The 288,358-nt window shown below is 43.3% G+C and overlaps 1 protein-coding gene across 1 annotated transcript; it reads right to left on the reverse strand.

The window, feature by feature from the left end:
* Positions 1–45,951: 45,951 nt before the first annotated feature.
* On the reverse strand, positions 45,952–231,212 carry WNT11 (Wnt family member 11). The gene is made up of 6 exons (XM_069203881.1): positions 229,537–231,212; positions 198,299–198,499; positions 126,301–126,536; positions 117,380–117,657; positions 112,551–112,843; positions 45,952–47,462 (listed from the first exon to the last, which is right to left on the reverse strand). Exons 2-6 carry the CDS (start codon positions 198,379–198,381, stop codon positions 47,288–47,290), a joined length of 1,065 nt encoding a protein of 354 aa, XP_069059982.1. The 5' UTR covers positions 198,382–198,499; positions 229,537–231,212; the 3' UTR covers positions 45,952–47,287.
* Between the last annotated feature and the right edge of the window lie 57,146 nt (positions 231,213–288,358).

Below are 288,358 nucleotides of genomic sequence, written 5' to 3' on the forward strand. Positions count from 1 at the left end.
ATATATATATATTATATATATCTTCATGGTGTTTAGGTGTGGAGTTGAGAGTAGTAAATCTATACTTACCTATTTGCACCTACCTTCTTGATATTCTTGTCCTCAATATTTTTACAATCTTTTTGTGCTCTATATTCAGACATATATAGTCAGACAAGTAGTTCAGAGTGGTAATCACTTAATATCTTGTTAATTTAGATTTTATACAATGCCAATTCCTCTTTCTCATTTTAAACACTTGCTGTCAGGCTACCCTGCACTTCTAGTTTGATCAGGCAGGCTAACAATCGTCCAGGCCTGTCATCTTCAGTGTTCCCAGCTATGCTTCTTTTGTAATCTAAACCTCTCAGTTATTCCATCAGTTGTAACATACTTTCCTTCTTTTCCAAAGTCTTGGTATGTGCCCCATCTGTTAGAGAGACTATCTCTTAAGCACCTTGAACCAACCCTCTCAAAATACTGAATCATAATACCTTAATTAGGAACCAGGGAAAGATGAGGAAAAGCATTAATTTCTCAGGTGACTGAAGTACCAATCTGTCGAGTTAAGACCAGATGAGTACTTAGTGCTGATCATAAGAATAAAATTCAACTGTTCTCTCATAGATCTCTCACAAGTTCTGTGAGGGCTTCTGACCAGGCTTTAAGTCCTCTTTAAGTTGCACACTGCCAAATTGTAGTCCATCATTCGAAAAATGCAGCAACAGGACCCCCGTTTTACCAAGTTATTGCAGTTGCCTTTTAAATGTTGCCTAGAGTTGAAGGACCAGCAGTTGCTGGTAAAAGAGCTGCAGATATGTGCCAGAAACTGACTTGCGTTGGACTTGATGATGATGTCCGCTGCCATCCCAAATATAGTCTTGTTGATCCAGGTTTCTAGAACTGCTTTGCGCAGGTTCCTTGGTTGAGAAAGATGTAATCCGAATAGGAGAGGCTCCTGTGGTGGTGGCCTGTGTTCGGGTGCTGAAGACATGGAATGAAGGAAACCAGAGAAAATGTCTTGGATGGAAAAAGGAAGGCGACCAGTCACACTGCTTCAAGTCCTCAGAGGAAGAGACTATGAGGGTCATTCCGACCCCGGCGGGCGGCGGGCGCCGCCCGCCGGAAGACCGCCCCGCGGTCAAATGACCGCGGCAGTCATTCTGACTTTCCCGCTGGGTGGGCGGGCGACCGCCAAAAGGCCGCCCGCCCGCCCAGCGGGAAAGCCCCAGCAACGATGAAGCCGGCTCCGAATGGAGCTGGCGGAGTTGCTGGTGTGCGAGGGGTGCAGTGGGACCCGTGAAAATCTGAATGGGGCCCTGTTAGGGGGCCCCACGACACCCGTTCCCGCCAGCCTCTTCCTGGCGGTGTCCCCATGGCGGCGTGGAGGATTCTCTGGGGCAGGGGAAAACCGGCGGGAAACCGACGGTTCCCCTTTTCTGACCGCAAATTGCTCCTGAAGCACCGCCAGCCTGTTGGCGGTGCTTCCTCCGTCCCCGGCCCTGGCGGTCCATGACTGCCAGGGTCGGAATGACCCCCTATGATAGAATGGCTGAATGCAACACTTTTCTTTTTAACCTATCACTATCAAGACATGAATCACAAATAACCTCAAGTAGGATTCATGTGGTATGCATATATTCATGCTTCCCTCCTTGCACGGGCCTTCAGAGGAAGGAATACCGATCCCAGTGACCCCCCAAAATAGTGTGTGACTACACCCATCTGCAAGGGCATCTCTGCCCCTATAGTGCAGACACTGCGTTGCTGGGTTGGAGACAGCAGGCAGAGACTTTCGCTCTGCCTCAGAGCACCCTGGCTGGGCGCTCCATTCAATCCTAAGGCTGCTTTCATGCTGCCAGCTCGTAGCAGCTGGAAGCCTGTGCCTGCAGAAGAGGAACGTAGCAAAAGCCGCACGGCGCGTTAGGGCCCATATTTATACTTTTTTAGCGCCAAATTTGTGTAATTTTTTACGCAAAAGCAGCGCAAACGTGCAAAATACAATTGTATTTTGTATGTTTGCGCTGTTTTTGCATCAAAAAGCGGCGCAAATGCAGCACTAAAAAAGTATAAATATGGGCCTAGGTGTTTTATTGTTTATTAATATTTATTTTATTGTTGTTGTTCCCCACCCCCGCACCTGCCATGCGTTGCCCCGCCACTTTTCCCTCCCGCGAGCCACCACTCAGGCTAACTTAAGCTTGGGAACAAAGACAATGGCTGAAGAGAATTAACAGATTGGCTCATTGTATGTATGATGTTCTCCAGGCTGACCCAACACATGAATGTCACTGTGTCTGACTAAAGACTGAAGAGAGCAGAACCATTTTCTGTAGGCTACATTCTGTAGTATTATGTATTAGTTCTGAAAAAAACATTAGGCTGGCAATACAGATAAAGCTGACCTAAAATGGAAGAGAAAGCAAGATGCTGGAATGATCCAGTCGAAAACTGTTGTCTGCGTGAACAGCACAGACAACATAAACCTCTACCATTGGCTCTAAACAGTGACTCTTTAAGACTGGTGCTGTATAGATTAATCTGCACACAGGACTTCAGGTCTCTTTGTAGATGTCAAAGTTCATCTGTCAACATGCATACGTCATTATTTTTCATTCAAATTTGATTTTAAAACCAAAGCAAGGTATACATCGCTTTGACCTCCTTGTTTTTGCAGAGGTCTGGAATACACGTGTTAAAATTAAATTAGTATTGGCCGACAGCCGGCTTTCTGTTACTAAAAGACAGTGGGTGTTTTCTTATATTATTAAATCACGAATTTAAAGTTTGTGGTCAAGAGCCCGCATTATACTAGAAATAACACATTATACATGTTTGTTTGTGCTATTTTAGAGATAACTAAAGACACTGGGTGGTCTCTTTCTAAAAAAAATGAGTAGATCACCACCAACAAGTTTATGACCTCATAGGGGTTTACTTCAGTAACTGACAAGGCGTTTCCTGGTTATTCCTGAAGCTTGATTCTGAAAGTTTTTTTTCTGTGAGTAGGTGTGGAGTACTTCCAACTTACTACTCAATTTCTAGGAGTAGGGAATATCTATCCATAGAAAAAGGTTTGAGACTCAGCAAGGCCCATGAATAATTGCTCCAGTTGTAGCTTGCTAGGAGTAAGGCTGGAAAGGTTTAGTGCACTGGTTCCCAACCTGTGGTCTGGGGATCCCCTGGGGATTCTGTAAGCCTCCTCAGGGGGTCAGCGACTGCTTAGAAAATTTAATAATATTAACAGATGAGGTCCCAGATTTCAGCAATGACTCCCTGGGTGGTCCCCAGATTCCAACAATTATTCACTGGGGGTCCCTGGGTTCCAGTAATGATAAAGTGGGGTTCCACAGAAGTCAAAAGGTTGGGAACCGCTGGTTTAGCGAATTCACATGCTAGAAAATACTCACACATATTCTGCATTCTCACTTGCATTAGATTTCCCAAGGAGAACCACTTTCTAATGGACCCCAACTATTTTAGGGAGCAATTCTTTGACTTACCACCCTGGAAATGGAAATATTCCAACTATTTACTATAGTAAATCTATGACCATAATGAAAGTGGGACTAGGTCGAAAAATTATTTTGTAAATACCAACAAATGTGTAAGCTTGTGTTTACAAAGATCCAATGTACTTCATCCCTAGAATGCATCTGTGTCAGTAATTCCATTTACGAGTGCAAAACACACATTTCTGAATTAGAAAAGTGGTTTGACATTTGTAAATACAGCTATGTGCTCGTTTGAGTCTGATTTACTAATGCAAATGTCTTTAAGAATGATGTCTGGTATGAGTGTTATATTAAATGAAAGAACAATAAAAATAGAAACTATAGCATTAATTATCTGCTAAAGCAGTTACTACATTTAAAAGTGTTGTAATGTGGGGTTCTCAACCAAAAGTGAGAACTAAAGACTAATGCCCTCGAAACAGAAATAATGTATACAGGTGTATGTCGGAAAAAGCTTAGGAACATGAATAACTAGCATTTGTATAAGACTTGATTCACAAGCATAACTTGCCCATACACACTTTTTAGCCATCTTTGTTTATTCCTGGGGTGTTAGGGGACTGCCAAACAAATCCTATGTAAATATGTTAACATCCCCTTTTAGGGCCAAGGAAAAAAACAGCATTGGCAAAGCCAGTAGGGTATATGCTGGCTGCAAGCCTTTTGGCTTTGCTAGCGCTTGTTTTGTTTTGGCCTGGGTTTTGTACCACTTTTTTGTTGGGGATCTGGGCGACCCCTTCCCATGTTTAGGTGGAGAGCAGCTCTAGTAAGGAGCACCCTGCAACACAGCGACACTCTAGATTTGCTCACCTCAAATGTCTGTTTATCTAGCAAAGTTTTTAAACATAGGATCAGCACAGTGCTATCCACGCCGAGCTAGATAGTGACAAAGTCGTTTGCCATTTGTACAGCAAAGACTTTGCTTTGAGGTGAGCAAATCTAGAGTGTCACTGGTGTTGCAGGGTGCTCCTTACTAGAGCTGCTCTCCACCTAAACTTGGGAACTACCCAGATTTCTCTATTCTTTTGTGCATAATTTATGCGTCACTCTAACCCTGAAAGGGATTTGTTTTGATATATATATATATATATATATATATATAAAAAATTTGACTAAATGCAAAATTGTCACATTGTGCAGGGGTGGCTCCTCTGCTAAGGCAGAGAGGAGCAGAGGAGCGTCGACCCCCTGCTTTCAGCAGAAGGAGAGGGAAAAAGAAAAATGATAATAATGAAGTGTTATTATAATTTTATTTTTCAGGGGGCCAGGTTAGGGTGGGGCGGGACTGGGCTGGAGGGGGATGGGGGGAGAAGTGGTTGGTGCACCATAAGTGCGCTTGTGTGTTTGGCCCGCCGTGTTATACTGGCCAAACAGACATGCTCACTTTACATTTCTCCACCCGGCTGTATTGAACAGCCAGGAGGAGAAAGTGCATAGGGTGCCACTCCCTCTGTGAGCACCGAAGCAGGGCGATCACACCAATCACAGCACTGCTGTAATGCTGGTGACCGCAGCGTCGTGATTAGAGGGGAGTCTGGAAGCCTGTATGCTGCCGGGAAGAGGACAGAGGAGACAAACCTGTCTCCGTAGGAAAGAGGTAAGTGTTTTAAAAAAAAAAAAAAATGTATTCCCCCCACTGCCCGGCATTCCCATTCAGTGGCAGCCGCCACTGACATTGTCATAGAAGTTTCTGGCACTAAAAGTAACTAATTCTTTGCTTGTGCATGCTCTCCATGATAAAGAACAGAAAGCTGTCACTCACAGTGAAATTCGCCAATGGCTGAAAAGAGCTGACCTACTGTCTTATGCTGCATGCTGCAGTGGGCGGGAGAAATATGTGAATGATACAATGACATACCAATGTATGAATAGGGCAGGCTAAACGCCCTAAATGTAGCATGTTATATACATACTTTTAGTAAAATCAAAAGGTATTGTCTAAAGCCAGACCTAAAGAGAAAGACTTAAAGTGAAAAAGTAAATGTTTGAGAAAAAGAAAGTTTTAAACGCTTAGGGCCAGATTTAATTTTTGAAGGAGAGCCTGCTGTTCAGCCATGGGGATGGAGTAAATTAATCCGTCCCCATGGTAGAGGGGCCACCAGTCAAATTTCTGAAGCACTACCAAACAAGTGGTAATTTATAATGCATTGGCAGGAATCACCATAACAGCAGTTCCTCTCACTGCATATCCCTGTTTTGTGCAGGGCTGTGTCAGCATGAAGCAACCCAGCACCAAACAGTTGTTTTTATTTAAAAAAGAAAATCCTGAAAAAAAAAGTAATGCTCCCCCGCCATGGGAGTCATCTTCCATGGCAGTGGGGGAGCATTACTCGCATTTTTACTGGCCTTCACCACCAGGGTTTCACTGGTGGTGACAGTCATTAAAAAAAGAATGACTACATGTCGGTCCACCCTGATTGGGTGGATGTAACCGTTTCTCTGACTGGCCTCATTCTATGAGACCATTGGAGAGGTTTTGCTATGGTGGAATAATCATCATCTTAGCCAAGCCAGAGGTCCTCCCGCAATTAAATTGGGCGGGTGGACCATTACGTTGGCAGTGTGTAGACTCCATCACCATTGTAATGGATTATACATGCCACCAATATATAAACCAGGCTCTTAGTCTTACAAATAAAAAATGAGCTTTATAAAACATTTTAGCAAAAAGCTAGGTGCAAAGGATTAATTGGGCTATCACAAAGCAAAGGTGTTGCATCTAGTTTTTGGGTATAGGGGTAGGGTAAAGCAAGGTCTCTAAGCTATGGATAGCTAGATTGTAGGCTATAGATGAGGCTAGGGATAAGGGAAGGCAAAGTCCCTGAGGCAGGGACAGAATGAGGGATAGGTTGTAGGCCACAGGTAAGGCTACTAGGAGAGATTTGCAGTAATGATTAGGGTTGGGTTAGATTTGGGAATACTGGGAGAATCAAGGTAAGCATTTAGATATGGCTCACTTTTACTGTCAGGGTTAAAATAAGAGCTTCATAGTGTGTAAATTAAGTGATTAGTGTAGGGGTAAGCATTAGGATATGCAGCATGGGTAAAGCGATGAGGTTACAGTTAAGTTAGGAAAGTAAGATTAATGTTAGGAACGCAGGCTAGTGTTATTGGGTAAGAGCTAGACTTGGAGTGTCTGTGTCAGGGTTAGGTTTAAGGGTCTCAGTTAGGGTTTAGATTTAAGAGCTAGGTGTTAGGGTTTGGACAACTTCACAGCAATTACTTTTAAGGAGGAAAATAAACCTGGGGTTGTTTTAAGTGGTACAAATATTCCCACTTTATGTTTTCAAACAATTGAAATTTGCATTTACAGTATACACTCACTTAAACTTTTCAAACATTTTTATCTTACAATCACAATTATCAGCCACTCAAGTGTCAGTTTGTGAATTTCACTGACAAACACAAGAACATTCCTCCCACTTTTCAGCACATTTAAATGACACCAAAAAGATGAAGGTGTAACTGCGGCTGAAAGCAATGGAAAGAGTATCAATTCTCTCAGATTCAGGGAAAAAGTAAAGCATTTGGAAAGTTAAAATTACTTTTTTCACGTCTCTGAAACACTAAACATAGATATGTTGTATTCACTGTATATAATACTAACACATAGGATTAAAAAAAAAAATCCTGAAACGGGATTTTCTTTTTGAAAATAAAAAAAGTAATGCTCCCCCGCCATGGAATTCATCTTCCATGGCAGTGGGGGAGCATTACTCGCATTTTTACTGACCCTCACCACCAGGGTTTGACTGGTGGTGACAGTCAGTAAAAAAAGAATGACCACATGTGACTACATGTGTAAGTGTTTTCTTTTGTGAAAATCATAGACTTGTACTTGTTAGAGGAAATAATTAGGCCCTTAAGACCACTTGCACGGTATTGACTGGGTATAAATTCCGCACCCGCTTTTACTGGTACTGTGATGTAGCACTCTGCGAGTACTGTGCAAATATGAGTTAAACCCTAGGCAATGGGGAATCATTTCTAGACCTGGTTTTACTAGGTAAGAAACAGCATGGCGTTTCCTGTTCGCTGGAGTTTAATGCTCACATTGACCACTTACTAGGAGCAAGTGGCCAGTGTGAGCGGGGGCAGGTGATGAACGGGGAAGGTGCGGGAGGGGAAAAGGCACCCTGGCAGGGGGAGCTGCATACATGTAGCAACCCCTTGCTGAAAACAAGCATTTTCAATGCAACGCTCGCATTTTCTCGAGTTGGAGCTATTTGCGTTGTAAACTCCTAACCTAACTTTTCATGCCACACAAATTAAATGAAAAAAACGCAGCGCGGTCGCGCTATGTAAAATGCAGTGCGATCGCGTTGAAATTTAAAACAAAAAAATGCCAGCAATTAACAGATAAAGTAGTCCAAAAACCAGGCTCAAAACATCGAGCCTCGTATGTTACTAGTAGTTTACCGGTGATGTGTAGGCGGGCTAAACACCAGAAAAGGCATGACGTATGCATGCCTTTCACAAATGAAAGCAAGCAGATTTTAAAGAGCAAGACCAGGAACCAATGAAAGAGACTTGACGTGACCTGGGCGTAGTTTGAAGCCCAAAGGGAGATTACTTTATGGATAGAGCGCAAACTTAACAGGAATGGAAACAGAGGCTTGACTGCTATTGCAGCTAAATCCTCAAGTGATTTTATCAGCTGTGTTTTTTGGACAGTAACATTGTCCCATTTGTGGTCAGACAGAACGGAATTCCACACTGTAGTCCTGCACTGCCTGCCTTGTACTAAGTGTCCTAGAAGAGAGTGTTTTGTGAATAACCCAAATTTATGTGCTATATACTCAAGTGTGTAACTTACTCTTGACATAGGTTCCGACTGGGCTAGTGTGTGCCAGGAGATTGTGAAATGTAAATGTTTAAAAAACAGGTCCTGTACCTACTTAATTGCTTACATAAATAAGAAAAAAGGTGAGAAATGAATATTGAGCAGTTGGGATCACAAAAGACTGAGGGGGTCATTCCGACCCTGGCGGTCCATGACCGCCAGGGCCGGGGACCGCGGAAGCACCGCCAACAGGCTGGCAGTGCTTCCAGGGCCATTCTGACCGCGGCGGTAAAGCCGCGGTCAGAAAAGGGCAACCGGCGGTTTCCTGCCGGTTTACCCCTGGCCCAGGGAATCCTCCATGGCGGCGCTGCAAGGATTCCGACCCCCTTCCCGCCATCCTGTTCCTGCCGGTTTTCACCGCCAGGAACAGGATGGCGGGAACGGGTGTCATGGGGCCCCTGGGGGCCCCTGCACTGCCCATGCCACAGGGCCCCCTAACAGGGCCCCACAAAGATTTTCACTGTCTGCTATGCAGACAGTGAAAATCAAGACGGGTGCCACTGCACCCGTCGCACCCCTACAACTCCGCCGGCTCCATTCGGAGCCGGCTTCATTGTTGCAGGGGGTTTCCCACTGGGCCGGCGAGCGCCGGCCCAGCGGGAAAGCCAGAATGGCCGCCGCAGTCTCTTGACCGCGGTGCGGTCATTCGGCGGTAACCGCATGGCGGGCGGCGACTGCCGCCTGCCGCGGTTGGAATGACCGCCTGAGTGCTGTGCCTCGAGCAAGCAGCACTTTCAGCTTTCGATGCAGAAAAAAGCAGTCAGCGTGCACAGACATACATTTGTTGTCGTGACTTGTGCACAATGTGCACAAATGTGGCAGGTGTAAACATAAACATGTGCAAGTCTTCTTGCACCAGTCCAGCCTTCTCATCAAACCTTTCACATTAGCATTCACCAGTTATTCAAAAAATATATAGGCCCAGATTTATCAAGGTTTTGCGTTGCCCTTGTGCCGCACATGGTGAAGCAGGGTGATGCAAAACCTGGAATGAAATTTACCATGCCATGCAGAGTCACCCTGCATGACCTATGTGGTTAGGTAAATTTGGAGTAATGCAAGGCAGGGCAAGTCGCTGCCTTGCATTACACTGTGCCCAGAAGGCATTACATGGGTGGAGTGTGAGTGTTCCCACACATCCACCCGTGCAGTCTGACACATTCTCAGATTTACCAACACTGGTAGGCCTGAGAATGCATCAGAATTGTATACCTTTCAGATAGAGGTACAACAAGTAGAAATATCTTTATTTCTTCTAGTAGTTTCCTCTTTCTAAGCGTGCTGCATTTTGCAGTGCCCTTAAAAAGAAGAACATTCCACAGGGGATTGTTAATGTGCATGTAGGTACTCCGTCCTGAACAAAAAAAGTCCTTTGTGTAAGGCAGGCACCCTTGCACCATGTCGCAAGAGTACCTGCGTTGGCACTAGACTGCACCGATTGCTCCAACACAAGGAGAGGAGAGGAAAGTGCGAAATCTTGGTAAATATGGTGCATTGCTGCCTTCTCCCTGTCATGCAACACAGAGAGACAAGTTGCCTTTTTGGGTTACGTAGTGTGACATAATAATAAATGTGGTCTGTATAGTATTGCATTTTCAACCATCTAAGAAGCACTGCCACTAACCCCATGGAGAAAAAGTTCCTTGAAATCACCAAAATAAGACATGCTTTCAAACCATAGGTGATATATTGGAAATCATCTGCTAATCCATGACAACCTTCATTGACACACCTGCCACCGGAATGGATTAAATATGCTGCCCACTGTGAAGTAGTAAATCACTGTAGAAGACACTGGATATAAGTAAGAAGGTACGTCCTTTATTTTTTGCCTCATTCAACTGGTTCACTCTAATGACTCGAGCTTCTCACTTAAACTCCCCAGTTCTCTGACCAAAGGATTCTACATTATTGTTCTAATTCCACATTCCACAATTTAACAAGAGTTTGGTTAAGAACTTAGCCATCTCACACTTCTTCCTCCTATAACATGATTATTCCCTTCTTTGTATATATATTTTATGAACACAAACTATAAAAATACAACTTATCTTACATTGTCCTCAACTCTACATAGTCCCAGTTACAAGTTACTTGTTAAATGGTAAGAACATGTTACTGCAACAAATGAATGTACACCCTCAACTTCTAATGTAGTCTTTTAAATAAGTAGGAAGTTTGTGTATTCTAAACCTCTTTTTACTTAGCTCTCCTTGTTCACATCTATGAAATCCTTGGAATGTCCATCTGTGTTATGCCCAGCGGGATAATTCATGGTCACATCATGATGGGAGCACACCGCTTGACTAAGGTTCCAAATCCTGCAATCATCTGTCTTGACAGCATTTTTTAACAGTTTCACAATTTGTCTCACCCCTGTGAATTTGGACCATTATTGGCACCCTACCGGAGCTCTTATTTTTCCCCAATCACCAACACGAAACACAACCTACTTAACACATTAGCCATGAATAACCACACCTGGTTTAGTAGAATTTTATGAGTTTTATTCCCTATTAGTTACAATCTAAGAGCAGGTGCGTTAACCTCAAAACCAAGAAACATAATAGCATAGTCACAATATGGCAACTTTGATAAGATTTCATTAAAGCAAGAATCACAAACATTAGAACATAACACGGCGTGAACATAGATCAAGATTGGCAGAGTGTCAATATCGCGTCAGTTCAACAAAGCATAGTCTCGGTCATTTGTCTATTTGCGTCAATTTAGGTGAACACCTGTCCTAACCACTGATTAGCATTAGGATGTTGGGCTTCATGCAAAACAATTTAGAACACCAATTTGGAAAACATTTAGCTAAGGTCTCTGTCAAAAGTAAGCAGTTGGTACCTAGAAAGGAAAAGCAAACAGACAAATTACAAATGCATTGTCATAATTACCCTCCAAAGATTAGGTCAGCACACAGGTTCAGTCTTTGTCTTCGGGACATCAGTCAAATCGCCATCAGTCAGAACTCAGCTCTGGGACAAAAGGGCACTTCCCTCATAAGGAGGTAAAGTGTAAATGGGCAGTCTAAGGGTGAGGATGGTTTTAATAAAATCTCAAGTCACCAAACAGAGTGACAGAGTTTCTGGATAAAATCAATAGCATTCCCTACCTAATTCTCTCTGACTCCCCGTGCCATGGGTTTTTATCCCTTTTTCGTAGTACATTCCCCCCAAATTCTATTGGACATTTGCTTTACCCCACTATCTTTAACCTATTGTATAACACATTAGGTAATCCTAATCTTTACCCCATATTGTTTTACAAGTTTTTGATTGGTCTTTGTAATTGACGTCTTCAGAAGTGACACGTCCGGTGTGACTTCATCCCTTGGTAGTTCTTTGCACATCTTTTGGTCAGCAGTTCCATTGTCTTCACCAGTTTGAATGACCTTGTACATTACATTAATCTACACTGTTTCAATTTATTTTAACATTTATTCCATGGGCATTGAAAATATGCTTGAGAACGGATCTAACATGGTTACATTCATCTTCCAAATCGAAGAAAAGAATAAGCAGGGTCATGGCCCCTTGTGAGTCAGCACACTGGAAAATAGAAAAATGCATCTAATATGAGAGCCAAGCAGCTAAGCTTCGGCTCATGCTAACTTAAAGCCTATGAGGTTTTCAATACAGATTTAATAACGCAAATGTTAGTATAAGCTTAATTGAACGTAACATAAACATTTTGGTCATCATTATTAGCTCGTGTATACATTGGTGGCCACTCATCGTGGTCACAATCCAAGCACACATCTAAGCAAAATTGCTATTACTATAGTTTCTATGCGGCATCATCACATCTTAAATCATGAACATTTCATGTTAATATAGATTATATAAGCTACGCTCTCTCAAGGTTATTCTTTTCTGCAACTCCTTTTTCCAATCTAAGTTGTTTACCCTCAAAAATAGTATACTTTCCTACAGAGTCATGTTGAGTCTGTCAACATCTCCATTTATTTCAGGGTGATACAAAGAGGATTTTATATGAGTGATACCACATTCACTTAGATACTGTTCCATCTCCTGTGAGCACAATTGCGGACTATTACCTGACAGTATATACCGAGGATAGCTTTCTCTTTTGAGCACTTCTTCTAAAAATAGTATTACATTAAAAGAAGAAATATCTCACACACAACTTACTTCTACCCACCGTGAGTACAAATCTAATAACACAAACAAATAAGGGGTATGATGTTCACCATATAAAGGACATACAATGTCTACTGCTAATTCCTCCCATAGGATCTTCTGTAATTCCCTACAAACCATAGACACACTTCTGGTCTTGTGCACCTTATCACTCATGTTACATTTAATGCAATCTCTTACTGCACTTTCAACCATTAGCTCAAAACCAGGCCACCAAAAATCCAGATGTATCCGCTCTTTTGTTTTTGCAATCTCCATGTGACCTTAATGTGCCAAACATATTATTTTTTTCTCAAAGACTAGGGTTGGATTAATCTCTTGCCTCTCATTCAAACACTGTCACTTAATGCTAATTCTTCAAGTTCAAGTTTCAAGTTTACATTTATTGACACAGTTAGTTAAAACAATCGCAATTCAAACATACATATTTGTATAAATACTTAGCATACTCACTGTATTAAATAGAGACTCATAAAAACATAAAATGCTTGTTTAAACTAAAGCTTATCTTAATGATAAATTTGTGCATGACTAAAATGTTCTCCACTGATTCCAACCTTACTCTTAGTCTTAGTCTTAAATTTAGTACTTTCTTACTCCCGTGCAAAACTTGGATTGTAGATGAGTGGGGCTCAGGGAATACTAAAAATGATTAACACTAAGTTATACCTGAGGCTGTTTTCTGGCTGCGGCTAACCTATTGGGAGCTTTACTAACATAAAATGATAACCCATGCGCACTCGTCTTAGACTTTATTCTCTAGTTCTTTCTGGGCCTGTACCATAATTTGGTCTCTGACAAGAAAACGGCATTGAGAGTCTGCTGAGCCAACTGATGACGACCGGGCTGCATGAGCTTATGTTCAATGTCCTAAAAATATTTTTCAGATACAATATCCTGTAATCTAGCAATGCCAGGCACACACAGAAAATGTGTTCTAATGACTCCTGTCTGTACCCACACAGTCGACAGGAATGTGTCGGATCTTGTTGCCTCCATTAAGGGACCATATCTTTCGTTTCCATCAACCCAAATCGGAAGAGCATGAACTGGTTTTTCAGCAACTGGTTGAAGGATGCTGCTAAATATTCCTGTGCCCGTAAGGTTTTGTATGATGTTATTCCAATCCAGGCGTGCTGTCTTCTTGCCAATTTTTGTTAGTCAGAATTTAAAGATTTTATCTTAGTGACAGCATTTGCCTTCCGGTAAAACTCCTTTTTGCCCAGGTTCTGCTCCCAGGCTTCTGGCAGACCTAGCACTTTAATACAGTTGTTTAAATGCTGACCCCAGGTACCTTTATCGTTGTGACGCTATTGCTCCTCGATTTCCATCCAACATAAGTTATTTAAGGTACCAATCTCTGCTGCGCGCATCCTCCAGCATAATTTGGTGAAAGCACATTTACTCTGAAATTCATAGTTTTTCAGGACCCAATTCTAGTCGGACCTGGGCTGGAGATGCTGGTTATGGTATCCGAAAAATCATTTTGTAGGCCTTTGTCTGGACTTGATTGAAAAAAACTGCCTCCTTCCCCAGCATGATTTCGGCGCCATAAGTGACAGTCGGCATTAGACGTGCTGCCATGACTGAAAGCAGGTGAGAATATGACGGGCAGCTCAGTTTTTGTTTTAGTATTTTGAAGCCATAGGTCAATGAAAGGGCTTTAGCTTGAGCAACAGCAAGCTGTGGCTTGAAGGTCAAGAGGCGGTCCATGGTGAATCCCAAGTATTTGTATGTGGGGGCAACCTCCACCCGGGTTCCGTTTATGAACCATGAAGCAGATTTGTACTTCATGTCTACTAGGCAGATAACCTTAGTTTTACTCAAATTCAATTCCCAACCTTGCATTGTTATGTATGTATGAAATGCGTTGGTGCTATGCTGTAGGCCGACTGGTGTTTGGCTGAGTAAGACTATGTTGTCTGCGTACTGTAGCCATGCTATTCCTTTCTTTGCCAATACTGGCAGATGGCTGTTTACCGGTGCTAGAGCCCTGGATAATAAGCAAGATATAAGTTGAACAGCGTAGGAGCTAATACACACCTTTGTTTTAGTCCTTTTGCCATTAATATTCTGTTGGTGAGGTAGCCACCTTCTCCGATTTTTACTTGCGCCCAAGTGCCTATGTACAAGTCCATCATTGCATTGAAAAGGCTGCAGGGTAAGCCCCAACCTTTCAGTTTCTCCCATAGGCGGGTTCTTGGTACGCAATCAAAGGCTGCCTTTAGATCAATAAAACACGCAAATAGCCTTTACTTCTTAAGCCTGGCTTTGTTTCCCAACAGAGCCAGGGTTGTCAGGTTAGTGGAGGCTCCCATACCAGCTCTGAAACCTGTCTGGCATTGTGGAATTAGATGTCTTTCATGAATCCATTCTGCTAGTTGTTGCAGTAAACATGCTGCGTAGAGTTTTGCTTCCACATCTATCAATGCTATTAGCCTGTAGTTTGAAGGGCTAGCGGGGTTGCCTGCTTTATATATTGTAGGGATGATACTGCCTTTCCATGCGTCTGGTGGACCCGTGGTGCCCTGGAGGTCATTGAAAAGCAGCATCATGTAGCGTGCCCAGAATGAAGGGTCTCCTCTAAACAGGGCATTTGGAATTCCATTCTGGCCACCTGCCCCTTCCAGTTTTAATCTCTTTATAAGGCTTATCAGCTTTTTGATGTCAATGCTCTTTAGTGTGTACTTTTGTTCGTTTTCATTTAGAAGTAAATCTGTTTGTGCTGTCTCTCTGAAACCAAAGTTAATCTTACTTTGGTCATTGGCTGCCTGAGTGACCTCCTCGTTCATATGGTGCACTGGGAGTGAGAACATTGTTTGGATGTGGGCTTCCCATGTGGCAACGTCAATTCCGGCATTCGTATGTCGATTTTTCCATGATTTAGTCCATTTATCAGTTCACAGAACTTTTTATTATTTTTCTGTTTGTTGGACATGAGCAGCTTGGTCCACAAATCCTCATGATACCTCCGTTTTGCCATCCAGCAATTTTTCTTGTATTTGGCTCTTAGCTCAGAAAGTCTTGTGTTGTCAGGTTTCCTTCCCCAGCATGTGTCCTTTAGGACTTTTTTTAATTCTCTAGAGACTTGATGTTTCAGATTACGCAGTGTTTTGTTAAACCATGGCTTTTCTGCTCTTCCGCTCTGAACTTTGTTTTTTGTCTCTATGACTGAAATTGGGAGACGTTTTTTGATGGAAAATGTATTCATCAAGGAATCAGACAAGTGCGTCCCAGGGGTCACTCGTTCTCCTGGAGGATGATCTTCTTGTTTCTGCATTCTTAGTGTTTCTTTAAGCTCATTAATTGTGCCAGCACTGCAATACACTTCTTCTGTTACTATTCCCGAGGCCCAGCCCCCTACATTTCAATTTTTTTGTGTCATAAGTCACTGGGGCTGAAATTATGATATTGGCAGAGGGTAGCTGGGTCCATTCATTCCAGATCTTAATGAGTTGTGGGAAGTGATCGCTCTCAGTGCGTTCTTGGATCCTATATGCTAGAACCAATGGCAGTGCGGGTTCATTGATAAATGTAAAGTCAATTTTAGATTTTTTTGTGCCACTTGAGAAGGTTACTTGTGCAGATGAAGCATCCTCGGGAAGAGGCATCAGGCGACGCAAACCCAGGGTTTCAAGGTTTGTGTTCGCGTATGTTCCATTAAGAGGTTTTGTGCTGCACTTTCCCAAATCAAGGTTGAAATCGCCGTAGAGAATGAGGATTGCGTCCTTATTTTGCTTCTGCAGCATTTTTACAATGCTGGTCAACGTTTCCATATTTTCTCTGTTTTGCGTTTTATTAGGATGAATATATACATTGATCAGTAGTAGGGTTCTGTGATTGCATAATGGAGCCCGGTGTTCCAACTTAATTGGTAGCAGCCAGTCAATTCCCAGGTCGATCTATTTGAACACCCAGTTGATTTTCATGGAGCAGTACGTTGTAAGGCCCCCCTTGGGGTGTCCGTGACTTTGAGGTTGTTTTGCAGAGACGTCTATCCCTGAATATCCAGAAATATGTATTGGCTCCATGCACCATGTTTCCTGCAACATGATGATTTCAAACTGCTGTAAGAAACTCAGTGCCAGCTTATCGCTAACCAGGTTTTTTAGACCATGAGTGTTCCAGGAGCATATATGGATATCTTCTGGGTTTCTGCCAGGACCAATTATGACTGTTGTCGTTTAAAATTTGCCTTCCAGCCTGTTTGACTGTTGAGGGCATGCCGATGAAGATCTGTTGGTGCGTGCCATGATGAAGCATGCTTTGATGCTTTACTATTGTTAAATGTTCCAGATTACTTGGGAAGGTTTCTACTCCCACAGCCCCTTTTAAAATTGATCTGCCCTTCTTTTGTTGCGGTATCAAAAGATTAGGGTATCTGGGCGATTCTAATTTTTGCAGGACGATGCCCCATGTGCTAAACGTGTCATGATATTCTAGAATTTGGTCAATTATGGCAGACGTGGCCCAGGATGTCAGCGTTGCCTCTTTATCTTTGTTATTTGGATGTGGAATGAACTCAACTGTCATCAGCTCTATTGTTGAGATGTGAGCCAGGGGCTGAATCGCATTTATTAACCTCAGTATGGTATCTCTATTTAGTATGTCAAAAGCCCCCTTTGAATCATAACAAGGGATTAAGAGTAATTTATTGTCCTCTGACGCCATCTTATCCTGCGATATCTGATGTCCTGGAATTCTTTTTAGTGCCGCGCTGTTTATGCAGTCATCTGACCAAGGATAGTAACCGTGATCTAAAGGCTGCTTGTTTTTGCCTACAGGTTGATTTGTTGCAGTCGTGTTGTACACAGGGCTTGCACATTGAGGGTTATGTTCCCTGAGTCTGGCAGTTTCCGGCCTGTCACTAACCTGCTGAGTTCTGGGCACTGCCTGATAATTGATCTTTTTCCCTGTGATTCTCTTAAGGCCGTCTCACCATGCAAGAGGCTGCCTCCCCGCTTGTTGCTGGAGAGAGGGGTTGTAGAAGACTGTTGCTGTGATGTGTATTGATTGCTTAAAGCACTTGGTTCACACGTGGGATTTTCCTCGCTGGCTGGCTGTTCTTCCCTCGTCTGGCTAGATTTAACCCGGCTTGCTGTCTTTTTACTGTTGTCTGTTCTTCCTGGTTCCTTACACTGCAAGCCATTAAATTTAGCAAATGATTTCCATATACTGTGTTGCTGAACCCCCTTGGATTTTTTCTGTGCTTCCCTTTGTTGTTTCTTTTCCCATTTCGTGAGGGAGGATTCCTCCGCTGTTGAATTATTGGGGGCTGATTCCTTCAATCCGCCTGTGGAGGAGCCTGTTTCTTGTGTGCTAAGGCATCATCTGCTCTCTATGTTAATCTGAGGCATTCCCGGTCCAGATGAGTAATTTTCCATTAAATTATTGCTTTCCTGATGAGATTCCACCACGTTTTGTGTACTTTCCTTGTTCGCTGGGTTTTTGGGGATCTTCTCACCACTATGACTAAAGTGCTCTTGAGTTCTAAGGGTCTGGACTTTTACCTCTTTCGAGATGTTGTTTAGGATTTCCAAAGTTCTTTGTGAATTATCGCCTATGGTGGCGCACTGACATGTCACCTGCTGGGTGTATGAGTGGGTTTGAGCCCTTTTTATCAGATCGTTCAAAGATTGTAGCTTGTTGTCGATGCTAACAATGTGGATGGCCAAGATGTTAGGTAAGTCTACCTGGGTGTCTTGCTTATCTGCTTGAAATTGGATGGCTGCTGACATCTTGTCCATTGTTGCTAGCAAGGCCTTCCACGAGTCTCCAGATGTTAATGGTTCTACATTTGAATTGGCCCCCGTTGTGTGATCCAACAGGTCATCAGGTGCCTCTTGTTGCTCTTGTTGCTCCGTTGCCGCCGCGGCTGAAGTTACATGCGTGCCAGATGTAGTTGTGGTTGTTATTTCACAAAATGAACGATCTTTTCTTGGTGAGCTTGTACTGCAGATGTATCTCAATTTTGCTTTGTTATTTGTAATTTGATTGCCTTGAAATATTTCTGAGCAAGTATCTGAAAGATCTATCAGTGGAAATTCCTCTGTTATGATACAGTCAGTAATACAGTCAGTATAGTTCTCTTCTTGCAAGGGTTGTTTGGAAAGTGAGGTGCAGCACGGACTCTCACCCCAGTTGTTCCAGTTACTGAGATTTCAAGTGGAAAAAGTATCCTTTTGGTAACATCTGTGAATTTCTGCATTGATCGTTATGCCCGTTTTTTGGGCGGAGAGATAAGTGTGTTCGTATTTCTCAGGTCAACACAAGTCCTTTCAACATCCTGCGCAGTCTTCACTTCAGCCGCACCTATTGTCTCAGGGTCATTGGCAGGATCATTGGCAAGCGCTATACCATTTGAAGCACTGATGGAGTTTGACTCCTTCTTAGTGAGCAAGACGTTTGTGATTTTATAGCCTGTCTTTCTGCCCTGGCTCAGAGATTTATAGGGCGAGTTGGTTGTTTGCGCCGGATTTGGGGGTATTTGCCTTTCTGTGGATTCACTTTTTGGCTCATGCCAACCTTCCCATGGGGAGCCTTGCCTTTGCCTCTTTGCTGCTCTTTTCCTTCCACGTGTGAGTGTCATCCTTGCTGCCACCCTTGGGTTGATAGGCTATATCTGAAAATTTCGGCTGATGTTCAATTCAATTCTTATGTGTGTACGAGTTACATCGGTCTATCTGCTGGCTGCTTCTGCACCAGAAGGGCAGCTACAGCCAAGTGCTCTGAGTGATTGGCGTTCCTTGGCTTGCCACTAGTTTGCCAGATTTGCCAGTTTGCCACACAGTTTTGCCACACAGTCTCTAAATCTTCCTATGTTTGTTCTGTATTCAATGTTGTGTATCCTTTGCCCCCGGGTCTCCGCACTGTGCTGTCTAAGAGTGCCTGGAGGCCTGGGAGCTGGATATGCCTTTGCACTCCTCTGTGCATCCCCACTTATGGTGTGTGGCTGGACGTCTGGGGCACTCCCTGGGCTCTATCCCACTCTTCTCTGTCCCCAGTGCCCTTTCCGGCACCTGTATGGAGTTGCAGCAGAGGGGGGCAGGGAAGCTCTGCTGGGCCCAAGAGCCGAGAGTTCCCAGCAGGAGGGAGGAGCCCCCTCGCTCCTTGTCGCAGCACTTACCGGCGCCGCCCCAGCTCCTTCACCAGCTCCCCTTCTGCCCTTCTGCCACTAGCTCCTACCGTTGCTGTGGCCGCTGGTGGGTTGCCGGATGTCCTGTCGCGGCTGTCGGGGGATCGCGGGTGCTGCCGCCTGCCGCTACCACCGGGCATCCTGTCGGCTGTCGGGGCTGTCGGGAATCGCAATCTCGCGTTCTCGCGCTCTCGCACTCTCGCACTCTCGCTGTGAGCCACCCGGCAGAGGCAAGTGTTGCGTCTTCATCCGCTTGTCCTCAGCAAACTCCACACCGAAGAGGCCAATGAAAACCGAGCTGGAAAGTGAACTCTGCTAGCTTCGAAGTGTGGATTTAGTCTGTCTGTATCCAAGGACTAATTCTTCAAGAATTTTACTCAACTTGTCCTTCTGCCTTGATAGTATCAACTCCATTATGTTAAGTAATTCAGAATCTCTTGCTATCTCACTTTTTCATTAATCTTCTTGTATGGCACAAAGAGTTACTTCACACACCTTAACAACTTGCTCGTTCGAGTCATCTTATCATCTTGTGAATTTTGAGTGTCTACTACTTTCACCAGGCATGATAAGCAGTCTGCCGTAAAATTTCTTGGCCATGAAATATATTCCACTGTGAAGTCAAAATCTTGAAGAGCAACTATAAGTCTTTTAATTCTTGAAGATAGGGCATCTAACTCTTTCTTTTCAAATATTTCCTTCAAAGGTTTATGATGTGACCTGATTTTAAAAGTAGTTCTCCAGATTAAATTCCTAAATTTGTTCAATGCCCAAAATATGGCAAGTGCTTCTTTCTCAATAACTGAGTAATTCAACCTTTCAAACATCTCGTCACACAAGCAATAAGGCATTTCTTAACATTCTGCATCTGAATAAGCACTGCTCCTAGTCCTTTTCTACTAGCGTCAGTGATTATGCAGGTATCTTCACCTGGAATGAATGCTTGTATATTGGTTGCACTGGCAAGATCTTTCTTCACTTGTTTAAATTCTTTATTACAAGCTCCATTCCAAACAAACTCTACCTTTTTGTTCAACAACTCCCTTAAATTACTGGTTTTATCTGCAAATGAGTTCACAAATTTGATATAAAATTCAGCCATTCCAAGAAAAGAAATAAATTCCTCCTTGAAATCTGGCTCGTTCAAATTCATTATGGTACCAACTAGTTCTTCCTTAGGTTCAATGCTGCGCCCGAGATGTGATGATCCAAATAGATAACTTCTGTTACAGAAAATGCACACTTATCTCTCTATAGCGTCAATCCTGCCTTCAACAACCGTTCCAACATGCTTTTTACTCTGACATCATGTTTTTCTTTAGTTTTCCCAAAAATAAGTACATCATCATGGTAACAGCGAACTCCCTGTATTCCTTACATAATATCGACCATTACCCTTTGGAAAGCTGAGTCCGCTGACACTAAATGAAGTGGCATGCATGAAAACTTATAAGCCCCCATGGGAGTGATGAAAGCTGTTAGTTCTTGAGATGATTTGTCTAGTGCTACCTGATGATAAGCGGAAGCTAGATCTAAAGTTGTGAAATAGCTAGCTTCTCCCATAGTCAAGACCATCTAATCAATGTTAGGAAGTAGAAATCTATCCACTACAGTTTCTCTGTTGAGTGCCCTCAAATCAACACCCAAACAAATCTCATTGTTGGAATTCTTTGCCACTACAATAGAAGCTAACCATTCTGTGGCTTCTGCAGGCTCTCTAACCTCCATTCCAATGAACCTCATGATCTCTCTCCGAATTCCTTCTTGTACACTGATAGGTATTCTTCTTATTTTAGCTACTACAGGTTTGGTACCCTCCCTTCAACTTAATGTGGTGCTTGTAACCTTGTTGACAACCTAATTCATCCTTAAACACGTCTTTAAACATTGATAAATACTTGTTCACATCTTCTATTACTTCTTGTACCTGATCAGGTGGATTAGCTTTAGGATTAAGTGTAACTCCCAACCGGCCCTGATGTGGCCAACTTAATAAATTGTCACCTTTGGGTGATACATATGTCTTGGCATCTGCAAATCTTCCATTGTATTCCAGACACACTAGAAAATATCCAAACATCTTAATAGGTGATCCACCATACCCTGTGGGTTTTACATCTGGCTTATACAATTTCACCTTTCCTGCGAAATTGTTATCATATACTTCTCTAGAGATTAATGTTAATTGCGAACAGGAATCAAACTTCATTTTTATTCTATGATTCTCGACCTTAATCCATTCTGAAGGATGTTTATTCTCACATTCACTCACTTGAAACACAATTCTTTACTTCCTGTTTTTGTTCTTTCTTGTTTCTTTCTGTACAACATATCAAGAAATGACCTGTTTTACCACACCGATTGCTCAGAACATGAATCACAGGGCAAAAACTCACATTAGCCTTGTATCCAGCCCTCCCACATCTGAAACAGTAACCTTGAAATTCTGGACTTGCTTTTTGTTAATCTGTTTTGTTCTGAAGTGTTGGATTGTTGCTTGGCCTGACATACTGTGCTCATCTGTGTTCATTTTTTGTTTGTTCTTCTTGCTTACCCACACATTTCTCACACACATTTCATCATATGTTCAACGTGCTTGGCTGTGGTAATAACTTCCTCTAGTGGTGGTTCATTCTTAAGCCACAACTCTTCTCTAATCTTATCATTAAAGCATTTTAGTACAAGTTGGTCCCTTATCCTTTCTTCTTGCTACCAATTTCCTAAGCACTGTAACACAATCCTCTACAGATTCATCCTTTCCTTGTTCTCAAATGCCAAAGTAATAGTGTTCCGTTATTGTGCTAACTCTAGGTAAACGGTAGTGATCTATCATCAAGATGTTGATCTGATATTCGGCCAAATTTAGTTGTTCTGCTTTACTCAAGTCTGGTAAATTCTCTAACATTTCTTGTCCTTCCCCACCTAACTAATGAAGCAAAAGCACATTCTTTCGCTCTGCACTAAGGTTTGTCCCACAAACCCTTGTGTAATTCACAAATATTTTTTTCCACTTTTGCCATTTGACAGGTGGCTCTCCTGGGCTTATAAGAACAAATGGGGGAGCAGTGACATTTTGAATTCTGGCTTTATGTGTGACCTGTAAACTACTGAATGTATGGTGTTTTAGTAGTGTAGTACCACACACACACTTTACACTCCACACTCAATACTATAACTGTATATTTAGGGCGCAAACTGAATTTAACTAATATGTAGAATATAAACCACTTGGGTACAACAGACATTAATATTAATGCAATCACATTAGTTATAATATTCTAGAGCTTGCATTAATAATGTTAAATTTGGTGTGCTTGTCACCGTATTTTTGTATATCCTCCTGTTGACCTTGCAAGGAAGAAGGTGTACTTGTCACCGTTTGAGTCCGACTGGGAATAAAGCATTGTTTATTGAATGTGTGCCTGCCACAGAAGGTGTGCTTGTCACCATAAATCATACAAGCACTGTAACCGACTAGAATGCCATTCGAAGGTGTGATTGTCACCATGAAATGTCCAAGCACTGTAACTGACCACACTGTCAGTCGACCATTCAATGCCTTCTGAATTTCAACGGTAATCCTCACGAGCACACATTGAGAAAAAAACTACACGGCCACGATACTGAGATTGATGACATATCAATTGAGCCAGCTACTTCTCATCCACCAATGACACTAGTTCTTACAATGCTCACTCCAATGTGGCCTCATTGTGAACAGACGTGCCCATATAGGTGTTGATGACTCATAAGTATGATGGCGCTTCTGGCACGTCTTGCACTAGTGATGCGAGTGTAGACTCGTGCTCATGTTGCACACCTCATCTAGGAAGCTCGCAATGATTAAAGGCTCGAACCCAACGGCAAAATCCATACAAATGTTATTGAAATGGCAGGGCATACCACAAATATTTGCCAAATCCTCATTCATCCACATACATGCTGGCCACTCCCATATTAAATCGCAGCGCCGCACCAAAAAGAGCAAAAATAGCAAACCTTGTTGTGAGTGGGTAAGACATCCCCAGTCGTGGCAAATCAAAGGAAACTTCTGAACCAATGTCACTCATCGCCAAATGTGTAGTAAATCAATGTAGAAGACACTGGAGATAAGTAACAAGGTAAATCCTTTATTTAAGCCTCTTCCAACTGGTTCACTGTAGCAACTCCAGCCTCTCTTTCAAATTCCCCAATTCTCTGACCAAATGATTCTACATTCTCATTATACTTCCATATTCCACACTTGAACAAGAGTTCTCTTAAGAACTTAGCCATTTCACACCCACCTTTCGCCCTCTTCTTCATTAGACTTTTCCACATGAAACAGCCAAGGTCAATGAAATAAACATTTCATTCCTTCAAGGAAATCACCATCAGGGAAGGCTTGAACATTCTCTTAAGTAACTTTAGCACAGCCATTGGCACCAGCACCCAGTTTTACCCTTTAAATTCCATGCTTCAAACAAACATAGACGTTCCTGAACCATTAAATGCATGATACACGTAGCCCACACCCTTGGGACCCTGGTACTCCCTAGAACTCCTGAACAGGAAGTTTGCCATCCAGTCAAAAGAAGCAGCAACATTATGTAGAGCAGCAGGAACAATTTGAGGCCCTTATGATACGAATAATGTGCATAAAACCCTTCCCTGAGGCTGATTCGTCCTTTTGGACCAACCTCATTAACAATGTCTCCAAAAGAAGGACAACTCTCTTCAAGAACCTCATACTGAAGCAAAAACCCCTGGAACACCATAAAGCACAGCTGCAAACCTGCACTGCACTCCTACTGTTTATACTACAAAGAACAGTGCCCTGACATCAACATCTTCCTCAGGGACGGTATTAATAAGATCATAAAGTAAATAGATGGAACAGAGAAACCAGCAAACACCATTCACAGACCCACAGTGCATCCAGAGGAAGAAACAAGGCCCTGTCCATTGAAAAGTGCTCAAGACTCCTCAGATCTATCAACGGTGAATCCCATGAAAACAACACTACCCCAATGTCTCTGTGACAGGCAAAGTACTATGACCTACCTCTGTGTAACATCATCAATGCATTCTTACTTAAGGCAGCATCATTGACACCCTTAAAAACAGATAAATCTTTTAATGACTCAAGAAGTCTTGCCAGCTACCATCCCATCATTCATCTTGTGTTCCAGGGCTAAATCATCGAGACGGCCAACACCAACTGACTAAACGTGGAGATAAAGATCGATGCACAGACACAGGATTACCAATTAGGGTTTAGGCCATAGCACACCAGAGATAGAACCCATTCAAATGGTTGATAAAATCATACAGATCACCCAACAGCAAATCTTCTCTACAATGGTTCAACAGTATTGGTTTGCCTCCTATCTAAACAACTCAACAAGCATCAGGAATGCCAACCTGATAATTGTCCAACAAGCTAAATTTAATTCTCCACTTATGAAAGGAACTGAAGACTCATCACTTTAAGAAACATCTAATAAAAACAAAAACAGATTCAGAGCATCCAATCTCAATCGTTACGAGAAGAGCCACCATTCTTCCAATAGGAATGTTTCTCCAAGCTCCATTTATGGCATTTGTTCTCCTACCTAGTAAAACAGTAAATTGCTTTATAGCTAAGTTTCCTCTCTACAGATTCACATCAATACATACATAATGGACTTATGGATGAACACCATCCCAAATTTGATTTTCTGGCCTATGCTGTACTGTTTTCCATAGCACTTGACATATGCTAGCTGTTGTAGCAGTAAGTCTTCTGCGTGTCTCTGGAGAGCGTGTTTCCCCTGCCTTACGGTGATCTACAGACAAGTCACTTAAATGTTACTGTATGGTTTCTGGATCCCTACCTCAGTGAACATGACAAACGTGTATGTCCACTGAGGATCTCCCTGTTTACATGGACTGAGACCCTATAGCTTAGCTCTGAAGTTTGGGGGGGACACCCCTATTACACAGAGATCACCTACTGCCCTCTCTACCAAGGTAGACTGACAGTGAAGGCAGCAATAAATCGATAGTCAAGGATACCTGTATCCTTGTACCCTCTTGGTGGGGGCAGCGGGCTACTAGCCGCCCTCCTGATCAAGTCTCTGCAGTTTTCTTTGCCTGGGTTCCTGTTGCCTTTGTCTACCTGGGATGTGTGTTGAGAGCCAGTAGGTTCCCTAGGGGAGAATGGTGAGGTGAGCAATTTTTTTAATGTGATCAGAGCTGTTCTGCTTGACATTCCAGCTCCCCTGTGACCTTCCGCATTCCTTGGAAAAGCTTGGCGGGCTGGGGTAGACACTTGCTATTATTTGTGTTTAGCTGCCCTAACTCTGCTAGGAGGGATGATGATCAGTGCCTCCTGGTCTGGAGTTGATTACAATTTAGCTTTGGAGAATAGCCCGGGCTGATACCAGGAGCCGGTCCTGAAGGATAATAACTCAACCTTGTCCATGCTGTGAGCATGAGACACAGACAGGCCTCATGATTGGAGGGGCATCCTGGATTCAAAAGTAGCAGACCCTATGATTGGTTCAGCCTATCAATCAGAGGTGATAAAAGAACGGCCTGAGTTGTCAGTGGTTGTTCAAGACTGATCTTCGTTTCTAACAAGCATCTACAGAAGTCAGCTGTGGGCCCGTGGTGTAAAGGCAAGGAAGCTTACTCATTGTGTCTGAGCTTGGGAGGTTTCTCAGTGATGGATGGATTTTGCTGTGAAGGGATTTGCCAGCCTTGAAAGAGCAAAAGGCAATCAGCAGCCTTAATGCAGAAGCAGAGGACCAGCTGTTTGTAAGGCAGCATCGGCTTGGAAGACTAGTAGCTTGCAAACAAGCTGCTCAAGATAAGAAAGCTTGCAGCACATCAACAGAGGGAGATGGGGAAACTTGATTCCTCCAAGCCTTTGAAGGTGAGGTCACTTCTGCCCAGACCCCTCCCCTGTGCTGTTGGAGCCTGGGATAGTTACAATCTGTAGCTGGGGAAGAGTGTCCTGTGGTACCGGACTCTACCTTTCTCCTTGTGATACATTGGGGTACCAGGGTGTACTGGCACTCTGGCCAACTAATACTCTCCTATAGCTAGCCAGTGGTGACTGGTCTAGTGGGACTAAAATAAACTGTGCCAAGACATCAAGCACCTGTTATCAGATCTCTGACGCTACCAGAGCGGTGTCCTTGCTGAAGACGGGAGGGCACTTTTGTTCTTTGCATGGTGGGTCCTGGGGCTGATCTAGAACGTTTGACTTCACATCATATGCTGAAACTACACCATTGCCATACAAGGATTGGTATCATGGCTCTAGCGAATGAGTGCAACCCTGTGCAACATGGTCTGTAATATGCAATGCTAATTGTATGTCTACATGCTAAATGTGTTTGTATAGTGCTTAGTGTCCAGGCACTATAATACTGTTTGGGGTCAGAACTTTGGCCCAGTGGGTTGTAGAGATGTTTGGTTTTCACTGTATTTTAGTTTTATTTGCAATATATTTCTCTTATGTGTATTAAAGTACTTTTCTTTTTAAAAAGTAAAGCACTGACTGGACATTGATCTTATTAGCTGGTAGTACACTGTACCATGTATCCTGAAAGTCTAACCCCACCTCACCTCCTTGAGTAGTCCTTGAACTGCTCTGCCTTGCTAACCCGACAGTCAAGTGCTGTAGAGGAGTACTTGATTATCCAGTTTTGGGTCCACTAGTACTGAGGCCCCAGGACACCAGTGGGTGACACTCCAGTTGATGCGATTGGAGCAGGGTAGCCCTGGAGTGCCCTGGTGCCCAGGAAACCGGTTCTAACACTAGACAACTGTGGGCAGTCCGCATCTTTGTTTGATCTTCCAGCAAAGCACAAGTATCTTTTAAGCAAGGGCTATTCCCAAATTGTAAGCCCACCCATTGGTAAGTGTGGCTGTTGCTACCACTCAAAGCTAGCTGTTGGTGTGAGCTGGTTCTGTAGTATTGAAACACAGGCCTTATTACCTCTATCACTAGCAGAATGTATATCAACAAACCCATGGAAAATCTAAAACGTCCACAATAGTTGGGGTCTTTCAGTTCCATCTCAGTTTATGTTGAATGTTGTGACATGTATGTGGTGTATGTGGTGACCATTTGGAATGTTTGAAAGCTCATATGATGTGTGAATGATGTCCTCAGAATCAATATGGTGATTTCAACATGTTTGCTATTCTAACATGCATGTAGCTACCCATTTTCAGAAACTGGGGTCAGCTTAGAGGCGTGACAAAGACATCCTGTTCCTGCTCCTTCAATGCTGGGTCAACACCTAGGACACAAGAGACGCCATGCTGCTGAACCTTACTTGGAAAATAAATCAATGAACCAAACAATGGTAAAAACACTAGGCCTAGTTTACTGACATCTGTTTGGGAGACAATTTGAGGAGGAGTTCCTGCTCAGGAGGCTCGCCAATCTGCAGCCAAACCGGTTATGCTTAACATGAATGACAAGTGTGTTACTTTGAAAGATGAGGACATGCAGCAACCATCCATGGCAGCCCCTTGACTTACCAAACATTGAGGTATTTCATACCACTGCCTGAAAGGAACACCCATGTTCACCTTTTGGGCGTGTTGCATTGGCTAAAGCTGGTTCACTAATTCTGGAATACCAAGATTTAGGGTTCTGGTGAAATGAAACCCTAAATCAGTTGATCCATAGGATCCCCATCACAGGAGAATTTTCAATATGGACAGCTTTTAACAAAAGAGCTCTGTAGTTTGAATATACAAAGGGGAACTCTGTGGGTGACCATCAATCTCCCAGCACCAGTTATTCAATGAACAATTAGGTTTTTGACAGTTTGGACTATGATTGAATCCTTGAGTTGTGTCTTTATTCTGACAATCTGATCCACAGCGGAGAAGACATGCGTGAACCAGAAAAACTGTTGACTTTACTTTTTGCAAACCACTAGCACCGCTGAGTGTGTGGTTGGATATCATGGTCACTTTTGATTGGTGAGCTATTGATTTGGGTTATGATTGTTATAGTTGAGACCCATACCAAAATATCTAACCCAGGTGAATTCTGAGATGCACAATTAACTGATATACAGGCCTGTGCATATCACAGCACCAGAAGTGCTTTCATCAGCTAATTGTCTGACACTTTTGTCATAGTCTGCAAAGCTACTCAGGGACAGAAATGGTCAACAGTAAATGATCAGTGTTAAATGTAACTCACCTTTAGCATTATCTCTAATTCACCCAGGTAGGATTTCTGTGGTCTAATTAATTAAAAATACCCTGCTCTGTCAACTTACAAATGACCTATGGCCTAATTTAGAATTGGCAGGCAGGGCTCCATACCCCTGTGCCCGTGGAAGCCCCATCTCTGCAGTCCCATCCTGCCCACCAAATGTAAAGTTTGAGTTTGGTGTTGCAGCGCCTTTTCACCATACATGCTTCAACTGCCACTGTAGGAACCCTTTCAGTGAGCATATATGATGATGGCTGGCCTACAATGGCAGATTTGTTGTTTTCCAACAACAAACCTACAAAGTGGAGATCTGATTTTGAAAAAAAAGATTCAGGCCCATATTTATACTTTTTTAGCACTGCATTTGATTCATTTTTTGATGCAAAAGTGGCGCAAACTTACAAAATATAAATGTATTGTAAGGAAATGCCTCCTTGGCATGGTTACCCCCTGACTTTTTGCCTTTGCTGATGCTAAGTTAAGATTTGAAAGTGTGCTGGGACCCTGCTAACCAGGCCCCAGCACCAGTGTTCTTTCCCTAAACTGTACCTTTGTCTCCACAATTGCATCAACCCTGGCACTCAGGTAAGTCCCTTGTAACTGGTACCTCTGGTACCAAGGGCCCTGATGCCAGGGAAGGTCTCCAAGGGCTGCAGCATGTCTTATGCCACCCTGGGGACCCCTCACTCAGCACATGCACACTGCCTCACAGCTTGTGTGTGCTGGTGGGGAGAAAATGACTAAGTCGACATGGCACTCCCCTCAGAGTGCCATGCAAACCTCACACTGCCTGTGGCATAGGTAAGTCATCCCTCTAGCAGGCCTTACAGCCCTAAGGCAGGGTGCACTATACCACAGGTGAGGGCATATGTGCATGAGCACTATGCTCCTACAGTGTCTAAGCAAAACCTTAGACATTGTAAGTGCAGGGTAGCCATAAGAGTATATGGTCTGGGAGTTTGTCAAACACGAACTCCACAGTTCCATAATAGCTACACTGAAAACTGGGAAGTTTGGTATCACACTTCTCAGCACAATAAATGCACACTGATGCCGGTGTGCAATTTATTGTAACATAAACCCAGAGGGCACCTTAGAGGTGCCCCGTGAATACCAACCCGACTTCCAGTGTAGGCTGACTAGTTTCTGCCAGCCTGCCACACACCAGACATGTTGCTGGCCACATGGGGAGAGTGCCTTTGTCACTCTGTGGCCAGGAACAACGCCTGTACTGGGTGGAGGTGCTTCTCACCTCCTCCTGCAAGAACTGTAACACCTGGCGGTGAGCCTCAAAGGCTCACCCCTTTTGTTACAGCGCCCCAGGGCATCCCAGCTAGTGGAGATGCCCGCCCCTCCAGCCACTGATCCCACTTTTGGCGGCAAAGCTGGAGGAGATAATGAGAAAAACAAGGAGGAGTCACCCCCCAGTCAGGAAAGCCTCTAAGGTGCCCTGAGCTGAGGTGACCCCTGCCTTGAGAAATCCTCCATCTTGAGTTTGGAGGATTCCCCCAAGAGGATTAGGGATGTGCCCCCCTCCCCACAGACGGTGTAGCACCCTCCAGGACAGTAGCCATTGGCTACCGCCCTCCCAGACCTAAACACACCCCTAAATCTAGTATTTAGGGGCACCCCAGAACCTAGGAAACTAGATTCCTGCAACCTTAACAAAGAAGAAGGACTGCTGACCTGAAGCCCTGCAGAGAAGACGGAGACGACAACTGCCTTGGTCCCAGCCCTTCCAGCCTGTCTCCCAACTTCGAAGAAAACTGCAACAGCGACGCATCCAACAGGGACCAGCGACCTCTGAAGCCTCAGAGGACTGCCCTGCACCAAGGACCAAGAAACTCCCGCGAACAGCCGCTCTGCTCAAAACCAGCTACTTCTTGCCAACAAAGAAGCAACTTCCAAAGACTTCACGTTTCCCGCCGGAAGCGTGAGACTTCACACTCTGCACCCGATGGCCCGGGCTCGACCTGCAGAAAATAAACACCTCAGGGAGGACTCCCCGGTGACTGCGAGCCAGTGACTAACCAGAGACGACTCCCCTGAGCCCCCACAGCAACGCCTGCAGAAGGAATCCAGAGGCTCCCCCTGACCGCGACTGCCTGTAACAAGGGACCCGACGCCTGGAACCAACAATGCACTCGCAGCCCCCAGGACCTGAAGGAACCGAACTCCAGTGCAAGAGTGACCCCCAGGCGACCCTCTGCCTAGCCCAGATGGTGGCTGCCCCAAGGAGCCCCCCCCTGTGCCTGTCTGCATCGTTGAAGTGACCCCCGGGTCCCTCCATTACTTCCTATACAAAACCTGACGCCTGTTTGCACATTGCACCTGGCCGCCCCTGTGCCGCTGAGGGTGTACTTTCTGTGCCTTCTTGTGTCCCCCCCGGTGCCCTACAAAACCCCCTGGCCTGCCCCATGAGGACGCAGGTACTTACCTGCTGGCAGACTGGAACCGGGGCACACCTGCTCTACATAGACACATGTGTTTTGGGCACCTCTTTGACCTCTGCACCTGACCGGCCCTGAGCTAATGGTGTGGTAACTTTGGGATTGCCTTGAACCCCCAACGGTGGGCTGCCTATGCCCCAACTTTGAGAGTTGTAAGCAGTGCTTAATTTGTAAAGAAAAAGTTGCCGGTGCCCAAAGTCCTCCTCTTCAACACGCGGCTGCTGCAATTAAATGTGTGAACACAGAATCCTGAGGCGCCGTAATCCTAAAGCCATCTCGGGCCTCTTCAATCCATGTAAAGCCTCTCCCTGCCCCTTCATCTCACTCTTTCAGCTTTCTACTTTAGCCCTTTGTGACGCTTTTTCGTTTTTTCCCTTCCTCCGTCTTTCCCATATGCGTCTTTTGCTCGCAGGAAATGCTTGAGGCAGAAGACTAAGCCCCGGCCCTCAAAAATAAGTGCCGGTGCTCAGCACCGGAAACAACAAGCACAAATTAAGCACTGCTTGTAAGTGTTTTACTTACCTTCAAAACTAACCTTTACTTACCTCCCCCAGGAACTGTTGATTTTTCTGCAGTGTCCACTTTTGAAATAGATTATTGCCATTTTTTACAAAGACTGTACATGATATTGTGTTCATTCAAAGTTCCTAAAGTATCTAAGTGAAGTACCTTACATTTAAAGAGTTTGATGTAAGTCTTGAACCTGTGGTTCTTAAAATGAACTAAGAAAATATATTTTTCAATATAAAAACCTTTTGGCCTGGAGTAAGTCTTTGAGTGTGTGTTCCTCATTTATTGCCTGTGTGTGTGTACAACAAATGCTTAACACTACCCTCTAATAAGCCTACTGCTCGACCACACTACCACAAAATAGAGCATTAGAATTATCTATTTTTGACACTATCTTACCTCTAAGGGGAACCCTTGGACTCTGTGCACACTATTTCTTACTTTGAAATAGTATATACAGAGCCAACTTCCTACATGTATTTTGTAAGTGTTCTCTGCTTGTGCGTCAACAAATTACGCAATTGCGGCACTAAAAAAGTATAAATATGGGCCTCAGTGTCCCTGATTGTGTTATTGTTTTCTTGCCCATGACTACCATGCAATGCATGGTGTACTTGAGTTTGAAAACATAGCACTGGAAGCTTGACAATTAGGTTGACCATGCACGTGACTATTTTGAAGTGGTTGACATTATGTAAATGGTTTTCTGCAGGGCACGCAATATGGCTCTCAATCACTAAATGAAGAAGGGGACCACAATGAGGGCTAAAGGAATACTTACCAATATTATTGGATGCTCCAATATCAACTTACGCTAAATGACCTTCACACCACCTATTTATGGTGATTTGCATATTAAGTAGCTTGTAAAAACATTAACCACAGTATATTAAGTATCCTGTATCACGGTTGTTATTTCAGAGAACTGCTATTATTTAAAATGTTTTAAGTGCCTTCATACTGCCCAGCATATATATTTAAAAGTGCTTTTAAATCCCTCAATTTATTCAAGCAAGGAATGTGGGAACTACTTAATCTATCATGCTTCTGTGGACTTTGGGGTGACGTCTATACCAACCTAAGGTACTGCACTCCTTCTCCTGACTTCAGATAGGCTTTTAGTAATTACAAGATGTACTGCCCCTTCATATGACAGCATAATTACCTCAATTAATGACCTCAGATGCTACATTTCAATAGCTGGATGTAACAGTACCTCCTGAAACAACATGATTTGGCCTGCCCAGCAGTAGTCACAGTGCCCTTGTGCAGCTACTAATGTGTGCACAAAAGACAAGTGTTCACTGAGAAAGGTCACAATAGGAGGACAAAGCCAAATGGCAGAAAACAAAAGCCTATGTTAAAGACAAGTTGTTGATGACTGAACACTGGCGAGCAGGAGACTAATGCTGGTACTAGGCATACATCACAATCAAACAAGGTGGAATCAGGGAAGAACTGGAACACCTAGTAAGAATTACTATCTAGGGAAAATTGAAGAAAAAAAATCAAAGGACAAAAATAGAAGTGACAAAGAGATGAAGAATGTTACACACAATACTCTGAAATTTTGCTAGGCACTGCCAGTGACTCTATGAAGCCTTATGTAGTGGAGAAACAGGAAATAGAAATGGAATGAACCAAAAATGACTTAGAGGAAGTGCAAGTTAATCTTGTGTTGGGAAGCCTATTGTAACCAGTGCTGTGGAAGCATCTATCTTAGATAGGTATGTTAGATCCAAAGGAAAATCAGGACTAGAGTCAACAGGTTGATATTTCTTATCGAGGGAGATAGGAGAAACCTGCTCAGCATGGCTGCAGGCTTAGATAAGCTGGGGAAGGCTTCCTGCCACCTCGGTTTCATGTAAGAACTCTCATAATGCTGGTTATTCTTCACAAGCATCAAAATCATCCTGTTCCACAGCTAGTGCACCTTCCACAAGAGACAATGTAGCACCAGAATGGAACAGCGCATTGTGAGGACCTGTCGGCCAGACACTGCACCCTTTCTCATGACTTCCAAGTTGACCTTCATTAATGATCTGGGACACTGCACCATTTCTGCTTACTGTAAAGGGACCTCTAGTAAAGAGCCAAGGTTTTCCACCACTTCTGCTAACTTTAAAGAGATCTCTAGTAATAAGGCGTGGCACTACACACTAATGCTGATTTTAGAAGGACTGCTGGTGAATACCTAAGGTACTGTTCCATTTCTGCTCCCTGCAGAAACACCTCTATTGGTGATCTAAGGTACTGAATCATTTATGGAGACTTAAAAGGCATCTCTAGCAATGGCCTGACATCATGCACTTTTCTTCAGATGAGCTCCTAGTTATGTGGTACCTGTGGTACTGCACCCTTGTGCAGCTTGTGGTATGAGGAAGAAGGAGCAAACAGATAAAGAAATCACTATTGAGGATGAATTGGGGTGGTTGTGGTGTCATCAAAATAAACACTATGTTATTCACATATGAAAATGACTTAATGTGATAATAATAATAAATGTGGCATTTTGCTGATATGGTTTCATTTGACGTACCACGGTATTACTGAATAGTAAAATATAAACATGTATAGACAACTAGTGATGCTACAAATGTGCGTATGCAGACAAGTCTTCGAAGTAATGGTGTGTATCTGGCCTGACACCGAAGATTTCTGAGTGAATAACTGAGCAAAAATTAAAGATAAATGAGTCATGGAGCAATTCTCAACATGTACTAAGGATTACTTAAAGGGTCAAACCTAAATATGCGCTACTGATTACTGGGTAATACAACAAATCTAACTATGCATATTGGGTTAATGAGTCATGGTGGAAATCTGAGCATGCATTTAGGATTACTGAGTGATGGGGCAAACCTGCATAATGATAGTAATGGTAATTATTGACACATAGTGGGAATTCTTAGCATGATGATGTCCATTGCTATAAAATACTTCTACTGGCATAGTCATGGAACTTTATACCATACTGTTGGGACAAAGGAGCCGGCCCTTTATGTAATGCTGCACTTGCATAATTTGGATACTTATTTATATACATTCTGGGCATCCTTACCATAGTGGAGTTCATCCCTGATGCAATGCTTGCACTAGCATAATATTGATAATTCTTAGTATTTTTACAATACTATCACTACTAATGCCCAAAGGATTCTCTAAAAATAATTTTGATACCCTTACCAGGTACTTTCGGTCAATAGGATGTTTACCTATTGGCATACTGGTAGCTGATAGCTTCATCATCGGGTCTTCCTTCCACCCGGAGGAGGTGTCTCAAAGATTGAGATGTTGTGGGATCCACTACAACCAAGTGGTGATATAAAATTACCCATGTCCAAAAAAGATTATTTTTATTAAGGGCAGGGGTAAGATTAAAAAAGAGGGAGAAAATGAAGTGTCCCTCACGTCCATACAAACATCTGGTCAACATGTTTCAGCCTACTTGCACCCATTTGGGTCGATGGCTTTTGTCTAAAGTGGGTGGTCTTGGAAACGCTGGACAACAACACCAGTGCTGAAAGGAATCTGTTACAGAAGGAACAACGATGGATTTATAATCTGGGCACATTCAAGAACGGACTCAATGATAACATTCCTTGGGAACAAAGTCATCCGATGGAGCTAGAAAGAAGTTATTGTTCGCCCTTTTTCAATTACTTACCTTTGCCCATTTAAGGAAGATTAAATCACCTTCTCTACATGTCATCATTATATGAGCCATAAAGTCCCTATATAAAAGGAAGCTGGATATTCCTACCTTCATCGAAAGATGAAAATATTGACTATAAATTAATGTAGAAAAAATATTACTGCAGGGACAATTGAGACAGATACATTTAATTTAGAGAATTGCAACAGGTTCTATTTACAACAGGCTATGTCATCGAGCTCATGGACTTGAACCCATGAGAGTGAGATCAAAAGGTACGTCGAGTCAGAATCTTAAATATTTAAACATGCATATTGACACATATTTAAAACTATAGGCTCTCATGTGTGTGCAACTTAACAGTATTGCCATGCGTGTACCTCTGATATTAGAAATAAGAGACATACTCATGATGAGTTGCTATAAAACACAGGAAAATGCCAGATATCACTAAGGCATAATTAGCAACCCAGCAGTCTCTGTTGTCTCCCTTTCTTTCCTAATAAGGTGTATACGTATATGGACTTCAGTATCTTTGAAAATAAGGACGGAAGGGACCGAATGAGTACAAAGAGTAAACACTAATAGTAAGTAATAGACAATCTCTATGGGAGGCATGACATTTCGTGTTTGCTGTAAACAGTTACAAGAATGTTTTGCATTTAAAAGCCCCTCTATCACGCTCTCTGACCCCGTTTGAGTGTTTTTGTCCTCCTTACTGATGGGTATGTGTATTTTTATATGGACATCAGAATTTCTGATAGTCTTGTGAAGAATTTGCAGACATCACATACAACCTAATATTCTGAATCTAAGCAACACTTGTAACAAAGTTGACTTTTAAGGAAAAGTGATGTGTTAGGCATCATAGAAAAAAGGCTATGGGAACTCAGTTAAGACTTGGTCTTCAGTTTTCCACCTAGAGGTCTGTTGTTACTGCCTGTCGATAGTGACATGCATATCATTAAGGGTTATCACCTGTTGAATTCCCTTTATAAGCACGATAAAAATAGCTATTACTGTTTCAAACTTTTGTATTCAAGATAGGATGGACCAAACAAGTGTGAAGAGCGAGCACTAATAGTAAGTCAACGATGATCTCTATGGGAGGGCACAACACTATGGGCCTCATTACGAACCTGGCAGTCTCATGACCGCCAGGTTTCTGGATGGTGGTCGGACCGCCGCCAATGCGGTGGTCCGAGCGCCATATTACGATTGTGGCAGTAGCGCCACGGTCAGACCGCCAGCAGCACCAGAATTCATTGTCCCAACAGCTTGGCGGTGCTGGCGGTCCTAATCCGCCAGGGCAGTGTGGCAAGCAATGCTGCCCTGAGGATTAGGCTTTGTTTCCCGCCTGCGATTTCATGGCGGTGCTACCGCCATGAAAAGGCTGGTGGAGAACAGGTGCAGGGGGATTCCAGGGGGGCCCATGCACTTTGCATGGGCAGTGCAGGGGCCGCCCTGGCCAGCACCCTCGCAATGTTCACTGTCTGGTTTGCACCCTCCGCCCGCTGACCCAGCAGGAAACTTGTAATGGGCCTGGCAGGGAGGCAGCCACAATGGCTGCAACCTCCCCATCGGGAATCGTAATGACCCTCCATGTGTTTCCTGTAATCTGCTACACAAATGCTCGGTATCTTAAAGTCCTTTTGTCGCACCCATCTTTTAGTTGCTTGAGACACATATCTGGTTTCTTCCTTGTAGGAGTGCACCCATAGCATTTTTTTCCCGTACGTAGTCACTTGAAAAAATTACACAAGTGTTTTTTTTAAGCCCCTCTACACTTACTCCACTAGTTTAACTGCCTGTGACTTTTGTTTCCGTTGCTTTTTTCTAGGAATGCAACCAGGGCGTCTCCTCCCATATCCTATGGGGTCCTGGTTTGAACACAATAAGGTATTTGATTATTGCATTTCTTCAAATGCTAACAATTGCAGAGTTAGATGATGGTAAGCCCATGATGTTAGTTTGTACACTTGACCGAAATTATATGATAGAAACTCTATACCTGTAGCCATATATAATTTTTGTATGCGGGTTAAGATCCATATAATGATTTCTCATGTTTAGAAGCATCAATCTTAGTAGCGAGCCTTGGAATGTCTAGTGAACTTGGAGGTATGGTTATCAAATACATGAACACCTGTAAGCCAAGGTCTTCATAGAGGAAGGCCTAATGTCATAGGTTTATATCTAGTATCACTGAGTAGCAGATTATGACCTAGTTAACATCACAGAGGAAGGCTTAACATCATAGGTTTATATCCAGCATCACTGAGTAGTAGATTATGACCTATGTACCATCTTCTGATTAATGGAATGCAGTCTTCTAGTGCTCTTAGATGAACAGATGGAGATATACTTTTTCTTTATTTAGGTTCTCCATGAGAAAATGTTTCAAATATACACAAAGGGTGAGGATCCGATTTTTTATGAATTATTAATTGATCAGGTGTGCCATCTTTAAAACGAGTTCATGTAATGGTGATAAATGAGAACAGTATGAATGATTATAAGTATGCTTTGCCGTTCTCTTCTTTTCACAGACAGAATGAATCCACCTGTTTTGTCCTGAGCCCGGGGAAAGTGTCCCATCTGGCCTACAACAGGGACCCAAATAAGTCTCACTGTCCTGATGAAATCCATCTACCCAAATGGGCGAAAGTAGGCTGAAACATGTTGACCAGATGGTTATGTTGATGTGAAGAACACCTAATTTTACCCTATACACTTCCCCCTCTTTTTTATTCTTATCCCTGCCCTTGTTTTAATAAAAGTGTTTTCCATTTTTTAAAGGCAGTAATTTTAGATCTCCACTTAGTTGTATTGGATCCCGCAACATCTCATTCTTTGAGACATTCCCTCCTGGTGGAGGGAAGACCTGATGATGAAGCTATCAGCTACCAGTATGCCAATAGGTAAACATCCTATTGACCGAAAGTAGCTGTGAGAGTCTCAGAAATGTTTTTAGAGACTCCTTGGATGTGATACTGGGATTCCCACTCTTTTTTTTATATTAGTAGCATAGCATGTCTGCATTCATCCATGCATTAACTCATTAATACATTAACATCCTCACAAAATGCCTCAGTCACCCATCATATCACTCACTTATTTAACCATTTATTCATGATATAACTCCCTCACTCTATAGTTATCTATGCACTCAGCCACTTACTCATTCACCCACCTGTGCATACACTAAATCACCCAGCCATTGACACATTACCACATACAGCTCTTAATCCATATGCGCAGCCACACATACAAACTTGCCAGTGAAAGAATAATTATATGCACCTATAAAATAGCCAGGCCTATTGGCTTGGTTGATTCTTATTTACATAACAGCTTTAATCGGACACTAATTTTATATGATTTTACTAATTTGTCAAGGTATGGTTAATGTACCAGAATATCATGTACAAAAGGTTATCTGTCAACAATAGTGTGTCCTAAATATTGATTAGAACAATATGCCCCAGAGTTCATAATTTATAATGTACGCCCAATGGGATAATACGTTTTAAATAATATCTAGGACGCAATACTTATATCAGATGATACTATCAATCTTCATATAGTGTATGATTTCCAAGACTGCTAGCCCCTCACGAAGTAAGTCATGCCTGCTGAACATTCCCTACCCTTAAATAGTCAAATGCACAAATTGTATACTTGATATCAAACTGGAGAACAAAACAATTGGAGGCCCTTAGGCTCCTTTGGTAAATGTTCACATGCACTAACCAATAAACACTGTCTGCTCCATGGCCTAAAGGACAGGGGGCACAATAGTAAAATAGAGTGAAGTTGTAAATGATTAAGGTTTCAGACAATAAGGCCAATATTTATACTTTTTTAGCGCTGCATTTGCGTCATTTGTTTACGCAAAAGCGGGGCAAACTTACAAAACACAATTGTATTTTGTAGGTTTGCACCGCTTTTGCGTCAAGAATCGGCGTAAATGCGGCGCTAAATAATATAAATATGGGCCTAAATATCTTGGCATTGCAAACATGTCAGTAAACTTGCATCCTGCATTTAATTTCTCTTGAATGCAACAGGATGCTGCTCAAGTGTGCAAGAGTTGCGCTTAATGCGGCAGCCTCTCAGCGGTGCTGCTGAAAGAGGTCCGTATGCCATTGGTGCTGCTTAGATATGCATTAGCTGTTTTCATGTTTTTGGTACTTCTTAAATATGCCTGGATTGCTCAAAATGCCATTGATGTTTTTCTAACATAGCAGGTCTCTCTATATGCCAGTGTTTGTTGTTACATGCTCATAGCCACTGTGCCAGCCAGGATTTGTGAAAATTACAGACTGCTTTCAGTCAGCATAATCTACAACCTTCTTCATTAAAATATCCCTTGGGATACAGATATTTTAAATATACAATATAATGTTAAATTCCATACTGTCCTAGTTAAGCACACATTTCCGTCCCAGTTTATATTTCTGTGTGGGTTTCCGCAGTACCAAAGTGTAAGAGTATACATTCCACCACATTAGTTCAATCAATCAATCAGTTATTTCTAGAGTGCACTACTTACCCATAGGGTCTCAGGCGCTGTTGTGTATGTCCTCAGGGTTCAGTCGAAGAGTCAGGTCTTGAGGTCCTCCTAGAATTGAGGTAGCAATGGTGACTGTCTGAGGTGGAAAAGTAAGGTGCTCCAATCTTTAGCTGCCAGGTAGGTGAAAGATCTTCCTCCAGCCGAGAACTTCTTTATGTGGGGTACGTTGGCGAGCGACTAATGGGTGGAGCGGAGCGGTCTGGAAGCGGAGTACTAGGTGAGGTGGTGGTTGAGGTAGTCGGGTCTGATGTTGTGGAGGGCTCTGTAGGCACGTACGAGGAGTTTGAAGTTGATCCTCTTCTTGACTGTGAGCTAGTGGAGGTCTCTCAGGTGTCTTGTGATGTGTTCTCAGCAGGTGATGTCCAGGACGATTCTGGCAGTGGCTTTCTGGATTTATTGCATCTTGTTCAGCTTCTTATTGGATGTTCCGGCATATAGGGCATTGTCGTAGCCAAGTCTGCTCGTGATCAGGGTGTGTGTCACGGTCTTTCGGCAGTCGGTTGGAATCCACCTGAAGATCTTCCATGGGAGTCGGAGGGTGTGGAAGCAGGTAGATGCGACGGAGTTGACCTGTCTGGTCATGGTGAGTCGAGGACAACACTGAGGTTCGTACGTGGTCAGTGGGGGTGGGTGGGCTGCTGAGTGTGGATGGCCACCGTGAGTTATCCCAGGCTGAGCAGGAAGGTCCCAGGTTGAGGATCTTGTATTGTATTGTATTGTTAGTTATTTGTAAAGCGCATTCCGTCCGTAGCATCGAAGCGCTAACGTAACATCAAAAGGGGAACCTGAAAAGAATGGTAAAAAGAAAAAGAAATGCCAAAAACTAGGATATCAGCAAAGTAAAGAAACAGCAAAATGGGAGAGGGGGCTGCAAGAGTGAAAGGTGCCTAATCTAGCCTGAAAATAACCAAGTTTTAAGCCGCTTTCGGAAATAGAAGCACGTCTCCTCCTTCTTGATGGGAAGAGGGAGAGAGTTCCAGAGTCTTGCCGCTGTAACTGAGAAGGCTTCATCCCCCCGTCTGGCCGTACGGCAATGAGCAATACATGTCATTTCCAGTGCTGACGATCTAAGCTGACATCCTGGCTGGTAGGGCCGTAAAGTTGAGCTTAAATATTTATAGCCTTCCTGATGAAAAGCCTCATAAGTAAGACAGAGTACTTTAAATGTAACCCGTTTTTCCACTGGTAACCAGTGCAACTGTCTTAAACTACTGCTAGCTGACGAGAATTAAACAAGCCGCCGCATTCTGAATCAATTGTAATCGCTTAAGAGAGACCTTCTTGATGTTAAGCCTCAGTGCATTACAATAGTCAAGTCTAGAAATCACTAATGCTAAGGTCAACCGAATTTTAAGTTCTCTTTGAAGAAAGGGAAAAAATGTCTTTAACATTTTCAGGCACCAATAGCAACTTTTAACTGTGCTTTTAATTTGATGCTCGAAGGACAGAGTCCTATCAAAGAAGACACAGAGGTTTCTTACCAAGGAGCTAGGAGCAGGGCATTCATTGCATTCATCTTGATCTTGTCGGAGTTCAGTTTGAGGCAGCTCACCTTCATCCAGGTGGCAACTGCGTCCATCCCGTCTTTGAAATTGTTCTTGGCTGTTGAGGGGTTTTCGGTCAGAGAGATGATCAGCTGGGTGTCGTCAGTGTAGAAGACGATGTTCATACCATAGTTCCTGACGATCGTGGCGAGCGTGGTCATGTAGTTGTTGAACAGCATTGGGCTCAATGAGGATTGCTGGGGTACTCCACAGCTGATTTCTGTAGGTTCTGACAAGTGTGACGGGAGCCTGACTTTCTGTGTTCTGCTTGTCAGGAAGGAGTGTATCCATCCGAGGGGCTTGCCGCATATGCCTGCCATGTGGAGTCTGGTGCATAGGGTGTGGTGCGACACTGTATCGAAGGTGGCTGAAAGATCTAGTAGGATGAGGGCTGCTGTTTGGCCATGGTCGAGGAGGGAGCAGATGTTATCTGTGGCAGCGAGCAGGGCGGTCTCAGTGCTGTTGTTAGTTCTGAATTCTGATTGGGAAATGTCAAGGGTGTTGTTGTCCTCGATGTGTTGGTGGAGCTGAATGTTGATTGCTTTCCCGGTGACTTTGGCTGGGAAGGGCAGCAGTGAGATGGGGCAGTAGTTCTTGAAATATGTTGGGTTGGCTGTGGGTTTCTTTAACAGTGGGCGGATCTCGGCATGCTTCCAGCACTTAGGGAAGGTTGCTGACTCCAGGGAGCAGTTGATGGTCTTGAGGAACTCGGGTGCGATTGACGCACTAGCCTTGTTGAAGATGTGGTGGGGGCAAGGGTTGGTAGGGGCTCTGGAGTGGATGCTGCTAATGATGGAGCGAGTCTCGTCGTCGTGAGGGGGGTCCAGGCACGCAGGAGCCGAGGGGGTTCGGTGGATCCTTGTTTGCAACATTGTTGGTGAGTTCGGAGCGTGTTGGGGTCCGAAGCTGTCATATATGTCCTTGATTTTCTGATGGAAGAAGGTGGCAAGCCTGAGATGAAGGGATGCTAGTGGTCTCAGCTTGTGGTTTGATGAATTCTTTGATGAAGTTGAAGAGTTCTTTTATGTTGTGTGTGGTGGTGTTGATGCGGTCCTGCAGGGCTGTTTTCCTGGCAGATCTAATGAGGCCATGGTGGGATCTTGTAGTGGATTTGAAGGCTGAAATGTATTCTGGGGGGGTTTGCTGTTCCTCAATTTGTTCTCCAGCCTCCTGCAGGTGCGCGTAGATTCCTGGAGTGCGGGGGTACACCAACTGGCTTTCTTGGTGGTGTTTCCTTGTGGTCGTTCGGAGAGGAGCTAGGGTGTTGGCGCAGTCAGTGATCCATTTGTGGAGGTTGCATGATGAGGTGATGGCATCTGTTGTGTCGGGGGGCAGTGAGTTGCTGAGGGTGCTGATGAGTTGTTCCTCTGTGGTCTGGTTCCATCTCCTGTGGGGGGATGAGTAGTGTGAGTGTATGCTGTAGGTGTGGAGATGGAGAAGTGGATGCAGTGATGGTCGGTCCAGTGTAGGGGGGTTGAGTTGTCGATGGTGACAATTTTGCTGGTGGAGAAGATGGGGTTAAGAGTGTGTCCTGCAGTGTTCATTGGTGAGGTGACTAGTTGCTTGAGCCCAATTCTGAAGTGTCCAAGTTCTCAATTAGCGATTAGGTGTTGTGGTCGCTGAGGTCGTTGAAGTGGAAGTGGAAGAAGTTGTTAGATGCTTATTTTTGCTTAGTGTTTTCTTGAAGGTTAGTTTGAAAGGGGCCTAGTGCAAGTGCATTCAGACTAAAGCATGCCAATTGATCCTTGACTTTTAAGATGCACTACAGTGTGTTTCTTAAAAATGGATTAAAGCATAATTCCTAAAACAGGAGTTAGACTAATCTACCTGTAGATGCCAAGTTTTGACATTTGCCACCATATGTTTTGTTTGGCACTGCACTGGCCTAAGCCTAAACATCAGGTGTCAAACTAATTTGAACTATTGTGGTTAGCCAGCGTGGCACGTTGCAGCTGTAGACTTTTTGTTTTCCTAGGTTATTTCATAAGTAAATAGTATCAATCGGTGGCCCCGTTTTCCCTTGTGTAATCACTGTGTAATTTACTTTAATATTAGACATCAACCTTGCTAGTGTCAACATTAATTAGCTGTAAATACTCCTGAAAGAATGCTTAAATACATTTTATATTTTTCTATTCACCTCTTATGGTTCCTTCATCTTTGTTACACTTAGATTCTTGAATCACTCATAGTCACTCCGTCCCTAAGTTCTCCCTCAACAACTCGGATGTTTAGTAACTTAGGGCCAGATGTAGCAAAGGTTTTTCCCCATTCTGTGTCTATGGGAAAAAGTGTTCATACATATGGCCCTTAATGCTATAAGCCAACATGTATGTGCTGATTTCAAGTGGCCACACCTTTATCTGTTTTATCTTATCCAACTTGGTATACTGTGGAGGACTATTCCTGCAAAAAGTAACATTACTACATCCAAACTTTTCATTTGAAATGCCTCTTTTCTCATAGCTCTAGGAATGATTTATTCATTACATTTTTTAAATTTTCATTTAAAATTTATGGATACTAAACCCTCTCACTAATACAGTCAGTGTCTACATCCCCATGAAGATAATTTATGCTATCTGCATCTGCATCCCCATACAGATGTGGACAGTATTAGTCATCTTCAGCTTCTGGCAGTGTATCTAAGCAAGCGATTGGAGGCACAGATAATCTTGTTGAACTTGGATCATTTTCAACTGGTTTTAGGCTTATTGTGACAACAATGTCTACAGTCTTATGCTGACTTTTAAGATTCAAATATGGATTGGGAATGTCAGTGACAAACTCTAGCTTGTGAACAACTGTTAACACGCATGTGAGAATGATGTTTCTCATTTTCCGATGAATCATGTGGATGCGTGCCAATGGGGCTGAAACATCTACTATAACTCCACCACACTGAATCCAAACATTATTGATGTTGAACTCATTTGGCACTGACTGCAGTTCACTCACCAAATAAGAGATTCAGCTGTGGTTTTTTTCCACACAGTTTTATATACAGGAAGTTCATATATTTCAACAAGCATCTCAAACATTAACCTGCACCCAACTGTCGAGTATGGAAATTGGGTAATTGGTGTACTTTCCTGCACTGCCAAAAGCACATAGATCTCTGTTTTCAGTTGTAGCTTACAAGTGCTGAAACTTGTGGGAAGTGCATTTACAAAACTTGTAAACACCCTATGACACACCCGAGCAGGTGCTCGCGTTAATTGCAGTGAGAAAGTGAATTTACCTACACATTGCCTTAATACTTTTGTGCATACTATGAAAATATTAGTGCTCTTGCATACCTTTACATGTGCTTACAATTCATTAATCAGTTGCAATGTCATTCTGTACCTGTTCCCACTTCCATTTGCTTGTACTGAAAGAAATGTTATAAATGTGATTTTAAAAAAAATGGATTTTAACATTTCAAGCTCCCACTGATCAGGGGTGAATCTCTGGTCCGTTAAACTGCAATTGCCTTGCTTTGTTTTTGAATGCTTGCTGGCTATTTTGCACTAAACATATTGTGAACCTCTATGATGTATCCAGAGTGTTTTGTTTATTTTACAATAGCCACTTTCCCAACAAATCTTCAGGCACACTCTAGGTAATGTATGCAAGCTTAGCTAAGGCTAAAAATTACAGGCATGCAAGTTGCATGTAATTTACTCACATTTCACAAACTTGTATCTGTGAATGAAGAACACCTTTCATATGTGCAATATACTCTTTTCAATGTAAATCTAACACCTGTACAAATATTCCATAAAGTGAGCTCTACATGTAAAATGTGGCAATGTGCTTGTTTGTATTTGTTCACCGAATGAAGAGGAAGCATATTTGTGATAATCCCTACTGTCACTGTTAACAGGAGAGTTTAAAAATTATGCTGTATCTAGATTTTTTTAACTGAATAAAATAATTTTCTTTCCAATAGAATCGAGCGCCATAAGGCATTTAGGCATGAAATTTGTGTCATGTCTAAGTGCTGTAAAGGGTGCTATTTGAATGTTTTTTCTGCAAGTCTACATTTTGATAAGTTCTTCCTTGCACAATGACACTGTGCAAGAGAAGATAATGCTTGCAAAGTTTACCTTCTGAGAAGAGTGTTTTAGAGGTAGCCAATAAAATATGCAACATAAGCTGTTTCAAATAACTGTTTTTAAAGAAGGTAGCTCAAAGTGGCAAACTTTGCAAAATATGCAATGTTGAAAAGTAATTCAGAGTCCTTCACAAAGACAAAAAAGGTAGAAAATGACACACCTTTGCATTCCCTTTTCACAATTGTGTAAAATTGTAAAACAGAGTATGCTACCATGGCAGAGTGCAATATTCAATTCACGTGCAAGTAACTCTGGGGCATAAAGTAAAGTCATATATTGGATTGTTTAATATTGGCAGTAACAACACATTAGTGCAAAAATAAATCCATAAATACAAAACTAAAATATTGTTACACCTAATAGTTTTCTTATCAAAATACGATGGTCAACCAAGGTGAGCCTAGGCAATTGTTGTGTCCTGTGCGTTTTAGTAGATTCATTGCTGACCATCAGCTCTTGTGAAGTGCCCTGTTAAAAAATAAAGACTTTCGTTCCCGTTCTCACAAATTTAGCAATTTGTATACTCTCCCCCTTGCAACTAAACATCCCTGCCCCAATGTAGTGAGAATATATTTCCTCTTTTTTAGCTGGCACAATGGCTGATACATTTCTATAAACATTTAAAAGCTCCATGTTTTATAAACCTATAAGTAATTCCATCACTTTTATTTTGTACATTTAATATATATATTTGTGTATAGAATGCAGTTAAAGGAAGCAAATGTTAGGTTTATAAATATCTCTGTATGGTTAGCATACAAAAGAAACTATGTACATCCACAAAAAGTGGTTCAGCACCGCTGTCATGCCTAGGGCCAAAGTAGACATGTGACACACACCCGCTGCGACCTAGCGGATGTCCCACACTATGTAGAACAATATGAGCTGAGCAAATGCAGTCTTAGTCATTACTGAAGAGTCCACCTTTTAGCATTTTAGAAGATTTCATTACTGCTCCCATTTTCCAAAATCAACATACATATATATATATAATATATATATATACACACACACACATATATATGTGTTTATATGCATAGCTACATACATACATATGTGTGTGTGGGTGTGTGTGTATATGTATAGCTACATACATACATATGTGTGTGTGGGTGTGTGTGTGTGGGTGTGTGTGTGCATATTTCTGGATCACTTGGATGGATTGTTGAGGGAAAAGCAGGGAGTTTGTGCCACAATGATCTGAAGTGAATTCCCAGGGCAGCTTTGGAAAAGTAAAGCGATGTCCGTTCGAGTCTGTACAGACAGCATCCAGAGTAGCTACTGAAGCATATGCTGACCATCTAACTTGGCAGCCATTACAAAGGAGTCTGGAGGAAGGCACAATCCCGCGTCCCAGACATAGACCAGCTCCATTGTCTTCCCGAGGCGAGCTTTAGAGTGAGAGAAAAAACCCCTTAGATACATGGGCGCCAATTCTTTCGTACTCTATATATGTCTTCTCTTTAGAACACATCTTTTGAAGTGCCTGTCTTTGCAAGATGAACGACCCGCAGTCCAGGAGAGAGCTCTGCTTTTATGGGTAGCCTTTTTGGGTTCTGTTGATGTCTGAGCTCCTGAACAAAGCGGTGCCCGGGTGATTTCATTTGCAAACATATCTCTCCACAGTCCGCTCACATTTTTTACAGGTCACGTAGCAGCACCAGTGGTATTTGCAGTGGCATCGTTCCACCACCTTGTCCATGTATGGGTTGTACCCTCTGCCGCAGCACATCAGGTCACAGCTGTCGCTGCCATTGGAAGTTTTATTGCACTGCCTAGAAACAAAGAAAAAGAGAATTAACCATTATGCCCCTTCATGCCATTGTTAGGACACTGAGTATTTTGGCTTACACTCCCTCTCACTTGGCACTAGCTTGCACAAAATCCATCATAGGGAAACTACTGTTGCAGGTTTCTCATTCATGCAGCCTCGCCTTTGAAACACAGAACAAAGAAGCAAAGAGTACATCTAATCTTCCCACAGTGGTAACTTTGGTTAGTTGTAACTTGCAAATTAGACTATTCTTGAATTTCAGCCAGACTTTTATTTTCAGGGTACAATTTATGTGTAGTTGGCTTTTTTTTATCAAGTGACATGTGGTAGGCACTCATGTTTTCATCCTTAGACAGATGACAGACGGAGATATTGAAAGGTTAACATTGAGATTCACACACAGTTCTCAAGCTGTATATAGGCCTTGGGCCACAGAAACCCATTTTCCCACGTGGTCCAAATTGCTCCTGGCCATGTTAATGGCACAGGTAAACGTTTAGCCAGACAAGCCAAAACGTGTTCCCCTATAATTTTGCTTTTGTATGTGTGGCAGCAACATGTTATTGTGCAGTCTTTTGTCTGCCAGATGCATTGAGACTCTGAGTGAGAGGTCTCAGTGGCTACCAATGCAAAATGTAACACATGCACTTCATCTCCATTTTGTGTTGTGTTTTTATGTCAACCATTTACACAACTTAATCTGAATCTAAACATCATCTTTCTTTCATACTCTTCACTTATAGTAATTCTGCTCGAAATGTAGATAGTGAGTTCTCAAACACTATAGGCCTCATTATGACCACGGCCAAAGCAGTGGTCCGATCGCGACATTATGACCGTGGCAAAAGCGCCACAGTTGGACCGCTGGCACTGTTACATTTCGGTCGCCAAATGGCCTGGCGGTGCCGGCAGTCCCAATCCGCTAGGGCAGCGCTGCCCTGGGGATTACAACCCCTCTCTCCACTGGCATTACCATGGCGGTTTCACTGCCATATAAATGCTGGCGGAGACGGGGTATCGGGGGCCCCAGGGAAAAACAGGCAGTGAAAAGCACAATGGGTGCTGTGACACCCAATGCACCGCCACTTTGCCACCGGCTCAGTTATGAGCCAATGTCAATGTTAAGGCCCTGTTCCCCCATGGGCCGGCGGGGGGAAACGATGTTTCTGCCTGCCGGCCCAGCGGGGAACTCTAAATGCTTGAACTTTAAATGCTAGAAGTGCACAAGTGAAAGGTGGATCAGCCACCAAGATTATCTAATCCAAAGAAGCAAAGATTAGTGCAACTGAGACAGCTTAATGTCCTCCTACTGCATTAGCTGTATCTGAACCTCTCTTTTCAGCCATGCTTCTATGGTGAAGAAGACCTCCCTTTCCCCAATGGTAACTGAGTACCTCTTTGAAGCTACGTCTGAGTATGCCTTAGATCCTGTTTCAGTGACACCCATGTTCATTGCTGCTTGCATTTCATCTCATGTGATTCCACCTCTGATTACTCTAGTATGCATGGTCCTTTTTTATTTGAAGCATTTAGACCGAGTAAAGTGAGGTATGACAGCAACCTTAACATGCCACAGTTACCAAAAATGGCCATTTGAATTGCATTAAGAGTACCCCAGAAGTAGTGTGACCAGGAGGAGAAGATTTTCCAGCAGCTGTCAGTAAATCTAGCAGGTCTTGGTTTTCATAGAGGGTCAAGTGAACAAAGATATAGGGAGGATTCGTGGCTTCAAATGTGGAATTAGTTGGCAGCCCTTGGCAAAAATCCATTTAATTAACCCTGATGATACTGGGTGGAAAAGTTGCATTTCATTTCTCTTAGTGCCTGAGTTAGTGAGCGCTGTAAATAAAGTCATTTTGAGCCCCTCAGTCACAGAATAAAATTGTAGCCCTCCTTCTCATGTTTCTGGAATGCCTCACTTTTTGTTTTTCAAAATCTGGTCACTCTATCCGGAAGGCAAATTTATAATTTCCCAGGGGCTCTGAAAATCGTTGCACGTTCCATACTTCAGTCCATTTCTGTAGATACCCCTCCAATTTTTCCCAGGAACCAGAGTGTCTCATATTGTTTCCTCTGTTTTACTCTGCTCCCTTCAAGCTCTGCTTAGCGCTGTAGTGTTCTGCCCCCTCGTCATGCCCCCCGTCTCTCTCATACTTTGGCATTCATTCATTCTTATTTTCAGTGGCCACCTCGATTATTGGTCCTCAGTTTGTCTCTATCTCCTTCATCCTGTGAATATCTTTCGCCCCGGCTCTATTGTAGTTAGGGTCCATCTTCTTCAACTCTCTATGTAACTTCACTCAGACACCCTCACCTGCATCCTATTCTCCTCCCTCCTCCCTCCTCTACTTACCATCCCCATGATCCTCCACGTTTCCATCCTCTGCTAGTCCTGCTACTCCTCACGTCTCTACTGAGCAGCCCTGTGCCCTTCTCCAAACTGTGCCCTGCACCTTCCCCAACAACTCTGTTGCCTTCATGCTCTGACCTTCTCTTTTTCTACCACTTGTCCATGGAATAACACGCTTGTGCTGCCCAGATCCCACATGATAGATATATAGACACAGCTACTATAAAATAATATCTTGTACTTATATTGCATTTGCTGTTGAACTTTGCAGATTCATAGCACTGAGAGCTAGCTCCATTCTCCCCCCCAAATGTTTGTGCCATTATGTTTGACTCTTATCGGGAAGTAGAGATCTAGGTACCAACACTCTCCTCCAAGCCCCAGCAGAGCTGTAGGTGCATGAGTGAGACTGTTACCTACTGTCCAGGCTCCAGCATCTCTTCTGCACCCTGGGCAGCCATCACCAAGCTTCTCTTGATTGCTTATCTAGGTTGGCAGCAATTAATGTCCAAAAGTGGCGACTTTGCAAAGCCAGACAAACCTCGAATGCACCGTACCCAAGGTCACATTTACAAACTATAGGATTGTCACATCTTGTCAATTTCAGGCTCGGGCCAGGGATAGGGAACACAAACCAAAAAGCCCACTGCAACCAAAGTTTGATCTTTGTACATAAATGTTTTGTTATGAGTTTAAATTCATATTTTATGTTTGTAAAACCTGAATCTACAATCAGAATGCGGCTTCCTCATACGAAGTATTACATCAGAATATGGGAAAATTACATAGGAGCGAATGAACATCTTCAAGTGTGAGTTTGTGGCTGTTATACAAATTTGCCCAAACACTCCACTTTTATGTAAAGAGCTGAAATCCTGTCAAGGGCAGGAATAAATCAAAATCCAGGTTGGAGATTAGGAAACCACCTCAATTGTCGAGGGAGGGAGGATAGGGATTCCAAACACAGCCCTATCAACTTTCAAAGAAATCTCACCGTGTGAGAGGGTGTGGGGGCTCATAGGGGCCGGGTGTGTGGAAGAACCATTAGCCCATTGCTTTTACGCATGGCATGGCTGTGTGCCGAGTAGACACCTCACCACCCCTTCCCCAAAACAAAAGCTTCCTAGGCTGCTGCTGATGCCCTGGGGAGTCTGCAGAAAACTCTTGAACATCAGCAACCTCCAAACATGAGTTGAAAACTCACATCCACAGTACAAACAGCTCATGTTATCGGCCACCATGTGATATTATCTCCTATTATTATTATTATTATTATTATTATTATTATTATTAACATTCTTCTGTAAAGCACAACGTTCCCCTCACAGTTATCTTGGTGCTGAAACACTGCAGTAAACACAAGGAACTAAGCAAAAACCTGGCTTGCCAATTATGCCCTCGACTCTTCTACAATTTACTGAAGGGCCGCGTTTTTTACTTTCTCCTAAAACTGTACAAATTTCCATCCTTTCTAAGGAAGAGCTGGAGTTTATTCCACAATTGAGCAGCCTTCACCTGAAAAGATCTGCCACCGTACCTAACCTTCTTAAATCTGGGTTCACATATCAGGTTAGCCGATGCAGACCGTAGCTGCCTCTGCGGTCTATTACAACTAAACTTATTTTTCATAAGCGATGGACCAGTCAACAGCTTTAAAAACAATGCACATTGCTTAAAATACATTTTTTTCTTTTACTGGTAACCAGTGTAGCTTTCTTAGGGCACCTGAGGCTGAATCAGACCTAGATTTGTTAAGCACAGGCTTAGCTGCCACTTTTTAGACCCTTTCCAATCTTACAGATTTACAAGAAAGTGGAGCATCGGAATTGATGCGCAACTTTTCTTGCGCCTCCCGTACCGGCACCCAATGACACCACGGGAGCGCCATCATGGGTGCGCCGTATTTACAATACGGTGCACCATGGCACACTTTTGGACAATAGCATCAGCAATTTTGCCACTATTGTGGCATTTGCTGAACTAGCGTCAAACATGTTGATGCTAGTGCAGCAAAGGTCAGGGAGGCCCATCGAAGTTCAATGGGTGCGTCCATTTAATGCCTATTTTGAGAAGTTAAAAATGACACCAAAAATGCTGCAGTGAAATGTTGTAGATTTCACAGCCCCATTTTTGTGGGCCTCCTATCGCCGGAACGCTCCCCTTGCATACCTTATGCCTGGTGAAGGCATAATGTGGCACTGGGGGGGCAAAGTAGCACAATGTATGCATTGCGCCACTTTGTAAATCGGGCGTGCCGGAAATTGCCTCGTTGGGCCACATTAGCGTAAAACAATGACGTTAATGTGGCACAAGGTGGTGCTAGGGCCTTGTAAATCTGTCTCTGAATGTTTTTATAAGGGAAAGCGGAACGCACTCTGAGCGGAAGTGAGGAATTGGGTGGAGGGGAAGGGAAGTGGCATGGGAGGGTCTCCAGACCAGAGGTTCAATGAGAAGTACAAATCTTGCTCAATTGATAGATGAGGGGATTGAATTTCCAATGAGGTAAAGCAACATCATTCAACAATGCAAAGCTACTAATTGGTGAGCAAAAACTATGCTGAGAGAGGGGTGTGCTTTTGGGATTATAAGCAGATGTAAGGAAAAAAAACATGTGAGTGTGTAGCCTCAAACATACTTGTGCTGCATGAGCTAGCGGATGGCTTAATATTTAACCTTCAAGATCACTGTTTATTTTAAACACAGTCCTTCTTGTAAAAAACACAACATTTATCTTATTCTAGGTATGCTACTAATGTATTATCGCTTCAGCTACAGCGGGTGAGGGGTGATGGGAGCAGTCCTCCCACCTTCCGGGAGTTCATGGAATTCCCAGTGACTCCCAGATCTCTAAGAATGAAACGGAGAAGGGGCGGGGAGCTCCATCGCCCCCGCTACTGCTCCTGCCAGGCCAAGTACAAGTTGTGTGACAAATACCTCACACCACTCTCTGTTTGGCTGTATTCCTGCCTCCACCACCATGTTGTGGTACCTTAGCCAGAGGATGCTACTGCTTCTTGCTGCCAAGGTCAAAAGCGTATAGTGCAGCCTAGTTTTCAAAGCAGGAAATGGGTAGAGCGCAGCAAGAACAGCACAGTAACACATTTCTGATTCTGTTCAAAATAATGGTAAGTAACAATAATAATGATAATAACAACAATAATACCAGCAGTAATATTAATAATGAATATTACAAGTTATCAACACATTAACATGGTATTATTATTATTATTGTTATTATATGTTTGTAAACATGTTATTCCATAGCATGTCCTGCAACAGCCCTTTCATAATACTATAAATTCTATTACCCACCTCAAGGGTACTCATTTTATTGACCACTGAAGGATGAAAGGCTAAGAATTCCTTCAATGAGGAAAACAATCGAAATGTACACTGTTAAAATATGCAGGTGTGAGGAAGCAATAATGTATTACTTAAAACTTCCAGTGCACCTGTAACTGAGTAATGAAAATAAATGATATTAAAAACCAAAATGTCGTATTTAGATGGCCTGCGATGGGAATCAGGGGCACAGGTACCGTTGGTGCTGCAGGTGCAGTGGCACTGGGACCGAGAGCACATAAGGGCCAATTGAATCCTGATAATTGCTGTATTTTACTAGCCCAACAGCAGCCTTTTTCCTTGCCTGCACCAGAGCCCACGACATCCAAGCAGCAGTACTGATGGGAATTGTACTATATTAATGTCAAAAGTCTTGCGGAAAAGATTTGTTGCAACTATATTAGTCCTGCTCATGTTTGATTGAAAAAAGTCTTTTAAACATAACTTATTTTTCCTTAAATCAATCCAATATAGTGTTCTAGCCAGCTGGCCTAAAGTTATTTTCACCTCCTATCAACTGCTTCAGAGTCAAAGAAAGTTTGTGAGATGTGAATACATTTTTTATGTGAACCTAAACATGCATGAAATGTATTTATTATTCCAAGTGGATCTTGTCTAAAATCAAATTTACAAAGAAATAGAAGTGGGGAAATATGAAAATAAATCGATGAACCACAGATCATTCTTTTGACTTGAAGATCTACAGCAGCCCCACCTACCTAAATAAATGAAAGGAAGATGTGATGGGAATGTTTCCTGATATGGTGTCCAAAATTGGAAGAAGGCTGTAGAAAGTTAGGTGTGCACATTACACCTCCCACTTCTTTGGGGTACCACGCAATGGGTAGTTTGCAAAAAATAATGTGTGAGGGCCCTTGTCAGGAGGCCACTTCTGCTTGCACCGCCCATTGCTTCTGTCAGCGCTGCCGATTACAGTAACAACACAACTACTAACCATCACATCCCTAGAAGTGTGACCATTCTGACTAGTCAAGGCCCTCAAAGCAATAAAAATGTCTTTGGAAGCAGGTATTAACCATTTTAACGGATAATAAATTAATAAACAACTGTTGCTGTTCTCGTCTCTAAATTAGACAAATAGCGCCACCATGTAGCAGACTGTTATAGATACTGGTATTGACAATTTAGTGCTGGTGCCAAACACCGGAAACCACCAGCTCAAATTAAGCACTGGTCCACGTCTCAAGCCTAAGGAGGTATGGCCGAGTAGACCACTATGGTTATGAACCTCCCACCTTATGTAAAATGAATGCATTAGTCAACCAGCCGTTTACAAATATAGTAGAGATCACAAAGAAGCTATGCCACAAGAATTTTATATTTCAGTTCAACTATGTGGGCTAATGAAAATGAGAAGAGATACAAAGGGCCAGATTTACAAGGCCCTGGCACCTCTTAGCACCCCACTGGCATCATTGTTTTACGCTAATGTAGCATTATGGAGGCCATTCTCCTTCCCCATATTAAAAAGTGGAGCAATGCATGCATTGCGCCACTTGGTAACCCCTTGCACCACATTATGCCTGCGCAAAGCATAATGTATGCAAGGGGGGACGTTCCCATGCAAGGAGGCCCGTAAAAATGGTGCAGTGAAATTTACAACATTTCACTGTGCCATTTTTAGCATAATTTTTAACGCCTGCCTAAGGCAGGCGTTAAAATGACATGTCCATTACTTTCAATAGGCCTCCCTTTACTTTGCAGGATTTGCACCATAATTTATGGCGCTAATCCTGAAAAGTACCACAATAGCATCATAAATTATGATGCTATTGTCCTAACGTACGCCATGGTGCACCGTATTGTGAATATGGCGCACACATGATGTCGTTGGGGGGTACGGGGGTGAAAGAAAACTGGCGCATCAAAGCTGATGCTCCACTTTCTTGTAAGTATGGCCAAAGAACGTTAGTACTCCTAATCATTATATTTTCTGATTTTTTTTAAGGTTTTCCCAAAAAGTCAAATGCTGAATGTAAGTAAGATGAATGAGCACTAGGAGTTCCAGGAAAGGATAGGAGTAGATCTTCTGCACTCACATTCTCTTGTAGGGTTACACGCCAGGGTGGCACAGGGGTGGAGGACGCAGGGGCACTTTTGTTATATATGGACCACAATCTCAATGGTGCTGTGACACAGGTGCACTCTAGAGACATCTGTAGCATTAATAATTCTCTGGATGCTGACATTCATTTTTGTTCTCATTCTCATTTGCCTTCGAAACTGATCTATGTAAGTGAGAGGTCACTAACAGGAGGAACAAGGATGGCAACCGTTGCTATGGTTCGGATGTCCCACCATCATGCAGTCTCTCACGGTCTTCATTACCAACTCTGTAGATGTTTGTGAAAAGGAAAGAGAGAGGAATAGTGAGAAAGAGGTGTGTGCATGTGTGTGTGTGTGGGTGCATGTGTGTGTGTCTCTCTCTTTCGGTTCGAGCATGGCACCAGAGTGAGTTTACGGAGAGAATACCTGTATCACATCCTGGTCTCAGTTGTAAGATGGTCTGTAGGTCGACTATATTATTGTTTATCCTTCATCCACCCTTTTCTGTGATCTAGTGCTTAGGTCTCTCAATATTGACATTGCTAGCATGCTCAGAAGTGATATTTCCTGTTTACATTGCTGTGAGCCTGCTTTGGCAGTGGTTAATTTGTAGAAGAATGAGTGTCATTGCACAAAGTTCTGCCCAGAAGCCTGTGGCTGGCGCTATTAAATGTCAGTGCACGAAATACCAGAGGTTGCATAGCCTTAGATCGACCTCCTACCACTTTAATCCACTGCTGGACACTCTCTGTCCCTTCATCTCACTATTACCATCTCTGTGTTATACCATTATGTCGATTTGTCAGTCTTTCTCTTCCACTGTCTTTCTGTTCTGTTTGTTTTTCGCTTTCTTGCTCTCAGTAAATGTTTCAGGCAGAAAAATAAGTGCCAGTCCCCAAAAATGAGTGCCGCTGGCCCCCACCCACATCCACCGGCTCAAATTAAGCACTGCTGGGATTCATTCTCGGTTCTAGTGTAAGCATGGTGCTGCCTGTGTTTGTCTGCAAGTGTTAAATAGCTGCTTTTGTAGCACCGAGAATGATTTATTGAGTATTTACTGTGGAAATTGAGCACAGCACTTTGGGCCTGATTTATTCTTTTTTAGTGCTGCATTTGCATCATTATTTGATGCAAAAGCGGTGCAAACTTACAAAATATAATAGAAATTTGTAAGTTTGCGCCATTTTTGCATCAAAAAATGACACAAATGCGGCGCTAAAAAAGTATAAATCAGGCCCTTTATGTCTCAAAGGCCAAATATTTCCGAATTCGAATCAGACCACAACAATCGCAAAACAATTTAAAGTGCAATTATATGTCACAATAAACTAAATTTCTGAATTCGAATCAGACCAAGACAATAGGAAAAAATCAAAGTGCAATTATCTGTCAGAATAAACTCCCATAGAAAGTGCACAGTTATAAGATACAGAATTATAGGATATCACAATTGCACTGCTCTTTGGAAATTCCTTTACTTAGCTGCTCCAGTAGCCAGGGTGACCCATGGACTCTCTATGGGCAAACAGGATAGATTGTCACTTTCTCACCTCCTTTTTTCAGTGTTTTATCTATCATGTCAGGTGATAAAAGATTCCCCTGTGATTTTAAAGTGGCAAGAGATTAACTTTTCCCAAAAGAAATACCTAAGTGGATTTTATCGATCCGAATGACTCAGCAGATGATAGAATCATAGGTTCAAAATGTTCACATTAATTCTCTGGTGAATTTGAGCTCAGAATTTGTAAAAGATGTGTTGACAAACAAAACTGTGCCGCAGTAGCTTTGAATTTGCTTCTAGAATTGAATTGAACTCCTTAGTGGGTTTGACTGCTTTATTGTGCCTCTGAATGTTCTTCGGGGTGAGCAAGTTTCAATTACACAACGCCAGGGAAGTGAGAAGAAAAACCATGTTACCTAGGAAAATGTAATATTTATTTCTGTATTTATTAGATTAGTTAAGTGCTGGCTTGTATAGAAAGGCAAAAAGAAAAGATGATGGACGGAATGCTGAACAATGCAAACACTCACCCCCAGTCACAAAGATCTGGGTTTAATCCATCATTCTTTTGCTTACCATGCCACCCCAGTTTGGACCCAGCCATATGTAAATCAGTCTTAACCCTTGTAAAGAAAGGCAACACTGTTGAAGAATGGGGGGTATTTCTTAGTAACCAGAACCCTTTCCTCCCAAAAAAATGTATGTTGACATTGGAGGATTAGGGATGTGAAACGTTTGCATTATTTATTTTTGCGAAATTATTTTAATCTACACTGGTATTTGGTGCTGTTTTTTGGTGTGAAATGTGTCTTTGCCTCCACTTTGGATGTGAGAGTGCATTTCACGCTACAAAATAGTGCACATAAACAAAAGTACCATGAACAACAGCCGCTCACACTATGTCATGTGCGTTGTTCTTGTGCGTTCGTGCTTGGTTTGTCCGCTGTAAATGTTTACAATGCATGGTGCCTAATCATGCAATGTGGCATAATAGTGTAATTTCTCGGAATTCATGCAACAAGAGTGAAGCAAATAAAGCCAATTGTGCCAGCAAAACATACATTTTGCTAGTCTGGACCACCTGATGGTTACTCAGGTATGGCCCTACTCCCTTAATGTTTTGTCTTCATGTAGCTCTGAGAAAGGGAGTTAGCTCAGGAAGTTTGAGTGGAGGGATGGAAAACACTTCACTGAAAAAAACCACAGGTAAGTTACATTTTAGTAAACACAAAAAATGAAAACCTCTCAAATTCACCAACTATAATGTGTAACACACAATGCACACCATAACCCATGCCCGATGATGTTTTGCTCTTTGTACACAGCCTCTTCCAGGTCTCCCAAACCAGACAGTGCAATCTATCTGTTGCAAAAAGACCTATTGCCTGCTTATAGTAGGCTTAGAGTCTGCTCATTGCTTAACACTGGTTGGCTTTATTGTAACTCTAATTTTCTTGCTTCTAATTTGTCGGCTTGAAAGGGCTTTACTTCCTCTTCTTGTGTTTATCCCTCTCCTGGAGCATAGACACGTTACTTGTGTCCATCCACTGCTCACTTTTGAAGCAGTACTTTTTATGGTCTGGCTTGACAGGGCAGCTGACTCCAGACACTTATGTGAGCATCACTTGAAAGGGGCTTTGGCGCCACCTACATGTTGAAAGCCATCAGGGGTACCTGTTTTGATTGGGCAAAAGTTGTATATGTCCACAAAAAGTGCTTGCTCTCCACACAGCTGTGAACATATTGGGGCATATGGACAATCTTTTGATGCAGGGCATCGCCACATGCCTTCTTGCTACGCTGCCCTGCGTCAAAAGAAAAGGGCAGGAATGTACAGTATCTACAAGACTTTTCCCCTGTGCTAGCGCACAATGGGCTGCCACGCGCCAACACAAGCACTCTTGCACTATGGTGCAAGGGTGTCTGGTTTGCGGGGATGATTGGTTTTGTGCAAGAAGGACACCTTTTGGCACAAAAACAATCACAAGAGGCAAAGTGATGCACTGGTAGAGGACGCCGCTTGTAAATATGGCCCTTTCATTATTTAGGGGGCACAGGCATGCCGTTCTAAAGCTATTAAAGTGTCTTAGATAACTAGATAAATTATGGTATTTTTCTCTGGCACAAGCACAGATGGAAAGTGGACAGCCAATAACCTGAAGGATGTTTAGGGTCTGGCTTGACAGTGCAACTGTCACCTGACCTTTTAACATACACCAATATTATTCTACAGTTCTTTGCTTCCACTCAAATACATATCCATGCCCATGCTATCTACTTGTAATGCTTCACATTACAATACAACAATCCTTTAAAGCCAGACCTACTGGCATTACCAATGCTTGTTTCTTTTTGGTTAAGCACTCCATGAGAGTGCATGTGTTTTCCAGCTGTGTTGATTGTGTAAAGCACTTCCACTCACTGTAATGCTACATGTTGCTCTGTCTCACCAGTGTGCTTCTCCCCTACCCACTTTGTGTTTTGCTTGCCTTTGTGTGGTTCTGCCCGTGTTGCTTTCTTGCCCGCACGTTTCCTCTCAACAGCTATACGTTACTCTCTCTAGCCTTTGTGCTTCTCTTCCCACTGTGCTTCATATTTCTCTCTCTTACCTGTGTTACTTCCCCACTCTCTCCATGTTGCTCCTCCACCTACGCTGCCCACGTTGATTCTGCCCACCACAGCCTGTGTTGCTTCTGCCCTCCCCCATGTTACTTCACAACCCCATATTGCCTCTTTCCTGAGCTGGCTTTTAGTGTTGCTTTCCCCCATTTGCATTCTCCGTGTTGCTTCTCCCATCCTCACCTGTGTCACAGCATATTCTTATTTATTATTTAGTCTTAAACCATGCGCAGCAGCATTGAGGATGTTGTACAGCATTGCTAAAATCAACTGCAAATCCAATAGGTCCCAAAGACGAAACCTTTTGGCTTTCCCAGTTCTTGTAGAACATGCCATCAGCTAGGAGGGTGTGATAAGCATGTCAGAGACATGAGTAATGGTGTGCATAACTGGTGCATGTTTAAGCTTTTTCGATTCTGTGTTTGCTGAACTATAACTGACCTTTGAGTGTGTTTTTTCAGTGAATTTCATGGTTTACATATGATGTACTGCACTCACCTGTCATGTACCCCATCTGAACCATGCAGGGCCTTTGATAATGCTTATCATTCAACCGGCTTCGGTCATGCACAGCTGGAGATTATAAAAAGGACAGTCTGGCTTTCCTATACTTTGCTAGCTACCAAATTTCATGCAGAAAGTTATTAGTAAATGATACTTGTATTGCTACAATCCCTAAAAGGATCTGCTCAAGTCAACCCTCGAGAAGCTAAATCTGCTAAACCTCTGACAAAATTTGTGTGGATTGATCTAATGGTGCCAAATTTATTAGGAAATGAATGCTTCTTTCACCCCTTTTAAATCTGTGTACCCTGAACATCACAAAATTCTGAAATCCAAAGGAAGTCTAAACAGGCAAAGTTTCTGAGAACTTTCATGCAACATTCATCAAAGTTGGCAAAGTTATTTGTGAATCAAAACTTTGCTCTCTCAATTGCATTTCAATAAATCATGAAACGCCCCTCTCTTGCTAAGAGCCTGCCACATTTATTAAATAGGGCCCACGTTATAAGCATATGACAATTGTATTGCCTCATCCTTTCTCTCCCCGTCCCCCCCACCTCCCGCTGATGGATTGGCACAGACCATAACACACCAATAGAAAACTAATCTTTTAAAGCTTCTGACAAATTGTGGGTAGATTCATCACACAGTGCCAAAAGTAATAACAAATGAGCACTTTCAGCCCCCATTTTTAACCGCTCCCACCTCCCTGGATGGGTCTGCATGAATTTGGAAATACCAAGAATAATGTCAACATACTGAGTGCCAAATGTCTTGCATAGCCATCAAAAAGTGTGAAAGGTATAAGCAAATCATCAACTGACAAGACATAGCAGCATGCAAACCCTATCAAGCCCAATCGGCATCTTTTTTTAAACTAATATTGCTAAACTAATGGGAAGATTTAGACTAACCTAACAAAATCATACTTTATGAACAAATGTTTACTTTCATACCAGGAATGGTGAAAATGCGTAGCTTTGGCTGTAGATGCGAGCACATTTTTCTATGGGAGGTTCGGTGGGAAAACATGTATTTTTGATCCCCCTATTAATTTTGTTTGCCCCAGGAATACATGCAAACATTTGTCATTCTGGACCTTATTTGACTACATTACTCAAGTGCCAGATTTGGTGCAGAATAGTCAATGGGACCCAGAGTTATTGGCAAATCAAAAAATGGCTTTTCAATGAAAAGTGCGGGTGAGTCATAACTGCACAGTAATGACTGTCACTATATAATATGTATATGTAACATATATATATATATATATATACACACACACACACACAAAACTACAACTCGCGCTCTCACTGTGCACAGTTCTGTGATCAGTGATGTAATTTCAAATGTTCCAGTGATGTTATCAATGATGTCATAGAACATCACTCGCGGCTCGCTTCAATCAAAAGGAGTGGGGCGGGATGGGTGCGGCGCGCAGTGGGATCTAAACTTTATCAAAATGAAATTAAAAAAATAAAATAAACACCTTTTCCATGTTGTCCCGCGCCGCGCTCCTCTTCCCAGTCGGCTGCATGCAGGCACAGGTTCCCAGCCTGCCCCGCTGCCAATCCTGACGCTGCTCAAAGCAGCATCAGTGTTGGCTGGGAGCGCCCTGGCTGGGCGCCCTCAGGCAGATTGGGAGCCTGTGAAGGCTCCCTCCAGCCCGGCAACTGTGTTGCTGGGCTGGTGAGACCCCTCTGCGCATGTGTGTTTGGCTGGCCCGAGACGGCCAGGCAAACATACATGCGAAGTGAGGGGGAGTGCTGAACACTCCGCCTCATTGCTCGTCAACCCTGTGGCCCGACCCTTTCACAACGAGGGGATAATAAACTATGTTTATTATCCCCTCGTTGTGAAAGTTTTGAAGCTTCTGCTGCTGGCTGGGGGACGATGCTCATCTGCCATAACGGAGGAGCCGCCCCTGTAGAACACGTCATGAGTGACATAATATGTGGGGTTATTAGCAGTGCATGGTGAGGGTGTAAGTTATTGTTAGTTTAGGGCACACATTTGAGAAGCTTGAGATAGCTAAAACTATTGAATTTCAGTGGTTTTATTTGCTTAAAGCAGTGTGTTTTATCTGACATTTTCAACAAACCATAAAGCTCCTTTAACGTTGTTTTTTTCAGTGAATGTCTAAGGTTTATTGTATTATAAAAGTGAGATATAATTACAATTCCTAACTATACCCTCACATAAACCTTTAGTTTTTCAGTGAATGTCTATGTTTTATTTAACATAAAGAAAGAGATCCATCGCTGTGTATGCATGGTTTTGGGTGCTACAGCCCTCCACTGTTGCCCTACCCCCCTGCAGAACAGGGCCTTTGGCCATGCAAGGCGAAGAGTGAGTACACAGCTGACTGTGTGATGCAACAGTATAAAGCGTGTCATTAAAGTAAGGCAGACCTACTAAATTTGTCAAAGGTTCAGAAAACAAAAATATAAAAAGGTGGCCTATTGGCTATATACATCAACATATAGAGAGCAGATCTATTGTTTTTGTAAAAAAGGTTACCACTAATTCTAATCACACATATATTTTCTAATAAACATCCACATACCTTTGAGCCATTGTTTATTTTTTATTTTTATAGGCCACAAAATGCAACTCTAAAACCCACCACAAGGTGTTGGTGCAGTCCTGATGAAGAGCATACTGCTCCAAGTTGGACTCCCTGCTCTCACTGCAACCCCCCACAACACTAACAAAAATGTCTGGTGGTGCTCCTGCCTCTTCTAGGGGCACCACCATGATGACAAATATTGCATTTAAAAGCCCTGGAGCATTATGGGGCATCCTTGTCAGAGCAGTGAATAATAAATGAGCCGTTCCTGCTTCTCATTTATTGTTCTTTTTTGTTTTAATATTTTGGGTGTCCTGGTGGCCACTCAATGCCCCCACAACATTGCCAATAGTTGGAGTCGTGGGGAGATACCCAGGTCTCTGTGGCCCCTGCTGACTCCCCAGCCACAAGTGTGGTGGGAGCAGGCAATTTTTTAATTATATGTTTTCAAGTTTGTGCCCTGGTGCCCATCTGGGGCACCCACAACATGTAAATCATTGATGGTTGAGGGGGTGCCTGAAGGCCCCTGCTTCCCCAGCCGGCTCCATAGGCAGGCACTGCACCCAACGGCTGTGCACTACAGATGGGTAAGGCTCCCAACCGCACACCTCACACAGTGATGACATCTTGCTTTACATAAAAAATAAAAGTAGAACACTGAAAAACCAAAGGTTAAAAGGGCGTTATAGTTAAGTGTATATATCATTTAAAACATACCCTTTTAAATTAACAAAACCACTATACCTCATGCCCTAAAGTAACTATAACTTGTACCCTCACCATGTACTGTTAACTACTTCACATATTACACTACTCATGACGTAATATGACATCATTGATAAGATCACTGCCACAACTGAAATTACATGATTGATGACAACAATGTCAGTGTGAGTTATAGTTACTTTAGGCCTCGAGATATAGTTGCTTGACATAACTATAATTGGTTAATTTTAGTGATTTTATTTGTTTATAATGGATTGATTAACCAACACTTTCACCTAACAATAACATTCCTTAAATCTGTGTTTTTTCAGTATATAGGCATCAAATGGAGTATTCAGAAAATGTATGTATATATATATATATATATATATATATATATATATATATATATATTTATATACATATATAATTAGATAGATAGATAGATAGATAGATAGATAGATAGATAGATAGATAGATAGATAGATAGATAGATAGATTCTAGTGGCTGTTGCCACTAGGTAGTTGTAGTTAGGACCTGGTTCCTATATAAAAAGTGTTTTTACTTGCCTATATCTTCGCCGCCCCTTGACGTATCTTCCATAAACTTTCCCAAAAAATGTGCAAGTCCAAACAGCTGCTGCCTGGAAAGTTTCTGGGTGATATGTCCTGGGGGGGGGGGGGGGTTTGGGGGTGGGCGGGGAGAAAAAAGGGGGAGTCCCAAAACAAAAGGGGGGACCGCCACCTCCCGGGGTCGTTGAACTAATTTCATGCAGGGTGCCTGTGGCACCTCAGGGACCACCACCCCTGGGGTAAAATGCATTGTATTTGTGGGAGGGCTGCACGCCCCCCCACTGCCCAGGGACCACCACCCCTGGGGCTTCTATATGGAAACAGGGACCACCACCCCCCGGGACAAACATTACCACACCCCAGGGAACACCACCCCCTGGGGCTATCTTCATGTTGGAGGGGGGGGTGCGCAGCCCCCTTGTAGAGCCTCTGATTGCCCTGGGGACTAACACCCCCCAGGGCTAGCTCCTGCTATGTCCCGGGGGTGCCCACCCCCGGGACTTAGCTGTTTGCTGTGGCTTAGCTGCAGCGCTGCAGCACTGCAGCAGCAGCCAAACCACAGCAAACACTCTGCTGTTTGACAGCGGGACCTGTAAAGCAGGTCACGCTGTCAAACATCAGAGCTTTCATCACATGTGAAGGGGACAGAGATAAAATGCTTCAGCAAGCAGGGAGCTGCTGTGAAAGCAGCTGTGTGCTTGCTGAAGCATTGGCACTGCAAGGGAAGCCTAAGGCTTTCCCTGCAGTGTCTGGTCATTTTTTTTTTAAATAATAATAAAAAAATATATAAGGAGGGACCTTAAGGGCTTCTTCTCAGTCCCAGATAGCCCATAAAGGGCATTTTAGGTACATTAAAAAAAAAAAAAAAAAAAAAAAATACATTAGGGGGGACCGCGGGGGAGCCCTTAAGGGCTCCGTCGCGGTCCCAGATATCCCATAAAGGGCTAAAACACAAACTAAACAAAAAACACCGTAGCTGAGCTTTAGGGGTTGGAGTCCAGCTGGACTCATTTCAATTTTCTTTTAATTAAAACATTAATCTATTTATTTTTATTACATTTTTTATTTTAAATTGGAAACAAATAACTCTTTCTAAGTATATCAGACATTAAAGACTAAAAAACTCTATCTCTCTCCCTCTCACTTTCTTTCGCTCTTTCTGTCTCTCTTTCAATGAATTCTCCCATTCACACACCCACTCACACACTGACGAACCCACTCACAGTCACACTCACGCATCCACTCACAGACCCAGTCAGACCCTCACGCACCCACTCAGATCCACTCAGACAGTTACGCACCCACTCACACACCCACTCGCCCTCGCCATGCATTGCAAATTACCCCTCAAATTACAGCAATCATGCCATCTTTCATAACATCATTGATAATATTAATGTAATATTTGCAGTAAAATGTTTGACAAAAAACTGTGCAAGGTGGGGCGGAAGTTATAGTTATCTTAGGGCACGAGTTATAGTTACATGAGGTAACTCTAACTATAATTGGTGAATTTCTGTGGTTTGGTACAGTTAAAATCTGAGCCTGACTATAACGTCCCTGTAACCTTTGTTTTTTTCAGTGAAGGTCACAGGGACGTTATAGTTAGGTTCTCAATTTACTCGTACAAAACCATAGAAATTCAGCAGTTATAGTGAGAATTCTTTATAGTAACTAGAACTCATCCCCATGTGCCCCCCTCCTCATAATACATAATTACACATGCCCCCGGGAACTGGCCCACCTGAGGGCTTTTAATTTTCCCAGAATCCACGTATCCTCTGTGGTTTAGCCAGAAAATTTTTAAAAATGCTTTTTGGCCCTGGCATGGTCCCTGAGAGACCCCATCACCACGCTTGGGGGGGGGGGGGGTCATGATATTTCTACCCTGCCCCTTCTCTTTTTTTACTACCAACACTGCCTGGTTGAATTGTGTGCAGCCAATCAGATCTCAGTGTGAGATCTGTTGGATCTACGGAGGATCTGTGACCCTAGATATACAATTTTGTGTTTTCTATAATTATTCAATATAAACTACTGAATGGATTTGCACCAAAAAGGGCTCTTTGGTGTAATTCCGTCCAGAGTTGTGTCTAAAATCCTCATGGGAAACTGCATAGGGAAAATGTGATTTAATACCCCCCATTTTTCTCAGCCCCCACCTGACGAATCACCCCAAAACTTTTAAAACAGAAGCTGAACTCAGGTGTGTACTAGTATTGAAAGCTTTGTGAAGATTCGTCCAACGACGTCAAAGTTATTAGCAAAACAAAAAAACACTTTTCTTATGGTGGAAACTAGGGGCCAGATGTATCATTATTCACAATAGCGATTACCTAATTGCGATTTTTAGCGAATCGCAATTAAGTAATCGCTATTAGACTATATGAAACTCGATGAGTTTCATACTGCGATTCGCAAGGGCTCGCAAATGGGCCTTCCTCATTAATATTCATGAGGTAGGTAGCAATTTGCAAGACATTGCGAATGGCTACAATCACAGGGATGGTGGCCTGCTGGGCTCAGCAGACCACGAAGTCTGTGATTGCTTTTCAATAAAGCAATCTTTTTTTTTTTTAAATGCATCCCGTTTTCCTTACAGGAAAACGGGATGCGTTAAAAAATGAAAAATGAAAAGTTTTCTTTTCATTTTTTAAGAGTAGGCAGTGGTCCGTGACACCACTGCCTGCTCTTAAAAAACATTTTCACATGCATTCACAAAGGGGAAGGGGTCCTTTGCGAATGGGTTACCAGGTGGCAACTGCGATTGTTTTGCGACCGCATTCTCGGTCACAAAACAATCATACATACCTCTGCCATTTCGGTATTAGGAAGGGACGCCCTTGACACGCCCCTTCCTAATACTGAATCGGTATATAGTCGCAAATCCAATTCGTGATTCGGTAACAAATTACTGAACCGCAAATTAGACCTGTTACATACCAAAAATGCATTTTTGCGATCGCAAATGGCCCGTTGGGCTGTTTGCGATCACAAAAATGTTTGATATATCTGGCCCTAGGTCCTAACTATACCTACTGGCGACCACCATATCTATCTATCTATATATATCTATCTATCTATATATATCTATCTATATATATCTATCTATCTATATATATATATATATATATATATTTAACCTACTGGCAGTCTCCAGTAGGTAGTTATATTTAGGATCTAGCTTCTATTGAAAAAGCGTTCTTTGACTTGCCTATATCTTTGGTGCCGCTTGAGGAATCTTGATGAAATTTTCCAAAGAAATTCGAAGCTCATGTCAGCTGGTGCCTAGAAAGTTTCAGGGGGATCCATCAAGTGAAGGCCGAGAAAAAGGAGGGGGCATAAAAGGTGTGTTTCACATGTTAATTTCCTTAGGCTTTTTAAACAGGGCTGCAGCCCAAACCGTTGGATGGAATTACGCCAAATTTACCATAAAAGTAGTTCTTGGTTCAGGAAGTGCCCTTTTTCTTATTTGGTATGAATCTGTTCAGTAGTTATGTAATTATTACTTGAAAACCAAATTTGTATATATAGGGACGTGGATCCGTTGCGACCTCTGCGCATAGCATCGTGAACCCTCGTGCAACGAGGAATACTGTGATTGGCTGCCCGAAACCTGTTCAGAAAGTTGCGCTTGCCATTTTATAAACCAGGGCATGGCCCTAGGGGATATAACAAAAGGAAAGAAGACTGCAAGGGGGTCAGGGTAGAGGTACTCTGACCACATAGGGGCATTTAACGGGAGTTTGAGGGACCCCATATTAGTTTTAAAAAGCTGAAAATTCTTTACTCAGTTGTGGTGCTCAGCACGCTTACCCCCGTAACGTCGCAATGGGGTCACAAACCTTGCAGCAAAAAATAAAAAAAAATATACTCACACACTCATGCAGCTACTCACAGACCCACTCACACACTCTTCAACACAGCCATAAACCCACTCATGTACCCACTCACAGACTCACTCCTGCACCCACTCACAGACCCACTCACACACTCATGCACCCACTCACAGACGCACTCATGCAACCTCTCACAGGCCCACTAACACACTCATGCACCCACTCATAGACCCACTGTCACATTTATGCACCCACTCACACACTCATGAACCCATTCACAGACCCACTTAAAAACTCATACACACACTCACAGATCCACTCCTACCCTCATGCATGTACTAAAGTGAATATATATATATATATATATATATATATATATATATATATATAGTTCTACTGAATACTGCGTTTTGAGCAATACACACATACCACACATAGACACACACACATATATATATATATATATAGAGAGAGAGAGAGAGAGAGAGAAATTGCACCACACTAAAAGCTTAGATTGGGTGAGTGTTTAACTGCACTTGTTTGTGGAGTAGGAAGGGAAGACGGTGAGAATAGGTCTGGCTCTAATGGGCTTAAGCTTTAAGACCACATTTTTGCATCCCTATGTTTGTTCATTAAAGACAGACCTCCTGGCTTTATCAATGCTTGTTGCACTTTTGCATTGGAAGGAGAACCCCTAGCCTAGCCTCTGTAAATACCTGCTAGCCCTGCATTGCACTGCCAAGTCTGCTGGAGAGCGTGCCGTGTGCATGTTTGACAATACAGGAAGCCAGTGACCATCCCCCAGTTCAATATTTGCAGCAACTCTGTGCAAGACTGTGTTCCTGAAGCAATGCAAAACGTAAAATGCACCCACATCGAATGGAAAAAGAAAGCTGCCGCGGTACTAAGCGGTAAATCAGTTCACAGCCTAGCCAGTGAATAAATCAATTTAGGGCCTAGATTCAGGTGAGTGCAAGAAGTGCATCAGTTTACAACGTGCGCACAGAAGGCATCAATCAGTGCAAGGCAGACATGGTGGGGCAGGAGCCCACGGAGCGCTGATTTATGCCTTGCTGGGGAGGCAGTATCTTTTTACATGCCTCTACCTTGAGAAACATTGTACGACCAGCGGTCACACCCCATAATGCAACACACCGGAAATTTTACAATTAGCATTTAAACAATGTTACTACGCCAGTCTATGCAGTGGAAGTGGCTGGGCATTTCAACAGGCAATATATCTCGCTCTGCAATAATAATTCTAAATTAAGTGAAACAGCACAGCTCTGGGCACCAGGAGAGGTCGGCGCAGATGTTTGCTTTTAATCGCAGGATGAAGTGCGATTAACTTTATAAATGTACACAAACTGACATGAACGTATAAAAGAAGCATGCCCTTTACTTATAACGGAGGAATGTCAGATTTAAATAACGATTCATCTTTATGGGCCTAATCTTGTAAGCAACACCGTCCACAACACTTTGTTCAATTCACAGAACAAGATTCACAAAAGATAATTTGAAGCTTACACTTGCAGTCTTGCAACTAGTTTAGTGAACATTTCCCACTGGTAAGGAATGCACAGAGAAATCCATAGGTCCAAGTCACAAAGTTCGTTTTTATGAACAAAAGGTATGATTTCCAAATACAAATTTGAGTTTTTTATTCACAAAAGCTATATCCACACTCTAAATCTCATTATTTCTGTAACAATATGTTGGGGGTGAGATATAGAGGACTTTACTATGAGATGGCAGCATCCCTTTGCAAAGTGTTTTAGTTTAAAAGGTCTGTGTAGCAATATCATGTTTATGATGTATTTTTTTGTTTCTCAACTCGAGGCTGTCACAAACAACAATATGAACTTTCTTTACTTGCCAAAAAGAAAACTTGGTCAGCAACATCGTCTTCAGACTACCTATCCAACAAAGCAAAACTTTATTAGAGGCACCAAAACTCCACTAAACTAACTCAAATGAGCAGCCAAAATTCAGAACCCTCACCACTAGAGATTGGAAAATTTAGTTTTGTGTCTCGTTTTCCATACCAACAAAATACCATGTTATGCAATCGAGGAAACATTGCATTTGACTCCCCATTGTGTATAAGACTGAATTTTAATGTATCGGCATAACGCACAAATTGTTGAGGAAAACGTCCTGCAAATATTTGCAAGACATTTCACTCATGCAAGCCATTTGGAAAACAAACTTAAGGCAGTTCGACCCACTTGACCGCATTAAGAAACAGCGCCTGGTGGGAAAATGATTAAACTATCAAGCCGCAGCACTGTGGGATGCACTGCTAGTGGGTTGATATGAACTGCTGACTTACCCGCAAGAGAAGACTTGTCAACTCTTTTTAGGTTGCTTGCTAAATTTGATGGCTACAACCAGCACACTCTTCTCAGTTCTGCCTCTTTTCTCTCAAAGGCAAGTCAGTATTCTTCTTCTGCAGTGCTTAAAAGTGGGACACCTTGCAGCACTTACCCACTTACAAATATTGTAAATATTCATGTAGATAATTAAATTCTCAAAAACATAGACTACAGAAATCTGTGTTTAGTTCAGATTTTCTCTTCTACTTTTCACATGTTCTGTACTCTTGGATGGACTTTACCTAGATATCCACATTCCATGATTTGCTTATGTGACAACCAACCACAAATTCAGGAGGAACTCTAATTCTTTACACAGAGACAAGTAAACACAGAGCTTAACAAGAGTTATTGAAGGCTGAGGGCACTAGAAAGTGAGAGCTGACTGTTGTAGACTGCGAGTGCTCCATTAGTGGATGGAAACTGGATCCAGGACATTTATTACATTTTCAACTGAAGCTGTAGCTTTATGGGAAATTATGGGATATTTGCCCTTTTTAATGAAGTGCTGAGCTTAATTCTTTTTTATTAATGGCAGTCATTCTGCTGCTACAGTAATTTTATAATAAGGTCATCGCGGAACAAGTGTTTGGGTTCCTTTTTTATAGCGGTGGTGACTTCGGAGTTGTGGAATGTAAAGTAGAGTATTAATAAACTTAGATTTTTGCAATGTTTGGAGTATTGAGGTCAACAGCCAAGAGCAAGATCCATAACTCCATTTATAGGTTTGACTCTTGTGAAATGAAAGAATTTGATATGCTCATAAACTGAAGCACTAAAACATGAAATTGATTTTCCGTCTCAGTAAAAGAATGCAAGGTCACACATGTCTGAAAAAAAATGTCCATTAAAAGCTGTGAGTTCTTTAGAGTGGCGGCCATGTTGGAAATTATAATTTTACTCTGCGCCACCACAATCCAGTTCTGCCTACACTAGGAAAGCAAAGTTTTAATCTGGTGCAGACGTAACTACTTTTTTGGTATTTGTAGCTCTAGCCCATAACAACTCCTCATTTTTTCTACTTCTAGATTTTTTTGTCCAGGTCAAGCAGCTTCTACTTAGAACAGTAAATATAAATGAATATTATATGTTGCATTTAGTACAAATATAAGTTCTTGAAATGGGACTCTGGTTTTCTAGCTTGAAGTGTGGCACGCTGGGGTGCACGAGTCACAAATCATGAAGCTTTATGCATGTACAGTGCAAGCACAAGTCAAAACTAGCTTATGCTCATCATGCCCTCTATGCTAAAGGCTGTACTAGTCTTAAGATAAAAAGTATGAGAGCATTATATGAATTGCTACCAATTCTAGTTGTCACATTAGAATTCTGAAATGTATGGTGCTTACTATCCAGCTACAATGCTATTTAAAAGGATGCACCTGGTAGTAAGTCACTTTAGCTTTGTTTAATACCTATGAAGGAAAAGACCGGGTTTTGGGTTTATGTGGGTGTAGTTTGGAAACACTGGCTAGCATTGTGGGTACTCCCTCTATTCTGCCCCCCCTCGGGTGTAGAAATACTGCTTGGTGTGCAAGGGTGTGACCAAGTGCCAAGATTACCTGATGGTCAAACCCATTACATTTCCATTTTTCTCCCTTGGTGGTTATTTGAGCTCCCCTGGGTTGGGCAGATTATTGATTATACCCCAATATGATTTCAAGAGGCAAAGGAAAACTGTCTAGGGTCCCAGGAATTGGGGAAAGGACGGCACACAATGTTAGAATGTGTGTGCCCCTAATCCAATATTTGTTTGCATTTTGATTTTGTCCTGGTGGTCTCTTCGGCTTTCTGACCCTCTGATTGGGCAGAGCAGTGTGTTTGCCCTTTACCCACTCCAAGGAGGGCAGAAAGCCTCATAGAACAGGATTCTAACATTGTCTCAGCTGACATCTGTCATAAAATAGCTAGCATTCTCCCTTGACCCCAATCTCTCAGTTAAAGAACACATCACCAGAAAAGTAAAAAGTTTATTAAACTTGGAAAAAGTTAGTAAAAATATTTTATGGTAAATATTATTGTACATCAATTTTACGTATTTATTTTCAATGTTGTAGTAGAGTAAAAAAATGCTACAGCACTATCAACTTAATTTTGAAAAAGATCAGAAGAATTAAATTAAAAAATAAATTCCCTCCGAAAGCAAAAATATTTTTAATTATGTATTAATAATTATCAAAAGTGATTTATACAATCAATTAAAAATAATGTATTACATTGTATTGCAATTTAATTTAACATTAATTTTTAAATTATAAAATGTTGTTAAAGTAATTTATAAATAAATAGCTGATATTTTTATGCCTTTTGAAAATTACTTTATATTGATTTATATTTTAGCTGTTTTAAATATTTTAATTTAGTTTAACATTATTGCCTGTAGGGTTTTATTTTGTGGCCCTACCTCCATTATTTGCAATGGGATTGTGTTGCAGTATCAGTGGTTAGCCATGTGTGGCGCTGGACCTACTACTCTTTCTTTTTATCAGTAGTATTTTAGACTCGTAATTCTGGCTTCACCCCCTGTTTGAGTGGATGGAGATATGTAATTACACACTATTAAGTAACTTTACACTCAGAGTTTGTGAAAAACCAAAAGTAGTGCACTTACTCAGAAATGTAAGCGTAAATTACATGCGTAAATTATTCACAAGTGTAAACTTGTGAATAGTTCTGAATGTATTTTTCTTTTTTCATCAGGTGAAAAATAGTCTGCACTAATTCCTTTGATGTCTGCTGCTCTGAAGATGCAAAATATAGAGTAAAATGCTATGTCTTCGAATGACTGTCTTGAAAGACCACCTTTTTAGGAATTAAAACAATACATATGTTTCAGCTTCTTTTTTGATATTAATGCACAGAGAAATCTATTAGTGATGGCGTGATTATGCAACTCTCCTATTGCTTTGAAGAACCGGTTAGACATGGCCAGGGTTTGTCTGACAGGTGTTACACATGTGTTTGCACTTTGGCTGAAGGAACCATGTCTGATTAAATGAATAGGTGGAACGGTATTTGTCTTCCAGACTCTCTGGAAGTAGAAAGTAAAGATTCGAACTCTAAAATGATTACTGGTGTTTGACAGTGTAGCACTTTCTCAGTTTTAGAAGGCTGTAAGAAATGAAACACTGTAACAATGAAGAGATAAAAAAGAATACATAGCAGTAAATTGCTTCCAACAACAAGCACTGGCAAGCGAATAGGTCTAACTTGAATTTTAAGTCCTGGTGAAAACATCAAAAACCTGCGGCATAGAAAAAACCCACAAATAAGTCATGATGTATGGGATTACAAATCTGAGGGCATATTTATCAAAGAGTTGTGCCACTCCTGGGTCATGCAATGGGGTGCAAGAGCGACGCAATTCTTAAGTTAGATTTATGAAGCCAGGCACATCTTGCTTGGTCTCGCCTGGCTTGATAAATCTAGAGTGATGCAATGCACCACAAAACTCTGTGTTGCGTTACTCTGCCCTGGGAGGGTGCTCCATGGTTGGAACGTGGGTGTTCCTATGCATCCACCCATGAATCTCGGCACACTCCCAGATTTAACATTACTGGTAGACCTGGGAATGTGTCAAAAACCTGTGCCTCCCCAGGCGAACCTCAACATGGAGAAATATCTTATTCCTTCCTGGGTACAGTGCTTTCCACAAATGAATTCTCCCAAATGGCCCATGGGAGACTTGCGTTGCTGGTGTCAGATTTATCAAAGTTTTGTGTCACTTTGCACCAAGCAAGGTAACACAAGGGTGACACAAAACCTATGTGAGATTTACCAAGCCACGCAGAGCCTCCTTGTGGAGCCCAGCGTGGCTTGTTAAATCTGGAGTAACACAAGGCAGCGCAAGTCACTGCCTTGTGTTCCTCTATGTGGTGGTGGAGTTACATGGTTGGAGCATGGGTGTTCCCACATATCCACCCATGTATTCTGAGGTATTCCCAAGCTTACCAACACTGGACCTGGGAACGCATCAGAATAGCATACCTCCCCACTAGAGGTGCAATGAGGAGAAATAACTTTATTTTCTTATCTTATGGCATCCTGCAGCACACTTAGAAAGAGGAAATCGCCTCTCAGAATTGTTTTTGTGCAGGAAGGTGTCCTTTCCTGCACAGAAACAACCCTGCTTACAACACAGGCACCCTTGCATCTGTTGGCGCTAGGCAGCACATTGTGCACCAGCACAGGAAAAGCCAGGAATGTGCCATACAATGTTACGTACCACACATTCCTGGCCTTTATCTATCACATAGTGCTGCACAGTAAGGTGACGCTGTGCTGCATGATTTGTTGATAAATATGCCCCAATGTGTGTTGATTCAGTGTACTTTGAATATTTGCAATAAAACACTCAATATGGGGTGGATTTATACAGCAAACTGCCAATAGCCTAAAGTGAGAGGAAATTGTTCCCCAGGTAGAGCCAATATTTTACAGAATTGGGAACAACTGCTCTTGCATACAGGTACACTGTCTAACCTGATCTAAAAAAGGAAGTTTCTCATGAAAAAATGTCTCCATTTTTATTAATGTTGCATTTTAATGCTCTTTTCTTAGCAGTGCCTAGCACAGAAAAATGTGTTTTGTTTCATTTAAAGTATTATCTTTGCTCATAAAATGCCATGTGCAAAATATTTCAGAAGGCCGCAGATAATAGTGACACACCTTGTAGGGCATTTTAAAAATATTACTCTCATTGTTGTAGGTAAGACAGAGCCTGCAGGACACTGAGCCGAATGTAGGCAGCCATCTTCATTCACGCTGACAAGGGGCCCTTGGGTGCAAAGACAGGAGGTGTGAAAAGCATAGTACTTTCAAAGGGAGAGGAAAGCATCAAAAGGGGTGTATCTTGGTCGCTAAGATTGGGGTGGGGGTGAGCTTCAGATTTTCTGACAATCAGGCTGGCATATAGGGCCTGATTACGACCTTGGCCGATGGAATACTCCGTCACAAACATGACGGATATCCAGGCCGCCATGTTACTAGTTCCATTATATCCTATGGAACTTGTAAAACAGCGGACAGGAAGTATCCCATCCGCCAAGGTTGTAATCAGGCCCATAATCTTTAAGCACATTAAATGACAAGTAGGGTGCATAAGAGGGGACTATGGGGCAGTGGAAAGGGAGAGGAATGCAGATTGGCAGAAGCGATAAGAAAGATAACACAATAATTTGTATAATAACCAGTACTTTTGAGGAATTTGAAAACAAAGATGGAGTGTGTGTGCGTTTTTGTCTTTGTGTATGTAAAAATTCCTGATGAAATCTGACTGACATCTCACAACACCTGACTGAACGCGCTTCTACCCACCTATTTATAAAAAAACACATTTATTAGGGGGGTGTAACACTCCCAACATCTCCCCTGAAGCTAAGCCCTTGACCATCAAAAATGAAAAGTTGCATTCAATGTGATTATCTCATAATCTTTGCACCAGAGCAATGCCTAAGACAGAGAGGTGTCCATTAACATAACTATGGCCAACCATTAAAAAAGAATATGTCATGCACTTTAGAGGACGACAAATTGAATTCTGAGAGGAGAGAAGAGTAACAAAGTGATAATTATGAAAGGTGTAATAGTCCTTTGGGAGTGTCTGCAATTTGCACAGTTTGCAGCGGAACCACTGATACATGGCAGAGAGTGTATCCCAACATCCAGACATTGCCACATATTATTTTGATGAATCTGTTAAATCTGCTATGTATTCCTTCTAACATATTACCTAATGGGCCATCAAAACTGCTACACAACATCACTGGAAAATAAAAAATATTACATTCAGTCACCTTTGTAGATGAAATGGTGAGCCTACCTGCCAAATTTTCTCACCTGTATGCAGACGCCCAATTCATGCATGTCCAAACATACCAGCTTTTATATCCTGCCTTTCACGAGTTGTAAGTCACCGACCATGTAAATATCCCCTCTTGTTCGTTAGTTAACTTCCTACAGTACCTCATGCCACATATACCATCACTACACATATTACTATCTTCATCGCAGATGTGAGCATCACCTCCCACTGTCACATATATCAAAGACATATTTATCCACAGGAGGTACTGCATTGAACACAAACAATACAGGAGAAAGTCTTGCAGTCAGCTATAAGTTCTCACGGTCATACTCTCTAGGATCTTCTATCCTTTGACACCCAGAAGCTCTTCATTTTTTATTGGCTCCATCTGCCCCAGATTACCACCTTCTACCTGTTCTGAATTTTAGATTACTTAAATAAATGAAACATTGTAACAATGAAGAGAGAAAAAGAGTACACTGAGCAAAATCATTGTTTCCTGCATTGCTGGCAAAGTGAATATGTCTGACTTGCATTTTAAGACCTATTGAAAATGAAAAGAACTGCAGCACAGAAAAAAAGAAAGTAAGACATGATTTATGTGATAATGGTGTGATGATTCAGTGTACTTTTTAGATGTCATTTCATCAAGAACATTTGAAGCGCATCTTTAACATTGCTTCCATACGCAAATCCAATAACCTCTTCCTAAGAGACACCAATCTCTGAGGATCTTCCTTTATGTAGGAAACCATCGTGTTCATCTTCTTAGATTTACCAACCATAGGTCTTTCTAACAACTTGTGATACTAGGAACTAATTCTTCTACGTGAAAAAGGAAGGCATAAAGGTGTGGCAAGACAGCATAATTGTAAGGAAGTATTAAATAAAATATCTCTAGAGTGAATTTTTGTTTTTAATATAGATACGTTGACAAGGAGCAGTTAAACAAATTAAGCCATATGGAAGAAGAATGAGCTGAAGTGGAAACATAATATGATGCATATTTAAGCAAGGAATTGAGGCAACATCTAAAGCTATTATCTGAAAGTTAACTTCCACAATAATCTGGATAATGAGCAAGCTATTAAAAAGTGAAAGGACCTACTGGGAGGTAAAATAGTATAACAACTATATTTAAAACTTAAATTTGTCATGCAAGCAAATCATCTGATGATTGGGCTTAATATACGGTTTCACTTCTTTTGTATGTTTGACATTATTATGACATTTGGATGGGATTTATGTTATAAATCCCCTATGTGTGATGGAGAAGGTTGTCTAGCTCATATTGGCTTTACGCCCAAACGCATAAGAATATGGAACTAATATATTTGAGGAATTGTCAAAAATAATTGGGTGGGCGTACCTCCGACCGCTTAAAGTATTATTTTTCGGATTAACATTCTGGTTAAGGGGAAAGAAGAGAAGCTTTTCTACAGTGGAAAAACAGTCGCAAAATGTATAGTGTTAAGTACGTGGAAAGAAGGATTATCCCCAGTGGGAATGGCTCCATGAAATGAATGAGGTTCTTAACCTGCAAGAAGTATTTATTTTAGCAACAACGTAGGACTAGGTTTCACAATATATTACTATTATTTAAACAATATCTTGACATCTTATGACTAGGCTGATTTGGAGTGGTTAATAAATGATGAAATCCAATGGGCTTGAATTAGTGGTTTAAAATAATGCAGTGATTTGTATTTGTTTACATTGCAGGTAAGAAATAGGCAAAGAACATACACTGCTGTAATATATAAATTGCCATCTGAAAAGGTTTTTTTGTAGTAAGCATGAAACTAAACATATCTTTTTTTTAAAAAAGCAAATTAAGCACTTTTCGATTTACTTGACCCTCAGAAAAACAAACAACACAATATCAGACAATTCCATTCCAAATGAAAGACTCTAGACCTGGCCTTTACCTTCGGACGGACCTTTGTATGCCATAGCCTGATACCACTGAGCTGGGCCGACCACTTTGCAGTCCTGATCCTCATCCATCACACACTAAACACTCACCATAAAGCACTCAAACCAACTTAAGCAGCTCTACTGTTCCTGACAAGGACATCCCCATCAGCACAATCAAACAAGACCTTGACTCTAGAAGAGACCAACTCAAGTCACAAATAATGGCACTATCCTTCTATACGCCACAGATAATGTCACTATCCTCCTATACGCGAAGTTGAAAGCCAGTTCAAACTTGTACACCTCCACCTATCTTAAGAAACCGTTCATCAACTATAAGCCATACACGTCATCATACTCAGTTCAGTGATGCTTGGTTCCCAAACCAAAGCCAACTCCAGCAAGCCTTAGATCATTCTGATTCCAGGTCAAGTAATCTCACTGAGCTGACAGGTATAATACAATGAAGTAATCATTTGCTGAAAATTAGACATTTATGGAACCATGCATTGTATACTTTCATTATCATTCATGTATCATGTATACATATTCAACTGTCATATATTATTTTTATTTAATTTAACTTATCCCACCATTATTTGTTAAAATTAATGTTTAAATAGCTGCATTGCATTCTACTTCTTCTCTCCCTTCCCCTAACTACCTCATACCCAGCCTATACATAAGAAGTTTTGAAGTTACTATACTTTTTATTTGCATTTTTATTTAACATATTTTTGCCAATGCTTTTATGCAATGACATATAAACTATATTGTAAAAACATCTTTTGAAACCTGAAAAAAACAGGGCTTATGTACGGCCCAAAGCACTATCTGGAACTCCAGCATGTGTTCACTGAGGTACAGGCCCAGATGATCAGGAACTATTTGATTTTGAATGTGAGCAAATCAGAGCCTTTATTGTTTACCGCTAAAGTGAAATTCCATCACGTAAAGGGCCTGCAGCATCCCCATCAACAAGTTTAGGATCTTCCCTATGGTTATGGGTTGAGGAGATTAATGATCATAGTCATTTTTACTTTATGGACAGCCATATAAATTGCTATGTGGTCTCTTCTCACTGCTGTGAGAAACTGATCAGACAGATTGACCAACTTCTTTCACTTCCTCGCCAAGCCACTACTTTGGGGCAATATGAGGATGTACACTCGAGGTTTCTATGTTCATTGGTCCAAGAGCTTTAAGTGGGGTAAAATGATATTAAATCCACTGGGCTAATGCAATCTTTACACTCTAACATTGGTACTCAGTGCATGGTATGGGTAAATTCAAAATGTTAACACCAGTCAAGAGGTTCTTTTGTGGTAGAACTCCACATATTTGAAAGTCATCTTTTAACCTTATGTTCTAAGATTAACCTTCTGCTATGGGGATAACTACTGACGGAGGTGCCTAGAGCGAGAAGAGCAAATTCTAGAAGCATTCCTTCACCCTCATTGTGTGTATCCTCTTTAGTGATATCCCCAGTTCGAACGACAAAATTGTCTCTCCTCCCATTTAGAAACAAACTGAAGACTTTCTTAGTCTAGCCTCTTCTGTTTCTCTTGATTTGACTAAAGTGCTCGGTTTTGGCATCAGAGTAATTTTGGTGATATTGTGTTGTGCTTGTTACATGAAAATTCTGAAAATGACCCATTATGCCAGTAACATTATTATGCTAAAGTTCATGGTAAAAACATATCGAAGGAGAGTGGGTACCCCAGATCAACCAGAACATGAGCACCTCTTGTTTGTGGCAATTATGGTTGTCGGACTATTTTTATTTTAGTTTGAGATTCATCCTTGTGTCAAAAAAATGGATAGTTCAAGCTATGTGATTTGTGTAATTATGCAAAATACACTCATTTTGCACATATCCGTATCTCAGATGCAGGCACATTTTAGATGTTTATCAAAGCCTTCTTGTGGACCATACCTTAACTTATGGTGGATTTATAGCCAGTACATTCCTTAATATTGGTTGTCTTTCTTGTCACTTTCATTTCTTACTTTTTATTCAATGGCTTTCCTTCATCTTGTGATTGTGAAGTGAAGTGGAGAAGTGTGGCACAATGGTTAGAGCGGCAGACCCTGAAGCAGAGATCTGGCTCAAGACCAGGATTCAAGTCCCGCTTCGGCAGGTCTTGGGCTCAATTCCCTTGGACCAGATAATTCTCGCCTCGGTGCCTAATCTAATTAATGGGTCCCACTCTGCAACTCTGGGCAATAGCTTGCTTAATCTCCACAACGGCCCCAACAGCGCTTGGATGCCTGGCTTCACCCTGGGGGTGCCCAGGAGTGGGCACCTCACAGGGAAAAGCCAGGAGGGGTTCCATAGCGGTATGAGTACAGCGCCTTGAGACCCTAACAGGTGAGTAGTGCGCTATACAAGTGCAAATTTACATTTTTACATTTATTATCCTTCCCTTGGAGCATAGCTTCTCTACCACCCTTTTGATTTGATAGATTGTATCTCTCCACTGTCCACATTCAGGAAGCTACATTTTTGTTTTTCTTTCATCACTCATTGATGGTGTGTTTGTGTTTTTTTGCTCTCTCGCTCGTGTGCTCCACCTCCCTTAAAATGACACCTTTATCCCACTCGCTCAATACTGCTTCCTCCTCTTCCCATCCCACATCCTAAATAGCTTCAACCACTACTTCTTTTTTGCTATTTCATTTTTTTTTTATTTTATTTATTTACTCCCCACCTCAAGCCCTTATGTTGCTTCCTCGCGTTAACTTCTTTCCCACCCACTCCTATTTTGCACCCCCATGTCTCCTGTTGCAGACTTCTACAAAAACAATATTTTTATTTTCGTTTTTGGGAGGCCCAAACAGCTGCCATCTGCTGCATGGCCAAGACATTTGAATAACGGGTTTTCACACATGTTCAAATACATGTTTATAATTTACATAAAATAATAAAAATAAAAATAATAATAATAATAAAAAACATATATATATATATATATATATATATATATATATATATCATGCCATATGTGTGCGCAGCCATGGTGATGCATGCACACGCATAGGCTATCATGTGGTCTGCCATTAGATCATGGCATGTATGTATGCATACATACACGACATTGCACTCTGCATTTTTTTGCCGATACCACACAGCATCAGCAAAAAGCATTTGCTTTTGCCGATGCTGCACAGCTTTCTGAAAAATCATTGGCAAAGCCAATAAGTCCAAAAGTCAAGAACTATTGGCTCTGCTAATGCTTGTTAGGTACGTTAGTACTATACACATTTCTTGATGATAATTTTGTAGCACTGGTAGAGCAGCTAATTAATTCATAGGCAGTAGTCTGCATATCACAGACAATGAGGGTCTGTGCCTCCCAAACTTGTTCAACCACTCAGTAGCATCCAATACCATCAAGCAGCAAAGCTTTTTCCCAATTGTATCAGCAACCATGAGGCTAGATAACATTGTACAACACTAATTCTCCTGCTGCCTTACCAACAGATAACTTGTTATCAATATGAGTGCTTCCAGATTCAAAGGTTACTTATGACTTTTGGAATCTCTAGAAGTTCTTCTTGCTAGCCACAGAATCAAGACCCACCATTATGATGGCAATACTTAAGTATATCAGAAGGTTTAGACAGTCAAGACCATTTGTCAACACGAAGACAGCCCCAACCTAATCGAGGCCTGAATGTCAATTACCTTTATTATATTAAATCCAATGAAGACCAAATTTGTCCTAATCACAAGTAGCACCAAACTAGCATAGTTTGAGGAAAACCTCTCCATTATGTTCAGTGATGGATTTTCTCCCTACCTTGGCAAATGCAAATTCACCAGTTCCATCATTGAGAGTCACTCTCCGTCAAACCCTGTATCACTAAGATATTGCAGACACCCTAGTGACAAATGTCACCTCTAAGCAGAATAACACTCGCCTGCTCACCATAAGGCTTCAAAATTAGAATCTGATCAGTGGCGGTCCTCTTCCAATTAGACGGCATCAACCCACTGTTCTCTGGTACCCCTGACTGCACAATTGTTGTGCATACATATGTATGTATGTATGTATGTATGTGATATTGTATACTGCAAACCTAGCCAAAGGCAGTGAAGCATTTTACAGGGTCAAAAGCAAGGATACAATCGATAAGAGTTTAAGAGGTAGCTGGTTGGTAAATTGTCACTACACTTTTAATAGGTGAGCCTTCAACTAATTCCTAAAGTGGAGCATATTAAGGCAACCTGGTAAATGTAAATACATTGTTCCAGATTCTGGGTGCACAGATGGAAAAGACCTTGTTTTGTTATATTTTACACTCCTTTGTCTCCAGATTGATGGTGTGCTTTATCCAAGTATGTCAAGCGCCACCAGACATGCTGAGCTTATCAATCAGACAGGTGGTCATGCTGGTAACAATGGCTTTCTAAATGATGCAGTTGGCTGTGAAAACAGTGCCAGCCGGCAGGGGGATCGAGAGAAATTCCATGAGGATGCTGGGATGTGACATATGTCTTCTGGTCCTTGATGAGATGTGCACCGAATCCTCTTTATAGGGCCAATGTGGAGACTGGTAAACCGCAGAGCAGGGTGCTGCAATAAATAACATCCGGCATACCACTGTCCATATTATCAAATGACTAAAAAGGTACAACCACGCCACTCACACCCTCATTGGTGTGAACTGACTGCCCTCCAAGTGCATTTCCTTTGTAAGGCTTACAACCTTTTAGGCAGCAACAACCACTGTACTTCTGTACCGGCAGAAAAATTTATTTTTGCCACAGGCCAATGCAGCAGAGCATAGACAGGCTTAAAATCAAAATGTGCAAACAGGAAAAGACCAGGAAAACAACAGCAGGGTACCACCACACATGAATCTTACACCATCAAAACTGCACTAAAAAAAAGCCTACAGCATAGTTGTACATTGCTTCTCCTATTGATAAAGAACACCCCAGCTCCTTGGCAGGAATGTCCACAGATGAGATTCCTTTTTTTTCACTCATCAGTTCTTTCAATACAGATGTCAAGTCATTATGTTACCCCACACATTATGTAATGTGTCCAAAATACCCTGGTTACTGTCACTCTAGAGAATAACCAACTCCAGTGTATAAACTACATAGTAAATGGTAAACTTTTCAGGAGTCCTTTTTTTATGTCTACAGTGTATCACTCCCACAATCTGACACAAGATCGGTGTAATCAGTGTTTTTTGTTTAAATAAAAACACTGCCTTTATAAATTCTGCAATACCCCGTAAGAAATTAACATGAACCAAAATCAAAGTGATGCCCGGCTGGTGCCTACTTTTACATACATAATATCCTCCAAAAATAATGGTATCATTGCTCAAAGCATCAGGAAGAACAACCTTAATTTAGAAAAAAACAAAAATTCAGTCCAGTTTGAAAAATCCAATCCACCTGGAATCGTAGGCGATTCAACGTACAGACAACCTGTCTGGTCTATTTGTAGCTTGTAGATAAACCTAACTATGCAGCTTTGAAAACACATGCAAGGGTGAGAGCTGTTGAGTGTATTTTCACAAGAAGAAATTGTATAACAGTTACAGTCAGGCATGTCAGCCAAGTGTATTTTTGGCGGAGGTCTGCCAACGACAGCCTCCCTCCAGGCATGGGCCCGGGCCAAAGTTCAGGGAAATTGTTTTTACAGATGAGAGTTGGGCTTTATTTCTTCCAAGCTGATGACTTGTTGTAAATAGTGGTTGATTCTCGTCAATTTCTGCGGATTACTGCAGGACCCACATTCTGATGGAGTAAATGCTGCTGCGCCGGCCGCGTTTCCCGCCTTAATGTATTGAATATCCGGTTCAGCCGCAGACTTGGCAATGCGGAGACATTAGTACAACGCGCCGGCTTTTCAAAGGAGCAGGGCAACTGATGACTGACCTCCCGGAGCCCTTCTAATCGTGTTTGTCCTGGAAATCCCTTTCTCTTTCCGTGCGAACTGTCTCTGAATTCTGTGTGAATTTGAATGGCACATCTTCGCTTTTTCAACATTTTGAGAAATCTCGCTAACTAAAAAAGACCACAACCGAAAATGTAAAGTATCTTATTCTGGCTAAGCCCTTTCCTTTGTTTTTCGCAGCAGAATGTGCTGATCTGTTTGTCTAGAGCTTTAAATGAATCTGGAAAACTGGACACCAAATTCAGAGACCCTGGGGGTAAATAAAGGCACCACACCACGGCATTTGCTAACAAATAAAGACAATACTTCATTTCAATGCCAGTTGGGAACCTTGCAGATTGATTATCTGTTTTATGTCATCGCGTTCATCCCTTCTGGTGTTCACTTAGGTAGATTGCACTAACGTTTCTGCCCTTTACAGAGAGCACTGATTGGACTACAATGTTGACTTTTGCACTGATATTTGGGACAACCAAATAGTACACATATTTGTATGTGGTGCAAAACTGGTATAGTCCGTATTTTGGGGACACTTTGGCAGCAGGCAAAATATTTTCCATGGTGACAAACTTCGCAGCTTCTTCAAGTTGCACAGTGTCTCACATTTGCTAAATTTCACTGGTAGAACTACAAATTTTGTATTGACCTAGCTGTAGATTGTTTCTTCTATTGACAAAGCTAGCCTCAAGTGTTTACTGTGTCAGTCAAGTAAGGGTTTCATTCTGTGACATATGTTTTTGTGAGTTTCTTGTTAAAATGACTAGTTACAACACCAGGGTGAAAACCATACAGCTTTGCTCTCTCACTCCAACATCACACTGTACTGACTATTTGCGCTCCCCTCAGCCGTCACAGTGCTCGGCTTCTATTCATTCCCATCTGAAATCAGAGTGTTCTTCTTTCCATTTCCAGGTGACATCACAATGCTCGGCTTCTTTGCATTCTCATCTGACATCAGCATGTTCTTCTTTCTAATTCTTTGTGACATCACAATGCTCGGCTTCTTTGCATTCTCATCTGACATCAGCATGTTCTTCTTTACATTTCTTTGTGACATCACAATGCTCGGCTTCTTTGAAATCCCCTCTGGCATCACAATGCATTGATGTTTTACATTCTCCTCTTGCATCAGAATGCCTGTCTTCCATCCATTACCCTCTGACATCATAATAGTCTGCTTCTTTGCATTATCATTCGACACCAATATAATTTGCTTCTATGTCTTTCTATCTGACATCACAATGCTTCACTTATTTGCATTCCCATCTGACATCACAATGCATTGAGGTTTACTTCCCATCTGACATCACAATGCATTGAGGTTTTATATTCCCATCTGACATCACAATGCATTAATGTTTTACATTCCCATCTGACATCAAAATGCATTGATTGTTTACATTGCCATCTCAGATCACAACACATTCAGGTTTTACATTCCCATCTGTAATCACAATGCATTCAGGTTTTACATTCCCATCTGACATAACAATGCTCTGCTTCTTTGCATTCCCATTTGACATCACAATGCACTAATGTTTTACATTTTCATCTGACATCAAAATGCTCCACTTATTTGCATCGCCATCTGACATCACAATATAATGAGGTTTTACATTCCCACCTGACATCACAATGCATTGATGTTTACATTCCTCTCTGACATCACAATGCATTGAGGTTTCACATTCCCATCTGACATCACAATGCATTCAGGTTTTACATTCCCATCTGACATCACAATGCATTCAGGTTTTACATTCTCATCTGACATCACAATGCATTCAGGTTTTACATTTCCATCTGACATCACAATGCATTGAGGTTTTACATTCCCATCTGACATCACAATGCATTCAGGTTTTACATTCCCATCTGACATCACAATGCATTCAGGTTTTACATTCCCATCTGACATCACAATGCATTCAGGTTTCACATTCCCATCTGACATCACAATGCATTCAGGTTTTACATTCTCATCTGACATCACAATGCATTCAGGTTTTACATTTCCATCTGACATCACAATGCATTGAGGTTTCACATTCCCATCTGACATCAAAATGCTTTGCTTCTTTGCATTTACATTTGACATTGCATGCAATGCACTGATGTTTAACACTTTCATTTGACATCAGAATGCTTGGCTTCTTCATATTACCCTCTGACATCACTGTGCTTTGCTTCAGCATATAACAATCCTAGTCTTTCCAAGGACAACCTTTCCAAGAGGGGACTTCACAAAAGCATAATGGGAGATCATTCCCACTGCAGCTGCATCCCACTAACCAGGAAACAGGCAGATATGAGGAGGTATATTCACAAACAGACTGCAAATGTCTTTGGAAAGAAATTGGGAAAGACATAGAAATAGAGTGAGGAAATACAAAATAGCAAAAGAGAAATAGTGGCTACATTAGAGAAGTCGCCCATAACTGTTCCATTTCAGATATCACCGGTTATATCTGTAAAGTCACTGCACTTCATGGAAAACAGTGCTTAGTTTGTAAAAAAAGATAAGTGCCAGGGGCCTCGTTAGGAGGCCACTATGTTTGCACTGCCCTTTCTGCTATCAGGGCTGCAATTAAAGTAACAACACAACTACTAACCATTACGTTCCTACCAGTGTACCGATTCTGTCTATTCCAGGCTCACAAAGCTATAAGAATGGCTTTAGTGGCAGGTGTTGGCAATTTTTTATGCATAATAAATTACTAAATAACTGTTGTTGTGCTTGTCTATAAATTAGACAAATGGTGCCACCATGTGGCAGGCTGTCAAAGGTTCTAGTGTTGGTAATTAAATGCCACTGCCGAGCACCAGAAAACACCAGCTCAAGTTAAGCACTGCTGGTAGACTAGTGCTATGTGAAATACTACACACCGGGAAGGCAGTGCCAGTAAGCACCTCTCATGGACATTGGTTCATCATAATGGCAAAATGACAGTGACAGCAGAAGTGAGACTATGCACCCTTTGTCACGGATGACATCACAGGTTTGATGATTTAATCCTCAGCCACTCAATAGCCTCCTTATTGTTACTGAGGAGAAAGTGAAAGGCCAATGTGTGGCCCTGTTTAGTCTGTCCTTGCCTTCATGGTTCCTGAGGCTAGAGAGACAAATGGCAGTGGCTGTGGTACCAAAGGATTGCTCCAGGGATGTAACTCCTTCCCATGGAAGCAGCTACATCCCTGGAAAGCCCGTATTGATGCACATGGTCCTGCCTGCCTGCGTGCCTGTCTGCACAGCTCACCTCGCCTTTCCCTTACTCTTTGAAAGATCACAGTAGGCCTACCGAAGTGCCACGTTCAGTGGCAGTGGTAACAGAGGATTGCTCCAGGGATGTAGCTCCTTCCCATGGAAGGAGCTACATCCCTGGCAAGCCCCTATTGATGCACATGGTTCCCCTCTGCCTGAAAGATCACAGTGTCACGTTCAATGGTCAGACCACACCTCCCGCTGTCAAAGTCAACAGAAAGAAGAAGCCACAATAGTAGTCATTGCATCAAACTTAGCTTATGCCAGAATTTAAAGCTATTGGGTATATTTAATTTCATGTGCAAATAACCAACAAGTCACATCACTCAAATGTTGGAATACTCCTAGTGAGTTAGACGACTTTCATATAACAAATGCAGAGGCAGAGAAACGTGAGATTATCTGATGTTGTAGTGGGTCTAAAGTAAAGTCATTTACAATTTACACATACAGTTTGTAACACCACGGTTCCAGATTAATAGTTCATGAAATATACAGATTTTCGATATGCCATGATTTAGTTTGATTGTAAACAATATCATTAATCAAAGAAAATGTAAAACAACATATTGATTAAAAATATGAATGCAAAAACTTCCGTAATCATTCCAGGGAAAGTGGAAAAGCAAATACTGTACATTTAAATCTATCACCTAATTGGTATATCCACTTCTAGCGTTCGCCCAAAAACAAAATGTTAACCTATACATGAAAGCACGTCTTTTGCGTTCATAACACATAGAAAGCCACAGTTACTGCCACGGTCCAAACTCAACATGAAAAATAACAACACATGCTCTAATTTGCTCCAAATAAAAAAATAATCGGTACATCTAAGCGCTATGTGACAATAAACTGAAGCTAAGGAGACCCAACTATGCACACATAAAGGAGAAATAAAACCAGACAAACTAGAAAAATTAAAAGAATCACCTCGGTCTTTAGGATCATCATAAAAGAAAACAAATGATCCTGGATGCTATGCAAGTGTGCCAGAAGTTCAATCCCACACAAAGGGCTCACATATTCAAGTCAGCGCCCTTTAAATCATGAACATTTATTCTCAGAAACGTGCAGCAAAAAGTGGGATTTGAACCCAAAGGTTCTAGTTGTAGGGTGCTTAGGAAGTAGGTCTTTAGGGTTGGAAAATGCCACACCACACAAAGTGCTGTGTATTCTGCACAGGACTTTGAAATGTACTCTTTGCTTCAGAGGTGGGCAATGGGACAATTTCCTAATGGCATAGACATGGTTTGTCTTTTTCACGCCAAACATTCTCCTAACCTCAGTACTTTGGATGTCTTGCAGTTTCAAACAAGTGGCTCCAGGAACACCCAAGTATAGACCAGCACAATATTAAAAGCTGATGATCCAAAGTCTGATGCAATAAAACAGAAGACCTTTTAGGCAGAAAAGGAAGAACTTTCCGGTTCACGGATAACATATGGAAGCAAGAAGATGACTGAGAATAAGTCTGCTTACTGAAGGAGAGCGTCTAAATTAGCACGTCCAAGGGTATTACCTTCCCAACTGAAATAGGGGAAACACCCAATTGTGGGGGATAGACAAATTCACTGCAACTGTCCCCACTCTTGCCCACCAGAAACACTTCAGTTTAGTTACTAGCCAAGGTAAGAAAACGGCATGTCATCAAAAAGGCTGTTGTCGAGAATGCACAGCCAGCATGATTTGGGGGAACAATCATTGTATGATGTCAACGAGCAGCTAAATAACCTGATGAGCTGAGTTAATGGTATGATATTGAGAGTGAAAAGTGTAGGTTATACTGATGAGCCTTGGAAGACTCATGCCTCACGTGAAGCTGTGTGGCAGAAAAGGTGGCAAAAATAGGTAGGGCCTAAGAGTGGGTCCCCAAGAAGGAAAACAAGCATTGGTAAAGCCAGCAGGTCTTGCCCATGAGAGAGCTATTGGCTTTGCCTGTGTCTTTTAGTCATGTTGTACAGCAGCACGGTTGCTATGCAGAAGGGTTAAAAATTAAAAAAAGTTTTACAAATTTTTTATGATGTGGCCGGTGCTGACTCCATCACTGTCCTCTTTTGCCCTATGGTGGGTGGGTGTGGGCAACCGGGACAATGAGAGGGTGTGGAGAGAAGGACAATACAAAAAACAGGAAGACGAGTGGGAGTTAAAGAGAAACGGGATTGTTAAAGACGTGCCATGACAAGGGCAGTACTGCAGAGAGGATGTGGCGTTATGATCAGAGCTGCCGAATTTCGAATTGGAGAACCAGGTCCAAGTCTTGGCATTGGCTCAATATCCTGTGATTTTGAACAAATCACTTAATCTCCCCCAGCCTACAAAAAATGAATGCATCCTAGTGTAATGTAACTTGTGCTCTTGTAAAGTGCTCCAAATCTCAATGGCCCATGTTTGTGCTATATAAAACTGCAAAAAATAGAGCTTTTTATCTCTCATTTAGTGGGCTGGAGAAGAAGAAGCAACACAAAGAATGAATAAAATAGTACCTCAGTCAGTGGAAGGATAGCAATCACGGTGAAGCAATCTGTACGTGGTGCATGCTCTGGACGAAGAAGAGCAAGTGACACGGGCACACGCTGCCTGATTACGGGGCAGCAAATAAGAGTGACAAAGAAGCCAATGAATGGTAAGCAATGGGCGGGCTGCAACCCCTTTGATGTGTACAGTACATCTCACAAGCGAGGGTGCATGCACAAGCAGCGCATACACTGCAGCAGGCCAGAGCTAAAAACCAAGTGGCCTAGATCTGACAATGGTAATTCCATCCTGCAATAAGGTAGTGTGGTTACTGTTTTTGCCCACCTTCCACCACACCCTCTGCCACTGTAGCTGTGTCTATCATGTAACAGTGGCATTTGAGGCAAGGAGGACTCTTTGTAAAAAAACTCCTCAAGGGACAGTAATGGAAGGTCCACGTTTCCTGTTGCCTATGAGCCTTCACGCTCTTACACTGTCGGGAAGTCAAATGTGAAATACCCCTTATAGCCAAACCCTGCTTTTCAATCCATCACTAGAGGCGGGGACAAGGGCAGCGATGCAGGAACACAGCTTACCTAGTAGGAAGAAAGCCCCTACCCCTTGTTGACATTCAGCAATGGGTACCTAGAGTCCTTTGGCAGACCTCCACCAGGACACACCACTTCTCACATTTCACAAGTCCCTCTTTTGATTTGCTCACAGAGCAGCAATGTTAGCAACACGAAAATATGTATCTGCTTGATAGAAAGGCGTCGATCCTTCCTCTATTTTCCAGGGGATACTCTCTCTTTCATAATCTGGCATTATTTATCTTTCATTGAATCGGATAATGCTTTTTCCAGCCAAGGGAGAAACTGAAGAACCTCATTAAAGGTAAGTTATAGGGTGATTTTACTCATGGAAACCCGGTGCTCGAATATAAACCATCATTCTCTGCGGTCAGATTTACCTTAACTATTGACACTCATAAATCCTGCGGGCTGTTTCAAGTTGAAGTTCCCGCGGGAAGTGCTTCTATGAAAAAAATAAAGAAAATGATTTATATTCTCGTCTCAGCGGGTTAATATAATGATAAAAGGACAAGACAAATGTTAAAGAAATAAAAGAAAAAGAGAGAGGGGGGAACATCCCAGACTGTTTAGGATTTGAATGAAAACCATCAGGCCCTTAACCGAGTCGAGTGCGCCAGGTAATGATGAGCTAAATATTTTTCCTGTCCCCTCCACACTCCACCTGTTTTAAAAATTCCACATAATGTGGATTTATATAGCGACGAAGGTCAACACTGGTCCAGTGTTTTATTCATGGGCTGTGCCACAGGATGTTTTATAAAGTAACTTTTTTTCCAAAGTGCTTCACCAACATGTTCAGAAACAGCCAGTACATCTAGATAATTGGAGGTGAAAGAATTCGGCAGTCATAGCACTCAACTCAGCAAAGAGGGGCTTGCAATATAAAACAGCTAGCCTTCTAGCCCTGGCATGTACGAGACAACAGGACTTGAGCCAAGGGCACAGAATAGAGGAGTTTGTTCCAGTGTGGTGTGCCAAGAGATGGAGGGAGCAGAAACAAGACTGTGTAGAGGGAACGTTTGAAAAAGTTTGAAGCAGTTGGCAAGTGTATTGTATGGACTGGAGAGGCAATGTGACTCAGACCATGTGTGCCAAATATAGACGAAACCTAGCATGGCCGCATTCAAGTTATACATAAAGAGGCTACATATAGTACAGGAAGCTTGCAGAGAATTTACAGGAACCGGAGGCGTGTAAGGGCGTTTACAGGCCATACAGATGGCGGCATCTTGTGTGATTTGGACCGGTGACGACTAGAAAGTAGCCGAACCATCAAGGCAGGAAGAACACTAATACAAGTGAGCAATGATGAGAGAAAACCAGGCACAGAGATTCTATTAGAGCAGCAGGAGCAGTAAAACCAAGGCTCAGAAGCCTAAGGAGGACACTGGACTCATATTATGGGAGTAGAATTGCACAGTGAGTGAGGGGCCCGTTTCCTTTGCTTGCATTAGAGCCATCGCGCCCTTACTAAACCGTTACAGTAACCTTGCGGAAGCAGCTGAGGCAGCCATGACGATATAACTTATGCATGGATCACAGCTACGCAAGAACCAAGTCATATGAGCCATGCGAGACAACGGGTGCCAGGGAAGGCTAAGGCCGGGAGCAAAGATAGTCAGGGCCCGGCTGGGCATTGATAGACCAACGGTGCTTGGAAAGGTAAGGCTTGGTATTTCCAGGAACTTAGTTAATGATAACCAGGTGACCTCCAAGAGAGAACAGGGGCCTGGAAGAACAAATGCATTCAATGAAAGATGTCAAAAAATATAATACTGGACCACTGACAGTGAAGAAGAAGAAGTGGAAGTGTGTAGAAGAAAGAGTGACAATACCAACCGATTTTAGAATCTAAAAAGTTGCTTAGTGTTTGCACAGGACTTCCACATCTAGGAAAAAGCAGTGCGCATGGCCAAAATTCTGCGAACCAACCCTACAGAGCTCCAACAAACTTTATTACATTGTACCTACCCACAAGCATTACAAATGCACTCCCCTGGTGATGGTGGTGAAGGTTCACTTCATGTCCTGAATGTCCATGAAGGCATTTGTTTGGTACTCTGGGCAACTGAGTGGAATTAAGATTAGTGTCAAATAATGGTGGGCATCACCTCTGGTTCCTCCTCAACCTGCCTGGCTGTCACTTTTAGGGTCCTGCTCCACACTTCAAGGGGATACCTGTGGTGCTGTGGAAATGAGGCCTCCCTAGGGCCAGTGTTGGACTCCTCAAGGAAAAATCTGCATAACCATCATAGCTTCCTATGAACATCAACATTAGGGATTGCTAGGGATAGCAGCTGCTACTCCTGACTCACCCTTTAGTACTTCTTCAATCTATCAATCAGGAATTTCTAAAGCGCACTACTCACCTGTGAGGGTCTCAAGGTGCTGAGGAGGACGGGGGGAAAGGGGCAGAGGTGCTGCTACTGCTCAAACAGCCAGGTCCTGAGAAGTTTCCTGAAGCTAAGGAGGTCTTTGGTCTGGTGCAGGTGGGTGGGAAGAGTGTTCCACGTTTGGCGGCGAGGTGCGAGAATGATCCACCGCCGGTTGTAGTTCTGCAGACACATGGGACGGATGCGAGGGCGAGGTCGGCAGAGCGGAGATGCCAGGTCGAGGTGTAGAAGGAGAGCCGTCTATTGAGGTATTCTGGTCCGGTTTTGTGCAGTGCTTTGTGAGTGTGGGTGAGGAGTTTGAAGGTGATTCTCTTATTGACCGGGAGCCAGTGCAGGTTTCTCAGGTGGTCTGTGATGTGGCAGTGGCGGGGGATGCCAGGATGAGGCCTGCGGAGGCGTTCTGGCTGCGTATCAGCCTCTTCTAGAGTTTGGCCGTGGTTCCTGCGTAGAGGGCATTGCCGTAGTCCAGTTTGCTGCTTACGAGGGATTGGGTGACTGTTCTTCTGGTTTTGGTGGGTATCTATTTGTATATCTTTTGGAGGATACGGAGGGTGTTGAAGCAGGAGGAGGAGATGGCGTTGACTTGCTGGGTCATGGATAATGAGGAGTCCAAGAGGAATCCTAGGTTGCGTGCGTGGTCGGTGGGAGTTGGAGTGGCTCTGAGACTGGCAGGCCACCAGGAGTCATCCCATGCGGAGGGGGTTGAGCCGAAGTTGAGGACTTCCGTCTTGTCGGAATTGAGTTTGAGGCAGCTGCTCTTCATCCATTCGGCGATGGCCTTCATTCCTTCGTGGAAGTTGGTCTTGGTGGAGTCCTTGGTGAGGGAGAGGATCAGCTGGGTGTCGTTGGCGTATCAGATAATGTTGAGGTTGTGGGATTGGGCGATGTTAGTGAGCAGGGCCATGTAGACGTTGAAGAGGGTCAGGCTGAGGGGTGAACCCTGGGGTACGCCGCAGATGATTTCTGTGTCCTCCGAGTGGAATGGGGGGAGGTGTTGCATTGCCCTTGCGGCCCCAGACTCACAGGTCACATACGTGGTGCCATACACACAAGGTAAGGAAGGGTCTCAACAAGCCTGATTTACCTTCTGCAGGTCCACCGTTTCCTGGAGCTACGCATAATGCAGAGGTTGTCCTGCGGCGGTACATAGTTGAGCTGCACAGATTTGAGTGTGAAACTGATGTTCATGTCTATTAACAACAATAGTAAATGGAAAAGCTACATATTCCCTCATGCTCAGTAAAGTAGAAAACCCAGGATGGTTTAAGGAGCAGTTTAGTGCTTTGTACCAACATATGCTTTTAAAAAGGCCAATGACTGACAGAGTAGTGAACATAGTGCAAGAGCAGCATTGGCGATCGGAGCAGAGTTCTTAGAATTGCAGTAGGTTGGTACATGAGAAGAGAGTAAAGGCTTAACAGGCCGTATTTGCTGCCAGTATGTACGCATCAATGAAAAAGTAAGCAGTGCCCAAGACTGATATTGTGGCAAAGCAGATAAAGTATCCACAGTGTGAGAACTATAGCAGAGCTGGGGTTAAAAACGGAATATAATTTAATCAGGAGTGGAAAAGGTAGACTAGATGAGCTTGGCTGCTCTTATCAGTCTTTCATTACTTCTGTATCCTAAATAGCAAGAATGGGGCACACTTAAAAGGTACTGACTGTGCACTCTCTTGAGTGACGTCACACGCTTGTCTCTTGGCAGTGCTGAGTTGTGCAGTTTAACCCTTCTCTCTGATTTGCTTTTGTTTAAAATTACACGTCTAAATATAATATGCTTTCTGCAGCAGATGTGGGCTGATGTGAGGATTACCAGGGATGCTTACAGAACCTGAGGAAACTGTGAACATGGGTACCAGATTAATTATTATTATGTGCTGTTCTAGAAATATTACAGTATCTGAAGGAAATAATGAGCTCGTCTTTAGGATACTGAACTCTAAGCATTACATCTCGTGGGTACCACTACAAAATAAGAGGGGATGGGAAAGGCACAGGCAGTGATTAATTTGTAAATAAAAAGGTGCCTGTGCTCGAAGTTCTTCTCTTAAACACACGGCTGCTGCATTTAAAAGTGTGAGCACATAATACTGATGCAGCGGAAGCCACCTCGGGCCTCTTCAGTCCATTTACTGCCACTCCCTGCCCCTTCAGCTCACTATTGCAGATTCCTGCTTTTCCCCTTTCTGAAGCTTTTTCCTTTTTCTCTTCAACAATTCACAGGGCGGGGGAGGGACTGTTATGGAAGGCTAACTGTCCCTAAACTGGAAGCTGACCCCAGGTATTTATCAGTATTCAGGACAGACTCAATGTGGTTCACATTTAGCCACCTTCTCTCTTGGGCTGCTGAACAGAACATTCTTTATACCTCTCCTGGGGGACCATCAGATCAATGCTAGAAGAAGTTACAAGTGTAGCTGAGCCAGTGCTTTATGAATGTTACTATGTCTCTGGCAACTCCTGGCTTGGAACAGTGCTTTGGCTTAGTGGTGGGGTAGCAGTCCTTTGACACACCCAGCCTGCTGAGATGGTGCAGTGCTCCCTCCTATGTGTGCGTTCGCAAAAAGCAGAGGTGCAGGCTGTGCCCTGGCCTTGGTGGCTTCTATAGCAGGTTACATCTTCCAGCTGGAGAATCATGGCTGTGTGATTCCAGTCATGCAAGGAGCACGCTCACTCGGCCTTAGTGCAACAACAGAAATCTTGTTTGTTGGGCTCGTCCTTGGTCCAATGAGGACATGACTACCAAAACAAGTGAAGAATACACCAAAAGTTGCTTTAATGATTCTGGCTTAGGGTTTGTGATGATCAGTCATCTTGCTTGTGTCGTCAAGTCCTCACATGCACTTCTGGATCTTCTTTTGAAACTGCTATGTATGGTGGCAATCCTTCTGGCATTGCCCAATGGTCGCAAAATCATAGAGTGAGTGCCGCGCTCCTGGGGTGCACTGCAGGGAGATAAGAGCGGAAGGCCTCACTAAACTGCCTACCAGTGCAAATTGATGCCTGGGTTCAGTGGGCAGCTGATCCGCCCCTCATATATTGCTCCTCAAGTGATTCTCTTCTATGCAGTCATTCCTTTTGTTCAGCAATATTTTTAGTATCCCTCTCCAGCAGTCAGAGGGTCTCTAATTCATGGTGATTGCAAGGCAGTGCTCTCTAGTGGGAGGTAGATGTTCCAGGTCTCTGATCTGAAATGTGGCAGGTATGTTGTCAGTACCCTTATCCTTGAAGCTCTAAGGGCTTTCTTGGTATCAACTTGATGGGGGGGGGGGAGCGGCGGATGCCGGGTAAAGAGAAATCAAGCTTTGCAGACAGTTTATGTATCCAACAAGTCCAACTCTGGGTTCATTTTCTGTCAGTTCCTGACTGTATTACATTCCTCGCAGACTAGTTAGGCCACAGTCCTTGTACTCTGCGTTCAGCTGAAAAAGTGAATGGGGCTGTGATCCCCTTGAAAAGGGAGACCCAAAATAATGGCACAAAAGAGGGAGGGGACTTCCTCATTTATCTGCCGCTAAAGCTGATCTGGGTAAAGCTTTTGAGGAGTCCATTTCTGGAAAACAAAGACGTGTGCTGAGCAGCCGCATGAAAAATTGCAACAGTTCAGCAGACTGTCACTGACCATGGTGACAGCTCCTTTGAAGGTACATAGATCTCCACTAGGCCAGCAGAGATTTCCAAGTATGGCAGGTGGTGGACTGTCCTCCAGAGTCTAAGTGAGGGCCATCATTTTCCAATGTGATATGATCTTTTATGTCATTACGATGAGACATATATGTGACTTCCTTTCATGCCAGCTAAGGTGTCATGCTGCCAAGCAATCTTGGTCACACCTGCAAGTTTCTCTTGGCCCCAGATCAACTTACCATTTGAAGCAGTGAAATTAGATAGATCTCCTGATGCGCACAGTCTAATATGTTGTTGAGTGTTGGGAGGTGCCATAGCTCACAAGAGACGAGGCCTTATGTAGGTCTTAATGCCCTTTCCATCCCTGAAATAATTGCTAGTACCACTATAATACTTGACATGTATCTCTGTACATGGTTTATGCTATGCTGCCTTTTCAGTAGTATTACTTGTAAGTAAAGTAATTTAACAAGAACCAGGTTCGATTATATCTATACATTGAGATAAAATCACACTGATTAAGCCTTGTGCCTTTGAATAAAGTTGTTTTTCTCTGTCGAATCACTGTAATATATAATCTCTGAGACAATAAAGAGTGTTGTGACTTGTTAGATACACTGTACTGTGGTAACAACAAGAATGTGAGCTTTGTGCTGTAGTAATAAGCCTGTCAACATAATAAATCTGTCAACGTGTGTTTCTTTGGTCCCCTTTTTTAAAAAAAAATGGGTTACTGGTCCACATTTATATTTATGGGTATTCCATAAATATATGGGCCAGAGGACATGAGTCAGAATGCAGAATATTGTGTAGAGTCCAGGGAGGATCAACGGGCATGCAATGTTCCTTCTGAAATCCAGGATATTTTGGTGAAGTGAAGTTCATGATACTGTATTACCCCTCTATTTCAGGTCTTGCAATACTGGGGTGAAGCACATGTGATGTCTGTTGTGAGGCATGTTATTAGCAAAGAATGGAATTAGAAACTGTCAATTGCTCATCATTGGTTGGCTTTATTGTCACTCATTTGCTTATTTCTTATTCATCAGCTTGTGTGGGCTTTCCTCCCTCTTACTGCGTTTGTCCCTCCCCTGGGGCATGGACACATTACTTGTGTCCTTCCACTGATCACTTTCTAAGCACTACTTTTTTCTTTTTGTTTAAGCACCCCACATTACTGCCTGTGTTTTTCAGCTGTGTCCCTTGTGTACTTCTCTCCCCTCTGCTACTCCTCTCAATGCTTCTCTCTCCCTCCTGTGTGTCACCCCACTAGCTCCACATTACTTTCACTCACTTGCTTTACCCCTACCTATACCCTCTGTGTTTCTTCCACCCCCCACTGGGCCCTCAATGTGGATTACTCCCCAGCCTCCATGTTGCTTGTCCCACCCAGGCCGTTCATGATGCTTCTGTCCCCATCCAATGCCCTCCATGTGGCTTGTGCTCCCCCATCCGTTTGTTGCTTCCCCCCACACTCACCCTCCATATCGCTTCCACCTCTATGCTTTTGCTCCTACCCTTGCTTAAAAAAATTATTTTAGATTTTTTATCTTTTAGTTACCAATCCAATTGGGATCTGTAACTAACATGAACAAAACAGATGTGTAACTTTGTAAGTGAATGCAGGCTTTGTGAATGTGCCTACAAAATGATTCAGCTGGCCATGTCAAAAGTTTTTTTAAATTCTTTAGCCATGCTGCACAGCATTAGGGATGCTGTGCAGCTTGGGATGCTGTGCATTGAGGCTAAAAACCATTGGCAAAACCAATATCCTCCAAAGGCAAGACCTATTGGTTTTACCAATTTCTGTTATTTAAAAGCTTAAAAGTCCTTCTTGAGGGTATTGGTGTAGGGCACAATCCATATTAACTGTCAAAGTCTAACCCTAATCCAGGCATAAACTGTATTGTGCCTAAGCATGTGAGATCACATAGTGCCAGTGGCTGTCTTAGAAGGCACTGCATTATCTCAATGCTTTTTAATTTTCACAGTATGAGCCCCCAAACTTAAGATTTGTAGCAATATCTTGACATACGGGGTGATGAATACCAAGGAAGCTTAGTTTTGATTCCACCTGATGCCTCTTTCATCAGTCATCAGACAATCCCTGCACATTTATCTCTACCTATCAGGTTTTCCCATGCCTGCTTTCTTCCTTTGTCACATTTTCCCATCTTGCTCCGTCTCCTTCTTTTCTCTTGTGTGTTTTTCTCTGTTTTGCTCTGGATCAAAGTCTGATGAGGAAAAGATAAGTGCCAGTCCTCAAAATTAAATGCTGGTAGGTCTCACATGCAACCACCAGCTCATGGTAAGCACTGCCTAGGGCAATTCTTAGGGTGTTCCACCTTCCCTCATAGTTTTCAGCCTTTTTTCTATATGCCACCCTTATGCTACCTCAAACCTAAACTTTCATACCTATATCTACTAACTTTGCCTCTACCTACATCCATGCTTATTTGCCATGCATCATAGAAAAAGGTCTATCTATGAGCTATTGAGAGTAGATATTACATTGTTTAATACAGAAACACTATGTCACAAGCAAAAATGTACTTCTTACGTTTTGCAAAATGAAAGCATAAAACATATGCAGAAATACCTTTTATGGAGATTGCTGATAGAGGTAATTATTCACAAAGCATATAAAAAAATCTGAAATTTACTTTTATGGTCTTACTTTCAACAGTTTAATAATGTATGTGGTAGCCTAGGGAATTTATGATTGAGACATAGTAAATATTTCCACATATGGAAACGTTACAGGTGTACATTTGTGCATGAAGAAATGTGGTGCAAATATGCCTTTTTTTGCTTTTATACTGCAAAAATATTTTTTATGTAGAAACATCTTCCCCAAGACCTGAATTTTTGGGGTGGTTCCACTCCTCATACCCACGGTGTAAAAACATTGGGGGCTTCATTTACAATGTTTTGGTGCAGGGCAGAGCTGCAAGCCTTCTTGCTGCTTTGCCGTGCATCAACAAAAGGGCAGGAACATACCGTATCTATAAGATATGATGTATTTTTGTCCTCTTACAATGCACTGGGACACAACTGGCTGCCATGCGCCTACGCAGGCACCCTTGCACCATGGTGCAAGGGTGTCTCTATTGGTGGGATGATTGTTTCTGTGCAGGAAGGGACACCTTCCTACACTAAAACAATCAATGTAGGTGATTTCATCCTACTATGTGTGCTTCACAGTGCAGCACACTTAATAAGAGGGAAAAACAAGGAGAAATAATGTTATTTCTCCTCGTTGCGCCTCCCTTACGCCTCCTCTGGGGAGGCGTAGGCTTTTGATGCATTCCAAGGTTTGCAGTATGTTGTAAATCTAGGAATGTGTCAAATGTCATGGGTGTTATGAACACCCACCGTAACGTCCATGGCATGCCTCCCTATCACAGTGTTAGGCAACACAGTGACTTGTGCTGAGTTCCCGCACTCCATATCTACACAGCCATGAAAATCCATGCAGGGTAGCTTTATGTGGCCTCGTAGGTATGGCTCTGCAGTGTGTGCCGCCGGACCGTCATTAAAAGTGATGTTCCGGCAACATATAAGGGCTTGTAAAGCCCCTCAGTTATCCCATTGTCAGAAGTAAAGCCACATGTATTTTCAGAAAAAAGGAAATGCTGAGAAATGTGTGGTGAACACCCACGAACTCACAACTACAGAGTTGTTCGACAACTTGGGCTGATGGACCTCCTAAACAATTCCTATGAACACACTGCTTGGAGAAAAGTTGCTCACACAAAATGTACACTAGTGTCAGAATATCCATGCAAGCTAAACCCCATTTGCAAGAGCCAAACCAATGAAAATGTCCTCATAAATGCAGTTAATTGTGCATGCAAGTTACATTTGAATGTGCCAACAGCTTGTTATTCTGATCTACAAAGAGAAGCATGCTCTCAAACCTGGAACTGTATATTTTACAAAGCACTTTATAAGTTAAATGTTTACAAAATGGTGACTTGCAAAGCTGCTGCACTGCACAATGGCTCGTTGGAATGTGCGGCAGGTTAGGTATGTGCTGTATTGTTAGCAAGATGAACATGAGGAGGCAAATTATGTTAGGTGCATTGGTCAATGAAATCACTAAGGCTTGCCTTAAGTTGTGGTTTGAGTTCAGTGTTGTAACTACTCTGTAACTTCCCTATACGCTCACCGAATGGATCACCGAGTGTAAAGGAAAGATACCCTAATGCTGTGCTATTAGTCAAAAATAGGGGTGGGCGACGTGCTTCCCTATGCCCGTCAGATTAGATAATTTGTCACTATGCTAGGAAGCCGGAAGTTTTCTAACTTCGCCAGAGGTGTAGCCTTACTTTCCAAAAGCCCAGACTTATCAGCTGGATATCCTACCCAACATGGATGGGTCATGTATCTCCAGGCAACTGTGATTCTCCACCGTAAACCAGAGGTCCATCTTTAGAACGGCAGCAATAGCCAGAGGTCAGCTGCTTCGTCGTCTTACCCCGCCAGAGGAGGTTCCGCACTGGAGCATGCGGCACCGGCATACAAGAGTTGCCGCCCCCTGTTGTAAATTAATAGTAACTGGCTGACAAGTGGTGCACTTCTGGCATTATATGACAGGGGATACATTACCTCTGTAGTGAAGCCCCCCCCCACCCCCCTTATTTCTTAAAAAGCAGAAGATTCACAGTTGGAAAGCTGTCAAAGTTGAAAAATAAAAGTGCAGGGGCCCAAGTCTTTGCTACCCAATCCTCTACTACTACAATACAAACACACAAATTACCATGAAGTCCCTAATTCAGAGCTAAACTGTGGCATGATGTGGTTTAGAACACGCCAAAATGATAGCATCACCAGTGTATCTATCAGAATTTATCTTCGTATTGTCTTGGCAACCCAGTCAACTTGGCCACCATTTTTGTGTGTAGGTTTGATAACCATATTAAGAAAATTAATAAAAATGGGTTACTAAGGTTGTAGTGTTTGAAATAATATGCCACTCTTTTTCCTATGAGGAAAGGAAGGAGGCCCGCTACACTTCAAGCACAAGTTTAAAACTGTTAAATATCTCAAAATAAATGGCGAGGGACCTTTAAAAATTGGGCCCATATTTATACTTTTTTTGCACCGCATTTACGAAACTTTTTGACGCAAAAGTGTGCGCAAAACAAACAAAATGCGGCCAAAGAAAGTCTAATTATGGGCCTTGGTGTCTACAGTGCACTCAGAATTCTAAGGCAAACAGCACTATGGAATGGCTCTAGCACAAAGTTTACAAAAATACAAACAAGGCACTACTTTCTAAAAAAGGGGCAGTATCTTATGTAAACATCGTCTTCCACAGGTAAATTACGTCACACAATGAGTTCCAAATTTAGCCCAAGTGTCTGGTATTGTTTTTGTTGTGTTTCTAAAGTTAAAAACCCAGAGAGAACAGTGTGAAGTAGAAAGCCATGTGTTTTGTGTGCTCCATAGAGGGTGGACATTTCAGAAAGGAGGCTTAAAACACGCCGGGCGCATTCCTGACTCGAAATACCCATAGGTATGCCAAGTGTTCGTGCTTGCAGCCGAGGAATGAAAATCCCTAGAAAAATTGCCACAGGGAATGGAAAGTGTGTCTGAATAATCACAGAAAATGTCTTAGTTCTGCTCTAAGCTACACAATGGATGTTTTGTTCCTTCTTTCCTTACCGCCTGTAGCCTAAAACTGAATGTCAGATTAGACACTTTGAAACAAATAGGCTCTGGAATTTGAAGTATGTGATTGGCCAGACAAGGTCATGTGACAAACCTAAGACCTTAGTATACAATTAACCACTCCGCCTAATCACACCTCAATTCATTATAACCATTCATGGGGCTTAGGGTGTTTGATTATTAAGGGGAAAACCAAGATAGCCACGGGGAAAATAGTAAAGTTATGAGACTTAAGTCGTTTATTAGGCTAACACTTGCCAGTATTCAGGTCTGCGCGTGTCTCCTCCTCAAAGGATTACGGTAGAACTGAAACAGATAATTCGCCTGAAGGGTAGAACAGTAAATTCAAGTTGGAGAAGAAGATAACAGAAGAGAATATGTTCATTTATGTTTTCTTGGCTCAGTCTGATGCTGGGACAATATTCAGATAGTCCTATTGTGGATCACAATCGGGGATCCAATCTTTTCGCTTTTATAAACACTTCCATCTGCATTTATGCATATTTATTTTTTCTCAAATTATGTTTTTTTCTACATTAATTTTTGGGCGGGTGGGAAAAAAAGTTGCTCCGAGTACAGGTCCACGTTTATGTAACACTTTCAGTTCTTTTGGTTTCTACTGCATTGAGCAGTCACATACAAAAAACTTGACAATCATCTGAAAACATTAGCACTGTTGTACTTGCACATGTGCAGCTACTTAGGTTTCACTAGAAAATGTCAGCCATGACTGATTGCACTGAGACATACTTAAATAAGTTCTACATTTTTCCTGTTTAAACACTGTGTATGTAAACAGCAGTGAAAACTTAGAACTTACACCCTCAATGAGAACAGACAAGCCCATTTTAGTAGGAAAAAGAAATCACATCCTGAATTAAGTGACCAATTTATCCTTTTCATATGAGACAGGAAAGCGATGGGAGAATTACTGTCCATGTGTCCATATGTTCTTCCAGTTTGTACGAAAGATAGACAATAGACAAGCATATGCAAACCCAGTAGGTTTGACCTTGACAAGCTGAAACTGCGGTTATTTTTTCGAATAATTTTTTAATGCACTATTTTTGTAAAAAATATACAGTAAAAATGAAATATGCCCTCACGCAAAGGTGAACGCCTTATGCTTGCAATAAATAACCGCCTGACGTATCACTTTAATTGCAGGTAACTGCAATATTACAATGTCACTTGAACACGTTACAAACTTTAAGCAAGCATTTGCAATGCAGCGGTTCTCGCCTTTGCTCGAGTTAGAGCTAATAGTGTTGTAAACTCCTAACCCGACTTTTCTTGCCACAAAAATTGAAAGAAAAAAAACGAGCGTGATCGCGCTATATAAAACGCAGCGCGATCACGCTGTAATTGAAAACCAAAAAAACAAGTGTGATTGTGCTCTGTAAAACCCAGCGCGATCGCGCTGCATGGAAAATAAAAATAAAAAGTAGTCCAGAAACCATGCTGAGAACATGGAGTCTCGTATGTTTTCAGTAGTTGGCCAGTGTGCATGAGGAGGGCTAAAGAAAAGGCATGACGTATGCATGCCTTTCACTAATGAAATCAAGCGGATTTTAAAAGGCAAGCCCACGAACCAATGAAAGTGACAGGCGTGACATGGGCGTGGTTAAAAGCCGAAAGAGAGATTACAACAGGGACGGAGCGCTTGTGCTCTCGACCTTAAAAAGGTGGGTGCAAGCAAAATAAATAGCAAGTATTTAGACATAATATATAAACTAAAGAAAACGAAAAAGCACACTTTGAACCAGCTTTCCAACTGAAGAGAAAAGACCGATTTTTAGGAGGGTCTGAACAATGTGTGCTGACTGTGCCATCACTCAAAGTGAAGAGAGCCAAAGGGTACAATAGGTTGAAGCATCAACCTATTCTGTGTTCTGTGATGGGCGGAACCAAATGTGAATGACAAGTTAACATACCAGGGGATGAAAACTGCTGAGAAAACGCATCCCTCGTCATCCATTCACATTTACTAACACCTTACCCTGAACTTTCCCTAAAAGGAAAAATGGCACAGAGTTAAACAATTCCCCTGTGACTCAACGGTGTTTCTTACACATTTTGTCAGAGAATTGTACTCATACTTTTAAAGGTGCGTTTACAAGCGTAAGTTTAAATTACTCTCCTAAATTGCTTAATTTAGGTCTGTAAGGCATTCACAAAACTTGACCTCGCACTTGTGAGAAGACATAGGTAACTAAAAGAAACTGTTAGAGCCACTTTTAATTTATTTTAGAGAGACAGAGTATAGAAAGTGGAACTGTGGACCCACAAATTATTAACATTTTCTCTTGATTCCTGAACTACATTTTTCCATCTATGACACTATCCACAGTCTGCCACGGAGCTTCCTTCCTCTCATCCCAGAGACTAAACATATCATGCTCGGGTTCCCCTGGCCCATAGTTTCCCTGTGCCCACATCCCTGGCCAGCTTCCACTTTCTCTTGTGCTTCGGCTGCCATCAAGCACCACATGCAGCCAAGACGTCAAACAACTTTTGCATGACACATAAACAGCATCCTTCCAACATTCCTCTTCATCTACTTGGCAACCCAAACTTCTGATGCTTTTATGTGTTCCATAAACTGCCCTGGGATCCCTCTCAAACAGTTCATCCAGTTCCTAGATGCAAGATATTTCCAGGCTTCATTCCTTAATTTTGAGCTGGTAGCTGCAGCTGGTGGACACCCAGTACTCATTTGTGGAGACCAGTATTCATTTTCTCATCAGCAGACCTTGGCTCAGAGCAAAGGAGAAAAAAACATGTTAAAGGGAGAAAGAAAACACAGTAAAGGGAGAAAGAAAACACAGTAAAAGGAGAAAGAAGACGGGAGGCAAAGATAGGAAACAGTGACAAAGGAAAAACCAGGGCTGCAAAAGACCTTTCAAGAGTGAGATTAAGTCTATGGTGGGAGAACGAAGAGGAATGAGGCAAATAAACACCAGGTTACCCCTGAGTTCAGCAATCTTGGCATTTGTCAGCACTGATAGCAGACGCGTAAGAGAATGTGTGGTCCTTAGCACTAATTGTTAATCAAATTAAGCAATGGAGAATCCAGTTGTGATTCAGGGCTTGCAATGAAACTCTTGATCAGTATAAGTTCTGTCTCCATCTACTCAACAAACTGTGAACTGGAACACTGGAATCATTTTGTGATGAGTGATTGACAGTACCATGCACATTTTACTTTCAAAGTAAAAAAGAGGAGGCTCTCATTTCAGAAAAGAAGCGCCAAATGTGATATTTGCTCCTGTCATATCATTTCAAAGTCTGAATTTGAAGGAATTTCAACCATTCCATTCATTTGTTACCTAAAGGATTCATGTGCTTGATGTATGAAAACTTGCAGACCTATGGACTCTCTGTAACTGGATGAGAGCATCTGCAGTACCGGCTGATGCTCACAGAGAAATCTCTGCAACACTAAATTTACATTTGACAAATGGCGGGACAAGGAAATTACGTTTTTTTCTTGTGTAGTCCGAAGGGATTCTTTTACAAGGTAGCATTGAGTATAGGTTATTGTCTGCAAAAATGCATTTGCCAAGGTTGGTTTCACTTCAACTTTGTTGACAATATGATAATCGGAAGAAATATGAGGAGGACAAAAATGAGAAACAGAAGAAGAAAAAGAGGAAGGAAAAAAAAGAAGAAAAAAAAAAAGAATAGCATTAAGAAAACAAGAAGAAAAAGAGGAAAAAATACAAAAATAAAAAAGATGAAAACGAGAATGAAAAGAATAAGAAAAAGAAGATCAGGGTCTCTGGGACCTATCAATATCTATCTCGGATTCTTTGAAATATTTAGGTTGCAACTAGTAAACTTCCACATGTATTTAACCAAGAAAGATTCACGCACAATTGGCTATACATATATTGTCATTACATATGGTTCTAAGCAGCCATTTGTAATACAAATATATCTTCATGTTGTAAACATTAGGAATTGGAATGCAAACTCATGCACAATTGCAGCAATGTAAAGAAATATCATCGCTTTTAAACTCCTTATCCCCTCAATCTGCACAAACATTGGTCTAATAGTTGTGATTTACAGTAAGGATGGTCACTGAAAAAGTCCTACATTCTGTAAATGTCCATATTTAAAAAAAACATAATATAACAAGGAAACGTAGATCAGACTGCATACATATGTTTACATTAGTAAAAACGGACCACTAGGAGCCTCTCCTATAACCCATGTCGATGTAGAGCGACGTTACTCAAACTACGGCCCACGGCCCGCCAGCGGCCCCACGGACCTACCTTGGCGGCCCGCGGACACGTCCAAGAAACGCCATATAATAATGGTCGCAGTATATAAACATAGAAGAGGGCCGCGGGAGCATGCGCAATAGTGGCTTCTTTGCGCATGCTCCCGCGGCCCTCCTCTATGTTTACGTTCGTCAGCCATTATTTATGGCGTTTCCATGACGATCCTGGAAGCCAAAGCCCCTTAAAAGTCAGCGCTTGCAGCTAACTTTTACGGGGCTTTTTCGTCTGCTTCCTGTAACCGGCTCCACGTCTGCCACCCGCCTGCCTGCCTGCCGTTCTACATTTGTAGCATCTTTACAGTGCTTTATTGAGGCAGGTAAGGCTCTTTGGTTATTTATTTATTTGTTTTTAATGTCGTGTGTGTTACTGGGGTAGGGGTGAGAGCAGATTGCGCTGTGTGTGTGCGCTGTGTGTGTGTGTTACTGGGGTAGGGGTGAGAGCAGATGGCGCTGTGTGTGTGCGCTGTGTGTGTGTTACTGGGGTAGGGGTGAGAGCAGATTGCGCTGTGTGTGTGCGCTGTGTGTGTGTGTTACTGGGGTAGGGGTGAGAGCAGATGGCGCTGTGTGTGTGCGCTGTGTGTGTGTTACTGGGGTACGGGTGAGAGCAGATGGCGCTGTGTGCAGATGGCGCTGGGTGTGTTACTGGGGTAGGGGTGAGAGCAGATGGCGCTGTGTGTGTTACTGGGGTAGGGGTGAGAGCAGATGGCGTTGTGTGCAGATGGCGCTGTGTGCAGATGGCGCTGTGTGTGTTACTAGGGTAGGGGTGAGAGCAGATGGCGCTGTGTGCAGATGGCGCTGTGTGTGTTACTGGGGTAGGGGTGAGAGCAGATGGCGCTGTGTGTGATACTGGGGTAGGGGTGAGAGCAGATGGCGCTGTGTGCAGATGGCGCTGTGTGTGTTACTGGGATAGGGGTGAGAGCAGATGGCGCTGTGTGTGTTACTGGGGTAGGGGTGAGAGCAGATGGCGCTGTGTGCAGATGGCGCTGTGTGTAGATGGCGCTGTGTGTGTTACTGGGGTAGGGGTGAGAGCAGATGGCGATGTGTGCAGATGGCGCTGTGTGTGTTACTGGGGTAGGGGTGAGAGCAGATGGCGCTGTGTGTGATACTGGGGTAGGGGTGAGAGCAGATGGCGCTGTGTGTGTTACTGGGGTAGGGGTGAGAGCAGATGGCGCTGTGTGTGATACTGGGGTAGGGGTGAGAGCAGATGGCGCTGTGTGCAGATGGCGCTGTGTGCAGATGGCGCTTTGTGTGTTACTGGGGTAGGGGTGAGAGCAGATGGCGCTGTGTGTGATACTGGGGTAGGGGTGAGAGCAGATGGCGCTGTGTGTGTATGGTGCTGTGTGTGTTACTGGGGTAGGGGTGAGAGCAGATGGCGCTGTGTGCAGATGGCGCTGTGTGTGTATGGTGCTGTGTGTGTTACTGGGGTAGGGGTGAGGACAGATGGCGCTGTGTGCAGATGGCGCTGTGTGTGTTACTGGGGTAGGGGTGAGAGCAGATGGCGCTGTGTGTGTTACTGGGGTAGGGGTGAGAGCAGATGGCGCTGTGTGCAGATGGCGGTAGGGGTGAGAGCAGATGGCGCTGTGTGTGATAGACTGGACCCTGCAAGGGTAAGAACTGTGCTGCTGTATCTTTGTCTTGTAATGCTTAGGCACCAAGTTAGACCTTTGTTTGTGCAACCTCCAAACAATAATGCTTACTTTTATAACCCATACCCACCAACCCAGTACAGCCAGAGAGAAACCACCCACCCATGAAAACTACCAAAAATCAGATGACAATCCCAATATAAATTAAACCATTTGTGAAGTGTCCAGTGGGGTACACTTTGTGTGATGGGCAAACACCTTCAGCTTACTCCTCCTCCCAGGGGTGCAGTTGATAAATGGCTGCTGCATTTAATTAAATGTCTCTTGTGATTAGGATAGGGATATACTCTGGAACATTCCCATTTGGCTCTTGTGATTAGTGTAGGAATATACTACTAGAGCCAGGGCTGTTGAAAATGTCTTACAATAATACACTTTTTTTTATCTGGCCCCTGGCATTTTGTGCACAGTTGATTTCTATTGCTGTGTGACCCAGCATGCTGAAAAAAAAAGTCTCTAAAAAGGGGCCCGTATACCATTCATTGGCCTCATTATCACTCTAGTATGCCTAGCAGGTTGCAAGCATAATTGCAAAAAATACTTTTTATAACATGGTTCTCTGGGAATCAGCAAAGGCCAGCATGTGTGTTGACAATTGTTAGATCACGGTATGCTTTGTTTCCTTTTACACATCACTTTATATTACTTTGGTGTTGTGCACAGAGGTCTGTAGCAAGACGCAGTGTTGGTCCATTGGTCGTGAGGCGGTGTCGGTCCATCGGCAGCTCGTGAAGTATTGTCGGTCGTGAAGTGGTGTCAGTCCTTTCGCTGTGAGGGGAAAATCTGATTCCTGACCCTTGATACTCATTGCACAAACTCGCTGAGACCAATGGCCTACATTCCAGTTACCAAGCCTTGCAAACGACCCAGATCCATACAGAGTGAACACAGATCATTCCAGGCAGCATGGGAAGAAGAGTACTTGTTTGTTGAATGGCCAAAGGAGAAAGCTACCTGTTTGCTTTGCAAAGAGAAAGTAAATGTTCTTAAGAGATATAACCTGGAACGGCACTACAAAACTCGACACGCAAGTTATAGTGGAACTTCCCATTGCACTCACAACTGCGTTCAGCAAAAGTGGCATCGTTAAAGCAAACACTTCTTTCCCAGCAGAAGCTCTTCCTTTGCCAAATGAAGGAATCTGAGGCTGTTACAGAAGCATCATTTAAAATATGCTACCTGCTTGACAAACATAAGAAGCCATTCACGGAGGCAGAGCTGGTGAAGAAATGTTTCATTTCAGCAGCTGAAATTTTGTTTGAAAACTATAGCAACAAATCCAGCATTTTAAAAGAAATTGGTGCATTGCAGCTATCGGATTCCACTTGTGCACGCAGAATAGAGGCAATGGGTGAAAATATCCAGGAGCAGGTGATCAAAGCTGTCAGAGAGTCACCGTTCTTCAGCATTGCCATGGATGAGTCCACAGATATAGGCGATGTGGCCCAGTTATTAGTTTGGGTGAGGTATTTGGACCAATCGCTTCATCCCAAAGAAGAGCTCCTGTGCCTTCTACCACTGCACGGGCACACAAGAGGAGAAGATATTCTGGACAGTATCTGCAACTACTTCGAAACACATCACATACCACTGGACAGTCTTGTTAGCATCACAACAGATGGCGCTCCTGCTATGGTAGGCAATGACAGAGGCTTTGTATCTTTGCTTAAAAAGAAGCTCACTGGACAGCCTGTAATAGACTACCACTGCATTATTCATCAGGAAGTTCTGTGTGCAAAATTAAAGCATGGAGAACTGAATAACGTCCTAAAACTTGCAGTGAAAATTGTTAATTTTATTTGTGCCAAAGCCCTTAACCATAGACTTTTTAAGGCTATGCTGCAGGATTCTGAAGCTGAATGTACAGACCTCTTGATGCACACTGAAGTGCGATGGCTAAGCAAAGGGAAAGTTCTGGAGCGGTTCATTGCTTTGCTTCCTGAAATTGAACACTTTACAAACAGCAGAGGTCAAACTTTCCCAGAACTAAAGGATGTGAAATGGCTTTTAATGCTCCATTTTCTTTCAGATCTATTTGCACACTTCAATGCTCTTAATTTGATGCTGCAAGGCAAACAAAAGCTTGTGTGGTCCATGATGAATGGTATTTACTCATTTGAAAGTAAGCTTGTGCTATTCAAAGAACTGGATGTTGCTGACTTCACCCACTTTCCAAAACTGTTGGCTGTGACTCAGAGGTTTCCAAATGCACAAGAAATGCTGCCAACGCTAAATCTTGGTGCATGTCTTGAGGAAATTTCTGGGGAGATCAAAAGGCGATTTTCTCAATTCAGAACCCTCACCCCCCTGTTCAGGCTGGTTGAAAAGCCCTGGATGGTGAGTGCACGAAATCTTGATGCTGTTGAACTTATTGGTGTGAAAAGACCACAAGCACAAATGGAGCTGATAGATATGCAGCACAACTCAACTCTCGAAGCATCTTTTTTGGGGCAGGCACCAGAAGAATTCTGGAACACTGTGCCTTCTGACAAATTTCCTATTCTTTTTACAGTGGCCCAGAAAATAATTTGTATGTTTGGGTCAACATATGTTTGCGAAAGTTCGTTTTCCACAATGGGACTTTTGAAGAGTAAATTCAGAAATAAGCTAACAGACTTACATCTGGATCAGCTCTTAAGGCTTGCCGTTTCAGACATACTACCAGATTACAGAACACTAATGAGAGACATGAAGTGCAAAATAAGTTCTTAGTATGTCTTCCTTTGACATACCTATTTTCCAGACTCAGAGAAAACTGTGCTGCATTGGGCCTGTGCTGAATATCCTGTTCACAAGGATTACCATGCCATGCCTCTTAAGATTACTATTGTCTGATTATAAAAATGTTTTGCAAAATGTCCTCTTTGTAGGTTTGTAGTTATACCTGGATTCAAAATGCCGCATTGTTTAGCAATGTTTTGAAAAAGGGGGCGGGTGGTTGTGCCCCCTATAAGCCCCGCCCCCCGCTGTCACTTCAGTGCGGCCCTCGGCCACAAACTATACTGCAATTTTGGCCCCCGAGAAAAAGTTTGTGAGTACCCATGATGTAGAGTATTCTCCTGATGACAGGCCCTCTGAGACCGGGATGGGCCCATGATGTTCCACTGGATCCCTGCACTTACAAAGGGAGTTTACAACATTCACACACCACAGACACAAACACATCAGAAATGTTTGTGAATCAGCCACATACTCCTAAAGTGTGACATTGCAGAGTGTAACCTATTAGTTACTATTCAGCAAAGGTTTAGTGAATCTGCTCACAACTAACTGAACACCTACCCAACCTTCCCTCTGCGTCTCTCTGCCTTTCCCCAATACCTGCCTTTCTTATAAAATATCAATATATTTCTTACTATATTTTTGAGTCTATATCTATTATTTCTATATTCCTTTTGACAACACATTACTGAGTAAATTATTTACAGTGGGTGGATTTACATTCTTCGATGGGGTGCACAGGGCAAAGTAGTATTTGCATAATAAAATGTTTAACTGGACTGTAAGTGAAAACATTTGTCTGGGCAGGTAGGCTCAGTTTGCCTTTCAAAATATTTTCCTGTGTAGTCCGAAGGTATTCATTTACAAGCTAGCATTGAATACATCTAGGTTATGGGAAAGATCTGGAACAACGCGTCTGGAACCACGTCTGCATTGTTCACGCAAGCGTAACGACACTTGCCTGAACAGCGCAGGCCTTTTTCTCTGCCTTAACCATGCATGTGCCGAAGCACGCACATGTGTGATTGAGGCAGAGAAAAAAGAAGATCCATCGGGAGAGGACGCGGTCAGGTAAGTGGGGCTCTGGCAGGGTTGGGGGTAGTTTTTAGGGGTGGGGTGGTGATGGGGTTGTTAGGCTATTTATTTTTATTAAAGGGCGGGCGGCTGGGGTTATTTTGTTTTTAGGGGTGGGGTTGGAGGGTCGGGATGATTTTCAATTTATGGGGGTTGAGGTCGGGGTTGTTAGGGTCGGGGTAGTTTAGGTTTTGGGGGGTTGCGGTAGTTTTAGGGGCGGGGTGGGTGGTCAAGGTAGTTTTAGGGAGGGAGGGTGGGGGTCAGGGTAGTTTTATGAGTGGGGTGTATGGGTATTTTGAGTTTTTAAGGGCAGGGTGGGGGGTCAAGGTAGTTTAGGTTTAAGGGGGGTGGGGGCTCGTGGTAGTTTTAGGGGTGGGGGTTGGGGGTCAGGGTATTTTTAGTTTTTAGGGGTGGGGTGAGGGTTAGGGTAATTTGTGGTTTATTTTTAGGGGTGGGGGTTGGTTTTAGGGCTCAGGGTGGGTGGGGGCATTGGTACTTTTTAAGGGTTTAAGGGTTTTTAAGGGAGGTCGGGGTACTTCTGTTTTTAGGGTGGGGGGGTGCCATTCGACAACCACGCCTGCTGTTTCCACACATGCCGTTACTAGGCATGCCTTTAAAACGAAAAATCCTAGTAAAGACATGCGTGGTAAAGGCATGCATGGAAACAACGCAGTCGGAGTTCCGACCACGTTGTTCAGGCAAGCGTGGTTGCCGCATGCGTGGCTCCATCATATAACCATAGGTTATTGTCTGCAAAAGTTTGTTTGCCAAGGTTGGTTTCACTTCAACTTGGTTGACAATAGGATTATATTAAGAAATAGGAGAAGGAGAAAAATAAGAAACAGAAGGAGAAAAAAGAAGAAGAAAAAGAAGGGAAAATAAGAAGGAAAGGAAAAAAGAAAATTAAGAAAAAGAGGAAAAAAGAAAAATATAAAAAGATGAAAAGGAGAAGGAAAAGAATATAAAAAGAAAGATGATTAAGAAGCAGAAAAAGAAGACAGTAAAAGAAGAAGGGCAAGAAAGATAAAGAGAGGAGAATCATATGTATAATAATGCTAACAAATGTGTAATACAAATAATATTAGTACGAATGCAGATCAGTATTCATTCAATATATTATAAATATTGATTATAGTAATTCGATAACTGTTGCGATAGCAGTATTGAGCATAATTTAAAAATGACAATTATTCAGCATCTACTAAGGGCAGAAGCACTTCTCAATCTGCCCCATAAACTAAATGATGCTTGGTTACCTGTCTTGTGTCCCGTGTGAGCCCAGTTTTTCATTCTTCATGCAGAAGTCAGGCGAGCTCTGCAGGTACACGAGCTCAGTCTCTTTCACTGGCCTTATGTCAATGTCCTTCGGCACCAGTTGCTTCCGGGTGCCCATCGGCCGGTGCACCACCTTTGTGGCCGACAGATACCGGATTTTAAGATCCTGGGCAATGTCTCGCAGATCCTGAAGGCCCTTCCAGCAGGTTTTGATGGAACAGGACCCAGAAACTCCATGGCACTTGCATTTCATTTCAAGAGACGCCTTTAAAACCTAGAGACAAAGATACCATGTTACAGCATATGTCATATGTTGTATCTCTAAAGCATCTGCATGAATCTGGGTATAACAGGGTTAAAAATTATGAGCCACATACCTAGTGACACGAGAACAGGTCAGAGAGTACCCTGGAGACAGCTTCCTCCTCCTACCACACAGTATTTGCGGTCAGATATATCATTCAACATCACCATACAGCTTCTGTTTACCTGTGGACCCACAGCTAAAGAGGGTGCAACACAAGAGAAGATATACTACACTACACATACAGAAGTCTGTTAAGAAAATGTACCCACTGAAAAAATACATTAGCACTATTGTTAGGTTGTGCTTTTAGGATCACAGCCCTTACACCTGGAACCATGAAGGACCATTTCAGAAGGTAGACTAAATTACATTGGTGGAAATCAGCAACCAGTGATGCGTGTGACTCCACGTGCCCTTCATTGGTTGTTACTTCTCAAGGAGGAGGAGCAGCCTTTGACCCCCACCAATGAGGTCAGGGTTGTCGCACTGCACAGGACAGCGCCACAGGTACATCTTTCTGTATGCCCACACATTAGCACATAGACCCCTGGCAATCAGGGCTTTGAGGACATTTATAAGCAGGTAGTGGTCCCTTATTACAATGTCTCAACGGGCAGCTAATGTTCTTCGCTGCAAAGCCCATGAGGGACTTCACAGACATAATGAGAAGGTCAAAGATGAGAAAATACTTGTGTAGGTATCTGGTGCCAGAGGAATCTGCGCACAAACGGATGGGCGTCTGAATTCTGGCTGGTGACTCAAAAAGATTCTGGAGCCCAGACCTATGACTGTCCACAGACTACAACCAAGAGGTAGTTACTTCTCATAAAAAGTGGGCTAACACGGAAAATGTCATAAATTATTTGCACATGGTCCATGCAGCTCATCTATGTAGCTAACCCATGAATTTCTCAACAACACTTGAACATCTGATGCCTGATAAGTTCACAAACGCAGATCAGCAGGCTTTGCAAATGCAAATTCACAAATCACAAAAATGCTTTGCAATTCGTCATGGTCACTACTAAATGAGGGGAAGGAGACTTTCATCCTTGCAATTTGCAGAAGAATGAATAAATACGTTGTACCATTTTTGAAGCCGCAGTGCATGGAATACTTACAGTCTGTCAAGTGCAGATGCTCTTGAAGTGTAAGCTTTCAAAATGTGGATGGTTGCACTATGCTTGTGCAAGTTGCAGGCATGGGGGTGCAGACAGTTGTCGTGCAGTGCACTGCATGCACTTTCTGAGGCTGTATTCACAGTGTGTCATTTTTGTGGCACTGTGACTGTTAATGTGAATGGCGAGATGGAGGTCCCATCCCAGTATTTAATACTCTTCACAAGAAATCACAATGCTATTCTTGACTTATTAATATTCATGAGGCTGTGAGCATCCCTCACATGGCAAAGGGAGAGGCTAGTTGCCCTGTTATGCAGAAAATAAGCTGCACTCAGTCTCTTTTGAACATCAGGCCTCTGGTGCTATACTGACATCTCCAACACCTCTATATGCAAAATGTATTACAACCTTTCAAACAAGGTGGCAGGGAATTGGTCTGACACAGGTTCTAGTTCTTCACATTTGCTCAATATAAATAGCTCTCATCTGTTCACATAAGCAACCCTTCTGCGGTGTTGAGCTCTGTGGACCACAGTATTTGTGGTACTCTTTTAACCCGTAGACTCATTAGAATTAGCCCTGAATTGTTTCATAGCTACCGTTTGGACTTCTTTGTCTCTTTCTTGTGGGTCCTCGCTCTCACCAACAACTTCATTAATTGCTGATGCTCTCCAACATTCAGTCCTCAGCCTGCTTCAGTTCTCCTTCTAGACTACCTCTCTTGGTGATGTCATCTCATCATGTGGCTTCTCCTTGTGAATGATACCCAAATCCATGTCTCAGTTCCAACTCCTGATAGCCACCATCACTCACTGACTGTCTAGTCTGCAGTCTCTGGAGGGTTTTCACTCTCTAATGCTGAGCTTCTCTGAACCTTAAACAATCTATTTCACCACTTCCTCTGCACAATACACCTAACCCAATCTGCTCCTATTCCCTACTGTTATCATTAGTCTTTTGCCGCTGCAGCAAACATCAGCGTGTTATTTAACTCAAGCATGCAGTTAAAGTCATTTCCATCCACCACCGCAAGTGATGCTGGGTTCCAGGTGCTGAACGTTCACTGCCAGTTTGACTCCTGTCCTAGCTCTTAGTTGATTTACACTGGAGAAAGTTACAAACTTTGACACCTATATCCTCTTGAACCTCTGCTGACAACTACCTACCTATCCCAAATATCTCCAGGTTATAAAAATAGGGGCCTGTTTGTGCCTCTGTCTTTAGTCTTCAATTTTGTTTCTACCCACCAATATACCACTGCTACCTCCAGCCCATACCCAATAATCCTTGTATGTTACCTACACTCAACCAACGCAATCTTCTTATCACCTATACAACATCATGCATCATGTCCAGATTCCGATCCTTTAGCCTGGTGGGACCTCTGCACAGCGACTCGCTCCTAGAACTAACCATTATTCTCCCTATCATCAGCCACACCACTAATGCGGTTGCGTTGACCTGAGTCCCTCTACCAAGCACCATTGACTCATCTTTAGCACTTTAGATGACCTGGATTTTAGCATCATTGGTGGTCCCTTCTTTTTGCAAGTGGTTGGTGATTGCATGTGCACGTCTTGAGTAAGTGGAAGTGATGCATGCAAAACAGATGCAATTGCTGTTTGTATTCACCCGTATACTATGCTCGTCTGTTAATCGAGTGAAAATCCCACAGATTCCTGGCGCAAACCTTATTTGTGCTCCGGTCTATTCACACACGGTAATCACACTTGCAAATGTGTTAATTATCATCTGAATATATCCGCAACAGACAGATCTTGACCTTGTCCGGGTGCCTTAGATTGTTCTGCATTTCTTGTAAAAATGCCCATGTTCGTGCAATTAATACAATAAATTGCTACAAAACAGAGGGCACTAGTAGAGCAGACCAATAGTATCCCCTCAACCACCACCAACACACCCGGGCTCCCAAACATCTGAAATGCCCAGGCTGAGAGCAGGAATGTGCCTTGCCAGACATTCTTGCACACTGAACCTTGTGCCCTGGCCATCTCATATACAGGGTTCATTTTTCAGCATTATTAATTCCACTTCTATTGGATTCCATTTCTCATGCAAGAACCATGTGATTGTTTTACATTCTTTGAGTGACGCTTCTTCAATGGAAAATAAATCTCAAAATACAATAACATTACACATCCGGCATGTCAGAAATGGGGGGAGGAGCCAATAGAATCCTGACGACCGTGGGTCAGGGGATTAGTGCGTGGTCGTGACCCAATGGATACATTCCTCTCTCTCTGCCAATCACAGACAGGCGTAATTGTCCCTCCCGAGCCTCGCTTTACTCAGCCCTGTAATTAGTGTATAATACAGAAAGGAAGGCCTGGGCGGTGTTTCTGAAAATCCTGCGTACACAAGAAACATGTGTTTCTGTTATTTGTGCAACAAAAACAGAAACAGAGCAACTAGAGGTCTTGGAAGACTACAAAACTTGGCTTGCTTTACACTTGCTTCCCAAAGCATGACTAATGTATTTAGCACGCCCAATGGCCTTCACGGTTTGCATAAAATATCCGTTAATATTCAGATATATTTTAAATACCAATGGCTCTTTGAGTATTTCATTTGCAATTCAGAATGTCAAGTTGAGTCCCAAAATTCAAAATCCATTAGCAACCCACAGTGAATGCTGAGATTGTCTAAGCCAATCAAAAGGCTTCATACACAGTCATTAATTACTGTTGTTTGTCTGAAGTCTAGGTTGAGTGAACGTGTGGAGAAGAGACGTGAAGCAGAATGGGGAAAAAAATGCTAGTGGGGGGCAGTAGTGGGTATGTGCCAGCTGTCTGCAGACTGTAAGGGAATTTGAGGACACAGGTGCCAATAACACTTTGCCAGAATGCTGATGGGCATTTATGACTATCAATTGCCCACTCTCTTCATTATGCACCCTTACCTTCAGCTGATGATTGTGGCATGGGCAATTAACAACTATTAAAGACCTCTGGAGAGGGCAGTACACCTATTCATCAACCAACTAACAAACTCACATATCCTCTGCTGAAATTCACTCATATTAATACTAATACTGTACTCATATTTCCCTATACTAATCCACCAATAATTCCTCTCGGGTTTTTGAGTAGCGTGCTACTCGCTGAAAAGCGCTTTGAGGCCTCATCAGGGGTAGTAAGCACTATATAAATACAATTACAATGTTTGTGTGCCCACTCCATATTTTTTGCGTGAGTTAGGAGCAGCAAATAATTATGTAATAGACATGTTCTGAAACATGAAAACTGTTTTACAACATTGTCCCATTCCCAAGTGCCCCTATACATTTGACATTCCAGCCCTTCAGCTGTGAACACTCTAGAATTAACACTGCTAAATAAATGAACTCTCTCTCGTGGGTTACCTGTCTTCCTACTTCACTGTTGTGCAGGTGCATCAGCTTATTTGCTTGCGATCCTGATTTTTTCAGCTTCATAGGAGCATCTGAAAATTTGGATCCCATGACGAGCCCATAGTTGAGGTTGTCAGCACATCCTCCCCAGCGGTACCCAGGTTCAGGGATCTCACCTGGGATGGGGCCACAGGAACAGCCTTTGAGATCCCCAGTGGTGCAGGCCCTGGCGATGGTGTGGCTAATGGCTGCTGCAGAGAGGGCATAAACAAATGCAGACTCTCTGGTACCTGGAAAACAGACGAACACTGAATAAGGGCACCCTGGGAAGCGAGGAAAGAATTGCAGCAAATCTAGCTTTCATATCTTATCACCAACACAAGGTAGAAGAGAGGGCAACAGAAGGCAGCATATGCTTTAAGTTACTATGAAATTGCTATGATGTTTATTGCAATTCTGGCAGGTAATAAGCCTATTTCGAATTTAAATGTATTGAATGGAGAACAGTGATTAATAATGCAAAAGCAACAACACCATGTTAAACACAAAGTATTAAGTGAATCACCTTTGTAATGGAACATGGTTGTGTTCAATGAAATCATGATCTGAGGAAAAGCAAATAGTTGATGTTCTGCCATCTAAAATAAATAGACCATTTATGATGACATCATTTATGGCACTTTTTTTCGAACCATGAATGATAATAATGCATCCGGTTGATGGGGGAGTGCAATGCATGTTGTATCCCATATCAATTGCTGGTCTAGAAACATCTCTAATCAGCTAACCTCTCATTACAGGGATTTGTAATGATGTTGAACGTATCGTCATCACTATATGCTATCAGAAGTTGCACATCCTGACTTTCGAGCCCAGAATATCGATAGAACACAATATAAAGGGCAAAATATTGAAAAAAATATTCCACAAGTATAGATTTTCTAGATTAACTCCACATATATGTACCCACATGGTACATGCATCTTCAAGGTGTGTAGATGATGAGTTAGGAATAGTAAATCTATACCTCCCTATAAGCATTTACCTTTGAATATTTAGGGCCTGATTATGATCTTGGCGGAAGGGTTTACTCTGTCAGGTGACGGATATCGCGTCCACCGTATTATGATCCCATTATACTCAATAGAGATTGTAATACGGCAGACGGAATATCCGTCACTTTTGTGACGGAGTATTCCATACTTCAAGATTGTAATCAGGCCCTACGTCCCTTGATATTCTGTGGTCGATATTCTTGTACTATGACATTCTGGGGGTCGATATTCAGTAGTACTATCAGAACATTTTCAAGGAGCATCCACTCACCAAGATTGGCCATTCAGCAACATTTATAATATTGATACTTGTAATAACTGGTTGCTCATGTAGCTGTCCATTATCTAGGTCTCATGCTCAAAACGTTTTATATTTTCATACTCAGTCCTACTCCTTTCATCAACCTCAGGAGGATGAACGACTGGGCAGCCCCACAGAGTTTTGCACTTGTTGACTCCAGCCTACAAAAGGATGCCGCAGTGTTTGCATGAGTCAACTGGGTTATTGTACAGGCTATGCTCTTTTAGTGGAGTTTGAGTGAAGCAAAATGGTTGTGGAGTGAGCTTTAGGCATATTTCAGTTTCGATGAATATTCTTTTTTATTTGCACTCATAGTACTATACAGCAGTTTTGCTTCCGAAAGATGCACAAAGCAGATTTAATGATTCATTTTTAGCAGCGTTACTTGCTTTACATCTTTCCAAAAAATTGTTTTGTTTGTGGACTCTACGATTAATTATTTGTTACTGTTTAACTCTGTTGTCTCTAAAGCCCAATGAAAGGGACTCATGAATAGCGTCCCGTCACTTAGGTAACGCTTTCTCTTTGCATGTTTTTGCCTCAGCCCCTTTACAGCGTTACGTTGTCTGTAAGCACTGTATAAATCAGGGGTGGCTCCTCTGCAATTGCGGAGTGTTGCCCCACTGACTAAGATCCAGCAGCAGAAAAATAAAACAATACTTGAATATTGTTTTATTGTTTTCTTTTTTATTTTTCTGCTGCTAGCTCAGCCAGCAGGTGCAGGAAGGGGCGGGGTTGGGTCATGGGAGGAGGGTTGAGGGATGAGGAATTCAGTGCAATAAGTCCGCATGTGTGTTTGGACAGCCTAAGAAGGACGTCCAAACACACATGTGCACTTTGGTTTCTCCCTCCTGGCTGTGGACACAGCCGGGCTGGAGAAACTGCACAGGCCCCAGGGTTGTGTCTGAGCGGCAGTCTGAGCTTGAGCATGAAAGAAGTGCCAGGGGAGCCTGTTCTGTTGTCCCTGAAGATGCTAGGGCACGAGAACAGGAAAGGAGGACGAGCGAGGCGGCAGGAGAGGATAGCGGCGATGACAAAGACGATGGTAAGTCTTTTTTTTTTATTTATTTACCCCGCTCACCCCGTAATCCCCCCCACCGCTCCCCTTGATATTTGTGGCAGCCACCACTGGTATTAATACCACCTACAAATATACACGCACAAATAAAACCATACAGAGGTTGTTCTAAAATAGCATATGTTTGATCTCAATAGACAAGACATCAGCCTTTGATCCGTATCAAATTCCCATAACTCAGAACCATTATAAGTTAAGTGTAGAAGTCACACAGAAGTAAGAAAAGTCATCTCCTCCATGAGAACTGTCACTTAAACAGAAGTCTGAGTTACAGGATAGGCAGCTCAACTTGCTCGCAGCTCTACTAAATATACAACGCTCAGCTGTTTTATCGAGTTATTTTCTTTATAGGGTAAGAATTATATGGTAGCAATCAGTTTACTATATTTTTCAACTTAGGCTGGATGAGAGTGAATTGACCGTTGTGCCTGGGAAATCAAATGTAGTTTAAGAATGGAAATCCTGTAAGTGGACCAACTGGTCAATACCGGCTAATAGTCTGTGAGTGGAAGGTGGATGACAATCACTAAGGACGGTGTCTATTATATATACTAAATGCTGGCCCACCTGCATCCATCATCTATGCTCAAGTACCAGCCAGGGCATCAGTTCTCCCCCTGCACTGATGGGTCGTGGAGTTAGTTGACATGGAAGTGTGAAGTCTGTATTCTTTACTCCGTAGGGATTAAATGACCGTATAGGGGAGAGCTCTAGAGCCTTCAATGGGTTCTTAATCAAAGAGACCATCTCCAGCCATGTTGGAATTTTTTCACACAGGTATCAGGGAGATTTTCAGCCACATGTTGCTCTCCGATGTTAAGAAATAGAACATTTTGTAGTAAACCACATGTTCTGGTTTGGGGGTGTTGGGGTGAATGGATCAGAGCTTTCCACCAGTTGTATATGCTTGCAGGTTTTAAAGAACCCTGTCAGGGTGACTTCTGCTAGATGCACCTTGGAACTTGGAGGATGGAAATAGCTCTGCCACCAAATACTGTGACTCAGTAATGAAGTAGGCGGGCATTCGACTTTCGCTCAAACAGAAATAGATACAGTAGGGTGACCAGGCATCCCAGATTTGCCCGGACAGTCTCTGTTTTTCAACCCCTGTCCCGGCAGATTTCGGGAAATTTAGATCATGTCCCGATTTTTAGAGAAGATCGACGGAAAACGAAGGGAGGTGAATTTTTTAGTTTTCCAAAGCAGATTTAGCTATCAGGTGTTACAATGAAACAGTTTGATTAACAGACATGATACTGGCCTTAAAACTTGCATTTCATTTATGTTCTTAGTGCCTCTGCTGTAATTCTAAACTGATGAGCGCTGTCATTCTGTACGCTCAGTTTAAGTAAAATTGTAGCCTTTCTTCTATTTCAGTGAAATGTCCCGGTTTTTGGCTTTAACATTATGGTCACCTTAAGGTACGTCAGGTCACCTCACTGATAGGGAATAAAACCTAACAGGGTTTGAATTACTTAAACATATCTGAGACAGGACTCCATGGCTACAGAGATTAAACTCACTCATGCTTCAGGTCAACAATGTTTTTCTTCTAAACTTTGACACAGTTTGACTCAGGTACGGTACCAGAATATTGTGGACTAAATATCGCCTGGCAAAAATATTGTCCTAAATATTGTTTGCAGAAATATCACTCCACTGGTGTTAATAACAGAAATCTACAACCAATGGGAGGTCTGCATGACAAGGATGGGAGGTGACTTTGGGTTTCTCATACAATGACGCTTTTTGGCTTACGATTTCTTTCCTAGCTGAACCATTTCTTCTCATTTTAAACGTATTTTGATGATTATTGACTTGATTCGGTGATCCAATTTTGATTGCTTTTGCTCCCAAAGCTTTATTACATTTCTACCTTCATATATTAACTTGATCTCCACTTTTAAGGTTTTTTGCCTATTTTTTGACAGTTTGGTTGAGTAAATTATGACAAATGTAACACATACATTTTTTATTATTATTACGATGATTATTATTTTCTTTATTATTCCCCTGCAGTGCTGCATATTGGACTGAACTGTTCATGTGAAGGTGTGCGTGACAGTAGTTGGAGGTGACTGATTTCTTCATGCAATCACCCTTTCCTAGGCTTAAGATGTCTTTCCCAGTTGAACCATTTCTTTTAATTTTAGCCATATTTTGACTTATGACCCTTGATTCAGTGAATCAATCTTGATAGGTTTTGCTCTCGAAGTTTTATTAAATGTTTCCTTTTTATGTTAGCTAGATCTCCATAGCTAAGTTTTTCATATCTTTTGAAAGTTTGCCTCTGAAAATTGAGACACTTTCAGCACACACATTTCCGTCTAATGTAGCCTTGCTCCTCATGAAACGTTGAATTTTATGTTTTAGGTATATTAACACTGTTTCAAAATTCATAATAATGGTTAGAGATCTGTATATAAGGCCCACCAGTGATACATTATGAGAATGCCAGTTTGCCTTTTGGTGACTGACCTGATGGGTGAGCGCAATAGGCTGGCACCTTGAACTCCTCCACTCTACATAGAGCACTAGCCTCTTCCAGTGGTGTAACTATAGACCCTGCAGCCCTCGTGGTGTGGAGGGGACCCTGAGCTCCAGGAAGCCCCTTCGGCACTGTGCATGGGCAGCAGGACCCCGAATGAGAGCTCCTGACTCGCTCCGGAGCATGGGGGGCCCCCTTCATGTATTTTGCGTGGCGGGCCCCCTTCATGTATTTTGCGTGGCAGGCCCCCTTCATGTATTTTGCGCGGTGGGTCCCCTTGATGTATTTTGCGTGGCGGGCCCTCTTCATGTATTTTGCATGGGGGCCTCACTCAAGTTCTGTTACGCCGCTGGCTTCTTCTACCTACTCAACTCTTCAACTCCAGCTGATAGTTGCTAAATTCCATTCTGACAGCTGTTCCATGAAGTCACAAGGATGGATACCATTGTTAAACTTGTCTACATCAAGTGGTGGACCACTCTGCAATTATACCTTGGATTATAGGCCCAATGCTTTCATTACACATCTGGATTTATCTACATCTGACATTGGGTGGATATGAAATATACATTCCCACTAAATATTATGTGTGTTTGCCTTCATGAGATGGGAAGAGCTGTTTCCATTGCAGCTGGGAGGAGGAAACAGAGCCAGAATTTAAGCTTCTGCCAGCAAACTGGTCTTCGGCAAATGTGAAGTATCATTTTGCCTTCAAATATGTGGAATAGTTTACGATCGCAAATCTGTCTTTTTAAACTGTTTTCACCTCTGGGCACATATTGTGCAATTTATTTTAGAGCTGATTGGTTATGACTCGCCCAGGGCTGTTCTGTGAGTCAGATACTTGTTCTCAAAGAGAAGACATCAGGTTCACAAGACAGTACAGATTAAGACTGGGGATATGAGTGTTAAGGAAGAAATGCTTGTGCATGTGTTTATGATCTTTTAACCTTGTGAGGTATGTCAATATGTCATCTAGCCCTGGAAAGATAGAGTATATCTACAGTTGCTGAAACATGACCTGTGCCAAGCCACGGAAAGTGCTGATATATTAACCTACAGAAACATATTTTGCCACATATGCAATGCAATGTGATCCATTCCAATGACAGACTGTTTGTTATTGTTAGAGTGAAATACATCTGGTTGTCATCTGTATAATAATGCAGGTACAGGTCTTGTTCATAAACGATGCTTAAGAGTGATGGAAGGTCAGGACTGAAAAGCATCGCCCCTGGCAACGTTCTCTGTGGCACTTAGAAGAGTTCATTCTGAAAGGAACTGATCCAGGTTCGCAGTCTACTAACAGGTAGCAATGACTGAAACCACTATCTGGGAAATTAACCTCATGCCCAAGACTATTGGCTTGAGAACTCGATGAAATGCCCTCTTCACCGTCTGCAATACGAGGGATATATACCAATTGCACGTGTTTGAAAATGTTTATATTATTGCGTCTCGGCATGTGGTTTACTATTACATTCTCAGCAATTTTGCCACAAATGAAAAAGTAGCCATATATTGGCAGTAGTCATCAAGGGGTGGATGCAGAAAGGGTCATAATGTGTGGCTGTAAAATGCTTGTTTATTTCCGAAGATGTAAGTGACTGAACTTGCTCTAATTGTCACAGTGCAGTCCTGAAAGGGTATCTACTGCAGCAATAAAGTAAGAGAAGAAATGCCTGAATTCATCTCAGCTACTGTGAATTGGTTGGAATTCGTTCCAGACCATCATTTTTCACCACTGTACCACTCTAGACCAATGCTTAATTTGTAAATAAAAAGGTGCCAGTGCCCAAAGCCCTCCTCTTAAACACGCGGCTGCTGCAATTAAATGTGGGTACACGTAATACTGAGGTGGCGTAATCCTGAAGCCATCTCGGGCCTCTTCAATCCACTTACAGCCACTCCCTGCCCCTTCAGCTCACTCTAGCAGCTTTCTACTTTCACCGTTTGTGACGCTTTTTTCATTTTTCTCTTCCTTTCCTCTGTCTCTCCCATGTGTATCTTTTGCTCGCAGCAAATGCTTGAGGCAGAAGAATAAGCCCCGGCCCTAAAAAACAAGTGCCGGTGCTCAGCACCGGAAACAACAAGCACAAATTAGGCACTGCTCTAGACCGAGCCCAGCCACATGCAAATCAGCATTGGTCCTGCTCCAAAGGGAACAGTCGTGCTCAAAGTGCCAGAGCAAGTTTTCTGCAGACAGAAAATGAAGTATCCTCAGACCACTCCTGAAAGTGTACAGAGAGAGGAGAGAAAATTGGTATGGGGTAGAAGAAGGGCGGGGGGGTAAAGTAATACAAATGTTACTAGTTTCATGTTACTCGAGTTACAGTAAGAGAAAGGAGGGATTCCTGCACATTCTACATCGCAGACATACCATTTGATCAAACCTGAAAGTAGAGCAAATAACCTACACACAAGGTGCTCCCTTAGAAGAAGGAGCTTTCCTTTAATGTGCACAGACTGAATGCCCCAGCCAAGCACTGAATAATGCTTCTTGCCCTGAAGAGAATGCCTCTTATAAGAGGCCCACTATCTTGCTAGAAACACTTGGCACCATATGTCTATGTATTTCCTAAGTGAACACTTTGCCTCTGTGAAATTAAAGATGGTGTGTGTGGACACAATTATATCCACACACTGTGGAATATTAGGCTGAATTTATTATTTTATGTCTGCTTAGAAATTACAGTGGTACTCCTGATATGCATACACCTATTCACAAGAGCTCTGATCTCTTCCAGGAATGTGGAGCTCTCTGCAGCCATAAATCCCACTCACGGGTGGGGACAATGGTTTTCTTATGTGTGGTTGCTTTGGAAGTTTGGGAACACCTACATTAATGGGCATTCCAAACCTCCTACCAAACCCCTTGAAAAATGCTGAACATGTACTACACCAAAGAGATGGCATAGATCCCCTTCCATGGTGGGGATGAAAATGGATCACTCCCAGAACTGCTAGGGGTCTAGGGGAATCGATTTCCCCATGGGGAAAAATGTTTTCCCCTTGGACAAAAAGTGAATTTGCACAGCGTTTCCTATTGCTCATTTGCAGAGGTCTCAGCTATGGATAACTCCTCACAACTGCAATAGGATCCCACTGGGAATGCTACATGGAAAAGTAGGAAGCTCGCATTTTCACACAATAGATTTGTCCGCTGTTCGTAAAAAGAGGAATACCACTCCGGAACCCAAGGAGGAATCTAGATATCTGAATGTGTGAAGATATGCGGTGAACTTTGGAGTTGTCTAAACACATGCCACCAGAACTGTCTTGCCCCCCCCCTCTCCTGGGCCCACACTGTGAAGAAGCAAATATAGAAGAGGCTGCAAGATAGAAGTCTGTTTGGACTTCTGGGTGTTTCTAAACCTTCAGTGTTCAATCCCTCAGTGTCTTAAAGTGCATTGGAGAAGACAGCTTTGCCGCAGTTAAGGACATCCTGCAATATCCCATCTATGAGACTGTGGCCCTGGCATATTTGGGTTTGGGGGTGACATTAAATCAAAGTTGTACAAAGGAGAGTGTGGCCCTTACTATTCCAGATCATGCTTGTGACAAAATGATTGACAGTGAGGTGGTGGCTCAAGAACTTGCACCAGGTGCCGTGGACATGGAAAGGTTCTCCACACATATTAATGATGCTTAAATATCAGGTAGCATCTCCTTCTATACATGGGCATATACAAAAGGCACTGAAAGTACCCCCGAGTCTGAGAGCATTACAGTAGTTTGCTTAACCATGGCTGCTTGGAAATGAATGTTGTACTTACTTTTGTCTTCAGAGAGCAATGGTGCATGGCTGGAGAAAGTACGCTAGTTGTATGCGGGATGCTTTGGAGGCGATTGTAGATGAGCATACAAATACGTTTTGACTGCTTTTCTTCTGTCATGTTTTTTAATAACTGTGGCAGCTCAGGTAGTAACTCACATGGATCTTAGAAAAAGCAGCTAAAAATGTAATTTGAAAAAGCACTGATTCAGTGTGTCCTGATTGCAATTATTTACCTCTCTCTAGATCTTGATGGAAGTTGGGTGCAAGTTCGATGGAGGAGCAGTTCCACCGCATGTCGCTGAAGGCTTTGTGGCATGCCTTCTTCACCTCCCTGGCCGCGTGGATGATGGTCTGCATGAGATCCAGGTTGCTGCGGCACAGCTGTGTCTGAGAAGTGACCAGGCCTTGCAGCTGCTTGCAGTGCTGGGTCTGGTTCAAGGCCAGAGCCAATGGAGTATTGGACAATGCTCTGCGTAAAAAGAAGGCCACAAAGAAAAAGAAGGAAAAAACACACCCAAACAATTAAAACAACAGATCTCAAGAGCTGTAATTTCATGCATTCATAGATCCACCTCCCCCCCCGAAATCGCCCAGACCTTGTTCCATTATCATGTCATCCCCTTTCCCACAAAACATGGAAGGAGTCCAAAAGCCATAAAGCTCCACAGTGCTGAATGCACACTTACGTCACCAGGGGAGGTGAACACATTCTCCAGTAAAACACTGTCCCATTATTATATCATCTCTTAACGATCCAGCACGTTTTGCTGATGGACGAAAGCCATAGTGTGATTACTCGTAGTGGCGTCAGACCCAAGGGGGAATGTCGGTGAAGACACCAGACCAACAACAGAATCCACGCAAAGCAAGACATTTTGGAAAATTCATTAGCTATGCAGCACACTTTCCATACACTGTGCACTTCTGTCATTTAACCAATTGATACTCCAGCAGATATAACATTATTTACCCCCTGAGCCTCATATAAAGGACAAATTGACATAACACAACCTTTACCCATGATGGACAGCAAAAGAGATCTAGTAAACCATCGAAAAATAGATGTTAGGAACTCTTTTTGTGTCCAAACACTATTGTGTCCCAACTTTTGATGTCTAAAGTGTCTCATAGGCGCCGGTAGCAAACGTTCTCTAACACTCAGCACCTGGATGCAAGAAGGTTTTTTAGCACCAAGATGTCTCCAGTTTCTATGACCACTGTTGTCTCTAGAGAGGAGCTACATGGGGCCCACAACCCAGATCTGTGTGTGTCCTGGATCCCACCAGAACTTTTGAATGTTTCTGAAGTGGGTCCAGTAAAACAAGTATGCACCTTCAGATGCACATTTATTTGTCCAAACACCTTTCACTGCACAGTGCTGTTTCCTATAAATGTTTAAATTTGACTTTATAGCTATCTGTCCTAACAACCTGATAACTTCAAGACGTTTTAGCACTCCCGTTCCTGCTATTATACTAGACTGCCAGAATATAACATAAATATTAATAGAAACAACCAACTATCTTCTCAACTACTAAAAGCTAAAAACATGCATACATTTGGATAGTTAGTAGTCCTAATATTTAAATTACAGGGTACCAAAGCAATACACAGATGCTGCAATCAATAGCAAAGGGGAGCGGATGCAACTTCTAACTAGCCCACAGATGCTCAGGGGTGAGTTATTGTCCATTTTGTGTGAGTTACGTAAAACAACCTGGCGCTGGGTTGACCATGATGTAAGCTAGAAAGACACCAGAAATGCTGATGCAGTCTGGCACTGCAGCCAGATTCATGGTTACCTTCCTGAGCTTAAAGGGCAGTGAGGGCACGCGAGTGCTCATGTGGGTTTGTGTAGCAATCATTGCTCTGACTGCTTTTATGAGTGAAAAAGTGCCAGCTCCTTACACAGTGGTGTGAGCTGGGGTGGTCAATGACCCTATGTAGGAGCTGCAGAAGCTTCCTTTCAAAGTCTCCTTGGGGCATTGCTACATATCTGCCAATCAGAGTGGATACCGAGGGCCAGGTTTATCAAACTTTCATGCAGAGCAATGCACAAGACACCTCGCAGCGCTGCACTGCGTTTAAGAGGGAGGGCAGACATGCACCATATCTATCAAGATTTGGCACATTCCTGTCCTCTGCATGCACTGGTGCACAATTAGCAGCCTAGCACCAACGCAGGCACCCCTGCACCATGGAGCAAGGGAGCCTGTGTTAGAGACAGGATTGTTTATGTGCAAGAAGTGACATCCTTTAGAGGTATACTTAGGAATAGGAAACCACAGGAAGAAAAAAAATATATCGTTGTTGCGTCTTTGGTGGGAAGACTTACTATTCTGATGCATTCCGAGGACTAACAGTGTTGGTAAATCTGGGAATACCTCAGAATACATGGGCGGATGCGTGGGATCACTCATGCTCCACCCACGTGACTCCCACATGACATAGAGTCATACAAGGCAGCGACTTGAGCTGCCTTGCATTACTCCAGATTTACTAAGCCATGCAGGGCTGCACAAGGTGGCCCTGCATGGCTTGGTAAATCTCATTTAGGTTTTGCATCACCCTTGCGTTACCTTGCTTGGTGCAAGGGTGACAAAACTTCGATAAATATGACTCCGAGTATGCAAGTCTCCCAAGGGCCATTTGGGAGAATGCACTTGTGAAAAGCACTGAACCCACAGTCCTAGGTTATCTTCAGGCATGGCATCAAAGTGTGTGCATGTGGATGCAGATGGCCACTGCTGCACCGACAGGTTTTGGGAAAGTCATGGGAGGCGGAGCAGTGAGTGACCTCCCTTGTATGACAGGTGCAGAAGCTCCCTCCAAAAGTCTCCCAGGTGAGTTGGTAAATATCCGTCACCCACAGTGGGTGCAGAGTATACAAGACTGCCATGAGTCTTTTGGGAGGATGTACAATGCAAATCAATGGATGTCCCATAGGAAATGTTTAGGTGCAATGTATGCACTTGTGCACTCTATTTTATCAAAATGGCCATGAGAAGATATGCGGACCCTTCTGTAACACAACATTGTGTGGGGCACAAAGCCAGCGGTATGAACCTTAAACTCTCAGCTCTAATTGTCACTTTTTTGATGCTCCAGATTTGGGACCATAAATGATTCAGTCGTGTGACTTTCGTAGAACACAAAGGGCGCAATAAAATCTGTTTTGAAAAATGAATCTAAAGAGAAAAATTTGATTTTCAACAATATAAAAAATAAAAGTAAAATAATTACGACACCCAAAAAAGCGCCATATACTTGGAGCAAAGAGAGGGAAGTCGTTGCTGACTGCTCCCCTCTCCACTCCAGACACACTTATATCTGAAAGTCTTCCTCATTCCTGAGGCTCACACAAGTATTTGAAACTTCAGGTGAAGGAAACTCTTATGAACTGGAACTTTGCACAGCGTTTCTCCCATCTGAATTACTACATGTATTTTAGAGAATCCTAGCTTATTTTCTCAGAAGCCTTAATCTTTAGGTGTCCAGTCAGTTCATAAAATCTTTGCAGCCAAAAGTTATACTTTGGACAAAATTGGTATTGTCCAGAACATTTTAAATTCATTAACACAGTAAATACATTATTCACTCAGGAGTTAATAAAAAAAAAAGAAAAGAAAGAAAAAGTCGTAATTGATGTAGTGAGCACATTGAAGCTGCTGGTGGTCCTTATACATACTCTCGAATATCTGCCATTTTTTTATTTGATTCTTTATTTTTGTATTCTTTATTTTTGCAGTTGTGTGTGTATAAGGGAGGAGAGAGACCCTTCGACGGTATGGGAGTGCTTCACAAACCTCCTTATGGGATCCACATAGAAGAATGGCTAACTCCCTTGAAAATAGGTCTATACGTGTTTAAAATAGGGGTGAGCATAACTGACATAAATCAGAGAATCCTAATCACGCGGATTTACCTAAAAATTCTGCAAGATTACACAGAACTATGCAAGAAGAGTAATTCTGCATTTAGCACTATTTCCTAGCACAAAAATGCCCTCTTGCATTCCAAATGGACAGAAGGCTGCATTATAGCGCTAAGAAATAGTGCTACATGCAACAGAACATGAATAGCGAGTAGCCACTTGCGTGCTCTGAATGTGCTCTTAGGAAAAGATTTTTCACACCAACTTATTCACAGCATTTAGAGCTATTTGCTTAGTGCAAAATGCAGCCTCACATCTAAAATGGACACTAGGATGCATTTTTGTGTTAAGAAATAGAGCTAAATGCAGCAGAACGTGAGTAGTGAGTGCCTGCTCACGCTCACTAAATGTGCTCTTGCAGTAGGATTGTTCCCCCAAAATACACAAACAGGAGTAACAGCATAATTATCAGCAATTCTGCATCGAAGAGAAAGCACAATTACCAACATTACTCTGATTACCCAGGTGTTAGACCTGGCCTTTTACACAGAGTCATCCCCAAACTTGTTGCCTTCCTTCTCCTATTTTTCTGACCTCTTTTTGTTGGCTTTAGGCCACTGAGCTCTTTATCACTGCTGATCAGTGCTAAAGTGGATGTGCTCTCCCTTCTAAACTCGGTATGATTGGCTTACACCTGATTGGCACATTTAATTTACCTGTAAATCTCTTGTACAGTGGAACCCCTTATACCCAGTGCCTGTAAATTAAATGCTACCAGTGGGCATGCATGCACAGTTTACTGTTACAGGGGCCTGGGATCTAAATTCACTTACCAGGCCTGGAATGCTCCTTTTACTACGTGACAAACAGCTCATTTAGTTTATCACTACTCCTCTCATAGGATAGCATTGGAAATGCCCTAAGAGATGTCTACGTGGTATTGTCTGATCTATGAAGAGTAGCATAGGCATGTTTGATATGGTTGTAATGGTAGTGAGAAATGCGGCTTACTGGTGTAGGTGGATTTTTTATTACCATCATAGAAATGCCACTTCTAGAGAGTGAGCATTTCTCTGTGCTTATGACTCTGGTGTTTTGCAGCTTGACTCCAATCCACATCTGGGGCAGAGTGACAGCTTGGGCTTTGTGCATACATTTCAGACAGCCTGTACACAGGCAGGGTGGAGGTGTCACAAGAGTATATCTGCATATTAAATGGTCTTCCTGGGCTGGGGGAGGTAGAGGTGGGGCACACCTGCATCTGTAAAGGCTGCACCCTGGCCTCACACAAAGGGCTTGTGTACCCCCTACTGATGGCTGGAGGCAGTGCTGGAGTAGAAAGGGGACATTCCTGGAACCGGTTAGTGCTGGTTGAAACCCCCTGCCCCTTTTGTGGAGGCTGCACAAAATGAATGTAAGTACAGGGGGCTGTCCCCCACATTTTGAGACATTAATGGACTAAGGGACTGGACAGGTGATGCTGCAGGAAGGACTCCCCAGGAACTTCCTTGGGACTGTGCTACTGTTGTGCTGACCTGTGACCTGCTAAGTCACCTAGAGGAACTGTCACTGACTTCTTAACCCTTGTGCTAGCATGCTTGCTGGGACCCTGCAGCCCTGTGCCCCTTTGTTATCTCCAGGGACTGGGTGCTGTGCCCCCTGCCCCTTAGAGTCACCGTTGTAAAAAAAAAGAAAGGAGCGCTTTATTCTTTCATTTCAAGTGTGTGAAGAGTGCTTTATTTTTGCATTCCAAGGGCATGAACAGCGCTTTACATTTATCATCCTTGGCGCAAGGAAGTGCCCTGTATCATCCTGTAGGCACCCCCCTTTCTCGATGCAGGAGAGGTCGTTGGGAGCCGGTGAGGCAGCACATTCAAGCATGGTCCCTGGTGTGCCCCGGGGGCACAAGTTGGCCCATACTCTGAAGGCCAATCACCGCCACGGCCCGAGCTGTCCTTGGAGTAAGAGAGAGAGTCCCACCACCCCCCAAACCACGCAAGGAGCCGCCAGACTAGGCTGACAGAGGGTCCTCAGCCAGGGCAGCCCAGTGAGCACTGCGTCCAGTATTGCCGGGTGCACCTGGAAAGTGCTTCCCGGCTCTCCTTCTAGGATGGTCCGCCCAGCAGAGGGGGAACCCCGACAGACGACCACGAGAGACCCAAAGAGGTCTCCAACATGATCCCCCCTTCCAGGTGCTGCTGTGAAAATTCAATGGACATGAGGCCTGCCAGGTGGGCTGGGCCGTGTTCGTGCAATGCTAGGAGAAGGCAGCCGCACTGCGGGTTCAAGGTCAGTGGCCCCTCTATCACTCCGTGGCGGCCAGAAGTAAATTGAGGTGCCTCCCTCGGTGTCTGGAAAAACCTTAACAGAGGTCCTGTGCTTGCCCAGCCCTGAGTTCCTACCATAATCCTGGGTGTAGGAGTGCAGGTGCTCCTGTGTCCAGCATTGCAGATCCTGACAGCAGAGTGCGTTTATTATGCATATGCCTTATGGAAAGGGTCCAGTAATGATTTGGTTTAGGACATGAGCTATAGGCGAAGATTCACTCTATTTGCGTCCATGATGATGTCTTGGCATTTCATGGGAACATGTTTATTATGACATGTGCCAGATGGAAATGTTTCATGCTATGTGCATTCATGATGGTGTCTTGGCATCTCTGATATTATGTTTATCCCGACATGTGCATTTTTGGTGATAATGACAACCTAACTACTGCTTATGTTGCAGAATACCAGTAACATATGTTTATCTGACTACTGCTTATTGTTGCAGAGGACTAGTAACCTGTGCGATGTTCTGACAACTGCTTGGGTAACAGGGCATTACCGATGATTGTCGTGTTTGTTCTAATGATGTTTTATGCAATACAGTTTATTTTTATGTAACTTGTTGTTGTGTTTCCTTTGTGGTGTATTTATTGTGTCACGTGTGTTGTGTGTGTTGTGCAAACACCTTACATATTGCCTCTGGGATAAGCCTGACTGCTTGTGCCAAGCTACCAAGGGGGTGAGCAGGGGTTATCTCGGGTGTGTACCTCCCTCTCCCTGACTACAGTGGTGGTCCCTACCTGGCTTAGGTGCCTACCCTGGCCAACCAGGAACCCCATTTTTAACAAACGGCATAATTGGCCTAGTTTAATGTACTCAGTACATGTATTGCACTTGTGTAGATTTAGGGTGTTCAACAAACAGATTTCTTTTTTTATTACAAATGATTTCTCTGTTAGAATTTGGTTGCTCGTCGATGTATGCCACACCTTACTACAGAGTCACCGCAATCACTGAAGTTATTGGACGTCTTGTCCTAATTGCTATTTTGCATTGATTGTGCTGACACTTGGCCAGTGCTTGTGTAAGTGAAGTAATGTGACATATATGCAACTTTTTTTTAAATGTTCGGAATATTACAATACTTCCTGACAATGGGGCAGAAAATGTGTGAATACATCCCCGTTTTCCAGACCTGCATATCCACATTGGGGCTCAGGAAACGGCCAGTCTGTGAAAGTAGGTGGTACCTTCAAACAGTCTCAGACCAGCCTCACCACAGTTGAGAGCAGTGGGCACCAACCTGGGAGAATGGGACATGCTCATGTCTCTAGGCTCCTATCCATCATTATGTCTGCCTCGCCACTTATAGTCTTTGGATCAGCTGTATATCAGAAGAAATACCTTCCAAGTACTAATTCAGGTGTATCTATGTATTCTTGTACCCTCGCTTGCCTGCTTCTTGGCGTATGCTGTGTCTTGCTTCCGGAGGTGAGCTGGTTCTGGGACATCTGCATTGTGGGGAAGCAAGAGACATGAAGACAAGGCTGCTTGAAATACTGTGTCAGGGGCTTTTGCATAAGTACTGAGTGAGCCTCTAGTTTAACTACACATCATGGGTCATACTATGAAGAAACTTGGAAACATGGGTGTAACCAAGCATGTGCTTCAAGTTAGGGCAGCAGAAGGGAAACTTGCACACATGCACATTATGCTCATATTTTGCATCTGCTCTCTTCTGGTTTCTGAATTAGCACATACGGAAACATTTTTATCTCATAAAGCACACGTTGTCATTGTAGCCCATGTACTGAAGGGAACTACGTGTGTGTAGATGTGCTCCTGGTGCAAGAGCAGAATGCTGTCACAGTGAAATTAACCAGTTGCTGAAGTGAGCTGACCCATTTCCCCATGCTGTATCCTGTAGCAGATGGAAACAAGCATTTGTAATGCAATAGGTCTTGAATTTGCTCGAGTTAGAGCTACTGGTGTTGTAAATGCATAACTGGAATTTCCTTGCCACATAAATTGGTTAGCCTTGCAGCATAATATGGTCCTCTCTGCCACAGAATTCCAGTGGCCCTGTATATAACTAAAGCACTTCTATTTAGCTTTTTCCTTTATCTGCAGCAAAAAATGAAAATATTGACATTATTTATTATATATTTTTTATATTATTATTTTAGGGTCCCCCCTAACCTAGTGTGGAGACCCAGACATGACATTGGCAGAAAGAGAACAACCGTTTTGATGGCGGTCCCATTGTCCTAGGACCACCACACGGTGAGTTGTGGGCAAAAATGTTTTGTAAAAGCACAGCATTATGGAGCGAGTTTCTGACTGCAGGGAATATTGTAGTATTTGACTGTAATGTTCAGAACAGCCCCTAAAGGTCATGACAATAAAAATACCATTTGTAAGAAATATGGTCATGTAACCATATAGTCAGCCCCTCAAGAGCATAACCACGTGAAAACCGAATGGCATAACGTAATGCAGTGTAACCATATATTTACCCCCTAAAGGGCATAGTGCATTACAAAATTTCAGGCCTAGCAGGCCTACTAGAATGATATTACAAACAAGGCCCTTAAAACGCAATCTATTCTTAGTTGTAAAACTAAAGTTCCAGTCATGTGAGAACTTAAAAAGACTCTGAATGGTGGGTGGGGTTATTATTTTGGACCCCCAATCTAGTGAGGGGATCCAGAAATGACACAGACAGAAAGAGAGTGCCATGTTGAACATTTTGATGGCGGTCCCATTGTCCTAGGACCGCCACATGATGGGTTTTGGGCAAAAATGTGTTGTAAATGGAATGCCCTGCAAAGCATTATGGGGTGAGTTTCCGAATGCAGCTACTATTGTAGTACCTTGACTGGAATGCTCCGAACAGCACCCAGAGGGCACCACCATAAAAATAGCATTTGTAAGAAGCCTGGTCATGTAACCAGTTAGTGAGCCCGTAGAGAGCATAACCACATGGCAGAAAACCGAATGGCAGAACATAATGTAGTGTAATCATATATTTAGCCCCTAGAGGGCGTAGTACATTACAATTTTGAGGCCTAGCAGGCTTATTGGAATATTATTACAAACAAGGCTCTTAAAACACAAACTACTCCCAGCTGTAAAACAAAAGTTCTAGCCATGAGAGAGCTTAAAAAGACACTGAATGGTGGGAGGGGTTATTATTTTGCCCCCCCCAACCTAGACAGAAATGACCTAGACAGAAAGAGCATGTCAAGCTGAACAGTTTGGTGGTGGTCCCATTGTCGTAGTGCTTTGCAAAAGAAATGCCCCGCAAAGCATTATGGGGTGAGTTTCCTGAGTGCAGTCAATATTGTAGTATCAGCTCTCCCGCTGTGCTGGGAGGGCCGTGCTGAGGATTTCTGTGTTTCTTTCTGTTAAAAATGTGTCCGTTTGTATATTTTTCAAACTGCTAAACTTGTACGTAAGTGGTACTCATGTAAAGCACTCCTCTGATCAAGTTCACCCTACATGAAACTTTTCCCCCAAAAAATTTAAAAAATAATAAATAAATAAGAACCCCCTCCAGCTTGCAGCCTTTGGGTGCAGACATCACAAACAAACAGCAGCATGCCTAAAAACAAGAAAGAGGAAGAAACAAAATACGGACACGGAGCGCGAAGCGGAGATGCAGAAGAAAAAAGAAAAAAGAAGTGCCCCACACCAAGGTATATAGCTGATCATGAACTAATCCATGTAACAGGGTTAGTCTCCAAGGCAGTAAAAAAGCAGCCTCAAGAAGGGACAAATGTAAAGCATTTACCTATGGAATCAAGGGAATTTTGAAAGACAGGTCAAGGAACGAATGAAAATGATGGGTGTGAGATGGGCTTGGTGTAAGCCCATAGTAGATTACAACATGTCGAGAGACAGCACATGCACGCTGCCTAGGCTAAAGTTTAAAATGTGACTGACACACAACAGACCTATCATTGACAAAGGCTGACTGAAAGTCCCTAGAAGTATATTTTATATATACAGAATGCATAACCAGTAGCTGTGTACTATGAGCTTGCATTGCCATGGAGGAGTTCTGGCTTATAAATTTCTCTTAACCCCACAAGGGCGATACAGGACCACATTACACATGTTACTTGTTATGTATTTATTATATTACATGATTTGTTAATTGATCTTCTTTCACTCTAGAAAGATTTAAAACTTTTGGGTGCCATCCATTTAGCATCCATTGTTTTCCTCAGCCTTCAGATATGTCTTTCAATGTTCTGAAAAATGTGTGTTTTTGCTGCAAACAATGTGCTAATATCATAAATGTGTTTTATGCAACATTTATTATAACTCGATTTTAAAATCCAAAACATATTGTAAGGAAATGAAAAAAACATGCATTCTAAGATTTGCTTTTCTTTTACAGTACATTGACACTCTAGAATAGATTTATGATGACATATAACGGAAAACAAATTAAGTGCAATGTGGGACAGTGTTACCCTTTGCTGGCAGGGTTCTGCATTTACAATGTGTATTTTCACCCACTAGGGAGGATTCATTAATAGATGCTTGAAATGGTAAGTGTGTCAGGTGTGCTAGTCAATGCTCCAAGAGGAGCACTGTCATTGTGCAAACTTATTTTTTACCAGCACTGAAAAAGGTGAAATGCTTTGTTTAAGTAAAAATGCCTAACCAAGAGCACAGAAACTGTTGCATTTAGCCCTATTTTTCTAATGCAAATTGCATTCTCTGTTCCATTTTGGACGGGATGGTGCATTTTGCTTTTTTTTTTTAAAGTGCTACATGCAGAGTTACACTCCTTGCATCACTTAGCATGATCTCGCGTAATTTTACTGTAATCTTGAGTTACTACGCAACAGCAAATTACACTAGTTACACACACCCCTAATAAATATCCTGCAAACTGCTACTGCAGATTAATTCAGCACCATGAATTATGAGAAATAATTCCCAATTAGACCTCTTTTCTGTGAAATATGAGCTTTGAAACCACTGGAAAACATTCAATAAGAAGGCTTAACCATATGTATATATATTTTAGTAAAGTCAAAAGGTCTTGGCTACAGCCAGACCTAAGAAATACACAAAAAGTACAGTCAGAGTGGAATGAATCCAGACTGTGGTTTTACATTCATGCCTGTGCGTGGAAGGATTACTTTTCCATCTCGGTAGATTCACTCTTTTCGAACAGTTTTGGAACATCACCCAGTGCACTCCATTCTATGCCAATGAACACTAAGGGCTTGATTTAAGAACAATTTGTGCCGCCTTTACGTCATTTTGCTACACAAATGTGGCGCAAACTTACTAAATATAATTATGTTTTGGAATTTTGTGCCGCTTTTGCGTCAAAAAATTACGTAAGGGTGGGGCTATATTTTCATAAGTCAGGCCCTAAGATGCTTGCCTCAAATGACTGATGTTAATGCAGGTGCAGTCTTGGGTAATGCCAAAGATGTAAACAGACAGCCCAGGCTTCTAAGTCTGTAGCAGTGTTAGCTCCACGTGAACACAAGGCGCTGTTCCTTTGGACACGTCAAGAGTGAGATCATGAAACTTACTCACAGGGCACTGGAGATAGTGCAGACTTCTCATAGATTCCGGTTTCTAAACAGATCTACAGTCCCATGTCAAATATTCCTTTTTTTATATTCAAAACAACCTTTATAAGTGAAAACTGACATCTATTTTCGGACATAAGGGACAACCTCTAGCTATTAAAACAATATCTAGTGTTCCTTATGGTTTTTTTGCATTGGAAAGAGCACGATGGAAATTGACAAAGGTTGTAAGCAGGTGTGAGACTTTTCTTTTGCACATTGCAAAGTTTGTGAAACTGAAGAAATTTTTGAGGATAAAAAGAATCTGCTAAAATGAGCTATACCGAATAAAAATTCAATTTTCCTGACCTATCTCCAGCACAATAAGTGAAAAATTTGTAGAGTTCTTGCACTTAGTTTCTTGAAAATAAAACTGTCAAATTGACTGTCAAACTGACTTTTGTAGGAACATTTTCTGCAAATACGGGTTTTACATAAAATCATAGGGCTGACCTATCTTTTTCCGTGGGGGGTTTGTGACTGCTAAAAATACGGGTTTTACAGAAAAAAAATCCATTAAAAAACAATTCAAACCGTCACAAGATATTTCAGTGATAATATACATTATTGCTGGGTGAATAGAAATCTTTCCCCAATCGAAAAATAACTTTCTCCACTGAGATGCCTATTTACAGACAACCTTGCCAGCCCACTACCCAGTATTGGTTACCTCTAAACAATAGAAATCTTAACCGAATACAATATCTACAAAACTATTTAACTTCTATCAGTGAATAACAGTAAACTGTGAAGGGCCTGAGATAGCAACAGCACTTCAGGGCCACCCACATGGTAAAAATGCCATATACAAATGCACTACCCTCCTTAATGCATCAAAGCTCCTCACCGACGTGGAGGGACTTTAATGTTCAAAACCTATTCTGCACGCCTTCTCTTTCAGCAGAGAATTCTAGCAAGGGTCTATTCAGGGGGAAACTGAGCACCGAAGATTCTATTAAGTCCACTCACACATATCAGAGGAGGAGAGATGATTCCTAATTGTATTCCTTTTCAACCTGGATCACAATTGAATTGATAATACTGAACAGGTCACCTGCAACATCCCTAGCTGTTATAATGTGTATTATTACAATTAATTATAACCATTATTATTAGAGCTCCATCAGTAGTCTTTTCATATTAATAATCGTAATCATAGAACCTGATTTGCAAAGGGAAACTTACAGTTTTGTGCTAGTTTACAACTTTTTGGTATTCACAAACTACAAGATTAATTTTACTATTAGTAATTTTACGACTGCTGAGACTCCACACTCGTGGCAGCGAGTGCACATAAAATCATAGGTCTGTGCTATCTTTTTCCATGTGGGGTTCTCTGTCCCAACTGCAGAGTCTCAGCAGTCGTAAAATTACTAGTAGTAAAAAAGTTTGTGACTGCTAAATGTGTAAGTTTACCTTTGTGAATCAGGCTTGTAATGATGACTACTACTACTTCTACTACTACTACTATTAATAATACATACATACATACATACATACATATATACATACATGCAGAATTTCTCTGCAGTAAAGGAAGCCGAAACACGGTAGAAAAATATCAAAATATAGAAAGATTTCCAAAAATAGACATAAATTAAAAATTAATCATGTACTGTACATGTGCTGTGGAAATATTGCAGTTTGTGAAATCAAATACACCTTATATTATTTCATTTCACCGGTATTCAGTGGTTAATTTGTAGAAGAATGAACGCTGCTGCCGGAAGCTATGCTCAGAAGCCCGCGGCCTGTGCTATTAAATGTCAGCGCGCCAAATACCAAAGACCGTGAAGCATTAGATCCTCCCACACCTCTTCAATCCATTGCACTGTCTGACCCTTTATCTCACTCTTCTCATCCCTGCTTTATCCCATATGAAGATTTTGCTGTCTTTTCTCTTCCTCTATCTTTCTGCTTTGTTTTTCCCTCGCTTGCTTTTAGTAAATGTTTGAGGGAGATAAATAAACGTCGGTCCCCAAAAATGAGGGCAGGTGGCCCCCACCAGCAACCACAGGCTCAAATTAAGCACTGCTGGTATTGGGTTTCCATTGTAAGCAAGGTGCCACCAGTGTTTGTGTGCCAGTGTTAAATAGCTAGTTTTGAAGCACTGGGAATGGTTTATTGACCACTTACTCTGGCAGTGAGCATGACTCTTTATGTCTCAAAGGTCAAATATTTAATCACTCCAAACACACCAAAACAATAGCAAAAAATTCGAAGTGCAATTGCCTGTTGGAATGATCACCTATAGAAAGCGCACAGATAGAAGATACAGCATTCTAGGATATCTAAACTGAATGCAGAATGAAATTAGAAACATGCTTGAGAGTTATCTATCTAGACCAATAAGAGCACATTAAAAAGGAACTACAAGCATCGAGAGTGTCCTTCCGAAGAGAGCACCAGGAATAACGCCAGAGGTGATAGAATATTTACCTCAGTGTTACTCTGCAAGATGCTTTTTGCTGATGTTGTGTAGTATCTGCAAAGGCGCAATGACATGGCCGCTGCTGCCTGTCACGTAATTCTATGGACATACGCGTGTGTTATAATGTATGTTTGTGCGTGCATCACCACGCATGTGTGAACTGGAGGATGACGCAGGAGCCATTTTTTTCCTTTCAATTTACCGATCTAGGATGGCAGGCATGAATTCAATTGATTGGTAAATTAAAAATGAAATTGTAAGTGCACAAATCTGCATTTCTTCTAGGTGACTGCCCAGCAGCAAATGGGAGTCAGCACCACAAAAAAGAAGAGAGCAACACAGAGCACAGGGGGAGATATTTGGTGGGGAGAGAAGAAAACGAGGGAGACAGCTAGAAACACATGCATTCTCAAGGGCTGTTAAGAAAATGAAAAAGTAGTCCTCTAAATGTGAGCAGAGGAAGGGTACATGTCATTAAATCAAAAACATGGTAAATAGGTTATGCTCCAGAGGAGGTACAAACAAAAGAAGGTGAGATATAGAGCCACTGAATATAAAGAAAAGAAATGACTGACAAAAAAGGAATTGCCTTTGGAATCACTATTTCATGAAGAAATATTTCCTGAACTGGTTTAAAGTACACCCAGATAGTCCTCAGCAGGTCATAAGACATGTCAATCTTCGAACCTGGTATTGCTACATTTGGTCACCAAGCACTGGTTTGTAAAGCTATACTGTACATTGGAAAAGCCGTATCCTCTGTGCTACCTGCTCCATCAAGCCTTACATGCTTCTACAACTAGGGATCATTCTGAGCACACTTACAGTCAATTAATTAAAACATATCTCTCGTCCTCTAAAGAGCGATTTATTTATTGCAATACTGCAATTCTACATTCTTCCTAAGCAAGCACTTCTGTTACATGTCACAAGGAAATGTATCCACTACCATACGATGCCACTAAACCCATGTTCTGCATTGCAAGAGTTCTGAAATCTACTGATAGTATGCATTTTTAACTGAGTTACTGTCAGGCCCCATTTGGGGAGAGGGGACACAAGGCAGGCAAGGGCCAGTAAGCCACGGCTGCGATGGATGGGGTTGTTTACCTCTAGTGTCCTGGGGCCCTTTCTACTATGGTTCTGCAAATTGAGTAAAAGACACCCTTTCTGCACTTGACTATTGTGGTAGCGAGGGTGAGATGTCAAAGGCTTCTGAGGGAGGTAGTATGGGGGCCTGAGACTCAGACCTCAACAGTCACCCAACAAACACAAGAACATCCTGCAATGCCTAGTGGTTTGCTTTAGAAACAATTATAAATATTTCAATAGTATAGCAAAAAAAAATATTAAACACAGTACTGAGGCTCAGTTAGAAGGTAATACAACACTTTGAGCTAAAACCAATTGCTATGGTTCCCACACCCAACACAGTGACCTAGTTCAGTGGTGGCAGGTCTTACCCTACTACACAGGGCTCAGTGGCTGTGTTCCCTCCCTACTAGGTTGATTTATGAATACAGAAAAACCTAAGGTATGAGCCAGTTTAGTTGCAAGTTCAATATTTGGTTTATAAGCATCATTGCTATATGTGGGGATCCGTAGGTCAGTTTAGTAAGTTTCATGCAATAATATTCATATTGGCACGTGTCACTCCTTTCAACAGAGAGTTCTAGTGCAGGGCAGTCTTTAAACATGGTGTGTTGTTTACCTGTCTGTGCGGATGTGGCTTAGCACTGTGGTAATTGCAACGAGCTCTTCACCGTCACTCAGGCACGCTGTTGGCAGGAGCAGCATCATGGTGGCAGCCCTGCCTCCCAGTTCATGTAACTGAAGGAAACAGAACTGCGGGCCTGGTTCAACAGTTGTCTGTGTTAAGGCATTTACAGCTTCAGGTCATCGGGGTCCCTCCGCTAGAACATCAATGACATCTTCATCCACAGCAAGGGGACAACAGCCAAACAGGTCCCTTAGCTTACGGTGGAGAAGCCGGGAAGCACTCTGGCACTTAGGGTCTGATGTTGCTTCGTGCAATTCACCACATGAGCTATGCACGGAGGACAAGTGACACCTCTCAGCTCATGTAGGCTCTTGTCACACTCCTGAAATCAAGCTGGCATCTTCTGGGTGTCCCAAACACCGGGAACACAGTTGGGCTTCCCCTCCAGGAGAATCTCTCCTCCTACAGGGGTCGGTACTCTCCTTCCCTCCCAGAACACTCAGGCAGACTTCTAAGCTGTAGGTGGACAAGAAACTTCCCCAGCAATTTGTGTACACTTCAGGTGATGCTCCCTCCCCTCTCTGAAACTAGCTCTCATCTAGACACCAGCCCTCAATCGCAGCAGTCCAATGAGTACTCTGCAGAGCACGCTCTTCATTATTCAAGAGGAACTTGGAAGTGGAAGATAGTGGAATGGTTTTGATAGCACATTCATATTCATTTTCCAGACATAGAATGATGATCCACTGTCTAAACTCTGGAAACTGGTTTGAGGTGGTTTCCTTTTCAACCATAGGCACAATGAAGTGTGAAGACTGTACCTGTCGCCACTCTTTGTAATGTCGCAATTAGCGAAAGACCAAAAAGCAGGCTGTGCTTAAAATCTTCCTCACTCTTTACAACAGATTCGTCTGATTCACCTCCTCTTCCATCCCCAGGAAGGACAATCTGGGAATGTTGTATACCTTCCTCCACCTTGAGCCATGCCAAACCAGGGACTATCCAAAATGGGCCCCACATGTCCCAGCAATCAGATTCTCACTACAACACAGAGTTTTGCTACCATCAACACCATACAAACAAGCACTTCACACGTACATCGGATGCCGGCGCATGGGTCTGGGTGTTATATCTAAGTGGAACATTGCATGGTGTGGCCAATAGGAAGCCCTTCCCCTGAAAGAAAAAAAAGGTCTGCACAGATCTGTCAATTCACAAAATATTGGTATGTTGCTACTATCGCTTCTTGTCAACAACCCAGGACTTGGGCAGCAGTGTATTGCTTTGTTGCCTCCTCCAGGTCATAGAATAGATTCTGGAGCTTGAAATTGCCATTGACAGGCTCCGGCTTCAGTTGGGCCAACAAAACTTGGAATATAAATTTCACTTGCAGTCAGGTTTCTCAAGGCAGGAATATGAATTTGTTTACCATGCATAGTATATTCTCGTCCCAACAGCCACCTTCAATTTTTGACATCAAAGTGTAATAGAACAGAATCAGAGATTCTGACAGAGGACCAGACTTGTATTCGGATTAACATAATTATACATAATGCATGGTGTAACACTAACCAGTGAGAAAAGACGAGTGGTGTTGGAGCACAGGTTTCATGTTTCCATTTCTAAATTTTAAATTGTACCAAAATCGTAATATACACTCTTCTTGACAGAAATTCCAGCCCTTAATGCATGTGAAAAGCACTGTGTTGTTAACAGAATGCATCAAAATGTGAAGGAAATGGATTGTAATGTAAATATTTTTATGAGCAACAAAGGTCTTTCTGTAGACCAGATCTGACAATGGCATTTGCTCTCGACTGACGGCGGAATGGCTGATAGTGGAAGACTGATAGCATAGTGACAGACACCAGTATTATATTTAGGGCATTTGCAAAGTGTGCCATTACAGAAAGGTGCTGTGGTGCTGTCATACAAATGACCAACTACAACGGCTAAATCACAAGCTAAAAAGTAAACATCCAGCAAAGATACAATCCCAAATATTGGCTTTAAAATAAAAATACCAAAATCTCTGGCCAATCCTAAATGCAAGAGTGTGCAGACCACATCCAAGCAGATAATCAAGATCAGGCTTTAATACATAAAAAATGAGATTTTAGTAGTTTCCTAAACCTGGACAGGTTATTCCGATTATGAAGAGTAGCTCATTCCAAACTCTTGCTGCTAACAATGCAAAGGATCACCAACCTTCACATTCTATGCTGATCCTAGGATCTTGAAGAAGAGATGTTAAGAAAGAAGGTAGTACCACAGAAAAAGCAGTTGAATAAATAAAGAGCAGAAATGTTGGCCATTAAACAAATGCATCGACTTTTGAATTGACAGTCAATGTAAATTCTGCAAATGACGGAAAATAGAGACGTGTCATGGGAAGTTCAGGAGCAGACATCTAGCACTGTTCTGAATCAGGTGTAGATGCAAATAGAATAGTCAGTAAGTCCAAAATAAAGAGCATTGCAATAAATAAGAAGGGATAAAATACACAGCTGATTTCGGCTGGCTAGAAAGGAGTGAAATCAATTCAGAGCTTGCTTCTTGCCTACAGCTTCAATCAGCCTTGCCAGTAAAGTAGCACAACATAAAGGCCCTCATTACAAGTTCGGCGGACAGAAAAGCCTGTCCGCCAAAGTTCCAACGGGTAGGTTGCCACCAGTGTGGCAGCCACCCCGCTGGGGCCATTACCAGTTTCTCGCTGGGTCAGAAGGTGGAAACACAGTTTTCACCGACTGGCCCAGTGGGAAACAGCCTACAGCTAGTCTACGGCTTGTAATAGAGCTGGCAGCAATGCTGTAGTGCGTAGGGTGCACCAGCATTCGTCGCAAATTTCACAGTCTGCAAAGCAGACTGTGAACTTTGCAACGGGGCTGGCCAGAGGGGCACCTGCACTGCCCCTGCCAAGTGCATGGGCAGTGCAGGAGCCCCCCTGGGGACCCCTGCACCCCGTCTCTGCCAGCCGTTTCATGGGGGCGCTACCACCATGAAACCACTGGTGGAGAAGGGGGTCGCAACCCCCAGGGCAGCGCTGCTTGCAGCGATGCCCTGGTGAATTAGGACCGCCAGCACCACCAGACCGCCATGGAGACAAAAACTGGCGGTCAGACTGCAGCGCTACCACCGTGGTCCTAGTGTGACGGTCGGACCACCGCATTGGCAGCGGTCTGACTGCGACACTGGCGGTCATTAGACTGCCAGGGTCATAATGGGGCCCAAAGTATTGAAGGCTACAGGCAGATCTAAAATAATGGAAGTAGCAACGCTGCCTTGATGCTAAAATCATTTGTGGTTCACTTTGAACTGCTACCAATGATACTTCCGTGCCATGATGACTGTACCCCGCCAGAATGAGTTAAACATGGAGCTGGTGGTAATAAACTTGGACAATCCTTTCAGTTATTTTGCTGCAGTATAGCAAGAGGAAAATGGGACAATAGTTACTTGGATTGAGAGGGTCACAGATAGGTTCTTCAATAGAGGGGCAGGATGCTCCCTTTTCCAGCCCGGTGGCACAGTGTACGTTTCAAAAGATAAGTTAACCAGATGAGAGTTTATTGGACTAATAATAGGAGACGCTAGATAGAATACACACTAAGGGCATGGATTACGTGGATAGCCCTGTTTGACAACATTAATAGCCCTTAAAGTTATTTCAGAAGAGACACCCCTAAAAGCAGAAATGGTGTGAACTGATGCATGCAGTGTTGTAACTATGGCAGAATACTTATCCACAAACATTGAAAAATATTAATAGATAACCTGCTTTTTAAAAAAAATACTTAGATACTAATCCAAAGAATTCAAGTGATGTGGGAATTTATTTAGAGTGACAAAGTGGTTTGAAAATTCTTTTAAAATTGTAAGCATTTCCCTTGAAGCATTGTTGCTTGACCAAAGATGGCTGAATTAAAAATCAGAATATGCCCGCCTAAGTTGGACCCTGTAGTTCTTCTGAGTGACCTTGTATTTAATTCTATCTTCTCCGGGATGTCAGATAAACTCGTTTCTCATCTCCCAAAGCTGGGGAATGCCATCGCACCAAAGGAACCTTATGATGAGAAGTTACGGATCTTATTGGCACCATATAATCAAGTGTTGCAATAATTCAGTAATTAAAGTTATCATTAATTTCTTGTGTCCTATCCTGGGGATCAGAGGTCACTTTCGTCAAAACAGAGCAAAGATGGGAGTTAAAGAAAGGTGGGGTGATGATTTGTGTTTATCTACATTATGATTTAGTGAAAAATAGAACTTCATAATCAGAACTGAGAACCATGAAATGAGAACAATTTGATAAATTCTCCGATGTGAAAATTAGATCTAAGGTATAGCCTGCAGAATGAATAGCTTTGCGACTCACTGATTTAGCCCAAGTGAGGCACATAAAGACAACAAATAAATAGAGGCTCGAGAAGATGATATGTCAGCATGGATTTTAGAATCTCCTAAGGTTAGGAGTATAGAGGGAGTCACATGCAAAAGTGAAATGAAATTTGAGAAGAAATGACCAACGTTGGTAGGATGAGGAGGAGGTCCACAGACCAAAACACTTGAAAAAGTTAAAGTTACAGGGGAGAAAGAAAAAATGCAAGTTAGAAATTCTCGAGACTAAGCAACTTCACATTTAAAACGCTTCTAAAATAATACTGAGCCCAACCAGTTTCTGCCCATGCAATGGACATGAACAATCCCCCGTGAGAGGGGTTTGAGGTTTTGCAAGATGATTATGAGAGGCTGTTGATTCACTGCTTTATGTTTAACTTATAAAAAACAAGCTTCAGTCCCTTAACCAACATACCAATTACATACAATATATTTGTGAAATGATCATACATTTACCAAAGAGGTACATAGGTGAGCACACTGGTGAAACATTTCTTTTGTAGGACAGATGTATTTCCTAAATAAAGTGTCTCAGTGGATTTGGTTCAAGGATGGCACCTCTGCCATAGAATCTCCCTGATGAAGGTGAAAAGACTGCAATGCAGGCTTGAGCCAGGCTGCGTCCGGGGTGTGGACATCCACAGACAGGCATGTCTTTGGCGTGCATGATGGTTTAAGCATCACCATGCTGATCTCCCTGCTGAAACTACCATAAACAGCACTTTGCCAAACCCCCAATTACTGGTGAATTCCCAAAGGGATCAATGTGGTGGAATTCCCAGGATAGTTATTCCTTTTGTAAGGGGCTGCTTGTGCACCTCAGGGAAGGTAATCTAAAAATTATCATTGTGCCTTGGGTGTAGAGGTGATTCATCTGTTCCCCGCTCCCTGGAGCTCAGGTTATGCACAAGGATTCATGTGACGTGCCATGCATGCGAGGGAAGCCAGGGTAATCTTTGAGGATTCCATAAGCTACAGGGTGCTGGGTATGGGTAGAGAAAGAGTTACCACTAGCTCTCGGCTGGTGGACCCCACCACCATCCTTCCTTCTTGCCAGACCCTGTAAAAATCAGGTGGTGCAATCTGTCAACTGACATTTATATAGAGGGAACTGCAGTTTCAACTCACCAAAGTCAAACCCAAAATCAAAGAAATGTATTCTTGGAAGTTGCATCACAGTGTACAGCATGAAAACATAAGGAGAATGAATTATAATTTTTGGGGGGAAAATCCATAATCTATACCTCATATGTTTACTCAAATGATTCATATAGAGCACGTATGTTCAGGAAAGCCAAAAACATTCTCAGCAGTAGGGCCGGAAATCTACACAAATTGAAGATTTCCATTTATTTTCCCACTGCTTTGTGTTAACAACAGATGAACAATTCACAGGGGTAAGTTTGGGGGCATGTGCTTCAGTACAGGTAAAATCAACTTTTTTCTTCACATGGGCAATTTTTTCCCAAGCTGAGAATGTCTGTCCCCAATATTCCTCCGTATTGTGGGGTATTCCCTTCTCCCTCCCAGCCAGGAAACAAATCAGCTCTTAATTTTCATGGAGTTATTTTAAATCGTTTCCCATGATGTGAATGACCATACAAAATGTTTGTGAGTATTCAGAAACTTTCAACTTTGTGCATCTTCCAAGCATTCCAATGACCTCCCCTTTTAGGTCAAGCATAGCAGCGTGCGAGCACTTCTCTTTGACATTTGTAATCTATTCTGTGGGCTTTAACCACGTCCATCTCGCACTCATCACTTTCGTCCGTTCTTTGGCCTGCCTTTCAAAATTCCCTTCATGTGTGCCCCCTTTTTAAGGCTGCTTTGTTACTGCCTTGCAGACTGACCCTTTTACATGGATGATTACACGATCGCCCATATACCTTATTGTGGTGCACTTTTTTTTTCTTTGCCTTGCCGCTTCGCTCTGTGTGCCATATGTTGTTTCTTCCTCTTCCTTTTTTTGGGCATGCTGCTGATTCTTTGTGGTGTATGAGCACTTCACATGAGAACGAGAAGTTTCATATAATGCAGACTTGATCAGAAGAGCGCTTTACATAACGAAGCATATAGTGCAAACTCGATTGGAAGAGTGCTTTATATCACTAGGTGAGGTTACATATAGCGTGCTTATTTTCATTTTCAAACAAAATATTACTTTTGTTTCCCCTCCCTCATAATTTTTCTTGGTTTCCTGCTCATGTTCAGCAAAGCTTCCCTTTCATTTCAGCAGCATTCTTGCTCCTACCTAATGTAACCCGGTGTGGTGGCACTGGTCGCACCACACTAGAACTAAAACCAGCCTTTAACAGGCGCTGCACTTCAGTTTTCAGCACAGCACCCAAAAGTCATTGGGGATGTGTGGATTCAAGATTGCAAGGTGCAGTACCTTATGTGGCCAAAAGAGGTCCCAATGGACAACTAGGGACAGCCTCTGGCACTGCACCCTTTCCCTGCTTTGTGCAGATTACAACAGTAAATGTTGCAAGTTTTTTTCAGCCAGCATATTTTAAGTGTAAAAGCGTTAACATAATCATATTGTTCCTGATTACATTTCACATGCTTTACTTCATGCAGCTTTCTCTATAAGTATTTGCTTTTTGCAGATATTGTTAATTATTTTTTCAGCCAGCATATTACTCTTGTCTCCCTTCCCTCATAACCTGAATGCACAGCGTAAAACTTTTCCCAAAGTGGGCGCCACGCTTCATTTTCAAGCACAGTGCCCGAAGGTCATTGGGAATGTGTGGAATTCAAGATTACAGGGTGCAGTACATTATGTGGCCAAAAGAGGTCCCAAGGGACACCTAGGGACAGCCTGTGGTACTGTACCTTTTCTCTGCTTTGTACCCATTACAATGGTAAATGTTTCAGGATTTTTTTCAGCCACCATATTATAAATATAAAAGCGTTAACATAACCATGTTGTTCCTGCTTACTTTTGACATGCTTTACTTAATCTAGCATTCTCTATGAGTGTCTGCTTTTTTTCAGCCAGTATATTACTCTTGTCTCCCCTCCCTCATAACCTGAAGACACAGTGTAAATCTTTTCACAAAACGGGCGCCAAGCTTAATTTTTCAGCATGGTGCCCGAAAGTCATTGGGGATGTGTTCAATTCACAATTGCAGGCTGCAGTACCATATGTTTCTAAAAGAGAACCGAAGGGACACCTAGGGACTGTCTGTGGTACTGCACCCTTTCCCTGCTTCGTGCACATTACAACAGTAAATGTTTCAGGTTTTTTTCAGCCAGCATATTATAAGTGTAAAAGTGAAATGCCGGCTCATATTTTACTTGTATTGTTTATTTTCTTTATATATGAAATTCACACATTTGGAAACAGTTTAATTATTGGTTTCGGAATGTTTTCTTTTCACTGGAATTCTAATTCTGTGCTTATATTGATGGAATTCCCAGTTGGTCCATGCTCACGTTGCTACAGTTCTAACACAGTAATAATTTTCTATGTGTGTTTTTCTCTGATTTGCTTTATTTAATAATGTATGTATTAACCCTCTGCGCTACCTTACGATAGAGTCAAAACTTCCACTAGACTGATTTCCGATCTCTATCCAGAAAGAACATTAATCACAAAGTTATGCTGACATTTTTATTGTTGCCTGAAAATAGATGGTGCATGAAATGCCAACGCCAACATTATAATGTACCATACATTGTAATGTATTATGAATAAAATTATAATACTCTTGCAAAAAGTGCACCCACGCCCGAAGTCAACACCCAGTGCGGTGGCACCAGTTGCACCGCCGTTCTTTGCAGCAGGCATGTTAACCTACTGTGCTACCTTACGATAGACTCAAAACTTATATCAGACAGATTTCCGATCTCTCTTCATAAAGAACATTCATCAGAGTTGACATTTTTATTGTTGCCTGAAAATAGCTGGTGGCAAGAAATGCCAAAAGCAGGTGCTTTAAAATTATAACACACTTGTAAAAAATGCACCCCCACTCGAAGTCAACACCCGGTGCGGTGCACTGGTGGCACTGCGGTTCTTTGCAGCAGGCATATTAACGCTCTGTGCTACCTTACGATAGCGTCAAAACTTACATCAGACAGATTTCCTAACTCTCGTCAGAAAGAACATTAATCATGGAGATATGTTGACATTTTTATTGTTGCTTGAATATAGCTGGTGGCAAAAAACGCCAACAGCAGGAGCCTTTAAAATTATAATACCCTTACAAAAACTGCACCCCCACCCGAAGTCAACACCAGGTGTGTTGGCACCGGTCGCACCACCCTAGAACCGGCACTGTTTACAGCCTATACACTGATGGAAATTTAAAAGTCTCTCACAGAGCTTCATTTTATACATTTCTACATGGAATGTTGCGCTCCCGTGCTATATATTTTGTTAAATCATGTTGCTGTGCTTAAAACTTCCTGCTTGTGTTGTATGTGTGTTTTAGTCAGAATTGTTTTTTCAACACTGTTGCTGTTTTTATTTTATTTTTCGCGTTTTGCTAATGAACTCTATGGGTTATTTTTTTCAGGAATTAACAGTGTCAAGAACAGGGCATTTTACAAAGTAAAGCACTTGGTTGTTAAATAGCAATGGAAAATAAACACGCTTTTTTCTGTGTTAAATCACTGTAACATAGAGTGATTTAGGCCAACTTACATTATTAGCAACCTATTTACAGCCTAATCTTTGGCAATGTTTGTTGCACAAGATTAGATCTTCAGACATGGAACAGCTAGGTACATTTAACACTATTTCAAAAGCTTTATTTTCACTTTGATGTCTTAAACCTCGGCAGTATTGACCATATGTCTGCACAACACATGCATGGGGACAGTTCACTTTTGAAGTTCAAAAACGTCACCTGCTTAGCTGTAAAAAAAATGTAATTTACATAACAGCAACTTTATTCCATATGCACAGTACAAAAACATTTATAATGCTTTTCCTTCTGTGTTTTGATCAGAAGTGCCTTCTCTGCTATTTTGTGTTTCATTAAGTAATTTTAAAGAGCTACTTTTAGCTATGGTTGATTCAGTGTTTATGTCGCTGAAATACAAACTCCATGCTCACGTTGCTAACATTTTGAACCTGTAGTCATAATATGTGTGTCTTTTTAAAACATTTGCTTTATTGTGTAATTGCTGTGTGTTTTTGGAAGCTTTCATTCTACTCTGATATTGTCTCACTTCTCCTCTATGCCAGAGCTTTCAGACAGCCACAGGGCTCCATTAAGAGCTTTAAAAAAACAGCCTTTAACAGGCGCTGCACTTCATTTTTCAGCACGGCGCCCGAAAGTCATTGGGGATGTGTGGACTCAAGATTGCAAGGTGCAGTACCTTATATGACCAAAAGAGGTCCCAAGGGACACCTAGAGCCTGGAGCCTGTGGTACTGCACCCTTTCCCTGCTTCGTGCACAATACAACTATAAATGTTGCAAGCTTTTTTCAGCCAGCATGTTATAAGTACAACAGCGTCAGTGTAACCATGTTGTTCCTACTTACTTTTTACATGCTTTACTTAATGTAGCTTTCTCTATAAGTGTTTGCTTTTTCGAGGATGTTGTTACTTTTTTTTTTCAGCCAGCATATTACTCTTTTCTCAAAGCGGATGCCACACTTCATTTTCCAGCGCGGCGCCCGAAAGTCATTGGGGATGTGTGGAATTCAAAAATACAGGGTGCAGTACCTTAAGAGGCCAAAAGAGGTACCAAGGGACACCTACGGATAGCCTGTGGTACTGCACCCTTTCCCTGCTTTGTGCCCATTAGAACAGTAAATGTTTCAGGGTTTTTTCAGCCACTATTTTATAAGTGTAAAAGTGTTAGTGTAACCATGTTGTTCCTGCTTACCTTTCACATGCTTTACTTAATCTTGCACTCTCCATGAGTGTCTGTTTTTTCCAGGATGTTGTTACTTTTTTTTTTTTCTCAGCCAGCACATTACTTTTGTCTCCCCTGCCTCATAACCTATTTCCCATTTTCTGTTTCTCAAGCGCCGCAAGGTCGTACGAATGGCAATAGCGCTTTGCAAATATCATCACTCCTCTACATACACACAAAAAAAGTAAAAAATGCCATTTTCAATGCCAAGAGCTTTTACTTTCACAAATGTGAGACCGATTGTAATGCAAATGCTTGTTTCCACTCTAGCCATAAACATTCCACTATTGAAAGTGTGCTACAACTGTGGAGTAATTCCTCATTCATACGACACACGTGGAACATCGAGTTAGAAAAACCTGCAAAAATACTTCTTAATTCGGGATTTAATTTTCCAATACAGAATTCACATTTTTGTCCAACTGGTTGCGCAAGAAGTATTGCGCACGGAGTTGGACAAAAGTTGGACAAAAGTTTTATTAATTTTTGCAGAATAGCTCGTTGGGTCCTCAAAGTAAACAAAGTTGCGATTTACTGCAAAGAGGCAGACTATAAAACAAATAAAAAAATAATAGAAAGATGTATTCTGATAACCACCGCACATCTGTAGCATTGTTTCAGAAGAATTTTTCACTCCGTGCTACTTTTGAATTTTTGTATTCAGAAAGGTCAAATCCATTTACTTGCACAGCGCGTGCATTCCGTTAAGAAGTGTTTAATGGGACGTGAAAGCCTGTCTGTCATTCAAGAAATGCAGAAACACAATTAGCTCTGTATCATGTGACTTCCAAACGCATTATAATGCCACTTTTAGGAAAAGATCCTTTAAAAGCCATTAGACATCAAAGAGAAGCAGAGGTCTTCACCATCACCTCTTAAAAATGATGTACGTTTTTAACACTACATCAAATCTATTGTTAAACAAAAGAAAGATTTTGTAGCAGCCCAAATGCAGCAGAAAAATCCCTTGCCCAAATATTCTTCCATATTTTTTTTTTTTAAGTTTGAACGACTACATCTAGGATAGAGTCTACCACATTAAATGGCCGCTACACTGAGATTGAGGATATGAGCAACCAATCATATTCCAAAGGTCATTACACGTTTTTTTACTGTGGTCAAGAGTGTTTATTCCAAAGATAAATGTTTGCAAGAAGGCACATCTGGGAGCACTTTACATATAAGTATAGCTCTCAAGTTACCCAATCCTAAATCTGACATAGTCCCACTTGTCTGCTTCTCAAGAATCCCTTCACAAAGCATTACGGGAGTCCCACGCCTGCACGCTAATGCAAAGCAGGATTGCTATGACCAGCATGCATCAGAATTTTAATTTGAAAATCAGGATTAAATTCCAGTTGGACGATTCATAGCGCTACGATACAAAAAAGCAACAATATGTTGCAGATTCTCAGCACCAATGCAAATTGATGCCTGTAGATTTTTGCCTATATCTTTAGCACTGATATTTTTCTACAGCTAAATTTAAAAAAATGTTTCACCTCAATGGATACGTCTGAGTAAGAGCAGTAGAGGAGGGCGGGACCTGCATTGTCCCAGAGTCCAGAAAATTTCAAATAATTCTTGCGTGGCTTCAATCCATGTTATGTGGAAGACCATCAACCTGATGTTTTATAAAATGGTAACACACTCAAGCAATGTCACCAAAATCATGAGATAGAGAAGTGTGAGTATAGACAACAGCTGAGCAGGAACAACTCACTGAGGTAAATATGGGACGACACAAAAATCAAGCGATTTTCACATAAGTATGGGTGTTCTATTTCACACATTTTTTCACCACCTTTACAATGGCCTCTAGAAATACTTGCAGACATGGAATAGTTTGCCAAGATTTTCACCTTAGAATTAATTTTTTGGGTTCCTGTACTCACTCAGAAATGTGCCGGATCTGATACTTGCATTTTAACCTTCACTTGGCCCGCAGCATGCGGGAAGGACCGGGCCCATTAGACCCATCATGACCCATATGTGGCGCATTATCATCACACTGTCTGAAGTTGTGGGACATAGGGGGATATTTACAAAAGAAAATGGTGCATCAGTGCTGATGCACCAATTTTCTTGCGTCGCCCCTGCCTCACCTAACACCATGGGTGCGCCGTATTTACAATACGGCGCACAATGGCGCATGTTAGGCCTCTAGCGTTAACATTTCTGATGCTATTGTGGCGCTTTGCTGCACTAGCGTCAAAAATGTTGATGCTAGTGCAGCACAGTGCAAGGAGGCCCATTGATTAAAATGGGTGCGTCACTTTAACGCCTGCTTTGAGCAGGCGTTACCAATTATGCCAAAAATGGTGCAGTGAAATCTTGTAGATTTCACTGCATCATTTTTGCGGACCTCCTAACACCGAACACCCCCTTGCATACATTATGCCTGACGCAGGCATGATGTGGCACAAAGTGACGCAATGCATGCATTGCGTCACTTTGTAAATATGGCCTGGTGACAATTGCCTCCTTGAGCCACATTAGTGTAACATAAATGAGGATAGTGTGGCGCAATGAGGCGCTAGGGCCATGTAAATCTGGCCCATAGTTTCATACCACTGAAGATAACCAAAAGGGTTAAGTCTGGTTTTCTACACAGTGGTCTGCAAGATGCATTGTTAACAACTGTTTTAACTATACCAAGGGTGGGTTTTAGATCCACCCAGGGGAGCATTACTCTCTCACCTCGTGCTTTTGGATGCTTGGTGCATCCGTATGCCTTCTATGGAGTGTTTCCACTGGAAAAATATACATTGAGACACCACAACAAAAACAATAGGGCAGGTTTTGATGGGATAAAATGCATTTGTGCATGAAGTGTACACAGCATATGTGAATGAATGCCAGTGTTTGCATGCATTGGCACTTTCAAGGCAGACCTATAGGCTTTGACACTGCTTGATCCTTTTCACTCCATCGTTAAAAGCTATGGCCCTTACCAAGCAGACTGCCTGCAAGTCCACCAGAGGGGAAGCACCTCTCAAACTGCTGGCTACCAATGCTGCCCGAAAGAGCAGACTCAAGAGGCCTCACCACTACCGGCTCTCTGTGGGATCCACATTATTGTCCTAGCAGTGAATTTGATACAACAGGGAATGTTTTTCCGCTTATATCTGACATGTACTTGCTGCAAGTAAATCTTAATGCAAACAAGAAACTAGGAGGAATTGAAAGTCATTTGGGCCTTTGGGCTTGCTTCTTCAAGCTTGAAACTCAATTAGCTAGTATAGTAAATGCAGAGAGAGTTTTGCAGACTCAGTCCACAAGGAAAATCAGTATTTATGCAATACCTTTTGCGAGCATTACGATTTATCCACTATTTAATTTGAGCCGGTGGTTTCCAGTGCGGGGCACTGGCACTTATTTCTGAGGGACGGCACTTATTTTTCCACCTCAAGCATTTACTGCACACAAAAGACACATATGGGAAAGACCAGTGCTTTAAATGGGCTGGCACTTTTTTATTTTGAAAGGGAGAGTACCTGCGCTTCTCAAGAAAAACGTAATACTTCCAATTGGAGAGTACCGGCACGTCTCAGAAACAAGCAGGTCCTCTGGTACAGAGTACCTGCACTTCTATTTTTCCATTTCAAGCACTGGGAAAGACGGAGGAAGAGAAAAACGAAAACGCGTCTCAATGGGAGAAAGCAGAAAGCTGCAAGAGTTAGCTGAAGGGGCAGGAAGTGGCTTTAAGTGGATGAAAGAGGTCCTTGATGGTTTCAAGATTATGCCGCCTCAGTATCCCGTGTTCGCACATTTAATTGCAGCAGCTGCATGTTTAAAAAGAGGGCTTTGGGCTCCGGCACGTTTTTATTTACAAATTAAGCACTTAATTTATCACACCCTACACATTACTCTTACTAGATAATCATATTGCATTATTAAATGACCACCAACAGATTAAAGATTACGCCCTTAATTGCTAGAGTTTGTGCATTACAAAACATTTCAAAGCAATGTCAGTTTAATCATCGACAATTTAGTAATCTTAGCTTTCATCTCATCTTCAAATGAGCATTCACAATTTGGCATGTACCAAGCTTCGCTCATTAGTATTTCATTATTGTTGTTTGCCTCACCCATTTCATCATCTCCATTTTAATGTTAGGGAGTACTGTAACTATTGAGAGATAACTTTGTGCATACCATTATAAATAAAATGATAAGACAGCAATATCAGGGTTGGGCGAAATGCAAATTATGTGGGTAGTATAGTATGAAATGCATAACCTTTGCACAATGCCTTTGCATATTTTGTGCATTTTGCTGAATATATTAGGGATACATTGCCTTTAGTCATGCAGGTTTTATTTTGTTTTTCTCTGGCAGTTTGCAAAGTCTGAGAAGTTTCGACAAGATTCTTCATGAGTGCAAATTATGCGTGTAAGGGAGTAGCCTTCATGTAGCCAAAAAGTACATCGACACAGGCAGGGTGCTGCAGAAAAGATGGGTAATCTATTTCTTTACCTGCCCCTCAGGGTTCAGTATGTGAAGTTGAGCCATCTGCTGAAAAAAGCTCTAGTGCAACAAAAAGACAGAAAGTAGTTCTATCTTACTCCATTGTCCATAGGGCTTCCACAGCACGTGCAGTGGTAGTATTTGGCTGGAGACGGATCCCGACATGGTACTCAGGTTGGGGAGATTTTCCTGAGAAAGCCATGGTGGATTTCTCACCAAGATAATGAGAGCAGCCAGTTTTTAAGAGAAGAGGAAACTGAGTTTGGCCACCAGGCCTGGTGGGAGCAATCTGAGCTATCAGACAACGGAAATGTTGGAGAAGTATGGTTTTACGACACTGAAAAAGCAAACTAGTAAACCTGGCTGGGCAAAGGTCCTGGGGCGAGCCAGAAAGAAGGAAGTTTCAAATTGGACACCAGCAATAGATATAAAGGTGCAAATCCCAAAGGGGGAGACACTGCCTGCAACCCAGCACACAATTTGCTCAGGTGTATTGTGGTAAATACAGCGCATAACAACACTCACTTTAGTTGAAAGTCTATAGGTTTCACCATTGGTGGTGGTGCCAGTGCTGTGTATCTCTAGATATTTGACCTTCTTCAGTAGAGAGCAAAAAGCTGAATATGGGGATGTTGTCACTTCTACTCACAGTCTTTTCAGGTTTCTGTACCACTCCCAGAGTGCAGGTGCATCCCAGAGCTTACTAATAAACAGAGGGATAGGGAGACGCGGACCCGGGTAGGTTACCCGCCGGCAGGAGGATCCTATATCAAAGAGGTATATACCTGATCATTGGTCCGCTCAGTCCCATGTAGCACGCTCCTTAATGGGGACGGGCGACAGACAGGATTAGTAATCCTATATTAGTGTGAGTGACTGGATGCAGTTTGTCCTGACAATTTCAGGTATTTGTTTTTTTGTACTTTTCACGAATAGGAGATACATCTAGTCTATTTTTGGTCCTGAAGAAGCGTCACTGGACCCGTCTGGGCCTCTGGGAGACGCGAAACATGTTGACCCTTATGGGGGATGGCGTGGAAATTCCCCACCCCTGTCCTAGAGTGATTGACCATTAACTCTGTTTCACTCTCATGATTAGTTTTAATCTTGGCCTCTGACCTATATATTTTTATTAAACAGATCTTTCCTTGAGGTTCAGTGAGTCAATTTTAGATTTCTTTCTCTTGATCTCCTTACTTTACACACACTTAGGGTCTTGGCATCATCTCAGACAAGAACTCCGGCAAAAAGCCCCCCCATCTGGGGTGGTGCCCGTCAGACATTGCAGCGCCAGTTTGACGAGGAGCAACTCCGATGATGAAGCATGACACCCATCTGGGTGTGTGAGGTTTTTGCTCCTAAAATAGGACCCTCCCATAGTTGCTGTCTCTCTCTCTAGCTGGAACAGTGTACTTTTATTGATTTGCATCCCAGAGCTTGTCAGCCCAACAACTCAACAAGGAGACAATCACAAAGGTTGAGGGGGGGATGATGAAGGTGAGAACACTGCCTGGCATGCCAACACACAATTTGCCCTGAGGCTTTATGGTAAACGCAGTTCATGATAATATTTTGAGCTCTTAGCAATAATGTTACGTGGCTTGCTTTTATTGATCATGAGCACGAGGCACCCTATATTGGATGATAGTGACTCTGTATTACAAGATGGCGCTTGAGCATGTGCTGTAGGTGAATAACGATAGTTATGGAGTGGGGTCGCTACTTTGTAAGATGGCATGTTCACCAAGGTAGAATGGAAATAATGACAATTAACTGTTCCCCTTCCCAAAATGGCATCTGAGTGAATGTTGCCAATGAGGAACAATAGAGCGAGCACACAGTGTGCCGTATGGGATGCCTATTTTGAGGCACAATTGGCATGTGAATCAAAAAAAGGCCAAACGGTGCCACATGGCCTAAACGTGAAATGCAATTTGTGTTAAGTTAACTGTTCCCCATATGAAAATGCTCCCCGGATTTGTTTATAATTTCTGGGAAAACACGATGCAATACACATAATGGGTGCAGTAAAGTTGAATCGATATGGACTATTTTATGGTGGCATCCACAATACCTAATTTTCCTTTGTTAATGTGGGTCCTTTATAGACTGTTTTAAGTTGCAATTTTGTCATATATATATAACTGCAGTTTTCTTCTTGTTTGGAAAATAAACACCATCAATATGGCATCAGCTATATTATTGGATGCTTGAATATTAGGGGGCTCATTAACAATCCTCTTGTGCCACCGGTACATCACTTTTTATATGGGGAAAAAATGGCGCACCGGGGGCGCAACAGGCTTGCAAATAAGTCCCTACGTGTATTCAAAAATTACGTTTGGTTGAATCTTGGTTTTAGGAAGATAATGATAGATCAAGGTTCTTGGTTTAAATACCAGTGACCTGAGGCTTACATCTATTTGACCTTATGAGAGCATGTGTATTTCAGAGGTAAGATCAATAATTATCAATAATATGGATTAGTATGAATACATAGGTTTTTAGGGCACCATTTAGTACTAAGTCACGTGTCACGTAAGAGGTTGATTGGCACACATTAACTTAAGTGGAGGTAATAGGATGGAATACATTAAGTGAATTGGAGGTAATAGGATAGAATACTGATGGCTGTGGATACTGACATTTTGAAGAATGTTATACTAATATTGATGATTAATTTTATTTTATGAATGAATATTTTCATTAAAATAACAACAATGAATTGTTTTCAATGGGCATTTATATTTCTTAAAATAGAAACATATGTTATTTGGACTTTCAGCCTTCTGTGTTGTTTATGAAAAACAAAATAGTCTGATGTAGTTAGATTGACAACTCCATCTCCGTTGTGGCCAAACTTCTCTGACGGTCCGACTCAGTAAAGGCTATCGGAGAAATGGCTGTATGTCCACCCACCTGATTTAGCAATTTAGATGGGTGGATGTATAGCTGTTTTTCTTACTGTCTATCACCACCAGAAAAAACCTTGGTAGGAAGGGGCAGTAAAAAAACAAAAATGACCCCTCTGCCATAAGATATGATGCACATGGCGAGTTTTTGTATTTTCAAAAACAAAACACAACTATGGGATCTTGTTTTTGAAAATTAAAAAAGTTTTGCAACTTTACTGTACAGCTTTATCATGTTTGAGGGAGCGTTATTGCAAAGTTCGAATACACTGGTCGGAACCGCCTTGATGGAGGTTCCTTTCAAAGGGTAAAATGTCCGTCAGGCTGGTGGACATTTTTAAATGTTGCAGGAAGTTACTCCGCCAGGGCAACAAAGTAATTTACTTCCTTGCCCTGACAGAGCTATCCACCCGCCAAAACGTGAATTAAACTCTGAATTTTGACTTGTGTTTTTTGCCATAATAACCTTTGACTGGCTTGAACAATGTACATTGGGTGCTGAGATTATTGCTTAATTGTGGGTAGGGCAACATTCGGTTGTTGTTATGTGATGGATGATGGTGGCTGATCTCTGTCTAAAAAGGACACAGACAAGGAAACTTCTTAATTGGTTCTGAACATTATTCACAACAGTAATAAACGTGGTGTTTTGTGCTAGAGCCTCAGCTACCAATTGTAAATCATTTTTTGTTTACTTCTGATCCATTCTCTTAACGATACTCATCTTCTCTTACACATCACATGCACCAAAACCACCAACGGTATAATCTTCAATAAAAAGACTTTTATACAAAGTAGCAATTGATGCTGCAATTAGTGTGTTTCTCCTGATTTACGAACACACAACACATCTTCAATGCTGATTAACAAGGGCATGCGTTTCTTTGTTTATGTTTCCCTGCCAGTTCTGTCATTTAAGCTTGAAAGGCCAGATTCATTCTTCAGGTCCATTACCCAATACAATATAGTACAACTTACAGAGAAAATTATTAATCATGACAGGAAACCGTAAACATCTCCACAAGGAATGGATTTGGATCATGGGCACATATTTATTTGGTTTCCGCCCTTTCAGGCAGTTCCAGAAATTCACTAGAATGCCTGGAAGAGACACACTGCATTGTGGAAATCTTTCAAAATTAGGAGGGTTAGCATTTCCATTACAAAAAACACGCTCACAGTGAACCCACAGCATAAAACAAAATCAAACAAAAAGCACTGTGTTTACATTCGGGTTTTGCTCTTACCGGATCTGTGTCAATCTCCCTTAGAAGTTATGAGGGCCACGGCTCAGCTTTCAATGTGAAGGGATTCCCAGTAGTTTTATCACAATAACATCTACTCTCAGCTGATTGCTTTCCTCTGCTTCTGCAGCCTGGTGGCCATCTTTAAAAAAGGCTTTCACTGTCTGTGGAAATATTCCTCAGTAACCCGGCCTCTCTCCACGCTCCAAAGTGGAGCTTTTCTTCTTTCGTTCTGTCAAGGGAGCCTTAATCGTACATAAGTGATGCCGGCCCCAGAGGTCAGCTTGCACAAACTAGATTCAGTACGCTTCTGAGGGCTGAGTGACAGGACAAGTGCACATGGCACTCAACCAAAACAAGCACTGGCATAGCCAATAGGTCTCACTTTTGGGACCTTATAAGCATTTAGTCATGCAGCACATTAAACCGTTATCAGAAATAAACTGTGTCTGTGCATTACTTCATACACTTGGCAGCATTTGGAAGAAACATGGTCATGCAACCATATAGTCGGTCACTAGAGGGCATAACCAAATGAAAAGAGAAAGGCAGAGAGAATTGCAGTGTAACCATATATTCAGTCCCTAGAGGGCATGATACATTACACATTTCCAGGCCTAGCAGACCTGCTAGAATATTATTACAAACCAAGCCCTTAGAATACAAACTACTCCCAGCTGTAAAGCAAAAGCTCCAACCATGCACGAGCTTAAAAAGACATTGAATGGTGGGAGAGGTTATGATTCTCTCCCCCCCAGTCTAGCGTGGGGACCCTGAAGATGAGCTGGACAGAAATAGCGTGTCATGCTGAATGTTTTGGTGGTGGCCCCATTGTCCTAGGACTATCACAGGTTGAGTTATGGGCAAAAATATGTTGTAAAAGGAATGCTCCACAAAGCATTATGGTGCGTGTTTCCCGAGTGCAGTGAATATTATAGTATTGACTGTCCTGCTGTGCTGGGGAGAGCCACAGAGCCACATTGAGGGTTTCCTGTGTGTTTTTTCTATTCAAAAGACGCCAGTTTGTATATTTTTCAACTCCTTAACTTGGGAAAAATGTAGGAATGGGCCTCATGTAAAGAGCTCCAAACTTCCAGTCAAGTTTGCGCTAAATAAATAAATAAAAAAGAATCCCCCTCCAGCATGCAGCCTTTGTAGGGTGTAGACACCGCAAAGAAACAGTGAGATAACAGAGGAAGAAACAACACACTGCCACAAGCACAAAGCAGAGAGGCAAAAGAAAAAAGTAGTGCGCCAACACTAAGGTATATTCCCGAAAAGTGCAATAATCCATGTTACAGGGTCAGTCTCCAGGGCCAGAACAAAACAGCCTGAAGGCGGGACAAACCTAAAGCATTTTCCTAACAAACCAAAGGAATTTTGAAATGCAGGCCAAGGAACAAATGAAAGTGATGGGCATGGTAAACGCCCACAGAAGTAGATTACGGCATGTCGAGAGACAGCGCATGCACGCTGCCTAGACTTGAACTAAAAATGACACGCTTTGCAATCGTGAAATAAAGAGGGCTCAATCACTGAGCAATTCACCATAAATTAAAAGTGAAATTGCCTATAGCTTTCTCTTACCAAACTAGCATGCCAGTGGCATACAGGGCAACACTTCAGAGGAGGCAAGTGGGAGAGTTAAAAAAACAGTTGGGAGAATGTATTTTCCCCAATGACTTATACTGAAGCAGAGGGAATCTGCCTGAATAGTGTCTATTGATATGTACGGTGTCAGGCAATCAGTACTTTATTTCTAGCAATTTAGTAGCATATCACAAACAAAAACAGAGTTCTAAACTCTGTTTTTGTTTGTGCTATGTAAAACTGCCAAAACAAACATTTTGCAGCTTGTCACATGCTCTAGTTTCTCCCTCCAGGAATTAAGGACAAAGCATTAACCTTTGATATCAGAGGTAATTCTTAGAGGGTGAGACTGGAGCGTGGGTGGCATTTTTTTTTTAAAGTTTTACAAAACCCCGAATCAGGTTTCTACATGTAGCAATCGGGAGGCGGAGACTAGCCTTAAAATCGGTAGTCTCCTGCCTGAAATGGGAGGTGGGTAGTGGCTACTTTCTGAATTCAAACCCTTGCTATGTTTCCCACTCCACCAGCACACTGACAGAAGCTGCCCCTAAAGGGGGCATCAGGGGCTGGCGCATTAAGAGCCACCAGGGACCCGGAAATTACTGGCTCAAGCCGCCTCAGCAGCAAACCAACAAAAGGGCACCCTGCATGCCCCTCGGGGGTGAGGGGAAAGGGGGAAGTGCGCCAAGGCGACCTTTGACCCTGTCACCAGGCAGGTCGCTCCCCCCATCTGCCACGCAGCCCCCTGTGGGTTGAACCTCCGTTGCCGCTTTTGCCGCCTGACTACTCGCTCCCTTTTTTCAGTACCCCTGCGCTTGGCTTCTGTGCAACTTCGTTTTTTCTTTCTGTGCCCCTGTGTTTTGCTTCTGTACCCCTGTGCTCTGTTGTCCCTCTCCCGCCATCTTTTCCCGCCGATTTTTTCCCCTGGTTTTTCCCTTGCTGCTGAGACCCTACTGCCCCGCCCCCTTCACTCCCATTGGCCGCCCTGCTCCCACCTCCCAGCTGCTCCTCCCTCCCTCTGCCCTCATATGGAGGCCGCGAAGCGGGCACGCCAAAGGCGCACCTAAGGCAAGCCCGTCTGCGCCCGTCCGCGCCTGGACCGCACCCAGCACCAGAACCCTTGGAACCCGCACCCCCCGCAACACCAGACTGCACTACGACGCAAGCACCCTCCACGCACTCAACACCAGACGAGACCACCCCTGCTACCGGGCCACCCCGAAACACACCCAGGGGCCTTTCACCTGCCGGAACTGCAGATTCACCAGCATCCAACCCTCCACACCACCAGCCAGAGAACCCAACCACCTCCGCTGCATCCTCCTCAACACCCGCTCCGCTCGCAAGCACGCCATCGAACTTTGGGACCTCCTAGACTCCACCGCCCCCGACGTCGCCTTCCTGACGGAGACCTGGCTGAACGCCACCTCAGCACCAGACATCGTCACAGCCATCCCACAGGGCTACAAGATCTCCCGCTGAGACCGCACCAACGGAGTGGGAGGAGGAATCGCCATCATCCACAAAGACTCCATCAAAATCTCAACGAACACTGATGACACCCTCACCACCGCCGAGCACATGCACTTCCAGATCCACACCGACCCCAACACCACCCTCAGAGGAACTCTCATCTACAGACCTCCCGGACCCACAGTTCAGTGACACCATCGCCGACCTCATCAGCACCCACGCCCTCGCTTCCACCGACTACATCCTCCTCGGGGACCTGAACTTCCACCTCGAGAACAACAACGACGCCAACTCCACCGCCCTGATTGACAACCTCGCCAACCTCGGACTCAAACAGCTCGTAACGACACCCACTCACGCCGCTGGACACACGCTCTACCCCATCTTCTCCGCAAGCCCCCACGTCTCCTTCAACCACAACACTGGACCGACCACAGATGCGTCCACTTCACCTTCAGAAAACCCACCACACACCACCGCACCCAACAGCTACCACGCCGCTGCTGGGGCAAGGTCACCAAGGACCAATTGACTACCGCCCTCGCCCTGAGCCACCCACCGACCCAGACACCGCTGCGACCAACCTCACACAGTGGATCAACGACTGCGCCAACACCGTCGCCCCTCACAAGACCTTTACAAACAACCACACCAACAAGAAAGCCGCCTGGTTCACCGAGGACCTCCGGATCTTCAAGCACACCTGTCGGAAGCTGGAGAAGAAATGGCTCCACGACCGAACACCAGTCAACCACACAGCCCTCAAGAGCGCCTCCCGCAGACATCACCAACTCATCAAGACCGCCAAGAAGACCGCCTTCAAGGACCGCCTAGACAACAACGCACACAACACCAAAGAGCTCTTCAGCATCGTGAAAGAACTCTCCAACCCCAGCTCCATCACCAACGACATCCCGCCATCTCAAGACCTGTGCGACTCCCTGGCCACCTTCTTCCACCGCAAGATCACCGACATCCACAACAGCTTCAACCCCGACCCCCTTGCACCCACCACCAAGTCCGCCACCCCTGCGACTACCACTCGCACCAGTCGCCTGACCGTCTGGTCCAGCGTCAGCGATGAAGACACCATCAAAACCATGAACTCCATCCACTCCGGATACCCATCGGACCCCTGCCCTCACCACGTCTACAACAAAGCCAGCGCAGCCATCGCGCCCCACCTCCGGAAAACAATCAACTGTTCCTTCGAGACAGCAACCTTCCCAGAAAGCTAGAAGCACGCCGAGATCAACGCCCTTCTGAAGAAGCCCAAGGCGGACCCCAAGGACCTCAAGAACTTCCGGCCCATCTCCCTGCTCCCTTTCCCGGCAAAAGTGACCGAGAAGATTGTCAACAAACAGCTGACCCGCTACCTCGAAGTCAACAACATCTTGGACCCTTCCCAATCCGGTTTTCGCAGCAACCACAGCACCGAGACCGCCCTCATCGCCGCCACTGACGACATCCGGACCCTGATGGACAAAGGAGAAACAGCCTCCCTCATCCTCCTGGACCTATCAGCAGCCTTTGACACGGTCTGCCACCGCACCCTATCAGCACGCCTCCATGACGCCGGTATCCAAGAGAAGGCCCTGGCCTGGACCACATCCTTCCTCTCCGGCAGAACCCAGAGCGTCCGCCTCCCACCCTTCCGCTCCAAAACCACTGAGATCATCTGCGGCGTCCCACAGGGATCCTCCCTCAGCCAGACACTGTTATATCTACATGGCCCCCCTCGCCCACGTCGCACGACAACACAACCTCAACATCATCTCCTACGCCAACGACACCCAGCTGATCATATCCCTCACCGAAGATCCCCACACCGCCAAACCTAACCTCCACCGAGGAATGAAGGCCGTAGCCGACTGGATGAAGGACAGCAGACTGAAGCTGAACTCAGACAAGACGGAGGTCCTCATTCTCGGACCCACCCCATCAGCCTGGGACGACTCTTGGTGGCCCACGTCACTAGGCACAGCCCCGGAACCCACGGACCACGCACACAACCTGGGGGTCATCCTCGACTCCACTCTCTCCATGACCAGGCAAGTCAACGCTGTCTCCGCGTCCTGCTTCAACACCCTCCGTATGCTCCGCAGGATCTTCAAATGGATCCCCCTCGACACGAGAAAAACCGTTACCCAGGCCCTCATCACCAACAGACTCGACTACGGGAACGCCCTCTACTCAGGAATTACAAACAAGCTCCTGAGACGACTCCAACGCATCCAGAACGCCTCGACCCAACTCATCCTCGATGTCCTCTGCCACAGCCACATCACACTCCACCTGAGAGGCCTGCACTGGCTCCCCGTCAACAAAAGGATCACCTTCAAGCTCCAGATCCACGCACACAAAGCACTGCACAACACCGGACCCACCTACCCCAACAACCGACTCAGCTTCCACACCCCCACCCGAAGCCTCCGCTCAGCCAACCTCGCCACAGTCCCCCGCATCCGAAAAACCACCGCCGGCGGCAGATCCTTCTCCTACCTCGCCGCCAAGACCTGGAACACTCTCCCCACCATCCTACGACAGACCCAGGACCTGCTGGCCTTCAGAAGACTCCTCAAGACCTGGCTCTTCGACCAGTAGCACCCTCCCTGCCCCGCGCCTTGAGACCCTCGCGGGTATGTAGCGCGCTTTACAAATGCAGTGATTGATTGATTGATTGAAGGCTGGCCCAAGGACATCGGGTCAATGAGGGCCCAGCAAGGACAAAGGAATTTTTCAAACCCCCCCCCCTATGGGGGGACACCGCCGCGCCCTCAGCTTTGAAGGCAGACTAAAAGGATTCTGCTGCCCAAGCAGAAATTACTTTGTGGGGCAGGAGGGACAGAGCGCAGGATTTCGGGATGGCAGCTTCCCCGATTATGACAAGATCGAGTTGGTGTTCTCCAGAGGCCTGGAAAAAATCCAAGGTCAGTGATCACATGTTCACGCTTGGAATACGGTATTGATCCCGAAAGAATGGTAGCATGCTAAACTGGATTTATCTCGAGCCCAAACTCTTGGAGGGGCAGGGTGGGAGGCAGACTTGCAGCTCTCATTGATGGATTGTGAAGAATGTGATTTTTAGTAGCAATGATTAGGAAGGGGAGATGCCTGGAAAAACGCTGCAGAGGTTGCCGTAGAGAGTCGTGGAAGTAAAACCATGCGTAGCGTATGAACACTCACTCTTGCTGCAAGTAGGTGCACGTGCAAAGCCAGAGGGCGCATCGGGTCTGAACCCTGCGTTTAACACAAGGTCTCGTATCTTCAGGGGTGAATAACTGCTAACCAAGTTGTTTTTTTAAGCCAGTGCAACGTTTGTTGGACAGTGAAAAGGTAGTGAAGATAGGGCAAGGTTGGTCGAGGGCACTCCAGCATTACCCCCCGGGCATGAGGCTGGCAGGTTGGAGGACTGGTGTCTGCAGATGATTCACGCGGTTTACACTATGTGTAGAGTGCTATTCATGGCTGCCATGGACCCTGCCGCCTGGCATCCATAACAGTGCCCTGGCTAGAGACTAGGAGCAGAGCAACTCGCGTCCCTCGATGACTGGACTCAGCAGACTTAGAAATAAACCAGATTTCACTGGAGCTGAGCATGTGGCAGACAGCGAAGGTCTGTGCATAGGTCGTCGTAAACATGACTGCCAAGTGGCTGTATGTCTTGTGTGACACCTTCAGCCAGTGCTGGCTGTTTTCACCAGCAGTGGTCTGCATGCTCTGTCTGGCACACTTCCTCAGGGTTAGTTAAGGCGAATAATCGACACTGTTACTTAGAAGCCTTCGCTGCAGAGAGAAACATGGCAAGAAACAGCTTTCTTGAGGAAGGAGTGCCTCCGGTGATAGATGCGAGTTATTCGCTAAATGGTGGCAGAAGTACTAATTTGTAAATAAAAAAGTGCCGGAGCCCAAAGCCCTCTGCTAAACATGTGGCTATTGAAATTATTTGTGCAAACATCAGAACACTGAGGCAGCGTAATCCTGAAGCCATCTCGGGCCTCTTTTCAATCCATTTAAAACCACTCCCTGCACCTTCGGCTCACTCTTGCAGCTTTCTGCTTTATATCACTGTGACGCCTTTTCGTTTTCCTTTCTGCCGGCTTCCCATGTGTCTTTTGCCCACAGTAAATGCTTGAGGCAAAAAAACACAAATAAGTGCCTGCCCTCAAAAATAAGGGCCGTTGCTCTGCACTGGAAACGACAGGCACAAATTAAGCACTGGGTGACAGGGGCCGTGCACTCAGCAATGTCAGTCAACGAAACCGCTTGAAAATCTTTTTATATTTAAATATAGACAGCAGACGGATACCTCTGGGCATTTCCAAAGAATAAAGGTAAATGTTGCCTGACAAATAGAGAAATAACGCGCCATTCAATTAACTGGGGACCGTTTTGATTGGGGTATTTCTCTGTGTGGTTTAATGCAAAGGCCCTTGGTCATGAAATTGCATACAATTTAATATTGCTGACGTTTTGATAAAAGTTTTATTGCTAGAACAAACAAAATAAACATTGCTTCTGTAATGCCCATGTCAAAATATTCAGTAGAGTGTTTATTGTTTCCATTATAAATGTGTTATACGCTGGCAAATTCTGTGTGTACTTATGTCAGCAGCAAAGAGGGATTACACGCAGAAGGGGTCTCTTGATATTTTAACAGTATTTGTTTTTTATGCCATGAAACCCTACCATCACCAGGATAAAGGCAGCAGAAGTAATTTCACATGCCATTTAACCCACAAATTTATTACAAGAATGACCTCTTGCCACAACGTTGGACTTATTGTTCATGAACTCCAGTAAACGTTGACCTCTGCACACCCGTCCATGAAAGGGATAGCAAAGGGAACTAAAGGTGGACTTAGGGTTAGCACCTGCTACTCTTTACTGACGCCAGTGCATGAAACAGAAACTGCTAGTACACAAGGTGGTGCTACTGCCACCTAGCATAGGTATTTGTTGCAACAATAATGTAACTACTGGCCCTTCAGACATGCTAAGGGGTGCTGCTCTCATTGCTTGGGCAAGGTAGTTTGCATGCATGTTACAAGGTATTGTGCAGCCCAGCTTGTTTTCAAAGGGCTAGTATTAGCTGTTAAGCAGTAATATACAATCTATTTGAAAGGTTGCCCCTGCCCACAAAATAAATAAATAAACAAACGAAGCTGCAACCCAATTAAAAATAGCAAGATTCAATTTAAATTTAACAGGGTGAAACTAGTTAATGGTGCACAGCTATGGAGTAACAACATAGGCAGCAGGTTTATTATTTGACCTTGCACGATGTATAATAATTATCACACACATTGAATGAAAAATGGCATTACATATTCAAAGATTTAAGTACCAGAATCTGGCATGCACCGAGTTGCAGGAAAAGTGTTAGGGCTTCCCCTGGGGGGCAGGAACCCCCACTTTCTAAAAAAAAAAAAAAAAAAAATGGTAGTTGTTTTGGTGCTGTTATTGGCCGGGGCAATGGGTTGTGCAGGCTGCAGTGGCCTCCCGAGAATGGCCCTGGCACTTACTGTCTTTTACAAACTAATCACTGGGAAAGATTGGACAAAACAGTGCAGTGCTGCAAGTGGTATTATTTAGAAAAATAATCTCAATCAGTTTGATGAAAAAAATGCAATCACAAAATAAAGTGGATCTGAATTACTGGGAAAAGTTACCGTTCTATTACAGAAAGAAAACCCACAACATAAAAGAAAGTCAAACAAAAAGGGCCACTGGTCTACCATCCAGCCTGTCTTCTCCTCCTTCCTCAGGCCCACGCAGATGAGGAGGAGGCATGGGAATGCAGGCAGAGCTCTTGTACCACCAGCTGCTTTCTACACCGGCAACCATCAGCCTGTGCATACTCGCATTTCACAGGGGATTGTTGTCTATACTGGCAGCCGTTCTCAGCACCGCTCTCATTGTATATATAATGTCTCTTGAAAGCTCTTGGAGAAAATATACAACCTTCTTACCTATGAACAGGGCCACTGGAATTATGCAGCAGGGGAGGGCCAAATTATGCAGCACGTTGAGTAAATTAAGTGGCCCAAAAGGACAAATTACGCGGTGTAATTTGGCACATTTTATGTCATTTTTACACTTGTTTGCAGCCAGTGTGTTCCAGCGTATTATAAGCAACAGAAAGTTGACCAGTTAAGCTTTTCAAAGGTCCTTCCACTTCGCAGCAACACGTGTCACTGCGCTTTCAGTAACTTTTGAACCATTTGAACTAGAAACACATTCTTGGGTTAAAATCTGCAGTTTATGCATCAGATGGTGGATTATTTGGCAAATGCAGCAAATCTATAATTCTGCAAAATACACTGCTGAACAATCACAGCCTCCCAGTGGTCGGGTCCGGCCTATGAGTGTTTTATCATTTCATATTAATCATATGATTGAATTGCCCATATTCTCCATTACTCTATGCACAACCTGTACATGCACAAGAGATTGGGGCTGTGAAGGGAACATTTTTGATCCTGTAATGATCGTCCTCCGTTTATCTCTGTTATAGAGTAGCAGGCAACCCTCTCCACTTCCACTTGTGTGAGCGATGAAGTAATGAGTATTAATTATACGGTTAGTACACCTATGGTTGATACCCAACATTACTGAGAATTTGATCGCATGCACATGCACCAGAGATTAATCTACCACTGAGGCCAGAAAAATAAATAAATAAATACATAAACGAATAAATAGTGACGGTTACTAACTTTTTCATTTCTGTTTTCCGTATTTCGAATGATATTTGAGTAAAGATAAACCGTAGAAGTTCACATCTTTCTGTGCTGTTTGATCTATCTTTATTGGCCTTGGAATGTGCAACGTGACTGTGAATTGGACATCCCCTTTCTCTCCCTTTGATTTCCTCGATCTCTTCTTTTTTCTCATTTTCTATGATCTCTCATATCTCTTACCGATGTTACCTTTATCCAATGTGCTTTTTATTTCTCCGAGCCCTACTCTTCTTTTTATTAATTAATTTATTTATTTATAAAAAATTCCAGAAATGTACTTCTGTAGACTTTCACCTAAGTTTGAAGTCAATTTTAGACTTTTTTGGAATCCAGAAAGATTTCCAGGAAAGCTCCATCAACCCTGTACTTACATGTGGAAATATTTAGCATAAAAAATGTATCAAGTATAGATTCCTGACATGTACATGTAATGCACTAAACAACTTTTTTCTGTTTATCACCAAGAAAAATAGTTTTTGCCTTAGAAAAAAATGTTACTTCTCCTCCAACAAACCTAAGATTTTCGGAAATTCACCACCTTTCGCAGGTATTCTCACCCCATCTGGGGCGTTGCTAGGTCAGTAAGATTGAGGAGGTGTGAGCTTCAAATTTTCCAACAATCACACTGGCATATAATGTTAAAATGCATTTTACAACAAGCAGGGTGCATGAGAGGGGCCAGGGGGCAAAAAAAAAGGGAATGGAATGTGGACTGGTAGGAGTACTAAGTGAGAGAAAAACACAATATTTTGAAAAATAATGAGAATTTTCAACGACCTTCAAAAGAGAGAGGAAGAAGTGTTTGTGTGTGTTTTTGACTTTGTGCATGTAAAAATTCCTGGTGGAATCGGACGGACGTACCGGACTGAAAGCACCTGTACCCAACTATTTATGAGAAAATACATTTATTAAGGGGGTGTAACACCCCAAACTACCACCCCTGAAGCTAAGTCCATGACCTCCACTTGCACAAACCGTGCCCCTGTGGGTACACACGTCACCATGCACCACTCTGGAGTGGTTTCTGTAAGTACATCCATTTTCAAGTGCAGTTCAGTCTCTTAAATTGTCCCTTAGGTTGTCATTTAGATGGACAAATAACTTTGTGAATTGAGTCCCAACTCATAGAGTAAGGCATGGGATGACCATAAGTATCCCCGTGTGGTTATGTATCACTCCACTATCCACTCACTGAGACGTGTAGCAGAACACTTGGGTAACTACCTGTCAATACAATTCCGGAGTTTTTCTTCCAGGTGAACAGAGCATGCCGGGACTTGCAGTTTTACATATCCCATTACCAGCAGGAGTGTCCGCATGCTGACTGCTTTTAGCTGCGAAACCAGGGCTGGTTGAAAGTCACTGGCATTTGTCGCGTGCGCTTTGACAGACCTGTTTATTGTGTTGACAACTGTACCAAAGACAGTCACCGCCTGGTGAGGCGGGGGTGGGAGGGGATGTTTCACTGTTCATTTCATCCTCAACTTTCCCCAATCGGGTTTAAGTGGTTCACAGCATCACTGTTAAACTTTCAGACAATCCAGCGCAGAATGAAATAAAATAATTATGAAGGCGAGCTGCCAAATGTGAGAAGTGAGCGCGCGAGCCCGTGTTCGACTCTGTGGTCTGGTCTTTTATAGCAACGAGAGGCGCGTGGCCCAGGCCTAGCAGATGTGACATGGAAAATGACATGTTGCCGAGGGAGGGGGCAGCAGCGGAGTGCCCCCGCGCGGTCCTTGACATGACTTCGTCCTTATCGGTTTTTTTTTTTGGAATGCGGTATTCCGGGGGTTTACTTTTCTAAAGACTAGCTGGTTTGGAACTGTGGAGGGGATACAGCAAGTACGCATAACCCTGAAGCTAAAACGCTGGAAACAGTTCTAGAAATGTTGCTAAAGTCCGCCAGCCTCCACCTTTCACCGGCCTGGCTCCCTCTTTCATCGAGCCAGGAGCCAGCACAAATGAGGCGTTTTGGAAGCTTGCCTCTTAGGTAGCCTCACTGGGCAGGTCTGGTTTCAAACCCGCCCGTTGTCCTGCGCCGACTCGCCTTTGATCCTCGGCGCACTGTGATTATCGCGGTTAAATAAGGAGGCGAGCCTTTCATTTGCTTGCTTTTAATTAACACAAATGGGGCTGAAGTGACAGCTGCTTGGTGCTCTTTTCCCCTTGTCGTGCCGCTACATTTCCGAAGCTAAACATCTATTCACGGGGCGCGGGAGAGGGGGGGATGCGCCCTCGGAGGAAGATGATTAGATTGAGTTCAAAGTAACCAGAGCTCATTACAACCATTTGACAAACCACAAACCGCACGCCACAACCTGAATGGCGATGCATAGGCCAGACTGCAAGCAGCAGCGTCTGTAGCCCACGCCATGCGAACACATGCACTTTGAATGTACTGTGTTGTAACTGCATATATGTAGCGCTTATTACTCAAGTGAAGGCGCTTTTTGGGGAAACATTTGCCATTACACTGAATGAAACATTTAATAAAGATTATTACATTCTTTTCAGAAAAGCAAGGGGCTGTTCTTGTGCTGGGGATTTATTATACTGTACAATTGGGGGGGGGGGGGGGGAAGAAGGGAGGAGATACTTGGATGAGACGAGATTGCAGCGATACTGGCCACCACGTCCACGTCACTAGACGCGTGCTTGACACTAAAGCCCACTTCGGCCACTGAAAAAAACATGGGGACATGAACACAATTCTCTACCCTCATGTTGGAGCTCCCTGATGCATTTTTTTGCGCCAGCCCTCCATTTATCCTGGGTGAATGGATGAGGCTTGCTCCCCAGGACCTCTGCACCAGTAGCAGGAGCGTGGCCCCGTGCGTACCAGTCCTGCTAACATAAACACACCTAGAGCATCTGCAGTAAAGAACTCACGGAGAAAGAATTCCAACGCACTGCAAAACATGTCACTTCCTTTAAAGTCAGGCACCATCGAAAGGTTTATGAAGGTAAATTCATTTTCCTGAGATCTTGGTCCTGAAAAAAAGTTTTAGCGAGCTTTATAGTCACAAACGATAAGCTACGTAGCACTTCCTAGGGATGGGCTGCTGACTCCTACCAAATGTTAATTGATCTTCCTGTGAATATTCTGAACAGAATGTTACGCAGAAAGACACGTCTCTCTAGGCGCTAGCTTTCCCACAGTGCATGGGATCGTTCTTAAAGGGACCAATTTCGGGCTCTAACTTCACGCCCAGTGGGGGGTACTCCTCCCCAGTTTCTTGACCGATGGATGACCCTGGATTTGATGTGGTAGGAGGAGACCTGAGCACTGGAACACAAAGAGTAACGCTCAGTCATAGTTAAGAGAAGGAAATAGGATGTGGAGTCTGAACTTGGCACCTCCAGCCAAGTCCTTTACAAATTGGGGTATGACACACTGTAGATTCAACTAGGGTAAATCCATCCATCACAGATAATGTATCCATTTATGTATTTATTTTTGCAGTTTTATGTAGCATGGACAAGACCCTTGGGTATCCGCGCTCTTCACAGAGAATTGGAATCATAAGACTAAATTTCACGCCAATTACAGTTTCTCCTTGTAGTCCATAATGTTGGCTTAGAAGAAAGAACTACAGGTAAAAAAAAAAAATCTTTACCCAGCAATGATACTCTCTCACTTCCTTCAGGGCAGAAGAACTCTTTGTACTTGACCTCGACAGCCCCTCAAGGAGTGAGGCTAGAGCACTGATTGGCATTCTTTATCAGCGGGTTACAGCCCACTGCAGTGTGGTGCCTGTCCTCAATGGTCAGGGATTGGCCTGGATTTAGCGCTGGTGGAGCCCTGTGCGACAGTCTGTTTTGGCGTCCTCCTCCCCATGACCACCTCATCGGATTCACTCATTACCACCCAGAAGATATTCCCTTCATCTCTCCATAGCCCCCCTTTCACATACATTCATTTGTTTTAAAGCGCCTGTAAAGTCATTGGTTGTGACCTTCCTTGTGTAATTTGTGTGTTGTATCTCCCCTTATACGGTCTGCTTTTGACAGTTAGTAAGTTACTCCTGCCCCCACCAGACTGGAAATGCTGGTTCAATACTCTCCTATTTGTTTAATTTCTCCACATGCTACGTCACTGTTCACTAGGCAAACGCTACACATTAGGTAGAGTTCTCCTCCTATTGACGCATAGGGGTCAAGGTTCTGAAGAAGGCCTGTTGATCCCCACAGGGGTCCACGTAGAAGGCTGAAACATGTTGACCATGACTTAGAGGCAATGGGCTTGCTTGATATTTTAAAATACCATTGGTTGACCCCAATAAAGCAATGCTCGTGCCTACCATGAGGTAATTTATGCTCATATTCTTGATCCGTTCACTTTCGTTTTTAAGTCACCATGAAAGTGGACCTCATTCTAGACATGACTAGTTGTTATATCACTTTTTATTCTCACTTGAAGAACTCCCTTGTTATTATGGGGGGTCCGCCTGTGTCACAACACTAGACATTGGATGAGGAGTGGTCCCCAGCGATGACACATGCCACCTTAGGATGGGTGGGGTTACAGAGTCACTTAAAATAATACTTCTCCTCACACACCTTCTCTAATAGGATCCATGACACTTGTTAGGTCATAGAGAATTCCTAACTGTGCTTGGAGAATTCCTAACTAGGGACCATCTAAACCGCTGAAGAAGTTTGTAGAATTCAAGCTGCACAACATCTCAAACTATGAGATTTCTGCTCCAAAAAAGCTGACAACGGCTAAAATTACACATAAATGTTCCTAAATTGGTTCTGGGATGCCCTTTCCCTCAGATGGAGAGATGGAGGGGGTTAGACTGTGAACGGATCTCCCACTAACAATTCATTGTTTGATGGGTAAACAGCACTAGGGTTGAGAAAGGCTGGCTTTGAGGGCCTGAAAACCTAAACTTGGGAGAAGTTGCTAATGATCTCAGGGTAATGTGCATGCAGAGTTATGAAATAGTCATATAACTTTTAACTGTGCAAATGTTAACAAAAAGACTCTGCAATCCAAGGAGCTCCTTGTTGGCCTCACAGGTGGGGGACCGCATCGATACCCACAAACAAAAACAGTTCACACTGGTTTTCCCTCTATGATCCACTACTTGGAGCAACATACTTTATGTTCACAGTAAACAAAGCAGACAGAAACCTTCCTGCGATAGAGAATATAACAATTCTCAGGCCGTATTTATTCACAATCATATAAACACGACATAAAAATATCATCATATGTACAGTATTTCTTTTCATCCTTAAATTTCCATAATTATTTACAATATACATCTCAAATCTTAAAAAGGAGTCATGGTTGTCCACCCACCAGGCACCTGTGGCCGTGTTTCCCCCAAAACCAATTACGCTTCACAAGGCGAGGCTCACCTGCCCCCTCAAGATAGAGGGGGCGCGGGCCAGCATGAAAACTGTCCCCCAATCCAACCATGCCAGAGCCAACCCTAAGCAAGGGATCCCCCCTGGCACCCAATGGGAATGATACTGGGCAACCGGGCCATACCTTGGTCCCCTGGCGCAGTCTCATCCCCCCAAATAAAAAAATTCCAGGGCCATGTAATGGAGTACCGTGGGGGGAGCTATGGACATTCGCGGTAGCGGTCGTCCCAAGCCCCTTTCCTAAACCCACAGCACCGCCACCCTGGTTTGAGCCAACAAGCTCATGATACCGTCTTGAGTTCGCCTGCACTAGTATTCTTGATGCCAAGGTTATCCACCTGTTTTGTGCCAAAACATGACTCCTTCCCTCCTAAGGTCTTCCTAATCCTGCTATTCTTTGGGGATGGGTGGGCGGGAAAGAATTCCTCCAGTCCTCTGGAGGAGAGCGTCGATCGTCAGGGGCAGCCCTAGGGTCAAGAAAACAACCTGACCCTAGAGGGACTTGAGTCCCCCTTTTAACTAACTCGGGCTGCCCCTGCTGATTACCTGGGAGCCCCCACCACACCCCCTTCAGCCAATCGGCTCACCCCTCGATTTTCAAAAAATTTCGCGGCAGCCACAGTTGGGCTGCCGTCCGAAACCGGTCCGATCCGGCCCGCACCTGTATTGGGGGCGCGCTATGCCGTGGTGCGCGCCCCCTGCCCACTCTCCCTAGCACAAGGTACACAATGGGTGGGGGTGTTTGTAAACAGATCACATATGTTGCACCCCCCCTAGAGGTACTCCTGTGAGGCACATCGATACCGGCAACATAGATGGCAAGAATTTGTTGTTCTTCAGTACTGTTAAATAATATATGAATATGCAGTTCGTTTTGCAGGCCTGAAATTTCGAACATATGTCTATATTTCTGCCTTATATGTAGAGGCAATTGAACTGTGTGATATATGCTGAACTGTAATAAGGTAGAAAACCAATAAAAGTTTGTTTAAAAAAGTAGACTGCAATGATTTTATAAAAAGGTCGAGGTGGTCTGTGTGCTTTACGTCAAAAGTGGAAAGTGTTGGATGGTTCTTCGCCCTATTCTTATCACAGGTAAAGCAGGACAGATGGGATTGCAGTAATCAATGCAAGATGTTGCTAATTACTATGTCTGCACTGGGATCAAAGTAATCTTTTGATGCACCGTGTACTAGGAGGGGCCCAGGTGACTTACTGGCAGGACCTTGATTTTAGATACATTGAGGTACTGCCAGCTTTTATGCATCCGTTGCTCAACATAGGCGAGGCGTGATATGACGCAGAGCCATAGAGTCCTTCTTATGACTGATCTCTGGTGGGGTGACCATCCCTGGGGGGTGAAAGTACTGCATGGCTCCATCAGGCTTAGAAGAGACCAGACAGATGGGGCTGGGGCATACCTCAGCCCTGCCTCCACCTCCTGGAGCGCAAAGAAGACTCTTTGAGGTTTGTGCTCAGATGCCTCAGTCTCTGCAGGTGGAATAGGTTTGCTAGGATTCCTGCAATTCAAAATGTGGCACTGACTAGGTCCTTGTGCAAAGAATATAAAACAACACATGGAGGAAATAGCATAAAATGTCTTTGCAGAAACTTTGGCTTCGTTTTGGATAATGGATTAAAGGCTCACCTTGCTGTGTGGACAGAGTATAAGACTGTGATACTTGGAAATGGTAGCATAAGAGACATTACTTTATTACAACTAGAATTTAGCTATGTATTCATAAACAGGTGCCATTTTCCCAAGCTAATGATTTGCACTGAATTAACGAGTTTCACAATGTGCAAAAAAAGAGAATATAGATATAAGGCGCCTCTGTAGGCAAGATTGAAGGAGAGAAGGCAAGGGGAGTGAGGGTGGATGAAGAAAGCCACATGCCAAAAAACCCACTCACATATTAATAAGTGTGTGGATAAATACAAATGTGAGTTAGGAGAAATGTGCAAATTACAAAACAAAATGCTACCAGGCCTCTGTTTGGCTGCATGGCCTCTTGGGATACATGGATGGATGAAGGTAGGACTTCATCCCGGAGTCCAACTGCTTTGGTTCATCGCTGGATGCTGGGCCAAGCTGCAGAAATGGGGCCTCCATCCTGGGCTATCACTCTGGATACAGTTTGATTTCTTTGATTAGATATAAAGTCCAGATGTTTATCACTGAAAGTATTGTGAGTTCAAGAATGAGCAAGTTACGGTTTTCATGTTGAGGGCACTAGCTATGGTGTGTGTAGCAGGCCACAATTAGTGAATTTCAGGGGGATTTAGGTTTTGTTGTAAAACCATAACTTCACTTTAACTGTGTTTTTCCGTGAATTACTTAGGTTTTAATCCACACATGAATGTTAGTGTTTTCAGTACGTGAACCATAACAGATAGATAGATAGATAGACAGACAGACAGACAGACAGACAGACAGACAGACAGACAGACAGACAGACATATAGATAGATAGATAGATAGATAGATAGATAGATAGATAGATAGATAGATAGATAGATAGATAGAAATATAGAAAGATAGATATACAGACAGACAGACAGACATACAGATAGAAAGATAGATAGATAGATAGATAGATAGATAGATAGATAGATAGATAGATAGATAGATAGACTGATAGATAGATTGATAGATAGATAGATTTTAAAGTGCTGCCCCGAGTGCCCCTTTCACTGAAACTCTTAAAGGTTAAGCTGTGGTTAATTTAGCAGTCCCTGCTAGGGCGTGGTTGGTCTAGCTGACTCAGACCCAGCCTGACCCACCCTCTGGGGAACTAAACATAAAAATAATTTATTCACGATTGTAAAAGACTAGAGAGAGCAATTCAATAACAGCCTATTAGGTGGACCTGTCATTAAGCGTATTTTAAGCAAAACGTGCCCAGCCCAACTTCATACAAGAAACTACTTGTTTTTCACATGTATTGCAGTATTCATCGATTTACATATTTTCCTTAAGAATGTTTAAGCAACTCCTTCAAAGACTACTAATACCGGAAAAGTAAGAACATTATACAGCGCACACTCATCTGTAAAGGGGCACACATGTAACACCTCATCCTTTTAAGCGTAGGGACAGGAGGTCAAACAAGAGTTGGAAAATATATAGATTGAGTAATTCTACCTTTTAAAGAAAAGTCAGTGGTGAGGGCATAGCATGGTAAGTGTCTCAAGAGGCAGGAATGGAAATGCACATTAATCTGCCACTGACTATTAAACATGGAGGAGGTGTTGTCTGGTAGATCATATGCAGACAAAGACCTGAGTTTAAACCCCAACCAGTGGCGTAGCTATCAATAGTGCAGCAGCACCAGGGTCCGGGAAGCCCTCCGCACCCCATTTATGGCTGTATCTTACCGCCTAAATGGGGTTAAGAGGCCCTACGTTCCTGCATTGTAATAGGGCCCGTGACATCTTTGCTATGCCACCAATCCCAGCATCCCCATCTCTACAAATTGTGTGATGCTGAACGACTCACTTCTTCTCTTTGCCCCCAGTTTTCATATCTCCTAAAACAAGAGAGTGCATAGAAGCAATCATGTTTGCGTTGTGCGGCACTGACCAGTGCTTGATTTGTAAAAGAGTGGCGAGTGCCGGTGCCCAAAGCTCTGCTCAGAAGCCTGCGGCTGGTGCAATTAAATGCTGGCATGCCCGATACCAAGGGTGTGTAGTGTTTATTCCACCTTGTGCCTCTTTCATCCACTACCAGACACTCCCTGCCCCATTATCTCACTCATGCAGGTTCCTGCTCTTTCCCTTCCTGACTTTTTCCCCAACTTTCTCTTTTGCTGTCTTTCGTTTGTTTGTTTCTCTTTCTTTTCCTCTACTGGTGCAGAAAAAAAAGTACCAGTCCCCAAAGATGAGTGCTGTGGCCCTTACCAGCAAACACCAGCTCAAATTAAGCACTGGTGTTGATGCACTAAACCTGGAAGTAGAAACCATAGGCCCAGATTTATCAATATTTGATGCAGCGCAATGCAGCAAGAAAAGTTGCTGCACTGCGTCAGATGGAGAGGGCAGGAGAGACATATTTACCAAGTTTTGGTGCATTCCTGCTCTCTCACTGCTATGATGCATGGGTTCCTGCATTACAGGCAGGATTGCTTTTGTGCAGGAAGAGACACCTTCCTGCACAAAAACAATAATTGGAGGCATTTTCCTCTTTCTAACTGTGCTGCAAAATGCAGCACACTTTGAAAGAGGGAACGAGGAGAACTATATTTCTCCTCAATGCACCTCTAGCAGGAAGGCTTCACTCTACTCTGACGCTTTCCCAGGTTTACTTATCTTGGTAAATCTTGGAATGCACCGAAGTACATGGGTGGATACATGGGAAAATACACGCTCCATCCATGTGACACCTTCCCAGTGCAGAGTACCACAAGGCAGGAACTTGCGCTGGCTTGCGTTACTCCAGATTTACCAAGCCACACTGGGCTGACTTAAAGATTGCGTTCCCTTTGTGTCATTCTGTGTGATGCAAGGGCAACACAGTCCTTCGATTATTCTGGGCTGTAATGTTCATGACTCCTGTAGTGAGTGGAGATTTCTGAATCTGTCCTGTTCATGTGAACTCTATTCAACTTTTCAACATAGAAACACTGTCTGCTAGGAATCTCATTCGGGCCTACATATTTGCTTTTTTAGCACGAGCGAGGTTTTGGAGTCATTGTTTTGGCGCACAAACTTGGCATGCTTAGACACTTCAGCAACACGGCCTTTTATCAGGGGTGTGCAAATGTATGACCTTGCCAGGGAATGGAAGCCAAGTGCATAGCCTTTGCTTTTTGCAGAGTTAAGAAGCTTGTACGTTTTGTGCAGCTTTGCTTTGGGATAAAAGTTTTCTTTCAAAATCTCTAAGAAAGATTTCTCTCAGAAAACAGGAAGAAGGATGTCTATAAATCTCATAAAGTTGTCATTTTCTATTACAAACAAAATGTCATATTGTGTACAGACGTACAGTGCAACTGTACAAATAACTGGGCATAGTAGAGTGCAGTGGCGTAGAGTGCAGTTTTGCAGAGTGGAGTGGTGCAAAGTAGAGTGGCATAGAGTGCAGTGGCATAGACTACAGTGGCGTAGTGTGCAGGGGTGCAGAGTAGATTGGAGTGGCATAGGTTAGAGTGAAGTGGGATAGAGTACAGAGGCGTACAGTGGAGTGATGCAGAGTGCAGTGGTGTAGAGTGGGGGGGCGTAGAGTGCAGTAGTGCAGAGTAGAGTAGTTAGAGTGCATTGGCGTAAAGTGCAGTGGGGTAGAGTAGAGTGGCATAGAGAGCAGTGGTGCAGAGTACAGTGATGCAAAGTAGAGTGCAGTTGTGTAGAGTGCATTGGCATGGAGTGCAGTGGCATAGAGTGTAGAAACATAGAGTGGAATGGCGCAGATTGGAGTAGAGTGACATAGAGTACAGTGCCATAGAGTGCTGTGGCTTTAGAACATATCATTTCAGAGTACAGTGAAGAGGCGTAGAGTACAGTGGTGCACGGTAGAGAACAGTGGCATAGAAAAGCGTGGTGTAGATTGGAATGGCGTAGAGTAAAGTGATGTCAGCTGCAGTGGGACAGAACAGTGGTTCCCAAACATTTTACTTCTGTGGACCTCCACTTTACCATTACTGGAACCTGGGGACGCCCACTGAATCTTATTGGAATCTGAGGACCCCAACTAAGTCATTACTGGAAGCCTGGGACCCAGGCCTAAACACTGTTGATAACTTGAACCACAAAACAATATACAAAAAATACAGAAACAAGCATTCTGTCAAACACAGGCACAAAGGATAACACATTTTATTTAATTTGCAAAAAAAAATATATATATATAAAAAATATACTTTCAATAGGAAGGCTAAAGCTTTTCTAAATTTAATTGAAGCCTCACATCGTTCATACTACATTCTATTTGATGCTCCTGCACTGCTCCCTCAAATGAATTTGAGGATACTAATTTAATTTTTAAACTTCAATTTCAGACTCATTGACAGTTACAGTATGTTATAAATTGATTAATTGTACATTTAGCCACTTTGTTTATATACAGTTTATTAATCTGTTAATATTAGTTAATTTTCTAAGCAGTCATGGATCCCCGGATAAGGGTTTGGAGACCACCAGCGGTGGTATAGAGTAGGGTGGTGTAGAGTGCATTGGCCTAGAGTGGAGTGATGCAAAGCGGGGTAGAATGCAGTGGGGCAGAGTGCAGTGATGAGGAGTGGTGTAAAGTGGAGTGGTGCAGAGTAGAGTGCATTGGTGTGGACTGGTGCAGAGGGGAGTGGAGTGTCATAGAATGTAATATGCATGGTGTGGTAGCACACTACCATTACAGACCCCACATTTTCAATTGAAATGAAATTTACATGTGCACAGACATGCAGTTTTACTGATAGAACTGTACAGTCCACAAAAGATAATATGTGGAAATTGCATCACCGAGTGTATTGATTTATTTTGGTCATATTAAAGTATTTGTTTCGAACACACTTCAGAATTAACAACAAATGTGCTTTGTTTGGGCTTTCCCAATACTGATATATTCTGAAATACTTGCACAGTTCATTTAAATGTTGTTGTGTGCTAGAAAGAGAACCCTTTCCTACCCACAGATTCCAGCAAAATTGTCACATAAATCCTAACACTTTGAAGTGAGAGGAAGAAAAGTAAACACCAAGCTCTCTCAGAAGACAGAGCCTAACATTGCATAGCAAATGTGAAAAGATAAGAACGAGATTTACAGGCCTGTTTACAGAAAGGAGCTCTGATGGAAGAATACAAGGAGAGGTAGCGTGAAAAGGTTTCGCTCCTTGGGAGGGGTGAAGTCAAGCTGGATAGCCTAAAACAAATAAAGCCAGCATACAGAAAGCCAGAAAATGTGAGTTACAAAACACAAAGCCAATCATATGCAGCAGGCACAATGCATTCCCAGAAAGACTTTCTGAATGTCCCCAATATGTCTTTAGCAACCCAGACAATTGCGCAAGTAGGCTTCAACCTAATGAAATATCTCTATATTGTTCTGTGGGCAATCAAAAGACGTAGGATGGAGATAAATAAGCATATTTGCAAAACCTGTTATTTTGCTGTGTATCCCTGCAACTTTTTGGAAAAGGAAAACAGTTGTAACCTTCTGCAAGGCTTAGGCATATGTCTTCTCATTAGGCATTTGCACATTTTTCTGTGAACTTTACCAAATGTGACTTATATGTACCAATCACCATTAAGTATGAATATACTGAACTGCTGACTGGCATTTTGTTGCACAAGGTAGTGGACGCCCTCCTGCTTAAGAACAGTAAGACATTTCTGAAATGGAGCACCATGAAAAGGATTAAGCAGTATACAACACATTGAAGCCAATATGAGTAAAAAGATGCTTATGTTGGGTAACCACCTCTTCAACCCCATCACCACATAACATCATTTGAAATCAGCAAACTTCAACCCTTAGCATTATTTCACCAATTGGATTTTTACATTAACTCATCGCTGGTCACAGTACCGAACTCATATTCCAACACACACAAAAAATACATTAAATACAAATCCCTCTGACCTTTTTGTGGGATGACCACAGATAAATTACACTCAAAATCACTCCCCACAAACATTACCAACCCTCAGTGTTCTGCATCCTTTGCAGACAGCTTCTCTCTCTGTATACACTCACTATATAAGGGTACCTAAACCAGGAGAGTAATCTACTCACTCTACACCCCCATCAAGAAAACATCAGACTGCTTCTTTGCAGAGCACATATTAGCTAGCTACAGACATTATGTTTGGATAAAAAATCCCTTTGCTTTGCTGAAACAGTATCTAAAGGGCTGCGTCAGCCTTTCAAGAATCCTATGTCTTCAAGTCTGAAGCTTTACACAACTCTCTTCAAAAACTGTAAAATAATCTTAAGAGCACAGAGAGAGCACTTCATCTCAATAATCTCTCTAGCAAGCAGTAAAAATGAATGTTCACTGTGGAATGTTCAAAGTCATCTCACATTTTAAAGTGCACACTCTGCCCAACACCACTAGCCTAACATTATTACTGGATTCCGCCAAGAAAGTCCTACAATAACTACGCAACCATGATGCTGAGTGCTCTTACCAGGGCCAGCCTTAGCGCTCGTGGCACCCTGTGTGACAATGTTTGCTGGTGCCCCCACCAATGATCACCTCTGCCACAGATTGCCTCACTGCCACCCTTTAACAATGCCCCTCCAAACTCCTATCTCTCTCCAGTCAGATCATTAATCACCAGAGTTATCTTGACATTTTTATTGTTGCCTGAAAATTGTGGAGGCAAGGAACGTTGAAACAGGTGCTTTGAAAATCATAATATACTTGCAAACACAGCGCCCCCACCCTAAGTCAACACCCGGTGCAGTGGTACCGGTCGCACCACCCTAGAGCCAACCCCGCCTCCTACCATTTGCAGCAAGGCTATTTAAGCTCTAATCAAAAGCACACATGACTGCCCCTTCCACAGTAACACCAACCCCACTCAGTGCCCCAAAATGTGTAAAGGTCAATTTACCTCTACCGTGACTCAATATATAAACCATTATTTTAAAGAATGACCTGTCTCCATCCCATGAAGTAAGCGGATGCCTAACCTTTATAAAAGTATATTGAATCTTAAAAATTTAATTAAATGCAGATCCCTTGCAAATCTGCAAACAGCATTTAAAATCTTAGAAAAAATAATTTGACCCTCAACTTAAAACTCATTAATCCAGTAAAATGTGGATTTGTACCCAGCCTTGGAACAGAACAGATAACACAGATTTTACCATCTTTTCCTTTGATGCAGGTGACAAAGGTGTGTTATGGCCCCAATACATCTACTTACTGTTTTCTGCCATTCTTCATCTTGTCCTTCTTCCTTGTTCTGAGCAACAACTCAGAGCATTACACGTTCTGATCCAGGTCGAGTCGCATGCAGTGTTCATCAGAAATCCCTCCTGCATGTCTCCAATGCTCTTCCACCTCCACACACCCACCCTTCTGCTCACACAAGATTAGGGGGAACCACAACACCATCAGCCATTACCACCACTGATGACACAGAGTCCAACCTTTATATTATCAAAAGAGTACAATCAATACCAAGACTTGGAAAGCTGCCTCTCTTTTATAGAAAATGAAGAGTTACATGGTCCACCAATCTCCAAAGAAAAACTTCTAGTCCTGAACCCCAAACAGACTTTCAGACATTTCACAACCCCCATCCTATCAACCATCCTATGGTAAAGAATCCCAACTAACTGACAGTTAAAGGGAAAGTTAACTTTCAACATTCAAGTGCAAGATCGGATCAGTGCTCAGATAATTTCAATATATTCTGTGTCTTTTGACACCAGATTGAAAACTCATAGAAGAAAAAATAATTGCAAACAACCCCAGTGTATACCTGCTATAATTTCCAAATTGTCATTTGCCAACTGCAACATGTAAACCGATTTTTGCTAAGTATTTAAATTTGACAGTGTTTTACAAATGTACACATTTTGTGTTCGTGGAATAGATCACAAGCTAAACCTTCTTTTATTAAAGGAATTTTTAAATGAAAAGTGTCTTTTTAGAAAAGGTTTCCTATAAACATAATTTTCTTTTCTAGGGAAATTGTGCTGGTTGGTGAAGCTGTATGCAAATGAAAAACTGTGCACCCTCATGGAGGTTCAAGGTTTTTTAACTTTAAAACCTTTCCATCAACAATTATTATTTCAAACACCCATTAAAAAAATACCAAATGACCAGCCCAATAGTTTCCCTTAAGAGTTGAGCAAAAATAAATAGTACCTACAAGAAGCCATATCAACTCCAATCCGAGAGCACTCCATTGGTGATTGGGAATACCAAGGTCAATTTCAAAACCCTTCGCCTTGTTTAATAATACATACACTAAAAAGCTCACAAGTGCCTTGTGGACAGTAGACAAGTTCTTCCATCTTCGTAGCCAAACTAAACGTGCTCTACAATCACAGACATATGTTGTAGCCACAAAAAGATACACACTGCTTTGCAGCTCAGCAAGTCGGTTTATGCATGGTGCTCCCAGACAAAGCTGGATCAATGGCAAACCGCTGTGTTTCCAGGAATAAGTGAAAAATGCTCCACCTAACCTCAGTGATTCCATATTTCCTTTTATGGAACAAATAAGGGTGGTTGTGTGTGTTCCACTGCACAAGTCTCCTAAATCACTCCCCTCCTACTCTATATCACAGCTTCCCAAGATAAGTTCTAGAAGATTAATGGTCCTAATTTACCTTATGGAACTACTGAGCATATATATCATTAATGTGTTTTTAACAGGAACAGCTTGACCTAGTTTATTTCAAATTGCCTTTGCAAAAATACATACCTAAATATTGAGAAAGGAGACAGGACCTTGGCAAACACAGAATCTTGGAAAAGTTAGTATCATTTTTATTATTTGATTCGTTCTTCACCACTTTAAAAGTTTTTAACTCGAAGTTACAGCTCTCCAGGTGAACATCAAGAAAAAGTCAAGGATTCTAACTTGGTCATGAGTGAACTTGCAATAATCAGGTTCAATCCCTTCTTGGCTTTGAGAAGAGTGACTGATTCGACTAAGAATTGGCTGAAGGAAATGGCTAAAAGCACTCCTGCTAAAAGTCTTCCATCTGTATGTGTAGACTGCTGAGGCACTATGCACGCATGGTTTTCACCGAATGTTCGTATCAAACATTGCTAGGGTCTGGCCTGGTCTACCCAGACCACTCATGTTAATGTTATTCCAAAAAATATATGATTTAGGATATTAGATGGAAATCATCCTTGTCAATTTCAGTCCTCTGTGCGTGTGTTCTCAATGTACTTAAGAATTTGCCCTAAAAGTGTTTCAGAGAAATGGTGTGGTGATGAGTAGAGGTGTGTGGATAGATTTGACCAAAACCAGAACAGTGGACTCTTCCAAGATTGACCTCCACCTTCCCCTAACCCGAGAGACTCTACCCCATGGTAAATTGCTAATTCCCATATACAACTGTTTCTTCTCTCCTCCATAGTGATATTTGTCCTTTCTCCATCTGAGCAGGCACTAGGACATTTTGACCGCTTGTATTTGATTGGCTAGGGATTCTCCAGCCATCTTGTGGGAAGGGGTTGTATTGTGCAAAGGAAGGATCAGGTATTTTAGACCTCAGGAAATCATGGTGTAGCACTTGAGTCTCTCATTCTTCTCGTCCATTTTGCAGAGGAAGCCTGGTCTGGCCACGCTTAGTTAGACCCTCCAGAATTTCACGATGTAGCAATATGCAAAAAAATCGCTAAACTGGCAGTTTTGTAAAAAATCCTGGACTGTTTACAAAAGTGCCTGCAAAGTTCAATGAATACAACTCCACTTTTATTGGCTCAGCATTGACCGCTGAGCCAAATAAAAAGAAGGGGTCAGCGGCCAGGTGAGGTATTTACTCACCTGCCTGCTACTGCGTCGCATCCCACTGCCTGGAAGTGCCTGGAGCAAGACTGGGGCAGAGAAGAGAAGACAGAAGAAGACAAAAACTAGCAGAAGACAAAAGGCATAAAGGAAGAAGGAAGAGAGAAGAAAGAGGTCAGAAGAAATAAAAGAGAACAAGGCTGCTGCTTGCACCAGGACACCAAAGAGCAGGTAGGTTTTGTACGGCTGGCAAGATGCAGTTTCTCTGCTCCTGTTCCCCTGCCCTCATCTCTCCAAGCATCCATGGGCTGAAAGCGGATGGTGTGCCTGAAGAGGGTTTGGGGGAGAGGTGGGGAGCATAATGTGGCAGGTCCAGGGGTCAACACATGCTTTTCCTTTTTTTTCAAAGAAAAAAAATTTCAGGCCCACTGTGTTCCTCAGGGGGCAATATTTATTTAAAAAAAAAGAAAGAATTCGGGCTTGCAGCCCATTCACATGCGGTGGGTCCCACTGTGGGCGATATGTTTTTTAAAAGGAAAACATTCGGGCCTGTTGCCCATTTGCAAGTGGTAGGTCCCATTGGGGGCAATATATTTTTTAGGAAAAGAAAGAATTCAGGCTGGCTGCCTGCGGGCATGTGACAGGTTCTGCTGGGGGCAATATATTTTTACAAAAAAAAGAAAGAATTCAGGTCTGCCATTCGTGGGCATGCGGTGTGTCCCACTAGGGGCAATATTTTTGTGTTAAAAAACAAAGAATTTTGTGCCACTAAATTTGCTAATTTATGCAGCAATATCCTGGGGTATGCTTAGATACGTGTATTTTTTTTTTTTAATATAGTGCTAACATAGCTCTAAGGAGCAGTGGGCCACTTTACTGAGAACATTTTTGTTGCAGCAGAAGCACCTCAAGCATGAGATGCTGTACTTTCTGTAGGATGTCTGATTGAAATCAGATTACAGAAACCAGGATGGGATGGGGAGGGTGAGTGGGGTGCGTGCAATTAGTACAACACTAGTTATTTTTAAAGCCACTCACCAACACAAATTTGCATTGCTCAGTGCTTTAATTGGGCAGGAGCTGTCCGGCCCTGAGTACATGTTCTTCTTTAATTTGAAAAGGAGTGTAACTGCACTTCACAGGACTGCTGCAACACATATATTGGGAAAGTAGTGGCACTTCTCAGGGGTAGGCAGGTACTCTAAATAAAGAAACGTGCATTGCTCATATTGCATAGCTCATATTTAAACACAGAGGTAAAAAGATTTGCCCAAAATTATACGATTTTTGCTGAAGTGCCACGCCAAGATCAGAATTGGGGTGGAAAGTAAGCAACTCAAACTGCTCCCCCAAGTCAATCTTAAATATATCTGCATGAAGGGCTTACCATGTGGAGCATCCCCCACTTCTGGGTCCATCCACCTTTATCAACAGTACAGTGGGAGGAGGCCATGAAATAAGAAACGGATGGATGGAATGCTTGAATTAATCACAGCTACTGGCGATTGCCTTCAAACAGTGGCGTAGCGTGGGTTGTCAGCACCCGGGGCAAGGCAAGTAATTTGCGCCCCCTAACCCGGGGCAAGGCAAGTAATTTGCGCCCCCTAACCCATGGATTTAGTCTCTTCCAAGATGTTGCGCCCGGTGCGGCCGGCCCCCCCTGCACCCCCCCGCTACGCCACTGCCTTCAAAGAAGCCCTGTCTGGAGGTTTGGGCCGCCCAGTTCTCATTGGAGCAGCGTGACGACTGATTTGCATAGGGCTGGGTCCTCACTGTGGTGACGTGGCATGCAAAATAAGGATTGGGATAGGGCCCAGCGTAATTACCAATGGTTGAGCTTAAGTCAAGCATTCCTCTGGCACTCTTTTGAATACTTTAGTGGGGTGGGGGATGGGGCGAAGCCTGCACCATCATTTAGAGACATTTGGTAGGTTTTGTGTTAACGAAAGGACTGTTACTTGGTGGGCAGAATCACGAATTAATATTTTCTCATTTCTCACAACCAAACATAATTCACTGAACATACACAGATTATCCATGATTCGCCAATGTATTTATTATTTTATTTCTGATTAACACAATCGATTACTTGAAAGGCAACACGAATTCCTCTTTTCACTACTGAAGAATACATTAAACTGTTATGTAAAATCCCACATGTCCTGTCCTGAAGTTTTGAAACCCTGGGCCAGGCCCTGTTGTGCAGACATCTCCAGCAAGTTTGGAACAGGTGGGAGGGCGGGGTGGCCCCGCATCTGGATGTTGTTCATGCTCCAAATACCGCTTTAATCTCAACTTTCCACGCCACACATATTTCGAGACGGGGATTCGCGTTTGGCTCGGAGACATCCGTGGCTTGACTAAACCGTGATATTTCAAGGGGTTGAACTGAACCTTAGAAGGTGGGAAGGCTGCGGCATCAGGTACCACGCCTGCCATCTGCCCCGAGGCATTAACAGCGACGGGCTTAATTAAAGGGACGGATACTCATCTTGAAAGAACATTTCATTGCCCTCCTCCCCACCAAGTTGCGCCGCCATTTTGTAATCATCACCGTTGAGAGCTGTCAGCGCTTTTATTTTGTTCAGCTGCCAGAGGTGATAAGAAGAGGGTCACGGTTCAGGTCTCTCAATGTCAGCTCATTATTCAACAAGGCCTTTTAAAAACACCGCCTGAGATTTCTCCCGAGTGCCACTGCGGACAGAGACGACCCCCGCGCGTGCGCCCGCGCGCACCCTCCCTCCCTCCCTCTCTCTCTCTCTCTCTCTCTCTCTCACACACACATCAGCCCATCCCATATCCATGGCTGTCACAGTGGCCAATGCCCGGTAAAGGAGCAATCAAATATTTCCCCGTGTTGTTACTTTTCAAACTGCTTTTGTGGACAAAGTAACGCTCCACAGGGGTCTGTGAAACTTTTGTCCGTCAGAATTTGCAGTTCTGGCTGTAGGTTTTCATTAAGTTTGTAAAGCGGTGGAAAAATTGGCAAATCCATTTCACACCCTTTTATGTTGCATATTTAATAAAAAATAGATCATACCTTTTCCCTGTGGGATGATATCCATTAGGAGTTGGCACTTGTGCAAAAAACGAAGCAAAATGATTTTTCAGTATGTTTGCAATCGCTGCATACTATAGAGGGCAGAAAATTTTTTCTATGCTTAACATTAAACCAGTGCTGCAAGTGAAGGAGTGTATTACATTGTTGTTCCACTCTGCCCAGGTGCAAAACTTTGCGTCATGCGAAAAATATGAGATGATGTATTCTTGTGAACTAATTGTATGACAGGTGTCGCGTTCACTGAAAAGCAGTTGCAAACTGTCCTTTTTCATGTGGACAACCAACATCACGTATTTCGCATTAATCCATAATGCGTCCATTTTCTTACGATAATGGCATTACTCCTAGTCCTACTGCCTCGCCTTCCTTTTAAACCAATGAGGCCTCCCGCCTCCCCCCTAGACCCCTCCCTTCCCCTTTTAAAACCCCCCCCCACCCTTACCTCCTCCTGTACAAAACCCAAGCCCAAGCAGCAACTCGGACAGTCCGTACCGGGAGGGTGGGAGGGAACGGAAAAGGAAGGCGAGGGAGTAGGACTAGGAGTAATGCCATTATCGTAAGAAAATGGACGCATTACCTCCCGTCCCTCCCTCGCCTTCCTTTTAAACCAATGAGACATAGCAAGAAAAACACAGGAGACGGACACTGAGTTGCAAGAACCTTTATTCATATCCTGCCCCAAGGACACCAAAACACCCTACCCCTATTACCTCATAGAGGATAGGACCCGGTGACTTAATACCGACTCCAAACTACCCAAGTCCGATAGCCTATAATGACGCACAAACGTCAAAGGAGAAGCCCAAGTGGCGGCCCTGCAAATATCCACCACGGAGGTCCCCTGTAGTTCCGCCACTGTAGCCGCCATACCTCTGGTAGACCGACCCTGAATCCCTTGAGGAGGAACTACCCCTTTCAAGGAATAGGCCAACAGAATCAAAGATCTCACCCAACGACTCAAGGAAGCCGTGGAAGGTTTCTCACCTTTACGTGCCGGACCGAAATTCACAAAAAGCGAATCCCCCTTACGAAAAGAAGCCACCACCCGCAGGTACTCCAATAAAGCCCTGCGTACATCCAATGAATGCAAACGGACCTCTTCCCTTGAGGAGGGATCCGGACAAAATGAAGGCAGGATAACCTCCTGACGGGAATGGAATGAAGAATTGACCTTCGGAATAAAGGAAGGAACCGGAACCAGAACTACCCGATCGGGAAAAACCTTACAAAAAGGAAAGGAACAGGCCAATGCCCCCAACTCCACTAACCGACGAGCCGAAGTAATGGCTACCAAAAAGAACGTCTTCAAAGACAGATGGCGTAAATCACAGTCCCCCAATGGCTCAAATGGGGCCTCTGTCAAAACATCCAAAACCAAAGAAAGATCCCAGGAAGGAAAGGAACGTACTGGGCGAGGAAACAAATTAACCAGACCCTGAAAAAATCTAGGCATCAGGTGCCCTTCATCCTGAAGATTACGCCACGGACCTCTGAATGCCTGAATCGCCGCCCATTGTACCCTCAGAGATGCTACCGACAAACCCAAATGTGCGCCGTCCTGCAGGAACTGCATTACATCAAAGATAGACGCGCATGTAGGATCTACTTCATGATTCAAACACCAAGAAGAAAAAACCCGCCACTGTCTACCATAGGAAAGTAAAGTGGAACGCCGCCTGGAAGCCAATAATGTAGAACTCAACGCTACAGGTACCCCCAGACCCGTTAAGCCCCTTCGTTCAACTTCCAGGCCGTCAAGTGCAACCTCCTCAACGACACCACTGATAGGCAGGGAAACTCCAGGGGGGATGGACAAAGAGGCAGAGGCCACATCCTCCCTTCTGCCATCAGCCTCAACAACGGGAACCAATTCGCCCGTGGCCAAAGAGGTGCAATCAGGATAACCCTGGAGCCCAGATCCCTCACCCTCAACAGAAAAGCCCTGAGAAGTTGAAACGGAGGGAATGCATACAACAGACCCCTCGGCCAAGGGCATGACATCCTGTCCACCTCCCAGGCCTGGGGACACCGAAACCGGGAGCAGAAGCGATCCAACTTTGCATTTTCTGCGGACGCAAACACATCCAACACTGGAAGCCCCCAAAGCCGCACCAGATGCAGAAACAGAGACTTCCGGAGGGAGAAAAGTTGAGACGAAGGAATCACCCTGCTTAGAAGATCCGCCCGAACATTGACCACCCCCCGAATGTACGTAGCCCTGAGAGAAGGAACCCACTCCTGAGCCCACACAAAAATCTCCCTGGCTAGACCGAACAGCACCCTTGACCTGGTCCCTCCTTGCCGGTTGACATAAGCTTTGGCCACTAAGTTGTCCGTCCGAATAAGAACCGCCTTCCCCCTCAGGGACCCCTGGAAATGGACCAGAGCCAGAAAGACCGCTCTTAATTCGCGCCAGTTCGATGACCGACTCGCCTCCCGAGGGGACCAAAACCCCTGAACCTGAGCCGACCCTATCCACGCCCCCCAACCGGAGAGGCTGGCATCCGTAGTCACCACCACGGGCCTCAGAGGAGACAAAGAAACCCCTACCCGAAGATGATCTGCATCCAACCACCATTGCAGCTCCCGGCGAATCAATCTAGACCCCGGAACCCTGTCCCTCAGAGACCCGGACCCCGGAGTCCACCTCTTCAAGAACCACGTCATCAAGCACAGGAGATGGAAACGCGCCCAAGGAACCAGAAATATCACAGATGCCAAATGACCCTGCAGCCGCAACCAAAGAAGAGCTTGTGGCGCAGACAGTGATACCACCTTCTTGACCAAGGCCTGGAGAACACCCAACCTCTTCTCTGATACCGACACCAAGCCGAGAAGAGTCTGAAACCGAGCCCCCAGAAAAACCAGATCCTGGGATGGAACTAAATCTGATTTCTCCCAATTGATTAAAAACCCGTGGTTTTGCAGGACCCCCAGAACTTGGTCCACCTGGCTCTGCAACAGGACACGTGACTGGGCATGAATTAAAATGTCGTCCAGATATGGATGAATAAACACCCCTTCTGAATGTAGCAAGGCCATCGGGGGGCCAGCACCTTTGTGAAAATTCGAGGAGAAGATTTCAGACCGAAAGGAAGAACGCAAAACTGGTAGTGTTCTTGATCCACGGCAAACCTCAGGAACCTCTGAGAAGATCTTGCCACAGGCACGTGCAGGTAAGCATCCTGCAGGTCCAGCAACACAAGAAAGTCCCCTTGCCTGACCAATGGAAAGATAGTCTGAATAGACAGCATGCGGAAATGCACCGTCCTGATCCAAGTATTCACCTCCTTCAGATTGAGCACTGGTCGAAAACCCCCTGAAACTTTCTGCACCAGAAACAGGACCGAATAAGTTCCCTGACCCCTTTCTTCCAGTGGAACTCGGGAAATGGCCCCCTTGACCAACAAGTCCCTTACTCCGTCCAATAATGCCCTTCTCCTTGACCCCCCTGAAGGCAGAGGGGTGGGACGTACCCCTGAATCTGGAGGAACTCTCACAAAATCGATGACATAACCATTGGCCACAATGTCTAGCACCCAACGATCGTTGATACTTTCCTCCCAAGCTGAAAGAAAGTGAATCAACCTTCCCCCAACCGGCCCTATGCCAGGCCCACAATGATTGTCAGGACCCCTTCTTGAAACCACCCCGGTTCGCAGGAGCAGCCTTCTTAGGGGAAAAACGCGGCTGAAAACGCCGTTTCCTAAATGAAAAGGATTTGGTCTCCCTATTCGGAGAAGATCGGGAATGCTTCTTCCATCCTTTACTAGAAGTAGAACCTCCCTTATAAGGCAAGGCATGTTTCCGTTCCTTAAACGCCTTGGAAAGCATGGATGGCAACTGCTCTCCAAACAAGTTACGACCTTCAAACGGCAGTCTCAGCAAGGCCGCCTTCTCCCCTGGGTCAGCCTTCCAGGAACGTAACCAGAGGGACCTACGAGCCCCAATCAAAGCCCCCGATGCCAGCGCCGAAGTACGGACCACATCCGAAGAAACATCCGCCAGCAATCTGGCCTGTTGCTCCATAACAGCCAGGAGCTCTGAACATTCGGCACCTTCCTGAACAGCCACCGCCAGCTTATCAAAGTCCTGCACCAATGACTGGGCTGCATAAGCAGAATAAATACCTGCCCTTAGCGACAAATTCTCCCCGGCAAATGCCCTCTTAAGACCTGAATCCACCTTACGATCCGAGGCATCCGTAGGCACACAATCCTCCGGATTTACTGCCGTTTTGCCAATCAGGGTAGCTAGAATTGAATCCAGTCGGACCGAAGGAGGTAATACCTCCTCACCCTCAAGTAAATACAGTTTCTGCAGGAATCGTGGAACCTGAGCTTTATCCACATCTTTCCATTCACGAAACACCATCTCCTTCACAGGTCCCTGAAAAGGCATGGCAAACTTGGAAGGGGTCTGATATTGAGGAAATAAGTGAGAATCTGAGCTGGAAGGATGAAACACTGGGAAACCCAAATTGTCCCGAACATGTGCCATCACCTCCCACATTTCCTCTCTGGATACATATTTACCCCCAGAAGACGTAGATGGGGCCTCATCACCCTCACTGTCTGACGAGGACTTCCTTGTAGCAGCCGTTGAATGAGAAATCTTAGAGTGACCAGTCCTGGTCACCCCTGCTTGAAGAGCCCTGGTAACAGCTACTTCAATCATCTCCTGTACCTCCTCCCTGGACATGAGGGGAGTGCCCCTATCCTGTAACTATGAGTCCCCAGGAGTGGAAACTCCAGCAGCACCATCCTCCTCAGAAGAGGAAGATGAGACAATCCTACGCCTCTTTGCCTGAACCTTCGGCATGACTATCCAATAAACACTGTCTTACATCCCAAATCACTCCCCATATATAGTAACTAGGACCTGCCCCCTAAAAATAAACCAATCCCCAAAAAGGTCAAACATTCCTGGCCAAACAAAAAAAACTACGGGCAGAACGCCCGTCCTACCAGTCGATTCCCGGCATCTCAGCTCAAAAGTCCCCATCCAGCAGCTCCTCGCTGCTCAGCAGCGTGGTAACCCGGAAATACAAGCCCCAGCCACAAAGGGCTGGTCGACCCCGTCGGCCGGCCCTCAATCTGCGTAGTTCTGAGCAGCCCGGCTGCTCGCATACCAACGCGATCAGCTGGTGTACTCCTCGTGGAGCTCCGCACCCCGAGGAGCACCGTCAACGAAGACCTCCAGGCCCCGCTGTGCAGGTAAGGGAAAGAAAAAAATGTCTAGCGTGGGCTAGACGAAAAAAACAGGAGGAGGTAAGGGTGGGGGGGTTTTTTAAAAGGGGAAGGGAGGGTCTACGGGGGAGGCGGGAGGCCTCATTGGTTTAAAAGGAAGGCGAGGGAGGGACGGGAGGTAATTCTTGTTAGACTGAAATGCTCAACATGAGAAAAACAGCCGACCTTCACGTAGTCAGGTGACTTTGCAAAATCGATATTTTTCTTTTGTTGTTAACTAATAATACCACAGCCTCTGTACCACCCATACCAACTTCCCCAACAGTAGCAAGTGCAAATCTAGATGAGCAAACCTTTTAATGATGAAAAGTTCAGTAAAATCCACAACTATCACTGATACTTGTTCTTAAGGAAACTGTGAATTTATGATGTGGTGCAGTAGGTGGCAGTTGTAAAATCTAGTGGATATAATATTACAGTATCATTGCATTGCCATGGTCTACAATATCACAAACCAATATATGGCAAAGAGCTGGACAGCTTGGGAACAGAAGGGCCGAGAATTTGTTTTTTAAATCACACATCATTGATCACATGCCGATTAAAAATGACCAATGTCCCATTACAAATTGAAAACTAAATGAGACAACAACGTGCGATTTCGTAAAGGTTAGTATGTTGCCAAGTTGGTATTTCTATAATAAAAAATAATTTCAGGTGCTTCCAGATAACAAACGTACATGAGCAGTTGAAATTGTGAAACATTATAGATGTTCTTCAAAAATAATCAAATAATTTAATGGTAAGTGAGTTTTGATGGAACATGAAATCAAAAGTACCATCAGCAAAGTAACAAATGTTCTGATCACAGGTCATTCTATTACCCATTCCAACAGTGCTCATGTAAGAGAATTCAGAATGTGGAAAAGCTGAATGGATCGACAAACTGAATGATTCACATGGATCTCTGCCTCAGGCATTGTTAACTCTTGGAAACACTGAGTTATTGCCTATTCCCAATACTGGCACATATGTCACATGAGAGACCTTCTGCTTTACTGCAATCATTGTCTCAGTTGTCCAACCTCATGTTCCTCTCTGCAACCCTGTCCCTTAAAGTGACTCAAAGCACCCTGAAGTCTTCATTATCCCAGTGCAAATCCTGCACACCTTAAAGGTTTCTCGATACCTCTATTCAGCTCTGAACAAGAGTTTGACGATTAATGGCATTAAGGAATTTTGCGGGGACTACACTTATGGTTTTTCACCAGATATGTTTCCTGAGTGAAAACCAGTTTGAGTATATTTGGGGGAAAAGCCCATGAATGGGTGAACCAGGTGCACACATTATGGAGTCATCAATTTTCACTGTTATTTCCCATTCTGGGATCCAAAACTCTTAGTTAAGCAGCAATCCATCAGAGAGTATTTACCATATCAATCGGGATCTGTAATTCCGGGTGAGTTATACTGCTTGATAACGAGATCCTAGATATAATTAAGTGCATTTTCAGCAAAAAGATTCTAGATGATCTTATTTGTCAATTTCAGTGAATTCTAGGCTCGTTCATTCTTTGATTTACAAAATCCAATCAGATTTTCATAATGACCAACGAATGTGCAAAAAACATGAATTGAAATTCATTGTATGCAAATCTATCCCACAGATATTCATTCTGGTTTGCCTGGAAACTTTGTTGAATTTCACTTTTTGTTGTGTCCTTGAGCCTGTCTATACTTTAAGAACCAAGAATAAAATAATAAGGCATATGGGGTAACCTGGCAGTCTTTACTTCCTCTCAACTACTGCACTGCACTGTTCCTGTTCAAAACAATGTATTAAGGGAAGGACACCTCAAATTAGGTAGAAGAGGAAGACCAAATAATTTTGAAGGGTTGAACAAATTATGGGGCAGGGAAAATGCAAATTGTACAGTGTTAATATGGCACAATTGTTGATGGCATTACTTCACTCTATAGTCACCATTATACATGTTAACACTATTTGGGCATAGGTTTCAACTCATTACCACAAGTATATCATCCAAATACAGCAATAAGCAACAGAAAGCTGATCAGTCACCATCTACTCCCCCACAAGACCTCTCCGCTCCACTCAACAAGCACTAGCCACCATAGAACGCATACGGAAGACCTTGGCTGGTGGAAGATCCTTTGCCTACCTCACGGCAAAGAGCCAGAACAACCTGCCCCTGCACCTCAGGCAATTACCACTGCTACCTCAATTCAGGAAGGACCTTAAGACCTGGCTCTTCAACTGAATCTCAGAAGACAAACCCCCTCACAGTGCCTTGAGACCCTTACAGGTGAGTAGTTGCGCTCTATAATCCCTGATTTGATTTGATCAGTGGACCTCTGCGAACAGCCTTGCAGTGCTTTGCAAGAGGTGTTGCTGCATTTTCCGTAATTTTTTATCCAACTCACCTAGAAACATTTTTTTGTTTCGATTATGAATCAGAGGATGAATTAGGTGCCACATGCCTCAAATCTATAATTATGCATAAAACGCTGCAAAATTGCATAATTCCAGTGACTCTGGTTAAGAGTTAGTGAGGAAGCCATACTCACAGCCATTTAATTCCGTAGCATGTCCCAGTCTGCAGAGCCAAAGACAAGAAGGTTGCAAACAAGAGCTGTAACTTCATCTTCATTGTGCCCCGGAACCAAATTTTCAAGAATGTCACGTACAATTGGTTGCTGAAGACTTTATAGCAAAGAGGCGGGACTTCCTCCAGTTAGCTGCCAATCTTCTTGTTTAGGATACATAACCTACCAAAAGAGAAATCAAAATGATGGTAAACCTATTTCCAATGACCGTCTATGAGAAGAAAGAGCAAACTTTACAACCTAGAGATTAATATCTGCTTTGCTGAGAGAAAATGTTAAAACTTTTTCACTAAGCAGCATAAGGACCATGTTAACATATTCTTTTCTATAAGTAGTTTTGTCTTAGTTCTGTCTTAAATGTTAATTACACCCGAATATCCATGCCCAATTCTCAAATAATTTTCTACAGTGGTGTTTTACTCAAGGTTTTAGTGGGACTACTCGCAAGTTTATAGTAGGTAAGCATGTTTATTCATATAAAAAAGCTTTGTGAATCAAATCTGTGCCTAAGTATGTCTTAATATTGGAAATGCATGAGCCAGTTACACCTAAGCCTGGACTAAGACACAACCACTCAAAGAAGACACTTGGAGGATCACCCATGAGCAAATTGCTACAGAGAAGTACCAAAGGAAAAACAAGGCATCGCAGTGATACAACAGCCTTTCCAGACAGATTCATATATTTTAAAATATTTGATGTATACATGTTAAGATACTCTGCATTTTCATCTTAAATAAACCCTTAAAACAGAGTTTATGCATTTTGGATTCTGTTTTAATGGTTTGGCAGATGCAGCCTTGCGTTGGTCGCAGATGTCGCTAGGGCCGTATGGATTGAATTAGATGTGATGATTGTACGATTTTCGTTCAGACTTCCAGATGGCAAACTTTCATCCTCACTTTAATTTTTTTTTAGAAATGTATATGCCCAGGGAGCATAAAAAGACACACTGAGTTGAATTTGAGATTTTGGCACAGCCTCATCTAGAATGTAGTCTGCAAAAACAACTAGACGTTCTGTAATGTACTGTAGAAGGTTTGTTGCAGAAAGTTATTAGTATCAAACGTTCATAAGCAGACAGTTGTATGTTTGTTTTTTACCGTATATGTTTTCCAAACTTAAGCACCCAGGATCACATTAACTTCTGAAGACATTTTAAAACATGACTATTTCATAGATAGCTACAGCACCTACATCCCAGCAACAGAGCCAGTAAACCAGCGCACTCTCAAGCACATCGCCAGCTTACAACCCACGAATCGCAAACAACTCAACCAGCAAACTGCTTTTGACATGCAGGTAAGCTAAGAAGGGCTGAGCTATGGTTCACCATGGCAATATATATTCATGTACTTGTGTATATAACAGCAATAATGCTAAAACCATAACATGCAGCAGTCAGCAACAAATTATATCTTACATCTCTTAAATTCACATAAAAGAGGCTTGTCCATCACCAGCCCTGTAAAGCCATCAAACCAGCCATCACCAATTGAACAGGCATGGAATAACTGAAAAGATCTGTAACATCTTGCCGGACAATTTGGAGGACTTTAATATTGTTCACCACTGCAGATCCTAAACATCTATATAATCTGACCACTTCTTAACACCTCTCAAAGACACTCAGATACTGGATGATAATAAAACACTCATCCCAATCGATCTCTCCAATTCTCTCTCATGCTAGCTCAAGACCACAACTATGCACAAAATCTCAGATTGGACGCCCCAGTGCAGTAACCAACGAAGCAGGCTATATCATCTGAAATACCGTACAGGGACCTGCAGAGCTGTTCATCCCTACATAAGCAGCATGCTGCTTATGAAGGCAAGCACTTCAGGGCTCCACAGAGGGGTAGTAAGCGCTATGAAAAACATACAATACAATATGATATAATACTGTTGTATGTTAATCCACGGCACCTACCACTATGTTCCACTGATGTCTGAATTAAGAACAGCACGCTGTCATTGAAATGGTAGCGTTGATGTCAGGGCCACTTTTAGGGTTGTAGTTGCTGATTACCATTGGAAAATACAACAACAAGAGACTGGTAGGTATGTAGTGTAGTATAGGTTAGGGAGGGTTTCCTGACAAAAACACGTGAGATACATGAACACATGATTCCTGAGCTCTGTTCTTCTAGTGGTTGGTGGTCAATGGATGACAATGGGAGTTTTGAGGGCTGATGAAAATTTTGCTGTGAAGTGCCAGGATTTTATTTGGAGTAGAAATGTGGTAAATACGATTTGCTTTTTATGTCTAGTTTAAAGATGGTGTTGTCCCTGTAGATATTATCCACAAATAAAAACTAATAAAGCACATATAGAGAAGACATTGCCTCAGCTTCCTTCAGCCATTGCTTGTTTGAAGTGTCAGTCTCATTTTAGAACAGCCCACTGAAAAGCAGTTTCGTCCTGGAAGTGTCAGTCATCATGACGGATGGAATATTTCCTCTTTGCTGTTTAAGTCCACAGATGGTGGGATGGAGCACTGACAGGCAGTGGAGCCCATCTTTAGGCAACCTAATGGCCCTCTTCACATTGCCTTCTATTGAGCTATGAGGCCAGTGTATGGGAAGGAAAGGAGGAAGTGAGGCTGGTTACATGCCATGTCCCCCCTTCACTTAACGGTGATGACCAGACCACAGATGGAGGGCATGAGCTGCCGCAGAAACCCATGTGCTGTACATTCTGTCTGGACCATAGTCTCACAGTACCCTGACTGTTGTAGTCATGCTGTGCCTGGCAGGCCCTATATTCACCCCCAAGTTAGCCCATCAGAGCTCACCGTTTTTGTTGGCTTGCTGGTTTGTGTCAGGTTTTCTGTGATTCAGTGATGTGAATGGATGAGAGTCTCTCTGCTTTCATCCCTCTCCCTAACAAAAACTTCCCCACCTACAAGCCATCTTTCAGGAGAGGAGAGGAGCGGGCTGAGAAAAAGTGAGCTAATAACGCATTTAACAACCCCTTGGGGCATCTGCACACACCTGGACACAGGATGTTGGCCCCTTGGATGACGGAGTTGGGCACTTTCTATCACACATTCTGCACAGGCCGTATCATACAGCACTATCGGTAATCCATTCACCACATACTGTCTCAGACGGTAGGTAGGCATGCAACACTTGGCCCCAAGATGGCCCTTCTAAGCCTGATGGACGAATGGGGAGGACCGCGATCTATCAGAACATTGATGGCAGTAGACTTTTCAATTCCTAAACGTGGCATTGAACTCCAGTGGTTCTCAAAGCACTCACTGCCCATACAAGAATGGATTTACTGAATTGACTGGTTTGCTAAGGTAGAAGAGTATGTATATAAATCCAGGAAATATGCTAATCATAATGTCCTTCACATTGATGCTCTAATGACCTTAAGATGTTGTCATTGTAATTGTGTTTATATAGTACTTACTACCTTTGAGAAGGAATCAAATCACTTTTTGGTGAGTAGCAGGCTACTCCAGAACCCAAAAGGATTATTGATGGATTAGTATAGGGAAATATGAGAATAGTATTAGTATTAGTGTTAGTATTAGTACTAGTATAAGGAGGTATGAATTAATTTGAGCAGAGGACAAGTGATTCTTTTAGTTGGATTGAGTAGAATAATGGAGGGACAGAAGAGGGAAGAGTCCAGAAAGTGTTATTTGGTAGATCATAGTAGTAAGATGAGGTCTGGGGTGAGTAAAGGAGAGATGGAGGAGGGAAGAGGCTGTAGAAAGGTATTAACGAGATCATAGTAATAAAATGAGGCTTGGGATGAGTCAAAGGAGAGATACATGAAGGAGAAGTTAGTAGGGTTGTTTGGGAGCTCATAGCAGTAAACTGAGGTTTGGGGTGAGCCAGGAGGGATAGAGGAGAGAAGAGTCTTGGATGGGTTATTTTGGAGATCATAGTAGTAGAATGAGGTTTGGGACGGGTCAAAGAATGGAGCTAGAGGATAGATTGATAAAGGTATAGGGTGAGACAGAGTAATGCATTGGAGAAAGTGATTTTTTTACCTCTTTTGGTCTCTTGTACAGTAGGACTAAGGTAATAAACATATAGTTACATGATTAAATTGTAAGAGAATGTATGTGTAAGGAATATCATATATTGAGCTTTAAAGTTATTTCATATAAACACAGACTATCAAGTGTTAAAGTACTTGAAGTTAATTTATTTGTCTACTTTATAACATTCTTTTTATTGTTCCTCAATATTTCAACACTGAAATGCTTATTGACAAATAGCTAAGATAATATTTACCTATTGTGATAGATAAAAACAGAGACTCATAAGCATCTAATCAAACAGCTCTTATATAGAAAATGTGCAATGGGCTATGAACATGTTAAGCATAGAATAATATATAAACATTGTCATGAGTGCTGTAATTTGTGGGGTAATTAGCAGCGCATGGCGTGGGTTTTGTTTAAAACCCAATAAACAGTATTATACATTCAGCACAAGCTGTAATACATTCTTCTAACTCCCCTGTGGCAACAATGTTACCCACTGACTTATGATCCCAAATTAGGCTCAGTCACTTTTCACTCAGGCCTGTAGTAGCTACCTCACTACTTAGGCAGAAACATCTTGGCTTGGTAACATGTTTGACCTGCTAACACAATTTAAAATACATTTTCACATTCTTTTGCAGCTTTTACTGAATGTAAATGTATTCTGAAATGTCATCAACACGTGACAAAACCAGGGTAACAGATGGATACATGGTGTAGGGTATGTGGAAAGGTAATGAGGCAATGAGCCATTACGTAGCCAGCAGCAGCCACCAAACACATCACAGCAAAAAAAGCAGCTTGGCTAGCCAAGTAGAGCCTGGAATTGGTACCTGCTGGTTAGTTACCTAAGGCAATGATTGACAGACAGGAACTATGCCTTAGATCATTCTGTTGTCCAGTTTATGGGTATTAGCAATAGTTCAAATCTGAGAAGGCACTAGGATTACTCACTGATGGTGCAAATCTCCACATGCACCAAGGATTAATGAGTGAGGGTGCAGATGTGAAAATGTATTTAGGATTACTGTGCCAGAAACTCTGCACAACATAATGTTTGCAATCCTTTACATATTGTCTGTATTGTCAGCTCAATGGTGCCACTACTGCATAATACATTATTCAAGTATAATTTTTATGATTCATAGCACAATGCAGACACACTTGGCACAATGATGCCCATTACTTGTGTAATGCCTGCACGTGCATAATGGTGATAATTCATGGCACAATGTAAGCTCTCTTGGCACAATAATGCATGTCTCTTGTGTAATGCAAGCTCTGGCATACTGGTGGTAATTCTTGATATTCTGTGGGTGCTCTCAGCATAATATTGCCAAGTTCTGTTGTAATGATTGCACTGGCATACTTTTAGAAATGTTTAGAAATGTACAGGAAACCCTGGAATGCTCTAGAGATGGAGGCTTCTTAAACTGGGGATGTATCCTAAACGAAGGTATATTTAGCATTCACTATGGTGATGCGGCACTTTCTGTCCTAATGTTTGCACCACAGACCAGCACCACTCTCAATTAACCTCATTTATACCAAAAGAAATAGTCTAACAAAGTAACAAAGACAAATAAATCTTTAACAAGGGAACAATGTTTGCAAACATATTTTCAACAAAAGAGGAAGAATGCAATGACAATAAAAAAAAATTTGCCAAAGAAATTAATAAAAAGCAAAATGCAGATTGTCACAAAAAGAATAATTTCATCAAAAACATGACTTGCTATTAAAAAATTTGATTCCAGAGGATAAGCTCCCCCATTCACTTTTTGGTAAGTCAGCACGGTTGTCGTATTTCATCATTCTTGGATAAAAAAAGTAAAGATATTCACAGGTGAGGTCTAAAGAAAGTTAAACAGGATAATTAATTAGTTTGACACAACAAAGTGCAAGTACACAGTAATAAAGGTAATTTACATATTTTGAAATTGTATTCCACTTTCAAAGGTGAGATTTATCTCATTAACCTACAGTATTATTTGTCAATTCATGAGGCTGTTTAGAACTGGTGACAGCCAAAATCTTGAGATTTTCATTAAGTTCTATGTACAATATAGTTACATATCAGGGCATTCAGCCAGCCCTCTTCATCCCTTGGTTAGTTGGTGTGTCAATCACATTTTTCTTCCACCTCCGACAGCATGGGGCACTGGATCAGCCCACTTCAGCCATTGGCTAACTTCACTGTCAGTGACAACATTCTTCTCTTTCATAAAAAGAAATCTCAGACACAAACTATTTCCCTTTAATGCCTAGGATTACTAAGGCATGTGTGTTTTGAAACCAAAACAAATATTTTTACTATAAACAATGTTTTTATGGAAGTGAGTGCAAGCAGCTTCCCTAAAAATAATGTTTATAAAAATAAAAGACAAAATAAGACAAGCATTGACTAAGCCAAAAGGCTGGCAGCCAGTACCAGATCTATTGGCTTTGCCAGTGCTTGTTTTATAAGCAAGCTGCAATATTTTTTCCTAATCTTATCAATTACTTGCACTTTCTTTTATCAATGTCTGTTAGCTCTATGCCACTACTCTCACACAGCCTCTGAATAAAACTAACAAAGAAAAGGGACTGCAACAGACCACAAAATGAATTGTCCTTTTTCTAGAAGTTCACGTGTTAGACCTGGTATCCTTAGGGTGGTCTTACCCCAGACATTTTCCCTTTACCACCAGTTTCGTTGCTGTATCTTTTTTTTGGCCTTAGAACTCTGAGCATGTTACCATTGCTAACAGCGCTAAAATGCATGTGCTTCTCCCTTAAACATGGTGACATTGGTGTACCTATATTTGGAATATTCAATTCACATCTAAGTCCCTTGTACAGGGGTGTACCATATACCCAGGGTCTGTAAATTGAATGCTATTAGTGGGACAACAGCATTGGTTGTTAAATAGCCCTGTAAACCTGTCTCAGCCTGCCACTGCAGAGCTGTGTGTGCAGTTTCATTGACACCCGACTTGGCATTTAATACCTTTTGCTAAGCCTTACCACTCCCCTTTTCTTATATATAAGTCACCCCTAAGGTAGGACCTAGGTAGGCCATAGAGCAGAGTGCCATGTATGCAGAAGGCAGTATATGTACCTTTAAGCTTTTTCATGCCCTAGTAATGAAAAACTCCTATAGTAATTTTACATTACTGTGAGGCCTGACCCTTTCATAGGCCAGCATTGGGAATTCCTTAAAATATATGTAAACTGTAATTCCTGATCTGAGAGGAGGGGCTGCATCCTGCCTGTTTAGTACCATTGGAATGGTAATAATAAATCGTCTTTACTGGTAAAGTCAGATTTAACATTAATATTTTAGGATGCAACTTTTAGAAAGTGGACATTTCTCTGCACTCTTTGCCCTGTGTGCCTACAGCCTATCTCCAATAAAACGTATGGCTTGGGCTAGGTGCCAGCTACCCTTGTGCATTCCCTTGAGACACCCACAGCACAGGATACTCAGCTACATCTGCATTCATTTGCATACTGATGGGTCTTCCTGGTGAGGAGGTTGGGGAGGGCTCACACTTACCTTTCAAAGGTTAGTGACTAGCGTCCACACAAAGGGGCTGATTACTTCCCACTGGCAGTCTGGAGCGGAGGCTGACCTGAAAGGGGGACCTGAGCACTTCACAAGAACTCTTTTGTCATCCCCACATCAAAGGCACTTGTCAGTATAAGTACTGGGTCCCTTAACCCACTGAAGGAGTACACGTCTGGACCCAAGGGGACTCTGCTGGAGTAAGGAATGCTGTGTGCCAGGAACGCCACATTACCAGATTTGACTGGTCACAGGAACTGCTGCTCTGTCCTGTTGTGCTGCCCTGCTGACTGCTAATCTCTGCCTTGCAGCCCAAAGATTAAAAGGACATCCTTCTGGAACCCAGAGTGTCCACAATGCTTTGCTTATCTGCCCTTCCTGCTAAAGACATTGTGCGGACCCATGAAGCCTGCATTCTGCGACCTGCAGCCATAATTCTTGCACTTACTGGCCCCAGCCCGGCCGAGACACCGCCCAGCAGTGATTCCTGGCAGTGCACCCACCCCAGGCACTTCTAGACCCAAGCGAAGGCCATAGCTGCACCCAAAGATGACCCCGTCTCTTGCATGGCCCTTCAGCAAACCCAACGTGTATCACGACTCAGAGCGGGAGGAAACAGGCACCACCCATAGGAAGAACCCTAGTGTGGCCACCTTCTGCTTTTAACCAAGAGTGCAGCATGACTTGAAGTATGTGGAAACCTGACGCTGTTTGCACAGAGCATCTCAGCGTGGACCCCCACACTCTGGCTGCAACTCCTGCCTAGCAACGACCCAAGAGCAGGCACCAATGCCACCCTGACGCACTGACTCAGACGAGGTACTGAGGGGTGGGAGGGGGAAATGTGAGGTAGTCCTCCTGCCTTCCAGCAGGCAGCCCTGTTGCCCCAGCAGCTCAAGCTCACTTCCAAACCCGCACGGGAGAGAACCCTGCCAACCTTTCTGAAATAGTAACTGACTAAGAAATAACTCTGTAGTACACAAGTGGCAATACAATAGTTTGTAAGTAACTGTGCTTTTCCTACAATTGCACATTGTTAACACCATTAATTTGATTTATGTGGTATTGATCTTTTTCGAACTAGATAAATATAAACTATTCTAAATCTGTGTGGAAACTCTTCTGTGGTGCTTTGACTGTGTTGTTGGGAGGGTATTACACAGATACTTTACACATTGCCTCTTTAGTTGGCCTGATTGCTCGGTGCCAAGCTATCAGAGAGTGAGCACAGGTTATTTCTAGCATGTAAACTACTTACTCTGGCTAGAGTGGTGGGTTCTGCTTGGCTGAGGTGCATACCCTAGCCAAACAGAAACTCCATTCCTAACATCAACATATCTAAAGGATGAGCCATATGCAAGCTGAATAAAAAGTTCTTCTTTAAAATCATCATTAGATGGGAGCAATAATTCACTATCAAAAATCAACTTAATTGGTAACAAAATCAAGCCCTGACAACACGTTTCTCCCTATCAAGACTTCATCAGGGTTCTTCTATTCATGAGCATTTAATATATGAACAGGTTCCCAACATTCCCCTGAGTCATTAGTCCTGAAAGATCAAACCACTTCGCAGTGGGATCCATAAAGAATAGCAGCCACCTCATGCCAGGGTGGCAGAATAGTGAAAAACATTTTACACACCCTCTGTCACTTTTTTTCAAGACGCAGGCTTCATTGCGGGGCATACTGTAGTGTTTACGACAACAAAAGGTTTTAACTGTTGCCAGCTAATGAGATTGCCCAGATCATTTCAATTCCCCTGGGGATTTGCAATTCCTGTATTAGATGATTAGGTTATATTAACCCTTTTAAGCCATCCCAACACCTTTTTTTATAATATAAATACCTCAAAAACATCTGAATGGGCTTACATAAAACAAGAAAAAGCACTAGTCTGAATAGAATTCTATTTTACTGCCAAACTTGGTGGAATTCCCTTCAGTGTTTTTTACTCCAGCGGACAGCTCACTTTCCCATGTGAGTTAAATATAAGGCAGTATCACAAATTAAATGATTGCCGGAGTGTTGAAACTTTTCAAACACTCACCCCCAGTCACAGATCAGGGTTTAATCCATTGTTAATTTGCATGCCACGTCACCCTAGTTCGGACCCAACTATAAGCAAATGGAAAGCAGTCCAGCCCAAACTGCCAAGCCAGGTCCTCCCTGGATAGGATTCAAGCATCCTAGGACCGGTTTCAGAGTATCACCCTTCATCTGCCAGGCTAGCTTGAATCCAGTGGTGCAGCAAGCAAGGGACCCATATCTGGGCATCCCCTAGCCACTTAGGGCGCACAAGGCAATATCACAAAAAAAATGATAGACGGAGTGTTGACATTTTCAAACACTCACCCCCAGATCTGTGACTGGGGGTGAGTCGTTGAAAAGTTTCAGCACTCTGTCCATCATCCTTTTGTGTTGCTAAAGTTAAATACAAAACATAGCATCTATAACTCTACCTTTAACCCTCCCCCATCACACAGCTGCACAAAATTTGGCAAGCCCATACTTAGCAACTTAGGCTATTGGCTGAGAAGGTTTTCATGTAAGTTTGTTAAATGGTGCCAACATGTTAGGCAAAGCAAAGAATTCCTTTTTAATAGAAACTTACCTACACACACACACACACACATATATATATATAAATATATATATATATATATATATATATACGTATATATATATATATACACACGCACACATACACACACACACACACATACACACACATACACACATGTATATCTTATTTTTTTTCTGCGAAAAAGCCAAAGGTTGTAGGGACATTATAGTTGGGTGGAAATGTAAATTAAGATGTATTGTTTTAAACTAACATTACCACTGAAATTCAGGGATCATTGTTAACTTAAATAACTTGTGGCCTAAGGTAACTATAACTCTTGCTCCCACTGTGCACAGTTTTGTTATCAATGATGTAATTCCAAATGTTGCAGTTTTGTTATCAATGATGTCAAAGAACATGTCATGAGTGATACAAATGTGAGGTTATTAGCAGTGCTTGGCAAGGGCATGAGGCTCCCTGCTCCTGCTGGAGCCGGCACCTTCTTTTTTGTTATTTTTAAGTGGTGCCTGAGTGCCGGGCACCCCACTACAGGTCTCTCATTGGAGGCTGTTGGAGGGAGGCTCATGGCCCCTGCAGGCCCGATTCCAGGTGCAGCAGGAGCCGGCATTGCCCCCACCCCACAGGAGCAGATTTCTTTTGCTCTTGCCGGGCATGAGCAATCTTTTGTTTTTCCCTGCTCAGGAATGTGGACAGGGAAATAGTTAAAGCTTTGTGCTCCCGCCGGGTGGAAGGACATTACACTTTCCCTGCTTATGCTCTTGGGTAGGGAAAAGATGATGTGGACCTCAGGACACAGTCTCTGAACTGGCCCCGGGGGTGGGGCCCTTGGGGCCCTTGGGGCCATTGACTGGCTTTGGAAGGGGGATGCAACATGACCTCCTCCCTTTATGATAATAGCAGCCCGGGCGATGTGGTCACTGGGGCCATTAAATGGCTTGTGGAGGGGGCCAGGTGCCCCCCTCTGCTTTATAACACCAGCCTTGGGGTATGGGGTCGCTGGGTCCTCTTAAAGGCTCCGGGAGAGGGGCCACATGCCCCCTCCTGCTTCATTAAAATGTCACCCTAGAGGATGGAGTCCCCAGGGACTCTTAGAGGCTCAGCGATGGGGGAACCACATGCCCCCTCCCCTAGCCCACACTTGGGGCTGTGTTTTTTAATAGCGTGGCAGCCTGCACTTTTTTTATTTTTGGCCCCAGCTAGTGACTCTGCGACCACCTAACCTGGCCTAGTTAGGCAGGGTATCCCTACCCTGCCCCTTATACCTTTTTTAGCATTTTTTTCAAGGACTCAGGACGGAGTCCCGAGTCCCTTAGCCCCAATGTGGTGGCAGCCAATCAGATCTCATTTTGAAAACCGTCAGCTCTGCAGATCCTCCGCGACTTGAAATATATAATGTTTTTGAAATTTAATTACTCAAAAACTGCTGAACGGGCTTACACCAAATCACAAACATCTCGCTTTCTGGTCCAAGGTCTAGATTTCTGCAAAATTTGGTGTAAATTTGCTCAGCCATTTGGCTTATCTTTGTCTAAATGTCCTATGGAAAAATGATTGGGTAATACATATTTTGGAGAACTCCCTTTTTCTCAGGATGCGTGGTAAAGGCATGCGTATTAAACACGCATTGTAAAGTTCTACATTCTCTATATCCAATGCGTGCCATGGATTGTTGCTCCAGGATGGATATAATGAAGTCCAATAAAGAGTTTATAACAATCAAATGAACGTAAGAGGGCCTTCCTTGTGCCATCACATGCATAGGTGCAGCCACCTATGTTAGGATAAGAGCATTACTCTGGTCACTCACACACAACACCAAAGCACTTCTCACATAGCTATATTGTAATTCACTGTTCCAATCAAACACTGCCATTACGTGGAGCACGCATCTCACTGTAATAAAAGGGGTTATTAGTTCTCCGATCAGTATACTGATTTTAGGTTCCTCAGAATGGTGAATGGATGTGGCTCTAACATTCTAACCAGTGATATAAAAGTTATACACAGCTTTTTGCAGCTGGTGCATAATCCCTTCAATCTATCAACAGCAGGAGTATTGCTTATAGTAGGAGAAACGTAATTAAAAAGAATAGGCCAGGAACTATTATCTTAACAGTTGCAGTTTGTCGCCCACGCACACACTGATGGGGCATATGGAGTCCATAAAGAGCCACTGTGGGTAAGCAGACTTTTAAATGCATCCCTCGTTTGAGCATCACGCAACAGGAGACAAGCACCTGAAAGGCTTTTTGCGGAGATGAAAGGCCTGTAGAAGGCTCTTAGCGCACAAAGCGGCTTATATGGTACTTCTCAGACAGCAACAAACCTTGGCTGCAGGTAATGACTCCAAGTCATGAAATCCAACCCCCGCCCTCAACCAGCAAAAGAAGCACGAGGTTTCCAAGTAAGTGATAGCAAGATAAGGAGAAGTTAGAGATGGATTCGGAGGAGCTCGGGAGACTAATTCGTTCGCGTTGACTTCTATGTCACACTTGGGTGTTTGTGTGTTAATAATAAAGTATCTTATAAGATTGCTTTAACTCAGAGCTGCTGCTAGTACCCATTTTAATGGTACTTAAAAGTTAAAAAATTCCACAATGTCATTATACTCACTGATAATACTACACTCAGAACGGCGCAATGTAATAAAAATAATGTGTATGCTTGTTTTTTAATCTGCAGATGTATAGAAGCCTCTTTACAATTTATAGTTAAAGGTCATGAGTGTGTGTGTAGTGAAAGTGCTTTGATTTATAGCACATAACTTTAACCTCTTTAACATATCTCCACAAAATTGGAAAAAATGCGTGCCCACTAACGATTCACTTTGGAAAATTTGTGAGATGAGAGAAAGATGGCAAACGTTTTTTGGGGTAGGGGAATAACATGAAATACATAACTCAATGGTTAGATGAAGGTGGCCACCAGCGAGTGGGCTGCTGAAATGTTTTCACTCTATGGGCCTCATTTATGAGCTCCGTGGCGCAGGGTGGCACAGCAAGTGCCTTGCTGCGCCGCCATGTGCCACCGGGAGAGGGCAAAAATGCATCGTATTTACAAGATACGGCGCATTTCTGTCCTCTCCCCCTGCGCTGGTGCACAAATTGCTGCGATGCACCAATGCAGGCATTCTTGCACCATGGTGCAAAGGTGCCTGCGTTGGGGGGACGATTGTTTTTGTGCAGGAAGCACACCTAGAAAAAGAAATAAAAACAGGGAGCAATAAAGATATTTCTCTTCGTTGTGTCACTCTTAAGCCCCCCTGGAGGTGACATAGGAATCTGACACATTCCCTGACTTGTAAATCTGGGAATACATCAGATTCCTTCAGGTTCCATGGGTGCTGCATTGGAACACCCCAAGCAACACCCTTGGAACGCCCCTTTCACACAGTGTTATGCGTGAAGAGGTCCATATTTACAAGGCCATGAAAAGCCATGCAAGGTGGCTTTACATGGCCAATATGTGCTGGCTCACTGCTCCACCGAAGTGTCACAAAAATGACACTGGTGGCACAGTGTGCCGCTAGGGCCTCGTAAATGAGGCTGTACATGTTGGGAATTGTAGGACACTAGCCTAGAAAAGGTGCTTTATGAATTGTGAACGCTGGGCTGGAGATAGTGTGGTACATTCTGGGCACTATAGAAACTGGCTTGAACCTTGATTATACGTAGTGTCATAGTAGAGTATTTGTTTAGTTTTCCCTCAGAACTGCTGGTTGAAACATACTGCTTTCTAGCCAATGCACTTAGTAAACTGTGGTGTAAAGCACTATTTGACCCTTCTGGGTGGTAATCACCCTGCTTCTCCCTTGAAAGTGCTGCACGTGGTCACTAGGCCCTTCTTGCCCAGTGTAATTTAAGGGGTTCTCTTTACGCATGACTAGTGAGTGACAGTATACTTTCGAGAGTAAAAATTGCACTCATCTGAAGTGGCTTCATGTGCCTTCCAGGTGTCACCTCATATCAACTTGTTCCTGTTTTAAAGTATGAAGTTTCCAGAAAAAAATAGCTGCTTGCATCAGAAGCCTCTATCATTTACAACAGATTCTAAATACTGCTATGATATAGCAACAGTTGATAACAAAACGTGTTACCCACCAGATGTGATAAAGGTCTTCCAGGCCAGGCGGACAGGGCTCTCTGATGGCCTTGCAGTGCAGGCCTGTTGTGTGCTTTGACAACTGCAGCAGGTGGAAGGAAGGCAAGGGAGGTGATGGGTTGGGTTAGGAAAGTAAATCAAGTATTTTTTCATATTTGGGTCATGGAGGAGGGGCCATGCTATGCATAGCACCCCCTATTACTCCTCTGCTTCTGCATAGCAGTTTGAAAGTAGTAGCAGATGATTGTTGGCGCCATACGTAACATAAAATTATAGATGGGTAACAGTAAGTTACAGGGATGTTTTTCACCTTGGAATTCTAAGTGATATCATAGCTCGAGATCGGTCTCATTGACTATCTGAGGTCACTCAGAACTCCTCAGTGTAAAACACCCCTGAAATTCAATGTTATCCATCTATAATTTTATGTTACGTATGGCCCCAAAAATCATTCTGTATATTATGTATGTCATCCCCACCCAGTATCATAAACAGGGTCTTCAAAATGCAGTTGTTCGCTGCAATGGCATCACTATAGAGAATCAAAGCTTGCTTTCCACTGCTCTGAGACAACATTGAGACAATACTGAGACAACTTAAAGTTGTAGATGATAAACTACGAATAAATGAAATACTTTCCACCTCATGACAATTCAAACTTCGCTCTCATTACCAAACCAAATGGATCAGAAGTGATGCAGAACTCCCTGGTGAAAAACATATATGTTAAATTTACACCTATATAATTCTAAATCACAGCCTGTAATATGCTCCACTAGAACCGTGCTACCGTATGATAATCTTTGCAATTTGGAGCAACATCAGTTTTGGTAGTGATGACGTCATGGCTGGTGTCACATCTGAAGTCACAGACTATGTTATAGATTAAGCCATTTGTGATATCTTCTGTGATTTCATCGGCAAAGAAACGCAGGATTGGAAATACTCGAGTTGGTGAAACTGGCCCCTAAATCCATTTGACATGTTATTCCCCATTTCAGTGGGTGGGAGCTAGGCATTAAAATTACCACTGGCAAATACCACTAATGTACAATAACAATATCTGTCCTCCGTCGGTCTAGCACCCGAATGAGGCTGCAGACTTTCCACTTGTGGTTTTTGCTGTTGAAATTCATCAACTATTTCAGTGTTAGCCTTATCTAAAGTTTTTCGAACAATGCACGTGCATAGGCCCACAAATATTACAGTGGAAGGATAGCTCATCTGCAGTCATAATTAAACTGAACTCATATTAATACATCTTTTCCTGAAATGTCACAATTCTAGCTTTATTTCATCCAGTGAGCAGGAATTAGCCCAAACTGCACGTCCGATTGCTTGTGAATTATGATCCCAAAAATTCCAGCTGAATGACAAGGAGGGCTAAAGTTATGCAGCAGGGGCCAACAGCTTCATTTTGCAATAACTAATAGGGTTGACATGTTGTTCAAACATCTTGCAATAACTTCTGTGCCAAATTTCTGTCATTTTTGGAAATAGTTCAGTTTGGCCAAATTACCTTATCAGCGCGTTCATAGCATGTCAATTAAAGACCAGTTCATAATATATTTAATTGTAATTTTGTATTTCACAATATAAAACAAAGGCTGCAACTAAGAAGAGTAATAGGTCCCTCTTTCACAAAGAGTCTTACTTTTTCAAACTTATGATAGTGGAAGAATTACACCTCACGCATCCAGATTACTCCGCCCTGACTGTGCGTGCTGCCATTAAAAAGGACTACACAATGAAGACAAGAAACTCAGCATTTGTAGGGTTAAAAAGCAGCCCTCTTATGCCTCAAGACCAGTGCAGATTTTGACAATAACACGAGCCTTTATTAGTGTTTTTTCAGCTCAATCCACTCCTGCCCTTGAGAGGCTGTGGGATCAAAGGCAGCTACAATGTTTTTTTTACTAATGCTAAGTAAGAAACATCTCTGGCAGATGCTAAACTGTAGATATTCTAACCACAGAATAATATTGTATTTTCTATAAAAGGACAATGCCTCAATATCTAAGTGATGTGGTTCTAATGAAGATTTTACTGCACAGGGTTTCCTGGTGGATAGTTAATCCAGTTCACCAAAAACGTCAATCCAGGCTATCGATGGGTCACAAGCGTAGGGGCAGGGGAGGCCAAATATTCTATTAAGAAAGTTATTTTCCTCCTTCTGCAGTGACTGAGTTCTGGCACAGCTACACCCTCCTGCCACAAATGTTTCCACAGCAGCATCCTGTGTTGTATCCTATTCTATTGGATTGATACTTACATTGTACTTTCTAAATCCATTGCAAAGTCTAAAGCTCTAACCAAGGTGGGGTCTTCCATAACTAGGTATCCCTCCAAATATTCCACCGTTGGTCTTAGCCAGGTTAATAAGCCATATTGCTAATAAAGTCCCAAGTTCTAATGGGCTTCAAATGGTGTACAAATGGAAGAAAAAGAGATCACCTTGCCAAGTACAGTACCATTGAACTTCTTGCACTTTTTTCAGTTTTGTAGGTCTAAGTAACACGATCTTCGAATTTCTTTGATTTTACCACAGAATGATCCATTAATTTTCCACTCTGCTGTTCCTTCCTTGATAGACTGCATCAAGAGATGTCAAACTTTTGTGATAAAATCTTGCTTTGCAGGCTGCATGACCTGCCTTAAAGTGGCTTATTTCACCCTAATATCCTCATCAAGCTAGTTCAAGCTTTCCGTAGCCTTCCACAATTTCCTACTGGCTTTCCTGCAACATGCATGGAAACGTGAAAGTTCATTTTATTAACAACTGGCTTGGATTAAACCACATACAGTTGTGCTATCACACTGATGGTGGGCTTTAACCATAGACAGTTGTGCTATCACACTGTTGGCGGGCTTTAACTATAGACAGTTGTGCTATCACACTGTTGGCGGGCTTTAACTATAGACAGTTGTGCAATCACACTGTTGGCCCGCATTCAACTACAGACAGCTGTGCTATCACACTGTTGATCTTTTGGCACTCAGTTATAGGATCTACATCAAAGTCAATAAAGTGCTTATGTGATCTTGCCTCCGACTGTTGTGGGCGTATGCTGACTGCAAGGCGTTTTAACCCACACCCAGAATAACTAAGGGAGGATCCATCTAGGCTTCAAAAACAGATAAGAGTCCACTTTTATGACTCCCTATGATTGAAAATGATTTGATTCACTTACGAAATGGTCCTGAGGCCATAATAAACTCGGTAATATTAGTAGAAGGAGGAGGATGGTCGCTGTGAAAATTGCCAGTGAAGCTAAATATCTTGTAGGAGTCAAGGACGTCCTGGAGAAACCTCTCTCTTGTGTCTTTCCATCCATCTCCCCCTCATTATGGGAATCTCAGACAGAAACAAGCATCCTCAGTTATACACAATAAGCTGCTTCAAGCAAGGCCTAGCTTGGTGGGAAAGTTGCCTGAAAGTGTTATGCCCACGCTTTGTGTGCCCTCCACATAAATTAAGGCAAAATCAGATTTAAAATTGTGAGAACTGTCCCAGGTACGGAAAATTGTTTTGTCAATTTTTGTGCAGTAATATTTATTAACAAAAGAGAAACCCCATTAGAGAACCTAAGTTCAGCTAAAACATTGTCACTACTGGTCATTCGAGGATAATATTCTTGGCAAAATATTTTTGACCCCTACTGTCAGCAGGTCTGCAGAAGGCAACTGAAGGACGATTAACACCACTTTTGGTGGCTGGGAGACAAAAACGACTGTATCCAATGTGGTGACAGGGTCCTTTAGCCAGGTCTCTTGCGACTTGATTCCATCATTTTGTGGTATGGGAACAAATTTGCATACAGGTGAGAAGTGTTCAGAAGAGCAAAACTAAATTTCCAAAGACAGTACAGGCCAAATTTGCCTAGGTGACCACCCAACAACTATGAAGACATATTTAGGACTACATTACTAACTGGCCAGTAATTGGTGCGATATTCATTGTGCCTGATAAAATCTGACTCCGCTGAGTCAGAATTTATCCGATGTAATTAATAACACTAAATATGAGTTTATCGCAGAATAACATGCAAGTTTTGGTGCTTACTGCACCGAAGTCCACATGTGTTTGTATTTGCTGGTATTTACTGACTATTTTGTTCCCAATAGGAGATTGTGGGATACTTTCTGTGAGGCCAATTCCTGTAAAAGTGGGCAGCATCCCGCTACTCAGCGAAGGGAGTAGCTGGGCACACCATGGATTATCCCAGGCCATAATTGTGGCAGTGGTGTCCGTAGCCTACACCAGTGATAACACGAGTGAGTCTGGAGCCTTGAGTCCACATCTGGCATCTTCTAAGTTACCTTAGCATCTCCCACCTCCCTAACACAAGGTGAATTTCTGCATCGCAGGGAGTCCTGATTGTACGTATAACACTGGCAGTGATGAGTGGGAACAGTTGCAGGGACATAAGGTAGGCCTCTGCAGTCCCTGCAGCGCAGGGGGGCATATATTCCTCCAGAGAGCCCCAACCCTTCAAGGTGGGGCCCATTTAGTCCAAAGTGAGTGCATATTTGTGAGGTATGGGAGATGCAGAGGCCCCGTCATCCCAATATGCAAGGCCCCCGTATCATTTTATGTTAGGTCACTCAACAGTTGTGGATCAATGGACAAGAGTCAACAAATAAGTGGGGAGTTCGTAAGTGCATTTTTTCTTCGTAATTCCTGGTTAAACATAAAAATGCATCTTGAATCCATTAACACTAATTTTGCCTTATGTTTCAAAGTTTTGGGCTTCTCCAGGGCATATTCAGTTCATCTGTATATAAGATTTGCCACTATATGCTATGACCAGAGAACAGATTCAAGATACAGAACAAACAACAAAAATATATTTTAGTGAACATTTATTTGTTTGGAAAACCAAAACTAGTACCCCCTGCACGATGCAATGAAAGCTTACTCGTCATATGTATAAGTAAATAATGTACTTGCACAATCAGCCCACTTGCTTTTGTTACACATATGCATGTATATCTATACTTTATTCCTTGGACTTTATTCCTTTAACTTAATTCTTAATTCCTTTATCTATGAGTGTTTATGTGCAGGACAAACACTAGTATCAAACACGTTGTAGAACATAGGTATTGGCATTAACCTTAGTTAGGTTGGCATGCAGCTCTCTAGCAGGTGCATGAATCAAATGCATCCGCTCATTACTAAGAATAATAATAGAAAGATCTGTACATTTTACATCAAAGAACATCCAACGATAGAGGCTGAATTGTCTGCGCTTTTTTGACAGTGTCCAATCCTTCCTTCTCCTTAAGGACACAATGTTCCAGTCCTGTGCTTTTCTTTACCAAATCTTTGTAAATCTGTGTGTGGTAGTCCTGTGCTTTTCTTTACCAAGTCTTTGTAAAACTGGGTGTGGTAGTCCCATTAGAGCCAGTGAAGTGAACCAGGACCATGAACGCCCAGAATGCATTAGTTTGTTAAATGAAAACTCAGTACTGGAGCACAGGTTCCTTGGTGACCTGGTATTATCTGGTTATATTATAGCATTTACTGGAGAGTTGTGTGTGGCACGGAGAGTCACGCCTGCAGTCCACTACTTGGATATTTCTGACTCATACTTTAGGCCCAATAAAATGAGTATTACTGAGTTGGATTACCAGCATTCTCAAATTCCCAGTCCCACGTGTAAGTAGCTATTGAGTCCATGTTTTTTTCTTTGCATTCTGGGACTTGGAGTTTTGTTGATCCATGATAATGTCACAAACACTTTTCTGAAGATATCTACAATGTTTGAATTGGATGACATTGATCCAAAATATCAATTCTTGTAAAATGAGAAAACAGATTGCTTGCATTTTATATCTGCCTGTGTCAATGTCTGGAGTATCTGATAACTTCCATGAATCTTTTTCTCATTGACAAATTAATAAAAGTAGACCCTTCCTCACTGCATATTCCCTTGGGGAAAATCACAGTTGAATCAGCCACCACACTACATCACAATCTGTGCATAGACCTCCGGTGCTTATCAATGAACTAAATGAACCTGCTACAGGAGGCCTAGGTGTCTCTGCTATTAGACCTTAGACTTTAACTGATGCTTTAAAAAATGTATTAAATGCCCCCCACGCTTCCAGGTGAACACTAGTGCTCTCAAGTTTCCCATATTCAAGAGGAACAAAAAGTTCAGTTTTTCCTCTGTAGTCTGAAGCCTGTGGCCTACAAGGGCCAGAATGCCAGTGAAAAACCCTAGGCTAAGCAAACTTCCTGCTTATAGAATTGTAAAATTTGAACGCTCTGGATTATTTACTTACTGGCAAGTAAATCAGGTGTGGAATTGAAACACCCTTGTTGTCTGTGATATAACTTATAGCCACTCCATCTTCTCAGTACTGCCATCTCTCGCCATTTACTGATAGAACAATGTTTTCAGCCCTGGGTTCAGCTCTTACAACCACTGTTAGTAGCTGTGCTGGGACAATTGGGTTGCATTGTGCAGAGAAAAGCAGAACACCGAGATCAAATTAGGTTACTGATTAACTAAATGGAGGGCCACCGCGTCAAGTATGGTTTGTTTAGAACATGATTGGAGTTGGCAATGCCACTATACCCCCAGACACTCCCCAATGCAGACCTCCTCCTCAATCCTCTTCACGACTAGTTGCCAAAAACTGACCATCAGTGAAATGAAGATTGGTTTTCTCATCCGCCGGCCGACACCTCTAGAACTCTTTGGTGTATGTAACTAGCTGAAGTGAAAACATCTTAAGTTGATTTGAAATCTGCTCCTGGATCCTTTAGCAGACTTTGACTAACACCTTATGGTGCACTGTTGTCCATTTGTTCATATTTAATTATGTATTTCTTAAGTAGGAGATTTATAAAGTGCTACATGTCTCCATAGTGACTTGAGAGCACTTTAAATATTGAATTAAGTGCCCTTTTTGTTACGTAGCTGGAGTCCATACAGTTTTGAGGCAAGGCTTCAATTCAGTTCTCCTTGTTCACGACCAATATTAGCTATTAGTGACAGGCCAAACTAAATCGTTCAGTAGTTAGTGGTTTTCTGAATTGGGGTAATAATGTCCTCTCCTAAACCTTGGGTCCAGGGGATGACATAGCTTTAGGGTTTGAACTCCTAAAAATCTACCTGTCTTTAAATCTCTTGCACCTTCGATGGACCACATACTGTGAGGTTGTCATCTGCAGGCTCTTGGTTGTGATAAAATGTGGGTCCTGCTCATGTTTGTAGCCTGAGAACCTGTTGCAGTGTGCTCCATGCACAATGCAAAGAATTCTGAAACTGGCTCTCTTTAGTACCCACAGCCCATGAAGTTACTAAAATGCTGGCTTTATGTGCTCACAGTTCCAGAGATTCATGCAGATTATGTCCACCTCGTTGCCTAATCGTTGCGCTCTTTCTATCATTTGTTTTCAAAATCACATTGTGTACCACATTACAGCTGTCCAGGTGTACCACAACTAAGGGCCTTGTCAACCCCACACAGTGGGTTGTGTAGAACAATGGAATGATCTGTTGTAGCTAGATATGTCCATACTTCGGCCACCTGTCAATGGCACAGGTTAGGGGGAGAATGATATGTTCACAGAGAACAGATTGCTAGATTTCTTGCATTCGAGGCAGTGATGTCCACACAAGTCTCAGCCTTAGATTTGTCGGCTAAACAACAGAACAAGCTGAGCTCCCAAGTTTCCCATTTCCATCTTAACATGGCTCGTGCCATTCAGCGTTCTCTCTGTGATCTGGGACTTGTAGAGTCAGAACTGATGATGGGAATATCAGGAATTAAAATACCGGAATTCGAAGCAAATAACCCTGGTCTAGGTGAACTATTCAAGCATGAAATCTGGAAAAACTTGAGAGCTCTGGCCTAGTTGAAACTTACAGTCTGCTGCTCATGGATAAGAATGTGATATGTCCCCTCTTTTGCTCTTCATTCTACTGAAGTTGGAAAGTGCCACAAATAAAGGTTTTTAATTATTCAATTACTAATCATTTAGGAATTGTAAGGAAGAAGTTCCCTAATTCGAGAGAAACCATGCCATTTCAGTGAGGTTACTGTGTGGTTTTATGGGCAAAGGGGGTATTCCTACTTCCTTTCATTAACGTTAATTATTCTGACAAAACATTATAATAGCTACTCACAAATTAGATAATTTACAAAATGAAGTGGGGAGCAAGGACTGGAGGAAGCCTGGCACGGCGTTGTGGGAGTGTGCCCATAACTTAAAATAAGTTTCGCCTCTTTTAGGTAGCAGTTCTCTTAAGTGACCTGTAACTCGGTATTTTTTTTTTTTTAATTAGCTGTTTCTCCGTGCGCTTTTCTGAGTGTTACCCAAATATTAGCTTTAAGTCACATTTAAGGGCGAGTTGTGAGTTTCTGGTTAGGTGTGGACGTAGAACCACGAGGGAAGGGGGCTTCTAATCTCGGCTTCTCTAATTTAACATTCAGTGTGATCTTTGGCGAATGTCTCTGTGACTTCCTGTGTATCGTTTTCTTTATCTGCCTCAAATGGAGAGCACTTAGACACTAGCCAAGCAGCAGAAAACTCGGGATGTTTGTACTGCGTGCAGCTCCTAAATAAACCCTCCCATGTTCCTATAATAGTACGACGTGGGCAGCACTGGAAGAAGGCGAGCTGTGTCTGGCCTAAATCTCCTTCTGTTAAACCAAATTGCCCTTTACAGACGCTCTTCCTGATTCCTAAAGCGCCCTTTGATACACCCATCACCAAAGGTCGCAACTCTTTGGGGTAATAATTGTATACACACAGATTCGTGGCCAGGCTCAGACACATCAGTGAGTGACATTTCACAGATGTGTGCCTTCAGTGAGGCGAGGAAACCGTGGTCTCATGTTTTATTTACATTTTCCGGTAAATGTATTAGTATTTTCAGTCACTCGGAATTTCCTTGACTCGGAAATGTACGTAAAATATAATATTCCAAAACTGTTAGTAAATAAAACAACAAGAATAAAATACATCGTAACAAGCTTAGAATAGTTTAAAGTCATTTTATATATTAGACCCAAATAAAATGGAAGAAAAACAGTAAAAACAGTTTTGATAGAAAATATATCAATTTTAAGAAAATGTCAAGACTAGCACAGAAGCTAAAGAAATCATTGAGTCTGTCTGGAGATTTCACGTGAGGGTTCAAAAGTCAGTGAGTGACTGAAATAGCTCCCACCTGGCGATCATCATATTCTTTCTAAAAGATAGACTCAAAGTTATGACCAAGAAGCACATGTCTAGTAAAAAAAAATCATTATTAACTCGATTTATGGAATCTAGGTCTTATGTGAAAAAAACATGTTATGGTCACCAAGCCTGTGATCAACTAACTCAAAGGATTTCTAACAACAAAATAGATTTATTAATGTACTAAGCCATTTTTTATTTAGTAACAGGTTGCTAAACTGCAAAATTGGATTAGAAACATATAATAAATTGCTATTTGAAAGGGCCGTGTTTTGGGCAGCCCTTCCCATGTATCAATGATTTGCAACAGAATTCCAGACCTAAAACATTGAAAAGTTAAAGACAACTACGTTGGGGTGGTAACACATGCATAGAAGGTAAAGCGCCCCCTTGACCATTCCCACTTTGTGACTCTAAATGAAAAAAAGTTTGTTGGGGAGTAAGCAGTGGCTTTGGAGACCCCTGCCAACTAATAAACGGAGAAAAATAGACTTTTCTTTTTAAATGCAACACCTTTTCTTTTAAGAAGGGACTGCATTCAAATAAAAAAAAAGTTTACCTTGTTTAAAGAAAATCACCAAAATTGTGGCCTAGTGATCCCAAAAGGCCACCATCCCTGTGATGACATCCAGTCGCAGTGATCTGCAATTTGCAACCTACCTCGTGAATATTGATGAGGTAAGTCAGATTGCGATGCACTACGATTCAGAATTTACATTACTAGGATCACAAAGTTCTTTCCATTCACAAAAAGACAGTAGGCAATTTGTAAACACTTTTTGTGAATGGCCTTTTCGTACATAAGACCCCAGATTTCCAAATGAATGTACTTGGTTGAAAATATAGTCACTGTTTCAAATTTTGAAAATGCATTAAAACCTAACATTACTATCATGAACTCTGAGCTACTGGGAAATCATCTGCTGTGTGCAATTATATTTAAAACTGTGACCCTAAGCGTTCAAAGTAATCATTAAAACAGCACACCCCAAGAACAGATATAATGTGTTTTACTAAAGTTACTCCCACTTCCTACACAAACACACCTTCAACCTCTTAGTGCTTGGAAGTGTCTTTGTGTGTAATGCTGTCCCGAAGAAATCACCACTATGTTAAAAGACTCAGGTCTCTGCAGCATGTGCTCAAGCCACCGAGCTACCTTGCTTTAGGTAGCATTCCACACTGTTAAGCATGTTTTACATGAACTGCCCATGTTAAAGTAGGAGCAAACCAGAGGTATCTAGGAATCTACATAGAATGGCAGATGTCAGAAGAGGACAACGTCTCCCTCTCGGTGTTTAATTTGTAGAAGAACAAGTCCTGGGGGGCCAAAGTTTTGCCAGAAGCCTTACAGCTGGTAATGTAAAATGTTGGATACCGAGGTCCTGATGGGAAACAGCCTTAACAACGCGGCTCGAACCACGCTGTGCCTTTAAAGTGCAGCCCGAACCACGAATACGTCTTTACAGCGCATTGCTTAACCACGTAAGTCATTACAACAACTTGCTTTAGGGAAAGTGTTGTTGGACTGATGTTGGACTTTATGTCCAACACTTTCCCTACTGTGGCGCTGACTGGAGTTGGAATAGTAAATTATACTCTTCCAAACTCCAGTGCTTTCCCCAAGGCAAGTCGTTGTAATGACTTGCGTGGTAAAGGAATGCGTTGTAGAGATGCATTCGTGGTTCGGGCCACGTGAGTCGTAAATGCCTGCATTGTTCCAACACACAACAGTCTTGATTCCTCCTCATGCCTCTTTCATCCACCACCAGACACTCCCAGCTTCTTTATCTCACTCGGGTATGTTTTTTATTCATCCTTCCTTTCTTTGTCACTGTTTTTCTATCTTTCTCTGCCTCCTCCGTTCCCCCTTTTGTGTTTTGTTCTCTCTCTTGCTCTGGTGGAAATTTTAATTAACAAAAATAATTTATGCTCCAAAAAGTGAGTGCAGGTGGTCTTACACTGACAATCACCGCCCCATGCCAAGCACTGCTCCCTCCTCATCCAGATCATTCTCTCCACCAGGAAGAACCACCGTGGCTCCCTGGGGACCAGGGCATCAAAATGAAGACACGCACTCCCCACCTTCACAGCCTTCTCGGGCCCAGAGCATTAGAATCTCACAAGAGTTATTTTACCTGCTGATACCCCAACCGCACTGGATAGGATTCACCCACGTGTAATGAGAGCTTACAATCAGCCATTCAGCAGAACAAGCGCTTCACAATAATTTGATTTTATATAGCGCTGCATACCTCATCTCGGCTTCTTCTAAGCCCTGTGAATAACCGATATTACCATTTCTCAATGTTATGGCATTTTATTTACTGACTTCGGAAAGACGGAAGGCAAGACTCGCTCTTTGAAACTACAAATCACCTCACGCGTCGGGAGCGAGCGTTAAGTCACTGAGCCATAACTCCACGTGAAGCGAAACACTTCCAGTGAGAAGTCACTCCAAATGTTCCTTCTTCGAATCGCTGTACGTCTCATAAACCTCCACAAAGTTTACGCCTGGGGCTCTGGCCTTTCTTCAAGAGGTGGACTGCGGTGAGCGCCTCGATGCATTAAACCTTGGTGTCCAAGCACTGGGGACAGACAATTCTACCGCTCCGGGCGGGTCTACACAGAGCGCACAAGTGTCCGGCGATACTGCAGTCACTTATGGACAGACAAGGTCATAGCAGTCACAGGTGCAGTGCTGCTGAGGCCCAGGGCCGGGAGAGGCCCTTGTACCCCGATTAAAGCTGGCTTTTACTGCCCATCTGGAGGCCAAACTGGTCGATTTCACTAGATTCCAGTAAGGTCCATTGTACACTCGCGCCACCTCGACGACCAGTGCGACCAGTGGCAGCAACTATCTTGTTTCCACTAATCTTCTCAGACTAGAGGCACCGATCAGTTACTGATTAAAGGCTACTTAAGTCCGTCCAAGAGGGGGTAACTAACTGATTCCATACACTATGGGGGTGTGGCTGGTGTGCACTGCGAGTGCACTATTAGTGCTGGTGCAAACCTCTCTTCCCACAAACAATGGATCTTTTCCACACTGCGGAGGAGTGCAAATGGTGTAAAACTGCACCAGCTAAATCTATATACTTCAGCCTCAGCTGTTTGTTTTCGATGGTGTTGTACCCTGTACAGTGCTCCACTGCCTTTTGGTTAGGTTTGCTAGATAGATAGATAGATAGATAGATAGATAGATAGATAGATAGATAGATAGATAGATAGATAGATAGATAGATAGATAGATAGATAGATAGATAGATAGTGCAGCACGGACCTGTGTGTTATGTGCAGGTTACAGGTTCGAATACAGGCGCCTACTCTGATTCTCATCCTTCTGGGGCTGAAAAGAACACCTTTGCGTTTGGCGAGGGTGGCAGGTCTCTACTCCCCAACCCTACACCCTGCACCCCAAATGCAGCCACTACCTGGTTCAGCCAGTTTCGTCCGGTAGATTATATGCTAGTCGAGTGATGTGCAAGTACCTTGCTGGTTCTTGATGTCATATATGTACATATAGTCAAGGCAGCTAGAATATAATCCACCCCATAGCGCTCCGAAGAGTTGGTAATGAGGTCAGACACTCTGTAATGAGCAATCCGTAGCTCTTCTCAGGCATGCCAATGGTGGGAGTAGGTGTCAGGAGGGGGGCCTCCAAATAACCCCGTGACCTCATTTGTTTTAAAGGGTCACGCCGTTGACACTCGTAGGGAGACACATCTCCCAGTGGCATGTTTGCAATCATTTTTGTAACTGCACTTTTAAAGGGGATAACATGAAAGCAATGTTCAAGTTGCTAAATATGTCACAGCTGCTTTCTGGCCTAATTTCTATTGTAAAGATGTTCATCCAGTCCTCATATTTTAGCCAACAGAACACTGCATTTTGGGACTTGTAGTTTTATTTTATAAATTGTAAGGATAGGTTAAAAATCCCAATTAGCAAGGTGTTTTTCGCTAAGAAAAAAAAACAGGATACGTGTGAAATCGATTGCCAGCAAAGGATGACGAGACGAAATATAAGGCAGAAATAATCAATGTTTGTCAGAATTTCTTTGAAGCCCTCTTAAGTCCTTTACACGTTTTGATTCACCTGATTGCCACTATGTTTCAATTTCACACAGAGGATTTATTTTAGAAGATGATAGAACACTCGTCTGGAAAATTCTCTCCTCAAATGTATGACTTGCTTTGGTTTACCTTGCTCATATCTAATGTAGGCAGGAAAAGTACTAACGCAGAACATCTTAATCAAGGTATGTCAGAAAGCATCTTCTCAGTGCAATTAGCGTGCGCTATTTACCTTTTATGGAATAACTGTGATACTGGGAGGGGGGGGAGGTAGGGAGGGGCAGAGTGAAACTGCTTTACACAAAGGGGCGGAGGCCACAGTAAAAAGTCTGACGATCATTGCCTGGACAATTCTTTGTATATAGACCTGCCTGACTGGGTTAAATATTACAACTCTTAAACCAGATAACTTGCTTTTATGCTGATTGCGAACTAAGAGGCTCTGCTAGTTTGTGGCACTGTAAACAGTACGTGTTAGTACTATTCAGTGCATCTACTTCAGAAGGATGAATGGCCGAATCGTTTGCTTGCAGATTGCCTACACATACACCCATCTTAACATATGAGGGAATATTTCACTGAGCTTCCTTCTCGTGGGAAGGGCCTCGGTGATTGTCCAGTTGTGTAGCACACACACACACTTCTGGACTTGTTAAACACTATCTCACTATGACACACATTCCGTGAACCCGAGGTTGAAGGAAAGAGTCTAGGCGGAAAAGAAGTGCGCTTAGAAAGAGGGGGAGCGCTCTCGGAGGAATGTGTATGGACAAAGCGTGTTTTTGAACAGTCAGTTAAAGCGTGAAAATGAAATATTAAAGTGATGTTGTAGGGTAGCAGTGATGGGAGGTGCAGTGTGTCCGGATAAGTGACAGGGGGAGCGGGGGCAAATGAGTTACCGACTGGGCAATTTAAAGGGAGGGAGAAACTAATACAGGCAGAAGGGGGGAGATTCCACCCCTGTTACATGAACAACGTATGCGGTGTGCTACATAGCGCGTAGTACTGGTGCGCTAGCTTCTAAACCCTGTATACAACAGGTGCTGACATTTTCCAGTTAAATGGTACTCAGTGCGTTGGCCTTGGAAGGATGAAAGGGTGGTTGGTCATGGCGAGGACCTGCTGGTGACCTGATAGTTGCAAACGATCTGAGCAGCAAGTGCCTAACCCACTGAGCTACCTGAACAGCCACCTCTGCTCCTGTTCAGGTTCACGATTTGTACCCCGTCTAGAGGCGTGTGTCTGTGGTGGCTTTGCCAAGTTTAATCTCCCTTCCAAATGCCCTGCTTTCTCTTGCGCCAAGCCTGCCGTTCACTCTTTACCTCCCTCCTGGGCTTCCTCCTACCTGCTGGAGTCTGTCCTCCTTTCCTTGGGTCAGTCTTTCCTCACTTCCTGAACAAGTCTGATTTGTCCCGTTTCATCGAACACTGGCCAGTCTCAGCTCTCCCTGGAGGTACAGCCTCGGGCTTTCCAGGCGCAGACACCCTGGCCGGCTTCCTCAAAGAAAGTACCGCCTAGAAGTCAAAGCCCGCTATCTGCGAGTTGATATGTACAAGAGAGCCTGCTAAACCTGTGCACGAAGAAATCACGGAGTCGAGCTTGTCAACCAAATCCACTCTAGGCGCTAGCCTGCCACAACCTGGTAGAGTCGAAACTTTTTTATAAAGCACGTTAATAATTTAGGATGACCATGCGTACCGGATTTGCCGGGACAGTCCCGGTTTTTCACTTGCTGTCCCGGCAGATTTTGGCAAATTTGGCTTATGTCCCGGTTTTTAGAGGGGGCGACTGAAAACAGTGAAAGGCACTTTTTTTGTTGTTCTAAAGAGGTGGTAGTTAGCAGATGTTATAAGTAAGCAATGTAATTAACAGGTATGATGCTGGTTTTGAAAATTACTTAATATTTATTTTCCTAGTGCCTCTTCTGTGTTCTTAAATTGATGAGAGTTGTCATTCAGGGGTGCTCCTTGACGTAAAATTGTAGTCCTTCTTCTATTTTTGCAAAATGTCCCGTTTTTTTGTTCTCAAGTTCTGGTCACCCTAGTTAATATACGATTTGAAATTAATGACCTGCGATACTTGTGTTGGATGAACTGACTCTAAGTCTGGACTCCTTCTACCTGTAGACCTCCAGCAGGGAAGGCTAAAGCGCTCTGGAACGTGGCTCTGTTTCAAAAGCTTCGCGGCGCTGGTTATCAGTTTAAAGTCCTTCCTGTTACCCAGCTCCCGTGGTGCCGACTGCGGTGGGGACTGGGGGGGTTGTTAGCTCTCTTCGTAGACTGCCCTGAACAGAACGATCCAGGGCAGGTTGTGGACTCGGAAGTCACAAGGGGGCGTCACAACAGGTGGAGACCCTCTTCCTTTTCGACCCTCTGAACTCTTCAACACATTAAAACGCCTCGCCGCGAAAAACAGACACCTCACAAGGCAGGGAGGGCAAAGCTTGGAACTGTGCTCAAATGGAATTTCGTAAAGCGCTAGCTCGCCACTGGGCTTCTTGGCACTGAGAAAGCGGGTGAGCCGCAGTGAGGGCAACACATTTAAGTAGTGTATGCATGCCCGACATGTGCTACCCCGTCACCCCCCACACACTGTAAAGTAGTAACGTTCATTCACCACACTCCCGCTCCTCCATCGCGGCCCCAAGCGGTACATGTGGCTGGTTTGCCAAGTACCACCCTCCCCGAGCGTGTAGGTGCAGCCCTGCCCCGCAACCACCCCTGGGAGCTGCTGGAGGGCAGAGGGCCAATGTCCTGACCGTGAGCGCGAGGCCCACGGGCACGTGCCACTCTGCCTGCACTCAGGTAAAGACACACGTGCCCAGAGCGCACGCGCACAGTCAGTGGCATCGCACAGTGGCACTGCCCTCACAGAGCCCTTAAACTCAAGTTAGAACAGACCCAACGCTCGCCTTACACCAGGGCTGCTACACTGGGCTTCTCCTCTCAAAGGTCCCAGCCTGGCACTACCCGCAAGGTGCCATTTACCCATATACTGGCACTTCCGGCAGATTGGTTCTCTGTGCCCACACGATAGACACAGCCTCACACTTTCCGTACACTGCGAAGCCTAGCACATTTCTACTGCCCTCGCATAGGCTCTTACTGCCAGCACATGTGCCCTGTGCTAGCACTGCTTCCACACTGGCATGCCTCGCTCTGACTGGCACTGGACGCGCGCTGGCACAGCTTCCATCCTGGCAGAAGCTGCGTTAGAGCGGTACAGCCCACACACATGCTTTGTCCCTGCAAAGGAACAATCTGCCCACACACTGGCACTGATCGCAAAGGCACGTCCGCTCCGGCGCGAGGGGAGCGAGCGCATGTGACAACCTCTGCTGCAGCGCTGTAAACTTCGCATCGAGGAGCTTTCACCTGAGCCTACTTACGCATGTCCCCTGCTCTCAACTTTGACCGACGGGGTCAAGGAAACGTGTGATATTTTGTTGAAATAGTACAGGCATGGGGTAGATTCCAGGACTTCTGTCCAATAGTTCGCAACTCAGTCGCTAGTCCGCGTTTCCCTCCGCTCTAGCCCCCAAGTCATCCCTGAACCTTGCGCCGTGCCCCATCCCTTTGGAACCCAGACACGCACCGGAGAGGGTTCTGAAGCTGAACCCCACGACCACTCCCAACCACTCCGTCCACCCTCTCAGCTCTTCCCAGGCGCCTTACCTTCAGGCCTCCAGAGACGGTTCTTCCCCCCTGAGCTCGCACCTTCTCAGCTCACAAAGTAACTAATCCGAGTGTGTGCGGGGTGAGGGGGAGCCCAGTCCAAGGCGCACCGCTCCCTCAACCTGCTGCGGGGCGCACGGATGCTCCAGACGCAGATCTCCCCGCCGAGGGTGTAAGCAGATAGCCGCGCAGCTGGGCGAGGACAGACCTCTCTCTCCAGCTGTGCCTGGGCTGATCTGACAGAGCCTGGATGCGATCAGATGTCTGGTCTTGGTGCGTCAGATATCTCCCCTGGAAGAGGTCTCCGTGCGGCCGGATGCAGAGGCAGCTGCCTGCAGGTCGGTGTGGGTAGAACTGTGTGCGGCTGGTGGTGGGGTGGCCTGCCCTGCGGTGGGAGCTGTGCCACTTACGCCTGGGGGTGATCCGTTCGCAGTGGCGCTGTGGTGATCCGTGCGCAGCTCTGTGTCGGGACCCCTTATCGGCTCAATGTGGTGCGATCTCCCGTCAGCAGCTCTACAGCAATCGGTGCAGGTGCGTTGCTTTACGCACACGTGAACGTTGGCACACTGTGCTGTTCTAACCACAGTAGATGTTGGCTCGCCGTCCTCGTCTCCCTAGTTTGGCGCTGGACTATTCTGCCCTCAGTAGAAGTATGCCGGTTCGTCCGGGGTAGAGAGGGCCTATTCTGCTCCCATTGGAGGCGTGGGAGTCTGCCCGGTTGTAACTCCGTCCACACCGGCGCGGCCTCCTTTCTCCACAGCAGAGGTGTGTTGGTGAGCTGGCCTCTGCCCAGATTCGTGCGCTATCCACAGTGGAGGTGGGCTGGTGAGCCTTAGTGGGATAAGGCGCTGCTAAAGCAGATGTGTGTTAATCCGTCCTGGAGGGCTTGTGTGCTCACCGTGGAGGTGTGCTGGCCTCCGCCCAGAATGATGTACTGGATGTGTGCTGAACCTTCCAGGGTGCCTGAGGGCTTGTGTGTTCACAGTGGAGTGCTAGTCTCTGCCCAGTGCACTACTTTCTCCACAGTGAAGAGGTGGCCTCTGCCCAGAGTGCCTTCTCCACAGAGTGCTGGCTTCTGCCCAGCGTGCTGCGTTCTCCACAGTGGAGTGCCACTCTCTGCCCAGCGCACTACTTTCTCCAAAGTGAGTGAGTGTTTGTCTCTGCCCAGCTTGCTGCTTTCTCCACAGTGGAGTACCACTCTCTGGCCAGCGCGATACTCTGTCCACGGCGAAGTGGCAGTCTCTGCCCACCACGCTGCTTTCTCCACAGTGTGGGGTGCTGGTCTCTGCCCAGCGTGCTGCTTTCTCCACAGTGCCGCTCTCCCTACAGTGTGGAGTGCTGGTCTGTCTCTGCCCACCACGCCGCTCTCTCCACAGTTTGGAGGGCTGGGCTCTGCCCAGTGTGTGATTTCCTCCACAGGGCTGCTCTCTCTACAGTGTACAGTGCTGGTCTGTCTCTGCCCACCGTGTTGCTCTCTCCACAGTGTGGAGTGCTGGTCTGTCTCTGCCCACCACGCCGCTCTCTCCACAGTTTGGAGGGCTGGTCTCTGCCAGGGTGCTGCTGTCCCCACAGTGGAGATGTGCTGCTGGTGCACGCTCTGTGTGTTTGCAGAGCTGCTCCTCGGTGTCACTGCCAGGTCCAGGCTGCTGTGCCCTCTTCCACGCCCCCGGTCTCTCCTCCTCCCGCCCTCCTGACGGAACGGGCTTATATTCGCTCCGGGGGACTTTGATCTCAGCGGTGATGTCAGAGCTCATTAGCATAACAAAGCGCGGCGGATTCGGGGCTTCAAACAGGACAAATACGCGTTTGATGTATTCAGACGGAGAGCCCCGCAGTTCTACCCTCAGCGTGTCCCTCACCCTCCATGTGAAAGGGAAACAAGGCAGGGGCAGGTAGTGGGCACCACAAGGGATGCCCCCACGGGCAGGCTGCTGCTGGACTCCACCGAAGGACTCTCCGTCCCGCAATCCCGCCCGTGAAGGGTCTCCGCACCCAAGGGTCTCTCCCAGTAAATGCCAGGGTGTCTAGAATGTTGAAGTAAAGAACCGGGACGTTTCAAAACAATGGAAAAAGGAGTGCCATTTTATTTCAACCAAGAGAGCAGAATGACAGCGCTCATCAGTTTAGAGTTACAGCAGAGGCACTAAGAACATAAATAAAACGCAATTTCTAAAGCCAGTATCATGCCTGTTAATGAAATCACTTTTCTTATAACAACTGCTAACTATCTCCTGTTGTATAACATAAACAAACACCTCCCACCGTTTTTTTTGGTAATCCCTCTTTAAAAACCGGGGTATGCGCTAAATGTCCCGAAATCTATCCGACAATTGACGAAAAACCGGGACTGTCCCTGCAAATCCGGGAAGCCTGCTCACCCTAGGCAGGGGTGCATCCCGTCGCTACCTTTGATGCAACAGGTGCAGTGGCACCGAGGCCCAAAGACCCTAGAGGTCCACTGAACCATGATAAATGCGGTGTTTTATTTCCCCAAAAGCAGTCAAGGGGACATTTTTTCTTGCTTTGCGCCAGGGGCCGTGGCTTCCTTGCTGTGCTATTCCCCTCGTCACTCTCCTCTCACATTCCACCGAACTCCCCTCTGGTATTCACGTGGCCTCGCCTTTCCTAACTGGTTACTTTTTTTGTTCTCCATTAACAAGCTTTAAAGCGTTCCCATGCACACCAGGGTCAGGGACGCGCTTTAAAAATACACCATACAGAAAACACATGTTCAAGTACAGAGCATAACAGTGACATTCCCTTTGTCTGTAAATGTTCCTAATGTGGCAGAAGAGGGAGCGAAGGCGAAGGAGAGGGACTGCAATGAGCTCAGGATCACACAGTTTGGTCAAGTTGGAAATCGGCGAGTGGAAACCGAGGTGCGACAAAGAGGCCAGTAGTCCACATCTCCTTCTCAGTTATCAATTAAATGGCCACGGATGCCAGGGAGTGAAAGAGCACAGGTGTTTGTTCTTTGAATGTTGGTGCATTTTGCTGTGCTGGGACTGTTTTGTTGAAAGAGCGCGAGGCAAGTTCAATGGTTTTGGGTTCCCAGGCAGAAAGGAAAAGCAGTGCTTAATTTGAGCCTAGTTGGTGATGGGGCCACTGACCCTCTGATAAAGAGGAAAGGAGAGTCTGAGAGTGGATTAAAGAGGCAGGAGATATATTACATATTACACAGCTGTGGTATTCGGCATGTTGACATTTAATAGCATTGGCTGCTGTCTTCTGAGCTGAGCTTTGGGTACCAGCACTCTTCTTTTGCAAATTAAGCACTGAGGAAAAGTGCGAAGTCCTTCTAATTTGCACAGGACTTGACATCACAGGAAGTGACATCACAGGAAGTGAGATCAACTGACCACCAAGTCTTTGGGATCTTCGAAGTGACTTTGTAAGTCTCAACTTCTCAGAGCACAGGTATCAGTGCAACAATAAAAACACGGGTTAACATTACGAAAATTAGTACTTATATTTTAAAGTCTGTGAAGTGGAAATGCATTATTTTAGTCACACTGGGTGGAAAAGGTAGACTGTTAACTATTCCCAGAGTAGTACATGAGTACAATTCTGAGCTAAATTGTCCTAGACAATACTGGAATAAGATGGTTTCCCCATACATGCTAATACACCCAGTTCATGCAGGAAATTCACAAGACTTTAAGCCAGAATGACTTTATTTTATCTGTGTCCTGTTTAAAGCTGCCTCCACTTCAATGTAAACCAATAAGAAAAACAAATTCTCCTGATTTTTTAAAAACTCTCCCTGTTTCCAAATGTTGGCATGTGAGTTCCCTAAATACCCAGCACAAAATAAAGTAAACAAAAAAAACACAGAGGCGATTATTCAACCAGAAAGATACAAAAGCAAACAAAGCAGGTTAAATAGCTTTACTTCTATTAAAAACATCACTCAGGTCACTTTAAAACAAGTAACAATATCAAGTTAAATACATCTGATTTCTGATACAATTACATCTTTTGTGACAACATTACAAAGCACACAGCACAGGGTAGGCCCAGTAAAATAAGCAACAGAGTGCTATACTAACAAACCATTCCTATATATGAGTTTTCGCTAAAAAGATTAGCATTTTAGAATTTTTAAGCCCATACATTGTTAAATGTGAAACAACATATCTCAGATGCAATGTTAGGCCCACAATGTTCAGTGCAGTGCGGAGTGCATTGAGCCATTACTGCAAGACCCGCACCAATCTTCACTGTACCCTTTAAAATTTCCAAAACTAAATTATCAATGTAACTTTACGTAGTCCCAGAGGCCAGTTCTTTTTGTAATTCAGCATGACTCAGATTGTTTTGAGATAGGTCTTCCTTTTACCTGCATTTCGGATATCTATTTTTTTTTTGCAAAGTTTGTAGCACATCTGGGTAGTACACACCCAGATGTATTAATATGATTCTGCTCGTCTTGGTCACTAAGTACCCCATTTCCTGAGTCTTGAAGCACTGGACCCCAGTTATGAGGCCCTGAGGGGAAGACCAGCACCCTAGGCTTGTCTTGTGGCCAGTATTTTACTAGCATGGTAAATATTTAGATGCCTAAACCAGAACAAATATTGGGAGAAGTAGTGTTTTTCTACATCTTCTATGGGATGAGTGATTTGCTTATGGTTGCTCCTTGTCTGTAGAACCCTGAGCAAAACAACAATGGACTGGACTAGAGTGTTTACTACAGTAATTAAAAAATTAATTCAAACACTCAACTCTTCACCTTTTTCTTCTCAGTTTAATTCCCTTAGTGCACAGGGGATGCGCAAACGGTGACCCTGTATGTCAATAGACCACTGAGGATTAGTGCATCTGAAACTGGGCTGAGGTTGCTTGTGTTTCCCATTGAGAGGGGACATGACACGCAGTGCAGGCTTTTCTTATCTGAGCAGGACCAAGACTGATGTGCATACGCTTGGTGCCCGACACTAGTGGCACAATGAAAAAAAAACATAAACTTGAATTTGGCCCAACCAATTATTTTATTGTATTTTATTGTAATTTTTACTACCTCTGAGAAGGAGTTAAGTGCTTTACGCCAGGTAGCACGCTGCTCCAGAGCCTTAGTTTTGTACCAATGACTGAGATTAATTCAAGTTTCCTCCTCTGACATATTGTTTTGTCAGTAGAGAAAACACCTGAACAAAAAATCATGAGATTTAACTTTTATCTGTTTTATTTCCAGACATAAACATTATAAAAAAAAACATGGGTCCAATGAAAGTGGGAAAGCAAGGTTAGGACTGAAGACCACTTAGGTTAAGCATGTATAAAGAAATTGGAAAAGTGGAAAAGTGGATAGATAGCTCTGCTGCCCAATATGCGCTTTCATTGCAACCCGGGTCACATGCTTGGTACAATAAGTTACGTGTCACACACTTAAATAAATAATTTCTAGCATACGTATGTGACTGGTCCATCAGCATACCAGAAATAATTAGTTACTTCTTCATATTTACAAATCAGATCTTTGTTGAATGGACATGCCCATTTGCAACCTGAAAAGTAACAATGCATCAAGCTGAGGAATTTTGTACACAGATGGATCAGGATCTGAGGACATCAACACCCATTTGCAGACAGGAAAGTTACTGAAAGCAATTACCTTTCTGATCCTCAGAAGCAATCTAGGGTAATTATAGGGCCCATTTCCATGTGCCTTGCAACACCTGACTATGGCTACGAGGCCCATGGGGCTTCTCCTTGGGACTTGCAGTGCTGGACTATGAATATGAAGGATATTTCCTTTCTGACATAATGCAGACATGATGCTTTCCAATCCCTTAATTTAGCCCAAAGAGCGACTATTCATGTCACTCCAAATGGCACCAGGTTGGAAAACACATCCCAGTAGCATGTTGTCGGTCTTTTAATTTTTTTCTTTAAAATTGCACCCTATTGGTGTCATTGTCATCAATGATCAAACCCAATTTAGTCAAAATGCATCAACAAGCTGCGTCGCAATGACAGACTGTAAATAAACTCTAAGCACTAGCAATCAATATGAGAGCTTTCTTTGTATTTGCCAAGATGAACTGAATTTGTACATAATTAAAACATATACAAATGTTTAATTAATACTAATTTGTAATAATTTTGAAAAGTATCAAATATTTTGAAATATTTTTGGATACAAATAAAATAGAAATTTACATGTTTGTAAGTTTGAGAAACAATTCAAATCAATAGGAATGTTTTATACTTAAAAAACGAAATTTGAAAAAATATAATTATACACAGAAAATTAGTTTCAACATGCTTTTAATCTAACACAATAAATAACATTAAATCATTTTAAACCAGTGCACATTCATTTCAAATAAGTAAACTCTCCGATATGAAAATATTTAATTGCTATTAAATATAGTTTTTAAAGATAAACACATATATCTCAGGACACATACTCATTATTTATTCAAGCATTGTGAATAATTAAAATAATAAATTATTAAAAATCAAACACGTTTTTAAAAAGTATTTGATAAATCACGTTATTAATTACTAACCACAAATGTCAATGAAGATAAAAAAAGAAAATAAAGTTTAAAAAACCTGTTAATTTACATTCATAATTACAACCACTTCATTTTAGAATGAATATCATTTGGCATAGAAAGGTGGCATTTAATAGTCTTACTCCAAACCATCAAACATTGGTTAAAGAACATGCTAATATTTTGGGGCTTCTACTTTACTGTTCTAACTTCAGGCCCAGCAACAAAATGAAAAATGCATATATTGGTTGGGTTCAGAAATTATTATGTTTACTGCAGTCCCACAAACATTAAGGAAAATGCATGTATTTGAGGAGAGGTGTAGATTTACTATTCTAACTGCAGGCACATACACATTGATTAAATATTCTTCCTCTAATCATATAGACATTGGTGATAGTTTATAAAATTGTGAATGGTGTGCAGATTTTCTTTTCTAACTCTAGTACCACACACACTGGGCAATGAGCATGTATTTCGTGGTGGCAGATGGTATATTGCCATTCTAGCCAACAAACACTGGGGAAAGTATATACGTTTGGAGGTTCATATTTGCTTTTCAAATTCTAGCCCCCAATCCCCAAATCTTTGTGAAAAGTGCATGTATTTGAGGGGGTGTATTTACTATTTTAACTCCAGTAGGTTAAATATTCTAACCCCAGTCCAACAAACATTGAAGAAAGTACATATGTTGGGGTGCAGGGTCATATTTACTCAGGGCACTCATTCGGGAGGGGGAATTCTTATTTACCTCTCTCACTTCAGTACAAAAAACAATGGAGAATATGAGTAGGTTTGAAGGAGGTCAGATTAAATATTCTTAGCCCACTCGAACAGGCACAGTGAAAGTGCATATATTTGTAGGGGGATCAGAATAAATATTCCATCCCCCTTCCAACAAACATTTAGGAAAGTACATATTTTGGGAGGAGGGGTCATATTTACTTTTCTAACCCCAGTTCCACAAACATTGAAGGAAATGCATATATTGGGGGGATATAAGGGCCCTATTTACTATTTTAACTCCAGTCCAAGAAACATTGGGCAGAAGACCCATTTTGTGGGTGGAGGAGGCTATTTACTATTCTAAATCCAGCCCCACAAACATTGTAGAACATGCATACATTTGGAGGCAGAGGGGCTGTGCAGTCACAATATATATATATTCTAACTCCAATCCAACAAACATTGTAGAACATGCATGCATACATTTGGAGGCATGGGGGTTGCGCAGTCACAGCATATATTGTAACTTCAGTCCAACAAGGATTTGCACAAGTGTACATGTTTGAGGGGCATGTTAAATATTTTACCTCCAGTTCCACAGACATTGAAGAGAGTGTATATATTTTGTTTGGTTGGGGGTGGGTGGGGTTAGATCAAATATTCTAAATGTAGTCCAACAAAGGTTGCAGAAACTGCAAATTATTGAGTGGGCATATTTACTATTGAGGAGGCACACATGGAAGCTGATAGTAGTCTCCATCTAATGGATCTTGCAGTTACTGGGAAGTAAGGGAGCTAACTACAGATCAACTATTTACAATTTTGTGAAGCCCATTTGGCTGCAAAACAATTAACCAGGAATCAACACTGAAGTTCAGTAGGTTTATTATAAATTAGTAATTAATCCAATATAGATGCATAAAAGACTCAAATTGTAAAGGTACATACTCAGAATCGGCAAACTGAAATGTCAGAATAAATTCAGTCTCAATAGCATAAGGCATATAAGGATCACAGTCACACCAATACAAAAACTAAGAAAAAGGAATTCTTAATCCTTAAAGAAATTTAGATTGCTCTTCATCAACAGAAACAGAATTAAGGACATCTAGTTATGTTCCAAGCTAAATAGGATAAGGTCTCAAGGGTTTCAGACATAGAGCAAGATAGGTGTCAGCACCGCAAAGACTCTAGTATAAGTCTTCAGAAATAAAGAAACCAGTGTTAGCATAAAGCTACACACTGTAAGGGCATAGGGGTCTGAAAGGTCTGCTCCTCTCCAAGTTTAAATTAATCTACTGTAACTCTAACAATCAGAATACTAACTTAAGATGGAAAGTTCCAGGAGCATCAATATCTCTCAACACGTCACCAGGAACCCAATCATGTCTCTTTCTCACAGAGCACACTTGCAAAATTGGATGAATCTCCCATCCCACAGATCTTCAATGACCAGGTTAGCCTTGAGTTTCTCAATGTCAAATATGCAATGAACAGGAGGCTTCTTCTGCTCATTTATTTGTCCAGTCCAAGCCAAAATTTCTCTTCTCATGCCCCTCTGTCTCTAACACAAAATACTCCTTTCTCTAGCTAAGAAATCACGTATGCACACCTGCAAATGAAGAACATGCAGAGCACAAGAAAATACACTTCACGCTAAAATAATCCTACTCATGCTAACTTAGCAAATCATTGTCACTGTGCACTTTTTAATACACAATTATAACTGCAAGCATAATATCAGAATAAATGCAAAATGTGAACAAAATAATTTATGATTACAAATGCAATGTACTTTCAGTACATGTGATATTTCAAAATACAACTGTAAATGAGACTGAGAACTAAAAATCTTCATCTTAAAGTCCAACATAAAAACTCATACGTATATATATGAAACTCTAATTTCTACAGTGAATGCACCTTCATTAATACTGATAACACTGTTTGATTATTCACTTTACATTAATAACAAAAAGTCACACAGAATATATGGTGTCAATTACATTTTTATGTTACTTCTATAAAGTGAAGGGGTGAAGTCAAAATTATGACGCCCCACTATTCTAACTGCAGTCCCACAACCATTGTTAAAAATGCATATGTTTGAAGGGGGTAGACTAAAAAGTCTAACTTTAGACCCCCAAACATGGATATAGGTGCATATATTCCATGGATCAAATTCAACATTGTTAATAAAACTTGATAAGTGTACTCAATTGAGTGGGTTATATTCACTAACAAATACATTTAAGCTCTTCTGAATCACAATTTCATGTTTGTATTTTGTTTTTAAATAAAAATAAAATCAATTCAATATTTGTTTTCTATTTGTTTGTTAATAGTCTCCATAATATATAAAACAACATTTCTGTAATCTCCCAGTAATTTTGCAAATTAATATTGCTAAAAATATCAAGGATCCTATCCAGTTTCTCAAAAAGACACCACCCATAATTAGAATTTTCTAAATATTTATATTTTGTGTTGTATTTTCTATGAATTCTTAAATTAACTAACAATTAATGCATTTGTATATAATAATTTAATAGTAATTAAACCAACTTTTGCATACAACACTACCCAACTAAGCCCCAGATAAATTCTACAACCCCTCAAAAAAGTAATAAATAAATAACAAAAAAGATATATTTAAACATATAAACCTAATAATAATATAATTAATATATTAACAAATTATACATTAATATATTTTTCCATAAAATACTACCCATCCAATAAAACTCCAACCCCAAAACTAAAATATTTTAAATATGTTTATATATATAAAACAATAGAAACAATTGAAATAATTAACAATACTTAGTACGTTTTAAACAAAACACTACCTACCTAATACCCCAATAAATATAAAACCTCAAAAAAATTATTTAAAATTATGATAAAACAATAATTGATGTTTAAGAAAGGCTATAATCACAATATGAATACAATTCAAACTATTACAGCAGTATTACATTTCATGATATTTAAGAAACAATACTTAAAAATGTATACTCATCTTAAAAACTAAAAATGCTATACTTAACTTCAATATTTTCTCCCTTAATATTTTTGTAGTCAAGATATTGTTACCACAATAGTACATCTTTGGTCATCTACCCTAGGACAGTGGTTCCCAACTTTTTGACTTCTGTGGACCCCACTTTATCTTTACTGGAACCTGGGGACCCCCACTGACCCATTGTTGGAATCCTGGACCCCCAACTGAGTCATTACTGGAAGCCAGGGACCCAGGCCTAAACAGTGTTCACGAATTGAATCGCAGAACAATACACAGAAAAACACAGAAGAAAGCACTCCATCAAACACTTATACAAATTATGAGATATTTTATTTAATTTGCAAACAAATAAAATAAAACAATAAACATTTTAATTTTAAAAGGAAGGTTGGAGCTTTTCTAAATTCAACTGAAGCCACTCATTTCCCTACTATATTCTGATTGATGCTCCTTCACTGCTCCCACGAATGAATCTGAGAATACAAATGTAATTTTTAGCCTCCGATTTCAAATTTCTTGACATTTACAGTACGTTGAAATTTTTTCGATTCAACATTTAGTTACTTTATAAATACACTTTATTAATATGTTAATATTAGTTACAAGAGTAAATTTATGTGTGGTTTCAAGATTGGGAGACTACCTGAAGAGGACATAAATGCCAGCGGTATGCAAAATTTGCATGATTACTAAACATTTCATGAAAATGATGTGAAATTACACGTAACTATGCAAAAAGCGAATATAATATGTAGCACATGTTTTGCACGATATGCAGCATTGCATCAATTCGTGACACAAGGGCACATTTTGCACTTAAAAATAGCACAAAAAGTGCAATTGCTGTGAACATCACTCACTTGTGTTCTGGTTATTCACGTTGATCCTGAGATCCTGCACTGTAATTTTGCCACAAATAGTATTATAATTACACAATGTGGTGTATTGGTGTAATTATTGGAATTTCACATATCAAGCACAATTCCTGAAACTTCGAAAATTATGCTGACGTAATTTAAATTTCAACTGGGATTAATGAATACTTCTGAAGCTAAACATGTGGATGTTTACATGTTTTTGCAGGCAGCTCTACCTAGAAAGCGCCTACAAACCCTTACAAACCCAACTGTAACCCTAAATTTGTAAATGAAGAAATGTCACCATAAAGTTGGAATTATCCCATTCGCGAATGCTTCCAGTACATTAAAATCCAGTGTTGTGGATCAGTACTGGGAATTTGCTTGTATTTTCTGCACCAAATCAAAATCAAATAAAATGCACCTACTTTAAAAGAATGTTATATGAACCCTGTCATGAGCTCCCAAGTAGAGTGATTGTTAAGGTAAGGCATCTCATCCAGTCCTGTGTGTACACATACACTCCTGTACTCAGATAAGAAAGTGGGAAGTTGCAAAGATTTTTTTCTAATTCTTCACAAAATGTTATGAAAAATCTTGCAAACACCCAACAAAGTTTTGAAATTTTACACTTTCTCAAAATTGTCACAGTTTCGACAATGTATGTTGAAGAAGCTAAATTTGCTGATAAAAAATCTTCATATACTATCCATTGAAAAACGTTAAACATATAAACTTGTAGAGAAACGCCAAATACTTTTGTCTTTTTGAAGGGTCTGGTTAGAATGAGTTCGATCTTGCAAAACACAGAAAACAGTGCGAATGTGAACTTGGCGCCCTGTCATGTTGCAAGCTTTCCAAAATGTGAAAATCAGAAACTTTGCAGAACATCGCCCAATGTGCGAGGGGGCAGGGCGAGAAACACCACGATTAATGATTACTATCTAGAAATCGCAGAAACACCTCTCCGTAGGATTGAACATAGGGCACAGCCCAGACCATTTCCAGGCCACTCCCGACCTTTACACAGTAAGCAACACCTTCGAGCAGGAAACGCGCAGAAACCTTCTACGTTTTATTAAACATTCCCCCAGATTCAGGTCCCACAGCTGCATTTTATTGCACAAACTAACCTCCACCTCGTGTCCCGCCACCACACCGGCTCCACATTTAATCACAGGTTATCCCACCTTGGGCAGCACGTGTTTTCCAGCGGTTTCCTGCCTCTCTCTTCCCATTGACATAGGATATTGGAGGGCTGGGGTATTACACGTGTGAAATGCAATATCCGAAAGGGGTGACAGGTCCGACCTGGGAGAGGGGGCAGGGGCTGTGCAATACAACCTCACAGGTGACAGCAAACACATCGGTGTGCAGACAGTGCTCCCGATTTACAGCTTGGGAGAAAGTTCCAGAACAGTTTCTTTGAGGATTTTCTGTTATGTTACAGAACTGTTTAGCGCGCAGACTCTCATTATGTGGCCTCACAGCGCTTTCAAATCTGTGAATATTAAGCTATGTCATCATATTTATGACATATTCAGTTTTGAGGGGGGAAAATCGGGGGGAGGGGTATTGGTAGGGTTCACCTCGCTCAATGGCTTTTCTTACTAATTGAGTGTAAATGTCTTCTCACCCTTTCGCCATTTCTTGGTGTCTCCCCATTTTTAGGTTTCACTCAGGTAATAAATGTGCTGTCTGTTGTGAGACATATTTTTAGCTTACAGTGGGCTCAGGGCTCATTACTTACCATTGGTTGCCTTCACTGCAGCTCTCATTTGTTTGCTTCCTGGGCTTAGAGTAGATAAAAAAACTTGTGGGGGAGGGGAGGTCTCTAATAGGGGCGTGGTCACACAGGCATCACAAAGAGTGTATTATAAGAGGCGGAGCCTATGTAAATAAGGGTGTTGCCTAAATAAAGTGAGTCTACAATTCTGTTCCTCAAAAATTTGTCATTTTACTCAGCAAATCATAACTGAAATCAGCAGCAGCATATTTATTTAGTAAAATACTTTACAAGGTGCAAGTAAATTTATGTGTGGTAATAGAAAGCATAGTTATTGTTAGGGTTTTCACCAAACCCATCCCGTAGTGCATGAAGTAGCTAATAACTGTGTGTTTCTGGGTCTCTATTCGCATAAGGATACAAGCCCAACATTAAAAGACTGAATAAATAGATGTTCCTGAACGTTACAGCAACAGGAACATTTCAGCGCCTTTTCAGGGGGATTAAGCGCTACATAAATGGCATTGTCTCCATTTGAGGAAAAGACAGATTTACATTTGCTCCTTCCACTCGACACCAGTCATGTTGCAAAGTGCAGCAGAAGATATAATACAAACACAAAATCTACACCCTCTTCAATTACTGCAGTTTCCTTTTGCCCCAAGACTGCTGATCTGATGAACAGACCAACATTTTTTTCTCACAAATTCATTATTTTCATTCCCAGTCAATAGAGGGTCCAGAGCGGGACAGGCTCGCCTGCTTACTGCAGCTGCAAACAGCAAAACAAGCATGTGCAATGCAGTGGGTCTCTCATTTGCTCAACTTAGAGCTATTAGCATTGTAAACTCCTAACCGGATTTTTCTTGCCACATATATTGAAAATTAAAAGTAATACAGTTTCACATAAGCAAGCTGATTCAAAGCACCACAGCATCAGCGTGAAACAGCACACAAAAAGAGAAAGAAGTTTGCTTGCAGTCAAAGTTATTGGCAAAAGTGCAATTAGCCATGGAACAGGGGCGATGTCCAAGGCGGTAACTGCACCTCCCCTAGGAGGGACAAATGTAAAGCATTTACCAACTAAATAATGAATTTTTGAAGGGCAAGCCCATGAATGAGTGATAGTGACGGGCGTGCAGTGGGTGTGGTTAAAAGCCCAGATACATACCAACAGGTCAGAAAAACAGCGCTTGTGCACTGCTATGCTCGACCTATACAGTCTGATTGCTGACAGGCCCATGGCTCATCATTTACAGGTGTGTGTAACAGAACAAAGAGAGTACAAACGAAGATAGGGTCTGCCGTTCACACAAGATACATTCTTGGTTGAGTTAAAATCTTCGGTTTGCCGGAGTTGCTGGCGTCTTTTGTTCAACTCTGTAATTAAGAGGATTAATATAGAGCCTAAAATGGGCCCATTTCAATCCCCCTTTTAAATTACTGCCTGTGCTCACACCCAGCTGGACCTTGCCCACTTAAAGTTCTGCTTGCTTCTAATTTATTAGTACATGAAGACTTCACTTCCTTTTATTGGGTTTGTCCCTCTCCTGGAGCATAGACCCATTACTTGTATGCATGCATTACAAGACTGCATGTGTTTTTCATCCGTCTACCTCACCTATGTCTCCCTCTCTGCTGCGCTTGATCAGTGCTTAATTTGAGCCGGTGGTTTCTGGTGCAGGGTACCAGCACTTATTTTTGATGGCAGGCACTTATTTTTCTGCCTCAAGCATTTACTGCGAGCAAAAGACTCATATGGGAAAGATGGAGGAAGAGAAAAAATGGAAAAACCTCACACAGGAAGAAAGCAGAAAACTACAAGAGTACGCTGACGGGGGAGGGAGAGGCTGTAAATGGATTAAAGAGGCCTGAGATGGTTTCAGGAGTAACTGCCTCAGTATTCCGTGCTCGCACATTTAAGTTTAAGAGCAGCAGCCACAAGTTTCAGAGGAGAGCTTAGGGCACCAGCACGTTTACAAATTAAGCACTGCGCTTGATCCTTTTGAACTTTGGCTTCCCCTGTGTTTCTCCCTGCTGTTGTATTCTTATTCCACTCTGTGTTGCTTATCCTCCCTTGTGCTTCTCTCCACCTCTACATTGCGCATTCGTTGTTGTCCATTTCTCCCTAATGTTCCTCTCTTCCGTTTGTTCTCCCTCGGTGTTCCCTCCCTGCACAGTGTGTGTTGCTTGTTTACCAATTAAAAAAACTCAAAACACTTGTGGCAGTTTGTAGCTGCGCGCATTCTTGGTTCCTGCACTTACAAAATGACACAGCTGGTCGCGTTCAGTTTTTTTTTTCTTTTTTAAGAACCATGCTGTACAGCACTAGGGAAGCTCAATGACATGGCTAGAACCATTGACAAAGGCAATAGGTTTCAAACGCACAACATATTGGCTTTGCCAGTGCTTGTTATACTTAGTTGGCATGAGGTCTTAATCTTGAATCACTGTAGCTCTTGGTCTCTCACATTTTTTTACCAGTCAAAAAAAAAACATCTTTGTCATTTTGTAGGTCCGCGCATCCTTTGTGCCTGCGCCTAGATTGGTCACGTACACCTTTTCTTTCTCTTTCAAAAACCATGCTGCATAGCATCAAGGATGCAAAAAGCATGGCTAAAACCATTGGCAAACCAATAGTTTCAAAGATGCGACTTATTGGCTTTGCCAATGCTTGTTTTACTCAGTGGACATGAGGTCTTAGGGGGTCATTCCGACCCTGGCGGTCATGGACCGCCAGGGCCGGGGACGGAGGAAGCACCGCCAACAGGCTGGCGGTGCTTCAAGGGCAATTCTGACCGCGGCGGTAAAGCCGCGGTCAGAAAAGGGCAACCAGCGGTTTCCCGCTGGTTTACCCCTGCCCAAGGGAATCCTCCATGGCGGCGCTGCTTGCAGCGCCGCCATGGGTATTCCGACCCCCTTCCCGCCAGCCTGTTCCTGGCGGTTCTTACAGCCAGGAACAGGATGGCGGGAACGGGTGTCGTGGGGCCCCTGGGGGCCCCTGCACTGCCCATGCCACTGGCATGGGCAGTGCAGGGGCCCCCTAACAGGGCCCCATAAGGATTTTCAGTGTCTGCAAAGCAGACACTGAAAATCGCGACGGGTGCCACTGCACCCGTCGCACCCCTTCAACTCCGCCGGCTCCATTCGGAGCCGGCTTCATCGTTGAAGGGGCTTTCCCGCTGGGCCGGCGGGCGGCCTTCTGGCGGTCGCCCGCCGGCCCAGCAGGAAAGTCAGAATGACCGCCGCAGTCATTTGACCGCGGTACGGTCTTCTGGCGGATCCCGCCAGGCGGGCGGCTTCCGCCGCCCGCGGGGGTCAAAATAACCCCCTTAATCTTGAAGCTCTGTAGCTCTTGGTCTCTTTTATTATTCTATTCTAAAAAACATGGCTTTTGACGTTATGGTTACGATGTTTTGCTTTTCATTGCTCAGACACCCAGACACATTAGTAAACAAAACACACACAGAACCTAAGATTCTTGAAAATGTCAAGGAATAATTTTGTCTGTGAAAAACCACGGGCAAAGCACAATAGGGTAGTAAGGGTGAAAGGCGCCGCACATCTGAGCAGTAAAACAATAATTATGGACAAGTATCAAAGTAATCGCACAGTCTGGTGCAACCTGGCCCAGTGCCTTACTACCCGGTAGGCACCAAAATGGGTAACAGAGTACCCAAGGACAAAATTTGAACAAAATGGCCACAGCACACAGAATGTATAGTCCAATAGTGTGGCAGGGATAAGTATCCCTGATAGTATGTTGCTGGGGTGCAAAGTTGAATGGAGTCTTAAGTCTTGTTTGTAGATGGTGTCTTTTATTTGTAGATACTAGAAATCATTGTGTCATCAACGAGATACAGCAAACACGTGTTTCGTCACACCAGTGACTTCATCAAGGCTGCAAAATAATAATCAAAACAAGAATTTTGGCATATAAAAGTGTGTGGACTCAAGAGTAGGCTCATAGGAGAGCATGTGGGAAAGACTCCAAAACTGGAAACCAGTGACCAGTGAGCCATATGTGAGCTCAGTGGGCCTTAAAAGGTGAGTAGGTGAGGGTGTAAAAAGCATGGCAAACAAAATTCATGGTTGGGACCCAAAGTGCAAGGCATGAGAAAGAAAGTGAGTCACCGTGATCAAGTGCTGCGTAATTTAGAACCAATGTTTTACAAGGTATAAACCCAGAGTTAATGGTGGATAGAAACAGCTTCGTTCCGGAATAAGAATACAAAGACTATAAAGTGAGGTGAGACAGGTTGAAAATTAAATAAATAAATGAGGAAGGACTGAGACAAAGAGATCAGACAGGTAAGTGAATAAGAACACAACAATGGAGTTATAAGGTCAAAAAAGGTGGATTAGTAAATGGACCGAAGGAAGGGGCAAAGAAAAGGGGAGGGGGGGGGGCAAGTATGTTGCTCATACCTGGGCCGTCCGGCCAGGATGGTACGTAATGAAGGTAAGTAACGAGGGAGCCTCGTGATCAGCTGAATGGGCTTTGGAGCATCAGTGGTAACTGAGAAAAGAGACAACAGTGGTCGCGAGTAGCCAACAATAGAGTAAAATTATAAACAAAGATGAAAAAGAAGAACAGGATGTTCTAGAAGATTGGTATGTATACAGTGAATAAAGAGATTGATGAGAGAAAAGGGAACAAACAATACATACCTTCATGGAGTAGACCTATCAATAGTGTGGCTGAGTGAGATAATAGACAAGTATGAAAAGGCAGGTTAGCAGGCCCTGATAAGCCTGTGGTCGGAACCCAGCAGGTGACGGATAAAAAGGAAAGGAAAAGAAAACTTAGCTAATTTCTCATAAAAGAGGGAAACACGAACATGAAATAATTATCAAGCACGAACCAAGCTAAAGGGAGTGTGAGAATGGTAATGAAAATGAAGAAAAGTGAATGGAGTTAAGTCCTGTAAAGTGGCGAGGTCGTCATAGCGTGGAAAGTTGTGACCAGTGCCTCAGAAAATAAGATGTGGGAAAGTCAGGTAATGCGTAATCAAGTAATTTAATTAGTAACATAAATTGAAGTAAGCTAAGCGCAGTCCAGAGAACTGAGGAAAGCTCGATCGGTGAAGATATTCATCTCCAAATAGAAGAGCACTTCAGTGTTGGTGGGGAAAAATATATAGTGAAAAAGCCCGTGTGTAGAGTGCTGCGCTTAACGGTGGGGAAAGTGAATAAACCGAGCGAGCGGCATGGCTAGAAGTGAGAGGAAATATTGCGGCAAGTAAACAGCGCGGTGCGAAATTCATTTGACTACGCTTGGTCACAAGTAATAAAACATGTATGCATACGTGGAGAAAGTAGAACTTAAGCAGCGGTTAATGTAAGCGTTTGAAGGCTGGCATGTATGCGGTGAAAAGTAAAACGCTACGAGGACGGAAAGTCAAAAAATATTGGCAGAGTACGGCGAGGGCCTACCTGAGAAGGCGAGTCGGGACGTGTGGCACCAAGTCGTCTGGACGAATACTGGTCGGTACAGACCCATGCTCCCGGCTTAAAAAGAGCAAATGAGAGTAGTCCAGAGATGGAAGAGGGACTATAAATTAGGATGTGGAACAGTAAGGCGGCCATCTTAGGTGTAGGAAAGGGAGGTCCGAAGACCTGAGAATAGATACTAACGAGAGAAGTCGATGTGAAAGTGAGGCAGCGGCCATATTATAAGGTGGAAGACAAGGAGTAACCGCCTAAGCATATCGTACTAAGTGAGTGGAGAGAAAGAATAAAGATAAAAAGGAGGACAAAGATGAGAAAATGAAGTAGGTGGGAAGAGAAACCCATAGGAAGAAAAGAAATACAGAAATCGACCGCGGTTGGTTCTGAGACAGTAGGAATTGTAAGGTCAAAAGAGAATAAACCCTAATGAGGTGCAAGCTAGAAAGCACTCTGAAATTAAGGTAACCAGGTGTGTTGTGTGAGTTGTAATTTGGTAGAGTGAACCGAGGTAGTGGAAGGCGAGGGTAGTTATATGAGTGAGAAGAATGGTAGGTACCATCGGTGTCATACTGCTGAAAGGTGAATGTATAGGTTTAGTTAGGGAATGTGATAATGCATATAATTGATAGGTGATGATCAGGTACAGTAGTAAAAATGTTTAAGTACATTGAATAGGCAGCAGCGGAGCATATAAAGACCGAGGCCACGGGGCATAGTAATCAAGTGCAAAAAGTGGTTACATATAAGCATGGAGTAGGTGGTGAAACACATGATCGCGTACAACATTGTAGACAAATGATAATCATACAGAGTAAACCGTGAGATTTAACCAAACAATAGTCCATTGGTTAAACAGCATTGGAGCATATAAAGAACGAGGCCACGGGGCATAGTACTCAAAATGCAACAAGTGGTTGTATATAGACATGGAGGAGGTAGTGAAACACATAATCAAGCACGATATTGTTGACACATGGTAATAATACAAAGTAAACCGTGAGAATTAAACAGACAGTTGTCCATGAGTGGGCCATTCCTTACGGTGAAATGGTCAGGATTAGACGCAACTGCACTGACACGGATGTTTTCAAGCAGGAACTTAAGAACCTGACTCAGCGCTTCCGAGCTAGAGGTTACACCAACAAACTCATCTCGGTAGCCAGTAAACGCATCTCTGACAAGAACCAACACACCTTATTACTTAAAAGCCCCAAAGAACCTGGTAACAGGGGTTCTCCTAACAGGAGACCGGTCGCTTTCATCACCCAATAGGAGCCCTGCGAGCAAGACAGTACTGCGCATTCTCAAGAAACATTGGCACTTGTTAATGTTGGATACCTGCCTCAAGAACTCGGTAGGCATGTCACTCACTATTGTACACACTACAGGTCGTACGCTCAGGAACATTCTGTGCCCCAGTTTTCTCTGTCCCTCCCCTTCAACTCGCCTACTGGGCTGGATTCCAGAAAGACCTAATGGTTTTTACAAATGTGGCTGCTGCATATCCTGCCGATTGGCCCTTAACAAAACTATATCATTCTCCTACAATACCGGGACCACGCACCACATCAAAACCTTTATGAATTGTAACACAAAGTGCACTGTTTACTGCCTGATATGTGTATGTGGCCTAATTTACATTGGTAGCTCCATACGCCCACTTAAGGAACGCATACAGGAACATGTCAGAGCCATCAGGAATGTCAACACTAACTATCCCCTGGCTGTCCACTTCAACACCCTGCACGGGGAAAAAGACCTTTTAAACATCAGATTCCACTGCATCATGCATGTCTCCAACTCACCAAGATGGGGAGACAGAACAAGGGATCTGCGCAGATGCTAGGCCAAGTGGATCTTAAAACTCCGCGCAGTCGAGCTAGGCCTGAACAAAGACCGTGAATTACATTACTTTCTTACGTGAGTGTTTGTTTCCACTCCCTCGTTTCTGCCTAGTACATATTGGGCCCTCTTATGGCCAACACTCATGGACAACTGTCTGTTTAATTCTCACGGTTTACTTTGTATTATTACCATGTGTCAACAATATCGTGCTTGATTATGTGTTTCACTACCTCCTCCATGTCTATATACAACCACTTATTGCATTTTGAGTACTATGCCCCGTGACCTCATTCTTTATATGCTCCAATGCTGTTTAACCAATGGACTATTGTTTGGTTAAATCTCACGGTTTACTCTGTATGATTATCATTTGTCTACAATGTCGTACGTGATCATGTGTTTCACCACCTACTCCATGCTTATATGTAACCACTTTTTGCACTTGATTACTATGCCCCGTGGCCTCGGTCTTTATATGCTCCGCTGCTGCCTATTCAATGTACTTAAACATTTTTACTACTGTACCTGATCATCACCTATCAATTATGTGCATTATCACATTCCCTAACTAAACCTATACATTCACCTTTCAGCAGTATGACACCGATGGTACCTACCATTCTTCTCACTCATATAACTACCCTCGCCTTCCACTACCTCGGTTCACTCTACCAAATTACAACTCACTCAACACACCTGGTTACCTTAATTTCAGAGTGCTTTCTAGCTTGCACCTAATTAGGGTTTATTCTCTTTTGACCTTACTATTCCTACTGTCTCAGAACCAACCGCAGTCGATTTCTGTATTTCTTTTCTTCCTATGGGTTTCTCTTCCCACCTACTTCATTTTCTCATCTTTGTCCTCCTTTTTATCTTTATTCTTTCTCTCCACACACTTAGTACGATATGCTTAGGCGTTTACTCCTTGTCTTCCACCTTATAATATGGCCGCTGCCTCACTTTCACATCGACTTCTCAAGTTAGTATCTATTCTCAGGTCTTCGGACCTCCTTTTCCTACACCTAAGATGGCCGCCTTACTGTTCCACATCCTAATTTATAGTCCCTCTTCCATCTCTGGACTACTCCCATTTGCTCTTTTTAAGCCGGGAGCATGGGTCTGTACCGACCAGTATTCGTCCAGACGACTTGGTGCCACACGTCCCGACTCGCCTTCTCAGGTAGGCCCTCGCCGTACTCTGCCAATATTTTTTGACTTTCCGTCCTCGTAGCGTTTTACTTTTCACCGCATACATGCCAGCCTTCAAACGCTTACATTAACCACGGCTTAAGTTCTACTTTCTCCACGTATGCATACATGTTTTATTACTTGTGACCAAGCGTAGTCAAATGAATTTCGCACTGCGCTGTTTACTTGCCGCAATATTTCCTCTCACTTCTAGCCATGCCGCTCGCTCGGTTTATTCACTTTCCCCACCGTTAAGCGCAGCACTCTACACACGGGCTTTTTCACTATATATTTTTCCCCACCAACACCGAAGTGCTCTTCTATTTGGCGATGAATATCTTCACCGATAGAGCTTTCCTCAGCTCTCTGGACTGCGCTTAGCTTACTTCAATTTATGTTACTAATTAAATTACTTGATTACGCATTACCTGACTTTCCCACATCTTATTTTCTGAGGCACTGGTCACAACTTTCCACGCTATGACGACCTCGCCACTTTACCGGACTTAACTCCATTCACTTTTCTTCATTTTCATTACCATTCTCACACTCCCTTTAGCTTGGTTCGTGCTTAATAATTATTTCATGTTCGTGTTTCCCTCTTTTATGAGAAATTAGCTAAGTTTTCTTTTCCTTTCCTTTTTATCCGTCACCTGCTGGGTTCCGACCACAGGCTTATCAGGGCCTGCTAACCTGCCTTTTCATACTTGTCTATTATCTCACTCAGCCACACTATTGATAGGTCTACTCCATGAAGGTATGTATTGTTTGTTCCCTTTTCTCTCATCAATCTCTTTATTCACTGTTTACATACCAATCTTCTAGAACATCCTGTTCTTCTTTTTCATCTTTGTTTATAATTTTACTCTATTGTTGGCTACTCGCGACCACTGTTGTCTCTTTTCTCAGTTACCACTGATGCTCCAAAGCCCATTCAGCTGATCACGAGGCTCCCTCGTTACTTACCTTCGTTACGTACCATCCTGGCCAGACGGCCCAGGTATGAGCAACGTACTTGGCCCCCCCCCTCCCCTTTTCTTTGCTCCTTCCTTCGGTCCATTTACTAATCCACCTTTTTTGACCTTATAACTCCATTGTTGTGTTCTTATTCACTTACCTGTCTGATCTCTTTGTCTCAGTCCTTCCTCATTTATTTATTTAATTTTGAACCTGTCTCACCTCACTTTATAGTCTTTGTATTCTTATTCCGGGACGAAGCTGTTTCTATCCACCATTAACTCTGGGTTTATACCTTGTAAAACATTGGTTCTAAATTACGCAGCACTTGATCACAGTGACTCACTTTCTTTCTCATGCCTTGCACTTTGGGTCCCAACCATGAATTTTGTTTGCCATGCTTTTTACACCCTCACCTACTCACCTTTTAAGGCCCACTGAGCTCACATATGGCTCACTTGTCACTGGTTTCCAGTTTTGGAGTCTTTCCCACATGCTCTCCTATGAGCCTACTCTTGAGTCCACACACTTTTATATGCCAAAATTCTTGTTTTGATTATTATTTTGCAGCCTGGATGAAGTCACTGGTGTGACGAAACACGTGTTGGCTGTATCTCGTTGATGACACAATGATTTCTAGTATCTACAAATAAAAGACACCATCTACAAACAAGACTTAAGACTCCATTCAACTTTGCACCCCAGCAACATACTATCAGGGATACTGATCTCTGCCACACTATTGGACTATACATTCTGTGTGCTGTGGCCATTTTGTTCTAATTTTGTCTGTGACCTGGGAACTATTTTCAGAGGCAGGACTCAGCTAGGCCAGACTTTCATGTTATAAAAAAGAAGTAACATATTACCTTTCCATAGTTTCTGACAAGTGGGAATACACTGCTAATCTTTTCTGCTGTGCATTTTTCACTTTTGCACACGTTTTGCAGCAGCTTAATATGTGAGTTTGCACTTGCTTAGAGCATCTGCATGTCACCAAGTGAATGGTTTAACTCCTTGAAAGAGACACTTAACCTTCCATTACTCAACGAAAAAACTGTAAATAACCTGTTATGTGGACTACTTTAGCACGGATTATGCAAACATTTATTATTATTATTATTATTATTATTATTATGTTAATTCAGTCTCCCGATACACTTCTTCTGTTCATTTGTAATACAGACACTTTAGGAGACCAGAACACATCTTTAAAAAGAAAACTGCAACACAACTCGCTTGTAATAATCGATGTAATTGACGTCATAGTAGCCCCTTTCAGTGTGATGGATTGTCCAGCAGGTATCATCTGAGAGAGCAGTGCAGCTGCATCTGTGGGAGCCCTACTCTCCGCCCCCTCCATGACCTCATCTGCGAGGGAGGGACAGGGGCGTAGCTTAGTCAGTAAGATTGAGGGGGTGTGAGCTTCTGATTTTCCAACAATCACACTGGCATATAATGTTAAAATACATTAGATGACATTCAGGATGGATGACTAAAGGGGCAGTGGAAAGGTGAAGAATGGGGTAGATAGGAGTACTAGGTGAAAAAAAACACATTTGTCTTTGTGTGTGTAAAAAGTCCTGGTGAAATCCGACACATCTGACCATACCCGACTGAAAACGTTTGCACCCAACCATTTACCAGAAAATGTATTTATTGGCGGGGGTGTAACACCCTGAACATCCCCTCTGAAGCTCCGCCCCTGAGGAGGGAACCCTGTCAGCAGAAGCACTGTAAACTACACCATAGGAGGCTGCTCAGGCTGGCACCTGCCTATCCACCTGCGCTTCCCTCCTCCCTTTGTCTCTACCTCGTGTAATAGAAGGTAGCCAGCATAGCTGCTGCGATCAGCTTGCAATACTGCACCTGCCTTACGGAGATTAAAGGCCTTTATTTGGATGCCCTGGCAGGTAGTATCTTCCATTGTAAGTCTGCCTCTCACCAACTTACTCACTTTGGTAATGAACATTTTACATGAAGCAAAGAACCACGAATGCTCAGCAAGAATAGAATGTTTACCGACACTACACCCCCTACCACAACAAATGAACACCAAATTAGGCTAAACCAGTGGATGGTAAAAGCACATCTCAACACACTATATACACAACAAGCAAGCTGTATGAAGCAACAGTGAATGTAAAACTTTATAAAAGTTACCAGGAAAATAATGAACTTTAGAAACTTACAAGGGTGAATAGTGGACAAAGGGCTGATATAGCTCTCGGTGGAGTTAATACTCCTTCACACATGTGACATATATACCATCTGCCATATTACGATCTCAATAGGATATATTGGTATAATATTTGTGACAGAGTATTCCCTCCACCAAGATCTAAATCAGGCCCAAAGTCTTTACATTTCCCATGAGCTGTGTTGGCACATCACAATCTTCCTTTAGGAACCCTTGTCTGCCTAGTGATCTTTAACATTTCTTTCTGACACACCACTGAATCAAACCCAGTTCGGTCAAAAATACATTTATTGAGCCCACCTACTCATACCACCCCTTCTCCATTAAGGGAAATGTTATACCACAGTTCCTTTAGTTCCCACGCTCAACATACTTCTGAGGTGTGTCACCCAACACTTTTGCAAGATGCGTGAGCAATTTTCTGTTCTGTGTCTCCACAATTCTGCGCTCCCTATAACTCAAGTATATCTCCTTGCATACTAGACCAGGAAACCACCACCAACCCTTCATTTCATTTGGACCAATGCAGACACTGGTATCACCAGCTTCTTTAGATCTAGCTAAGCGGTTCACAAGCCATACTTTCCTCTCATTCATTTTAGCAGAATTTGTCAATAATTTAGTAACCCATAATTCAGAAAAAACACATTCTCTTTGCCAACCTTAGCACTTCTCTTGATTTTCACCCATTCGCCTTTTCTCAGAATAGCCTGCTGCAGGACAGGGTTTTTGTGTTGGGTAGCCATCAGTCTTAGGTTTCAGGATTGGGGATATTGATGTTTGTCAATATGCCAATATTTATTTATTGTTTAGTTAATAAAAAACATAACAAATTTTATTGACGTTTGGTACAGTTTTGAACACTATGAGGGAGGAAGTGACCAGGTGATAACCTGGAAAGGAGCTTCAGTAGGTGGAGGCTGTTAAGAAAGAGCAGTCGGCCAGAAATTGGCGTCCCCTTGTTGCACAGTTGTCAAGGAGAAGACAGAGCACTTTGGGAGACCTACACGCAAGCTATTAAAGTAATCCAATGTATTGATGACAAGTGGGTTAATATGGAATCTGCACAGCTTTTCCCAGGCATAAAGTGTGGCTTAGCTTTCTCTAGAAACATGTGTGACTAACATTCGGAAGCGGGTATAAACATCATAATGTAGCCATGTAGCCGTAATGTATCCATTGTTTGGAATTCACAAAACGTTTACCACATTTAATGTGTTCCCATAATAGAAATCAGTGTGTGCTTATTCTATGGGATGTGTGAGTACTACATACACATAGTTCTGTACATACATTAAACCACCAGGTGTCCTCGGGGGATTGTTAGAAGAAAGGTAATTGAAATACAATGCCAGTGGCAATCTCCCTCAATTAAAGGGACAGCTGGTCTATTACCTCCATGTCCATCTTCCTTGACCCAGTCCTTACACATGAGATCTCATATCCTTCTGGCAGACCCTATTCCCTAGCCGACTCAAAATACTTACCGCAACATGGCCGCCATTACCCAGGGGCCACTACAAAGGAGAAGTAGTCAATCCACACATCCTATAGTACCAAGCAAACCACAGAAAAAAAGAACCACATGTAATTAATCCCCCCAGGGGATGGGACGGGGGAATCCCAGGACTGTATCTGGGAACACTTGTACCTCAAGTGATGAAAATTACTGGTAAGTAACTGGAGCATCACTGGAAAATGTCCGAGCACTGCAAGATAACAGCATGACAGCATAAGCACCATCATGATGACGTGACATTCTTTTTTTATTTATGAGATATGCAGAACCTGTACCTAATACCTAATGCCCAGGCATTCTTCCCTGTGGTGCAGGTAGGACGGTGACCTGTGAGGTGGTGCTGATGTCCGCCACCATCCGGCTACTCTCTTGTTGTGATAGCGAAGCTTTTCCAAGCCAAGGTTCTAAGGGAACTTGATAGTATTCCAGCTTACCTGCGGAAGCAAGCCCAGACAACAGCAATGCAGTAGTGTCTTTAGCTGGCACTGGGGTCAGGAAGAAAACAAAACTGAGGGCCATCCTGGGATGTGGGAAGGGAAGACGGGGGTGACCCATATTTCACTGGAGATGGGTATTACCGCCAGTCTTTCCCCACCTTCGTCATGTAAGTGCAGCCACAAACGTCTAAGAGGGTGAGTGTATGATGTGTCACTGAGAAGACCATGATTTTGTTTACTGATTTGCAGTATTTTTACGCTTGTCTTCTAAATGGATCCTGGGAAGTTGTAGATGGAACCTAGGTGAATGGAAACTACCACCTCTCTCATTGCCATTCTTTAAATAGGATAAGGCAAAAGTGATGGGTGGATGCTAACAGTAATCTTTACCACTGATAATTACTCAGAGCCACATTGCAGTCCATTGTTTTTTGTCCACTGTGCCACCTCAGTTTAGACGCAGCTATATGCAAACCAGTCTTGATCTTGCTTCGTAGGAACAGTCCAGCCCGAACTGCCCGGCCACGACCTCTCTGAGTTGGATTCAATGGACTGGGATTAGGCCTGAGTAGCTAGCCGTGGCTGAGGTTAAATCAGGCACCCCACCCATTACATTTTTGGATCCTTCAATGGGTTAAACAGGACCAGTAAGGAAACATATTTCTGGTTATAGGGAGGGTACAATTTAAAAAAACATTTCTATAGTGTTCTTAATATAATCCTATGAGTGTGTTCGACACTTCATGCAGACAGCCAGCATACTTTGGCATAGAAAAATAGGCATAAATCAGCAACGGGCATGATTGTGATGCATATTCACATTTATTTTCCTTTATCTGTATGCATAAAATGGGAAGCTATGCAAACATACAGCACTTGCACACTTCAACCATCCACTATGCACGTGAAAGTTTACACCTGATAAAGTCTGGTGCTAGCCAGGAACTTTTGATTATACTAAAATATAAATATGTTACTTTTAGGGAGTTTGAGCCTGCACTCTTTGGTTATTGGTCTGTTACTGCGTCATTCACTTTTTTCTTCCACCCACTACAGCATAAAGCGTGCGGCAGTGGGTCAGCCCACTTGAGCCATTGGCTAACTTCACAGTGAGTGAAGGCGTTCCACTATTTCACAAGGAGCACATCCACACTCAAAATAGTTCCTTTCAGTACCAGGAACTACCATGGTTATGTGATCCTTTATAAAACAAAAAAAATAACTTTAACCACTGTTTTTCTTTTTAGATTGATGAGAGCCCAGCAGCTTATGTGTAACAATAAAGTTTTACAAAAACCTTGACAAAGCAAAACAACCATTGACAAAGCCAAAAGACTAGTAGCCATTGTCAGACATATTGTCTTTGCCAGCGCTTCTTCTTCTTAGTGAATCAAGTGAATAATTCTCATACAGAAGATCTGCAGAGCTATTTTAGTAGTGTCGTTTTCAGCAGTAAAAGTGGGAAGCTCACTGTGAAAAAATATATCGTTTTGCATTTGAACATTTACTTGAATCTACAACCCATCTGTCCACACCAATCTAGGTCACACATGAGAAACTTATTCCCGCATTGCAACAAAAATTACAGAAACCGTTGCCATGGAATTGTCTCATCCACCTAGGGGACTATGGAGTTTATCCAAGACCAGAAACTGACAAAACAAATATGTGTAACATAACTAATCCTTGTTTGCTGAAAAAACATGACGTACTGTGAACCGAATCTGTGAAGTGTCTCACCAGGAATTTACCACTTGCACACAATAACACTGCCTGGGCATGACGGAGATGATGGATATCCCTATAATGTCAAAAAAATATATCCTTACGTCCCAACATCTTAAATGGACTGTGTAATAGTTCCTGAATGTCTGTGCAATTCATAATTATATTCAGTAACTGAGATCTGAGGCAGTATTACATAAAGTGAGCACTGAACGCGCGAAAGACCAGAACCACTGGAATTGTATAGCAGTGGAGGGCCAAATTATGCAGAAGGGTTGAGTAAATTATGCAGCAAGAAAAGGCAATTTTTGTGATAGTTTTATTTCATATTTTGACATTTTTGTACTTGTTCACACTGGCTTGACATTGGTTGTACCTGAGCAGTACTAGTTTAATAGGCAGATATTCCAATAAACAACAGAAAAGTGACCAGTCAACCTCTGTAAAGGGCCTTCAGTGCAGGCCAACATGTGTTGCTGCATTTTTAGTAACTTTTGTACCTTTGAGCTAGAAACAAAATTTATTTTTTGGTAAAATCTGCAGATTATGCATCAGATAAATTATGTGGCAAATACAGCAAATTAATACATATGTGAAAAATGCCACAACCACACAATCGCATATATCCAGTGGCCCTGGTTAAGACACAGGGGGTCATTACAAGCTTGGTGGAAGCTGTAACCGCCGTGCGGCCGTTAATGCGGCCGCACTCCCGCGGTCCCCATTACAACATCCCCGCTGGGCCGGCGGGCGCAAACCTAGTTTACGCCCGCCGGCCCAGCGGGGATGCGGCCGCAACATAGGAGCCGGCTCCTAATGGAGCCGGCGGTGTTGCGGCCATGCGACGGGTGCAGTAGCACCCGTCGCGCTTTTCACTGTCTGCTATGCAGACAGTGAAAAGCTGCACAGGGCCCTGTTAGGGGGCCCCTGCACTGCCCATGCCAGTGGCATGGGCAGTGCAGGGGCCCCCAGGGGCCCCAGGACTCCCCTTACCGCCATCCTCTTCCTGGCGGTGCAAACCGCCAGAAACAGGCTGGCGGTAGGGAGTCATAATCCCAAGGGCAGCGCTGCTTGCAGCGCTGCCCTGGCGGATTATCACCGCCGGGGCTAAAACGGCGGGAAACCGCCGGCCCCGGCGGTGCGACCGCGGCGCTACCGCCGCGGTCGAAATATGGGTCTCGGTACGGACGCCACTTTAGCCCTGGCGGTCTCCGACCGCCAGGGTTGAAATCACCCCCACAGTGTTTGCCACAAATTTGAGCTGACTGGTGTGTTAAGTAGTTGGAGAGCTGGAGCAATGATATTCCTCCATTTTAGACAATGGTTGAGGACCTTTCAAAGCATGTCCTACTTTAGGCATCACATATAGCAGCTTTTGTTGAGGCATCTAAAGTAAACAACTGATGACCATCATGTAGAGACATACACAAAGTTACAAGACAACACAATAACACAATTAAAAAATAACAGAGCACATCACAACTAAACAGTCAAAACACATAACTGCAGTACAACACAAATTACACTATGCAAGGACAAAGCACAGTTGGTCAAAAAGCAGCGCCAATCACCATCCCAACAAAACGCTACTTCACGAAGGTGCAAAAACGTCCTTGTCGGACACAGCCACCTCCAGAATGCCCCTTTCATTATACAATGGTGAAAGGTGAGTGGAGTAAGCAGGGGTGTAGCTTGGTCAGTAAGACTGGACGGGGCGTGGCCTTCAGACTTTCGGACAATCAGGTTGGAATAAAATGTTTAAATACGTTGTAAAACAAGCAGGGTGCAGTTAAAGGAAGAGGAATGCGGATTGATGGGTGTACTGAAAGAGAAAACACTATGGGGGTCATTATGACCCCGGCTGTCGGTGTAATAGGGGGGGTAGTACCGCCAACAGGCTGGTGGTACATACCACCATATTATGACATTGGCGGTTTGGCTAAAGCCAAACTGCCAATGTAACACACCAACTGCCACAGCAGTAATGACCGCCGGGCTGGAGACTACAGTCTCCAGCCCGGCGGCCATTACTAGGCCACCCATGGCATTATGACCCCACCCACCACCATGGTTTGCATGGCTTCTGTACCGCCACAAAAACCATGGCGGTAGGCACTATCAGTGCCAGGGAATTCCTTCCCTGGCACTGATAGGGGTCTCCCCTGCCCCCTCCCTCTCCCCAGAGTTCTCCCCCACCTTCCCCCTCCTGACCCCCTGACATACACACACCTACACACACATACATACACACTCATACACACACGCATACCCACATTCACCCACACATGCATACATTCATACAGTCATACACACTTACAGCAACACTCACTAACATACATACTAGCACACACACAATCACACGACACAACATACACGTACACTCACACCTATTCATGCACACACTTTTTACACATGCCCCACACCCGCATGCACGCACACAAAAACAGTCACACAGACTCCCACACACACACACAACACCCCCCACTCCCCTCCCTTGTTGGTGAACCTGACTCATCTGCTTGGATGGCTCCGGCAGGATGCGGGACGTGGCGCTGCTGCCTAGCAGCAGCGTCCACGAGCAGAACACCGCCAGGCTGTATTATGGCTCATGATACGGTTGTCGGCGCTCTACTGGCATGGCGCTGCTGCTGGCAGCAGCGCCACCTTACCGCCATCTGCCGCCATGACCGTAGCCGGAATTCCGCCAGCCTTCTGGTGGAATTCCGGCTACGGTCATAATTTGGTGGACGGTCAGTATCCACGGCGACGGTATGTTGGTGGCCGTCGCCATGGCGGTAGGCGGCATTTGCCACCAATGTTATAATGAGGGCTTATATTTTGTGAAACAACCAATATTTTGAGGACTTTCAAAACTGGTGCATTTTTTTTCTGGGTGTATGCAAAAATTTCTGGTGAAATCCGACTGACATCTCACAATACCCAACAACAAAAACAACAAAGCAACTGTAGGCAACTATTTATCAGACAATACATTTATGGTGGGGTGCTACACCCCAACCCCTCCCCATTGCTACGCCCCTGGGATTAAGCACCAGGTTGCAATAGGTTACCACTGAGGACATCAACCAGCGCCAGACAAAAATGTTTTGTGATCCGGCCCATAAAATTATTGTAAAGCACTCTTTTGTGACATGGTTTTCATTTATAGGTGTAGAGATCATCTCCAAGTAAAGCAAACAGATGACAAGCCAAACACCGAATGGCATTCACAAGCGATGCCAGTTCTATCATATCCTCTTGACTGGGCAGTCCATGAAACACAACCTTTTCTCAATTATTTGCGGTTTCCCTCCCAATTCCTTCGCACAGCGGAGCCAAACAAATCTGGCAATGCTTATTAGGAAACTGTGTAATCACCAGGAAATCCGTAGGGGTCACTAATGTGAATTATTTCCTCCAACAGCCAAAGTAAAGTGTATTTTCCCATTAGTTAAGATTAATAAAAATGTTAAGGTACTATCAATAGTAAGAAGTGTCCTTTTGTTGCACAATTTTCACTCTGGGGTATATTTTCACAAATTCTGAGTACTTTGCAAATGTTGGTAAATTCGTTTTATGTTGGATTATAACGTTTTATGTAAAGCAAACAGTTTTGCAGGCCAATAGGGTAATTCATTATACATCTTTGGTAATGCTTGTTTTCACTCCCTGACAGCTGGACTGCTCTAGCAGGAGTCAGCCAGCTCTGGCTGTACACATATGATACAGTGATTTACATTTCCCTGAAGTGGTCACGTTTTGAGCTCCACTTTCTGATCACCGAGGGGCCCATCCATAAAATTTCTAGAATACCGCGAAATGTTATGTTTACACCGATGCTCATTTCATGAATTAACAGCAGTGACAGGAGTACGACCCAGGAAGCTAAAATTGTTCAGTTTCTCAGGCCAAACGTGTTGGCAACAATCTTAAATGTACGAACAATCTACAGTGCTAGGACATTATTTTGCGACTGGAATTCACAATAATTTTCTCTTACGCATCAGTGTAAGTATGTGCTTAACATACAGCTCTAGTGGGAAATCTTGCCGAATCCCGTCAAAGATATGAGTTTGGGAGTGTTTAAAATTCTTTTAATAGCCTCATTCTGACACCCCTATTCTCCAGGAGTGCACCTAAGTTCCTGCCCCAGTGAGTACATTTTGACAGCAGAAACCCTGGTCTACACGGAGATTTTCCATGGTAAAAAGTGTAACTTGTACAAACATCCACATATCCTTATTCTGTCAGTCACTTGTAGGTGCAGATGAAAGCATGAAGAAGCCCATGACTAATTTATAAGTAGAATGTATATCCTATTAATTTTCCAGGAAAATCTAGGAACCTGGAAATCTGTGTTACTTTGTACAACAGAATGCTAATTTTTCACATACACTTATTGCATTGCCTAATAAAGGGGTCCAGCTAACCCACACTGAAGGGTAACCTGTGAGGTACTGAACTGTTGAAACATCAAGGGTTTGAGAAGTTTCATAAATAGCTGTTGCAGTGGCCATTTAGTGCCAGGTTAGACACCCAGGTTTAGTTAGTTTGCACAGTCTGCTCCTTTAACCACACTCATATATTTTTATTAATTTTCAGCATTTTTATTCATATTTTAGCAAGCATGTTTTAGCTCATTGTTTTATATTTTTAATCAGCTGCCTCCTTCTAGGAACACAGAGTTCGGGCTGCACATTTTATCAGCCTTTTGTAAAACGTGCACTCTGTGGTTTCTCCAAGGCCATTACGTTTGGTACATGATCTCACAGTCTGGATTGCTGATCCAGGAGCCAGCTCCTATCCACTAGATGCATCATTACATCAGGCCTATTTCTACAAACTGTGTATGGGTTATTATATGAACAACACATAGGCTTAAAGCGGGCAGAGGGCATTCCAGTCATAACCATCTTGGGAAGCACATCATAGTACGGCCAGATTTGCTGATCCTGACTGTTAGACCTGGCATCTTTGGCATGGCCTCCCTTGTCTTTTTTGCCTCTGCTTCCCATGTTTTGATTGTATGCAGGACTCTGTTTTTGCTGTCTTTGGTACTCTGGGCACTTTACCACTGCTGACCAGTGCTAAAGTGCGTGTGCTCCTGTGTAAAGTGTATGTGTAATTGGCATTTCCTAATTGGCATATTTAATTTACTAGTAAGTCCCTAGTAAAGTGCACTAGAGGTGCCTCAGACTTGTAAATCAAATGCTACTAGTGGACCTGCAGCACTGATTGTGCCACCCACATGAGTAGCCCTATAATCATGCCTCATCTTGCCACTGCAGGTTAAACCTGCCATTCGGCCTGGCAAGTATACCCACTTACCAGACCCAAACCTTCCCTTTTTATACATATAAGGCACCCATAAGGTAGGCCCTAGGCAGCCCTATTGGCAGGTTGCAGCTTATGTTGAAGGTGGGACATGTACTGTGTTGTGGTCAAAAGTTGAAGACGTGTTTCTTGACAAAAATTGCATTTATTTCACGAAGACACAACCTGGCGTTCAGCCCTCGGACTACGCTCCACCAACCACTCCCAGTCGAATCCTCCCTCTGTTACATTCCAGAATTCATGATGGCTATACTAAGCACATCATAACACATCCTCTCCCGTTCATTAACACATTTTAAATAAGAAAGTTAATCTACAGTAAAGTAGCAACCAAAGACCAAGAAATAATATATGAAACAAAAATCAGAAATATCAACATTTGAAATAAAAGAAAATAACAAAGGATCACATAAAACCAATGAAATGAGCAAAGTCGTAAGCAATAAGATATGCTTTTCCCATTATCTAATAGTAAGGCTACATGTAACACAATTCATCTAACAAAATCTTCCAGGTAAGATGGTGGCTTCCTAATTCTCTTCTGAATAGCAGGCACTACCTCACTCTCAACAGAATCATCACTGAACTCATTTGGAAGCTCATCAACGCAATCGCCAACAAACATCCATCCCTTGCCACTGACCACCTCACCATCACTCATGAACATTGCTCCTGAACAACCTTCATCAAACTCCTTATCAATTATTCCACCCTTTTGATATAAAGCTACATTTCTGAAATTCCACCTCTCACCATTTTCCAAAATCACGAAATGTGTACCGACTTGTCTAACCTGGTGAGGACCCTTGAACTTGGTTAAGCCTCCTTGTATTCTGCCCGATTTCACTTTCACCCAATCTCCTACTTTTACATGTGAACTAGTTCTTTCTCCTCTCTTGGGAAACTCAGTTGAATCATTAGAAGTAGTCTCCCCACCCAAATGTTTTTTTAACCACCCTGGCACCAATTTAGTGCCGGGTAAACGCTCCCTCATATCCCCAAATGGAACCCTCTGAGTAACACTGTGTGGGGTGGTACGGGAAGCCCACACCATGTCAAAAATGGTGTCCTTGACATCACACTGATTCGTCAAAGCCAATTGCAAAGTCCCTTTGAGCAGCCTGACCACTCTCTCAGCTGCACCATTGCCCCTGGGATTATACAAGGATGTGCAAGAATGTCTGACTCCTCAAGTTCTTAAAAACTCCACCATATCATGCAAAGTAAGTTGCGTGCCATTATCTGTAATAAGAACTGCTGGAGCCCCTTCTTCCTTAAAGATCTTCTTTAAAACACAAATGGTGGTTTTTGTAGTAACATCCCTTAAGAATTCCACCACCAACCATCTCGAGTGAGTATCAAACACCACCATTGCAAACTTCATATCAGGAGGCAACTCTCTCAGTGGTCCAATGAAATCCAAACAGACAGTATGCCAAGACTTGCCAGGATCCTCTAAATGTCCACCATTGCATTTTTCAAGAACCAATCTCGTCTCACTCACTTTGCACAAGCCACAATTTTGCACGCATTCCTTGATCTGATTGTCCATACCTGGCCACCAAAAATTCATCCTCACTCTCCTGGTGGTCAGGCCTAGACCAAGATGACCCTCATGCGCCAACTGAAAGATAAGAAAACGCAACCCCACAGGAGGAACAAAACAATCTCCCTTCATAATCACATCACCAGCGCACACTGAAAGATCCTCCAGCACCTTCAAATAGGGCTTCACTGCCGGGGCTAAAACACTCTCTCTCACCCCTCAACACTTAATCATTTTAACTGCGCCCTTTATCACAGGATCCTCCTTCATCTTTTCCTGCCACTGCATTTCCGAAAACGAGCCCGTTCCACAATCCACTACATCATGTACGGTGGCAACAGCACCCTCCTCATTTGCATCTCTCACACCAACACCATCCACTTCCTCCCAGTTCAATGATAGTCTGGATAAGCAATCTGCCTGAACATTTTTCCCCCCTTGCAAGAACTCAAGAGTGTATATATATTCTTGAAGCCTGGCCGGAATCCTAGCTAATCTGGCTGAACCCTTCCCTGCACCACCTTGAGCCAAGATTCTGACCAGCGGTTTAAGATCTGTCCGCAAAACAAATGCAAGTCCCACAAATATACAGGGAAGTATTCAGAACCCAGGCTGCTGCCAAAGCTTCCCGTTCTATGACCGAATAGTTTTTTTCAGCCGCTGTCAGGGTGCGAGAAGCAAACGCCACAGTCTTTTCTTCACTTCCATGAAGTTGAGAAAGCACCACTCCCAAACCAGAAGCACTGGCGTCAACAGTGAGAATAGTTTTAAGACCTCTATCAAACACTGATAATATGCCTGCCTGACATATCTCATTCTTAATTTTGTCAAAACACAGCTGTTGTTCTTCCTGCCACTCAAACATATTCCCCTTTCGCAACAATTTCTTCAGACTCTCTGTTTTTTCTGCTAACTTTTTAACAAATTTAGCGTAGTATTCCAACAACCCCATGATTGATCTTAATTGATCTCTATCCTTTGGTACAGATGCTCCACTTATGGCATTCAACAAGGAACGTTTTGGCTTGATTGAACTCATAGCTACACTGTAACCCAAATACTCCACCTCTTCGGCTAAAAAAATGCACTTTTCCTGATTAAGTGTGAGACCATATTCCTCCAATTATTTCAACACTAGGTGTAAGGTGGCATTATGCTCTCCCACTGATTTTCCCGTCATCAAAATGTCATCTTGGAAATAAATTACATCCTTCACCCCTTCCAAAACTTTCATCATAACTCGTTGAAAAACGCTGGCAGTGGATGCCAACCCAAACGGCAAGCGAGTGAACCGAAATGTTCCCTGTGGAGTGATGAATGTGGTGAGTGACTTGGAGCTCTCATGCAATCTTACTTGGTGATACGCACTCCTTAGATCTAGTTTAGAGAAATATCTCTTGTCTTTCACCAAGGTAAGTAGTTCACTTATATTGGGAAGCGGGAACACATCAACTACAATATTCTGGTTGACAGAGCGCAAGTCAACACAGAACCTCAGGCAACCAATATCCTTCTTGGTGATAACCACTGGCGATACCCACTCCGACGCCTCAACAGGCTCAATGACCCCATCTTCCAACATCTCTGCCAAAAGTTTTTTCAATCCCTCACGAACTGACAGTGGAACTCACCTTAATTTATGCTGTACTGGAGCAGCATCACGTCTCACTTTAACTTTACGAATGTGCCCCTTCAAACATCCCAATTTTTTGTTAAATATACTTTCCGCTTCAGTCAACACCTCCATTAGAGTGAGGTCATCCACAACTAGTACCTGATTAGGAGCTCTGGGATTTAATATAATATTCAGATCAAACTGGTGCATCCAGCCCAGGATTGCAGGTCCCTCGATCAATACATACACTTTACCCTTTGTACCCCTTGAACCATACTGTACATTACCTTCCATGTACCCCAAAATGTCTATGGCTTCACCCTGATAGCCACCTGGGTTTATGTCCTTTGGCAAAAGTTTAACATTCTGCCACAACATTCTGAAAACACGTTGGGGTATGACTGTGTACCTGGACCCTGAGTCCACCATTAGTTCAATGTTCTTCCCACACACATTAAAAATTGCTTTTGGCCTAGCCATCCTCTCTTTCATCTCAGAAACGGCCCCATTTCTAAACTTGAGGTTTTCCCTTACTACGAGAACTCTGTCAGTATCCACATTTCCCATTGCACTCTCAATCACACCCACACTAGAACTCACACTCATGTTGGTTTTACACACTCTTGCATAGTGACCTTTCCTTCCACATTTCCTGCAAACTTTGTTAATAGCAAAACATTTCTTTGACTCAGAATCATGGAAACTGCTACCACACCGGGTACAGTCCCCTTTACTTCTGACACCAGGAATACTTTGTTCCCCTTTGTTTTTGCTCAGACCATAGTCTCTCCTTCCCTTTTTTTTTATTGCACAAATTTCATTCTCAACACAGTCCTGTTGATCCTGACCAACCACAGATACATCAGTTGCCTTATCCTTCTTGCTAAGTTCTTTCATACATCTCTGTGATTCTTCAATTATCTTAGCCATTCTGATGGCCTCCATAAGTGAAGGATCTTTCCTCGCCCAAAGTCTCTCTTGAATTTTCTTTTCCTTGCACTGTACACTCAACTGATCACGGATCAATTCCTCTGCCATATTACCAAAACGGCATTTAATAGAGAGTTCTCTTAGTCTGGCCACATACTTATCAATGGACTCATGCTACCCTTGATGTTGTGTGTAAAACTTATATCTGGCCATAACTAAGTTAACCTCTCTTGCAAAACGATTCTCCAGTCTTTTTATAGCCTCTTTATAAACATCATCCATTGGCTGACAATTAGGGCCCATGGCTACCGGCAAGTACTTGAATATTCGCTGCCCCTCATTACCAAGAGCACTTAATAAAATTGCTTTTTTCCTGCCCGATGAAAAATTCTGACCATCAAGTGCTATGATGTAATTTTCAAAAAGTTCGATCCAATCCTCCCAACAAATATCGGGCTGAACCGCTTGTTGAAGGAAGAATGGTGGTGTAATAATATTCCCTACTGAGGCCATAACTCAATTATAACTTTGTTTTAACACCACAACAACCAATGTCTAGTAAGTTCTCCTCTGAACTCTAGCGAGGTCAACAATAGATTTACAAAATAAGTAAGTGCAAAAACAATGTAGACTTTGTAAAGAGAGAAAATTAAGCTGGAGTTTTTGCTCTCTTTTCCGTTACACAAGTAAGATGGCCGCCACAATGCACTTCCACACCAACCAAATGAGTAAGCAGTCTAGAATTGTTCAGAGCGTACTACACTTGATGAGGTAAACGCTTGCAGGACGGCACACAGCACTTACTAGGGCAGCAGACTAGTGTTCACTTTAGTAATCATCTTTTTTTTTTTTTTTTAAAACACATTCAGAACACTTCCCAGGGCAGCAGTCCAGTGTTCAGTTTTTTTTTTTTTAAATATGCTGCCCCAGCACTACTGAGACGAGCAGTGCGTAATCCAGCCACAGACCTCCGTCTCATAAAACAAATGGCCAGCAAACTGTGTGTGGAAAAGAGAGGTTTCCACGCTCTTCCGCCTGAGAAAAATAACAGAAACCCCGGAAATCCTGTGTGCGTATGCCGGCCGCGCACCTCTTCCGAGTCAGAAGAGAAATGGCCAGGCAAGCAGGAGGAACGGCGGTTACCATCAAATTGGAGGGAAGACAGTTCAAGTGCCAGACTCGTCGCTCGCCTGAGCCTCCCTTAACTTCAGGTCCGTCGCCGATGACACGGCACATGGCACACAGAACACGGCAGTTCAAGCTCCACCACTTGTCCGAGCCTCCCCGAACTTCAGGTCCGTCGCCATGACAGCCCATGGAACCAGGTAAGCGTCCAGCCAACCCAGGTTGTGCCTTAACTCCAGGTTCCCTCGTCGCCAAAAATGTTGTGATTAAAAGTCGAAGACGTGTTTGTTGACAAAATTTGCGTTCATTTCATGAAGACACAACCTGGCGTTCAGCGCTTGGACTACGCTCCACCAACCGCTCCCAGTCGAGTCCTCCCTCTGTTACATTCCAGAATTCATGATGGCTAAACTAAGCACATCATAACATAGTGATGTGTTTTACATGTCCGAACAGTGAAATACTGGCAAATTCGTTTTTCACTGTTGCAAGGCCTATCTCTCTGCCTTTAAATATCTTTTAAGTGTAGTTTCCCTTTGGGAGCAGATGGAAAATTGGAGTTTGGTGTCTCTGAACTCATAATTTAAAAAATACATCTTTTGGTAAAGTTAGTTTTTAAATTGTCTGTTTGAAAATGGCACTTTTAGAAAGTGGGCATGTTCTTGCTTAAACCATTCTGTGACTCTGCCTCTTTGTGTATTCCCTTTCTGGGTCAGACTGACATTTGGGCTGCTTGTGAATCTCCACTAAACAGTGACACAAAGGGAGCACGGGGGTAGCCTGCATATCCTGATGAGCCATCTGGGTTAGAGTAGAGGGAGGAGTGGTCACTTACACCTGAACGGGCTGTGCCTGCCCTCACACAGTGCAGTCTCCAACCCCCTGGTGTGAGTCTGGAGCCAGGTCTGGGCAAGGAAGGATCTTTTGTACAACAGAGATTTTCCTTTGAAGTTTGCCTACTTCAAAGGCAGAAAGGGGTATAAGTAGTTGACCCAAAACCCAAGATTTTTAGATTTACTTCTGGAACCAAGAGGAACTCCGGCCAAGGAGAAGAGCTGAAGAGCTGAGCAGAAGTGCTGCCCCTGCCCGTGACTTTACTTTGTTGGGCTATCCTGCAGTTGCCACTTCTGCCTGTGGAAGGGGACAAAGACTGGACTTTGTTGTGCATTCCTGCTTGAAAAGAATCTCCAAGGACTTGGACTGAGCTTGCCTCCTGTTTGAAGTCTCAGGACCATCAAAGACTTCCTCTGCCAGCATTTGGACTCTGCTGAGACTCCTGCCCTGCCAAGTGGTACCCTATCCAGTCCTTGAGCCCTTGAAAGGTGAAGCTAGTAGAACAAGGACTGAAATCCACGTACAGGGAGGGGAAAATTTCAACGCACCACCTGCAACACAGCTGAAATACAGCGTGCCCCATGATGCACCACCTGCATCGCGGGCAGGAAATCGATGTATCAACTGCATTACGACTGGACAAACGAAGCAACACCCACTTGTGGCTGCTGAAAACCATGCAAACCCCACGCAGCACAGTTTTCCATTATAGTGTGACCAGGATTTTCATGCATCGTCGCTGGGCTTCAAATTCATCATGAACCTGCTCAGATCTGAGGCGCCTTGTCCAGAAATAGACACATCACTCTCTTGCGGGAGAGAAAAATTACGCATCGCCTACCCAACCGGAGAAGAAACGATGCACAGAATCAACGCATCACTGACTTTTCCGATGCACGCTTGCCCGTGTGGCTTTGTTTTTGATGCTAACCAGCCACTTTGTTTAAAAACAATGTTTCCATTGCTTTCTATTGAGTAAGAATCTATTATTTTGAAAATTCATGTCTTGACTTGTGTATGTTGGATTTTTGTTGTTTTGGTCTTGTTTGATTTAGATAAATATGGCCTATTTTTCTAAACCTGTGTGATGTCTATTTCATAGTGTTTTCACTGTATTACTGTGTGTATTGGTACAAATACTTTACACATTGCCTTTGAGATCAGCCTGACTGCTTGTGCCAAGCTACCAAGGGGTGAGCAGGGGTTGTCTTAGGAGTGTAACTCCCTTACCCTGACGAGAGTGAGGGTCCCTCTTGGACAGAGTGCAAACTGACTGCCAACCAGAGACCCCATTTCTAACAACATACATGAAAACCATTGGCTGACCAAAATGTCTGAAAAGATTCAACCTACTGAACAGCAATACTGTTAAACACTTCAAAAGAATGATGTAGACTAGCAACAACACAATATAAACATTATTACCAGGTTTCACAACAGGTGATGGTGACATCAGTAAATCATCAATATACAGTTTTAGTAATTCCTAACACTAACCAAGATTGGGACTATCATGTGTGGGAACAGGCTAACACATGCGGGCAAAAATAATAGAAGGACAAATATAATTTGGAAAAATCATCTAACTAGGGCAACTAACTATAAAGAAATATGTTAGTGTAAGTGACTAAGCTAGAAAGGAAATAGGAAACCACATTTAGTTATACCTCTCCTCATGAGACAGCATACAGGATGATTCCACAGGAACGGTCACCTTCTTCCAGCATCAGTTATCAGCAACATCAGGATGGTGTAGAACGTGGACTGCACATAGGATTAGGATTAATCAGCAGTTCAGAATATTAGTACTGAAACCACATTGGGCAATTATGACTATGATTAGAAAACTCATCATGGGACTTAGAGAAGAGAACGTGACAGCAGACTTAAACAAACATGTAGCTGATTTTCAGAAAAGCTGGTGAATGACTGAATTCAATTCCAAGGTTCTTCACTAATTAAAATATGCAAAATTCATTCATTGGTTCTGCAGGTGTGCAAACTCTGTGAGTCAGTTTCACCATCCAATCACAGTAGATGGCACCACCAAGTTTGCAACTTTTTGAATATTTTACATCAAAGGTCCCTTGTTGTCCACATGACTTCATATGGTTCTGCCAAAATATTACATTTTCCAATAACTTGCTACTTACAGTTCCTTTCTCATGACACACAATAAACAAAACTAATATTCTTTCACATGAGAACTATGAATTTCCTATTTGGTTCAACAGCTAGAACAAATATTGTTATATTAACTAAACTTTAAACATACTCTTCTCTTACAGTACAATAGAAAATTCAACATGACATTTGCTACGTAGGAAAACATTTCAGGTCAGAGGGGACAAACTAAACAAGTATTTTTCCATTACTGCTTGCAAAATGAACCTTCCAGGCCTAGTCATGTTAAAAGCCTACACATTAATTCAGTTAGTACATTAATAAAACTATTGTGCACCTTATAATTCAAATCAAATATGCAAAGCAAATTATTTGTAAAACATTATTCATGTTATGTCAAAGCAATTTTAATTGTGTATTTATTTTTCTTTTCATTAATGACATCAATTTAATTCAATATAAGTGTGCTTAATTCATATTCAGTTAATATTCATTATACATTTCATTTCTACTATTTCTACTTGTAAATAATACTTTAATGAATGTCTTCAAGTTAAACATGATGTAAAAATGGGAAGAGTGGCTACGTGGCTCACTGTAACTCAAACGTGCACATTTCCATTTCTACCTTATTTTCTCTGTTAAAACTTTAAAACTACAGATTCCTTAGCTACCATATGCTACTTCCCTGCCACTAGTTTATTAATAAACTCAATATATTTGAAGAATAAATAGTCACAAACTCTCTAGGGTGGATAATCGAAAAAATATACATCCCATTTCAGAAAAAAAGGAAGTCCGCCGACCTTAAAAATAGTTGTGTTAGAAAAAACAGATTAATACACAAATGGATTCAGTCCAAACAAATAGAAGACTTTTAAAAGTGTAAGGAAAGAAGAGAAAGTGTACAGTGAAAAATGAACAAGCTTTCAACAAGGTCTGAATCTGTGACACAGTATTATCATATGTTTTTTGATTTTTTTTATTAATTGTAAATACTAAAAACATTGGCTGGCTAACATGTAAAGGTGTGTGCCTCTGCATCTCTTGGTGTCTTTCAATAAAATGTTAACACTTCATGGAAAAAGAAACAAGCTTAAAGTTAGAAAATCTTGGGCCAGTTCCCAGTTCAAGCTTGGCAAAAAAATCAATACTTTTTCTTCCACTCAAAAATTATAGTTGAAATTGGCATTGGAGAGAGGAACGGACTTCATCAGGCCAGGGTGTAAAATGCACATACATAATCATAAACATATGTCTGAATACATTTGTAAAACACATATATTTTTTTAAAAACATTTTCTAAAAAGATCTATTTGCTGATCTAGAAATCTTTGTATGCACCATATGCAAAAACAAATCAAAATGCCCAACCATTTAGTTCCAACTCCATTCATAACAATATCAATGCATTACTTCTTCTTTACCACCTCTCCAGATAAAGTATAATAAGACTTCAAGTATAATTGATCTTATTCTTTTCATTCTTAACCCACCATGGACTGACTGTGCATATAGTTAATTTCATGAAGCAACAATTAAAGACAATATTTTAGTAATTGAGCACATTTTGTTACGATTCAAAGCGTACCTTGGCATATCTCTATAATGAAGATTACTAATAGAAAAACAAACAGAAATCAGGACATAGGGTCCTCAGGGCCTATTCAAGGTTTAGGGAATGGGGCTGCATGCTACCATCCCCTTAATAAAAGTATGTGCCACCATCCTGGGCCCTGGCCCACTCGGGGGAAGAGGGAGGTTTAAAAAAAAGACAGGAGACTGCTTTGGACACCAATGACCTGATAGCACCAACTTTTTTCGTGTTACTAGCGTTAACCCCTTCATGCCCACCTCAAGTGCTTTTTTAAATGCTAATTTCTCTGAAGGGATTTACATTAAATGTCAAAAAGCATGTCTTCTTAGTAAAGTTCTAACTTTTTGCTAAATGCTGTATAATTTGATTTAGTTGTTTGTTCTGAATCGGAGAGCAAATCTTTTGTGGGGGTTAGGAAGTTGGGATTGGCTCCTGCCTGATGAATCAGCTTGAAACTTTGCACAAAAGTAGTCAAAGTGAATGAACATTTTTTTGAAAATGTTGTGCAGGTTGGTCATAAGGCAACAAAGGTTGTTCACAAAAAAAAGTTCCTTTCCTATGGGAACTCTGACCTTACTATAAGTACATTGTAGCACCAGGTAATATTTTCTTGACACACCCTCTGCTAACTTCAGGCCACATCACTTAGACATACTTGTCATCTTGAAGAAGGCTTTCTTCAGAGATTCATGACTCACTACTCTTTTATGGTATTGAGGAGTCAAGTTTAGAAGAAGAGAGAAGAAGGAAAAGCCCATTTTCTTTATGATGCAATGTTCTCTGGGTTGTGTGTAACTCCAGCTGAAATCTAATCTTGGTTAGGAACCTGCTCACCAGGCAGTGAGTCTTCACAGTAGTGGTCACAACAGCTGGGCATTAGTGTCTTTTGAGAGACGTTGGGGCAGATTGTTACCACACCTGGCGTTCTCCCATGTTTTCCAAACCCTTCTTTCTTCAGGCTTAACTGCTTAAGCTGCTTGAACTGCTTGTCGTGATCTTGGGAGGATGATAGCCACTGATTTCTGCTAATTCGTTGTCTCTGAGCTAGTGCCAGAGTGACAAAGTGAACTTCTTTACAGATTTATAGGACCAGCTAATACTCCACATTAATGACAGTTGGTGTTTGGTTATTCAGCCCCTCTGAGTTGAAGGACTTCAACAAGGAACAAACAATTCAAGTGCATTTTTCCAGACAAACCGTGCAGTGTCATGCAACCAAAATCCCATGGTGTGTCATGGCACACATCCCATTATGCCCCTGAGGAATGCGTTTTTCATCCATGTAGTCCTTCAAGCCATCAGTGGAAGGGCTTTTGTTACCTTGCTCGAGCTAGAAAGAAGATACAGGGAATGCCAATGAGCACATTCATGTATTCAGGTGATGTGCCCTTGGCCACGTCCTTTTGTGCAGGCAATGCTTCATACAGGATACTTATTGAGGCAGGTGGGGGGGGTTGGCAGAAAGATCACCTATCCTCTCTGCTATGGAAATTATAGATTTGAACTATACACAAACAACACCCTAAGCCGGTATGTCCTGAGCTGAAAGATGGAGAAGAAGGACAAGCGCAAAACCATACAAAGGGACACATTGAGGAGGCATTTACCAGCAAGGTCTACAGATGTCTAAATGGTACCAAAATACTTATACACACATACACAAGATAACCTAATGTAAATTCAAACTTGCAATACACAGACGTCTTGCACTGGAAATAGTGTGTCCATGTCATGGTAGACTGTACAGATTTGCCAGGAGAGGTCAGTGTGATTTAAAGTGTGGTTTCCCTTTTTTTAAAGCTGGACAGATTATGGGGGTCATTACAACATTGGCAGTAAAAGCCGCTTACCGCCGTGCAGAAGACCGCCAACACACCGCCGCAGCCGTGGAAATCCGCCACAGCTATAATGACCCACAGCTCGGAATCCGTCAAAATTCAGACACCCACACAAGTCCGCCACACCAAAGGTCAGTGATAAACTGGCGAAAACAAAACCTCCACCATCACGCCAACAGACATACGCCCACACTATCACGACCCACGAATCCACGCTTTCAACCGCGGTATTTCATTGGCAGTACACATTGGCGCTCAAAATACACACACATATACAAAACACAGCCACATTGGACAATTCGAAATACACACACCTGATACACATACACACACCACTCCCACACACCCAATACAATATAAAACACACACCCACATCACTCACAAACCCTTACAACCATAATTGCGATAGAAGGCCAGAGATAGACACCACAATCTATAACCAGGCATCCACAGGCACACAACACCATCACCCACATAACATCCACGCACCCCACACAACACACCACTAAATATCACCCCACATATCATAACACACACCACCCCACACATCACCCCCACCACCCCATGGCACAGCAAAGACACCCCAGGTTCTCTGAGGAGGAGCTCAGGGTCATGATGGAGGAAATCATCCGGGTAGAGCCACAGCTATTCGGATCACAGGTGCAGCATACCTCCATAGCTAGGAAGATGGAGCTATGGCGCAGAATAGTGGACAGGGTCAACGCAGTGGGACAGAACCCACGAAAAAGGGATGACATCAGGAAGAGGTGGAACGACCTACGGGGGAAGGTGCGTTCCGTGGTATCCAGACACCTGCAGAGGACTGGCGGCGGGCCCCCACCTCCTCCCCCACAACTAACAACGTGGGAGGAGCAAGTCTTGGCGATTCTGCAGCCTGTGGGCCTCGAAGGTGTAGCTGGAGGAATGGACTCTGGTAAGTCAAACCTTAACTATTACAACCCCCACACTACCTGCATGCAATTAAATGCCCCCACCCTCACCCTCACTCCCATCACTCCAACTCCTCACACATGTCCCACTATCACAAACCACACATCCCAACACCAAGCCCTGCATGCAACACCAAAGCATGGACACCCATCACCATTGCATGGCCACTGCACATACCCATACACCCCCCTAAACCATCATCACACAAGGTCCCACACAGGAATGCAAGCACTGGGGTACACGGTCACCCACCCATTGCACACCATGGTACACACAGATGCAATAATCATGCTTTACACCCCTGCAGGACCCCTACCTAACGTCACCGCACAGGAGGGTCCACACGTGTCCACACCACCAACAGAAGAGACCCACAGTGATGACAGCAGCTCTGTCTAACTGGATCTAGACGACCAGCCCGGCCCATCTGGGACCTCGGGACAGTTGGTTCCCCTCACTCAGTCACAGGCCACTACAGAGCTTCCCCCCTCTGGAAACACCAGCACAGCACCCACTCAGCGGGCCCATACCTCTGTCCCCAGGACACGTCAATCAGCAGTGTGTCCACCACTATAGGGAGCCCAGGCTGACCCACCACCCCAACAACAACAGGGACCTGGGGGCTGTGGCAGTGGGCACACCGTTCAGGTGACAGAGGCCCAGGGAAACAGGGGAACTGGGAGGGCTGCTGTGCAACAGGTGGAGGACAGGCCCAGGGAACCCACTCTCCACGAGGCCCTCTCCAACATCATGGGAACCTACCATCATTCCCAGGAGACGATGGCAACGGTAATGGCCAAGTTTCAGGGGACCCAGCGGCTGCAGGAGGAACAGTATTTGGGGTTCAGGGAGGAACTCAGATCCATCAACTCCACCCTGGGCACCATAGTAGGGGTGCTGAAGGAAGTCCTCAACACCAGGAGGGACACTGTGGAACAACAAGGGGCCCCTGACACTAGCCTGGACGATGAACTGCCCACCACCTCCGCCGACACTAGTGGACAGGAGGCACCGCCACAGGACCACCACACCAGCACCCCACCCCCTGCAGATGGAGAACCCACCCACAAAGGGTCTCTGAGATCCAGGACAAAGACAGAGAACGATGCCAAGACCCCCGCCAAGAAATGAGACCGCCCTGATTGTCATCCTTTTGTCCCACCTTGTCACCCTGTCCATCCTCAACCTGCCCCAGCTCTACTTCCTATGCCTCTTTGGACAATGCACCTGTGAGACTGATAGACTGGACTCTGCCATGGACATTCCTCCACCATCACCCCTCCCCATTTTACAGCACCCTCCAATATTGAGCACTTAAATAAACACCCTTAAGGCACAAAACAATCTGGAGTCTGTCTGTGATTTCGAAATAGTGTATTAGCAATTACAGTGACAAAATGGTCCTACAATTGTAATGTCAACATACCTATGTCACACAGCTCTAATCCATGAGGAAACAAAGCAGATGTCACACAGTGGGACCCACATCTGTGAAATCGTAAGGGAAAGTGAAAACTCAGTGACCATACACTGGGTGAAAAGGACAGACAGTAGAGAGGTAGTAGTGTTACATTACACATAGTAGGCAGGTTTGTCTTCTTACCTGTGTCTCTCTGGAAGTATTGCAGGATAACCGAGTTCCTGTTGTCGATGTCCTCTTCTTCTGCTTCCTCGTCTTTACTGTCCACAGGCTCCACAGCTGCCACAACACCTCCATCTGGACCATCCTCCTGCAGAAAAGGCACCTGTCGTCGCAAAGCTAAGTTGTGAAGCATACAGCAGGCCACGATGATCTGGCACTCCTTCTTTGGTGAGTAGAATAGGGAACCATCTGTCATATGGAGGCACCTGAACCTGGCCTTCAGGAGGCCGAAGGTCCGCTCTATAATCCTCCTAGTTCGCCCATGGGCCCCATTGTAGCGTTCCTCTGCCCTTGTCCTGGGATTCCTCACTGGGGTCAGTAGCCATGACAGGTTGGGGTAACCAGAGTCACCTGAAAAAGGCAAGGGACAACTCTTAGACACACACTAACCTGTAGGGATATCCCCAGACCAAGACAATTATTCCCACTGATTTGGATCCATTTGCTCACCTAATAGCCACACCCGGTGCCTCTGGAGTTGTCCCATCACATAAGGGATGCTGCTATTCTGCAAGAGCCAGGGAATTTGGCATTCACATGGGAGATGTACTGGTCGGCCAAACACACCATCTGCGCATTCATTGAATGATAACTCTTCCGGTTTCTGTACACCTGTTCACTCCTGCGAGGGGGACCAAGGCCACATGTGTCCCATCAATGGCACCTATGATGTTGGAGATATGTCCCAGGGCATAGAAGTCACCTTTCACTGTAGGCAAATCCTCCACCTGAGGTAAACGATGTAGCTCTGCATGTGTTTCAGCAGGGCAGACAACACTCTGGACAACACGTTGGAAAACATAAGCTGGGACATCCCTGATGCTATGGCCACTGTTGTTTGAAATGACCCACTTGCAAGGAAATGGAGTACTGACAGCACCTGCACTTGAGGGGGGATTCCTGTGGGATGGCGGCTAGCTGACATCAGGTCTGGCTCCAACTGGGCACACAGTTCCAGGATTGTGGCACGATCTAGCCTGTATGTGATGATTACATGTCTTTCCTCCATTGTCGACAGGTCCACCAGCGGTCTGTACACTGGAGGATGCCGCCATCTCCTCACATGTCCCAGCGGACGGTGCCTATGAAGGACAACAGCGAGCACAGAGTCAACCAACTCAGAGGTACGTACACACAGCTTACCCAGAACACGATTCATAATCCGAAATAAGCATGTATGAGTGTTGAGGCAAGGCCTAGTTATGTGTGACGCAGTTAAAAATAGAGCCATGTGGACCCCTGAAATGGCGGCAGCCTGACCTGTAAAGTGGGACAAAGGGATATGAGGTAACTGCGCTGGCGTTGTACACCGTCGTGGTAGGCGGTTGAAGACCGCGGCGCAATTCTGCATTGGTTAACATTGTACCCTATGGGTCCCAGGAGCCAATGACTATGTACGTTGGGGGTGACGGTACGCACCACCATGGACGTGACCGCCATTTTCTATCTGTTCAATCACTCGATACCTGATCTTCGACAGGAGAGGACCTACACTGCAAGTGCTGCTGTGACCTCAGTCTGGAAGAGACAATGACTCGTGCATCTGGGGAAAGGGCCCCTGCCTTCACATCGGAGGAGTTGGAGAAACTTGTGGATGGGGTCCTCCCCCAGTACACGCTACTCTATGGTCCTCCAGACAAACAGGTAAGTACACTGGGAGCATGCTGTATGGGCTATGCCTGTGCGGAGTGGGGTGGATGAAAGATACGCGGGGAATGAGGCGTGCATGAAACGACGGTGAGTGCATGTGCCACATGGCAAGAGTAGGGATGCGGACCAATGACTGTGGCGGTGCAGTTGGAAATTGTAGGAAAGTACCATCATGCCTGGCATGTTACCCCCATATTTCACTGTATATATGTTGTTTTAGTCTGTGTGTCACTGGGACCCTGCCAGGCAGGGCCCCAGTGCTCATAAGTATGTGCCCTGTATGTGTTCCCTGTGTGATGCCTAACTGTCTCACTGAGGCTCTGCTAACCAGAACCTCAGTGGTTATGCTCTCTCTGCTTTCCAAATTTGTCACTAACAGGCTAGTGACTAAATTTACCAATTCACATTGGCATACTGGTACACCCATATAATTCCCTAGTATATGGTACTGAGGTACCCAGGGTATTGGGGTTCCAGGAGATCCCTATGGGCTGCAGCATTTCTTTTGCCACCCATAGGGAGCTCTGACAATTCTTACACAGGCCTGCCAATGCAGCCTGAGGGAAATAATGTCCACGTTATTTCACAGCCATTTACCACTGCACTTAAGTAACTTATAAGTCACCTATATGTCTAACCTTCACCTAGTGAAGGTTGGGTGCAATGTTACTTAGTGTGTAGGCACCCTGGCACTAGCCAAGGTGCCTCCACATCGTTCGGGTCAAATTCCCCGTACTTTGTGTGTGCGGGGACACCATTACACACGTGCACTGTACATAGGTCACTACCTATGTACAGCGTCACAATGGTAACTCCGAACATGGGCATGTAACATGTCTAAGATCATGGAATTGTCACCCCAATGCCATTTTGGCATTGGGGTGACAATTCCATGATCCCCCGGGTCTCTAGCACAGAACCCGGGTACTGCCAAACTGCCTTTCTGGGGTCCCCACTGCAGCTGCTGCTGCTGCCAACCCCTCAGACAGGTTTCTGCCCTCCTGGGGTCCAGGCAGCCCTGGTCCAAGAAGGCAGAACAAAGGACTTCCTCTGAGAGAGGGTGTAACACCCTCTCCCTTTGGAAATAGGTGTGAGTTGGAAATGCTTTGATGGGCACAGATGGTGCCCATCTCTGCATAAGCCAGTCTACACCGGTTCAGGGATCCCCCAGCCCTGCTCTAGCGCGAAACTGGACAAACGAAAGGGGAGTAACCACTCCCCTGACCTGCACCACCCAGGGGAGGTGCCCAGAGCTCCTCCAGTGTGTCCCAGACCTCTGCCATCTTGGAAACAGAGGTGTTTGTGGCACACTGGACTGCTCTGAGTGGCCAGTGCCAGCAGGTGACGTCAGAGGCTCCTTCTGATAGGCTCTTACCTCTCTTGGTAGCCAATCCTCCTTCCTAGGTAGCCAAACCTCATTTTCTGGATATTTAGGGTCTCTGCTTTGGGGATCTCACCAGATAACGAATGCAAGAGCTCACCAGAGTTCCTCTGCATCTCCCTCTTCACCTTCTGCCAAAGGATCGTCCGCTGACTGCTCAGGACGCCTGCAAAACAGCAACAAAGTAGCAAGACGACTATTAGCAACCTTGTATCGCTTCATCCTGCCGGCTTTCTTGACTGTTTCCAGGTGGTGCATGCTCTGGGGGTAGCCTGCCTGCTCTCTGCACCAGGAGCTCTGAAGAAATCTCCTGTGGGTCGACGGAATCTTCCACCTGCAACCACAGGCACCAAAAGACTACATCACTGGTCCTCTGGGTCCCCTCTCAGCACGACGAGCGTGGTCCGTGGAACTCAGCAACTCTGTCCAAGTGACTCCCACAGTCCAGTGACTCTTCAGTCCAAGTTTGGTGGAGGTTAGTCCTTGCCTCCCCACGCTAGACTGCATTGCTGGGTACCACGTGATTTGCAGCTGCTCCAGCTCCTGTGCACTCTTCCAGGATTTCCTTCGTGCACAGCCAAGCCTGAGTCCCCGACACTCCTTCCTGCAGGTGTTCGGAGTTACCATTGTGACGCTGTACATAGGTAGTGACCTATGTACAGTGCACACGTGTAATGGTGTCCCCGCACTCAAGTCCAGGGAATTTGCTCTGAACGATGTGGGGGCACCTTGGCTAGTGCCAGGGTGCCCACACACTAAGTAACTTTGCACCGAACCTTCACCAGGTGAAGGTTAGACATATAGGTGACTTATAAGTTACTTAAGTGCAGTGGTAAATCGCTGTGAAATAACGTGGACGTTATTTCACTCAGGCTGCACTGGCAGACCTGTGTAAGAATTGTCAGCGCTCCCTATGGGTGGCAAAAGAAATGCTGCAGCCCATAGGGATCTCCTGGAACCCCAATACCCTGGGTACCTTTAGTACCATATACTAGGGAATTGTATGGGTGTACCAGTATGCCAATGTGAATTGGTAAATTTAGTCACTAGCCTGTTAGTGAAAAATTTGAAAAGCAGAGAGAGCATAACCACTGAGGTTCTGGTTAGCAGAGCCTCAGTGAGACAGTTAGGCATCACACAGGGAACACATACAGGGCACATACTTATGAGCACTGGGGCCCTGCCTGGCAGGGTCCCAGTGACACATAGACTGAAACAACATATATACAGTGAAATATGTATATGTACTTTCCTACACTGTCTACTAGGGAACGATTTAGAGACATCAGCTTGGGCAGAAGTGGAGTTGGAGGCTCATGCAGAAATGCTGGGAATTCCTGGGCATATTTTTGCTTTAACAAGGGCTCAGGCCAAAAAGCAAAAAGGACAGGGTAACTTGGATCCTGGAACAATGGACCAAGTGCTCCCTAAAGCTAGGGCTAGCAAGGGTAAATCCCTACCCCCTATCCCTCCCTCTACAGATGATTCTCCTTCTGAGGAAGAAGAATTTCCTCCCTGTACAGAACCTTCACCAGATGAGCTGGCAGCAGACACTGCTGAGCTTTTGGGTGGAGGGGGGCCTGCCAGGGAAGAGCTGAGTGTGGCACAGCAAACCTGTCCCACATTAGAGGGTCTCAGACAGTAAGCTGTCAAGCAGCAAAATGGGGATGTCAGTGACTAAGATAGAGTTTACTGGGAGGACAACCTCTTGTACACAGAGGCAAGGGACCCAACACCTGAAGCAGCCAGGAGATTGGTCATTCCCCTGCAGTACAGAGAGTTCCTCCTAACTCTGGCACATGACATTCCTTTGGCTGGGCATTTGGGCCAGATCAAAACATGGGAAAGGCTTGTCCCCCTGTTTCACTGGCCTAGGATGTCAGAGGCACCTTGTTTGACCTGCCAAGCCAGTGGCAAGACTGGTGGCCCTCCAAAGGCTCCCCTTATTCCACTACCTGTGGTTGGGGTGCCCTTTGAAAGGGTAGGGGTTGACATAGTTGGCCCCCTTGACCCTCCTACTGCTTCAGGCAATAGGTTTACCTTGGTGGTTGTGGAGCATGCCACAAGATATCCTGAAGCAATTCCTCTAAGGACCACTACAGCTCCTGCAGTGGCAAAGGCCCTCATGGGAATCTTTTCCAGGGTGGGTTTTCCAAAAGAGGTTGTATCAGACAGGGGTAGCAACTTTATGTCTGCATACTTGAAAGCTATGCGGAAGGAATGTGGTGTAACCTACAAATTCACCACTCCTTATCATCCACAGACTAATGGACTGGTAGAAAGGTTTAATAAAGCTCTCAAAGGTATGATAATGGGACTCCCTGAAAAACTCAGGAGGAGATGGGATGTCCTGTTACCTTGCCTCCTTTTTGCTTACAGGGAGGTACCCCAGAAAGGAGTGGGCTTCAGCCCCTTTGAACTCCTCTTTGGACACCCTGTAAGAGGTCCACTAACACTTGTGAAGAAGGGTTGGGAACAACCTTTAAAAGCTCCCAAACAGGACATAGTGGACTATGTACTTGGCCTAAGATCCAGAATGGCTGAGTGCATGAAAAAGGCCAGTAAAAACCTTCAGGCCTGCCAAGAGCTCCAGAAGCAATGGCATGACCAGAAGGCTGTTCTGATTCAGTACCAACCAGGACAGAAGATGTGGGTATTGGAGCCTGTGGCCCCAAGAACACTCCAAGACAAATGGAGTGGACCCCATCTAATTGTTGAGAAAAAGGGTGAGGTTACCTATCTGGTAGACCTGGGCACTGCCAGGAGTCCCCTTAGGGTGATTCATGTCAACCGCCTAAAACCCTACTATGACAGGGCTGATCTCACCCTGCTCATGGCAGCAGATGAGGGACAGGAAGAAGAGAGTGACCCTCTCCCTGATCTCTTCTCCTCCACTGAAGAGGATGCTTTAGTGGAGGGAGTAGTTTTGGCAGACTGTCTGACCGCAGAACAGAAAGACAACTGCATAAATCTCCTTGGACAATTTTCTGAACTCTTTTCAACTGTGCCAGGCACCACATCTTGGTGTGAACACACAATCGATACTGGAGACAGCTTGCCTGTCAAAAGTAAAATCTATAGGCAGCCTGACCATGTCAGAGACTGCATAAAACAAGAGGTTCAGAAAATGCTTGATCTAGGAGTGGTTGAACCTTCTGAAAGCCCATGGGCGAGTCCTGTGGTGCTTGTACCAAAGCCTCACTCAAAAGATGGAAAAAGGGAGATGAGGTTTTGTGTAGACTACAGAGGTCTCAATCAGGTAACAAAAACTGAGGCTCACCCTATACCCAGGGCAGATGAGCTCATAGATACACTGGCATCTGCCAAGTATCTAAGCACCTTTGATTTGACTGCAGGGTATTGGCAGATCAAATTGGCTGAGGATGCTAAACCTAAAACTGCATTTTCAACTATACTAGGGCACTACCAATTTACAGTGATGCCCTTTGGGTTGAAGAATGCACCTGCCACTTTTCAGATGTTGTTGAACACAGTCCTGCAAGGGTTGGAGGCTTTTAGTGCAGCATATCTTGATGATATAGCTGTCTTTAGATCCACCTGGGATGAGCACCTGGTCCACCTTTGGAAAGTTTTGGAGGCCCTGCAAAAGGCAGGCCTCACTATCAAGGCCTCAAAGTGCCAGATAGGGCAGGGAAAGGTGGTTTATCTGGGACACCTGGTAGGTGGAGAACAGATTGCACCACTTCAGGGGAAAATCCAGACAATCATGGATTGGGTTCCCCCTACAACTCAGACCCAGGTGAGAGCCTTTCTAGGCCTCGCAGGGTATTACAGGAGATTCATTAAAAACTATGGCTCCATAGCAGCCCCACTTAATGATCTCACCAGTAAAAAGATGCCTAAAATGGTATTGTGGACAGCTAGCTGTCAGAAAGCTTTTGAGGAGCTCAAACAGGCCATGTGCTCTGCACCTGTCCTAAAAAGCCCATGTTACTCCAAGAAATTCATTGTTCAAACTGATGCATCTGAATTAGGGGTAGGGGCAGTCTTACAACTGAATTCTGAGGGCCAGGATCAACCAGTTGCTTTTATCAGCAGAAGGTTGACCCTTAGAGAAAAGCGTTGGTCTGCCATAGAGAGGGAGGCCTTCGCTGTGGTCTGGGCACTGAAGAAGTTGAGGCCATACCTGTTTGGCACTCACTTCATTGTTCAGACAGACCACAAACCTCTAATTTGGCTAAAACAAATGAAAGGTGAAAACCCTAAATTGTTGAGGTGGTCCATAACTCTACAGGGAATGGACTATACAGTGGAACATAGACCTGGGAGTACCCACTCCAATGCAGATGGACTCTCCAGATATTTCCACTTAGACAATGAAGACTCATCAGGTCATGGCTAGTCTTATTGTCCTTTGTTTGGGGAGAGTTGTGTAGGAAAGTACCATCTTGCCTGGCATGTTACCCCCATATTTCACTCTATATATGTTGTTTTAGTCTATGTGTCACTTGGATCCTGCCAGGCAGGGCCCCAGTGCTCATAAGTATATGCCCTGTATGTGTTCCCTGTGTGATGCCTAACTGTCTCACTGAGGCTCTGCTAACTAGAACCTCAGTGGTTATGCTCTCTCTGCTTTTCCAAATTTGTCACTAACAGGCTAGTGACTAAATTTACCAATTCACATTGGCATACTGGTACACCCATATAATTCCCTAGTATATGGTACTGAGGTACCCAGGGTATTGGGGTTCCAGGAGATCCCTATGGGCTGCAGCATTTCTTTTGCCACCCATAGAGAGCTCTGACAATTCTTACACAGGCCTGCCAATGCAGCCTGAGGGAAATAATGTCCACGTTATTTCACAGCCATTTACCACTGCACTTAAGTAACTTATAAGTCACCTATATGTCTAACCTTCACCTAGTGAAGGTTGGGTGCAATGTTACTTAGTGTGTAGGCACCCTGGCACTAGCCAAGGTGCCTCCACATCGTTCGGGGCAAATTCCCCGTACTTTGTGTGTGCGGGGACACCATTACACATGTGCACTGTACATAGGTCACTACCTATGTACAGCGTCACAATGGTAACTCCGAACATGGCCATGTAACATGTCTAAGATCATGGAATTGTCACCCCAATGCCATTTTGGCATTGGGGTGACTATTCCATGATCCCCCGGGTCTCTAGCACAGAACCCGGGTACTGCCAAACTGCCTTTCTGGGGTCCCCACTGCAGCTGCTGCTGCTGCCAACCCCTCAGACAGGTTTCTGCCCTCCTGGGGTCCAGGCAGCCCTGGTCCAAGAAGGCAGAACAAAGGACTTCCTCTGAGAGAGGGTGTAACACCCTCTCCCTTTGGAAATAGGTGTGAGTTGGAAATGCTTTGATGGGCACAGATGGTGCCCATCTCTGCATAAGCCAGTCTACACCGGTTCAGGGATCCCCAGCCCTGCTCTGGCGCGAAACTGGACAAAGGAAAGTGGAGTAACCACTCCCCTGACCTGCACCACCCAGGGGAGGTGCCCAGAGCTCCTCCAGTGTGTCCCAGACCTCTGCCATCTTGGAAACAGAGGTGTTTGTGGCACACTGGACTGCTCTGAGTGGCCAGTGCCAGCAGGTGACGTCAGAGGCTCCTTCTGATAGGCTCTTACCTCTCTTGGTAGCCAATCCTCCTTCCTAGGTAGCCAAACCTCATTTTCTGGATATTTAGGGTCTCTGCTTTGGGGATCTCACCAGATAACGAATGCAAGAGCTCACCAGAGTTCCTCTGCATCTCCCTCTTCACCTTCTGCCAAAGGATCGTCCGCTGACTGCTCAGGACGCCTGCAAAACAGCAACAAAGTAGCAAGACGACTACTAGCAACCTTGTATCGCTTCATCCTGCCGGCTTTCTTGACTGTTTCCAGGTGGTGCATGCTCTGGGGGTAGCCTGCCTCCTCTCTGCACCAGGAGCTCTGAAGAAATCTCCTGTGGGTCGACGGAATCTTCCCCCTGCAACCACAGGCACCAAAAGACTACATCACTGGTCCTCTGGGTCCCCTCTCAGCACAACGAGCGTGGTCCCTGGAACTCAGCAACTCTGTCCAAGTGACTCCCACAGTCCAGTGACTCTTCAGTCCAAGTTTGGTGGAGGTTAGTCCTTGCCTCCCCACGCTAGACTGCATTGCTGGGTACCGCGTGATTTGCAGCTGCTCCAGCTCCTGTGCACTCTTCCAGGATTTCCTTCGTGCACAGCCAAGCCTGAGTCCCCGACACTCCTTCCTGCAGGTGTTAGGAGTTACCATTGTGACGCTGTACATAGGTAGTGACCTATGTACAGTGCACACGTGTAATGGTGTCCCCGCACTCAAGTCCGGGGAATTTGCTCTGAACGATGTGGGGGCACCTTGGCTAGTGCCAGGGTGCCCACACACTAAGTAACTTTGCACCGAACCTTCACCAGGTGAAGGTTAGACATATAGGTGACTTATAAGTTACTTAAGTGCAGTGGTAAATCGCTGTGAAATAACGTGGACGTTATTTCACTCAGGCTGCACTGGCAGACCTGTGTAAGAATTGTCAGCGCTCCCTATGGGTGGCAAAAGAAATGCTGCAGCCCATAGGGATCTCCTGGAACCCCAATACCCTGGGTACCTTTAGTACCATATACTAGGGAATTATATGGGTGTACCAGTATGCCAATGTGAATTGGTAAATTTAGTCACTAGCCTGTTAGTGACAAATTTGAAAAGCAGAGAGAGCATAACCACTGAGGTTCTGGTTAGCAGAGCCTCAGTGAGACAGTTAGACATCACACAGGGAACACATACAGGGCACATACTTATGAGCACTGGGGCCCTGCCTGGCAGGGTCCCAGTGACACATAGACTGAAACAACATATATACAGTGAAATATGTATATGTACTTTCCTACACTGTCTACTAGGGAACGATTTAGAGACATCAGCTTGGGCAGAAGTGGAGTTGGAGGCTCATGAAGCAATGCTGGGAATTCCTGGGCATATTTTTGCTTTAACAAGGGCTCAGGCCAAAAAGCAAAAAGGACAGGGTAACTTGGATCCTGGAACAATGGACCAAGTGCTCCCTAAAGCTAGGGCTAGCAAGGGTAAATCCCTACCCCCTATCCCTCCCTCTACAGATGATTCTCCTTCTGAGGAAGAAGAATTTCCTCCCTGTACAGAACCTTCACCAGATGAGCTGGCAGCAGACACTGCTGAGCTTTTGGGTGGAGGGGGGCCTGCCAGGGAAGAGCTGAGTGTGGCACAGCAAACCTGTCCCACATTAGAGGGTCTCAGACAGTAAGCTGTCAAGCAGCAAAATGGGGATGTCAGTGACTCACATAGAGCTTACTGGGAGGACAACCTCTTGTACACAGAGGCAAGGGACCCAACACCTGAAGCAGCCAGGAGATTGGTCATTCCCCTGCAGTACAGAGAGTTCCTCCTAACTCTGGCACATGACATTCCTTTGGCTGGGCATTTGGGCCAGATCAAAACATGGGAAAGGCTTGTCCCCCTGTTTCACTGGCCTAGGATGTCAGAGGCACCTTGTTTGACCTGCCAAGCCAGTGGCAAGACTGGTGGCCCTCCAAAGGCTCCCCTTATTTCACTACCTGTGGTTGGGGTGCCCTTTGAAAGGGTAGGGGTTGACATAGTTGGCCCCCTTGACCCTCATACTGCTTCAGGCAATAGGTTTACCTTGGTGGTTGTGGACCATGCCACAAGATATCCTGAAGCAATTCCTCTAAGGACCACTACAGCTCCTGCAGTGGCAAAGGCCCTCATGGGAATCTTTTCCAGGGTGGGTTTTCCAAAAGAGGTTGTATCAGACAGGGGTAGCAACTTTATGTCTGCATACTTGAAAGCTATGCGGAAGGAATGTGGTGTAACCTACAAATTCACCACTCCTTATCATCCACAGACTAATGGACTGGTAGAAAGGTTTAATAAAGCTCTCAAAGGTATGATAATGGGACTCCCTGAAAAACTCAGGAGGAGATGGGATGTCCTGTTACCTTGCCTCCTTTTTGCTTACAGGGAGGTACCCCAGAAAGGAGTGGGCTTCAGCCCCTTTGAACTCCTCTTTGGACACCCTGTAAGAGGTCCACTAACACTTGTGAAGAAGGGTTGGGAACA

The sequence above is a fragment of the Pleurodeles waltl genome, chromosome 8, assembly GCF_031143425.1.
Source record: "Pleurodeles waltl isolate 20211129_DDA chromosome 8, aPleWal1.hap1.20221129, whole genome shotgun sequence".
NCBI lineage: Eukaryota > Metazoa > Chordata > Amphibia > Caudata > Salamandridae > Pleurodeles > Pleurodeles waltl.

Bases quoted from the DNA above. Each gene is read 5' to 3' on its own strand.
- WNT11 (XM_069203881.1), bottom strand. From the start codon at position 198,381: ATGAAGATGAAGTTACAGCTCTTGTTTGCAACCTTCTTGTCTTTGGCT. The intron at 126,537-198,298 runs GTGAGTATGGCT...CTTTTTACGCAG, and splicing joins TGCTACGGAATTAAATGGCT to AGCATTGTCCAATACTCCAT. The intron at 112,844-117,379 runs GTAACCCACGAG...CTTTGTCTCTAG, and splicing joins ACAGTGAAGTAGGAAGACAG to GTTTTAAAGGCGTCTCTTGA.